This window comes from Jatropha curcas, chromosome 5 (assembly GCF_041381405.1).
Source record: "Jatropha curcas cultivar XTBG-Jc1 chromosome 5, XTBG_Jcur_1.0, whole genome shotgun sequence".
Classification (NCBI taxonomy): Eukaryota; Viridiplantae; Streptophyta; class Magnoliopsida; order Malpighiales; family Euphorbiaceae; genus Jatropha; species Jatropha curcas.
In genome coordinates, this window is record NC_143155.1 from 23,655,060 (window position 1) to 23,932,706 (window position 277,647).

At 33.3% G+C, this 277,647-nt stretch overlaps 40 protein-coding genes, 1 long non-coding RNA gene and 2 pseudogenes across 93 annotated transcripts in view; 26 read left to right on the forward strand and 17 right to left on the reverse strand.

Moving 5' to 3' along the window:
• LOC105630411 (Cyclophilin-like peptidyl-prolyl cis-trans isomerase family protein) overlaps positions 1–4,153 on the forward strand; it is a 4,223-nt gene extending 70 nt beyond the window's left edge. The window contains exons 1-9 of one of the 5 annotated variants that reach the window (XM_012212219.4): positions 1–89; positions 218–331; positions 411–559; positions 878–950; positions 1,040–1,129; positions 1,525–1,564; positions 3,251–3,333; positions 3,414–3,481; positions 3,766–4,153. The exon at positions 1–89 is cut by the window's left edge and continues 70 nt beyond it. In XM_012212219.4, coding sequence (XP_012067609.1) covers positions 1–89; positions 218–331; positions 411–559; positions 878–950; positions 1,040–1,129; positions 1,525–1,564; positions 3,251–3,333; positions 3,414–3,434 — 659 coding nt within the window. In that variant the 3' untranslated portion in view covers positions 3,435–3,481; positions 3,766–4,153. Of the gene's footprint in view, positions 90–217; positions 332–410; positions 560–877; positions 951–1,039; positions 1,130–1,524; positions 1,565–2,118; positions 2,449–3,250; positions 3,334–3,413; positions 3,664–3,765 lie in introns of those variants that run through there. The other 4 variants (XM_012212220.4, XM_012212218.4, XM_012212217.4 and 1 more) reach the window with 4 other exon arrangements.
• Positions 4,154–13,006: 8,853 nt separating this feature from the next.
• On the forward strand, positions 13,007–14,282 carry KDR (basic helix-loop-helix (bHLH) DNA-binding superfamily protein). The gene is made up of 2 exons (XM_012212216.4): positions 13,007–13,558; positions 13,832–14,282. The coding sequence occupies exons 1-2, from the start codon at positions 13,430–13,432 to the stop codon at positions 13,985–13,987; spliced, it is 285 nt and encodes a 94-aa protein (XP_012067606.1). The 5' UTR covers positions 13,007–13,429; the 3' UTR covers positions 13,988–14,282.
• Positions 14,283–19,664: 5,382 nt separating this feature from the next.
• On the forward strand, positions 19,665–21,528 carry LOC105630409 (RNA-binding (RRM/RBD/RNP motifs) family protein). The gene is made up of 5 exons (XM_012212214.4): positions 19,665–19,822; positions 20,055–20,181; positions 20,264–20,339; positions 20,760–20,873; positions 20,961–21,528. Exons 2-5 carry the CDS (start codon positions 20,066–20,068, stop codon positions 21,390–21,392), a joined length of 738 nt encoding a protein of 245 aa, XP_012067604.1. The 5' UTR covers positions 19,665–19,822; positions 20,055–20,065; the 3' UTR covers positions 21,393–21,528.
• A 446-nt stretch (positions 21,529–21,974) lies between these two features.
• Positions 21,975–29,121, forward strand: SUT2 (sucrose transporter 2). 5 transcript variants are annotated; one of them, NM_001319920.1, is made up of 14 exons: positions 22,314–22,607; positions 23,350–23,415; positions 24,341–24,439; positions 24,526–24,590; positions 24,681–24,765; positions 24,888–24,921; positions 25,069–25,168; positions 25,427–25,502; positions 26,490–26,861; positions 27,033–27,176; positions 27,723–27,956; positions 28,036–28,099; positions 28,195–28,238; positions 28,566–28,736. In NM_001319920.1, exons 1-14 carry the CDS (start codon positions 22,314–22,316, stop codon positions 28,734–28,736), a joined length of 1,848 nt encoding a protein of 615 aa, NP_001306849.1. The 5 variants fall into 5 exon arrangements, with proteins under 5 accessions (XP_012067601.1, XP_012067600.1, NP_001306849.1 ...); XM_012212212.3 differs by having other exon boundaries at positions 22,535–22,607; positions 24,551–24,590; positions 28,566–29,121; XM_012212211.4 differs by lacking the exon at positions 27,723–27,956 and having other exon boundaries at positions 21,975–22,607; positions 28,566–29,121.
• An 8,219-nt stretch (positions 29,122–37,340) lies between these two features.
• Positions 37,341–39,388, forward strand: LOC105630406 (homeobox-leucine zipper protein ATHB-13). Its single transcript, XM_012212208.4, has 3 exons — positions 37,341–37,652; positions 37,940–38,322; positions 38,964–39,388. Exons 1-3 carry the CDS (start codon positions 37,526–37,528, stop codon positions 39,327–39,329), a joined length of 876 nt encoding a protein of 291 aa, XP_012067598.1. The 5' UTR covers positions 37,341–37,525; the 3' UTR covers positions 39,330–39,388.
• Positions 39,389–42,816: 3,428 nt separating this feature from the next.
• Positions 42,817–44,983, forward strand: LOC105630405 (NAD(P)-linked oxidoreductase superfamily protein). The gene is made up of 2 exons (XM_012212207.4): positions 42,817–43,496; positions 44,492–44,983. Exon 1 carries the CDS (start codon positions 42,879–42,881, stop codon positions 43,467–43,469), a length of 591 nt encoding a protein of 196 aa, XP_012067597.1. The 5' UTR covers positions 42,817–42,878; the 3' UTR covers positions 43,470–43,496; positions 44,492–44,983.
• Positions 44,984–58,535: 13,552 nt separating this feature from the next.
• Positions 58,536–65,288, forward strand: FLP (Duplicated homeodomain-like superfamily protein). Of its 2 annotated transcripts, none has more exons than XM_012212206.4 (12): positions 58,536–59,410; positions 59,492–59,538; positions 59,663–59,719; positions 59,879–59,951; positions 60,363–60,418; positions 60,503–60,682; positions 60,766–60,830; positions 61,138–61,283; positions 61,685–61,824; positions 61,909–62,129; positions 62,246–62,394; positions 64,512–65,288. In XM_012212206.4, exons 1-12 carry the CDS (start codon positions 59,327–59,329, stop codon positions 64,620–64,622), a joined length of 1,329 nt encoding a protein of 442 aa, XP_012067596.1. In that variant the 5' UTR covers positions 58,536–59,326; the 3' UTR covers positions 64,623–65,288. The 2 variants fall into 2 exon arrangements, with proteins under 2 accessions (XP_012067596.1, XP_012067595.1); XM_012212205.4 differs by having other exon boundaries at positions 58,538–59,410; positions 60,766–60,938.
• Positions 64,872–66,040, reverse strand: LOC110009159 (uncharacterized). Its single transcript, XR_002284019.3, has 2 exons — positions 65,651–66,040; positions 64,872–65,553 (listed from the first exon to the last, which is right to left on the reverse strand). It is a non-coding gene; the product is annotated as an uncharacterized LOC110009159 (long non-coding RNA).
• Positions 66,041–67,112: 1,072 nt separating this feature from the next.
• Positions 67,113–70,431, reverse strand: LOC105630403 (UDP-galactose/UDP-glucose transporter 3). Its single transcript, XM_012212203.4, has 7 exons — positions 70,132–70,431; positions 69,589–69,686; positions 69,352–69,485; positions 68,956–68,986; positions 68,244–68,347; positions 68,022–68,143; positions 67,113–67,852 (listed from the first exon to the last, which is right to left on the reverse strand). Exons 1-7 carry the CDS (start codon positions 70,233–70,235, stop codon positions 67,444–67,446), a joined length of 1,002 nt encoding a protein of 333 aa, XP_012067593.1. The 5' UTR covers positions 70,236–70,431; the 3' UTR covers positions 67,113–67,443.
• A 5,155-nt stretch (positions 70,432–75,586) lies between these two features.
• LOC105649759 (putative serine/threonine-protein kinase PBL3) lies at positions 75,587–79,758 on the forward strand. 3 transcript variants are annotated; one of them, XM_037636233.2, is made up of 6 exons: positions 75,587–76,005; positions 77,018–77,358; positions 77,475–77,610; positions 78,477–78,613; positions 78,776–78,899; positions 79,063–79,758. In XM_037636233.2, exons 1-6 carry the CDS (start codon positions 75,957–75,959, stop codon positions 79,500–79,502), a joined length of 1,227 nt encoding a protein of 408 aa, XP_037492161.1. In that variant the 5' UTR covers positions 75,587–75,956; the 3' UTR covers positions 79,503–79,758. The 3 variants fall into 3 exon arrangements, with proteins under 3 accessions (XP_037492161.1, XP_037492159.1, XP_012091915.1); XM_037636231.2 differs by having other exon boundaries at positions 75,589–76,023; XM_012236525.4 differs by lacking the exon at positions 75,587–76,005 and adding an exon at positions 76,558–76,901.
• A 190-nt stretch (positions 79,759–79,948) lies between these two features.
• LOC149496428 (putative serine/threonine-protein kinase PBL18) lies at positions 79,949–82,065 on the reverse strand (annotated as a pseudogene).
• Positions 82,066–82,495: 430 nt separating this feature from the next.
• On the forward strand, positions 82,496–84,706 carry LOC105649760 (vacuolar protein sorting-associated protein 29). Of its 3 annotated transcripts, none has more exons than XM_012236526.4 (4): positions 82,496–82,654; positions 82,880–83,023; positions 83,902–84,039; positions 84,244–84,706. In XM_012236526.4, the coding sequence occupies exons 2-4, from the start codon at positions 82,892–82,894 to the stop codon at positions 84,544–84,546; spliced, it is 573 nt and encodes a 190-aa protein (XP_012091916.1). In that variant the 5' UTR covers positions 82,496–82,654; positions 82,880–82,891; the 3' UTR covers positions 84,547–84,706. The 3 variants fall into 3 exon arrangements, with proteins under 3 accessions (XP_012091916.1, XP_020541161.1, XP_012091917.1); XM_020685502.3 differs by having other exon boundaries at positions 84,286–84,706; XM_012236527.4 differs by having other exon boundaries at positions 82,890–83,023.
• Positions 84,707–85,244: 538 nt separating this feature from the next.
• Positions 85,245–86,271, forward strand: LOC105650185 (uncharacterized). Its single transcript, XM_012237061.4, has one exon. The coding sequence runs from the start codon at positions 85,438–85,440 to the stop codon at positions 86,125–86,127; it is 690 nt and encodes a 229-aa protein (XP_012092451.1). The 5' UTR covers positions 85,245–85,437; the 3' UTR covers positions 86,128–86,271.
• A 5,503-nt stretch (positions 86,272–91,774) lies between these two features.
• On the reverse strand, positions 91,775–95,549 carry LOC105649761 (pentatricopeptide repeat-containing protein At2g13600). 6 transcript variants are annotated; one of them, XM_020685710.3, is made up of 5 exons: positions 93,740–95,549; positions 93,405–93,637; positions 93,054–93,185; positions 92,526–92,646; positions 91,775–92,340 (listed from the first exon to the last, which is right to left on the reverse strand). In XM_020685710.3, the coding sequence occupies exon 1, from the start codon at positions 95,503–95,505 to the stop codon at positions 93,742–93,744; it is 1,764 nt and encodes a 587-aa protein (XP_020541369.1). In that variant the 5' UTR covers positions 95,506–95,549; the 3' UTR covers positions 91,775–92,340; positions 92,526–92,646; positions 93,054–93,185; positions 93,405–93,637; positions 93,740–93,741. The 6 variants fall into 6 exon arrangements, with proteins under 6 accessions (XP_020541369.1, XP_020541370.1, XP_012091918.1 ...); XM_020685711.3 differs by having other exon boundaries at positions 91,775–92,188; positions 92,268–92,340; positions 93,405–95,549; XM_012236528.4 differs by having other exon boundaries at positions 93,405–93,620; positions 93,740–95,548.
• A 3,515-nt stretch (positions 95,550–99,064) lies between these two features.
• IQD28 (IQ-domain 28) lies at positions 99,065–104,757 on the reverse strand. 4 transcript variants are annotated; one of them, XM_012236531.4, is made up of 7 exons: positions 104,624–104,757; positions 103,842–103,980; positions 102,963–103,253; positions 101,667–101,870; positions 101,456–101,536; positions 99,818–100,799; positions 99,065–99,487 (listed from the first exon to the last, which is right to left on the reverse strand). In XM_012236531.4, the coding sequence occupies exons 2-7, from the start codon at positions 103,929–103,931 to the stop codon at positions 99,450–99,452; spliced, it is 1,686 nt and encodes a 561-aa protein (XP_012091921.1). In that variant the 5' UTR covers positions 103,932–103,980; positions 104,624–104,757; the 3' UTR covers positions 99,065–99,449. The 4 variants fall into 4 exon arrangements, with proteins under 4 accessions (XP_012091921.1, XP_012091920.1, XP_020541116.1 ...); XM_012236530.3 differs by lacking the exon at positions 104,624–104,757 and adding an exon at positions 104,353–104,555; XM_020685457.3 differs by lacking the exon at positions 104,624–104,757 and adding an exon at positions 104,353–104,555 and having other exon boundaries at positions 103,842–103,985.
• A 3,320-nt stretch (positions 104,758–108,077) lies between these two features.
• On the forward strand, positions 108,078–111,590 carry LOC105649763 (Leucine-rich repeat protein kinase family protein). Of its 4 annotated transcripts, none has more exons than XM_020685455.3 (6): positions 108,078–109,739; positions 109,813–109,946; positions 110,058–110,304; positions 110,401–110,597; positions 110,767–110,910; positions 111,214–111,590. In XM_020685455.3, exons 1-6 carry the CDS (start codon positions 108,479–108,481, stop codon positions 111,445–111,447), a joined length of 2,217 nt encoding a protein of 738 aa, XP_020541114.1. In that variant the 5' UTR covers positions 108,078–108,478; the 3' UTR covers positions 111,448–111,590. The 4 variants fall into 4 exon arrangements, with proteins under 4 accessions (XP_020541114.1, XP_020541113.1, XP_020541115.1 ...); XM_020685454.3 differs by having other exon boundaries at positions 108,079–109,739; positions 109,813–109,961; XM_020685456.3 differs by having other exon boundaries at positions 108,081–109,739; positions 110,404–110,597.
• Positions 111,591–119,458: 7,868 nt separating this feature from the next.
• On the forward strand, positions 119,459–123,356 carry LOC105649764 (WRKY transcription factor 72A). Its single transcript, XM_012236536.4, has 5 exons — positions 119,459–119,564; positions 119,996–120,082; positions 120,863–121,426; positions 121,712–121,825; positions 122,353–123,356. The coding sequence occupies exons 1-5, from the start codon at positions 119,481–119,483 to the stop codon at positions 123,151–123,153; spliced, it is 1,650 nt and encodes a 549-aa protein (XP_012091926.1). The 5' UTR covers positions 119,459–119,480; the 3' UTR covers positions 123,154–123,356.
• Positions 123,357–123,948: 592 nt separating this feature from the next.
• LOC110011087 (Pentatricopeptide repeat (PPR) superfamily protein) lies at positions 123,949–129,312 on the reverse strand. Of its 4 annotated transcripts, none has more exons than XM_089721204.1 (5): positions 126,743–129,312; positions 125,358–126,608; positions 125,210–125,269; positions 125,067–125,135; positions 123,949–124,381 (listed from the first exon to the last, which is right to left on the reverse strand). In XM_089721204.1, the coding sequence occupies exon 1, from the start codon at positions 129,061–129,063 to the stop codon at positions 127,183–127,185; it is 1,881 nt and encodes a 626-aa protein (XP_089577330.1). In that variant the 5' UTR covers positions 129,064–129,312; the 3' UTR covers positions 123,949–124,381; positions 125,067–125,135; positions 125,210–125,269; positions 125,358–126,608; positions 126,743–127,182. The 4 variants fall into 4 exon arrangements, with proteins under 4 accessions (XP_089577330.1, XP_089577331.1, XP_089577329.1 ...); XM_089721205.1 differs by having other exon boundaries at positions 125,358–125,645; positions 125,922–129,312; XM_089721203.1 differs by having other exon boundaries at positions 125,358–125,645; positions 125,802–129,312.
• LOC105649766 (Cystathionine beta-synthase (CBS) protein) lies at positions 124,801–127,224 on the forward strand. The gene is given in 6 exon segments (XM_012236539.4): positions 124,801–125,147; positions 125,234–125,314; positions 125,317–125,675; positions 125,898–126,164; positions 126,232–126,404; positions 126,783–127,224. Coding segments are annotated over 6 exon segments (1,329 nt in total). The 5' UTR covers positions 124,801–124,978; the 3' UTR covers positions 127,063–127,224.
• Positions 129,313–129,877: 565 nt separating the features above from the next.
• LOC105649767 (ubiquitin-conjugating enzyme E2 2) lies at positions 129,878–133,416 on the forward strand. Of its 2 annotated transcripts, none has more exons than XM_012236541.4 (6): positions 129,878–130,226; positions 130,671–130,804; positions 130,936–130,961; positions 131,478–131,567; positions 132,278–132,366; positions 133,207–133,416. In XM_012236541.4, exons 2-6 carry the CDS (start codon positions 130,680–130,682, stop codon positions 133,264–133,266), a joined length of 390 nt encoding a protein of 129 aa, XP_012091931.1. In that variant the 5' UTR covers positions 129,878–130,226; positions 130,671–130,679; the 3' UTR covers positions 133,267–133,416. The 2 variants fall into 2 exon arrangements, with proteins under 2 accessions (XP_012091931.1, XP_012091930.1); XM_012236540.4 differs by having other exon boundaries at positions 129,887–130,226; positions 133,164–133,416.
• An 860-nt stretch (positions 133,417–134,276) lies between these two features.
• Positions 134,277–137,563, reverse strand: LOC105649768 (single-stranded DNA-binding protein WHY1, chloroplastic). The gene is made up of 7 exons (XM_012236542.3): positions 137,237–137,563; positions 137,033–137,133; positions 136,837–136,929; positions 136,539–136,633; positions 135,724–135,797; positions 135,119–135,207; positions 134,277–134,609 (listed from the first exon to the last, which is right to left on the reverse strand). Exons 1-7 carry the CDS (start codon positions 137,493–137,495, stop codon positions 134,490–134,492), a joined length of 831 nt encoding a protein of 276 aa, XP_012091932.1. The 5' UTR covers positions 137,496–137,563; the 3' UTR covers positions 134,277–134,489.
• Positions 137,564–138,472: 909 nt separating this feature from the next.
• Positions 138,473–143,954, forward strand: LOC105649769 (uncharacterized). 2 transcript variants are annotated; one of them, XM_012236543.4, is made up of 13 exons: positions 138,473–138,640; positions 138,763–138,824; positions 139,066–139,143; positions 139,245–139,326; positions 139,483–139,553; positions 139,705–139,806; positions 140,153–140,242; positions 141,135–141,209; positions 141,567–141,599; positions 142,201–142,278; positions 142,838–142,885; positions 143,096–143,235; positions 143,746–143,954. In XM_012236543.4, the coding sequence occupies exons 1-13, from the start codon at positions 138,586–138,588 to the stop codon at positions 143,765–143,767; spliced, it is 936 nt and encodes a 311-aa protein (XP_012091933.1). In that variant the 5' UTR covers positions 138,473–138,585; the 3' UTR covers positions 143,768–143,954. The 2 variants fall into 2 exon arrangements, with proteins under 2 accessions (XP_012091933.1, XP_012091934.1); XM_012236544.4 differs by having other exon boundaries at positions 143,099–143,235.
• Positions 143,955–144,849: 895 nt separating this feature from the next.
• LOC105650187 (uncharacterized) lies at positions 144,850–146,999 on the reverse strand. Its single transcript, XM_020685641.3, has 6 exons — positions 146,693–146,999; positions 146,561–146,569; positions 146,234–146,322; positions 146,061–146,134; positions 145,804–145,931; positions 144,850–145,513 (listed from the first exon to the last, which is right to left on the reverse strand). The coding sequence occupies exons 1-6, from the start codon at positions 146,997–146,999 to the stop codon at positions 144,891–144,893; spliced, it is 1,230 nt and encodes a 409-aa protein (XP_020541300.3). The 3' UTR covers positions 144,850–144,890.
• Positions 147,000–148,245: 1,246 nt separating this feature from the next.
• Positions 148,246–150,469, reverse strand: LOC105649771 (pectate lyase). The gene is made up of 4 exons (XM_012236546.4): positions 150,134–150,469; positions 149,351–150,014; positions 148,731–148,973; positions 148,246–148,628 (listed from the first exon to the last, which is right to left on the reverse strand). The coding sequence occupies exons 1-4, from the start codon at positions 150,322–150,324 to the stop codon at positions 148,404–148,406; spliced, it is 1,323 nt and encodes a 440-aa protein (XP_012091936.1). The 5' UTR covers positions 150,325–150,469; the 3' UTR covers positions 148,246–148,403.
• Positions 150,470–151,516: 1,047 nt separating this feature from the next.
• On the reverse strand, positions 151,517–161,155 carry AMY3 (alpha-amylase-like 3). Of its 2 annotated transcripts, XM_012236545.4 has the most exons (13): positions 160,791–161,145; positions 160,266–160,396; positions 160,022–160,076; positions 159,821–159,934; positions 159,583–159,703; positions 158,492–158,841; positions 156,894–157,552; positions 156,296–156,485; positions 154,880–154,986; positions 153,861–154,110; positions 153,046–153,168; positions 152,390–152,557; positions 151,517–152,026 (listed from the first exon to the last, which is right to left on the reverse strand). In XM_012236545.4, exons 1-13 carry the CDS (start codon positions 161,055–161,057, stop codon positions 151,868–151,870), a joined length of 2,694 nt encoding a protein of 897 aa, XP_012091935.1. In that variant the 5' UTR covers positions 161,058–161,145; the 3' UTR covers positions 151,517–151,867. The 2 variants fall into 2 exon arrangements, with proteins under 2 accessions (XP_012091935.1, XP_089577326.1); XM_089721200.1 differs by lacking the exons at positions 151,517–152,026; positions 152,390–152,557 and having other exon boundaries at positions 153,081–153,222; positions 160,791–161,155.
• A 2,357-nt stretch (positions 161,156–163,512) lies between these two features.
• Positions 163,513–167,036, forward strand: LOC105649772 (mitochondrial outer membrane protein porin of 36 kDa). The gene is made up of 6 exons (XM_012236547.4): positions 163,513–163,764; positions 163,865–163,932; positions 164,820–164,930; positions 165,633–165,719; positions 165,928–166,136; positions 166,430–167,036. The coding sequence occupies exons 1-6, from the start codon at positions 163,716–163,718 to the stop codon at positions 166,734–166,736; spliced, it is 831 nt and encodes a 276-aa protein (XP_012091937.1). The 5' UTR covers positions 163,513–163,715; the 3' UTR covers positions 166,737–167,036.
• Positions 167,037–167,748: 712 nt separating this feature from the next.
• LOC105649773 (SPFH/Band 7/PHB domain-containing membrane-associated protein family) lies at positions 167,749–172,174 on the reverse strand. 2 transcript variants are annotated; one of them, XM_012236548.4, is made up of 6 exons: positions 171,810–172,174; positions 170,086–170,277; positions 169,832–169,952; positions 169,057–169,148; positions 168,872–168,968; positions 167,749–168,379 (listed from the first exon to the last, which is right to left on the reverse strand). In XM_012236548.4, exons 2-6 carry the CDS (start codon positions 170,272–170,274, stop codon positions 168,021–168,023), a joined length of 858 nt encoding a protein of 285 aa, XP_012091938.1. In that variant the 5' UTR covers positions 170,275–170,277; positions 171,810–172,174; the 3' UTR covers positions 167,749–168,020. The 2 variants fall into 2 exon arrangements, with proteins under 2 accessions (XP_012091938.1, XP_012091939.1); XM_012236549.4 differs by lacking the exon at positions 171,810–172,174 and adding an exon at positions 171,123–171,358.
• Positions 172,175–173,742: 1,568 nt separating this feature from the next.
• On the forward strand, positions 173,743–177,425 carry LOC105649775 (plant/protein). The gene is made up of 7 exons (XM_012236550.4): positions 173,743–174,091; positions 174,175–174,324; positions 174,401–174,622; positions 175,259–175,380; positions 175,670–175,833; positions 176,754–176,908; positions 177,006–177,425. Exons 1-7 carry the CDS (start codon positions 173,858–173,860, stop codon positions 177,102–177,104), a joined length of 1,146 nt encoding a protein of 381 aa, XP_012091940.1. The 5' UTR covers positions 173,743–173,857; the 3' UTR covers positions 177,105–177,425.
• A 1,045-nt stretch (positions 177,426–178,470) lies between these two features.
• Positions 178,471–184,050, reverse strand: LOC105649776 (serine/threonine-protein kinase PBL34). Its single transcript, XM_012236551.4, has 6 exons — positions 183,202–184,050; positions 181,510–181,844; positions 181,224–181,359; positions 180,597–180,733; positions 180,391–180,514; positions 178,471–179,422 (listed from the first exon to the last, which is right to left on the reverse strand). Exons 1-6 carry the CDS (start codon positions 183,434–183,436, stop codon positions 178,905–178,907), a joined length of 1,485 nt encoding a protein of 494 aa, XP_012091941.1. The 5' UTR covers positions 183,437–184,050; the 3' UTR covers positions 178,471–178,904.
• Positions 184,051–186,603: 2,553 nt separating this feature from the next.
• LOC105649777 (heat-inducible transcription repressor) lies at positions 186,604–196,926 on the reverse strand. Of its 2 annotated transcripts, XM_012236553.4 has the most exons (12): positions 196,787–196,918; positions 196,353–196,407; positions 195,834–196,144; positions 192,913–192,990; positions 192,235–192,800; positions 190,154–190,774; positions 189,845–189,999; positions 188,982–189,166; positions 188,752–188,885; positions 188,318–188,667; positions 188,130–188,233; positions 186,604–187,039 (listed from the first exon to the last, which is right to left on the reverse strand). In XM_012236553.4, exons 3-12 carry the CDS (start codon positions 196,123–196,125, stop codon positions 186,969–186,971), a joined length of 2,556 nt encoding a protein of 851 aa, XP_012091943.1. In that variant the 5' UTR covers positions 196,126–196,144; positions 196,353–196,407; positions 196,787–196,918; the 3' UTR covers positions 186,604–186,968. The 2 variants fall into 2 exon arrangements, with proteins under 2 accessions (XP_012091943.1, XP_012091942.1); XM_012236552.4 differs by lacking the exon at positions 196,353–196,407 and having other exon boundaries at positions 196,787–196,926.
• A 1,820-nt stretch (positions 196,927–198,746) lies between these two features.
• Positions 198,747–202,463, forward strand: LOC105649778 (ribonucleoside-diphosphate reductase subunit beta). 2 transcript variants are annotated; one of them, XM_012236554.4, is made up of 5 exons: positions 198,747–199,097; positions 200,352–200,603; positions 201,271–201,349; positions 201,731–201,809; positions 201,896–202,463. In XM_012236554.4, the coding sequence occupies exons 1-5, from the start codon at positions 198,837–198,839 to the stop codon at positions 201,957–201,959; spliced, it is 735 nt and encodes a 244-aa protein (XP_012091944.1). In that variant the 5' UTR covers positions 198,747–198,836; the 3' UTR covers positions 201,960–202,463. The 2 variants fall into 2 exon arrangements, with proteins under 2 accessions (XP_012091944.1, XP_012091945.1); XM_012236555.4 differs by having other exon boundaries at positions 198,750–199,097; positions 200,355–200,603.
• A 2,552-nt stretch (positions 202,464–205,015) lies between these two features.
• PLPB (PAS/LOV protein B) lies at positions 205,016–209,791 on the forward strand. Of its 15 annotated transcripts, none has more exons than XM_037636011.2 (8): positions 205,016–205,151; positions 205,261–205,974; positions 206,054–206,261; positions 206,407–206,471; positions 206,627–206,706; positions 206,814–206,869; positions 206,956–207,019; positions 209,463–209,791. In XM_037636011.2, the coding sequence occupies exons 2-8, from the start codon at positions 205,446–205,448 to the stop codon at positions 209,613–209,615; spliced, it is 1,155 nt and encodes a 384-aa protein (XP_037491939.1). In that variant the 5' UTR covers positions 205,016–205,151; positions 205,261–205,445; the 3' UTR covers positions 209,616–209,791. The 15 variants fall into 15 exon arrangements, 11 of the variants coding, with proteins under 11 accessions (XP_037491939.1, XP_012091947.1, XP_020541174.1 ...); XR_005177119.2 differs by adding an exon at positions 208,278–208,544 and having other exon boundaries at positions 205,028–205,974; positions 209,463–209,600; XR_001047640.3 differs by adding an exon at positions 209,031–209,117 and having other exon boundaries at positions 205,028–205,974; positions 209,463–209,544.
• Positions 209,792–210,301: 510 nt separating this feature from the next.
• On the forward strand, positions 210,302–212,284 carry LOC105649780 (glyoxal oxidase-related protein). Of its 2 annotated transcripts, XM_020685437.3 has the most exons (2): positions 210,302–211,674; positions 211,765–212,284. In XM_020685437.3, the coding sequence occupies exons 1-2, from the start codon at positions 210,410–210,412 to the stop codon at positions 212,087–212,089; spliced, it is 1,590 nt and encodes a 529-aa protein (XP_020541096.1). In that variant the 5' UTR covers positions 210,302–210,409; the 3' UTR covers positions 212,090–212,284. The 2 variants fall into 2 exon arrangements, with proteins under 2 accessions (XP_020541096.1, XP_012091952.1); XM_012236562.4 differs by having other exon boundaries at positions 210,302–212,284.
• A 243-nt stretch (positions 212,285–212,527) lies between these two features.
• Positions 212,528–213,656, forward strand: LOC105650188 (zinc finger A20 and AN1 domain-containing stress-associated protein 1). Its single transcript, XM_089721955.1, has 2 exons — positions 212,528–212,870; positions 212,938–213,656. Exons 1-2 carry the CDS (start codon positions 212,742–212,744, stop codon positions 213,238–213,240), a joined length of 432 nt encoding a protein of 143 aa, XP_089578081.1. The 5' UTR covers positions 212,528–212,741; the 3' UTR covers positions 213,241–213,656.
• Positions 213,417–217,560, reverse strand: LOC105649781 (Major facilitator superfamily protein). Its single transcript, XM_012236563.4, has 5 exons — positions 217,431–217,560; positions 217,181–217,286; positions 216,851–217,068; positions 214,737–215,177; positions 213,417–214,633 (listed from the first exon to the last, which is right to left on the reverse strand). Exons 1-5 carry the CDS (start codon positions 217,431–217,433, stop codon positions 213,656–213,658), a joined length of 1,746 nt encoding a protein of 581 aa, XP_012091953.1. The 5' UTR covers positions 217,434–217,560; the 3' UTR covers positions 213,417–213,655.
• Positions 217,561–228,042: 10,482 nt separating this feature from the next.
• On the forward strand, positions 228,043–228,498 carry LOC149496429 (uncharacterized). Its single transcript, XM_089721339.1, has one exon. The coding sequence runs from the start codon at positions 228,043–228,045 to the stop codon at positions 228,496–228,498; it is 456 nt and encodes a 151-aa protein (XP_089577465.1).
• A 4,214-nt stretch (positions 228,499–232,712) lies between these two features.
• LOC149496430 (putative pentatricopeptide repeat-containing protein At5g40405 pseudogene) lies at positions 232,713–234,908 on the reverse strand (annotated as a pseudogene).
• Positions 234,909–239,726: 4,818 nt separating this feature from the next.
• Positions 239,727–241,787, forward strand: LOC105649782 (uncharacterized). Its single transcript, XM_012236564.4, has 3 exons — positions 239,727–240,290; positions 240,784–241,178; positions 241,288–241,787. The coding sequence occupies exons 1-3, from the start codon at positions 240,182–240,184 to the stop codon at positions 241,705–241,707; spliced, it is 924 nt and encodes a 307-aa protein (XP_012091954.1). The 5' UTR covers positions 239,727–240,181; the 3' UTR covers positions 241,708–241,787.
• A 15,759-nt stretch (positions 241,788–257,546) lies between these two features.
• On the reverse strand, positions 257,547–259,496 carry LOC105649783 (small multi-drug export protein). Its single transcript, XM_012236565.4, has 2 exons — positions 258,425–259,496; positions 257,547–258,235 (listed from the first exon to the last, which is right to left on the reverse strand). The coding sequence occupies exons 1-2, from the start codon at positions 258,970–258,972 to the stop codon at positions 257,821–257,823; spliced, it is 963 nt and encodes a 320-aa protein (XP_012091955.1). The 5' UTR covers positions 258,973–259,496; the 3' UTR covers positions 257,547–257,820.
• Positions 259,497–259,678: 182 nt separating this feature from the next.
• LOC149496431 (homeobox leucine zipper protein) lies at positions 259,679–260,900 on the forward strand. Its single transcript, XM_089721542.1, has 2 exons — positions 259,679–260,179; positions 260,404–260,900. Exons 1-2 carry the CDS (start codon positions 259,841–259,843, stop codon positions 260,644–260,646), a joined length of 582 nt encoding a protein of 193 aa, XP_089577668.1. The 5' UTR covers positions 259,679–259,840; the 3' UTR covers positions 260,647–260,900.
• A 633-nt stretch (positions 260,901–261,533) lies between these two features.
• On the forward strand, positions 261,534–264,403 carry LOC105649784 (Regulator of chromosome condensation (RCC1) family protein). Of its 3 annotated transcripts, none has more exons than XM_089721539.1 (8): positions 261,534–261,864; positions 261,948–262,100; positions 262,198–262,356; positions 262,815–262,997; positions 263,248–263,379; positions 263,487–263,573; positions 263,860–263,955; positions 264,053–264,403. In XM_089721539.1, the coding sequence occupies exons 1-8, from the start codon at positions 261,633–261,635 to the stop codon at positions 264,226–264,228; spliced, it is 1,218 nt and encodes a 405-aa protein (XP_089577665.1). In that variant the 5' UTR covers positions 261,534–261,632; the 3' UTR covers positions 264,229–264,403. The 3 variants fall into 3 exon arrangements, with proteins under 3 accessions (XP_089577665.1, XP_089577666.1, XP_089577667.1); XM_089721540.1 differs by having other exon boundaries at positions 262,830–262,997; XM_089721541.1 differs by having other exon boundaries at positions 262,839–262,997.
• A 433-nt stretch (positions 264,404–264,836) lies between these two features.
• On the forward strand, positions 264,837–266,002 carry LOC105649786 (outer envelope pore protein 24B, chloroplastic). The gene is made up of 3 exons (XM_012236570.4): positions 264,837–265,134; positions 265,243–265,605; positions 265,697–266,002. The coding sequence occupies exons 1-3, from the start codon at positions 264,937–264,939 to the stop codon at positions 265,775–265,777; spliced, it is 642 nt and encodes a 213-aa protein (XP_012091960.1). The 5' UTR covers positions 264,837–264,936; the 3' UTR covers positions 265,778–266,002.
• Positions 266,003–266,147: 145 nt separating this feature from the next.
• On the reverse strand, positions 266,148–272,282 carry LOC105649787 (5'-AMP-activated protein kinase-like protein). Of its 3 annotated transcripts, XR_016320934.1 has the most exons (9): positions 271,241–272,282; positions 270,409–270,574; positions 269,461–269,662; positions 269,146–269,381; positions 268,357–268,499; positions 268,132–268,279; positions 267,061–267,960; positions 266,666–266,734; positions 266,554–266,571 (listed from the first exon to the last, which is right to left on the reverse strand). XR_016320934.1 is itself a non-coding variant. In XM_012236572.4 (8 exons), exons 1-8 carry the CDS (start codon positions 271,843–271,845, stop codon positions 266,476–266,478), a joined length of 1,632 nt encoding a protein of 543 aa, XP_012091962.1. In that variant the 5' UTR covers positions 271,846–272,282; the 3' UTR covers positions 266,148–266,475. The 3 variants fall into 3 exon arrangements, 2 of the variants coding, with proteins under 2 accessions (XP_012091962.1, XP_012091961.1); XM_012236572.4 differs by lacking the exon at positions 267,061–267,960 and having other exon boundaries at positions 266,148–266,571; positions 269,146–269,348; XM_012236571.4 differs by lacking the exon at positions 267,061–267,960 and having other exon boundaries at positions 266,148–266,571; positions 271,241–272,281.
• Between the last annotated feature and the right edge of the window lie 5,365 nt (positions 272,283–277,647).

Genomic DNA, 277,647 nt, shown 5'->3' on the forward strand with positions numbered 1-277,647 from the left:
TCGCCGGTTGCGTTTGTTTGGCATTTGTTGTCGCTGTTAGTGCCTTGCCTCAGGAACCGAAGCTTGGTTCTGCTCGTGTCGTTTTCCAGGTTTTGCTTTCTCTGCTCTATCGTGATTTTTGTTGCTTACGCTTTATAAATTTCTCCTCCTCAAATTCCTTAATCCTAATTATATTTCATTTTTTGACATTACTTTTGCAAATAACTTCTGATTTTAGACTAATTATGGCGACATTGAGTTCGGATTCTTCCCTTCCGTGGCGCCCAAAACTGTAGAACACATTTTCAAGCTCGTTCGACTTGGATGCTATAATACGAACCATTTTTTTAGGGTATTTATTAATAGAACCTTCAAAAGAAATAGAGGGTATAGTATTTGGTGTGGTAGTAATGAGAAATTGTTTATTTCAGGTTGATAAGGGATTTGTAGCCCAGGTGGCGGATGTTGTAGGTGGACGATCTGCCCCAATGAATGAAGAGCAAAGAAAGGAAGCTGAAAAGACTGTCATTGGCGAATTTAGTGATGTTAAGCATGTGAGAGGCATTCTTTCAATGGGGAGGTGATTTCTTCATCATACATTTTTTTAGCATTTTAGTCTTGATCACTTTCTTTTCCATTGCTAAAATTCAAAGCATGTCCTTGTTTCACTGCTACTTTAACTTGAAAAATAGTAGAATCTTGGTTGTTGTGTTTTGTCTACTAAATGATAAAACTGTGTGCTGTATTTGTGTTTATCAAGTTAACTGTGATCAAAGCAAAGTGATGAGGGTTGAAAGCCAATTTTTGGTAAAATTCAATTAGATATTGCTAGGGGAAGAGCTCTTTTGGTAACATTGGTTTAATATACTAAAACAATTTTTTATTTTCTTTGATGGAGATATTCTGATCCAAATAGCGCATCATCTTCGTTCTCAGTACTTCTTGGAGATGCACCTCATCTTGATCACCAGGTATGCTAGTTTGACTTGCCAAATTTTGTTTCAAAAATTATTTCACTATGTCAATCTGATTATGAAACTGTTAAGTTTAATCTCTTCAGTATGCAATATTTGGCAAAGTTACTAAAGGGGATGACACACTGATAAAGCTTGAGCAGCTACCAACTCGTCGCGAGGGAATCTTTGTAATGGTACTCTTCTGTTATGCTTTTAGTCTAGTTATGTTCAGTTGAATTATATAGTAATGGAATATCTGTGAATCCTTCCAAAAAATGTAAACGTAATACGAGAACTTGTCTGCAATTTTGCAATAATTGAAAATTTTCCGCACTTGCACATTCATAAGGTCTCTGCAATTATGAAAAATTTTCAGATAGAATGTTAGGTAGCAGTAATGCATGTATCAAACCTGATGCTTTTTTTTTTTAACCATCTGATGTACTTATGCAAGTACAAATTCAAGTGCTTTTTCTGGGATGTTCTTTCTTCTTAGTAGATTATATTGACCTCGAATTATCAACCATGTGGCCACTGCTTCTTCAGCACTGAGCTAATTATTTTCTGTTTTCTCCCCTCTCTTTTTCAGCCAACTGAGCGCATCACAATTCTTTCATCGTACTACTATGGTAAGCATTAACCATGTTTAATTAAATTGTTGATAGTATTTTATTTTTAGCAATTTCTTTTTAACATTTATAGAATTTAAGATGGTATAGCAAATGATCCCTTGAGCTTGAGATGAGGACCCTTTTTCACCCTCCAAAAGATTCTATTTATTAGTGGTTATTGTGCAGGGTTAATCATGTTATCAATGTTTAAGTGCTCCAACTGGCCTTGTTTGTATAAGGGTTTTCGAAATCATGAACATCAGAGTAAGGATATGGTTTTCCATATAAAATTTTGAGTTAGGCGAGAACAATCTTTGGAAAATAACAAGCAATCCTGTGGGAAATTCCTTAATGAATTTGGTAAACCATATAGAGAGCTACTTGGACTATGGTTTTTTTTTTTTTTTTTGAGAAATTACTTGGGCCAACCATAGTAGTTGTTTGAATTCTATGAGACTCATATCTCTTGATGCATAAGTATTGGTTTCTTTGTGAATATACCTCTGGAACTTTTTGTTTGTGCTGTGTTTGTTATGAACTTATGTACTGATCTCATTCTTAATTTCTTACAGAAGTATTGGGACTTGTTCATATTATTAGCTAGGAGCAAGGCTAGATACAGGCAACCGCTTAGGTTCAAAAGAATTTCCCAAATAGCAAGTACTTCAGTATTGTGAACAGAAAAGCCCATGTGCATTAATAATGGCAACCGAGACAGGCCATGCGTAGGATAGTTTAAGAACTTATTCCAGTCGGTTAATTAAGGGTATCTAATTTGTAATAGTTCTCCCAAATCTTAACTCATATACTTTAAGAAGAAGGATTCTATTTTACATTGTTGGAACTCTGAAGTGTTCAATTTATGACAAGTTATGCGGGGGATAACTTGATTTACACCCAAATGGTTTGCTTGAATGACAATGCTTATATGATTAGCAATAAGACTACTTGATGACCATAGTATTTTGAAAAGAACCTTGAGCACCAAAAATCTCATTAAAATTAGGTAAATAGCAAACCGTTAGTTATAAAAGAAAAAAAAAAAAAAAGAAATACAAACATTGGAAATATGTTCTTATCTTTAGCATAATGGACTAACTTCTTCAGATTTTATTAATTGAATCAAGGCACAGAGTAACATGAAGAGAGATGGGATGTTCCTATAGGTGTGCATGTGCACTTATGTGCAAAAGAAGTTTATGTGCAGATTTGAAAAGGTCAAATACAACTAGAGGAGAGAACAGAAACATTACATGGGTAGTAAGGAGTTTTAAGGGAGAGTTTGACCAGTCTTGAACAAATAAGATAACTGATTTATCCTTGCACGTAAAATGTCTAAAATCATATGAAATTTAAGAAAGATGAGATTTATGTATCTCTTTTACAGGAAATCTTATCTTAGAATTCACTAATATAGCTGAGTCTAATGCCTAGGAATTGCTCAAGATATAATTAATACAGAGGGATACCTATTAAAATATCATGAATAAATCATGCTATGTTGTTATAATTAGCAGCCAGCTAAATGTAACCAGTAATCTTACTAATCAAAAGACATCAAGATGTTTTCAGCTCAAATATAAGAAGCATGTTTGAAGTGTATTATATCATCTTAAGGACATCTGCTCAAATTTCTTTATCGACAGAAATTAGCATGGCTAATTTGGTACAAAGGTTTTTTTACTGATTGTTGTTCTTCTTTAGATATTGAGATAGACACATGTGAAGATGAAAGATCGATTTTGAGAAGGAGACTTGCTGCATCTGCTGTTGAAATTGAGAGACAGGTAATTAAACATATTAGTGTACTTGGAGGAGAGGTGATGTTTTTTGAATGAACTATTCCTCATTTTGTGTCAATATGCAGAGGATGAAATGCTTCCCGTGATTTTGTTGGCATGGTCTGGGTCATCAAGGAGAAATGCTATGTTTAATGTAAGTTATGTAGAGTTTGTGTTGTTTGTACAGAGTAAAAAAAAGAACTGTGTGCTATTTTCCAAAGAAGCAACTTTACAACCCGTGAGTTTTTTCGACTGCCAATAAAAATAAATAAAAAAAAAAAAGTTATCTTATATACAAACTAGATTAAATGCAAATCTACGTGTTTAATTTGTTAATTTTGAGACTAAAATTTGAGAGCCTGAATGTTAAATGTTGGGTCTGGTGCATCTTGCATGCATGACTAACTTTTCAAAAATTTTATCTGTTTTTTACCTCAGTTACCAAGTTTTAGTTTTCCTGAAATTTTCCAAATTTTCAATGGTCATGGAGAAAGGTGAGGTTGAGCATTGGAATATTTGAAGTGCATGATGCACATGCCATTTAGGCCCATTAGAAAGCTGAATCGAACATCAGAAGGTCTGAGACATCAGAGAGGTGAGTTTACATGAGAAAATTGAGTTATTTTCTCATCCGAAATGAACATGGAGGAAGCCTGAGCTGAATATAAGAAACATTGAGTCACATGAAATACACGCAGTTTTCAAAACCTAGAGTAGCATGCAGCTAAATCCAGAATTGTTGGAAAGAACCCGAATTTTCCTTTGTAACATTTGTTTGGTATGATTCATTGACTTTAGGTACTTAGGGCCCTACAATAATATGGTATTAATAATCACATGGTTGATCAGGTGCAGGAAGCTATGATTTAGAGACAATGACTATGACTACCTTTCATTAACCGTTTCATTTGTCTGAATTATTGTTTGCACCACATAATATCACCACCAATCTGAACATGAGTTTTCAAATTCCAACTCACAAAACATGACATGTGCTGCCTGCCTCAGGTGTAACCAAACTAAGTTTTTGATTAGTTAGCAGAAAATGGATTTTCTGTTCTCTATTGATGCTTTGCATATGCTGAATCACTCTCCTTTTTTTGTTTGTTCGTTAGTTTTTGTTTTTAAGCATTTAATTATTGAATTCTTTACTCTTACAATTGAAACTTCATGATGAAAATTACTATTTGGCACTTGAGTTGCAAACAATTGGCTTTGGTAACATTTCAAGATACAGTGCTTAGTTGTTCAAAATAATAATTTAATATTGAAAATTAAAATATCTAGTTATTAAAGTACGGTCCTTTATTCTCTAGCTGCCAATAATTAACTGCTTGCCTCATATTGTATTGCTGTTAGAAATTAGAGTATTCTTGCCAAAGATGAGGCACTATTTTCATTTTTTCATATGCTAAGTTCTCGAGTTGGGGCTTGTCTTGCCATTATGAAATGATTTGATATAGATATATTCGTGGCTTTCGTGGAGATTTATACGCTTAACTGTCTTCGAATAGAGACAATAAGGGAGCAAAGGGCACATGATACTGGGAGTTTTACCCCTGACTGATGACATTCACTCGCAAAGTTACCTAGATCATGTGGCTCCTATTATCACCTTTTGACAAATGATTCCCATAATTTCATGTTTTTACTTCGCTGCTTTCTATGTCATTTTCAGTCTTAGGATGCATCTTTTCAGGACTTTCAGATAGGGATATTCAATTCCAGTTTCGGTTTGATTTTTTGAGAAGAATTGGAACCAAATGATTTGAATCTCACTTTATCTGAATACTTATTAGTAAATAGTAATGAAATTTTTATTTTAAATAACAAAAATATGATAGCAGTTCAAACTAAATAGTATATTTAAATAAATATTTACAAATCTGTTTTTGGTTCGTTTCCAACTTGGTTCAAGTCGGTTCTTGGGTTTAGTTCAGTTTACGAAGAACCGTCGACGCAGCTACTTGCAAATATCGTCAGTAAACCGTACAGGGAGCATACCACATGGCTCAAAAAGAACTTGATATTTCTTTTTTTTTTAACTTCAAACACTTGCGTAGATACATATTAGAGATATTACATCGTATAAGAATTGACTCTACTTTGTGTGATTGAGAAATAAAGCCTCTAGCAATTCCATTGAGCCACGAAACAAATTTTTATATTTGAACATGAGCTCATCCATATTAATCCTTGTTCATCCGAAGGTCTTATTGTTCTTCAAAGTGACTCGAGAAATAATGTTTTAGAGACGTTGAAAAATTTTAAAATCTGTTGAAAGATGGGTAAAATAAGGTTAAAAAAAGTTTGAATTTTAATGTTTATTACAAATGTAAAACATGTTTTTGGCCCGTCAGAAAATTTATCATGGATTTTAAGTTTTGGTAAATGAATCAATTATTTAATTTTTATAATTTTATCGTCACATAATTTTTTGTTAAATTTATTGTAGGATGTATATGAATTCACACATAGAAGGTAAGGTATGATTATGGTATTTTGCTAATCTTTATATTTCAATTTCTTCAAATAAAACAAAATAATATTACTAAACTTCAACCCTCCCAAATATAAAAAAAATATCATTATCTCATCTGACCATATAGTACTTTATCTTATTTTAATAAACCTTCCCTCACCTTATCTAAACAAACCTTAGTGTTTAGGTCTCTAATAACCTTATTACCGGCTTTGATGAATTTAACGATTGGTGGATATTTCTAACTGTTATAATTTAGTTCATTAACTGTCGGTCATCAACAATTAACCTTTGGACAGACGTGGAGTGTTTGGCTGAACAGCAATGAACTCAAATGGAACCAAGTGGATGAAGGACCTTATCATGTGGTTACTCGAGCTAGAAGTATGCTCGCATCTTGGAAGAAAGCTCAGCTGAAGCTGTTAGGTTCAGATATAGGCATCAATGCTTCTGCAGGTAGTCAATAGCTTCCACCACCTACTGGCACTTTGAAAATAAACTTTGATGCCGCTCTTCTCCCATCTGCCGGCCATGGAGCTGTCGGTGCTGTACTCTCAAACTGCCATGGCGGATTTGTATGAACAACAATATCTTCATTGCACGGTTGCTCTTCTCCAGCGGTAGCAGAAGCTCAGGCGTTAAGAAAGGTATTAACCTAGGTGCTGTCGGAACACCCTACTCTGACGATTCAGTTTGAGACTGATTGCCTTCAAGTCTGTTAAGCTACGAGGAGTTCTGTCCACGACTGGTCCGAGTTTGGTGTTGTCATTTCTGAATGTAAACTACTCTTAGTCCAATTGCCTAATGTTACATTGGCTTAGATTAGAAGACAAGCAAATGATATAGCACATGTGTTGGCTAAATCCGTCCCTAGTGGAGCTTGTTTTCAAACTTGGGATAGTGCTCCCGCTTGTATTGCTCGTTTCTTCTCTTATTAATATAATCCGTAATTCAAATGTCAGAAAAAAAAAAAAAAAAACCTTTGGACAGACGTTATAGTTGCGAACTAAAGGTTTACTTTATTTTTATATTTATAATTATTTGTTCATATCAGCAAATTCAAATTTATACACCAAACCATATTCTAATCGTAAATGGGTAAATGCACGTACCATTTGGCAATAGATTTAAATTTGAATTTTTTTCCCTAAATATTTTTTTAAAAAAAATCAAGTCTAATGTAAATATGGTACAGGTTTAGATTAGTGATAATAATAATTTTTTTTTTTAAAATCTATTTGCCAAAATTAGAAAAAAATAATAATTGGAGCTTTTTTTGTCATTATGCTTAAAATAAAATAAAACTACAATAATGACAAAATAATTTTTGGTGTAAACCACCGGTATCCGGATCCTACTATTAGAGATTTCCAATCCAGCTCGGGGTTTAGTTACAGTTAAAGCTCCTCACCCCTCCCTGTAGGTGCGTTTAATATGAATCGAATCTGTGAATTCTTTCTACATGTCTAACTTACCTTATCAATTGAGTCACAACCTGTAGGTATGGCAAAATAATTTTTGAGCACTTGTTCAACATGTAAAACTAATTTATCATTTATATGTTTCTTTTTCAAAACAAAAGCATGAAAATCAAATGAACGAAGAGGCCAACCGTGACGCACTAACTTCTTGTTTCTTTCTTTTTTCCCCCCTCAAGTAAATTCTCGTTCTGCTTTTTCCATATCCCTCATATAAAGTTCTTCCAGAGATTAATTAAGGATATAAATCATTACTTAAATTGTACTTATTTGATTCTAAAATAAGTTTGTATGCTTGGGAATGTGATTTTTATTATTGACATCATTTTTAACCCTCAATTTTTTTTCTTTTATATATGAAGATGGATAATGTAATCGATTGCTCAAAGACTCTTATTTGTCTTTTCATAACAAACTTGAATTGAAAAAAAAAAAAAAAATAAATAAATAAAGGGAAGGACTAAGGAGCAAAAAGAGTTGCTGTAAATAATTGAAATGGATAACCGAAGGGTGGGATGTAGGCTGCCTTTGGATTGTTGCAGAATTAGGATGCATCACTTGAGGCTCTCAATTGTCTGATTTTAGAAAAATGGGAACAAACCCACATGCTTATGTTATGTTTTGCATTTAAATTCTTAATGGTTCGTTCTAAATGTGGCTAAGCCTTAGTCTGGTCAATTTAGAGACTTTGACTTCTAGATGTACGAGATAGACAAACCAAACAGCATAACATTGACAAAAAAAAAAAAAAAAACCATAATGCCCTGCTAAAGTTTTGATTTCCAATTTCTATAAATTTATAAAGTATACTTTTGATTAGAAGAGTTGATAATTTTATTTTTGCAATAACTTCAACGTTTCATTGATTGATTAAGTTGATACACATGTATCCCATGTTCAAATTGTATTCTTTCTTCAACTTCTTATTCTAATTCGAATAATATGCTTGACTGAATTTAATAGAATGTTAAAATTAACGTGTGATTACCTTCTCATTTAAATAAATAAAGAAATAATATAATTATAACTTATATATTTATCCATAGTTCAAATACAACCTGTCAATCCAAATATTTATATATTTTGATTAATCCTAAATAGAATGAAATATTTAAATAGTTTAAATTTTAAAGAAATTAAAAGTGCTCTATTATTTTTTTTTCATCACAATATTATATTCATATAATATAAAATATATATTGTATTTTATGCTTAAATTTTAGATTATTCCTTCGCTTGATTGATGGATAATGCACAATGCAACTTATTATAAGTTCCGTGGATCAAATTTATTTGGCAAATTCAGAGAACCAAGGAGCAAATTTATGATGGGGTTGGAAGATTGCCAAGATCGTGGGATATAGAAGAAGAAGAAGAAGAAGAAGAAGAAGAAGAAGAAGAAGAAGAAGAAGAGCTTATTATAATTTAATTGGTCGGCAGAGAGTTGTGAAAGCCCATCCTTATGGTTTGTGCTAACATTTGACGACATTTTCCATCTTGATATTGTCATGTGAGTTGTTTTGTTTTTATTTGTGCAACTACAAATCAGATAGGTCTAGAGTATCCAAGGATCCCTTTTGGACTTATATGTATCACACCCATTTCATATTTATCATGTTCAATCGTTCATGCCCTTTTTAGTGATTTAACTCCTCATTCTTTATATTATTATTAAACTAAATAAATAAATATTCAACTATTAATTTGTTTAATTAGAAAAGCTTAGGAGCTTAATGAAAAAGGAAAATACTAGCTATTAATTAGTTTGATAGTATTGCAATTTAATTTGTTTATTCTTCTGCAATTTGCAATTTTCAAATTTCAATTGATTTATCTAAAAACCATGAATGCCCCTTGCCTACTATTTAGTTTTAATTGATTTATCTAATATATTAAATCTGATAAACTTAATCATGATTGCAAGTTAATTGTTGGATGAGCATTTAGTGCTTCAATTCTTGGCATTTCAACAGTATCGACAAACTTACTTTCGGTTCATATAAAAAAAATTATTTATTATATTAAAGACAATGCTTCACACAGATTCTGTTTTTGATTTTGCTTTTAATTAGTATTGCTGAAGAATAATAATATTAATATTTATAGAATAATATTATTTAAAAATAAATTATTATTCAGTACATAAATTTCTCATATTTAAACAGAATCCACTTACATATGTATCACATGGATAAACATGTAATCGGGATTTACATCTTGGAGTATATATCAAAGAAAATAAGAAATATGCATGTTAGAATATGCTTTCCACTGCAATACAATAGTCCAAGCAGGGAGCAAAGCAAGTACATGTACAGCTATCCTCTAACGTGCTTTTGCATGGCTGAGTCATGACATGAGCAGTCCATAATTCGATATTCATTCTTAGCCTAACTCTCTCTTCTTCAAAGACGTGATGTTTGTTTTCTTTTTTAAGCTTTTAACTATTTCGTGTCTGAAATTTATTGGCGTAATAATTCAGATTCACACCGAGCAGACTTACAAAGGGAATAAAAAATTCTCTACCGAGAATTTAAAATGATTTCAGAGTCAACACTTGAATTCAAAACTTCTAATTAGTTGAATTTGTAGTTAGTTGCAATTTGGTTCAATTTTCAGATGATATATAATTTTTTTATTAAGATCATTGATTATGATTAATCAAACAGAATATAATCAAATGGATTCCTTAATTCATACAACCGTACTAAAAGAATCAGCTAATAACTGAGTCTGAATCTAGGATTTTGATTATATCAATTAAGTTGGACAATTATTTATTTATTATCACTATTAAAATGATTCTTCATCTAACTTAGATACAACTATATGAGTGTTTATTTTAACGTAAATAATAAAATGATGCACTGAACCATTAATGCACAATTAAGAATTAATACAAGAAAACAAATTAATGAACATTCAAACTTTGGATTCCAATATTTGATTGCATGTTTTACAGTTCTTGCCATCTGACACTCACCAAGCACCATTCAGAACGAGTGAAAAGATACATATAATATAGATAAAATGATCATCCCAGCTCACATCGACAAGGTGCTGTCTTTTACACAGACTTTCTCTGATCTTTGCTTTATATATTTTTAATATTTAGTCCCATAATACCTACAAAAAATAACAGAACTCCGTACATTTCATGAGCTATTTGATAGATGCTTAATTAATTAATTAATTAATTAATTACTAATTAATTGACAGCTAATACTATATAATCCTAAACATTGCTACTGTCATTAATTTGTTTGTATCGATTATCCCATTGAAACAAATGAAGCAAAAACACGGAAAAGAAAATGAAAACGCAGTTTTAGTTGTTCTTTTTGACAAACAGCTTTGCTGCCAGCTAACTAATAACCCTATTTGGGCAGTAATAGAAAATATATGTATCTGGACATCATATTTTAGGTAGCTGAAGGGAGCAAGAAAAGGCAAGTAACATAGACATAACATGCATATGGATATATATTTGGTCATTCAAGCAAAAGAAGAGGAAAGGGTTTGAGAGAGTTTTTTGCGATGAGTTACAAAGAACCTGGCTATACGACTACGTTGGTATGTGATAGCTGTTGTTGACGAAATTCATGAGAACATGCACGTACACAGTCGACCTATACAAGTATGTTAAAATAAGGCCATGTAGCTTATTCCAGTTTTTTTAACACGTGAGTGCGTGTGTATGTATGTATATTTTTATTTCAATTAATTTGACTCTAAATCGAATTTAATCTCATAATCTTATAATTCTCGAACAACGTTATTATTATAATCATCAAATCTAACTAGTCTTTTATAATATGAATGTGTCTTCTTTTTTTTTGATTAATTTAGCTTAGACAAAAATTTAAATTCATAGTCTTATTGTTATCATTTTTTCAATGTAAAATATAGTTGGATAAAATTGAATGGTATTTATTTTTTCAAATTGCATATGTATTCTCGCATTTAAGCCGAAAATATTGTATGCAAAATGATATATTCTCAATAATGACTTTCGAACTTAACTTTGTAAATAAAATTCGCCTGAAAAATGAAATCAAGTTTTTAATGACTTATCAGTTTAGTTTATATTTTATTTGTTTCATTTGTTGTTTTCTTTGTATTAATTCGGTGAATGGATAAGTAGGGTTGTTTGTTTGTTTCAAATTGAGCCCTAATGTACAAAAAAAGTCAAATATAGTTTTAAGGAATCTTTTTGATTGTTTTAACATTAGAGTTTTTAATAATTAGAATAAATGATTTCTCTTAATTAAAGCAAGGATTAGAATATGAAAATAAACAACAACATGGGGATTTTTCTCAATTTAAAATATCACCTCTAATCTGCATGATTCATGTCACGCTCAAGCTCTATTTATCTTCTGTTATTTGAACTTAATCTTGTGTCTTAGGCGAGTATTTTTACAGTCACCTTTATTCATTTTTTATATTTTAAAATTACCCAAACTTAATCTTGTTGTGGCTTTTTAATCTCCAAAATACAAAAAAAAAAAATAAATAAATAAATAAATTAAATTAAGATCTAAGAGCAACTAAGTCAGCTAATATGCATATAATCCGCAAGAAATCAAAGACTTGGACGAAATAAGTTAAATGGGCATGCCTCACGAACTCATTCCACTGCTCACATGTCCACATTTTTAACAGCTGTGTATCATCTTTCTCAACGTTTTGCATGCTCCAACGGCTCCTGAGTCTTTCTTGACCTTCAGGAAGGACTTTTTTTTTTTTCCCTCATCATTAAACGATCTTGAATTTAAATTCCATTTGAAATCAAATTAATAAAAAAATATTTTATAAATAATATAGTGAAACAGAAGTACTAATAATCTTTTTAGTAATTAAAATTATTGGCATATAGTCCAGTCTACTGTTAAGTACAGCAACTGGTAAAGTTTATTGTTCTAAGGTCCAACTTCCAATTGCATAATACACCGACAAACTGACTTATAAAGCAGGAATCTCGCCGGAAAACAATGCAAAAAATATCAAATAATTCATTAAGTATAAATACGCTTTCACATTCACATGTAACCACATTTAATTTACATTATCACTACATTAGTTACAATATAATTAATAATTAATTTACAAGTACAACAAATTGACTATCTGAAGGATAATATTTAGCCATTCATAGTATTAATATTAAGATATTTGAGATTCTATGCCCCGAAAGGTGTGTTTTCTTGTTTAGTTAGGCACTGTTTAATGTTAGACTGCTCTTTGAATTATATTAACATAGTCAAAGAAGGACCATTTTCTGAATCAGTTCAATGTAATGCAGCTACTCCGAGACGACACGTGCTTTGCCATGTCGTTACCTGAAATCTCCATGTTGCGTATTTTTTATTACTTACTCCCATTACAAGATTTATACAGCTGGTCAACAATGTCAAGCAAAGCAGAAACCACAATCCTTCTTCTTCTTCTCTTCTTCCTGGCTTTGCTAAAGAGCAGTAGCTTTCTAATTTTAGCATTAGAATTTCTTCATAATAAAGTGTTTAAATCTTAATCAATAAATGAAAATAAATTACATGTACGTATTAATATAATAATGAAAAAATAAAAATAAATGACAAGAGAAAATAAGAGAACGTGGGCTTGCGTGGTAAGACTGACACAAAGACGCCCCCAGGGTTTGCTAATTAAGCAGCAATTTGCTCTAAACCCACTTGAACTCTAACCCCAGAATGGGGACACACAGAGAGGGACAGTATGGCGTATCTCTACTACTTGGATTTCTCTCTTTCTCTATCTTCAAAAACCCTATTTTCCACTTTTGAATTTTTTTTAATTAAACATAATAATAGCCCACTGCTTTCTCCCATGCACTTAAATTAATTTTGTCTTCTTCACCACCAACACACTACTTTCTCTCTATATATATCATATGCAACTTTGCTCTTCTTGGTCTATCTCTCTTTCGCTTGTTTCTTTTCGTTCTCCATATCTAAACTGCACTGCACCCATTTTTAATTTCCTCATAATTATAACAAACTTACCTTCTCTGACAAGTTATTATATACACTTCCCCATTTGTCTTTCCTCAACATAGTTATATACAGGTAGTTAGTTAGTTAGTTAACTGACACCATATATCATCTTCAATCACTTAATAATAATGTCTAGCAGAAGATCTCGCTCCAGTAGGCAGTCTGGCGGTTCGAGAATTAGCGATGATCAGATCATCGATCTTGTTTCAAAGTTGCAACAGCTTATCCCTGAGATTCAAAGTAGGCGCTCCGACAAGGTATGTTTATATAATTTTTTTTAAATAAATAAAATAAATAAATCTCTCTTTCTCTCTCTCTCTCTCTCTCTCTTTCTTAATTTCTGGATTCAGAATTTGTGTGGTCTAAATTGCTTTAAGTAGATAAGTCATGTCTACTTTCTTGTGGTGTCTCCACCTTCTACCTACAACAACTTGAGAGGTGTGGGACTCAGTTGTTCCTTCTTAATTGTTAAGTTAAATCATAATTAGTTTAAGTAATTAATTTTAATGTGAGAATGAAAATGTTTGCAGGTGTCAGCTTCCAAGGTTTTACAGGAGACTTGCAACTATATAAGAAGCTTACACAGAGAAGTAGATGATCTAAGTGACCGTTTATCTCAGCTTTTGGCTTCAACTGACTCTGACAGTGCTCAAGCAGCCATTATTAGGAGTTTGTTCATGGAGTAGAAGATACCCTTCAATTGTATTGGTCCCACATTTCTCCTTCTATCTATTATATATATATATATATGTGTGTGTGTGTGTGTGTGTAAATTTAGGGTTTTGGTCACTTACAGGCCAAGACAGAGGGTTTTGGTCACTATATGGGCTTTTGCTTGATACATAGCTAGGCTCCATTTTTACTGTGATAACCCTTTTTGAAGACTTGTAGTAATTATTGTTAACCAGTCCAGTATAATAAGAGGATTTGTACGCGTATTACTACGTATATTGTTGCCCTAATTAATGAGTTATTGTTACATTTCTCAGTGTTTATTATTATTATTATTACTGAACTTAAAGCCATTTGTATCTAAAAATAAAATATTATGTCTTTTCTTTTTTCCTTTTTTTTTTTTTTTCCAAATGAAGGAGGAGGAAAAACCCAAAGAAAGAAGTACACAATTTGCCTGGCCATATGGCTCTACCCTTATCTGCCTCTATCACGTCTCTAGCCAAACTAGAAGGATTGTTCAGAAGATGTAAATTCTAACTAACTTTGAAAACATAAATTCATCTATTATATATTTTCAATATTATGTTATTTAAGCTAAATGTATAAATTCACCTATATATGTTCCTGAAAAATTTTATTTCACTTTTGAACTTTTACTTAAACTTATTAGCCTGTAATTTGCATATCAAATTACCTGAAATTGTGGTAGTTCCTATTTAAATCATATCATGAGCTCAGCTACATTTTAGTTTAATTAATTAAATTAAGCTGCAAAAACAATAGTAATATATGATAAATTGAATAGTTTTATTAAATCTAGATCGAAGTTGCCATAAATCTTACTTATAGCAGAAACCCTCATGATCAGGAGTGGACCCAACAGTGGTCTATCTTTGAAGTTGACAGTTGATAACACGTGACTTTACCCCACACTTCATAGAACCCGTGATATATTGTATGTATATGTCAATTAATCCACCCAAATCTTTTTTTTTTGTTTGTTTTTTTTTAAATGTATTTACAAATTGCAAGAATTTTTTGCAATTTTTCTAACCATGCAAGTTCATAACGTGCCAAATGCCACTGCCAATTTGGAACTAAATTTAGACATTTCAACAGTTATTCTAAGAAGAAAAGAAAGGGATCTTCATTAAATTTTACATGCATGCATTTGTGAAACATGCAGGAGGAATGGCTGGATGATATGTTAACTTATATAAATCAAGTTTCAACTGAATAATTATGCTTCTTGTTGTTTTCTAAATCGTGTTCTTTAAATCACAATTTATTTATTTTTTTTAGTCGGCAGAAGTTATTTTGTCAATGCTTTATTCAATAAAAAGAACTTTTTAGATCTATTAATATGTATCTTTCCAAATATTATATATATATATATATATAATATGTAAATTATTCTTTTTATGACTTTTGCCCTTCTTTATGGGATTAAATGGTCCTTTATTTATTTGATACATTCAAGTTTTTATAAAGAGTTGTTTTTATTAATATCAAAGCAATCAAACTTATTTAAAGATATGAAAATGTATTTGTGGCTGATAATAATGGTCAAACATAATGGAATTTCTATCAAATTGTATAACTTAGTGGTAAGTGCATAAATGACCTGATAATAAATCCAGATTTGAAATCCCTTCTCCAACATTCAAAAAAAAAAAAAAAAAAAAAAAAGAATCCGATTTCCACCAAGTTGCCAATTCTTATGCTCTACCAACATATTTTGAGATTATTAGAAACCAATTTCTTGATAATTAAAAAATTGAAAACGAATATAATATGCATGCATTTTTGTCTTTCCCTTGAGACTTGCTGCTTGGCGTTTATTTTCCATTTCATGGCTATTTCGAGTATACTATTTTTCATGCTATATGTGATTAATGTATATCAATTATAACTACCAAAAAATAAAAGGAACTGTGATTAATGTGGGCTTGTTTTCTCTTACTGAATAGAGAACACATTTTATTAATTTACATAATTGGTGATGTGTCGCTATTTATACAATTATTTATTATTTATTTTATCTATTAGGTTGTATCCTAACAATAATTTTGGTACAACACTAATGCCAATGGTGCGTTTGGTAGATAAGAAATTAGGAAAAGAGAAGGAATAAATTAATCTGGTGTATAAAATAGGTTGGACGCATGCATTTAGGAAGGAAAATGTATCTCTATTGAACAAAAGGTCCCAAAACGTTTATTTCTTTCCTCTTTGCTTTAGTCTAGGGTTTCTTTCTTATTGTTAAGTTTCTTTTTGGTAATTTTAATTAATAAAATTATAAATTTCGCTAATAAAAAAATACAGCTATTTATAGATTATTTTCAGAATGTCAGATTCTATCGATCCATTAAAAGGGAGAGAAGATAAATCCAAACATGTGGTTGTTTGAATAGTTCTCCTCAGATGATGGGTCGATGTAACCTCAAATAAGCAATTGACTTATGCAGGGTTTATTAAAGACTTCGTCCCTATCGTTTTGGATTTCCGACTGCAGAGTGAAATTTGATGCAAAACCTACTTTCTGTTAGCCTCCTTGGTTGAAAATAAGAAAATATATATATATAAAATATAGTTTGGTCAATCCCACATCGGGGAGACTGAGATTTGAGGGTAGGTGGATTGGCTATAAAAAGAAGCCAATGTTTAGATTTCTAAACACATCAAAACACACCAAAAACATTTGAATGTGTTTTATATTAGGGATTTAAAGCAAGTCTTTTGGAGTCCCTTGGAGTATAAAATATTTGGGGTGTTTTTTGAGGGTGTCGGGTAGAAAAATATTTTGTAATTGTGGTTGTAACAATTTGCCACATAGTGAATATTTTTCTTGGTTGTCGGTTGGCAACGACCGTGGTTTTTCTCCACTTGGAGAGTTTTCCACGTTAAATTATCGTGTTCTCTTTAATTTCTCAGTCATTATTTTATTTTTTTATTTATTCCTGCTTGAAGCCGATCCGAAGGGCGGGAAAATAGCGATTTTCCCAACAAGTGGTATCAGAGCCTAATTGTTAGGCGGAACTTTTAGTGTTAAAATAATTTTTTGTAATTTAAATTATAAGTATGCACTGTGGTTGCGGCTTAGCCTGATCTTCCACATCAGAAATACTGTTATTAGAAATTATTTTATTTTAAAAGCAGGTGGAGTTTTGGAAGTCTTGAAGCGGGTGGAGCCTTGCTTTGGTGTGCATGAGTACCGGTGGTGAAGGTCCTGACGATAATTATTGAAGTTATTCTGGTACGAAAGTTCTGATAATATACCGTGCACGTAACTTCTATCTAGAAGGCCGGATTTTAAGTGGGACCACTTGTGACCCCTCCGTCCAACTGAGATTTTACGTGGAATGGTAATATTGTCTAGGAGGTCATTGTGATCTTTTCTGGGTATTACCGAATCGGTTTACTTCACTAATTATTGGGTTCACTGTTATAAGCACAAGTAAGCATGTCGGCTATGAGATGTGAGATTGAGAAATTTGATGGGAGAATGAATTTTGCATTGTGGCAAGTGCAAGTCAAAGACGTGTTGATTCAGTCTGGACTGCATAAGGTTTTGAAGGGTAAACCAGTCAACGGAAAGAATTCAGGAAAAGACAGTAGTAGTGGAGACTCAGAAAAATCCAAGATTAGCGATGAAGAATGGGAGGAGCTGGATATCAAAGTGGCAAGTCAAGTTCGCATGTGTCTAGCAAAAAATGTTCTTGTTAATGTGCTTGGATTGTCCACGACAAAGGAGTTGTGGGAGAAAATGGAAGAATTGTACCAGGGAAAAAATATATCCAACAGGTTATATTTAAAAGAGCAATTTCATACGTTGAAAATGGCGGAATGTACAAAGCTGTCAGATCACCTGAGTGTTCTTAACGACATCGTCTCTGAATTAGAAACTCTTGGAGTGCAAACCGAAGATGAAGATAAAGCTCTCCGACTCATCATGTCAGTTCCTTCGACATATGAGCGCATGAAACTTGTTCTGAAATATGGTAGTAAGGAAGTGGTGTATGCAGATGTAGTTAGTAAGCTCCTTACTGAGGAGAGAAGACTGAATGAAATGAAAAATAAATCATATGAGGATTCAGCTTTATATGTCAGTACCAGGAAAAAGAATAAAAGCTCCGGAAAGAAGAAAGTTGTCTGCTGGTTTTGTGGTCAAACTGGACACGTGAGGAAGGATTGCCCGAACAGTGGAGCCGATTCGGCTAGAAGCTCTAAGGTTGTTGTTGCCAATGTGATCTCCTGTGGCGAAGGAGATGATGTGTTCTCTCTGTAATTGAAAGATGTGTGTCCTCATGGCATGATTGCTACTCGTTGAGATGCCATGGAAGAGGACGGATTATTGGTAGCTGGTCCACGGAAATGCGCACGACATTGGTTGACAGTTGATGCAAAGTGTGTGGTGGAAAAAATATGTCGATGGCTAATGAACTCTCAGAAAAGTCAACAGGAGGGTTGCACCATAAACTATTAGCGGGATCCAACATGGCCGATGGAAAATTCTTGGAGTCGGTAAAGTGGTTCCAAGTGGCGATACTCTTTTATGGTGGAGTATGATAATTCTTGACAATAAAAATTATGATTGTCGGTAGCAAACAATGTTGTGTTTTTTTTTCAAGGTGGAGATTGTTAGCCTCCTTGGTTGAAAATAAGAAAAAATATATATATATATAAAATATAGTTTGCTCAATCCCACATCGAGGAGATTGAGATTTGTGGGTAGGTGGATTGGCTATAAAAAGAAGTCAATGTTTAGGTTTCTAAACACACCAAAAATATTTGAATGTGTTTTATATTAGAGATTTAAAGCAAGTCTTTTGGAGTCCCTTGGAGTATAAAATATTTGGGGTGTTTTTTGAGGGTGTCGGGTAGAAAAATATTTTGTAATTGTGGTTGTAACAATTTGCCACATAGTGAATATTTTTCTTGGTTGTCGTTTGGCAACGACCGTGGTTTTTCACCACTGGGGAGTTTTCCACGTTAAATTATCGTGTTCTCTTTAATTTCTCAGTCATTATTTTATTTTCTTATTTATTCCTGCTTGAAGCCAATCCGAAGGGCGGGAAAATAGCGATTTTCCCAACACTTTCGACTCAGAAAAAGAGTTGGATCTTTCTATTGGCGGATCATAATTAATAACTATATTTCAAAATGGAGATAGAAAAGTTGGTTTGTGGAGCAAGTCCAGGCAGACTTGCAGTTGTTGAGTACAAAACTGATGATGAAATTGATTTGCCTATACCAATTTTATGAGTCATTTATAGATCAAATTAATGAAAAATAATTTTTTATTCAAGTGTGACATTTTTATCATTTACCGAAAAATATTTAAAAAATTTCTATTTCCATTAGTTTGATTTTAATGTTCAAGTGTATTTCATATTCTACTGCACTACGGTCTTTCAATTGTAAGTACAAATTACTTGTGAGATACCGATCTAAGAGAAAAGTTTCCTTTGCTGTGTTAACAATTGAAAATTTTCTATATAGTATTATGTTTAGCTGAAATATTTTCTTTTTTTTTTTTTTTGAAGGTTTCTTATTTTAAATATTTAACTGATGGTCAAAACTATTAAGTATTAACCACACCACTAGGAAAGACACAAACGAGACAGTTTGCGAGTGGATCAGATCCGTAGGCTGTGGAGCGGGTATAAGGCCCAAGACCAGATTGCAAGCCTGGTGTAAGTTGTAACTGCCACAATACCTAACTAAATCTTACAGTGAAATTCTGGTCTGACGCGCGTTGTCTGCTTCATCTGGAGGTTTCTCATTCTCCTCTCTCGACCCAAAGCACTCCATCGTCAGTTTCTCTTTCCTCTGATCCAAAACAGGTAATTGATTCTACTGCTTTTCCAAAATTTTAACTTGTGAATCAAATTGTTTGTTGAATTTCCTATGAACTGAGTGATTAACACCTGAGTTTAGGGTTCGGTTTGGACGAATTTAGGCGCATTTAAGTTTCATTATCGAACTATTATTATTGATTTATCAATTATTTTAGATAAGCTCTGTAACTAGAGTAGAGCTGAGGTCATAATTTCTAGTTTTTATTTTATATTTCAGGTTTTAGTAACATGAATCAAGGTGGGTATACTGTAGAAGTTACTGGCCTCTCTCCCAAAGCTACTGAGAAGGATCTCTATGAGTTCTTCTCCTTCTCAGGTGTGATTGAACATGTTGAAATAGTCAGGTATGTAATGTTTTAACCCTCTAATCAAATTAGTAGTTTGCCATTTTCTGATATGGGAAAATTCTTTATGTGGATGTAAAAGGTCTGGAGAATATGCGTGTACTGCGTATGTGACTTTCAAAGATTCATATGGTCAAGAGACTGCTGTCTTACTCAGTGTGAGTATTTTTGCAATTGCTTGTTATTGGACTAATTTTATCTGCATTTTTTGCTGAGTATGGTTTAATTCAATGTTTCATGAATAACCCATAGGAATAGTTGTGTGTGTTTCTGCTGGCAATCTCACTGGTATATAAAACTTGCAAAAAGATGCCTTTGATAATGAATTATACTTTGAAATGTGTGTTGTCATCTAACATGGACTTAACTGTTATGGTGCTCTATGCAGTTTATTAATTCTTCCATTGAAATGTGCAGGTTCAATTCTTATTTTATCTTCATTTTTCCTATTTATCCTTGTGTAGTCTGTATGAAATAATTATCTAATTGCTTTAATTTTGTATTTCCTTCTGTGCTGACGATTTTCTGACTAAACATTTATTTGTCTGTGTATCCTCTTCCTATTCTAATGATTCTAGGGTGCTACAATTTTGGACCAACGTGTGTGCATAACACGCTGGGGGCACTATGTAGATGAATTTGATTTTTGGAACAGGGCTTCAACAGTGGTTGAAGATGGAACTGAATCAAATGTATGCCTTATATGTCTATTTTTGTGCTCACATTATGATCTACGAGTAGATTTGTCAATCTAGCATTCTTAATGTTTCACTCTGTAGGTGCTGCCACAAAGAAGTCAATATGTCCCTAGTGCTGGAGAAGCAATGACCATGGCTCAGGATGTTGTCAAAACTATGCTGGCAAAGGGATATATACTCGGAAAAGATGCATTACAGAAAGCAAAAACTTTTGATGAGTCTCATCAAGTTAGTGCAACTGCTGCAGCTAAGGTTGCCGAGCTAACAGAGCGAGTTGGCCTTGCTGACAAGATTTTTGCGGGCATGGAAGCTGTTAAAGCTGTGGATCAGAAGTACCATGTCTCTGATATTACCAAATCAGCTGTATCAGCAACAGGTAGAACAGCCGCTGCTGCGGCGAACTCTGTGGTAAATAGTAGTTACTTCTCTAAGGGAGCACTTTGGATGTCAGATGCTTTGCATCGGGCGGCCAAAGCTGCTGCTGATTTGGGCAGTCGGGGTGTTCAACAGTGAAGTGTACGTGTTTAACTTAGATTGGTGTTGAAATTTTATGTAGAGAGTGTAACATATTAGTTGATAGTTCTATACTTTGTATAGTACTTGCTGGTTAATCCAAGGAGGGAAATAAGAGATTTAAAAGGTTTCTCAATTTCTCATGGCAAAGATTTCTCAATTTCTTTCTTTGATTTAAAAGCTCGGTGAAAATTTAGTGGTGATTCGTAAATTGCGAAGGAAATAATGACTATGCTAGCAAATGAAGAAAAATTATGTTTCTTTATAAACTATCATATAGGCCCATTCAGCCGAATAATACAAAATTCCTGGCAGCCAAATTGGAATGTTGGAAGCCGGCAACCAATAGAAAGATTGATGCAACAAAGCATTTAATAATAGTTAGTCAATTCAAATATAAATTTATGTTGTCCTAAGATCACTTTAGACTCCAAAATCGAAATGCTAAGTGGCCTCACCTCGACTCACACTCCACTAAACAAATGCCGTGTCGGTGGGTGTGACATCACCAATCCTTTGTAGAAAAGTAATGGCGACTCTATCACCAGATCTAATTTTCATAGACGGTCCAGATTACACCAAATTTTAGCCACTTTAATTCGAGGTTACTCATCACCTTACATGATAATTACTCAAACAAACACAAAAAAATGGCTCATTAAGTTGACAGGACTCTCGACGCGATTGCAGCGCACCGAATGGTAATTCTATGCCGGACTCTCATCGTCAGAATTACAGGGTCGTAACCGTCCAAATTTTGACCCGGTTTGCTTACCTGAGAAGTCTCTGTACTTCATTCTGTCTCTTCTAAAGCGTATAATCAGATCTATAGAAGTATAAACTTAACATCTCCTTTACTTTTTAAATGCAAAGAAGGAAATTATCGAGATTGTAAACGAGTTCTAGGCATTTCTTTGGAGGATGGACACAGGATCGATTCGGGTTCCTTACAGGAACCTCAAGAAGGAAGTGGAGGTGGAAATGATTGGTGTAGAAGAGCAGCATAACCATCGTATTCATTTGGACTCTCCTTCCTCTTCTTCTTCTTTGAATTCTACTTCTCAGATGCCTAATGGCCACTCCAGTTTCTCGTCTCCGATCGAGGTCAGATCTAAACATTATAGCTTGATTACTCTCATTCTCAGCTGTACGGTAGCCGCTGGCGTTCAATTCGGTTGGGCCTTGCAGCTCTCTCTCCTAACTCCTTATATACAGGTAAGTGAAAGATCGTTGTTCAATCCTATGAACACGTTTGTTCATATTGCCTTTTCTAGTTATGAACATGTATGCGCAGTTCAGGTTAGGTAATATAGCATTTCGAGCTGTATTTTGCGAATCCAATACTTAAGAGATGAATGGCATTTGCTTTGGAACTGGCTGATCTTATGTGAGATTGGGAATGTTTGGTATGCAATTGAGGAATTATATTTCTGAGAACGTATAATCGCTTTATTTCTTATATCCGTAATTTAATTTTTGGTGACATGAAGCTTTAGCATTTGCTCAAGCTAAGGGAAGTAAGAATTATAAGTCACTGCTTTATTACTTAGGTGTATTTTTTTTTTTCCTGCAGTCTTCAAATATAGCTAATAGTTGCCTGTTGATCTGCTGCGTTTAGCATGCTTAGTTCAATTATAGACATGATTTTTGAGTTACCAGGCAAATACAACACTCAGTAAAATAAAAGATCAGCCGATTGTAAACTTTTCCAAGTTAAGGAAAATGTACATGATATTGAAAGTCTCAGGATTTATTTTTTCCTTTTCCAAGATATCATGGTGAAGTTTATTTATTTGATCAGTTTACGCAGATGCAACTAACATCTGTCATTGTTCATTTTACTTTAGTGCTATGCAATTTTATGATTATGTCTAATATTTCTGAGTTTTTTGTGAGATTATACATTTTTTTGGTGTGTGCTTTGGTTAAATGCTCTTCTTTTTCAAAATTGTTGCAGACACTGGGTATAGAACATGCCTTTTCCTCATTTATTTGGCTTTGTGGACCTATAACAGGGCTTGTGGTAGGTGACAGTGAACCATCCATTTTGCCCTCTACTTTTTTTACGAATTTCCTGTTTGAGCACTTAAGTTAATTTCTAGATGAAATTGAGATCTCCAATGATGTATTAGGCTACGTCTGGTAAAGCCATAGTAGAGTTTAATATATAATCAAATTCTGTAATGTTTACACTAGAAATGCATTTATTACATTCTAATGTAGCCTTAGTGCATGTTAAGTTATATTGTCGTGGAGTTCTATTGTGTACAAACATTATCTGATTTTTGGTCGCTTTAATTGGATAAAGTTTATTCTTATGTCTACACTGAATTTAAGTTAAGAAGTTTGGTCAGGAGCAGAGACGTTCTATATTCGATTTTGTTTTTACCATCATCCTCAAACAAGCAAAAAAAAAAAAAAAATAAATAAAGAAAAGAAAAAAAGGGAAAATATATGACCTAGTTGTGGTCTTTTAGAAGTAGGTGCTGGGGAAGGAACATCTGAGATGCCTTTCCCCTTTGACATTTTTCGTAAGGTGATCACTCTCACCTTGCGCCAGCAGCCTCCTTGGTTGCAAGCCAAGGTATTTACCATTTTACTATAGTAGATAATGTTCCTTGTCCTTCGTGTTATCCTAAGATAAAGTGCCAATATCATTAGGGGATTATACCTTCATTTCCAAATTAACCTATATTATTTTTGTTTTCATTTGCAATAGGAAGTCAAATGGTAACTATAATATATTTTGCAGCTTTGCTGCAAATGCGTGAAAGCATGCAATTTGGGATGCTTGGCATTTTAAGACGATTATGATCATACTGTTTGTGCTTTTTTTTCTTCTTCATAAGGAATGTTGCTTTGTGATGGATGTGAAACAATATAGTTCTAAATGATTTTAGCAATAAACAATTGATTCAAATTGTTTCTCCATCTACCATAATTTTTAGGTTCAACCCTGTGTTGGAATTTGGAGTGACAAATGCTCTTCAAAATTTGGAAGAAGACGGCCATTTATTCTTGCTGGATCTCTCATGATCTCAGTTGCTGTAAGTATTGATAAATCTCAATTTTGAGTCTAGCATCCGTTTTTGTACCGTGCTTTCTATCAGCTGAACTAAGTGTTGTAATTTAGGTGATAATAATCGGATTTTCTGCAGACATTGGATCTATATTGGGTGATACAAAGGAGCATTGCAGGTTGATGTTCCCTCTCTCAATTTGTTGTATTTCGTTCCACAAACATGGGCTTGAAAGTTTAGACTTACTATCTCGTCTATGTAACTGCAGAACATTTAAGGGAACTCGAACCAGGGCGGCTTTTGTTTTTATTCTTGGCTTCTGGTTGCTAGATCTTGCTAATAATACAGTGCAGGTCAGCATATTACAATAGCTAATTGTGCCTCTTTCTTACTTCTTTATGCTTCTTTATGAAAGGTTGTGTTATATGGCTTTGTTTGTATAAGCGTCAAATACTGAGTCTTTTAATATTTGTAGGGACCTGCTCGTGCCCTACTGGCTGATTTATCAGGTGCATTTCAGTTTTTCCAATTTTATTAATCTTATAATAGATTTAGCACTGTTTTGCTATCTAGCTGCTTATCTCTCAATCTTGGGTTTTCTGTACCACATGCATGACAGTGCTAAACATGATGGATGTGTTGTTATTGTATTGAAGGTCCTGATCAACGCAATTCAGCAAATGCTGTATTTTGCTCATGGATGGCTGTCGGAAACATTTTAGGATTTTCTGCTGGTGCTAGTGGGAGTTGGAACAGGTAAAACTTATGAAACAGTTTTATGGTATTAGATGGGTAAACAGACATGCTTGTGCTTAACTTTTTGTGGTGTTCACCTTCCTCTGAGTCTGAACTATTTGGCATCATCACCTATCTTAACCTTAAGAAAATATTGATTTTTTGATGAACTGGGTGCTGCTGTTTATAATTAGATCAGTATCATTATAATGTTGACAGTATTTAATTTCTGCACGATATTGGGTTAATTTGTTCATCTGATATTATCTTCCCAAGCAGGTGGTTTCCTTTCTTGATGAGTAAAGCCTGTTGTGAAGCTTGTGGAAATCTGAAAGCAGCATTTCTTGTTGCAGTAGTGAGTTCCATTGCGCTTTTGTTTGGTTAAAAGCTATTAAAATGTTATTTCTCTATTTTAGTTGCAGTAGTGTGGCTTAAGTCATGACTTTTCTTGGTTTAGACATATATAAGATTCTACAGAAGAAAGGGTTTTGCAAATTTTGGTATTCATTTTCTGTTTGGAACCAATGTATATGTAATCTCAGTGAGCAAGTCTCTGCAAAAAATCTTTGAGACAAATGAATTCACAAATTCAAAGGCTAACTTCTGTTGGATTTTTCCTGCGTTTTTGGATGCAGAATCAATTATGTTCAGAACCAGTTCTTTTGTTGAAGAAAATTATTGTAATGCAACTTCAACATGCTTGAGTTGCAAAGTTTTGGGTTTCCTGAAGACCTCCTGAGAGTGAAAAACTACATTAGCTATTTAAGGTTCCGATGTCTGAATAATCTCCTTGAAATTGACATCTTAACTTGTTGCGAAATTACTTATATAACCATAGGAAAATGATATAAATCTGCAAAAAATGTAGGTAAGAGTAAGAATGTCAAATGAAAGGATTGGTTGGAACTGGACTAAATTTTGGCTCAAATAAGAAAATGATGAAGTCAAAGATACTGTTTGAAGTAGGATACAGGGAACAGTTGAGCGTGCATACTTTAAAGAGGGAAATAGTTGGGAACCACTTAGAGAGAGAGAATACAAGAAATTAAAAATGACAGATTGGTAAAATAAAATTACTGTAAGAAGAAGATGCAAGGAGCACGTGTATGCTAAGTTGTTTACTAAAAAGAAGCATGATTGGGATTGTATTTTGCTAAACGATCTTGAATTACTGAATGTCTTACTGTGATGAGTGTTAAGTAAGTTTATTCTTATGGGTGTCCTGTGAAGGTAGCTTTAGAAACTTTCTTTTATTCATCTTTAAATCGTGTTTATTTTGTTGATAGGTGAGACTGCATTAGCATTTTACATCAGTCCCATAATTTATTTGGCATATGTGCAGGTCTTCTTGACTTTGTGCACTCTTGTGACTCTATATTTTGCCGAGGAGGTTCCACTTATTAAAAATCAGGGGCATCATTTATCAGATTCAGCTCCATTGTTAGATGATAACAGTCTTGAACTTCCAAAATCTAAGTTGGACATGCCAGTTTCCAGTAATTCTAACTGGGAAAACATAAAAAACGATAGGGAAAACATCAGCAACGGCCTTGAACCAAATATGAATTCAAAGCATACCATTGCCAACTCTAATGAGGATCAAAATGAAAGTTTTGGTGATGGGCCTGGAGCAGTATTAGTTAACTTGTTGACTAGTTTACGGCATTTACCCCCTGGAATGCATTCTGTGCTTGTCGTAATGGCTCTTACTTGGGTAAGCATGTCATTGACTGTTAACTAATTTTTCACAATTCTATGGTTCCTGATTTGCCTAGGGTCATCACCTGTTTATTGATAGTGCATGCTATTAATATTCTATTATGATTAAAGCTGAGTTTTTGTTTTTACAATTTTTTTATCCTTCTCTTGATTTTCACTGCTGTAGTTGTCCTGGTTTCCTTTCTTTCTGTTTGATACGGATTGGATGGGTAGAGAAGTTTATCATGGGGATCCAAAAGGGGATTCTGATAAAGTGAAGTTGTATGATCAAGGTGTCAGAGATGGTGCATTTGGTTTGCTATTGAATTCAGTAAGGACTCTAAATTGAGCATCAGTTATTCTATTTTTCTCTGATATTTTTGACACTTAGTTATTTTATTATATAAGCCATGCCTGATTAGTTTCAACTTTAGGGATAGTCCCAGTTACAATATGATTAAAGCAATACCATGGAAGTATGAATAGGCTTGCAAAAGATATTTTTTTTAAAAGAGAGGTCTGAAATTTAGTAATTTTAAAATTGGAAAATTTAACATGTTGAGAAAGATGAGTACAATTGAGAATTTGAGATACATGTCTCTTTTTGAGAAAGAGAACAGGGACTTTAGATTCAAGAGAAAGTAGGGGAATTAACACACTATGTAAAGATTTAAAAAGTAATAAAAAGAGGCAAATTAGAGGGGAAAGAACAGAAAATATAGCTAAGAGAAGGGTGAAAGAAAAAGGGATAACGAAATGTGAGGAGATGAAAAAAATAAAGCATGTTAACATGTGAGCATCTGCTCCAGGGGCTTGTTCAAGTTAAAACAAGCTCATTACTTATATTTTTATTTACTCTTTGTTTCTTTTGTTTTAGGTTGTTCTTGGCATTAGTTCCTTCTTAATTGAACCAATGTGTCAGAGGATAGGGCCAAGACTTGTATGGGCAATGAGCAATTTTATTGTATTTGCCTCCATGGCAGTAACTGCTATCATTAGTTTGATATCGGTTGGTCAATATTCTGGAGGGATTGAGCATGTAATTGGGGGCAGTGCATCAATCAGGATAGCTGCGTTGATTGTATTTGCTCTTCTTGGCTTTCCTCTTGCTGTACGTATCGATTATGTTGCAGAACTTTACGATTTCTTCCCTCAAAAGCATGTGTTAATTATTTGTTTCTTTCTTGCAGGTTACATATAGTGTTCCATTTTCTGTCACCGCAGAGTTGACTGCTAATTCAGGCGGAGGCCAAGGTTTGTATGGCAGTTAGTTTATCTAGGATCTCTCTCCATTTATGTAGTTACCAAGTGAAGCAGACTGAATCCTGATAAATTTTACTACTGTACAGGATTGGCTATAGGAGTTCTGAATCTTGCTATAGTTATTCCGCAGGTAGATGATTGCACTGTATTCTTTTTACCTGTTTTCTGGATTGAATTGGTATATGGAATGAAGGCATTTCTTTAATAATATTTGATCCGGTGATCATTTTGTTTAGAAAGATCAAAGTGATTTGTTGGGAACTTTCATGATTCTTCTCTTTGATTTTAGGTTGTAGTATTCTTGTCTTTTGGGAAAGAAATCAACAATGTTGGTTTCCTTCTATCTTAACTTGCTGGTGGCAGTCAGTCAACTTATTTTCTCCTCACTATATTTAATTTTTCCATTTGTTCCAGTTAATTAGTGAAGTTAATTCATATGGATTCTTGGTCTTTTCAGATGATTATATCTCTCGGTGCGGGTCCATGGGATGCTCTGTTTGGTGGTGGCAATATACCTGCCTTTGTCCTTGCTTCTGTGTGCGCCCTTGCTGCTGGTGTCATTGCTACTCTCAAGCTGCCAAATCTTTCAAATAGTTCATTCAAGTCATCTGGTTTTCATATTGGCTAACAACTGAAACACTAATTAATTGACATTTGAACCTACATAAGATCCTCAAGGACAAGAATTTGCTTGATCATCTAATTCCGGTGAGGCGGTTCTTCCAATCATACGTACGTATAATTTTCACATTAGGAATTTGAAATACTTATTCCAATTCATTCATTTTTTCCCTACATTGTAGGTGTGTATTTTATTAGTGTAAATTGTCATTTGAGTTGAAAATCCTATAGACGCATACAAATAAATATAATGCTTTATCGTGCCATCTTAATTTAGAAGTCCGATCATCATAGGTTCACTTTCTCAGATTGCACCTTTTTCTTTTTTAAATAAATTAGAGATGTAAGGGTTCAATGCTCATGTAGTCATCAAAATAAAATTCGATTTAATACTTGAACCTGGCTCTTGTTGCTGTCTTCTGGTATCTTAAAATTTATGACTACAATCCTTATGCCTGTTCTGTACACACCCACACCCACACCCACCTACTAAGTCTAACGCAACCCTATATTTCATAAAATAATAATATAATTGTTCTGTTACCTGGTGTTATAAGCCATTTGTTGCAGTAGATATAGGGTTATCACTTCAGATGTGATGCACGAGTTTGTGTTGGGGCCTGGCTGAATGGAATGCGTGGGTCAAACAGTGTAAAGTTTTCCAACTTGCGATGGTGACATCTTCTCCATGATTGCTAATAAGGTAAGCTAGATCCTTCATTAGTTTGACGCACACTGATGTTATCATCTGGCCCAAATCTTGTCAATCTTGACAACCTCCTCTTGATAATAATATAGCTCGAGCGTGGACTTCTAGATACTCCTATCCTATTTTTCAATTATGCTTATCTTTTTTAGCCTGAACTTTTTATTTTTTTATTTTCCCTTTTAATAGAAAGTTACAATTGCAAAGTTGAGATAGACATTCCAGAATGAATTGTGATTCATTTTTGAGTTCATTTTGGAAATAGGTGATTCACATTCTATTTAAATTTTGATTTTGAATTAACGCTTGTAAATTGGGTAGTTAGGGCATTTTCATAATGTCGGTCTTGGTATGCTAATTGGGCCACCTTAGCCAGCTATTGGTTATGACACACTGATACGGATAGAGGAACACAAGCATATGCTACTACATCGACTCTGGACAAGACATGACAAAGACATAAGAATAAGATTAGCATCTACATTTATGTGATTACTTACTAATACTATATTCCCCAAAATCATACATTTCCTTAGAAGAAATGAACCTGCCCTTGTGTATATGGTTTTGGGGTTTATCTTCCTCCAGGTCTCTATTGGTTTCTCTTAGCGGATTTTTGCGACGTACTTCTTTATGGCTTATATGGAGTAAATAATTTTATTTAAATAATTAAACTAAAACAAGTTTAATCAGTAAGTATAGTTAACCTTAAGCTATTACTGTAAAAATGTTTAAATCTCAACTCAAAGGTGGTTGAAAAGCGAGTCCTACACGTGTAATTGTCTTCCCAAGTAAAATAAAACGAGAAGTGTCCTTCACATATCTGAAATTGTTGTAAGAAATCCATTGCGCTGCTCGGTAGCAGGGTGAAAACCTGAAAGGCCGAAGAAATGCATACATACTGTCTGCTATTCCACACTGTACTAAAAGTGGCTAATCATATTGACTTCTTGGTGGTGTAGCTATGCACATTGAATATGCATTTCCATGTTTAAAATTTTAAAATAATTTAATAATTACTTTTAAATAGATAAGATCGCATTACGTGCATATTTACTTTTGGCTTTTCATAGCTTTTTCTCATGCAATGTGTTTGCTTAAAAAGGGGTAAAAAATTATTTCTTACCTCAGTTCAAATCATGCATGACATGATGAAAAGCCATTGAAATAATGTATTAAAATCCAAGTGTTCGTGAGGATTCAACATTTTGTAAAAAGAAAATAGATTCTGTTCTTGAATATAAGAAATTATGCTGTTTGTTACTGAACAAAGGCAGGGAAAAAAATGGATTAGATAAGAAAAACAAAACGAAAACAAAAATAGATATAATATCTCTATCAATAGGTGTTAGTTGGGTTGTGCTAGTCAATATTACTCGTTCTGGAGAGACTCACCTGTAAAAGTGGCACGCTTCCTTGTAAAGGCATTTTGAAAGGTGATGGTGGTGGTGGTGGTGGTGGTGGTGCCATCACCTTTACTTCTTTGCTTCTCTTTATTTTCTACTTTTAGTCTCTTTGGTCAAATATAACTGACCTCTAATTTTTCAAATGCCCCTCATCTTGTGCTTGTGTGTGTGTGCGCTTTTTTTTACTAAGGAAATTTTTGTTTTCAACGTATATGAATGTCTTCAATTTACACCATGTTGTATTTATGGATTAAATAGTAATAATTAATAATGCTCAGAATTCTAAGTATATTGTTTTATTTTGAAATGATGAAAGTGTTCTGCTTATATATATAAAAGGATAGTAATGTGTTATGTAGCATATTTATAGACAATAAATTAATTGATTTTAGAATATTAATAAACTCAAAATAATATGTTAACCAACCATATTTGGAAACAAAAAAAGAAGTCTTCTTGAGTGGCTGCTATTATAAACTCCCTCTATTTCAAGATAGAAGTCTTTTTTGATTTGTTATTTTGTCTCACAATACAAATTGTTTTGTGTATTTCAAAAAATAATAAATGAGGTTTTTCAATGTTGCCCTTATTTACATTAAATACAATAAATATTTTACAAGCAACTATTGATTTTCAATGAAGGATAATTTAGTCGAAGTTTGTTATAATCTAAGAGGTTTAATTACTCTATTAATCCTTGTGCAAAAATATTAAACGATTTATATTTTGAGAAAGATAGAGTATGTATTTTTCGGGATATAAGAAAAATTACAATTGAAACCTCTTTTATTTCTATCGTTATCCGACAAACATTTAATCATTGTTATATCATCTTTCATCTATTAGCTTTACGACTTATTGAGTTATAATTTTATTTCTTAAAGAAATTGTTATTGACAAATAAGTTTTGACTTGTTTTTAAGAGAAAATGTCACATTTCTAGTTAAACTCAAATTAAAAAAAAAAAAAAAAAAAAAAAAAAAAAAAAAAAAAGAAAAGTTGTAACCTTGTCAAACTCTGCAAATCAAAACTGTTTGCTGCTATTGTATCAACTTGGCTCGAAGAATCTAGTCTATATTGAAATATCCTGATTTAACCCAAACTTGAAATTGATGGGAAAATGAAAAAAATATTGAAAACATCATAGTCTGCAATATGCATAACTGCACTGACTATCGAATTTGATGGTCTCATATAGGTCCAAATAACAATTAGTGCAATTGTATGGATATATATATGTACAATTGGTATCCAAACGTAACACCAAACTTAAATGAAATGTATGGTATGCCCTTATTTTTATTTATATTAAAATTAATAACATTTTTCAATAATAAAATAACAAAATTTCCAGTTGTAGCCAATCCATGAAATGTCATGCTGAACGAACGGTTCTGATTAATGGGCCATCTTTCTTTGAGAAAAGTTAAACATGACCACGAGCAAAATTTTAAATAATAAAAACATAACAGATCCAGTAGTTGACAAATCACTATCAATGCATTTCCTTGGCCCCAATATATATATAAATTTAAAAAAAAAAAAAAAATTGAACTAAGATAGAAAGGGAGTGACGTCATCCAGAGAGGGCACATGGGATCAGTGAAAGTCTGATCACCCTCTAAGCATAAGGGCATGTGGAGGAGAAGATTCATTTCAGGGTCTTTCTCTTTTTTTTTTTTTTTTTTTTCTTTTTTCTATATACTTCTTTTTTTTTATAATTTTCATTTCAAATACAAGTTTTATACGAATATAAAGAAATAATAAAAAAAAACCAAAATTAAAAAAAAAAAAGTAAATAAAAATAAAAACTGGCCAAGAACATGGATCCACCCATTCCAACAGGGTACCCTACAGCTTCCAACTAATAAAGTCATGTGATGGAGCGAGAGTGGCTTGTCTTGTTCCCAATTTTAAAGTAGTATTTTGTGGGTCCCCAACCCAGCCCAATACTCAGATCAGTGGGTCCTACCCATTCCTTTTGGATACATCCCCGCTGTAGATTAGAATAACCTTGTTAGCTAATGATTTTTCCAATCAAGAAATATGCACTTTTCTTGATGACTCCTTTTCTTTTCTTTTACAAATATATTAAAATCTTCTGCTTCCTTTCCCAATTCCCATGCACGCCCTCCTCTCCTCTCCTTAAACCCACCAAAATCCACTGCTTAATCTGTTAAATTATCTTAATATAGCTTCGAAAGAAAGTGATCCACCCAAAAATGTGTACATGCACAGAAGAAATGTGACGTAGCCATTGGCTAGCTATCCTCTAATTAGATGCTCTGTATGGGACATTGCTGGACACATTCATGAATGAGCAACTGTCCACCAAAGAGAGGAAAAAAATAAAACAAATCTATTCATTTATAGCGTCTCGTAATATACTACTTATATTAGTGTTCAGAGTTTAAAAGAATGAATTATAAAAACGTTTAATGAAACAATAGTAAAATAATTAATTTTGCGAGATAGAACTAAAAGTGAAATTTATAATAACTAAAATGCAAATCTTAATATATGAATATGAGTGGGAGCACTCCGAATATTTTCTAAAGAATCCTAGAAATTGAATGATGGTTTTGGTTTCCCAATATTAAAATCCCAACCTTCATTTCTAACATTCAATCACATGAAAGACTAATCGGAGAAACTCTAAAAAAGAAAAAAAGGCCAACCTCTCTAATTACATCATCTAAAAATTTGTGGCTACATTAACTATATTTGGGACCGTATGTTGGATACTAAATTCTTTTCATGGGTCCAAAGTGTCTCCTTTCTTTCCATTGCTATGACATATGATAAAGGGAAAACGAAAAAGGGGGAAGTAGTAGTATGAAAAAGGAATAGTGAACCCAACCCAAGTGGGTTTGATTAGATATATCTATGAGGTTTCTGAAGATCTTACACCAACTGTGATTCCTACTATCAATTCTATATAGCAATTTTGTACAACTTCATTCTTTGATTGATGAATATCTTTACCTCTTTCAATTTTTATTACATTTGCAATTTCCAAGTAAAAAATTTTTATGTTTCCTTCTATTTATTTAGACCCTCATATAGTAGAAGTAATAATTTTAGCCTCAAAAGAGTCTATTTCTGTCTGATGGATGAAACAATTAACTTCAAGTATTATCACTCCATATTTATTTCTTCTAAATGTCTCTTTCTCACAAGCACAAGCAAGGACAAGGGGTAAAAAATTATTCTCAACTGCGATTTACTGTAACAGTACTGTAAATTTCATATGTTTCTTGGTTTTTTTTTTTTTTTTTTTTTTTTTTTTAATGTTTTTTGTGAATACAAGGAATGGGAGTCGTGAATTATTTTTTCCACACGCATTTTCATGAGAATGGGTAAATATAGACACTAGCTATATCTGAATTACAGATTGGGAGAATAGGGCCCTGTTTCCTGTTAAAGCTGCTTCAGTAAATTTTTGAACTTTTTTTCAATGACAGATTGGAATTTTCTTGACAGAAAAAATAAAATAAAGTTGTTAAATTTTGATTCTTGATTCCAGAACTATAAAAAGGATGATAGTATTTGATCATTGTGGTGCGAGGTTAATAGTTTCATTCACTGTTACTCAGAGTTACTCTTTTTGTGTGTGACTCCAAGGATTATTTCAGTTTACAATTTCAGGTTGCTTCTTGTCTTGTTAATCAGGACTCCAGAGTTTAATTTTATTTGAAAAAAGAAATACGTGGGAAGTCCAATCAAACTACATATGATTGACAATTTACTAATTTAACTTAGACAAATAAATTTATTTAATTATTATCTAAATTAATAAGTTAAAGGTGGAACAAAATTTCAGTAAAATAGAAAAGATGACCCCTTAATCTCTCAAAATATAAAAATTAGTTTCAAAATATTTGTGATAGAAAAAATTAAAAAATAAATATCGAGCCTAGAAAAGAACAATTTGGTAAGAAGATTAGTATTATTCCTAAGGCGAAAAAGGTGAAAATTAATACACATTTTATATTTACATCAATTTAGTACCATTAACTGTTTAGGTCGTATATGATTTTTTTTCCCCATGAATGGTAAACTTTCGAATGCAAAAAAAAGGATTCAGTAATTAATTTATCGCATTATATTTGACTACTAATTATTAAATAATTAAAAATTATTTAATTTAATTATTTTTTTAATTTATATTAGCTAGGAATATAATCTACTGACACATTTAACCTTGCACCAACGTGTAATAAAATATTAATTAATGTAGATCGTTGCCATATTTACCATATTGTTTAATTTTATTTCAAGTTAATTGATCGATCTCAGTGGTATCGCAAATGCAATACATTTGTGAATAAAAAAGAGGACATATGAAAGTAATGGAATTGAAAGAAACTGAGGGACAAATGGAAGCATGGTTTTGAAAGATAGATATTAAAAAAAAATTAAAGAAAAAAAGAAAAGAAAAGAAAAGAAGAAGAAGAAGAAGAAGAGTCTTATATACTATATATATATATATATAGTACAGAAGAAGCATGTCTACCACAGCATAATATAATAATAAAATAAAATAATATGAGCTATAGGTAATTTAAAATGTAAATCCAAAGAAAGATGAATTTGAGGAAGTTGAATGAGTATAGAAGATTCTCATGTATGCATAATTGCCACTCATTAGTCCATTCATCAATAGTACAATTGATTTTGTTCTCTTTTGATATCAAAATACTTAAACAGTGTAATTCTTATTTTTTATATTCTATATGAACAGATATTAGACTATATATTTACAGTAATAATACAAATAATTTAATTTCTAGAATTATAAAAAAAAAATGGGAAAGAAGAGAGTGAAAGGTGGGGATGAATGTGGAAGACTGTGGCAGTGGGATAGAGAATGGAGGGCCAGAAAGACAAAAAAGACCAGCTCTTGTAGGGTTATAACTACAGGGATATAGGTTGGGGGTTTTCAAGAATCTGTTGTATCTTTCACTCTCAGAAATCTCAAATACACATAATATTATATATAAATAAAGTCATTGCACACACTCACATACAATGGAAAAAGAAAATATTAGAAAAGAAAAGAGCTCAAAAAAAAAAAAAACAGTGATGAAAGGATAATATGGATGGGATCATGGGAAAGAGCTTCGTCCTAATCCACGATAGCTGTTGGTGGGTTAGGTAGCAAACCCTGCCCCTCTTCTTGGACCCATCCCTAGATTCCTGCTTCTCTCCATTTCCTTCAAATCCTTCTTTAGCCTATTAAGATACAGCCAACTCATTTCTCTTTTCCCTCAAGTAACCTCTCTCTCTCTCTCTCTCTCTCTCTCTCTCTCTCTTTCCTCGCTGAACCAACAAAACAACATAAAAGATCACTCATATATATGTAACTACAAAAGAAAGAAGAAGAAAAAAAAAAAAAGCTCCTTTCCTTCAAGAAACTCTCACTATTCCTATAAAAACACCCACCCCCATTTGAAGGGTCTAGTTTAAAGGGATCATGCATGGAGAGGAGAGAGACCCCTCTCTTTTTCCATTTCATTTAATTCACTTTTTATGGGTTTAATAGATAATTAATTAAATTAAGAAATTCTGATCAAAGCCCTCCTTTTATATATATATATATATATATATATATATATATATATATATATATATATATATATATATCTTTAGAGTTAGCAATATATGCAAGGGAATATTGAAGCTAACTAGTTGAGAAGTAATGGTGAGTGTGGTTCTTCTTAATTATATGTATGTATTGTATTACTATTTTTAAATTTATACTTGAAGACAACTGTCTTTGTTAAGAATAAAAACATTGGTTTTCCCCTTTAAGTATGGAAGTAAAGAAAGATTAATATTATACAAAGGAAAATGACTGAGATTATAATATTAATTGATAGGTAATTTAGAAGCATTCCCATGAAAATTTAATTTAATTTTTCTTAGAATTACAAATAATTAACATGGATCAGCAAGTTGCCTTTTCATTTCACATATCATAGTCATCACTTTCTTTACCTTTTTATGGGGAAGATATCACTGTCACATTTAATTTTTAAAAAATGGAATATTTTTTGAAAAATAAAAACAAAGGGTTTGTTTTTTTTTTTTTTTCAAAACAACTTCCAAGGAGAATCACCCCATTTACAGTTTTCTTGCCAAAGAGAGTGGAATATTTCTTTTCTTTTCTTTAACAGTAAATAACACATAAAAAAATAATAATTTCCCTTCTTCATATAAAGAGAAGTGGCACTATAGAATTATCATCATACACCTCTCTCTCTCTCTCTCTCTCTCTCTCTCTCACTCTCTCTCCCATCCTCTTCTCTTCCTCTGAAAATATTAACTATAAAGGAGAAATAACCATCATAGGAACTGATAAGGTATATAAGCTATATTCATCAAACCAAATTTTTGCATATTCTCCCATTTAGAAATTTTCTTTTCTTTTTTTCCTTTTATTTTGGCAAAGGCTTAATCTTTTTGGAATTCTCTGATATCAACAGATCAAGTCTTCCTTCTTTTCTTTTCCTTTTTCTTTTTTCCTCCTCCTCCTGTACTAAGCTCTGCCTATCTGAGCATCTGCACTGCATCTTTTCTTTCTGTCTGTCTTCCAATATGACAGCCAGATTAACAGCATCATCATAATCATCGCCATAGTTTTTAAGATTGGTATCACAAGCATAGCTTAACTATTAGGTCATGACTTGCAATGGGATGGCTTTCTTCCCAGCAAATTTTATGCTTCAAACTCCTCATGAAGAAGATCATCAAAATTCCACTTCTCTCAATCCAATTCTTCCGTCATGCACACCTCAAGACTTCCATGGTATTACTCTCTCCCTCTCTCTAAACAGCTTTTTTAAGTTTTTTTTTTGTTTTGTTTTATTTTTATTTTTTGGGTTAAATATGCTCCACTGGGTTGGAACCAGCAGTCTCTCAATTATAAAGAGACAACTTCAGTATTACTGTATTGTGCCAAGCCCATCTGAGTTCAAACTAGAAGCTTTGCAGAGACAATTGAATCCAACTGAGGCAAAGCGCGTTCGGTTCTAAAATGTTACACAGTTCCTTTAATTTTCTACTATTTTAATTGATTATGTTTTTTGGGTGTAGGGGTGGCATCATTTTTAGGGAAGAGGTCAATGTCATTTTCAGGAATAGATGCATCATGTCATGAAGAAGCTAATGTAGAAGATGAGTTGTCTGATGATGGATCACAGGCAGGAGAGAAGAAAAGAAGGCTTAATATGGAACAAGTAAAGACACTTGAGAAAAACTTTGAATTGGGTAATAAACTTGAACCTGAAAGAAAAATGCAGCTGGCTAGAGCTCTTGGTCTGCAACCAAGACAAATTGCTATATGGTTTCAAAACAGAAGAGCTAGATGGAAGACCAAGCAACTAGAAAAAGACTATGATCTTCTTAAAAGACAATTTGAAGCTATTAAAGCTGATAATGATGCACTTCAAGCCCAGAACCAGAAGCTTCATGCAGAGGTTAGTTTTAAGTAGTCTTAATATAAATATATTTAATTGTTTTTTCTATCCTTGATCAGCCAAGCAGGATAAAATACATATTTAAAATTATAATTATATTTAATTTGCTTAATTAAAATTTTTGCCTTCCGATTTTTTCTTTTTCTCTCTACATTAGATATCCCTTTTATTGATAGATTTTGCATGGAACCACAAAGATATATAATTGGAGATGATAATCATCTTTATGATATTTTCCTTTTTGACTTTTTCTTCTGTAATGATTTTTTGTAACCTTTATTTCTGTTAACTTCTCGAACCAATCATGGCTTTTTAGCAAAGTTTCTTTTCTTATCATTAGTGCAACTTTTGGAGAGGTTGCTTCAAACCAAACCAATAAATTGATCAAAAAAAAAAAAAAAAAAAAAAAAAAAAAAAAAGAAAGAAAGAAAAAGAAAACCTTTTTAATTGATTGATTGATCCTTCATAGTCTGAAAGTAAGGGTCATGATGATTCTGAATAATAGATTTCCATTTCCTCTTTCTTGCTTTCTTTCTTTTTTTCAGAAAAAGGACAATATAACAAACGTTTAATTATAAATTATTCTTGTACGCGCACATAAAAATAAGAGTAAATCCTGATGGGTTAATTGATGGGTGCAGATATTGGCGCTGAAAAGCAGGGAACCAACTGAGTCAATTAACCTGAATAAAGAAACTGAAGGTTCTTGCAGTAACAGAAGTGAAAATAGCTCTGATATCAAGTTAGATATTTCAAGAACACCAGCAATTGACAGTCCATTATCAAATCATCCAACAAGTAGACCTCGTTTTCCACCTACATCGATGAGGCCAACAGGTGTGGCACAACTTTTCCATACCAACAGCTCTTCAAGGCCTGATCATCATGTCCAATGCCATAACAAGATTGACCACATGGTTAAAGAAGAAAGCCTTAGCAATATGTTCTGTGCCATCGATGATCAAACTGGGTTTTGGCCATGGCTCGAGCAACAACATTTTAATTAAGATGTCGACTGTCCAGACCATATTGGAATTATTATACACCACTATCCAAAGTTTGGCTTCGTTGTTCTTTATCATTTTTATAATTAATTAAGTCCATGTCCTGGTACTTAATTAGGGTTGGTGTATAAATTAGGATTATATCAAGTTGAAATTTCAGCTATGGGTGGAGGATGAAGTTAGGGAAAGGGCTTATTAAGATCTTTTTATGATGAGGAATAAAGGGTTTATCTGTGTCTTTTGAGTTATATACAAAGCTTTTTGCTTAGATTGGTTTTTTCATTAGAGAGATGAATCAATGGATGTTTGTTTACTAGGTTGGATTTTTCTGGAATCCAAGCGAAATTTTATTTTGCTAGTGTATGGTTGGAGCTGCCTAGCACTAATATGGGCCGTGAAATTAAAAAAAAAAAAATGGTGGGGATTCTCTCTTTCTTACCCATATTTATTTTTAGTTTTCTTGCTTTGGAATCATGTCTTTGTTTGTATTACTAAAGAAAAAAAAAAAAAAAAATTGCTACTTGCAAGTGCTTTCTTCAAAGTCTTGGCAATGATTTCTTTACGCTTCTCATCATTTTGTACTATATGGTAAGGAATTACCAAATGGTTGTGACCAAATATTAATATTTACTTCAAATTCCAATTTTAATAAAATTAATAAAGAAATTTTTAATGTATTAATCAATATTACGAAAGAGACATATGTGGTGAAAAAAGGAAAGGAGAAAGAAAGAGAGTATCAAGCACACATTCCAAGAAAGAAAGAGGACAAACAAATGGGAGAGAAGAAGAAAACAAGAAGAGTTGGAAATGGTCATTCTCGTGAAGGGGACGTTGGCTATGTTATGCTGACAAAGAAGGGAATGGCATCAAAAAGCTAATGTAATATTATGTGTAACCCCAACTTTTGGCACTGACCATTTATATAAATACTTTCTTTCTTCCTTTTTCTCTCTATATGTACATGAACAACAACAAACACCCTCTTCTGGATTCTTTGATTGAAGCATTCATCATCATGCATGTGACCCACTGTCACCCACTCCCTAGCATCCAACACAGTCCTTTCTCTCTTTCTTATATATATATATATATCCCCACTAACTTCCTTTTCACAATCTCTGCTTTCTTTGAATGTGATCTTCCCTTGCTTTTCCACAACTTGTACTATCTGCTGCTCCTTAGTCCTTCTTCATCACACTCTCTCCCTTTGTGTTAGAGACAAAAACGAAGTTAATTATTTATATTACCTCCTCTGAGATTTTACTTAATACCCTTTTAACTGTTTGTAAAATTTGTAATTTACCCTTTGTTTTGAAAGATACATACATATGTAAAATTATTCAGAGCTGGTATATGCATGTTATTAGTCAGGTATGTGTAGGTCCCCATTAGTATACATGAATGCTTATCCAATGTACTAGTCACTCACTACTGTACCTTTCCAATTTGTATATATATAATCATGAATATGCATGAAAGGGTTACTTTCATTTGTCATTTGTATTACATACATCACCATCAACATGAGATCACTTTGTCTCTTAAGCTTTTCAACTATCTTTATCTTGATTAGTTTTTTCTCTATTTTTAAGTCAAAAAGGAAATAAAATTACACAAAATAATTCTTTTTATCATCCTAAAATAAAATAATATATATATATATATATATATATATCCTTTTGAGAATAATAGATTTTAAAAAAATGTATATATCAGGAATTGAATTTCTAACCTCCTACAGTACTGTACAAAAAGAAAAATCCATTGAATATTACTAGCTGAAAGAACATAATTTTAAATGACTAATTATATAGAATAATTACAAAATGAAAATATCTTTGGTAGATTTTAGGCTAGTTGGCGCCAAACCGTCATAACAGAATTAACTAGATTCCATTACCCAAATTACCCAATTGGATAAAAACAAAAGCAAGCATGTCATAAAATCTGCAAATCCCTTATAATTTAAAAATGAGACCCCAGACCCAGATAATTAGACGAAGATCAAGCACAAATACTGATAGTATCTTTATAGGATCATGTGATGTTCAGAATTCAGATATTAATCTTTGGAAATAAGGCTGGAAATTTTGGCATTTGATGACAGGTTTAGATGCCAAAATACAGTTTACAATTATATATATATATATAAAAAAAATCATAGTGGCCAAATTTAAAATTATCTAATTAAGGAGGAGCAAGTTAAGTGTCCATGTGAATAGTGGAGATTAATTAATTTCTTAGTTAAGCTGCAGTTGTAATTAATAGAGCACTCATTAGTGGATTATGATAATTAATTAATTAATTAATCCTCCAAAAATCAGAGAAATCCCAGCATGTTTGCTATTATTAGAACCGAAAAAATATTAAGACGACATCTAACATGTGATGAGCAATACCAAAAAATAATTAATTATGTTAGTATTATTGGAATTTGATATATTTAATATATATTTTTGAGATCATGTTGACGTATAATTTTAATTAATATGGGCAGATTCCGTCAACGGTTAATATATTATTTAAATTAAATTAAAAATTTTACTAGATTTTGGAAAGGTATCTTGCAGCTGCAGTTGCAGATAAACTTTTTATTTAATCTATGATATGGATAAATGCTTGTTTAGGTGATTCTTTGAGCTCACTTTCAGAATGCCAAATTTGTTCCTCATGTATTTAGGGCCACGCTGGTGTGTAGCTTTGATGAGTTGGAAAAAACCTCAAGCATCCAATGAAGCTAAGGGTCATGGATGTAATTGACTAAATAAAATTAATTTTCGCTTTTTATTTTCAAAAATCTCATTCAATTAAAGCAATTATGAAATATCTTTGAAAATAACAAGTAATAATTATATTAAAATGTACCAAAAAAATGATAATATGTTTAATACAAGTTCTACTCATATGCATGACACTAAAAATTTAGCCTCCCAAGAGTCTTCAATCCACAATTATTATATATATAATCATCAAAACCAAGTTATATCCTATTTTGTGTGTACACAAATTGAATAAAGCTAGATGTTAACCTCAAAAATTCAAAAAATTAGTGAAATAGACATACTAAAAGTTAGAATTAGGAGGACACCGGTGGTTTAAAAAAAAAAAAAATGTTAGAACTAGGAAACCAAAGACCAAAACAAAATGAGTCTCTCAACTTTAGATCCAGATCATCATGACCTTCTTGATCAATAAAATATTCATATTTAAATATATTTTTATTATTTTGATTTTAGCCTCGGTGAAAATTATACGCTAAAACATGAACCAAACCATGGCCCATCTATTCTTTTGGGTTTGTTCATAAACAGAAATTGACCCAGATCTTCTGCTTTCGGCTTAGCCCAGTCCATAGCCCAAACAAAATAGTGATCCACGGTAATGCCACGTGGATACTAATAAGCCATTGATTACAACCTTTGTGGCTCCCACATATTTCTCGTCAGCCAATAGAAACGCCGAATTCTCCATAGTCACAAAAGCTTACTTTTCAGCTTCGCTGACCATCACCCATTTCCCTCCCTGTTCTCAAAACGGATAATAATCAGCATGGCCTCTCGTCTCCTGTCACCTACCGCCGCCACCACAGCCACCGGAACGCCATCCATTACACACCAATCTCTATTTATCTCCTCTAAAGTCCCTTTCCCCACTTTCCGTTCCAAAGTTCACAGACCAATCACCAAACTTCACGTCTCCTCTCCAGCAAATAAACCCATCACCGGCACAACAACTCCGTCAAAAAAACCCAGCGAAGAAACCATCTTTTTCGACGGGGGAGCTCACTACGGCGACCTATTAGCGAATCTGCTTCTGGGTTTTACACTTCTTTGGTTACCGTTAACTTTAGCGGCAGTTTCAAGGGCGTTTTATCTAAGATACAGGTTTACGAACCTGCGGGTGACGGTGATTTCGGGACTGACGGGGCAAGATAGGAGCGATTTCTCTTACAAGGTGATAAAGGATGTGCAAGTAGTGCCAAGATTTATAGGTGAATGGGGTGATGTTGTAATTACATTGAAAGATGGGACTAAAGTGGATTTAAGGAGTGTGCCTAAGTTTAGAGAGATTGCCAAATATTGCCTTGCTATGGCTGAAAAGCCTGTCGTTTTGAAGGAGAGTGGACCTAAAGGGTTTTAAGAATTATGTTTCTCTTTCTTTTGGAAGGTATGTAAATCTTTTTTTTTTTTCTTTTTTTGCTAATTTCGTTGAACTAATGTTGCAATTATAGATATTTTTTTATAAAATATATATAGTACTCTTTTTTTGAAGATAATCGAAAAATAGCTTGGTTAGATTGTTTTGAGTTTAGTTGAATGTTGCAATTACAAGTTTATTTCACCCATTTTGAAGATAATTGAAGGTTATTTTGGTATTATTTTCTGAAATTGTTTGGTTGCTTGTTTGCACTGTGGAAATCATGAACTTTAACCCCTTTTTGTTATTTTTTAGAATTTTATCAATTTAATTCGTATATTGCAATAAATAATATTCTACAACTTATAGGTTTAAGGAGCTTTTCTTTTCTTTTTTGTTTTCTTTTTGGAAGATAGTCATGCGTTGATAAATTATATTACTAGCATCAAAATAAATTACATCAATCAAGAAAGACGTTGCACATACCCAATCTATTCTATCAAATATAAAAACAGTTTTCTTAATTAGTGATTGATTCTCTGATTTAAAAACAAAAATAATAGAAACACCAATGAGCTCGTACAGAAGAGCTTTACAATCTAAGATCAAAAGAGTAAAATAAGAATTGTCGGTGAACAAATCCCAATAATAGGTAAGTAATATGTATTAATTACATTATTATTATTATTTATATATATATATGCATTACGTTTGCTATTTTCTGCCCTACCAATACAAATTTTTAGATCCATTAGAAATATATTCCAACATATGTAACACGTTACGAATTGGTGATTAGTATAGAACTAGATACCCTTATTCTATGTTATGGAACTTTTGGTTCGTCTATTTATTTTATATATAAGGAAGTCATCTTTTTTCAGTTACAAAATTGCAGCTTGAGCTCACCTTTGCCTGATAATTAACATGAGAGATTTGGAGCTATTTGTCAACCAATCGCTAGATATGATTTGCCCACATTTGTAACAACTTGTATGTAATTTATGGGCTATAATATTGTGCAGGCCCGCCAGACAAGCTTGTGAAGAGAAGACTTTATTTAAAGGGCTTTAGGCCCGGAGAAATGGCCCAAAATAGGTCGTTCGTTGATGTCACTGGATAACTAGTGAAATTACAAGTCTTGAATCTTGATGTCTGTTTTGTGCATGAGAAAGTTTTAAAGGGCAAAATCCTTAAATGGTCTGGTCTTTCTTCCACACGGATGTGGAATGTCTTAGGCGTTGAGCATGTGTACCGTAAAATGCTCATTTTTCAACAGGATCCGACCCGACCCGAATCTAACAGATAGCTTTCAGTCCATTTATAAATGGGGGCGAGTATTGATATCTACTGATCTACGAGCTAATCCGAATCCAATCTAATTAATTTTCTATTTTTTATATAATAAGTAGGATTTTTTTAGTGATATTTTATGTATATTAACTAGACCCCAACCGATCTGAATTTGAACCGGATAAACTGATCTAATTTGAGGTGGAGGCCAATGGATTTTTTTTTTTTTTGCCGGATTGGATATGGATATTGTAAAGTTTAATCCAAATCTGAACTATGATCATTCTCTTAATCATGATTTAATGGAGAAAGGTGTTGGGTACCCAATTCATTTAATTAGATATTTTATTAATAAATAAACATATAAAACGGAGTAGGAGTAATATTGCTATTGCAATTCGCAAAATTTAATAATCATTAAAAATCTTATTCAATTTTGAAATTTAGCTTTAATTAATTGTTATGTGCATAAAACTCAAGTTGGAGTTTAAAAAATTAAACTCGAACTCGGTTCGGCTTGTAAATGTTATTGAATAAACGCGAATCAACATCTTTTTTTGAGAAGAATCTTCATTGGACATATTAAAAATTATTAGCACTTATATTTACCAAATTTGAAGTGTTTGTGTACCATATGAAACATATTTAGGAGTTTTTTTTTTTTAATTTGTTTATCCAAAAAAACTCAAAGCGGAAAAGGTGTTTTTGTTGTTTAGTTGTGATTCATGAGACTGAATTATTATAACTCGAAAAGGAAGATGTTTGGCCTAAATAATTTATGGAAATGTGTTAGGTATGCAGCCCTCTCTTGCTTGTCTGTGTGTTGAAGAACCATTCTTCTTTAAATAATGTTCAGTTGTTGACGTTGCGTTATGTCCAAAACAAAAGCACCAGCTTAGCTAAGTCTTAACTGGTAGGACTGGATGTTAGCTAGCTAGTTGGGCATACCGATTAAATCTGGTTGCAAATCTGATCTACGAGAAAGGAACAACCATGTCCCATAATGTTGACTCACAAATTACCTTATGTCAGAAGATACACTCTTTGAATTATTGAGTCTAACAAATATCCATTCGTTTCAAACGACATGCAGTTGCCATGAACTTGAGGTCGTACACCGTTCCTCGTGAACCATTGACAGCACCTTTCCTCCTTTAAAATTTCAAAAATAATATTAATCTTCCATTATTCGCATTCGAATAAATAATCCATTGGTCAAAGGAAGGTAAAGATACAAGAAGTCATTTCCTTTCTACGAGTGGAACTGATTTTCATTATTTGTTTATTTACATTGCTAATTCTTCTATTTATTCCTTTTATAATAATTCAACTAAAGGGTTGTTTTCTGTTCTCGATTATTTGAATTTTGCACTTTATGAGTAGTGTCCAATGTCCATACTTTGCACAGTTCTTTTGGTTAAAATTTCAAATGGTGGGTGAAGGCGACGAACGACATCGTTTCTTTGACAATGGGAAGATTTGAGTGGTCATTCAGCGACCGCGTGTTCTCTAAAAATGAAAACAACAAAACGAGCAGTGTTTAGTAGAAACGACATTATTTTTATGTTCCCTGAAGAAAAGACCAAACATTTAACAAAACTAACAGTGGGCTGTACGAACGTCAAACGACACTATTCATTGCGGCTGGAACCCACACGCATATGCTGTGTTCCCCGGAGGAGCAAACGAAGAAGTAATATAAGGATACTTTCGCATCAACACCAATACCTTCTGCGAGCAACAGGCAGGGCTGGGCTAGGCCATGCAAGATTTCAATATTTTGTAGGGTCAATGACTAATTGTCAATCTTTATCAAAGATAATCAATTAGGATATTATTAATAGATTAAATATCCTCACTCGGCATGCGGTGTATCATGTCTTCTTTGACTTTTTGGGCCTCTGCTGTGGTCCATAAACAACCTTCAACTTGTATTATATGTTGTTTGTCAAGGAAAGTCTAAGCTTTCATTGTTTGTATTAGCCTGTTAGGCATATGTAAATCTACCTTTTCAACCAACTCTGATCATGAGCTTATAGATATTTCGTTTTCGATTGACTCGATTGGCAACAGAGTTTTCTTTATCAGGTTATTGATTGAGATTCAATTTTTAAAGCCAATATTTCAGAGTATTTAGGAATAAGATTTTAACCTTAATTGTCATGCATGCATGGTTAATCAGTCTGAAAATATCTTTAATCATTGAGGAAAAAAAAAGAAAGATTTTTCAACTTCTAATCTCGTCAAGTCTCGACCACTAAAATAGATTTCTTTATCAGGTTATTGATTGATATTCAATTTTTAAAGCCAATATTTTCAAAGTATTTAGAAATAAGATTTTAACCTTAATTGACATGCATGCATGATTAATCGGTCTGAAAAAACCTTTAATCATTGAGAAAAAAAAAAAGATTTTTCAACTTCTAATCTGGTCAAGTCTCAACCACAAAAATATATTATTTACAACGGATTATAATAACATTATGATTTATACAAAATGGATAGTCTTTTCTTAAAACATCGAACTAATAAAAACTTTTATAGTCAAAAGAAAAGATTCGGAAGTGATAACTTTCATTTCTGACGTTCCAAGTTAGGTAGAAGTGCAATAATCTTTAATTGGGTGTAAATATATATTGGGCAGGCCTAGATACAAGTAGACTGGTCGATGACCTTGAACTTTGTAATCGACCGTGAATGGGACGGGTTAGATGCAAAAGCAGAAGTGTTTTTAATTAATAGCTTAATATATCTTTTAAGCATTAAGCACAATTAGAGTAATTAGATTATACTTGCAGGTTGCATCTAGCTAGCGATCTCTGACCTCTCTCTGGGGAGAAGTAATCGATTAAGTTCTTGGGTCCACTGTTTTTCTTTAAAAATAAAAATAAAAAATCTCTCCAACTATGGAGAAGAAAGAACTCCATGATCAAGAGGGTTCGAGACAGTATGATTACAAATATGACGCATGGGGTTACAGAACACTTGGCTCCATCGCAGTTATAACCTAGGAGCCAAATCAGAAATTTTTATATTAAAAAGTTTCAATTAAGTACTTGTATTTTGCAGAAAGAAACAGTGCTAAACCAACATAAACTCTCAGTCCCAGCCTTAGTTGTGCCATTGAGTGCTATATAGGGTCTCAGTAATCTTTGAAAGGGAATCATTCATTTAACAGAGCCATAAACTTCAGTTAAAAAAGAAAGAAATAATAAAAAAAAAAGGAACCAATTAAGAGCAATCAGAGTACCTAGCTGCTTCAATGATATATAAGGTTATGGAACTTAAGGATTGGAATGAAGCTGACAAGAAAAATGTGAAAAAAGGTTAAAAACCAAAAAAGGAGGTAATGATACTAAAAACAGCTATAAGTTTCTCTTGTTGGAGAAGTTTCATCGATTTCTTTGTTTGTAGCGTGCATCTGCACTGCAACTGCAACGATTGTAATGCAATTCAAATTTTCTAGTATTGGGATGGAAAGTACTGTGATGTGTATGGATTTTGCAATAGTGGGGTCAGAAATATTTGATAAGGAGACCTTCATAGAAGTTTCTTTATAGTTAATACCTTTTGTTTTTTTAATTATTTTTTTATATTTTTCTGCCCAATGAGCTGGGACATGATAATAACATGGGAACATGATACTGTGGTGCAAAAATTGGTAGAGAACGATAGATCGAGTTGATTCGTGTAGCTGACAACTGATTTGTATCTACAGCTATGTTGTAGGTGTCGCTGCGGATTCAATCAATTGTTTTGGAGTTTTTTTTGAATCAATTGGTAGCTGATTCGCATTCATATTATTTTACATTCATTAATCTCATAAAAATAATTGATAATAAAATTATTTGTTTCAAATTAATATTTTTATTTATATAATACATTAAATTATATCTTTAGTAGTCATTCTATATTTTAGCGGCAACCATTACTAAAATTTTATCAAATATCAATAATAATCGGTTAATCACAATCGGTCATCAATTGTTACCTATCAGTTAGTAAAATCGATGGAACCAAACTTAGAGCAACGGAGGTAGATTATATTAAAATTACCGATATTATTTAATAACAAAATAATCTTTCTTTATGTGAGCATAAAACGTAAAATCAACTATGGCGGATGCGACAAAAGTAGGAATGTATATTAGAGGCAAAAGAGCTACAAGAAGGAAAAATTACAAATAAAAAATAATGTCACATACAGAGTATAAGTACTGACTACAGGTACGTACAGATACAGAATACTGACACATTCTCTATGTCCCAGAATACTTTGCTAATCAAATGTCATAATATCCAAAACTTGGGCAGTGTAAAAATATAAAGAAAGAAAAGGAGAAAAAATGGACCAACCTAAACAACTCATATAAAGAAACTGAAACTGGGGTTACCAACTCTCATCTTTTGACCCATGTTCATCAATTCTTTTCTTTTTCAGTTTCTTATTATTATTTTTTTAATATAATTAATTAGAAAAAGCAGAGAGGAGGAGGTGGCAGTGGTGGTGGAAATGGTGGTGTCAAGTCAAGGTTAATATTTTCTTTTTTCCCCTGGCAGAGCAGAGAGAAGGACTGGGACTGAGTTGTTCTGCTAAGTTAGGTGAGAATGTGAGGTATTCTATAAACACATCTTTATTGAAAGATGAGTAAAGAGATAGACAAATTTTAGTTGCCAGAATGTAAAATTATCCTCAATCTCACTTTTGCCAGTCAGATGTTATGATACTTTAACTCTAGATTCTCTGCTGTAAAAGGCCTCTATATATTACTCTACCCTCCGCAAAAAATTTTCTTTTTTAGTACACCTTAATAGTTTCCATTTGCCAATACTTGAATGTAACAGTATCACCCATCACCCTTTATGTTGTGGTACAGAACCCCCATCTAGGGATGTAAACGAGACAAGACGTTAGGGAGTTATTCGTGGTGAAACTCGATAAAAGCTCGCTCGAACTCATTTAATAAACTTATCGAGCCGAGCTATTAAGCTCGAACTTGGGTCATTAGTTTGTAAACCAACTTTATCAACTGAGCTCTCGAGCTAGCTCAATAAAACAAAATCAATTAAAACCTATATTAAAGCGACGCTGTTTTGATTAATAAATTGATTAATAAATTTCAAACTTGAGCTCAAGCTCGGCTCGTTTATGGTTATCGAGTCGAGCCCGAGCTTAGTTATTTTTATCATATTTCTGAGCTCGAGTTCGAGTATATCCTTATCGAGCTGAGCTCACTAAAGCTCGACTCGGCTTGGTTCATTTATAATCCTACCAGAAACGAAGCCAAAATCTAAATAAAAGGGAGCAAACTATATAACACACAAGTGAAAGGGGGGCAAAGTGATGGGAATGCTTTAAAAATGGTGGAAAAATCATGGTTTAAACTATGTATAGCAATTTTTATTTTTTTTAAAACAGGAGGGGAAATTGACCCTCTCCTAATGAGTAGCTTTGTCACTGAGCCTTAACCCCAACCCATTATTTTGCATTGAGTAAATATGAAAATAGAAAGATAAAAATGATACTTCAAACATGAGTTTGCACATGATAATGGTATTTATATAAAGAAACAAACATATAGAAATGTTTCCAGAATTCGAAAACGCTCATGGCTAAGAGTTCCCTTGTATTATCGAGTCACCTTTAAAAGAAAAACAAATCCTTATAAATAAGTCAATATTGCTTTCCATTTAAGTCCAAAATCCTAATTGCACCATATATCTCTCCATAGTGGGCCTATAAGCATGCTTTTGTTTAAATTGATATTATCTAGATCATACTATATTGCTACAATGGCGGGAAAGAAGAGAGGTGGAGGAAGGTGCATGTCTAATAGGACATAGGCTTTGGATTATCTTGTCATGACAAAGAAATGGGGATCCCCTGCCTTAATGACTATATCTTCATGGGACCTTCAATTCAAATTAAATTAATTCATTCATATGCTATATTTTATGTAATGCTGCCTTTTGAACAAATACAAACAGCAATTAAGTTTATTTATATTTTTAAATAAATTTATTAAAGCAAACACTATTTATTATTTGAGGTAGTTGAACATTTCAAATGAACATAGAATACAAATAAGTATTTTTCTGATAATTGAGTCAAATGGGCATGTTTGACCACCCTTAATTTAGGCAAAATGCTGCTTGTATTGTTTTTGCATTATCATATTGTTTTGCTATATAAAAACTTCTACACCTTTTAATTAAATCAACTAAATCTAAAAGCATCATTTTTAACACTAACCTCTGTGAGATATAACAGAACGTAATATAATAATCATCAAAGATATTTTCGGCGCAATATGCATTAGAAATGTTTAATTACATTACATTACATTACTTTTCATTAAGTTTTACCGAGTATAGTTTGATATCTAAATCAGATATGAAATTCGAGTTTAAAATTAAAAAGAACAAACTACTAAATACAAATATTAAAGGAGAATCCACTTTTAACTATGCTAATTAGCTCCAAATCAAGACTAATTTTGAAAGTATAACAAGGGGAACTAGTGATTACAAAAGGGAAATAGGAATATAAGTATGAAGAGGGGCATAGGATTCCCAAAAGCTTTTCTCTTTAGCAAGAGCGTGCTTTGTAGAAAAGATAAGGAGAGAAAGTGAGTGAAGTGAAGATCCAAAACCCCAACCTTGAAAAGGTGGCTCTCATATCAAAAGATGGTGCCCACATACAAGTATAGGAATCCCAAGCACTGAAGCCCAACATTCACTTAAAGTTAAATAAAAATTAAAAAGAAAAATAAATAAAGTTTAGAATATATATGTGCTACAAATTTTGGTTCCACACGTGGGGCCTTTACACCTCTATTTCTTTCTCTTTTTTCTTACATGGGATCAAGGAATATGTTTTTTTTGCATCTCGTGAATTTATAGTAGAGCAAGAACAAGCTTTGTCATTCTATGTTTAAAAAAAAAAAAAAGGAGAAAAAACAAATTAGTTGTATAGGAAAAATTAATATCTCGATGGAATAAATCTTTATGTGGTTAATTATAATCTAGGTCTTTTATAGTGAATTATACCTCAATTAGAATTTGATAGCAACTTGTAGTGTTTTTTTTTTTTTTTTTTTTTAATTTCCAACTAATGCAAGAACTTGTTAATCAAAGCCAATGATTTTAGTTTCTTATTTTTCTTATTTTTTTTAAATAAAAGTTTTCAATATTGTTAATTGAGATTTAATTGTACTAGGAAGCATTCCAAATTTATTAGAAAAATATTACTAAAGTCATCATAACGAGTGCACTTTTGAAGGTTGTGTTCGGCAATAATTTTTTAAGTAGTTTTTAGCATTTTGATCAACTAGTTTTTATAATGTTTGATAACATAACGTTTTATAAAAAGTTGAATGTAACATTTAATTTGTAATATTTTATAAAAAAGCGATTGAAACAACTAACAATTAAACACTACTAGAACAATTAACAGCAACCAAAATATCTAATTTTGCCGAACAAGTTGAGAATAGCTCCTACATTCTAACAGTAATTACTTAAAAAATAAAAGGTGTGGCACTGCAATTGATCAACATGAAAAACGAAAAGTTTGGAAAGCTCAAGACAAAATGTATAAAGTAGTTTGTAGTCTTGATTTAGATTTTTGGTTTGATTAATTATAGAACAAATGAAGCTTTATTTTGCAGAGTAAAAACACTTTCTCTTTTTCAGCCTTCTTTTTCGACTTTCTTATCATTCTTCTTTTGATCATTAGTGAAAAAGAAAATAATTAGGAAGAGCCTAAACAAATCAGGAATTGGGTCCCTTAGAAAGAAAAGTAGCAATTGGCAAAGTTGTTAAACAAGTTATTAATTGGAATATCATGGGACAATGCACTAACAACAAGACAAATTAACACGTACTTAGGCCATTAAATTTTTTTACACAGAAGGAGGTTTTGATTAATTACATTGTATTCTATTGAAAAGGCAGTTCATCGGATAAAGTTGTCCCAGACAAATTGTTTTTAACTTTCCCAAAAATAGTGAAAACTGCGTTTGAATATATACCTTTGCCTATGGTGGACTCCAACTAAAAAAAAAAAAAAAAAAAAAAGATAATTTTTTATATAACTTTCTTATTACCAAACAAGGAATTAATGATGAAATGTGTTCAATATAAAGATTAAGAGAATTTAATTTCTATAGCTATCTAGACAATCTTTTTCTTTCTTTTTTTTTTTTTTTTTTTTTTGACATTTTTTTGGGTTTCCTTTTTCTACACTCTTTTTCTTTTTTTCTTTTCTTTATATTCTCTCCTTTGGCTCTTTGAAAGTTAGAGATTAAAGGGTTCCTATCATGGGCCCTTTACATTAACAAGGCAATTGAAATTCCTATCAAAAACACAACTTTTTCACCCAAAAAAGGGCCAAAAGAAGACTTAGATTACTTACTCAAATTGAATTCTTAATTAATTAGGTGCTATATATTTATATATATATTTACCAATTCAATCTTTAGTTTTTTTTATTTTTGGAAACATAAAAAAATTACTACTTTTTTATATTTTATACTTTTTTAATGCTTGAAAATAAAATTATATATACATACATATATACACACACGTGTCTCCACGCTCGAGTTAGAAATAATATTCAGATAAAATTATTTTAAGAGTCAGACTCTAGGTTTCAATCCCTCAATTTCACAAATAAAGTTCATTTAGAAAGATAATATATGTAAATACATTTAAATTCAAATATTCCATGGTTAGATTAGGATGTGCATAAATCTGTAATTTTATATTTAATTTGTTGATAAACTCATTAATATTAGAAAAGCTATTAAAAGTAGAGTTGATAGTGGTACTTCATTAATTATTTTGGTCACACTCATAGGAGTTTAATATGAATTGTACAATATCATAATAAAACACCATCATTTAAAGATGATTTAAAAACAAAGAGTAATAATTTTCAAGATTACTAATTAAACGGAGCCAAATTACAGGTTAAAGAAAAATTTTTTTTATTAAATCACCGGTATCTCGCATAGTCTATTGACTCAAACTTAGATTTTTGAGAGACATAAAATAGGAGTGACTCTTCCAATTTAATTTTATTAATTCACAATGTTAGAATTCAAAATGTTTGAATTCAAAATCTGAATATTGCTTAGGTGATCCAGCGCTTCATCCCTGATCAACAGACGGTTTGTTAAAAAAAAAAAAAAAAAACTTATTAATAAGCTATATAAGAGAAAGAGAGCATAGAATGGCCTAGAGCCCCGTTTATGCAGTCCAATCTTAGACCAAAGTTATGATAAGCTCATTGAAAATTTAGTACCTCATCATTCCCTTTTCCTTTTAGTTGAGAATGGGAGCCTAAAAAGGCCCACGTGTTAATTTTATTTAATTTATTATTTTTTAAAAGAAAATAAAGGTCGAGAGAGAAGAGACACTTGGCATGATGTGATTGGTGAGTTGGCCGCTCTTTGCTTGGTATGATGATGCATTAAGCCCCACCCCATCTAATCAAATATCAATCTCTTTGGGAACTTGGGCCTCTCTATGCCAAAGCTCCACTAACAAAATCATACCTTTGTATTTTTTTTTTAAAGATTTTTCATTCATTATTGCTAATGGTCATCCATCTAATAATATTGCATGGTTTTGGTGGCCACAATACTACTGTTCTTGCTAGCTTTTTGCACCAATTGACAATAGAATATTATCTTAATTATGCCAAATAGTTGATTAGTAGAAATTAATTAATCTTAGGTGAATAATCAAATTAATTATATATGTCTCATAATGAAAAAATTATGCATCAAATTAATTTTAATTAATATAGACTAATGATATAATGATCGAATATGAGTCTCCTAATGTAAAAGGTTAACGTTTTTACCTTTTTTAAAATATTTTTTCAACATATAAAAAAATTATTAATTAGTTTCCAGCTCCCTCTCAAAACTATCACAATCAAACATAAACTAAATGATTAGAATGGCTTAATTAATTAATAATAGGTTTCTGAAGTTAGATTAATCAAAGTGAAAAAGAAAAGAAAGGCTATTCTCTTTTTTCATTTTTCATAATTTCACTGATACAGATGGATTGAATTAATTAATTACGGATAGATATGTAAGATTAAACTATCAAAATACATTTATTAAGCACACGAGGCAGTCTCTTCTTTGTTAGCTGAGGACCCCTTATGTTGTGGGTTTGGATAGGCAAAATCTTGAAACCTCTCATAATAATAAAAGTTTCCTCCTATCTGAGTTATTTTATTTCTCTGTTATCATTTTAGTCAAATCAATGTGCCTCACTCATGTGATCAAAACGCTCTCAAGAGTTCTTCCATCTCCAACTTTTTGAGTCACAGTAGAAACATCAGTACTACTAGGCATAACCATAACCATAGCCATCACTTCTCTTTTTCTCCCTCTCCAAAAACCCATATATACATTGTCTCCAACATAACGATAATGCATATAATCTCCATTCTCATTTAAATTTGTCGCAGCACCCAAAAAATAAACATGGAATGGGACCCTAGCCAAACGCGTTTCTAATGATTTTCACGTCCCATTTGTCAAAGATTAGAAAATCTTATATATATATATATAACTAAGAAAACGTAAACAGAAAAAAGTGGTTGCTAGTAGTGGCTATATACATATAGGATCAAGCCAAGACAAAAGAAAATGACCTAATATCAACGTACGTTCACCATAATTCAAAGCCGAAATATGACAAAATTAAGGCATAATAGGAGGAGGAGCAGCAGCAGGAGGAGGAAGAGGAAGATGAGAGGCTATTTTCCTTTTTCTTTTTCTTTTTCTTTTTTGAAAATTAGGGTTTTATTTGAAAGTTTTTTAAAAGATAGCTGTAGAGAGAGATATAGATATTTATAATGAAATGAAGCTTTTACATAGGGTTCCACTGGGTCGGTCTTTTTTAGGTTTTTCTGGTCCTTTGATGACTGCGTGTGGGACAAATAGCCACCGACCCCATTCGCTGCCCTTTCTTAGCCATTTCTCCACTTTTACATGAACAGCATTTTTCTTACTATAAGATTCCCTCTCCAAAAAAGCCACTGTCTTTGTAATTGTGTACCTGTCTATTTTAGTACTATTCTCTATCCCTTTTTTTTTTTTTTTTTTGTTATTTCAATATGAGATAATGAAATTTAAAAGGTTTCATATTCCATTCTTATCTATATTTCAATTTCAGTACAAAGTAAATGAGATTTAAAAGGTATTAGATTCCATTTTTCTTCCATCATGGCAATTCGAATTTCATTTATAATATTTAATATAATTATTATTATTTGTAATAAAAAAATTTACACATTCTATTTTGATTTTTATAAATCAAATAATACTAACACTGCTTTTTTTTTTTTGGCGGGAGATTTCATTGTCAAGAAAAAGACTTGGTAATTTATAATATATATATATATATATATATATATATATATCAGTCTTGGTAGGATCCACCATTGCCAGATTTTAAAAGACACTACACATACAACACAGCATTACCCATTTGGCTATTTCTCTTTTCTATATCCACCCACGTGTCAAAAACCTGTCTCGTCCACGTGGAATAGCATTTTGGTAGGTAAAACCGTTTGGTTATGTTCATTGGGCACAACAACACATTATGTACATTGTTTACTATAAATACCTTCTACTACTTCATAGGTTTCAAAGACTATGAAGTCCTTAGTTTAGGTATGACAATGAGAATGCGTTAATATATATATATATGAATAATTGAACTATTGGACTTTGTATTTCTTTTTTTCCTTAATTAATTTAATTTCTTGATTGCTTTCAATTTTAAAACAATAGAGGCCCACGTGGAGTTATAAATTCATTCAATATTCAACTAAAGTTCAAATTGTTCATGTATAATATATTGTAGTTAGGTTTAAGTCATTTCATTATCTATAAGAATTTTCTAATTTATTTAATTTTTCTTTTTTTTTTTTTCAACTGTAATAATGGTCTATTTGACAAGAAACGCTTATAATGATGTGTGCAGCTGCAACAAAGCCATTTTCGTAAGGATATGTAATTGCAATTTATCAGTTGGATTTGGAGAATGAGTTTATTTTATATATATGTATTTCTTCTTTGGTTTCGTTTCAATTTAAAGGCTGTAATTTTCTGTCTCCGAATTTTGTTAGTCAGGAAAATTGACTGATTCTAGAAACTAGAAATTGAAGTATTGATTTTGAATTTTCAGTGATAGACATGCAACCTTTTTGAAATTCAACACGTTTTGGAAAGAAAAATTTTGTTCAACACCTTTAGTATCATTTCTCTAGTTAGTTAAATTAGGTAATACTGTGAAAAATATTTCCTTCCTACAGTCTATTTTGCATCACCTTAATTTTTTATTTTGATAGCACAATATAACTCCACACCCCTGACACTAATACAATTATAAGAATCTCGAGATTTAATTATCCAAAAAAAAAAGAGAAATAATAGTCAAATGTTTAGTGGCGTTGCGTTTGTTCTATCATTTATAATTTAAAAAAATAAATTATTAAATAATATTATCTTTAATAGTAGTAAATCAATTGAAAGTTATTAAAATAATTAATTTTTGACTGATCTAAATCTAAAAATATTTTTCTTTTGTCACCAAATGGATTTAATTGTGTGTACATAACAATAACTGAAAATAAAAATCTAATTTGAAAAAAAAAAAAAATAGCATAGTGGTTTCCCAGTCGATAAGAACGTGTCCTGCTTACATACACTTACCACCAAATAGGTAACACCATACAGTCCAATACAAAAAATAATTTTCAATTTTCAATTTTCAAAATCCCAATCTCTCCCTCTCAGTCTCACCGTCACTGCGAACACTTCCCGGCACCCGTACCCCAACTAACATGAATTAGTTGGAAATGTCAGAAAACTCTTATTATCTCTTCCATGCACCTCGAGCGTGTAAATCACTGTCCAATGATATCGAAGAAGTGGCCAGCTTTCCATCCAGTAGAGTCTGGGCGTTTAATACTCTGACTGAAAACGCGCGTGAAGAAACTACCCATTAACAGAGTGGAAAAGGGGAAAAATGGGAGTCGCTCAATTTGCATGATTGGGAGAAAAGGAGTTGCAGAGGAAAAATAAAATGAAAAATCCAAACAAAGCATTGAATTGAAATGAAGAGAAGGTATTGTGAAGGAGTTGAACTGGTAGGTCACGAAGAAGGTCATGTCCCCCTTTAAAAAATTAAATCACAAAAAAAAAAAAAAAATTTCAAATCAAATGATTAAGTAACATATCCAAAAAATTATTTAATTTAAAATATTTATTAATATTCATATGTCATTCTCACCCTATATAATTGTTAATTTAATCTATTTAATTATATAATATATATTTAAATTTTTTAACCTTTGCAGGTCTACCTGTTAGGTTCTTGAAATTTCGTTCATTTACGTTGGACTTTTTGTTTTTGAGCGTACATATGTGAGATTACCATCCTATCCGATGCCAAATTAATTATTATGTTACATATGTATATTGGATTTGTGATGTAGCGTAGTGTACTTTTAATGTAGCAAAGAGGAGGTATTGTTGAAGCTCACTCAATGACATCCAAAATCTCGTGGATTTCAGCGTTTGCGTTTTTATTATTTTTATTTTTATTTCTGCTTATTTTCAAACTTGCGTTCATGCCCGCGCACTAAAGCAAGAATCCGTTGATCTAAATTAATAGTATTTCTGATTTTTTTTTAAAAAAATACATTATACACTAGCTAAATATAAAACAAAAAAACCTTTCTTTCTCTTTCTTGTAAAGAAAGACTATACATTTCAAAAAGAGAGAGAAACGTAAGAAAATCATTATTCACACTCACTATCTCCACAAGTTCCAACTCTGCAATCAATCCCTCTCATTGCTTCTCTTTTCTTTTCCATTTTCTTTCTTCTCTAACTTAGTTTTGATCTCATTTGAATATATTTTAGATCTATATGCCCTTTGCTTTTTTGTTCATCTAGATATATACATACATACATACACACACAATATAATCGAAATCCCAAACCTCGATTTTCGAGCTACCCTGTATACAAAGTGTCGCCGTTTCTATCTGTCAACCATCCATTTCCAGCCCCCGATTCATTTTATGGTGGAACAATAGACACATTTGTTATTGGCTATTGGAGTCGTGATTTTTGGCGTTTTTGCCTTTTCTTCTTTTTTTTTTTTTTTTATCTTTTTTTTTTTGGCGATTGATAACGAGAACAGAAAGTTAGAATCCGAGGCAAAATTTGTGGATACTCTATAGTCTGTAGATCAGTATAAACCGAAAGACAGAGGGGGAAGGAGATGGGGATTGAGAGCTCTGTTTGAACCAAACAGTACCTGTGTAACGATTGAAAAGAGAGAGCTAAGCGTTGGGTCCTCTTTAGGGAAATCGCATTTTTTTTTTAACTTTTTTTATTTCTTTATTTTGGGTTTGATAAAGGGTCGGCTTTATAGCATGCCAGTGGTTTTCATAAAGGAGGGAGCGTCGAAGGGAAACAGAGAGAGAGAGGGATAATAGTCAGTAAGTGAGTAAATAAAAAATGCAAGAAACGAAGAAGAAGAATAATGGAGGCAATGAAGATTCTAGGAGGAAGGAAAGACATATAGTTACATGGACCCAACAGGTTTCCTGCTTCTTCTTCTCTGTTTTTGTTCTGTTTCTTGTTGTATTGGAAGAGATATTGACTGGAATAGTGTGAGTGCAGGAAGATGATATTCTTCGGCAACAAATTAGCTTACATGGAACTGAAAAGTGAGAACTTTTACCTTATTTTTGCTTTCTTTTCTTTTTTTGGCTATCTGGGTTTTTCAACTTGCATTAAGTTTTTGACACAATCAAACTTAGAGGGTTTCTTTTTGTTATTCTTTTATCACAGTTGGGCGATTATTGCATCTAAATTCAAGGACAAAACAACAAGACAGTGCAGAAGAAGGTGTGTTGATGATAATGGTGATAACAAAATAAAAAATCATCCATTAATCATCTGTTTAGACTGTAGTTATTTGTTTATTTAGTGAAAGCAGAGACTTTTATTAATCTTATTTTAATTATTAGCATCATCTGTTTTGTAATATTGGTATTATTATTGTAGATGGTACACATATTTGAATTCTGATTTCAAAAAGGGGGGATGGTCACCAGAGGAAGACATGCTCTTGTGTGAGGTAATTGGTTTTCTGTTTGTGCTTTTTGCAGCCTTAATAAACCTGTACAGCTTGTTTTATTCTCTAATGGTCAAATAATGATTGATCGTAAAAGGCCCATTCTATAGTGAAGTATTCTATAACTTGTATAAGCTGCCTATGCCTTGACAGTGCTTCTACAAGCAAATACTATCTTTTCCCCCTTTTCTTATTGTGGTGTGGTGTGTTCTGTTCCTTTATCTCTTGGGGGTATTAGATCTCAAGTTTTTGAAATGGCAAAGAATATTTCAACTAAGGCTGGACTGAGAAATACTTGTTCTTCTTCCAGTACAAAAATGCTGAGCAGAAACAGCTATTACACTTCAGTTTAGGTTGGGTTATCCTACCGTTGGATGTGGTTGCAATATCTGATAAGTTTGAGATGATCTGCAGGCTCAGAAAATATTTGGTAACAGATGGACAGAAATAGCAAAAGTTGTATCTGGCAGGTATGAACCATCTTCGCCACAGTATAATCAGAAGTTCTGTTTTCTGATTATATACTTATCTTTCTTTAAATTTGTATCATACAGAACGGATAATGCTGTGAAGAATCGGTTCTCGACTCTGTGCAAGAAAAGAGCAAAATATGAGGCCTTAGCAAAAGAGAATAAAAATTCATATATCAACTCAAACAACAAAAGAATTCTTTTTCATGATGGGTTCAATGCAGATGGAACTCCAGAAAATGCATTGCCTGCCAAGAAGACGAGGTACAACAGGTTTAGGTGTCTTGATATAGTAGGCAATTCCAAAAGGACTTCATATAGTAATATCCATGTTTCTTGTTATCCAGGAGGTCCCATATCCCTGATCATACAGAACACTGCAAAATTGCAGACAGATCGCACCCGCAATGTGGTAATCAGCAGCCTAGGCCTCCATTTGCAGTCTTGGCTCAAAATTTCCATAATGTTAATGTTGTTGCCCAGCATCCTGCTGTCAATGCCAAAGAGGGCTCTGTTGATGGTAAATCAACGTAAAAAATGATTTTTTATTTTTTAAATTAGGATGTAACTAGATTTCTTTACATAACTTGGAAACATAGTCGGTGGTTCACAATATACAACATATTTTCAGCAAATATACATCGTGATCAGTTACATTTGTGTTCATCAAACATCTTATGAATCTTAACGTGTCCTCTTTCTTACTGTTCATTTTGCAGCTCAAAACAGTAAAACTGAGGGAACATTTCTCAGAAAGGATGATCCAAAGATAATTGCTTTGATGCAACAGGCGGAGCTGCTCAGTTCGCTTGCACTGAAAGTTAATACAGAGAACACAGACCAGAGTCTAGAAAATGCTTGGAAGGTGAGCTCATCTAATTGGCTAGGGAGAATCTTTTACTGACATTCAGTAGCGGATATAGAATCTCTATTCTGGGAGATAGATTATCAAGGGGAAGGGGGCATGAGTATTGGAGAATTGAGGTGAAGTGAAAATTACAGGGACCAGACATGAGCATCGCATGAAAGCATCATGGATGGTACAAGTGGGGATTCAAGTTGATTGAATATGTTAAATGCATATTCATTCTTATAAAGAATAGATGTAACCTTCTGCAAAAATAGCTATACCTTTTTGTCAGGCAAAGTACATGCTCAGGCATAAAAATGCCTAAATTTATTATGTTACACTGGCCTCATTGATGGAATAGATATGGCACAGAGATTTAGCATGTCCTCATACTTTTCATTCAATGTGACGTTCAGGTTCTTCAAGATTTCCTGAATCAGAAAGAAAATGATATCTTCAGATGTAGAATTGCTGACATTGATTTTCAACTTGAAGACTTTAAAGACTTGATTGAGGATTTAAGAAGTTGTAACGATGGAAGTCAGCCATCATGGAGGTACTTACTGGATGGTTACTATTTAGGTTTAAACGAGTTTTGCACATCATAAAGTGTCTAATTTATTGTTCGAAAATGTTGTAGGCAACCTGATCTCTACGAGGACTCTCCAGCCAGTTCTGAGTACAGCACAGGATCAACTCTCATGCCTAATACAGTCCTTGATAAAACAGAACAATCTCAGGCTGAGATTAGTGCACTGCATAAGGATATTGAAAATGAGTTGCAGTCGGTTCATATTAAAGAACAAAATGATGTGGATGAATGTGACAAAGAAATCATTTCGTGTACAAGAATTTCTCAAGGTAATAAATATTGATCTGATGAAACACCCTAAGATGTGCAGTTTTTGCTATAAACTTATCATGCGGAAGGCGATCCCATAAAATTGTGTTAATTGACGTATCTAAACTTATTGCAGCGGAGATATTTCCACCTTTTGATGAACAAGCAAACAATGATATAGTTGTTTCTGCCTCATCAAGTACAGAGTTCGGTTCACCTCTTCAAGTTACCCCACTTTTCAGCTCTTTAGCAGCAGGCATTCCCAGCCCAAAATTTTCAGAAAGTGTAAGTTTAACTCAAACCATTTACCCTATGGGATGTAAAACACATTGGCTGTGGTTGATAATGCTTATGAGCTTTCACCCTATTATTATCAGCAGCATTAGTTGCACTAGTAAAGCCATTAATGGTAGTAGTGGGATTTTCTGGATTTTCCCATCATCAAGGAAGCAGAATTAGAATTAGTAGTTGTGGTAAGCTTACCGTGGCGGCAGAGTAGTAGCAGTGAAGTCATTAATTCTACTAGGAGGATTTCTGGATTTTCAGAGGCAGCATTAGAATTAACAGTAGTAGTTACCTTACTGAATATGAGCACAACAGAAGTGGAAAGTCATATGAATACTGAAACTTGCTCCTTCCTGGACCTTAATGTAGTAATAATGGTACCAGGAAGTGGAGAATCATTGATTATTAAGTCATCAGTAACAGCAGTACCAGGCATGTCATCAGATTCAGCCTATTTTTAGATTAATTATTGACTAACTAGGAAGTTTTCGGGAATGCTAACTACTAACAATGTTGTTAGACTTCTGAAGTTGGTATGTTAGTGAGTGGTCTAGATGATGGCAGTAAAGGTGATGAGGAAATAGCACTTAGGCCTGCTATCTATCAATCGATTAGATGAACTTTTTATATTGATAGTCAAGCCATCATGTCTATAAGATGACTAGTCATAGTTGTATTCGTAGGAGAGGGTGCTCTGTCTTGGCCAATCAAGAATTGGTTAGTAAGTCTAGGACCACATGTTTACTGGTAACGTTTGATTTTTAGATGTAACCAAACACAGTGGTAGCTGCATTATTTAGAACCATTTCAGTCAAATAATTAATCCTATATTTGGATAAATTATTTAAAAACGAGGGATTTGGTTTTGATTTTAGTTAAATTGTTCGATTAAAAAGTGAGCCTATTTTTTAATTAGACTATATTGCTGAAAACTCAACTGACCTGGTTTTGAAGTTATGCCATTTTATAGGATATTTTAAATTCTACGGTCAAATAAGTTCTTTCTTTCCCCCTCACATATTTGAATGTAATTTTAGGTTCATGAATCTAAACAACTACAAAAAAGCTGTGTTGTCAAATTTGGATTGCATAATTTCAGAACTCTTCAAACAAAGACAGGGTAAACTCAAGTTGCTTTGAAATCCTAAAGAGCATTAACCTGCAATACTTATATAGTGAATGGTTCCACTCTCAAAATCACCTAAGTTAACCTGAAGTCAAAATCTAAGAAACATAGGGAATTGAGTTCTGTGTCTACTTCTATCATCCTCTACAAACTTACTTAGGTTATTGTAAATCAAATGACCAAAATTGTTATTTGAGTCAAGGGACAAAGAAGCAGAGAATGATGCTTCATAGAATTATGTGCAAATAGTCAACTTAGGAATACAAATATGTTTGACCATAGGAGGTAAACCACAAGTGTGCTGCATGCCAAGCAGAACTGTTACATAACGTTTGCTCCATCTTTTGCCATTAACCCATTTTTTGGATCTTATTTTCAATTTTACCTTAGACACAATTATTCAATTCTAATTTTATCTAACCAGAAGATTAAACCACCATTCATCCTCATAGCCTGAGTCTGTAAAATTGCTAATGAGATGTATATCGTTCAGACAAAAAGTTACTGTGTATCAGAACAACTACCAAAACAGCTAAAGAATTATTTCTTACGTGTTGTAACTGCTATCTAAGCAATCATTTGATAGCTCTATGTAAACCATCTGACAAGCTCAAGCAAATCAAGTATGGTTCTACGATTGCATATAACTGCCATGACAATATTGTTGATGATGGGCTACTAAAGTTTACTGGATGGTACACTTTTAGTTACTCCGCATAGCAAATCTAGATCAAATGGTAATTTGATAATAGATAGAAACAATGTCTTGTCTGAAAGCATAGTGAGATATTTGGAAATATGACTTTTGAGGCATTGTCTCTCAATTTTTAATGTTGATAAATTTTTTCCAAGTGAAGAGCCAATTCCATATTCATAGGTTGCTAGCATTGCTGTTTATTCATTACAATCATATATGAGCACATGAAAGTGCATTCTTGAAACATCTAACAACTTGTTCTTTTTTTTTTTTTTTTTTTTTTTTTTTTTGCAGGAAAGGAACTTCCTATTAAAAACACTTGGAGTGGAGTCTCCTTGTTCCAATCCAAGCTTGAATCCATCTCAACCACCACCTTGCAAAAGAGCCCTCCTTCAAAGTCTATAACAAACCTCTCTGAGCCTTGTCACAAACAGAAAATTGTCCAGCCCTATACCTCATCTTTAAATTCCAGGGACATCACTCATTCAATGAGTTCTTTTCCTCTAGTTAAAAGTTCAGTTCCCTAGGATTGCAGCCGTTATGGCCCGAAGTTTTATTAGGAGGCATATTAGATCTGCATTCCAAAACTTCATGTCTAGAATGCAATGGTGCATTCTAGCATCTCAGACACATCTAACCCGTGATCTGAGTTCATTTTTCTTTCTTTTTTTTTTTTTTTTACTAGAAGAGTACAACCCTAATACTCACATTTGATAGTAGTGTGTTTGTTAATGCGTGTCATTCTTTTGTTTGTCCTGATTTGGTTTCGGATGTTCCGATCCAGTTTTTGGCCTTTTGATTCATCATTGTACAGAACCTACTATATAAGTATGTAGTCAGAGTGTAATTATACAATGGCAACTCGCCATATATGATTAAAGAAGCAGAAGAAAGAACAAAAAAGAAAGTTAAAGGAGGATTAACCAGCTGATTGGATTCCGTTTTGTTGTTTTTGAGTGTGCACATAGGTATAGAATAAGCTTTTCTCTTCCTTTTTTTCCCTTTTCTGATTTCTAATGTAATAGAACTTCATGTGATGGGAATGAAAATATGTTTTGGTTTTGGTGTGCATTTTACTCTTTTGAACCATAACCCTTTTTGCATTTACCTCGTTATACTTACTAACATGCAAAGTATGAGAATTCTGCAGCAGAAAGTGCACCATTGAACATGCACACATAGAAAAGCTTGAAAAATGAAAACTTGACTCTTGCTCTATAGTTCTAGGAAATGAGGGAAAATGGAAAGAAAATGCCCAATGCCCGGTGTGACCATATTGCTGCATTTTCTTTCCCTCTCTCTGTTTGTTTCCAAGAACTAGAATCTAACTCTTTTGCTGTCATAAATGTAAGAAACTGAATTAAAAGAGAGGGACAAAAGAAAATGAAGACAGAAAGGAAGAAAGAAGAGATATGGAAATTGGTTTTACTTACAGAATAGAAAGACTATTACTACTTGTGTTGATGTGGCATCAAAGAAACAATCCAACTCTTCTTGCTCTGTCTCTCTGAGTTTTTGGTTTCCTTCCGTGGAAAGGACAGTGTTGTGGGGAAGAAGGGTCCTTAGAAGCTCTGTTAATTAGAATGGTGGACTCATATTTGGTAGTGATTGCAAGTGGGAGACATATATAATAATGACCCAAGCAAAAGTTAAAAGCAAAAGAAGGAGAGGGAACCTCATACAAAATAAAGTGTACTCATTGAACGACTTATCTCGAGAGAAGTTATAGACATATAGTTGACTATTTAAATTCAAATGAAAACAAAAATTGATCTTAAGAATACTCTGCAAATTGAAGCTTCTGATTTTTCTACTAAACCCCACCTAATCATCTTAAGTGTGACAAATGTATATTATTTCCCTAATTTTTTTTATTTTTTTAATATTGTGGAAATGTATTTGAATTTAAATCTATTATTTATTTGAAAGAAGCGCTACCATAAAAAATATATTTGCTATTTCAAATATGTTGAGGTATGTCTGTTATTGCTATTTTCCCTACTAGATTTGCCATGCACCTAAATAAGAGGAAGCATAGTGATAATTAGACCTAACCACCATTTCTGAAATTGAACCAGGATGGTTGAGAACCGATCCAGACCTGAACTGTGGTTCAGTCATTTTTTAGTGCCCTAAACCAATTAGAACTGCCAGGTTCCAAATCAAAATTTAAAAAATAATAACAAATGTCAAAAACTGAAATTGGCTAGAACCGGCAAAAAGTCGACCAAACCGGAACCGGACCGTGGCCCCCTCGTCATGATCCTCCTTTTATGGCAGATTCTCATATCATCATTTCATCAGCAGAAGATATAGGCAAAGGCAGCAATTGATTTGATATACTAACTGCAGTGGGGTCAGCTAAGTAAACAGCAGAGCAGAGCAGAGGAATTGAGCATCTAATTTAGCTTCTTAAATACTTAAATGCAAGAGAATTTGCCTGGTTTAAGCGCCAATTGCTTTCAAGTTTCCATTCTCTAGCCCTTGGAAACTCAATTTTTAAGTATTCAGTTCAATTATGTCAAAATTCATGCTTGGAAATAATATTTAACGAAATTTAATATTTTTTTTAAGTTCAAATGTGAGATTTTTTAGAAAAACATGATTTTGTAATAACTCAATTCTTTTTAATATAAATCTACATTTTTTGGTGATTAAATAGGATGAAAATATTATTCATCATTGTAATTGATTTCAAAGAGATCTAATATGAAATAATAATTGTGTTATTCTACAATTAAATAAACTTTCTGAACATTTGGTCCGAACTTTATACTTCGGGCAATGACAAGTGATGTCAACAATCAACATATAATGGTGACCGAGATTCCATTCACAACCAAAACCAAACCGTATTGAAGCCAAAAATAAGCCAAAAAAAAAAAACAGGAAAAAGAAATTTAACCTTGTATGTACACCGATTAATATCACTGGCTGAAGTCCAGAATCCCCGAGCTACAATTCGGATTGAACTGGCGGCCGGCCCAATTTTAGACCATTCGCCAGAATAGCAAAGTCGTGAGTTTAACATTAACTTGTCATTTCAGTATAGGATCTATTTTGATTACATTTATCAAATTCCTAGCTGCTGCCTATATTTGAAACCATTCAAACCTTTCTGGCTACAATAGCCATATACAATATGAAATAAGGCGGAGATAAAAATTAGAGGAAACGAAAAAGAAAAGAAATACTAAAAGTACAAAAATGTTACTGTCCCTCTTCTTCATGTAGCCTTTTTCTTCTTTTGCAGTTTCTTCAACTTTTTCCACTTGAGATAGATCTGGTATGACAATCCTGAGAAGACCATGGCTACACATCCCCATTGTTTTGCTGACAGGGGATTGCCACTCAACACTGAAGAGACCACGATGCTCACGAACTTACGGGTTGTGGTGATGGTGGTGTTAGCAAGGGAGCCAAATCGGCTTATGGTTAAAAAGATGAAGTTCTGCCCCACTGCACCACAGAGGCAATAGAGAAAAATGTCCCAAGCTGCCTCAGGATACTGCTTACAGAATTGAACTGCCTCAAATCCTATCCCCTGTGGCCATCCAAACATGTAGAGCATATTATATATGGTACCCCATAAGTTCATTCCCAGCATTATATCCCAGGCAGTGGTCTTTGGATACCTGAAAAAGAAAAGCTGATACAGAATGAGAAATGAAGATGCAGATGGGAACAAAATGGAGCATATAAAAAAACCTTTTTCTTTTTTTTTGTTTAATTTACGTTCAATTTTCATGGTAGAACCAATAAACGAGATATATTAAATAAAATGAAATTCTCAATAGAGCATACCTTGCAGTCAGCGAATCCTGAGTAGCATTTGTAAACCCATCAAATGCAAGGTTCAAAAAACAAAGACCATATCCAAGGGGTGCATTTGGATGTGCCAGCTTGCTAATTGTCTTTGAGCTAGTCTGAAATTAGTCACAATATTCAAAGAGAGGAGTAAGTGTTAGTAATGAAACTTCAGCAGTTGAAAATAATTTTTCTAAATTCTCTAAATGCATTGCTTACCTTCAATAATGCAAATGTAGACACCCCTCCAGCAACAAGAAAAGTACATAAATACTCCGGAATGGTGTATCTTATACCATAAACTAAAGTGCCCATCAACATGACTGCAGAAGGTAAAAAGTCAATTAGGTATTAACATAGTTTTATAAACAATCGCAATGCCTAATTTCTTGCAAATGACTGAACACATCTTAATGCAGCAAATTGACCATTATCCCATAGAGTCAGATCCCAATTACTTGGTTACCCACACAGTTATGAACACTAAGCACCTGTCATTCTTAATTGTGAAACAATTAAGACTGAAGACATTCCTACTAATAACATCCCTCCATTAACTAATAACCATGACCAAAATTGCATTTGCAGTAAAAAGGCACAAAACCCACTGCGCTAAAACAACATAACCTAACTGTACGCTTCAGGCAATGGATTGAACTGAACGCTTAAGACATTTCAAGGGCTACAAAGATCTTACACATGATAAACTAAATCTTGAAAAAAGAAATTACCTTAATACAGGATATCATTCTCCAATTATTTTCTCATGATGAAAAACAGCATGCAAAAATAATAGCCAAAAAATAATTTCATTTCATAGTACCATCACTAGAATATTAATCAGAAAAGACTTGTTGCATCAGAAAGCAAAAAACAATAGCTAAAGACATTCAAACAAAAACAATCAAGAACTTCTTTCTCAGCCTCTTACCTGGAATCATTTTCGAGGATTTTGCCAGGACCTGCAAGCACCGGGAACATTATTACTATCAGAATAAAATAACTGCAATGCAAGACTTAGTTGAAAAATAACAATGGCAAATTCAGTAAGGGACTTTCAGCCCCATCATGACCATCTAGAACTACTTAGAACTGATATAAATATGACATACAAATAGATGTCACCATAAATGAGTTGCACAACCCATAAAAGGAAATGGACAAAGAACGTGGGATTGAGGGACCATGTTTTTATAGTTATAAACATTCAACACTATACACTCACCAATTCAATACAACACCAGTAACACAGCATTGTTAAGATAACATCATTATTAACTTACATGTGGCATAACTGGTAATGACAACAGAGAAAAGTTCAACATGCCTGGGCAGGGTAACTGATATACTTTAAAGCCTCGATCCCCATGGCTGGACCAATAGTGTTAGTAATGCCTGCGCTCCAATATGTCCACCAAGGAGCACCCCCAGCAGTGGTTCTTCTGGACCAAATCTTTATCACTGTAGAATAAGAAGTAATTTTAGCCCCAACATCTAAATTACACATTTTCATCTTTCTCCGAATAAACATATATATTACAAAAGAAGGTACAAAGAAACTCACTTATATACGACCAAACCAAGCAGACAACATTTTGTGCCAGATTTAGAAATGCCAAATGCTCAAACCTCTTCCCATCCGGACCAAATCGCTTTGTTGATCTACAGGAAAAGCAAGAAGTGTTGTTCATTCAATCATTCTCCAACCTTTCAAGGTACTGTAAGCTTATAGAGAGAAACTACTTTATGACATTCAACTGAATCAATACATAATAGGCCAAATGCATCTTATGTTCGTATTTCTTCATTTAAATTGCAAACCTCATCCCTCCAACTACTTAGTTAAAATTGAAAACCAACGTTCACTTCGCAATTAAAAATGCATAATTGGAATCTTAAAATTACAGGGCCAATTAACTATCAGTTCCAATCCAGAACCCCAACTCCTTAATTTTTCACCAAATCCAAATTCTGGACTAAAATTAGATTTAATCCTCCACAAATGCCCAATTAATATCTCTTTGCACAAAAATGTAGCTTGTTCCAAATGAGAGATCTAAAATGAAACGAATAAACAAAATGATACAAGAGAGAGAAATAAACATACAGAGTTTCTTGGAGAACACCTTGGTAAATGTACGCCGACCAGATCCCGGCAACACAGAAGGCCAACACAAGCACTCGTCGGAGACCGAAGCCGTGCGCTTCCATTTCGCCGCCGGCAATCCCGATCACAAAATTTTGGCGGGATTTTCCCCTTTTTTTAATAATAATTTATACTTTTCACCTTAAATGGGAACAGTGAAAACCAAAAAGGGATCGATTGAGGGGGCAGAGAGCAGAGAGCAAAATACACAGAAAAGGAAAGCAAGTACCGTTTCTAAATTAACGGCCTAGCTAAATTTCCCTTTCTTTCGAATTATAAGGGAGAAGAAACGAGACGAGCGCGAAGCAACGTGGCTGTTCCACGTGGATGTTTCTTATTGGATCAGTGACTTCATCTGTCGTTTCTCATTGGCTGTTGAAACGCGCAAACTTGTTCAAGGCTTCGCTTCGTAACGTGGCCCCTCACGTGGACTCTCCATTTTCTGTGTGTCTTTTGCCTTTTTCTCTTGGCACATTAAATTTAAGGCCCAAGCCCATTCAATCCAATTCATTTTGGGCCTAGATTAGAAGTTGGGATTTGGGACCCAGGAATGTAGGCTTAGTACTTTGGCACAATTTTTCTATCAAACAAAATTTTTTTTTGGGGGGTAATTTTGTTATTAAAGTATTTTCTAGAAAATAAAAGATAAAAAGAAATATTCAATAACCCACTTTCCAAAAGTTTTAATATATTATAAATTTCCTTTCAAAGTCCCGATAAATTTTTAAAACATTTAAACCTTTTAACAAATATGCTTCATAAATATAACAATTTTTATTATTCATTTATATATCTATTTGTAGCTTAGATTACTCTGAGTGTATTTTTATTAAAAATTTAATAATTTTTCATATTGATATTTTTTCGCTATAAAAATCCGACTTATGATGATTGTACTCTTTTTATTAATAATAAGAATCCAAACAACAATAAGTTTTATTAGATAATTTAATTCATACTCCTTTTAATTGAGGAGTAATTATGATTTTATTTTATTTTAGGAATAGGAAGAAAAGAAAATTTGTCAACAAAGTAATAATATGAGAATGTTATGAAAATTAAAATAAAAAAATAAAAAACCCTTTGGGTTCAAATCTCAAGAGAATGTGTTTAGTGGAATTTGGTGGCAATCCAACTTCTTTGTCCACGTGGTATTGACCTAAAGTATTTTCTGTTTTATTTCCTCTTTTTCCCCGTATGAAACGGTTAGAAACATGTGATGGGCCACCTGTGAAAATGTCAACAGTAAATAGATATTTGTGTCTATTTTTCTCATAGGCATTTGATTTTCAAAATTTTTTAAAATGTTAATAATTTCTATTAATACTTTTTTAGAAAAATTAATCTCTATTTTTTACAATATAAAAATACTTTTCCATCTCAAAACGGTGACAGCATTAATTTTTTTTATAGAAAATAAGGCATTTTAAATTTTACAATAACATTTATTATCACAAATAGCAGATTTTAAATTGAAAAAATAGAAGAAGAAATTGTAAATGAGTAAAATAATATGTTTCTGCAATATTCAAACAAATTCGAATATAATACTTAATAATATGTATTATATCAACTCTTAAACCTTTACCGATTAGATAAGAAATATATATAACTGATATAAAACCGTAAAATCATTTATCGTTTAGCGGAAATTTTATCAATGAATAGACTAATTAAATAATAGAAAATCTTAATTTTGACGCTTTTACAATTTCGGCTCTTTTAATTTTATTGATCGATCATTTGTATTTTTTATTTTATAATAACTGTAACTTCGTATGAGTCCTTCAAAGCGACAACAGATGTTGATTGAGAAATTGACATCAATAGGTTATATGGGGCTGAACTTTATAGTTTGACTCCAAAATTATTAGTAAGTTTTTAAGTCCGCATTGAGCGTGTCATGTGTAGTAGGGGTTCATACTGTGGATTTTAATAGTTATATACAGTCATGCGAAAGTCAATTATTTTGAAACGTATAAATTAATAAAAGTAAAAGAATTTACTTAAATTACACAAACTTAAAAAGCTTCGAAATTGAATTTTTTTTTTTTTTTTTTAGTTATTTGTTGTAGCATAAATGTCAATATGCAAATGTCATTGATGAGATCTCATTTGGTTTTAATTCGCAGCTCGAGCAAAGGCACGAATACGGAAGCAATAGTTTGGAGTTGGGACGTGTATAAAAATCCAAAAATGAGTTGATTGAAGAAGTTTGGAGTGGAAGCAAAGTAGTGTTGTTTGTTGCCGTGATAAAGGGCGTCAAATAAGCCAGACGGGTCATCTCGGAAAGAGACCAAAGAACCACCCCAAGTGGCCAACGCCAAGCCACCAATATCATAACGCCGTGTGAACATAACTGTCAGCCACAGATTGAAAGTGTCAAGCCATGACATAGTAAAAAAATAACTTGTTAAAAATTAGTTGCACAAGCCTTGAGCTTTTGCTTCAAAAAAACAAAAGTTGGTTGGACAATACAGCTAGTCCGATGAATTTCACGTATTTGGCACGGTGATAATTTTTGACTTTTAAGCTGTTATCTATTATAATAACTTTTAATAGTGAGTTATCAATTTTTAACTGATAGTTATTTATAAAGTAGTTTAAATTAGAATTGTTTAGTAAAAATAATTATTTTATTAGTTATTTAACTTAAAATGATAAAAAATCATTAATTATTTATTTAGTTGAATTACAGAGAAAAAAATAATGAGTATAATTATAAAAAAAAATAATTTCTGTAAAATGCTAAATGTTAAAATATTTAACATTTCATAAAAAACTCGCTTATATTTTAAAAATTATTATAAAAATTATGTTATTGAATAATACAATTAAATATAAATATAACGTTGAAAACTAATTCAAAAGTCATCAGAGAACACCAACATTAAAAAAAAAAAAAAAAAAAAGCTTTCTAATCTTTTACATTGTGAAATTGGTGGTCAACCATTGAATTATGAGCAAGTCAGATTATAATGCTAATGGAGTTTGAATATGTAAAAGATTGTTGCTACCCATTATGCAGTGCTGCCAATCCACCTTACTTGCCTTTTGAAATTGTAACAAGATAACAAATATAAAAATAATGAAAACTCCCATAATTTTATAAACTAAGATACTCTATTATCACTTGTTTAAGTGCTCTCAGACTCACCAGTGTCATTTCAAAGTCCCAACTCCCTTCCTTTCAGCATTTGTTGACTGAATTTATTCACTACTTATAATAAGCTTATGTACATAAAACACTAATTGCCCATTTAATTATTCTTCTTAATCACAAATTAATTTAAGTTAAAAGAATAAAAAAAAAGTTATTTTTTCAATTTAGAATCACCTTTTTCTTTTCTGGAACATGTTCTATTGGTAGGCTGTGGTGTGAAAGGAGAGTCCACATGAAAAGAATTTTGGTCTAAGGCATAATCAAAATATTCTAATGGTTAGTTGATTTATTTTTACTTTTATTTCGTAAATGAAAAATTAAATAATAAAACCATTCCCTTTTCTAGTTTGAAGTAGTGGTGACAAATGACGAGGGGAGAAGACTTATCAGAAACAAATGGAAAAAATAAATAATGGGAGTGGCGTGACTTGTGAAGGGTAGGGTACCATATGCCATGGACCTAATTGACGTCAATTGCTTACTATATGTGACGTTTTCTTTCTAATACCCATAATACCCTCGCATTTTTTCTCTTTTTATTATTTCCACGAAATACAGTAAAAGTAATGCTTAGCAAATTATAAGAGAAAATCGTATATTAATATGAAATATAAAATAATATATTTCTATATTTTTATAAAAAATATAACAATAAATCATTTATCAAAAAAAATAAAAATGCATAATTTTTATTTAAAGTATTCAATTGAGGTGAAGAGTACAGTATACGTCATATACTCAATTTTTTAAAACATTCTAATAACAACTATAAATTATATCACAAATAATAAAAGAGTCTATTTCACCCGTACTAATTTCGAAAAGTTTCATAATTATTAGGGGTGTATAAAATTATCGATTGAACTGAATCAATCAATTTTAGTTCGATTAGTCAACTACTTTAGAGAGGTTTCATTCTTCGATTTATTCAGTTTTAATTTAATTTATTTGGTTCGAGTTGATTTCATAGAAATTCATCAATTAATTTAAAATTGAATCGATATAATAAAAATCGATTAAAATCAACTGATTCGATTCAGTCTATCGCAAAAATTTTAGTTTGCATTTTTCGACCATAGTTTGGTTCGATTTGAAATAAACCTACACTATGCTCACTCATAATGATTACTACCTTATTTAGTTAAATAAATATTAAGAATAATTATAATGAGTAAAATGATAATGACTAAAAATGTGGAATTGAATGTATGAATTAAGATTGGATCAAAGTGACTAAGATAGTAATGATTATTGTTATAACATATGATCCATGTGAGTTTGTATTAAGTCAACTAATTGATTACTCAGTTATTTAAATATTTTCAAGCTAGCAAATGATTCTGAGCTTTGGTGTGAATTTGAAGCAAAGTAAGCAAAATATGAGTTCAATGGAAAATGGAGCACGAGCCAAATATGTATTTTGCTTCTATATTCCGTTATGTCAAGTTACGTCACATGTTTCCACAATTTTGACAGGGATAGTCTTTTTTTTTTTTTTTCCGCTAGATTTTCACACTTACAGGTTATTGGTCAAAAAAAAAAGAAAAAAAAAATTTTAAAAATCATTTAGAAGGCAAGGCCTTACGTGACATTATAGAATCCATTTATTAAAATATTATTTCACGTAATTCACTTCAAATAATTTATATTTGCATTCGTGTTAGAAATTAATTTAATTATGATAAAAGTTAATACTTAAGTATGATTGTGTAATTTTTCTTTGAATAAATTTATTTCTCAAAAATTGAATGTTGGTTATTATTTTTATTGAAATCGAAATTGTTTATTATCTCTCATCCAGTATATTATTAATTATTATAGTTTTTTTTTATTAACATACAAGGGGCTTTTTTTTTGCAAATCTTATTATTAGAAAAATGTGTATTTTATATAATTATTAAAAAGTGATTTAGATAAAATTTTTTATTTAAATTTTTGAATTTATGCGCTGCGAAAGCAAATGTTGCAAAGAAAATATTGATCTTATCCAAATAATTTTTCATAATTTAAAAATTCAAATAAAGGTAGAAAGTTAAGAAAGATAAAAAAAAGGATAATAAGGTAATTATTCATTTATGATATTTTAAGCAGAAATATACAGGAAAGGGGCATTAATGTGAACTCAACAGTAGAGCAAACAAAACCAAACTAAAACGGTAGAGTTGGAGAGAGAGAGAGAGAGAGAGAGAGAGAGAGAGAGAGGTGCACACGTCATTTTTACGAGCCAAGTACCCACGCGTTGGTCGTGTCTACACTGTTTCACAACAATACAAAATTCCAAAAGGGGCTACTCTTTCTCTCCTGCGTTTTCTCCTTTTCCATTCTCACTTTCTTTCCTCTTTCTTTCTCACACGACATCTCATAAACGGCAACTGGGTACCTTCCCTCTTCTTTATTTTTCCTGCTTATCGAACCTAACTCTCTTCTTCAACAAAACCCACCAGTTTTTGTACCTGTTGTTTAACTTTCTCCCTTTTAGATTGGATTGGAGTTGCCAGTTTAATGGTATGGCTGCTATTTGTTGTTAGAGAAGCATTAGAAGAAGCATTAGAAGAAGAAAGATAAAACATTGCGTGTTTGTGAGTTAAGAAAGTAAGTATCTTTGGTGCGTAAGCGTAACCAAATGGGAAACTGCTTAGATTCTTCTGCAGCTAAAGTAGATACGACGCAAGGTTATAATACTCCTTCTGGTAATTTTGCTTCAATTTTGACGTTTAAGTTGTTTCTCCTTCTGAACTCTGAGCATTTTTTTTTCCCTGTTGGGTTTTTTTTTTTTTTTGGGGGGGGGGGGGGGGGATTGAGCTTAGATACTTGCATTAATTATTGCTCTTGAAAATGCTTTACCCTTGTGCAAAAGTCCAACTTCTTTCGCGAGGCCAATTCTTGTGAAGATTGGTTGTCACGTTTTGCTTCCTCTAATACTTTGGTTGTTCAAATCCTTGAAGATCCACCTTCTGGTCTTTTACCACGGTTAAATCATGATTTATATGGAATTGCTTATATCCATAACTGTGATAGTCCAACTTCTTTACAGGATAAAAATTTTCTTTAATTGTTGGGTTTTAGTTTTTACTAAAAATAGATTCTTTTTTGCTAATCTATACTCGGAAGTCAGGGAATAGCTGGTTAGTCTTCTATCAAGGCCGTTGAAGCTGTTTCCAGATTAATAAATTCTTAAAGTTTGAGTTTGGGATAAGTTATGGTAGGTGGATCTATACAGCCTGTAATTATGAGATTGATTAGGGTTTTGATAGTTGTATTTATTGCAAGGGCTTAAAAAGGCTTGTTACCCCTATATTCCAATTTCATTTCTTTTTTCTTTTGCATGATTGCATTCATGCACAAGAATGTTACATGTGCTCATCTATATGATTTATGAATTGACTTTGAGAAGGAAAGAGCATCAGAGATTTCAATTAGAAGCTTAAATTTTAAGAACTTGTTTGTTTAGCCTGCAAGCATTTGGACTTTGGAGGATGCAATGCAAATATTGACATTTGTATCTTTTTATTTCGTGCCTGATGCTGAGCTGTGGTACTGGTGGTAAAGGGAAAGTCTATGGATTTAGGTCACTGCTTGTTTCATTACTGAAATTCGATTTTCATTTTTCTCTTACTTGCATCAGGAGCGACTGCTTGTTTCATTACTGAAATTGGGTTTTCATTTTTCTCTTTCTTGCATCAGGAGCGTCAAGAATTTCCAGCAAAACCAGCCGCTCTTCAGTTCCTTCTAGTTTGACCATCCCATCTTCTGGTGAAAGGAGCACTTCTGATTGTCTTCCTACTCCAAGAACAGAAGGTGAAATATTGTCATCGCCAAATCTAAAGCCATTCTCATTCAATGAACTAAGGAATGCCACCAGAAACTTCCGTCCAGATAGTCTTCTGGGTGAAGGTGGTTTTGGTTATGTTTTCAAAGGATGGATTGATGAGAACACAATGACTGCTGCAAAGCCTGGATCAGGAATGGTTGTAGCAGTCAAGAAGCTTAAACCTGAGGGTTTCCAGGGTCACAAGGAGTGGTTGGTATGTCTCTTCTTCTGAGTTATTATTATTATATATATATATATATATATATATATATATATATATATATGTTTCAATTGCTCTTTGCTTATTTACTAATAGCTAGCTGGTTTCAGACGGAAGTTAATTATCTTGGCCAACTTCATCATCCAAATCTTGTTAAACTGATTGGTTACTGCTTGGAGGGTGAGAACCGGCTTTTGGTCTATGAGTTCATGCCAAAAGGGAGCTTAGAGAATCATCTGTTCAGAAGTAAGTAATGCATTCTAGTTTATTGATTTGACAATCATTTTTGTTAGTATAGTTTGTCAGTATAGCATCCCATTCTACATTTGTCATTTTAAGAAATCCAATCCTTATGTCATTGCCAAGCTAATAGAAATCATGGATTTAAGAAATTCCTATTCTTCCTTTTGGGGTCCTCTAACATAAAGAAACTCAACTGCTCATGGCTTCCCTTTCCACCAGATATAATGTTGCTGTCTTCTTTTTTTCTTTGCCATCTTAGGCAGGTCTTTTTGGTGATGATCTGCCATGCCGGGAATGACACAGGTTTTCTAGATATAGATCTGCTTATTCATCATTAGAAAAGTCAATATTTCTCTTGCTCTGCTCACAATATTTCTTTCTTTATCCACTCTTGTCATGCTTCTTTTCAATGGTGCAGTTTGTTCTTAGTTATAAAAGGTAGTCAACTATGCGTAAGAGTAAGTTTACCATGTTAGCAACGAGGATCAATTAAACCCCTTAGTTTCCAGTTTTGCCAGGAAAGCATCCTTACTTGCACAGCAGTCATCAGTCAGTATTTCCCAAAATTTGTCTATGAGGATGTCTAACTATGATGTGCATACTAATCTCAGCTCGTGAATGAAACATAGACTTGGATGAACGGGTTTACCTTAGTATTTTAAACAATAGATGCTGGAGTACCACTTGCAGAGTTCAAGTGGCTCTCCATACTACTAGAACATATAATTTAGGTCTTGACTGTGTAGGGATATGTCTTGTTACTAGCAGACTTTAAAATAAATTACTTTGATATGTTGCAACTCCTTGAGCATATATTCAAGAACACTTGGGTGAGCTTTGATTGATTTTCCTTTTTCTTTTCTTTTCAGGAGGGCCACAGCCATTATCATGGGCAGTGCGAATAAAAGTGGCCATTGGTGCTGCCAGAGGACTCTCTTTCCTTCATGATGCAAAATCCCAAGTCATATACCGTGATTTCAAGGCTTCTAATATTCTACTAGATGCTGTATGTTGAATAAAAAAGGGGGCATGAAATCTAATGATTTATTGTGTTTCTTTTTTGGGATGAATTATGAGATTTATTTGTCTACAGGTTGCAAAAATAATATTATCCCATTAGATTTAATTAAGTTTCTGATGTTAAATAGTATGTTGGGTATGCATACAGGAATTCAATGCAAAACTTTCTGACTTTGGTTTGGCTAAGGCAGGCCCCACTGGTGATAGAACTCATGTGTCCACTCAAGTCATGGGTACACACGGCTATGCAGCGCCTGAATATGTTGCTACAGGTCTGTGAAGTTCTTGTCCATAATACTACCACCATTTTCCTTGTGTTATTTGTGAAACTATTTTTGTCAATCTCTTACATTCTGATGCTGGATACGTATTCCAAAGCCATTCAAGAATCTGAACCTAGAGTATGCATGTAACAAAGCTTCCAATGCTGAACAGGTAGGCTGACAGCCAAGAGTGATGTATACAGCTTTGGAGTTGTGTTGCTTGAACTTCTGTCCGGGAGACGTGCTGTTGATAAAACTAAGGTTGGTGTGGAGCAGAACCTGGTTGACTGGGCAAAACCCTACCTTGGTGACAAAAGAAAATTATTCCGGATAATGGACACGAAGTTGGGGGGGCAGTATCCTCAGAAAGGAGCATATATGGCTGCTAGCCTTGCCTTACAGTGTCTAAGTTCTGAAGCCAAAGTTAGGCCTAGAATGTCTGAGGTGTTAGTGACATTGGAGCAAATTGAGTCCCCAAAAACTGCAGCAAAATTCTCCCAATCAGAGATACCTGTCCGGAAGTCCCCAATGAGACGGCACCATTCTCCTCTTAATCTAACGCCTAGTGCTTCCCCATTGCTGTCCCACCGGCAATCTCCACGAGTTCGCTGAGTAGAAACATGTCTGTAATTTTTCATCTGCTTTCATGTTTTCTGTGTAAAATGTAATTTGAGCATGTATCTTGCTGCAATTTTGATTTCAACAGATTATCACCACCTGCTTGAAGATGTGTAGTTTTTTTTGTTTCTTTTTGTTTTTGTTTTTATTTATTTTTTTTTCCAGGGTAATCTGTATTTCAATTATCTTGTAATTATATCTCAGGTGGCAATAGTGTTTTTGCATAATGCATGCATTTTTAATTCTTTCATCCAGTTCAATTGATGTAAGATTGTATAGTCTATCTCATTAAAATGATTGCATGAACATGCCCCTAATTTCACCACTTTATGGGGCGACTCTTTCTATATGTCTGAACTGAGTTGTGATTCTATCAAACATGTCTGTCAAGAGAACAGAATCTGATATTTGCTCATTCAAGGTATTGAAAGATTTAGATCTCATTTTCTTCTTCCTAAATAATGCAACTGAGCTGTATTGCAGCTATCCATGCTTTCTTGCAGTTTCTCTAGATCAGCTACTACTTCGGCCATCGATGGCCGTGTCTTTGGGTTTGCTCTGAGGCATTGGAGAATTACTTGACAAAATCATGAGCTTCTTTAATCGGTGTGCTTCTAAGTTTCTTGTCAATAACATGGTATAGTCTCCACTTGTTACTAAGATGCGGTTTAGCCCTTTCTGCAAGATTTCCAGCCGCATCATCTGAATATTTCTTGACTGCTCCACAGCCTGATAAGATCTCTAGGAGTACTATTACAAAGCTGAAGACATCAGTTTTTAGGGTCAAATGACCTGCAATTGTAAATCACATAAATGTTAGCCTAACATCCCTGAGGAGCGAAGTTATTCAATACGGGTCAAATGAGCTGTAAATGCCATGTTGAGACGGGAAATTATTCAATATGCCAACGATTTCCTGACAGTAGTATAAATTTAGCACCTGTTGCGACACATTCAGGAGCGAAGTAACCTCTAGTGCCAAGTATTCTAGTGGTAACATGGGTCTTCCCACCTCCGGATCCAGACTTTGCCAACCCGAAGTCTGAAAGCTTGGCTTCAAAAATCCTGCAATGTTTACCATTTTATGGTTTTCCAGTTAAAAAAATGTGAACTTTATAGTTCTCAAACTTGAAAATTGAACAAATAGCGGACCAGAATGGCATGAACTCACAGAGCCAAGAAGGATATTGGAGGCTTTGGGATCGCGATGTATGATTGGCAGCCCGCGAGTGTGAAGATATTCTAAACCTTTGGCTGCCCCCACAGCTATCTTGATTCTTTTCCTCCAGTCAAGCTCTGTGTCATGCTCTGTTTAAACGAATTTATTATATTCATATATACAGCAACTAGCAAGTGAATGTATAATCTTTCTCTGTTACTTCTTAAAAGATGAGCCTCGAGCTTCCTTTACTCAAATATTCATATACTAATATTCTATGCTCGCACTCGCAGCAGTAACTTACTCGCTTTACTATATTTGGATGTTGCAGTTTGCTTAAAAACTTCATTTCATTCTGCACAACAAACATAATTCTCAAAGTTGAGCAAGAGAAAAAGAAAAAATGCGGATGGGGAATTATTCAGTCGATCCGGTGCATTAACATACAAAACCCATTTGATATTAAGGTTGAAATTGTTTTCTGAAACGAGCAATTTTTATGTGCTGTTGAAATAGTGAAAGATGAACCCAAATGAATGTGAATGGACCAGGTATTCTCCAGATAGACAGAGATTAATATAAGAAAGAAATCTAGAGCAGCCATTCTTCATGGCCTTGTGGTCTATCACTTCTGAGTCTCTTGACAGCAATTGCAAAACCATCACTATCACTTGGTTTAGCTGCATCCATACTGCAAAAGGTTGATACTTCCCTTATAAACATCACCAAAACCTCCCTCGCCGATTAAATTCCTCTCTCTAAATTTTTGGGTTGCAGACTTTAAGACACTATAGGTAAAAGCAGTTCAACCTGTAAGCATTTAAAGTTTTTTCTTCCTTATCCACTTTTGAAACTGACCAATCCTTTGTATTGGCTGGGAACTGCCATTCTTTCTATCCTTACCACGCCTTTCTGCATCAAGAAATGCATAGACCAATATAACAAATTTGATTGAATGTCTGTTTTGTAATACAAAAGATTAAAAGTTATAACCTTTCTGCGATTTCGATGATGTCTTTCTCTCTTGGAGTGGGAAATCATTGGGTTCCTCATTTCTGCCTCGATTTTCTGTGTAATAATAACATAATTGTGTATTATAAAACCAACATTACTAAGTCAAGAATGGAACAAAAAAAAGAAGAAATTAGCATGGAAAAAAAAAAAAAAAGCACAGTAGATATATACCTTTTAGAGCATTTGAAGAAATTTTCTTTTTATGTGATTTAGACTTGATCTTCTTGCCATAAGAAATCCCATCAACTGCTTTTAACGGTAAACTAAACTAACTTTAACACATGAAAAATTTTGTTTACTTACAATTCATGTAATAAGAAGACTAAGTAGCAAACCTACTGGTTGGTTGGGGTCAGGAGCATGTTTCCTTAGACAATTTCCCATTTGCCAACCGAATTATGAAAGCTAATTATCAATTAAAAGGCGTAGGAACAAAGTGGATATTTATTAATATGCTATTTAGATTTGAGTTTAGGTAATATTATAGTTTGGTAGAATAAGTACTTCCAATCATGTGGTCAAATAAATTAGTATTTAAAAAAAAAATTTCTAGGATTAGTTGATAGTTTTGGAATATTATCAGATAAAAGAGACATTTTATGAAAAAAAAAAAATATTAATAGAAAATTCAAAATTAGCTATATAAATTGTTAGTTAAATATTTTAAATAATTAAAGTGATGTAGGTTATAATATGCAACAAATGAAGAAATTATTGGACTAGAAAAAGCTCAAAACTTTATTCTTGGTACCAATCTGAACTTTTCGCCAGTTTCTTGTACCCATATTATATTATATTTTATTTATAGGTTCCCAAGGAGAACCAGGAGCCCAATAAATCCAAAACAGACTCCGGATTTTTATTCACAGTTGAATTTGGTGTCCCAGACCCAAACGACAAGTCCCGCCTCTTGACATGGTTTGTTGCTGCTGTTGATCGGCTTAATTTCAATTCAACTGTTGACGACCAATAGGTAATTAAAAACTCGAATTCCCAAAATATTCACTATAATGCCTTTTGTTTCTTTTGTTTGGTGGCACCTCTTTAGTTATGCCAAATATTGAATTGAGTAAACTTGGAACTAGTTTTCATGTGGGCGACTCTGAATTTTGATCAAATTGAAGAATTTGATTTGGGTTTGGTTTATTTTTTAAATATATGCAGATTGTGATGATGATTTTTACGATTTTTTAACCAGTTTTGAATAGATATGGTGCTGGTTTTAGCAATAGGAGACCTTCACATACCTCATAGAGCAGCTGATCTGCCTCCAAAGTTCAAGTCCATGCTTGTTCCTGGCAAGATTCAACACATTATTTGCACTGGCAATCTCTGCATTAAAGTAATTACCTCTTATTCTACTAGTTATATTTGTTCACGAAGTCTGCACATATTTGCCCTTCAGTTTTTTCTTGCAGTTTACTTAATAATTTCTTCAGATTACTAGCTATCAACATGATTTAATTCCTCCCTCTTGCTTAAAGTTAATGCTTTTCATGGTAATTGTCTAATTATATATATATTTTTTTTGTGATAGTCAAAGTGCTTAAAATTCCTTTTGATTCTCAATTTAGCTTTGAAAAACCAAAGTCTGGTCCTTGTTTCTATTAGGGATTGCACTTTTTCCAATATATTTGTTCATATTGATAATGTTTAATTCAGTATAGGCTATTTGATAAACTGTATTTCATCCAGAATAATTTATTGCATGATTTGGAGAACCAAATATTATAGAAGCCTTCTGTTTTAGCCTTTCCCCAGTAGAAACATAGTTGTTCAAGTGTACGACTGATTTACTTCAAACAACACGGTTAGTTTCACCAAGGATACTCTTTGTACTATCAGAATCTTATATGAGCCTAAGGATCTTTGACAGATAATTTTTTACTTTGGATCTTCTAATTGTGGGTTCATGATTGTGTAATCATCATAATTTAGATTTGAATTGACCCGTGATTAAATGGTGGACTACTAGATTCTATTCACCTCCCTGTACTTCTTCTGATGAAATCTATCGCTTCTTATTGAGACCTTGAAGAGATTATGGGTTGATATTTATTAACCTGATTTTGTTCTGATACTGCTACATATATTTTAGTTCTAGATATTTTCTGGTCCAACAAATGTTTTAACGGATAATGGTGGATGATTTTGAAATTCTAAACATCTTTCGTGGAAACACTACCTTCTTTCTAAAACTATATATCTTTCCATTAACAGGAAGTACATGATTATTTGAAGAGTCTTTGTCCTGATTTGCATATTACTCGTGGTGAATATGATGAAGGTTCACGGTATCCAGAGACTAAAACACTCACCATTGGCCAATTTAAGCTTGGAATATGCCATGGTCATCAGGTTTGTTTTTTCATTTGTCTATGCCTTGCGTTTGCTTGACCTTGCCACTTGAATGTATGGATTTTATTTCCAGTTCTTCAGTGATAAGATCAAATGTTCTAGGGACTAGTTGTCTCCATAATAATTAGAATGGTGAAAAATTCTCTAACTTACTTTCAGCTCGTGGGTTTCATTTGCTTATACTTTGTGATTTATCTTCGAAAGGTAATTCCATGGGGTGATTTGGATTCACTGGCAATGTTACAGAGACAACTGGATGTTGACATCCTAGTAACTGGTCACACCCATCAGTTCAAAGCCTACAAGCATGAGGGAGGTGTTGTTATAAATCCAGGCTCTGCCACTGGTGCCTACAGTAGCGTCACTTACGACACAAATCCAAGCTTTGTTCTCATGGACATCGATGGCCTGCGTGTAGTGGTTTACGTTTATGAACTAATCGATGGTGAAGTAAAGGTTGATAAAATTGATTTCAAGAAGACAGCCAATACTCGCTCATCACATTGACCATATGTTCTATATCGTTACTATAGTTCCTTAAAAATTTGTTTGGTTTAGGGGCCTTGTATGACTAAAGACAGAGGTAGAAGCGTTGTTATTATATTGCTAGTTCTTAACAGGATATAGATATCTAACTGAATGAATAAAATATGTTTCTGCTATAAAACTTGTGATATGTTTTTATGCGATTGGGTTGAACTTGGCAGTCCAATTCTAGTTTTGGGCCATGGCTTAAAAGGCTTAGGGTCAAGTTTGCATAACCTTTTTTATAACCAAGATCACTGGATTATCGATAATCCCTAATTAAAACTAAGATCATAAATTAGATTAATTAGTCCAAAGTAAACTTGTATGTTGAAATACAACTGTATTAGGGTTTTTCACTAATCTTCATGTTGATGTTCAAATCCGCCTTCCAATACTAAGAAGGGAAGAAAAAAAAGAAAATCTCGGGTAATTGCTCCAAAATTTTGTGATTACTTTATTTTGATAGATCTCAGCAAAATTTTTCTTGAATTAAGGTTTTTAAATAATTTTCTTAACCTTTCAGCAATTTCAAATTGTTTCAATGAGATGGAGTGAGTAGCATTTAAATTTTCAATTAGCATTAGTATTAATTGTTCGTATCAATTTAACCTAGATTGTCCACGTGGTGGTATAGTTAGTTTGGTCCAAAAAACTAGTATTAAAACGTAATAAGTGCTGGAAATCCTGAGTAGCCTAGGATAAGGATTTCCTTATTAATGCAGGATCCAAGGTATTACTTATATTACTACTACTTTCTACTCAAGTAAGCTACATTTATATATATCCAAAGAAGAACAACTCTACTTTCATAATACAAAACCTCCCTCAAAACCCACACAAGCTAAGAAATCAAAGCACCACAAGGAAAGAATGGAGCGTCTGCGTTTCTCTGTTAGATTCGGAGAAATCCCTGCCCAGCAACTCTACTACCCTGGCAGGAGACGATCATCTCTACAGATTTTCTTCAATCTCTCCTACCAAGTCCACCACCGGAGGATTTTTATATCGCCTGATGGTACAGTTACCATTCTTGGAGGGGTTACCGCCGAACCAGTCACAGTTGCTTTTTGGTCTGATATTGAATATTTCAAGAACAAACACGAACGCCTGGTGTGCGAACGTCTTTCTTCTAAATTGACTCGTTTAAGGATCGATTCACAACACCATCGTAGATTAGCTTCGGCGATAATCGACTTGGTCCGAACAATGACTCCTTGGATATCGAAAAAGCGAAAGGCCTTGCCTTTATTGATTCAAGTAGAGAAAATTCACGACGTTATTGACAGGACAGAGGAGATGAATAGAGCGTTGGCAGAGTCAAGATTGGATTTTGAAGCAAGAAACTACGGCATGGTGCCAACTGCACGCAAGTCAAGGCTGCTTAAGTGTGTTAAACTGCGAGAAAGCGAAGATTGCAGTATCTGTTTTGAAGAAATTTCAGAATTTGGTGCAAGCATGCCTTGTAGTCATCATTTTCACGGTACTTGTATTCTTAGATGGCTGGAGAATAGCCATTATTGTCCTATTTGCCGTTTTGAGATGCCTACTGATCAGACATAATGTACTAATCAAGTTTCTGGTATGGGTTAATTGGATTTTTGGGTTTTGCTCAATTTGTAAACATGAGAACATATTTCAAAGTATAATTGTAATTGATGATCTTTTTGAATTGTAATCATATATCGATATATTTTTCTTTGTTAATCTTTTTGCTTGTTCTGTAATTTAGTTTAATATCGTATTCTTATAGTGATATTAATAAATGTATGTTATGAACTTATGATAGGTTAATTATCTATTGTAGCTTAAAAAAGGAAAATGCACACACACTAGATTATCTGTAATTGCTAATAATTAAAACCAAGATTGTAATTAGATTAATAAGCCCAAAAGCAGACTTGTATATATATGCTGAAGTATATCTTGTCCTAGGGTTTCTTGATGTTGAGATATACAAGACAAATCTATATATTGTCACACTTAATCCCCCTCCGAAAACTCAGAAAAATGATAAAGGAAGCATAAATAAATTAAAGCTTCTGTTAGCTGCTCTAAATTTTTTTCAGTAATTCCTTTCAGCTTTATTGTGACAAATCTCAGCTCCACCCAAATATATATATACACTGCATCAACTAAGCAAAATAAGATTATTATAGTAGAGTTAATTAATTGTAGTTGATATGCATGCAGTCACTTCCTCAAATTTCAATAATTTTTTTTTTTCACTAAGAACATAGCTCTTTTTTTTCCAGAAATCTTTTTTTGGGGAGGCTCTGGGCCTGGATATAAGGTTTCAATGTTTCTGTAGCACAAATTAGTTGAAAACTTGCACCTTAATAGATATTTGGTATCTGTACATTTTCATATTCACACTAAAACGACTTCTAATAAGTGTGAATTTAGGGTCATGCAGTGAGTGCAACTAAAGTAGAATTGATGAACATGAAATCAACAGTGCACAGAGACCAAATTGTGAAGAATAAATGACATACATAACCAAGATGTATTAGTAAATACTCACAATAATGGAGTGTCTGTCTTCTAGAAATTAAGGATTGAATTAACGACTACTCTTTTCTTTTCTTTTTGAGAATTTCCAAAGAAAAAAGCTAAAAATATATGAACCCTTTGCCTTGTTTGACTGGTTTGTATCAAATGACACCAGGAGTTCCCCCAAACACTTCAGTTGGAAGATTGTTAAACTTTTAATTATGTATAAACAATAGTAATAAGGCCTCCCTAATGAAGTGTTCGAGGGAACTCTTGGGGACAATGATAATTGATTTTTCACTACTGCTGCTATATGGTTAAATCTTGGAAATGGTTGTGGTATTTATAGCTAGGGTTCTTACTATCAGGTGGAAGAAAATATTGAGGATGATAAAGGAATGAGCATTGAAACTAGACGCGAATGCGGGTAAGTGGAGGAATAATACTGAAGTGAGTGGCTGGATGCCATTCTATATGTACCTTTCTCGTCTCCACCTGTATTTAGCCTTTCATTTTCAGATTCCACGTGAAAGATACCAATCAAACGCTAACATAGATAAGAATCAGGAAAAATTATATATATAAATAAAAAAAACAGAAAATTGAAAATTTGCAATGGAAAAGATAAATGGATAAAGTTCGGCAACAAGTTTTAAGGTACTGTAGGCTACACAAGAGATGATAGCCATTCCCTTGGCTCACCAAATTGGTGAAAACAACTGCAGTTGAAAAAATCAAACTTGAAACCTCTCATTCCTCACGTAAGTGAGAAAATCAATCAGACCACCACCGGGTTGACAGGTAGCTTTTAGCATTTTAACTATGTAAAAAATACTATTTGTATTAATTATAATATTCGCTAACATAATCTATATAATAATTTTAGATATAATGTTTAGCATTTCACAATAATTAATGGATAATGTTTTGATCACCTTATCTATAATATAAAACTTTTATTTTTTTGTCGTTTTAAATTTAGTAGCCACTCAAACTTTTTGAACACTTTTGATTAGCTATTAGGTTCGGTATGAACTGATGAACCAAACAGTAACTTGTGGAATGAATTTTCTTTTTTTTCTTTTTAAGGGAATGTGGCTTAGCCATTTGTTAATCTGATCTCGAGTTTGAGTTTGTGACAATGTTATATTACGTTAAAAATACATTGTAATTCTTAAAAAATATCAATAAATTGCCTAAATAAGTAAATTTGGCTAGGATGTGGGGATCGTTGGCAGACCTCTATACTCTAACCAGTAACTGATTAGAAAAGGCATGGCTTCTTTTGAGATCGCCCAGAAGTACAATGGAATCATTAGTTTTCTGGTCATCCTTATTCTATTATGTCTATTGTCAATGGTTGATGACGCTCTTGCATCTGTAAGTAGTGATAATAATAAAAAATTACCAAAAAAATTAACCTAATTTCAATGCCTTATTCTTGCATTTCATGTGTTTTCAGTGGCTAAACCATGGAGCTGGTATAAAAAACACAAGGAACGCAATTGGAGAAGAAAAAATCAAAAGTTCAACCGTAAAAAATCTGCGTTTAAAATGGGAATTCATTGCTGGTAAAGACATATCTGCTACTCCAGCAATAGCAGATGGAGTAGTCTATTTTCCATCATGGAATGGGTATTTGTATGCTGTAGATGCTTTTAATGGTGGTTTAATATGGAAGCAGAATCTTAGTCAATTAACAAGATTAAATGGCACTGGAATTACAGTTAATGTAACGGTGTCAAGAGCAACTCCTACAATTGCTAATAACCAGTTGATTGTTGGAATTTATGGACCTGCTGTTGTTATTGCTGTGGATCGATTAAATGGAAGACTTGTTTGGTTTACTGAGTTAGATTCACGTCCTCGAGCAATCATCACACAATCTGGAACATTTTACCGGGGGTTAGTCCAAACTTCCTGCTCTTGTTATTAAATTTTAATGCTTGTTTTATGGTCCATTTTTGTTTCTAATCAGGGCATTCTATGTTGGAGTATCATCACTAAAGGAAGGATTACCAGCAAACCAATGCTGCACTTTTAGAGGCAGCTTGGCAGAGCTAGACGTTCTAACAGGTAAAATCAAATGGCGAACGTATATGGTTCCTGATAATGGAAGCAAATTAGGAGGCTATTCAGGAGCTGCAATTTGGGGAAGCAGCCCATCAATTGACACAGATAGAAGACTTGTTTATGTGGCAACTGGAAACCTCTATAGGGTTCCTTCTGCGGTCACAAAATGTCAAGAGGCACAAAATAATCAGACAACAAAACCAACCCAACCTGACAAATGCGTTGGTTCAGACGTCCATTTTGACTCAATTTTGGCTCTCAAAATTGACACAGGAGAGATTGCATGGGCTAGACAACTTGGTGGATATGATGTGTTTTATTTTGCTTGTTTGCTACCTAATAACCCAGATTGTCCACCTGGTCCTAACCTGGATGCTGATTTTGGAGAGGCACCTATTATACTTAGCATAGTTGCTAACAGTACTAAACGTGACATTGTGGTTGCTGTGCAAAAGAGTGGATTTGCTTGGTCTCTGGATCGCGATACTGGTGATGTAGTTTGGTCCAAAGTAAGTATTAAAAGTATATATACACTTTAAAAAGAAAGATTGAATAACAGAATGCTTTTTGAGTTTTGCAGCGAGCAGGACCAGGCGGGTATGAAGGAAGACGGCAATAGGGTGCAGCGACAGATGGTAAGACGGTGTACACAGATATTGCCAACAGCAACAAAGAAAATTTCACTCTTGCACCCTCGAACGTCACGACAACAGGCGGAGAATGGGTGGCTTTCGATGCAAACTCAGGCCAAATAATATGGTCAACAGCAAACCCTAGCAACGAAACTGCCCATGGCCCTGTCACTATAATCAGTGGCTCCTAATGGTCCTGTATATGCAATGGATACAAGAAATGGGAAGATCCAGTGGTCGTATAATTCTGGGGCTACTGTGTATGGAGGCGTATCAGCTAACTGTGGGTGCATTTACTTTGGTAATGGTTACACAGTTGGTGTGGCAAGGATGTTCCACCCTATTTGAACTGCAGGCACTTCACTCTTTGCTTCCTGGGTTATGTGAAATACCTTTTAATTAATTAAGAATAAAATACGAGGAGATATATCGGAATCTCAAATCGCTTGTTTAGTGTCAAGTGTTTGTGAGATATATGGGTTCCTTTGTATTATCAAAATTGTCATAATTTTAATAAAAAACATCACTGACTTTATATCTTATGTGTTCTAAAAAAAAGGAAATATTGGGTAAAAGGGGTTTTCGATTTTTGGCAACCCTAATGTCCTTTTCTAAAGAATATATACAAGAGAAATACAAGTACAGAGCTTCGTTTGGGTAGTGAACCTGGACGGATCTGTGGATGATATCAAGGTAGAGAGAATAACATAACCATGTGATTTATGCGGCAGCAAGCTAACCTTTTCCCTCCTATCTCTAATCCAGCCTTTCCTTATCACCTTGGCAAATTGATAGGTACTAATACCATGTAATTAGTAATTCAATTCTGAGGGAGGAAAAAAATAAACTAATTAGTAAGATTAATCAGAAAATTTTAGGTAAACTCAATTTATCATGTTAAAATACATTGAAGAGAGAATAAAGGGATCGAGCAGAGAATGGTTTCGTGTCCACTTGGCTAAATTCTATAATTTGGAGCACTATTTATTCAATACGAAAAGCAGACCAGGTTCACTACTATAGCAACTCAATTCAAGAATGTGTCTTTACATCTTACGGTCCCATACCAACAATTAATCTTCAGTTCCCTATATATATACGCAGAAGCTAGGGTATTTTATGTAACAAAGAACTCAAAACAAGAGAAAGAAAGAGTCAGGTGTCCCCTTGAGTTCCCTCGACCACTTCATTGGGGGAATGTCCGTTTGCTTATAATATAATTAGTAACCCTACTGAAGTGTTTGGGGGAACTCTGGGTGCCATTTGACAAGGCTAGATGAAGGCAGTATTGTGTAGGAAGTAGGAACCAGTTTCCATAATCAGAGAAGTTATAGGGCACCTCTCGCTTGGCATGATGCCTGCAATGGCAACAGCAACAGGAGAATTTAACCTATTTCACAGCTGCCTTTTTACTTCATTGACTTAAAATCATCTATCCTTTTATCCCAGCAAATAACTTTTTCTTTTTGTTTCAGACGACGAAATTTTTTTTTCCTAAAATTGTATGAAGAGGAAAATTTTTTTCTAATTTAATTAAAATGAAAGGAAAATAACAGCAAATTAATTACATTTGAATGGAAAAATATTGAGAAGAAAAGGGCTTGCTAGACTAGGATGAGGGAACGCAGGAATACCTATACTCTAACCAAGTTTGGCATCCAAACCCCTAAACAAGTAGCTATCTAGGTTGCACCACCATATCCAATAGAAGTCAAAAATCATTCATGGACTAGATATATTAGAAGGAATGTATATGAAATGGCTTCCTTTTTATTTTATTTTATTTTATTTTATTTTGCATTCCTCAAATATTCATAAAAATGGACAATATTAAGGCCATGAGTATCATGACATATGGTTGGCTTTTTTGTGATGGCTTTATGCTAATTTTCAGCTTTGGCAATAGCTTTTTATTATTCTTTTTTTTATATTGTATATAAAAAAATTCTTACAGGGAAACCGTCCATGTCGACGCAATAGCCATTTGATTCACCTGTCAACACAAATTAAACTCATTTCAAAGGTAACGTTCTAACATTTCCTGTGTTTTCAGTGGCTAAATCACAGAGCAGATATCAGCAAAACAAGAAGTGCCTATGAGGAGGTGGTAATCAACCGATTGACAGTCAAAAAACCCATTTAAAATGGACTTCCTTTGCCGGTAAAGACATAGCTAACTCCATCAGTAGCCAATAGCATAGTCTATTTCCCATCATGGAATGAATAATTGTATGCTGTTAATGGTTTTACAGGTGCTCCAATATGGAAGCAGAACCTCAGTCAATTAACAGTGACAAGAACCCCAACAATTGCCACTAGCCCCTTCATTGTTCCAATTTATGGGCCTGCTGCTGTCGCTCAGTCAGCTGGGTGGCTTGTTTGGCGTACTCGGCTAGATCCATGTCCTCAAGCATTGATCACCTAATCTGGGACATTTTACATATGGGGCTAGTCAAGCTCCTAGATCTTGCATTCTTCTCAAGTTCTTTCATATAATAAATTTACCGTAACATCCTGTGTATCTAATCCATCCACATCCAGAATATGAGAGGCTCCAGTTGAACACCCTTGATCAGACCTGCCAACAATTCAATAAGGTAGTTAGTGAGAGTGAAGAAATGACATGAGGTATTCACGAGAACGTCCCAGCATTTACAGCTTGGGATCTCATCATGTCACATTCCTTTGCCTTATTCTGTTTTTATTCATTTATGTGCATTAGGGGGTTTTATGTTGGAGTATCATCACTTGAAGAAGCATTACCAACTATTCAATGCTGTACTTTCTGAGGCAGTGCCGCAAAGCTAGATGTTCAAAGCGGAGCAATCGAATGGCAGACCAACATGCTTCCTCATGATGGAGGCATGTTGGAAGGCGAGCAGCCCTGCAATTGATGTATATATAAACTGAATGATGATTTATGTAAATAAGTATGTTACTGATGTCTTGCCAAAACATTTTTTAATAATTTTTAAGTGGTCACAATAGCATCCCTGCCTCTATTCTGTCAGTAATGGAAGTCAGAGCCTTGATGTCCATTCCAGACAATAATGCAGAAAAAAGTCAACTTCTTAAAGAAGGGGGAAAAGTGTAAAACTTCTTGACATGTTGATACCTTAAAATATCAGAAAGTCAAGTTCAATAAAAAAAAAAAAAAGAGAGAAAAAGAAAAAAGAATTACAAAGAAGAAGAGATGTGATCATGCAAAACATTCCACCAAAATAAAGATTCTAAGAATGATGTTCATGCACATAACATAGAAAGAAATGAGCGGTTAATCAGATTCCTCACCACCATTTTACTTCTGGATTAGAGATGAAAACTCTAGAGAAGTCTCTGGCACTGACTGCCAATGTAGATTTAGTTCACTATCTACCTCTGTAAAGACTCCCGTGATTACCTTCAGCATTGTTTTACTTTCTTCTGATAAAAAAACCAAAAAAAAGGAGTACTTCCCTGAGAAAGGATCAGAGATACTTGAACAATAGAAATAAAAGCTGTCATGAATTTAAGTATTAGCACGCTGAGACTAGAGATAAAGAAGTAGAAGAAGCAGAAACTTTAGCTCGGTTTAGATTCAATAAGTGTTGTAAGAAAAGCCAGTGTTAGTTTGAAGCTCCATCAAGTGAAAGCAAAACTTACATGAAGTGTTAACCAATATCAGCTGCACATATACTTGGCAGGCAGGCATCATTTGATCAACTCCACTGGTTTCAGGATCAAAGAACCATCATTAGTAGCACACCAACCACCTGGCTTCTATTTCCCAGTACTTCAGGGGCAAATAAGGATCCATATTTTTATCTACAACTTGAGGAGGTATCTTGTTCATTCATTGACACATCTCATGTTAATGATCTGTAGACATACATAGACTGGGCCCTTTTCATACCAAAGCTCGTGATAGATTCAATTTTGATGCACATAAAAGTTTAGGAAGAGTTGCAACTGAAAATAAAAAGTAATCTAGTTACTACCTTCAATGATTTGAAGAAACTTCATTCACTGCCCAATTCAAAGTTTCGAGTATGTCTTTTATTTCCTCAATCCTTGGATGTGAAAAATCTGCCATTTTAAACTTCTCAAAAATTCCCATTACATCAATCAGACTATGGCCGGGTTCTTTCTTCAATCCACTACCTTTCAACATCTTCCATGCCTCAGCAACACCACCCCATGTTTCATTTGCAGCATACAAGTTTGACAATAAAACATAAGGTGAGGTAGTAACAGGCTGAAGTTTTAGAAGCTGTCTAGCTAAGTGCTCTCCAATAACAACATCTCCATGCAGCCGACTTGCAGAAAGCATACTCCCTAAAACAATAGGATCATGTCCAAAAGGAAGTTTTTTCATGTACTCTTCTGCCTCTTTTAATCTCCCTGACCTTCCCAACAAATCAATAATACAACAAAAGTGCTCTAGATCAGGGGAAATCCCATAGGTCTCTTCCATAGAATTAAAGTAAAGTTGGCCCTCTTCCACCAGCCCTGCATGATTGCAAGCTGCTAATAATCCAACAAATGTAACAGAATCTGGCTTTACACCCAGAGTCTTCATCATCTCAAAATGTTCAATGGCATTTACACCAAGCCCATGATTTCCAAATCCAGCAATGATGGTATTCCATGAAACAAGATTGCGATGGAGCATCCTGCTGAATGTGTCGTATGCATTTCTAATGGAACCACATTTGGCATACATGTTGACAAGGGCATTACCAACTCCAACGTCTTGGTACTGTCTTGTCCTGATCATATTAGCATGAATCTGCTGCCCATGCCGTATTGATGCGAGTCCAGCACAGGCAGCAAGGACACCGGCAAATGTAAAGTCATCAGGCTGCACGCAATTTTCATTTGACATCTCTTTGAAAACACTTAAAGCCTTTTTATAATCTTTACAACGAGAACAAGCAGTGATCAAGGTATTCCATGAAATCAAATCTTTCTCTTCAATTACTCTACAGGACTTCTCTGCTTCTTCTATCAAATTAAACTTTGAGTACATGGTTACTATCACATTTCCAATAAAAGCAGAAGAGTCAATTTTAAGTTTGATCGCTTGGCAGTGCAATTGTGTTCCTTTCCAAAAATCATCAGAACTGTTGCAGATTCCCAACATCCCAGCAAAAGTATATTTATCAGGAACAAAACCCTTATGGTGCATCAGTTTAAAAACTTCAATTCCCTTCTCAGGTTGCTGGTTTTCCACAAATCCAGCAATCAAAGCATTATAAGAGACAGCATTAAGCTCAGATGCCTCATCATGGACACATAAAGCATCATTACACTGACCACATTTCATGTACATTGATATGAGTGCATTGGAAACAAAAGAAATAGTTGCACTGCCAAACTTCAAAGATTGAGCATGAATTTGTTGGCCTTGAACCAATGCCATAAGGCTAGCACATGCACTAATAACACTGGCAAGTACATATTCATTGGGCACAAGCCGCATTTGAGAAAACAAGTCAAATGCCAATAAAGGCTGTCCAACTTGGTCGTAACCAGAAATCATAGCTGACCAAGAAACAAGGTTTCTTTCAGACATCTCATCAAACAGCTGGCGAGCATAAGTGATCTTGCCGCATTTTGCATACATATTTAGAACATGGTTGGACACAACAACGTCAGATAGCATACCAGTTTTTAAAGCAGCGGCATGAAGGTAAAGGCCATGCCTCAATGCTTTGATTTTGGAGCAGTAGTGTAACAAGGAGCCAATAGCTTCTGGTATCATTTAAGAGAGCTTGATATCTTTCGGCTCCCAAATTGTGATGCACGTTAACACCCTTTTGAATTCACGTAAAGAAGGGGCCTTAGCCCGGCCCAGCAACACCCAAAGCCGAGAGTTAAGGCACAAGGGGAAATCACTGCGGGATTTCTGGGCCGGTCTAATTGGGTTTCGAAAATCAGCTAATGGGATTTTTTATTTTTTCGTGATCTTTTTTAGCACCAAAGAAAAACAATCCTTGGTGCTCGTGTGAAATGATGAAATGCAAAATAGAATGTGAAATTCATAGAATTGCACATTTAATTATTTTGTTGAAAACAAGATCAATATATTTTAAAAATATTTTTTAAATACAATTGAGCATTTAAATTTCATCCATAATAAAAGCATAAAGAAATGAGAAATTTCTCTTTATAGATTTCTATATATCATATTTTTCTTCCCTAAATAAAAGAATCTAATAAATCCATAAAATAGTTAATATTCTATCATTCAATTCACCAATTGAAATGTTTTTTTTTTAGTATCTTTTTATTATGAAAGAATAGTAAATTTAATAATGTGTGCTTAGAATTTAAATCCTTAATTTTGCAGGTAACGTTCAACTAAGAATACAATCTATTTCTACTAATCCAACTATTTACTAGAATAACTAAATTTATAAAGACAATGGGACAAATACTAGTTGTTAAATCATATCAACTTGGTCCCACGAACTTATTTTGCAATATAACATTAACCTTCCAAACTGTGTAAGAATTTTGCCAAAACAACCTTAAATTTTAATAAATTTTCTTTTACATTGACAGTTCAATTCAAAAGAAAGGGATGCAACTGATTTAAACAATGTGAAAACAAATATCAGTGATTAGATTACTGTGCTATTTTCCTATACTTTAAAGGTGACTCTAACATCATTAAGTCAAAGTTCATCTTAACCTTAATTGTATTCAAATGCAAATGCAAGTCTAACTTCAGTGAAATATGAGACAAATTTACGGAAATAAAGTGGAGGAAGTGAACCTAGACAGAAATGTGGAGTAAATTGAAGATGGGGAATAATACGTGCAAAGGTGTGAGTGGTTATATTCTACTCTATCAATCTTTTTCCAGCCTTTTGTTTTCAACGCCATTCCAAGAACAGTGACCCAACTGCAGTTTCTAATAGCTCGTAATCACGAATGATTTGCTATACCTAAAATACCGAGCTTTGGGGCCACTTGACTACTTGAGCATGTTCTTGCGAATCTTGCCCCTGTATATGTAAAATCCTGGAATCTGACACAGTTTGAGTAAATATATTAACCGTAGCATGACACAATTTTAATACTACCAGACATGGTATGGAGAGCTGTTGTGACCACTTAGTTGAGTGCATGTTATTCTCTCCGCTTCACAGAAGTACACTGTCTGAAATTCAGACCAGGTTCATAAATTCTAGCAGTTTCGTGAGTATATCGGGTCTCTTTTATGGTCCCCTATCAAATCCAACACGAGAAAGAAAGGGAGAGAGATAGCCATAGCCTTCAACGACGCGGCTATAAATAGATGGAAAATGCATTGCCTAACCAAGAAGACATTAAAACAAAGAGAATTAAAGAAAAAGAAGTCGTCAGTTGTCCCCTGGAGTTCCCCTGACCGCTTCATTGGGGTTATTCTATACCCTTAAGTAAAGGGTTTAATCATTTCTTATGCTAACCCTACTGAAGTGTTTGGGGGAACTCCGGGTGTTACCTGACATATATTCCCTGGAGGAGCTATATGGATTTGAATTCTTCGAACCTTATACATTATATGTAAACTGTGAGTACTGCATATTTAAAGTTTATATATCATGAATCTTATCCTTTTACATGTGTAGCCATGGCGATTTTAGGGTTTACCAAGTTTTGTTATTGCCAATTGTTATGAGCAAGAACCAAGAAATAAGGAGTATTACATTTGCTATGGCCACGGATCAGCAAAGGGTCATTTTTAGAAAGTTATTAAAAAATGATAATAACAATAATAACGATAATAATATATTAAGCATGATTTGATACTCATTACTCAATCAGCTGGTTAAAAATGTTCGTCTTGCAGGAAGAGGGTAGCTATTGTTAAGAGTACTGTAGATAACTATTATCTCTAGATTTTTCTTTTTTAGTTATTATTTTAGGAAATTAATGTTTGAGATCTAATTTATTTTAATTGTTATCTTCAAAATATTCGTTTGGTGTATAGGAATTAAGAGGTTAGAGGTTGATTCTGATGACACCTTCATTTGCGGCTAATTTAGTTTCTGAAATTTATTTTCCAAGAGGTGGCCTTCATCAGGTAATTACAAGCTCTGTATGGTTTCTCATGTCTATCGTGAAGCAAACTTCTCCCGTCGGAGCTTTTTCTTGTTACCATTGTGATTTGAGAGTACAAAACCTAAACGCTGATTTTTCGAGGGCCTACCCAAAAATGCATTTAGTTATACTAAAATACAACCTTCCTTTGAACAACGCTAATCAGTCGTGCTATGAGCTAACCTGTCGTCTGGAAAATACAGGTTATTTTTCTTTCTTGATTAACTGGTCTTTATTTACTTCCAGTCGTTTAACCTAGAAGAGTAAACAGCTGGAAAGTCGTTTTCTAGGCGATATTCGTTTAATAAACGCGGCAGAACACATGAAAACCGGAAAACGGGGCTTCATCCAATACATGGGCCTTATCATTGGGCTCCATCGGGATCCAATTTTGTTAGAGTGTTTTGTTTTTTTTAAGTATATGAAAACAGGTTAGTTCGCTTTTCTTCTTATTATTTTTTATAATAGGTTATTTTTTCTTCTTTCCAAATTTCAATTTCAATTTTCCAGTTCACTCATGTACTTGGATTTTCCCAAAAATTTGCACTAAACCAAATTTAGTGCTAGGAAATAAAAAATATACATGCATTGCAAAATTCATGATTCGACGATTTTCGTTTAACAAATTAATGGGACAATTGTACTGAAACTTATATTAAGATTAGGGATGAAATGAGCTTGTAATTATTGGGAAAATGAAAAGATGTTCATGACAGACGATACAAAATTATCAGCTTTATCAAACCATAATGCTAACCTGTTCTAGAGTAAACCGAGTCTTTTACTACAAAAAACAAGAAGGAATGTCAAGCGGTGTTTATTTTCCTCTAAAGTTGTTTTGTTTTAGGAGATCTAAGGGTTACTGTCTAATGAACCCTGTGGACAAGGAAAATACTAATAAATTCAGATTTTGTATCTATACAGAACCTCATTTCTGTGTTTATCAAAGCCCAACCTGATCACAAACATGGGACCGGAACAGGGATTTGGTCCAGCTGGGAGGCATAGTAAGAAAATTTATTTATATAAAAAAAATAAAAAATAAAAAAAAAGGACCTAGAGCGCTGGTCTCCGTCCATTGCTATGAGACAACCACAACCATCTGTCCTCTCTATTAACCAAAAAAAAAAAAAAAAGAAAACATTGCATTTTTCCTGTACTAGAATGTTCCATTTGATTGAATATCATCAATGTTAACACAGGCAAAAGACCAAATGAGTAGCAGCACAATATTGAAATATAAATGTCAAACCCTTCATTCTGACTCGAAAACATCAAAACGGAAATAAGACTAACCAATTAGACTAGGGTAGCTCTCCACTTTTCAAGAACCAAAGCAAAAAATTACAGGTTTTGTGGGAGAATCAGTACATGGAAAAAGAAAAAAGAGTTACACAGCATGAGGGAATTAAGAGCAACCCATAAACAATGACCTTTAAATATGCAACACCATAATGCCCCAGCTCAAAATTACTATGAAAATTACATAAACAGGATTAACAAACCTAAGAGAATTATCATCTAGCTTGCAGAATGTACGGTAAAAAAATCACATTTTCTTTGTTCTTTTACCTGAACTGCAGTATAACATCCCTATGGAGCATTTCTCATGCAAAATCACCTCCTCCAGTCTGCTTTAACCGCCTTATCTGAAACTGGCAAAATATAATAATTGATGAGTAGTAATAGAACAGAAATTGCATTTTTTTAACCTAACAATTCTAAACAGATTTTATAGTTTTTAAAAAACATCGCAAGGTTAATAAGGAAAGTCCCTTAAATTGAATATTATGAATAATGCAACGCAAGGGATAAAACAACAAATTGAAACTCATGTATAAATCTATATATATCAGCACAAATTTTCCATTAAAGCAAATAATTTGCATATTATGAGACAAAACAATCAACAGATACCAGATACATGACCAGACCATAAATGCAAATAGGTAAAAGAAAAAACATATTGATTCAAAGGTTCATACCAGAACCATCTCTGGAACCAGATAGAGATCTGTCACTTCTCATCCCTCCTTTGCCAGCAGAATTGACCAGTTTTTGTGCTCGTGGAGACATTGAAGCCAACTTGCCATTGGTAGAAGATGGCAGAGAATGCCTTCTGGTAATACCAATATTCTCAATTGCATCTTGAGAAAATCTAGGGGATCCTTGTCCTCTCAGCTTAGCTCTTGCAGATTCAGTGGGTGCCATATAGCTAGGCACTTTTGGTGTACTACGAACTCCATTCTCCTGATTCTCAATATTTAGAGGAAATGAAGCTCTTCTATCACTGATTTTCTGATTCTCATTGCCTGTATCATATTCCTCATGGTTTAATTGCTTAACTACCTCTTGAATATCCTCAAGTTTACTATTGTTTCCCATAGGCTGTGAGTCCAAATCATGGTGCTCCTGTAATGCGCCCACATGACCAGCTACAGCAGGAAGTTTTGTAATTGCATCAACATTAGATGCTTTTGCAACCACCATATCATTAGTGCTCTCTCGAACTTCAGGGGAAGTGACAGTAGATGACTTCCTAACACTGCGCTTTGGTTTCCCATTATCAACATCTAATCTTTCACGTGCCTCCTTTGTAGAATCAGAAACTTTTCTTGTACTGCGATTTACTTTCTCAATTCCATTTTGAGATTGTTCCTGAACTGAATCTGTTGGGTGGCTTGAAAGTTTTCTTGGATTGCGTTTTGGTTTTTCAGAATCTTTATTTGAATGACCAGAACTGTTCTCAGCATTAGCATGGGATAGTTTCCGTACACTTCGTTTTCGCCTGCCTTGCCCAGTTTCTACTTTTTGAACCATATCATTCTCAGCATTCTTCTTTTGCTGTGCATACGATTCCCAGAACCGTAATTTTGTCCAGCGCTCAAGCCATTCCCTAGATGAGTTATGTTCCTCGGGACTATATTGGAGACTTAGAGGTCTTGAACCATATGATGAAGCCAAAAGCTAACAAAAAATTTATCAGTCATTAACAATTTTACATATTTGATGATAAAGAACCTTGCCAGTTCCTTCTATATGAGTTTTTTCATCTTATTTTCAGTACTGTAAATAGCTAAGTTAGATTTCAGGACAGCACATAATCAAATGGATATTGATTTGAAAAAACAAATAGAGACAAGAGGCTAAACTATTTCAAATTAATATGATTATGCAGTCAAACCAACCCACCCAACCACACCGCTCCACCCCCATCTTCAATAAAAAATTACAATCTTAATAACAACTTGTTCACTTATTAACCATGCTTAGTTGTTGCCACACATGTTTGATTTGGCAGATATAACATGTCTAGGCAATGCAACCTGGCATTTAAACTTTTTTTCTGTATGAAGCCCAAATATTCACAGAAGATGTTATCAATCCTATATGAAGCCAATTCAAAGAGATTGAATGGAAGTATTCAGAAGCTCGTGAAATTGAAACAACAAGCATGATGTCTGCAAACAGACTTAAGACAAAACAGATGAACTTAAAAATTAATATGACAATTTTGGATGCCCTTAGTTTATAAACAAAGAGATGAGCTAATAAGCAATCTCAAGAGGAAGCTAATCAACACAGACCCACTTTCATATGAGACAATGCTTAGTGGATCTCACCTTCACAGTGAACGCATTCTTTATCAGCTTCTCTGACAGAGTAGAGGTACATATTCCAGAAGAATCTGAACATACAGTGCCCTGATATCACAAAACATTAATTAAAAAAATTTAGCAACTTCCAGAATTAATTGCATTAAATAAAATCAGCTATCTAATCCTACATGAATACTCAAATTTGACCACATCGAATCAAAGTTCAATAAATCACCTGAATTTTTCCCAGGTTGCATGCGTTCTGTACTTCAATCCCAACAGAAGAACGTCTAATCTTTTTACCACGAGCCAGTGCCTGAAGTTTAACAATTGCCCACACACAGCATAAGGTAGCAATAGCTTGTCTTCTAACCAAGTGACCACGGATAAGTGCTTGTAGCCTTATAATGCCTTTAAGTGATCGAAATGCACGCCGAGCCTTCACAAACATATCACTAAATTAAAGCATAGAGCCATAGACCACAAAGCATAAATTTATAACTCATGTCAATAACAGGAATTTCACAGAAGGTAAAACTTGCAGAGATGTCAAAACAACAAAAGTACAGTATATATTAGAAATTAAATAACCGAGGCATGGCATACATTTGACCAGCAAAACCATCTGCAAAATGGTACTGAATTTTACTTCCTGTATAGCTCATAGACAGAAACTTATCAGTGTGATGAGATCAACTGATGACCATATTACTTTATACATGCAGGTATGCAACTGAAGACGCTCAGACCCCACCAGGCCATGTGGTACTCAATAGTCAGTAGCAAGCTGACCAGTGTGACTTTAAATTTCAACTATTCAGAGGCTCACTTCTTTATTCTCAGTGTAAGAGGCTATATGTTCAAAGCAAATTGCTGATTAATACAAGAGAATATGGATGCAAATCTATATTTTCACTGCCTCTCTCTCAATTAAAGCGAGCAGAAGGTTTCAAGCACATAAATTCTTAAAGAGAACCCACAATTATAAAAGGATATGAATAAAAGAGGTATAGAACTTTTAACAATTTACTTGTTAGTTATAAATATACACATGCACTAGAGACAAACATTTTGTATAGCTTGTGCGCTACCAGATCCAAATAAAATCTAGTAGCATGTTCATGTCCTAGAGTTTTGAAGAAAATTGGAGCCCACAACTCCCATTACTAAGAAATAAAAAAGATCAACCTAGTCTATAATGACAAAGGCTCATTTCATGGTCCCAATCCCCAATAAGAAAAAGAGAGGAAGAATATAGCATGATGCTGTGAGTTGTTAAAGATTCAATCCAACAGCTTCTATTGCATATTCCCACAGATTGTCATTCTTGATAATATATGATACAAGTGGATGAAAGGATTTGAAATCACAAGCAAGCACGGTGGAGGGTTGATTCACAGGCAATTATAGCATAGCGCTAATATATCATTACTAAGAATTAGCAAAACATCAATGTGAATTAAAATTTCAAAATACAAAATAATAAGAGAACACAAAAATTTTAATAGCAAGCATGATGAGAGAAGATTACCTGATAACCTCTAAAAGCTGCCTGTGCCTTTGTGGCAGCTGTTTCATGCCTGATTCTCTCATGATCTTCTTGTGAATCCAAATTTGTGCCTTCTTCTGCATTCTTATCTTCTTGTGCACCAAGAGAAGCAAACCCTTCATTTGGCAACTTAGCAGCTACTACATTCTCAGAATCCACTCCAATTGCGACACCAACCAAAGGAGCCAGTTGTGGAACTGTTGAATGATCCGCAGTTATATCAGATTGAGGTGCTTTAGAAGAAACCAATATCCCTCCGTTATTGGCAGATTTCTGAACATAACAATTAGGAAGCCATCAGGACATTATTTTTCTTTACTCTTGTTTAACTTATTCCACATCTCTGCAGATTAATGTTTTTTCTATAAGAGAAATTGTAGGTTGTGTGGATTTTGACCACATAATCAGGATTAGAGAGATTGTAAGCTGTGTGGATTTTGACCACATAATCAGGATTAGAGAATTTGGAATTATCGGACACCTTAAAATATTGCATGAAGCATGATAATAAGCCTTCTTACTTTCAGTCTGTTCTTTGGTTGATGATTATGATAGCATGATAATAATATATCTAGTTTAGTTGGTACTCACAGGTAAGTTCATATAACTATGCATTGAGCTAACCTAAGAGCCTCATGACTCATGAGAAGACAGAGCATAAATACTTTAACTCAAGGGGTAACAGATGAATCTCAAGTTCATGTATTTTGCAGATCATTGCCTATTTCATAGTCAAAATAGCTAAGCATTTGTCTATATTATTAACAAAAATGTGTTACTAAATCAGCGGAGTTAGGATATATCAAATATGAAAGAAAGAAGGAAAATAATCACAGTACAGTACTAAAGTAAATAACTTACCAAAATATCATTTTGTTTCGACAGCTTAGACTTTGATGATTTCCTCCCTAGAAGAATAGACTTGATCCATTTCCCCGGAGACTTTCCCATTCCAACAGGATAAATGTTCTAAAACCCCCCAAAAGGAAAATATATAAATCTGCACTATTATAAATGAGAGAATGTCAATAACATCCAAACATCACAATGTAGCTTACATCTAGTCAACATCAAGCACTTGCATTTAAGTACATAGCTAAAAGACATAAATTTCAAATTAAATAACCAACCTTACCGACACTTACCAAACAAAAAATAGACTTGAAAAATCAAATCCCTCCAGTGAAATCCCAAACTTAGTATAAACTAAAAATGTTCACAATGGAACCGAAAAAATAACGCAAACCTGAATCCATAGTCACTAGAAATAAAAACACACACAGACGCAAACGAAGAAACCAAAACTTGCTTGAATCAAGAGAAAGGAAGCACATTGAAGAAACCGAGCAAGTAGCTTCGATCTAAGCATTACCTGAAAACGCAGTATTCTAATATTCGGAAACCTAACAAAGAAGTTGGCAGCTACCGAGCAAGCAGAGTAAACAACAAAAGAAGTTACAAGTAACTGAGCAAACAAGCCGATAACCAAAACATACGGGGAAATAGAAAAAGTAGCTAAGTATCCAAAGACCTAAAAACAAAACGAAAAGAAACAAGAAAAACAAACAGTGGAGAACAAAAAAATAAGCACACACACACATATATATATATATATATAGAAAAAAATAATAATAAAAATGTACCTAGCACTAGCAGATTCCTTTTATGTCAGTTCTCACTCTCTTTCTTTCTAGTCTTGAGTCTTGACACAGTAACAAACGTTGTCCACTTGCTGGAGAGGGAGACTAGACAGAAAAGTAGAAAACCTTGAAGATCCCTTAAACGGCGTAGTATGGTAGCTGAGAATCAGGGCCCAGGAAAATAAAGGGCACGGAGACCACAGAAATAAGTAAAGAGACATTAGGGCCCAACAGTGGTCAAGAATAGTTATATTTTTGGTGGTTAGTGGTGACAAGAAAATGAAAACGATGCGGTGGTTGCCGGTAGTTAACACCTGGCCATTTACGACTTAGCAAAATAGTTAATCATAGCTTTCAAAATAATTAAGTGTCATTAACTGAACAGCTGTCGGCTTCTAAATGCTTAACTTGTTTTTCTTATCTGCAAACTATTGTGTGGATAAGAAATTTTTATATGCTACTTTTCTTTTTTTTTTTTTTTTAATAGTGCCAGAATTGGTACCTATTATTTGTAGGTTCTTTAAGATAATTTTGTTGCACCAACTAATTTTATCTGCGTAAGAAATACCGATCCCTATTTTGCGTTGTTGGGTCTTTCTCCAATGAAATTGATCGTCACAAATATGAAACATGTGGTTGTTCAAGTAGGCCCCATGGTTAAAGAGGGACGAAAATCCATCGAGGAATTGTTACTCTGTGCTAAAATATAATTGTTTAAAATTTTTATACGAAATTAATTCTCTAAATTATAATAAAATTAAGAATGATTTAATTAAATTATGTTTATCTCAAAATCAAAAATAATTTTAAAAATAGTTATTTTATCTCATGTAAATAAGAGTAAAATTTAAAAAATATCTTTTTTTACTCTTTAAAATATTTAAAACGATCTATATTTGTAAAAAGAATAATCACTCAAAAATGAATTTTTTTTTTCTTTTTTTAAGATGGTGGGAGTAATATTTAGTACCTAGCCACTCATAGTCATAAGAGATTCCCGCCAAATCCTACCTCCAGCCCATAAAACGACAGTAAAACAAAAAAGAAGTTTTGTGAATTTCACTTTCTATCGATCCAAACAACCCTTAGTAGAAATTTAAATGTATACTTTAGTGAGTATAGAGTTACCCTAAGCCGACTTCTTGCTAGAAATCGAGACAAGAGCTACAAGTGGGCCCGGCCCGAAAAATCCAATTTTAAAATTCATGGGTTGGGAAAGTTTCCTGCCCCATATGTTTCAACAACCAGGCCCATGGTTCAATTACAAACTAAATCCTAAGGCCCAACGTTGACCCAGATGCGAGTATCGCTCCTGGAGGATAGTAAGCTTGTCACTGTTAAACTTAAAGCATCATCTTAAATCTTTTTTAGCGATACGCTAATAAAATAATCAGTAATAAGAACATCATACTTTAAATAATATTAAAAATATTATAATTATTTTTTTTTTTTAACGTTGATATCTTCATTAACTCATTTTTAAACTATTAACTTAGTTGATGTTGAGCGATAGCTTGTAATAATGCGTTTTGTACTTGGACTTGTGGAAACTGTTACACGTGTGATTGCCACATGGACACAAGGTGAAATTAATTTTGAGAATGACAGAAGTTAGGGTATATGACTTTAGTTGGTGCATGCACATTTATAGCTACTTGTTATATCAACACTAATGAATGCTCACCATGCTTCGTGTTTTGCCTAAAACATTTACACATGAATTCATTTTTTTAATTTTATTATTTTGATTTTATTACATCCTCAAAATAAAAAAAAATCTTTTTTTTTTCAAAATTACGTATTTTGTTTATAATATATATCTTTCTACATTGATAACAATAATTTTTAAAATTTTTTATTATATATATAAAATATTGATTTGACATGAAATTAGCATAAGTTCTAGAAAAATAATTTTTACAATTTTCAACCAACTTATAGATATTTAATCGATATAATTTTATAAATTAAAATATTAAATAAAATTATTTTGTGTGTAAGTTAAAGTTTTTTTAATAGGTATAATATAAGTTGAACCATCTGATGCATCAAAATAAAAATCAAGAGTGCAATATTAAAATAATAAAATTCAAAAGTAATTTTTTTTAATTTATTGTGAGATTATAATTAACGTGTCCATACATGTGCATTAATATTTTAATATTTTAATTATGAAAGGCATCTTATTAATTATAAGAAATCCTTGTTTGTCATATAATTAAAAAATTCCTTTCTATACATGTGCATTTCAATGCCATAAATGGTCCATTCCCTTGTCGCTATACCAAAGTACAATAACAAAGAAGATATCTCAGTTTATTTTGTCCCTTGTCTCTTCCTGCCATTATAAAATAAATTTAAAAAAATTTTTTATATGTAAAATATTAAGTTAATATGTAATTAGTGTATCCGTTAGAATTAGATAGGAATAATTAGATTGATGGTTAGATTTTATTGCGGGGAAATTTAGACATGCTAAAATTCCAAAACTAACCTTCGGCCTTATATATATATGCCTTTTTTCTAACTTGTTTGATCTATGTGGACCGGCGCTAGCACTGTGCAAAAGTAGCAGCACATGCAAGATCATGCCAACACACCATAATTACCTGCTCGCTATCGCGTTAGAATTTAACCTTTGTCCCCTTCGTCCTTTACAAGATGCTAAAAATTTTGTTTTGTGCATCAAAATGTTCTAGAAATAATGTCCAAATCACGGTAAGTTGCGAAAGATAGGGCTGGAAAACTGCATAACGCAGAAAATGACAGTAGGTGAAGAGATCTTGTATATATATATATATATGGTAGAACTCACATATCATTAAGTTTAGAGTAATTCACTCTGCTTCCAAGTTAATCTCCAGTTACATGACAGCTCTCTCACCGACACTAGATCCGCCGAACCTCTCACTTTCACACACTACCATATATTTAGCTTTAATATAAAAGGGAAAACATAAATTCGCCATATATAAGAATTTTTATTTTCAAAAAAGTAATTATAAGATTCATAATTTATGATTCCATTAATATTTTAATTATTTTATTCAAAACAGAGGAATCAAAGTGTCAATGAAATTAAAAATTATGTAAGTTTATAAATAATTTAACTATAATTTCAAAATTAATTTCTGGTCTATAATATGGTAACAATTTAACTTAATTGTTTCCATTTTGCTTGTTTTTTCAAACCCAACAAATTGGTGACATTTGTGTCATAAAAGGAATTTTAAATGTCTCGTGATCGCACTAACATGAAAGGGGATAGTTAGCACTTACTCGTTATAGATTACTCTTCACGAAAGTCACGTGCCAACGGCGAGTGACTTCGAGATACACAATACTCGCAGGTCTACCATAATAATCGTGGTCAAAACCGAGGCTCTCGCTAATTGTACAATTATTGTAGTTTGAATTCAGAGCCAAGTTGACTTTAGCCTCACTTAAGTCCGAAAGTCAGAACGATGTGCGGTTTTGAAGCTGGTATGTAATTTAATATGGGTGGCTGTTCATCGTACGATCAAGATTGCCTTCCTTGCTTTGTTTGTAATCTGTATACAATTCTTCCACTTTCCATCAACTTTTCACTTTCCATCGATCTCTAATTAATACTCTCCCCAAATTCTTCTTTTTGTTGAAACAAATCTTCTCATTTTCTCTCTATTCTCAGCTTTCTGTCATTTTCCCTAGAAAATATATTGATTTATTTGTCTTGTAAAAGGAACTCTTGCTTTCTCCATTCAAGACTTTATAGTTAGGAATTTCTTGTCCTTGTAGCAAATGAATTTTCATGGAATTGGCTAAAGTTTATAGCTTGTAATTTCTTGAAATTATTTATTTTTGTTCATTATTATTAAAATGGGTAATAAAGATTTCAAGAATTGTTTCTGCTTCTTGCTTCCTCTACTTATCCTATTCATTCTTTCTCCTGTTTCAGATGGACAATTAGCTCCAAGTGAAACAAGAATTCTTTTCCAAGTTCAGAAACTCCTTGAATATCCTTCAGTTCTTCAAGGATGGACAAACTGGACCAACTTCTGTTATCTCCCTCCCTCACCTTTTCTCAAGATTGTTTGCTCAAACACTCATGTAACTGAATTAACTATCATTGGAAACAAAACTTCCCCATCTCAAACTCCAAAACCAATTACTTCACTCAGTTTTGAAGTTTCTCAACATACTTTGTCCGAGAACTTCTCTATTGATGCTTTCTTCACTGTTCTAACAAAACTTTCATATTTGAAAGTGTTATCACTTGTTTCTTTAGGCTTGTGGGGTCCATTGCCCGCAAAGATCAAGAGGCTTTGGTCTCTTCAAGTACTTAATGTCAGTTCCAATTTCATTTATGGAGAAATTCCTCAAAATATTGTGTCATTAAAGATGCTTTCCAGTCTTGTTTTAGCTGATAATTTGTTGAATGGCAGTATTCCAGATCTCAAAACCTTGGTGTCACTCCAAGAGCTGAATTTCGGTAATAACCATTTTGCTTCCAACTTTCCTTCATTAAGTAACAGTCTTGTTACTATAATATTGAGTAACAATTCTTTAAGATCTGTCATTCCTCCAGGAATCAAGAACTTCTATAAACTTGAGCGATTAGACATTTCTTCTAATAAACTAATTGGTCCAATCCCTTCTTCTCTGTTTTCTCTGTTTTCAATTGAATATCTCGATTTAGCCCAGAATCAATTTAATGGTGCCCTGCCATCAAATATTTCCTGTAATCCTAAGCTGAAATTTGTAGACATTTCTAATAATCTTTTGATAGGGAAATTACCTTCATGTATTGCATCAAGTTCTCCAAATAGGACAGTTATTGGTTCGAGGAATTGCTTTTCTGGTAGAAATTATAGTTATCAGCATCCATTTGCATTCTGCCATAAAGAAGCATTAGCTGTTAAGCCTCCAGTTGAGAGTGGAAAGGAGAAGTCCAGTGCCCAATTAGGCCTAATTCTTGGTATTATAGGAGGGGTTGTTGGGGTAACAGGTCTACTTGGATTGTTGATTTTGGTCATTGTTAAAAGGTCAAAAACAACAAGAGCCAATGGAGGCAAATTTGATGGATTTTTTGCTGATAAAATGTCTGTCACTAGCTCTTCTGTGCAAACCATGGATTCAAGTAAGTTTTTCTATTTGATTTTTACATGTTAAGAAAAAATTAACGAAGACAATGATGATATGAATCTATGCAGGACGTGTGCCTCAAACAATGAGGTCAGCTGCAGTAGGTCTTCCACCATATCATGTGTTCACATTGGAAGAAATTGAAGATGCAACTAATAACTTCGATCCAATGAATTTCATGGGAGAAGGATCTCAAGGACAGGCACAATTCCATAATGTTTGTCAGAATAAGAACACTTCATCAAATCCCTTGAATCTGAATCTCCTAATTTTAATTTTTTTTTTTTTAAATTCCTTGCTATGATATATACAGCTTTATAAAGGTTGGGTTAGAGATGGCTCAGTGGTCCTAATTAAATGTATGAAATTAAAGCAGAAGCACTCGCCTCAAAACTTGTTGCAGCACATGGAAGTTCTATCAAAGCTGAGACATTTGCATTTGGTCAGTGTTCTTGGACACTGTATTGTCACTTCTCAAGACCGTCCAAGTACAGCTACTACTACTGTCTTTGTTGTTCTTGAACACATCTCCTATGGATCTCTCAAAGATTATCTTACCGGTAAATTTCAAGAAATAGATTTTGAAATTTTGAAGACCAATTTCAAGAAATTTTTATAAGTGATTACTTTTTGTGAATTTCTTGTTTTTGATTTAGCAGAATGGAGAAAGAAAGATGTCCTAAAGTGGCCACAAAGAATGGCAATTACTATTGGAGTTGCAAGAGGAATTCAATTCTTGCACACAGGAGTTGCACCTGGAATATTTGGGAATAATTTAAACATTGAAAATATATTGTTGGATGAAAGTCTCACTGCAAAGCTTAGTAACAATAACATTCCAATGCCATCTAAGGTGCCAGCGAAAACCACATATTAAAATTTATCCCAACCAGAAAAAAAAAAAAAGTTTTATTATTTTATTATATTTCATTACATTATACTAAATATTGCCTAAAGCTTTTCCTTTTTTCTTGTTTAATGTATATGAAGTTATTTCAAGTTTTGCTCTTTGAATTTTGCAGGTGGGTTCAGAGAGTCCTTTAAGCGGACAAGATGGTATAAAAGCAGAAAAGGAAGATGTTTATCAACTAGGTGTTATTCTAGTTCAAATCATTACTGGTAAAATTGTCACATCTACAAGTGAATTGGAAGAACTAAAGATTCAGGTAAACAACCATGCCTTCTTCTTTCTTTTAATTTTTTTTTTCCCCTTTTAGTGGTGTGAGATGATGGTGATTTTAGTGTAACGATAAAACTACTTCACTTGTAACTCAAAAGTCACGGGTTCAAGTGACGGAAGTAGATTTCCTCCGAAAACACAGAGAGAAAGCTGCATATATCAACCCTGCGTCTATTGGGTCGCCATTTTAGGAAATTACAAGTCAGCTTTTGTTTGCTTTATGATGTGGTTATTACTAAAATTGCTTCCTTTTTTTTTTTTTTTTTGGCGTGTGTTCTATAATAAACAGCTAGAGAAGGGCTTAGCAGAAGGTCCGTCAAAGTTACGACCTATGGTAGATCCATCTACAAGAGGCACTTTCGCATATGAATCCCTAAGAACTACAGTCAAAATCACCATAAGTTGCATCTCCAAAGAACCAAGTAACAGGCCTTCAATAGAAGATGTGCTATGGAATTTGCAGTACTCAAATCAAGTACAGGAAGGATGGGCAAGCAGTGGAAATCTTGGTACACAAATGTAGTATTAGTATGACTCATTTTTTGGAATTTCACTCCTTGTACTATAGTTATGTGACTAGGTCAAATAATTTATTAAACTACCTTGTACTATAGTTATCCAATTACGTTTTCCCTTCCAATTCTATTAAAAATGGCTTCAAAGAAATTGGTGTTCATGATAAGAAGGGCAAATTACGATTTTCCGATGAAATTTGACCTAATGAATTAGGTCGTTTATGGGTTTTGACCAAATTATTGATTTAAAATTTTTTTTTAAAAATTATTTTATGATAGTATTATGTTTTAAGTTCCATAAACATAGACGAGACAACCATGTCATAGTTAGATTGAGTTCATGAATTTATTCCGAAAGGTATTGTTGGACCATAGAAACCACTTAGGAATAAGGGTGTCAGTTGGGCCCAACTCCAACGAGTCCATTTGCTGAGACTATTATTAAGCAAGGAGATACATATGTTGTGAAGGAGGTTGTTCTTCTGCCCAAAATCAGGGTAAGAAAAAGAAAAAAGTTCACAAGCTCAAGCTCAAAATAGTTATTGTAGCTAATTGTGCAAATGGTGCTGTGCAAAAGCCCAAAAGCAACTGTTTTCACCGCAAGCAACCTAGTCACCCAAAACTTTAGCATCAGTAGATAAACATGTTATACCAATTAGGCTCTTTGATAAAAAATTTACACCTCCAAGTCTAAATTTAAAATTTCTAACTGTATAAAATCAAATAACAACATATCTTTATTTAATAATAATCCTCATAAAAAAACGAGTCAGATCCATTATAGAAATAATAAAGAAATAATAAAACAAATGGTAATAAAAAATAAGAGAAAAAACAAATCCATTATAGAAATAATATATTTTCAAACGGAAGGTGGAAGCTACTGTTGACCAACAGAAATAGTTCGAAACTGAATTTAGAGGATTAGAGAGAAAAAAAAAAAAAAAAAAGAAACAGAGAGTTACAACATGATTATTTTTATTTTTTCATTTTCAGTATTAACGTCTGTGTTAGCCGCTAATTACTGACTTGTCTGTTCTGTTTCACACAGCGTATAGTAAATGGCTTCAAATTGGACTCCGAAATTTAAGCAAAATTGTTGACAAAAAGAAATTTTGATTTCTCGAAATTCAATTTAATTTCATTCATTATCCCTTGATTTTAATCCTTCAGACATTGACTAATTAAGGTTTTGAATTAATATTAGAATCAATTCCTAACTGTTAACACCATGAGATTATATATCAGCAAATATATAAGCTTTTTTATTTTATTGATCGAAAATTTAATGGACCGAAATAATCTTCCATTATATAATAAAAATAACTCTCTCTTAACTTGTAAAATTAGTAAAAAATTAAAAAATTGATTTTTTATTTCTTTAGTCACCAAAAGAGGAGATTTGAATCTCTATTAGAATATATATATATATATAGATATATATTTACCACTAAATTATTTCTAGATTAAGTATAGTGTGATAAAAAAAGTCGTTGATACATTTTGGTGCAAGGATATAGAAATAACGAGGAAAAAAATTAATGAATTAATATGGAATATAAATCTGTCTTTTTGTCAAATTACTAGAAATTTGACTTTATTACAAAAATGCGCTCATAATATCACGTCAAAAATAAAAAAAGATGAATATAATTTTTTATATTCCAAGCATTTCTATGATAATATTTATTGACCCAAATCAATAGACCTGTCTACTGTTCACATGCATTCTGTTAATTGGATAAATTTTATTTGGAATTGGTTTCAAAGCATTGACTTATAAAAAAATAAATAGACCGACCCTTTAATTAAAAAGTTTCCATAATATTATATAACTAAAAATGTGTAATGAAAGTAACAAGTACCCGATCATCTTATTTTTCTTATATATATATATATATATATATATATATATATATATATATATATATATATATATATATATATATATATATATATATATATGCATTAGAGAGAGAGAGAGAGAGAGAGAGGTCAATCTAGGATTGAGCAAAGCAAAACATGCACAGGTAGTCTTGTTTAGTTTTAATTATACTTAATTAGCATCCATTGACCTCATGTTATATGAAAGTTTCCACTTGTTCTTATTTTTATTTTTTTTTTATGGGTTTTCCTAGTATATGGGTGAACATGGACCTTCATCGTCTAAGATTCAGGGCTCTAGACGGCACCGTACAATTAGTATTTTATGACCAATTGATCTAACTCTTAGATTTTGGTGAGAGAAGTTAATTAAGTTTCCTTTATTTGAATAATTTTTAGATTTCTTAATATATATGCTACTCACAAAAATATATTCAGATAAACTCCTTGCAATAATGATGGTTATAGATTTAAATTTTATGCTTTAATAAATAAAATTCGCTGGAAGACAGTACGGTGGAGTCATAGACTAGCTGTTAAATGAGAATGAATCGTTGGAAGACCTAATTATAGTTGGGAGGCTAAACCTAAACTAAAGGCTGCGATGATATTTTTATCTTTCAAGCAGATAAGAAAATAGTATTATTTCGTAACTTTACAGTGCAAGAGTAATATAAACATATTACGATTAAAATTATTTGTGGATCTATTTGGCACGCATGTGAATTAATCGAGTCAATAGATTTTAGATATCGAATGATTTAAAAAAAAATTATTCAAGATAAATATATAAAATAAAATATGATTATTGAAAGAGCCTATAAAATAAGACATGATTGGCAAAAATACCCATCTCAAAACCATAAATGTATCATATGATATATTTATGTATCATATTTATCATAATAAATACATTTATCATAAACATATATATATATATTTACTATGATAATATATATTTATCATAAATATATCATATTTATCGTAAACCACTCACATGTACCAGTGCTTGATCTGTTGTCAGGGGTGTTTGTGCATGTACCATTTGGCAAATTGGTATCTTGCCCCTAGGTGATGGTCGTTTCTACATTTATTTTCCTTTGCCATTATATTTAATTAAGCAAAGTCAAATTTTGAAATAATAATAATAATATAAATCTTAGCTGGTTGATGACTTGCTATTACATCATTAAAATCCAAAATGCTAGACGAATTTTGTCAAATTTCTGAAATGATGCTATTTAGATAATAAGGTAAAGTAACAAGTGCTCGTAATTCAAGTCTACTAACTCAATTAGTTCGGATTGATATAAGGCTCGCAAAAGAGGATAAAATGCTCTCTTCTGAGTAATTAAAGAGATTCTGTGTCAGCTAGGTATGATTGTTTGATCTTCCTACAGATGTAGAGAGTGAGAAATCTCGAGTTTTAATTTTTTTATTTTTGACACAAAAATTATTACCAATATGATGAATTTTATTCAAAGACGAGGGCTTTTCCTGCTATGTAGCCAACAATATTATTCCGGTCCTACTATGTATCCAAAAAAAAAGACAGAGTTTCTATGCCTAGGGCTCCAACTAATTTGAGAATAAAACTAAAGACTGAACTTATAATAATAATAATTAACAAAATTAAATTATTTTTCATTGATTTTTAATAGTGAGGATTACAGTATGAATAATCATCAATTGACTATAAATTAAAAATATAATTTATAAAGCTATAGTACAAAAGGAGTACATAGTCAACAACAAAATGCTTGCTTCTTGCATTACATTATAATGTTCTCTCTTTAAACCTGGAAATTATAATATTTCTTTTTGTCTTTTTAACATTAAAAAACGGAAAAGAAAACTTCTTTCCTTTGAAGATATTATTTTTCCATTATAATAATATTCTATATATTTTTAAACAAATAATTCAATATTCAAATCTCAAACATTTCTTTTAATAACTTATTTATCCAAAGTTGAAATTCTCTTTTTGTATTAATTTGCCTGTTTGGTTGGGCAAAAGGATAAGAATCCCAATGGATGGTTTGATTAATAAAAAAAAAAAAAAAGGGGTGGAGAAGGAATTATTGAATTTATAATTTCCTCCTCCCCCAGGAAATGAGATTCACAGTACCATGGATTTACATTTCCATCCCCCTTTCTCGCGTAAAAGCGATCAGAATTCGAACACGCCGCGTTTTACTGGGAAGGATCGAACCATGGGAACGAATCTACAGGGCTATCACCTTCTTTGGCCAGATCTTCCAACCTTTATAGGAATCCGTTTGACAAACAATACAAATGTGAATATGATATACTTTTTTTAACAAATAGTATTTAAAATAACATATATTCTTTTTGCATAATTTTAAATTTCTTTTATCATATTTTATTTACAATTAAGGAAGTATGATTTTTTTTTTTCTAACCTTACCCTTGTCTCCTGATATCTCTACTAGATAAATTAATAAAATGATAATTTAATCATTCATAACTTTTTGTGAAAAAAAAAGAAGTTGTATAATGACTTTCTTAATATATATACAAATTGAAAATATGGCAATTAAAATTGGACAAAGATAGTCATATAATTAAAATATTAAAGATCAAATAATTATTAAATAAAATTTTAGAATTAAAATAATGAATTTGTTTATTATAATTTATTAATATAATTATTTTTACATTTTTAATATTTTATTAATATATTTTTAATACATAATATTAAAAGATATTAGATTTTTTTTTTTTGTTAACAGGAGCACATCACATGAAATAAAAAGCTTAAAAATTTAAATTTTTTATGTTATATTAATAAAAATTAAAAACTTAAAATAAATATTACATAAATTTTGTAATGATTCGAATTTCAGTATTTATAATAATGAAACAACTTTTGAAAAACCATATTCTAACTGTTTAGTAAACCAAACATTTATGTAAAAAAAAAAAAAAAAAAAATCATTCCATGCATTATTAATTTCGTCTGATTTGATTTAATTTTAGATTCTGATTCCAAATCTAAACCAACCAAAGACCTTATTTTCTTCAAAGCTTTATCCTCCACATTGGCAGTAGACTTTTTGATGGTTTGCAAGAATTAATAAATTTATTTATATAATTTACAAGAACAAAACGTCAGTAATTAAATTATAAGTTGCATATTAGACCTGTCATTGATTAAAAAAATGACTTACCATACCATGATTAAACAATTATGGCCTATCATCACAGAATTTGTCATCTATAATTAAACAATTCAATTTGGTTATTAGACTCATCGTTTAATTAAATTGATGTAAATTTGACTTGTTAAAATTATTAATTAGCTAGTGAATAATTTTTAATCATAAAATTAAATAACTTGTTAGATTACCAAACGACCTCATCATTCATTATCAAGTGTGCTTTGTTGTGTAATGGATTAGGAATTTAAAAAGATTGATTGCTAATTGGAATTTCTTTTAAATTGAAGAATGTAGAAGAGGTGTTAGAATATGAATTTTCTTTTTATTGTTATTAAATCGTAATCCTTTTATTTGCTAGAGATTTACTTGTTTACATTCTGTCGATGCCCTTCATGGACCAAATCAATTAAAATAATTTATTATAAAAACGAAGATATTTTAAAAAATATATATTTTTTGATTGGTTTGATTTGTAGATAAGTCTAATTCAACGTGCGTGTATATATATATTTGAAAATTATCTTTAATAAAGGTATATTAGTGTGTAAGAGAACTATGAATTCAGGTTTTAATAACTCATTTAAAAATTTATATAGGTAGCCAATCAAATGTGGTTTGATTGAGTGTGGGAGTAGTAAGAGGTTTAGAGTTTCATCTATTGACATTTTGTGAAGATTTCGATGGCTAGAAGATTAGATTTATCTAAATCCAATTTCTCGCCCAACTCATAAGCTAAATCAATGAAAATATGAATTTTTTTATAAATTATTTATATTTTATCATTTTTTTTTTATTTTAATGATAATCACAAATACTCTCGTTTGGAAAGAAATATTCTCAAATGCGTAGATTTTACTCCCACAACTATAGTATAAATTTTTTGATCTGCCGGTCCTATCGTCTTGGATATATATAGTTAACAAAAGGGAGGATGCAATTTTCAAATTCGAATGGAAAAAGGATTAAGTCCTAAAACGCAAATATATAATTTTCTATACAAAAATATGGCTTTTGACAGGTTGGATGGGTTACCAAAACGGAATTTGTGGCACAAAATTAATACAAGGAAAATGCAATGTACAGAACCGGCAAGCATGTTGTTGCCAGATATTCTTAATATAAGTGTAATGCAGCTAATTATGTTCCTGGAAAATGCAAATAATTAACTATAATATGCTACATTAATTAATTAAAAATGCATATTAAATTTCAACTTGGGAAATTAAAATTATATCACTATCGTTGGACTCTATCCAACCATGTTTTCGACTTGGTTTCTTATTTTCTGCCATGACATTTTCTTTTCTTTTGACATTTCTACCCTGAGATTTTTATTTTTTTGAAACGGTACCAATGCTAAATATGGAAACTCACCTGGAAGTAATTCTTCTATCAAAAATTGACAGGGAAAAGTAGAATTCATTAAAAAAGATGGCTAATTTCTTCAATTTTTCCAACTTGTCTGAGTCTTGAATCCCTCAACAACTTTGAAATTTACTAAAAACTGGAATTTCTTTCCCCTCTTTTTTTTTTTTTTTATTGCAATAATGACTTTGAAGATACCTATAATATTATTATTATTCTGGAAGCTATAGTCTATGGAGACCAGGTAAGAAAAGACAAAGATACCTACGACTAATGTGTTTTAACGTATTAGTTTTGCCTTGTAAAGATTTTCTCAGTAGGAGAGAAAGAAAGAATATATACATATACAATCAGCTGTGACAATGGATTAAAGGGGGGAAAAGGAAAGAAAAAACAAAAATAGAAGTAAACACACGTTCATCAAATTTTCCAATGTTTGAAAGGTAAATAGGTTTATTAATAATATAAACTGAGCTGAGCTTTCTGGTTTTAATGGCAGACTTCTACGCTTTCTTGACTATATGGATGGATAATATGAATATATATATATAACTGCGGCTTTGAACAAAAATTAATATACTAATGAAATGTTTGACTGCGAGCCAAAACTATGTATTTTCTTTTCCAAATCCGATAACCATTGTTGCGTTACGGAAAGAAAGAAGAGATATGTTTGGTCTCATAAGAAAAATTAATTAAGAGATTTCGATCAGTTATAATTATTTTGCAAATACGTACATTGACAAATTAATACACTAATTAATGTTTATTATTATTTCTAAATATCATTATATTATTTATATATATAGGTATGTTATACGTATAAGTTATAGCCATTGTGTAACGTTACGTACGTTATTGTATTTTTTTTTATCATACTTTTTTAAAAATTTATAAAAAACAAGTATAATTAATTCAAGAATCATGAAATGGGCGCATGATTAGGGGCTAAATTAGTAGTATTATTTTTATTACTCTCCTAGTAAGAAAAAAAAATATTTTGCAGTCAAATATATAAATATTGTGACCATAAATTTATGGCAGCAAAAATAAATTGTTATACTAGTATATATAGTTAAAGTAATAAAAGCGGTCGGTTCATTGAATAAATTTCTGGGGATCACTGGCCACCGGCTAGGGTCCCAGGGAGACCATTAAATGGTCAAAAGTATGACGTGTCAAACTCTGGTTGGATAATAGTTGCAACATAGGTGAGGACGTAGATTATCTATCAGGAAACAGTCGCATAAATTTTGCAATAGAGTCCATAAGACGGCGGCTAACTTTGACCAAGCATCTGTGGTTTACACGTACCAAATCTTGAACGTGCTCTTTTTCTTCCTTTCTTTCTTTATTTACATATATTAAATTATATACACAAAAAGTTGAAATTGAATATTTTTTAAATAAAAAATGACATTTGCGTTGGCTTATTGGAGTATATTTGACATTTCTCAAATGAGTAACATGCAAATTAAGATAAGCACTCGTGTTTGAATTTTTAACTAAAAGTCAAATTTTGGAGGCTCTTTAGCCCTCTTTCTTATATATACTACCTATTGCTATGTATTTATGCCCATTTCTATTAATGATAAAAAAGCTCTATAACAATGGAGAATTACTTGGAAAAGTCAGATTTAGCTACAGAAGAGAAGACGGTCAAATCAAATTATGGTGATGAAGAGAGTAGTAAGGTGAATATTGATCTTTGATATGCATGCGTGAGGGATTGTTATTTCTTGGATATTTTTCTCTTTTTATTAGTTATTAAGTTCTATTATATATGCTTAGCGATGATTTCTGTATATGAAAGTTCAGTTTTTGGTTCTGGAAATTTCAAGTGAATTTATATTTTTTAGATTTTTTTTTTTTTTTGTTTCTATTTGAATTCATGATATTGGATTTGAAAATTGCAAATTTTTAGATTTCATTGCACTGCAAATTTATAAATATTCAGCAAATTCTATGAATCCAAATCTATGAATTGAAATAGCTATTTCAGTTTCTTGGATCCTAAACTCCACAGTTTGATGATTACAAACTTGATGAGGTTTATATATATATATGGTCTTTTGCTTAGTTATAATAAAATTGAAGCATGCATTTTCTGTTTGGTGTGTCTCAGGAAGGAAAAACAATTCATGTTAAACAAGAAGAGAATGGCCCAAAGCAGCCTTCTTCCATGGTAAACAATTTAGCTTCATTCAAACATGTAAGAATTCAAACACTGATCGGTATTTCTGTTTTTTTTTTTTTTTTTTTTTTTAACTTTAGGATGATTGGAGAAGACTGAATACGGAATTGCTATTTTTTTATTTAATTCATACAAAAAGAATTTCTTAATAGTTTGTATTGGCGGAATCTTAATAGTTTTATCATTCTTTGCAAGTTGGCCATATATCAAAATATAGAAGAGACGTTGATTTACAAAATAATAATAATAATAATTTAAAGATTACAAATCTATTGGTTAATTAAATAAATGTTTTATACATTGCATCATACATACACTTTTTTTTATGTAAACTACCGATATTCGGACCCTATTACCAGAACCGCTTTGTCCAATATCATACAGACATATTGTTCAACCAAAATGGTGGTAGACCAATTCATATATAAATAATAAATTCGCATCTCAGCTTTCAAAGTAATTAAGGATCAATTATACATGTATGTTAACGAAGGAATAATTTATCATGTAAAATACACATACACTAGGTCAACATAGATTGCTCGCAACTGCCGCCATGTGGATCTGAAATCTTCTTTTAACTAATCCATATGCAGAAATAGAGATCTAGGTTTATAATTTTTTTTTTTCTTTCGTATGTTCATATATAACTGGAAAACCATAATGTTAACTAATAACTTTCTTTGGTTTGAAGTTATCTTCTGCATGGTTAATAATAAAACACTAGCTAGTTATAGTGAAGGTAAAGGTAAAATGGTGTTAAGCTGTTTTTATAATTTTTTCTTTTTTGGGATATAGGAGGATCAGCTGAGATCAACAAAAGCCCAAATAGGTGAGGTTAGGGAAGAAAATGAAAAGTTAAAGCAATTACTATCCAAGATTGTGAAGGATTATCAGTCATTACAGAAGCATTTCTCTAAAGTTATGCAAGAAGAAACAACAAAGAAATCAACAAAAAGAATACGTTCCCATGAAGAAAATGATCGAGAACCTGAACTTGTCTCTCTTAGCCTTGGAAGAAGTAGTTCTAGTGAACTCAAAAAGGAGGATGAGAAAAAAAGCAGCAATGTAAGTGATGGAAATGAGGAATTGAATAATGTTAAAGGACTTTCACTTGGGCTGGACTGTAAATTTGAGCCAGATTCTTTTGCAACTATGAAGAAGAATAACAACAATAATAATAATCCAAGCTCTGAAAGTAACAGCTTTGATGAAGAAGAAACTAAGGAAGAGGAACCAACTGAGACATGGCCGCCAAGCAAAGTTTCAAAGATGATAAAAAGTACAGAAGATGAAATGTTGCAACAAACCCAGATGAAGAAAACTAGGGTTTCAGTCAGAACCAGATGTGAAGCTCCCACGGTGTGTGTCTAACTTAATTAATTTGCTTATTATATTACCAACTTTGTGCTTTTTTGATGGAGTATATCTGTCTTTATGGACTGAATTAATGGTTATCAACTTTTATTTTTCATATAACGTAATCGAATGTCTTTTATATAGTATACAAGCGAGCTTTAGTAATGTCGATGGTTCTGAAAATTTTTTAAATATAAGTAAAGAAATCATCATTACATATTGAAATAAATAAATTCTTTCTATCAAGCTCAGGTTCAATAATATAATTAATTCCAATTGAATGTGCAGATGAATGATGGATGTCAATGGAGAAAATATGGGCAGAAAATAGCGAAAGGAAATCCATGTCCTCGGGCATACTATCGTTGCACAGTCTCACCAACTTGCCCTGTGAGAAAACAGGTATATACTAATTTTTTCTTATGATATTTCAGTAAGTAGGACGTTCATTATTTCACTTTTTTAATGAAAAAGAAGCTATTATTTTGAAATTTAAGTTAATTCAAATTATGATAAAGTAAAAAATATTGACAAAGAGGATTCATTGGCTTACTCTTTTAATCTGGCAACAAATGCTGAAAAAGTTACACTGTGCTGAAATTAAAATAATGCATTTGGTTGCTCTAAATAGAAATTGTCTTTCAGGTTTATTTTGACATTAATTATAAACTTAAAACAAAATAATTTAAAGATAGTTATAGTGTTATTGAACTTTTTTTTTTTTTTTTATGAGAAATTGTTATATTAAAACTTATTAGAAATGATATGAATTATTTTGAAACGAGATTAGTTTTGTATAAAAAAAAAAAAAAAGACATGGGAATATACACGGAGAAAAGAACTCATTGATTTCATTTTCTCTTCTTAAAAATTAGTTCTAAAAATGACTTGTGAATTATAGTAACAATTCCTGATGCAATTTGTTTCAGGTGCAAAGATGTATAGAGGACATGTCAATTTTAATAACAACCTACGAAGGAACACATAACCATCCTCTTCCACTTTCTGCCACAGCAATGGCTTCAACCACATCAGCAGCTGCATCAATGCTACAATCACAGTCATTTTCAACCTCAAACACATCATCAATTTCTGCACCATCTTCTTTCTCCACTTCCAATGCCTTAAACTTCACTTTCTCCCACAATATTACAAAACCACAGCAATTCTTTTTCCAAAATTCTTCAATCTCAACCAACAACTCACACCCTACAATTACTCTTGACCTTACTTCCCCAACCAATACTGCCCTATTTTCTTCTTCTTCTTCTTCTTCTTCTTCTTCTTCATTATCAGCTCCAAAATACTCTCCAACGTGTCTCAACTTTTCTTCTTCTTCCTTTGATTCTAGTACTCTTCAAACTCCATGGCCCAACATTAATGGACACCACCAGCCCTACCCTATTAATTATCGAAACGTTAATGTACCCCACCAGCTCTACAATAACCAGACTACTACTTCTTCTTCTTATCAGTCTTTGACAGAGAGCATTGCAGCTGCAACCAAGGTGATTGCTTTAGACCCTGGTTTCCGGACAGCCTTGGCGGCAGCGATTACATCCTTTGTCGGTAATGGAGGCAACAATGCCGGCAGTGGTGGTCAGTATCACACTAATTTGAGATCTCAGGAAAAAGGAAGCTTGGTTTTGTTTCCGTCTTCATTGCCATTTTCTGCTTCCAAGAGTTCTTCTGGTTCTCTTGATGAGAGTCGGGACCGTAACAAGGGCTGAGGTTAAAAAAGAGAAAGTAATTAATGTAAATTTTTAAATTTATCACTTTTGTTAGGTAGATTGTAGATTATTTTTTAAATATAATAGAAATGTTTTGGTATGTAATTGAGCTGAAAATTGTACATTTGATTTGATTTTTTTTTTAAATTTATTTAAGGATGTTGTTATATTTGCCTATACAACGAGTAACAGTAAATATCTGGTTAATACTTAAGAAATGAGTAAGGTCTTTTTTTTTTCTTTTTCTTTTTTTCATTTGGTTCAGAAACAATAAATCAAATTGGATTAATTAGTTATTATGACCAAATATTTTTTTTTTTGGTACATTAAAATAAATTATGACTTATTTTCCATGCAATTTTTAATTTCACCTAATTATATTACAGACCCTAGAGATCGTGGTACTCATCTTTTATCCACGTAGACAGATAGAGACATTACATATTGTAAACCAGCTTAAAAAAATTGATAATTAATAATTACTTATATAACTTTTTTTAGGAAAAAAAAAAAGCTCTACTAAATTATAATATAACTAAGGCTCATGCATTGCTCAAATTGTTATATGATTAAAAAATTAATCCAATTCATATTCTTCTTGATCTTTATAAAGCTAATGTCTGAATCTTATAATTTGAACATTAAATTATTATTATTTTTAAAAAAATTTTGAATAATAACAATTAATACTTATATTTATTCATAAATTGTTATTTTTTAAAAAATATTTACTCCATATTTCATATTCTAATATATTTAAAAAAAAAAAAAAACATCCTAATTTAAGATTCCATATTATGAAATTTACATTTATTTGGAATTTCAATTTTGAATTGAAGTATTCGAATCAAATTACAATATTTCTCTAAAGACCCAAAAGATGAACAAAGCTGAAAAAAATATTTTTCTACTTATTAGGTTTAAGCCTAATCAAAAGATCAACTATATAAGCATACACATACACACATTAATCCTTAAAAGGAATCAGAACTACCAAAGTTTGAAAACCTGACATCCTTACTTTATAAAAAAAAATACTTAATAATCTATATAAATCTGTTTCTAATTAAATAAAAACAATTCGAATAATGAATACCCTGTTCAGATAGGAGTGAAATAGGCTTGTCAATTCAAAGCATAAAGGCACAAAGTGCTATATAACCAATGAAATACTTGCCCAAGACAGAAATTGCACGTGGCAGCCCACAGTTCTTCCTTGTTGCAATACCTACAAATGGCAGTCTCAGAGACCCATGCATATGAAACCACAAAAACTGAACCAAACCAACAGACTGAGCAATACAGAGCTTTCCCAAAATTGAATCCATATCCAATCTAATCTAATTTGTGAAGACAATTTTGTAAACAGGTATGTCTTTCTGCTAAATATGGAATTCTTTTTACCTGAATTGCTTCTACATAAATTAAGTTAAATATATTCTTTGCCTTCTGCATATGCATCTGCAGAATTTTAGCTTCTTCTAACCATTTTCTTTTAAAATTTTAATCCATTCATATGAATTATAATGAATTTATTATACATGGTTAACTAAATAGACCAAATGTCTAGAGGAAATTTAAATGTAGGATGATCAGATCACTGCCCTTTAGCAAGATCAGGGTTTTGATTGTTGTGCTGTTTCATGATGGAAAGCTATTAACTGATATGCCTAAACCAATGAATTCAACATATGGAAATATATCTTTATGGCCTAAAAACGGCGAGTCGTAAAAACTGAAGTCATAACAAATCCAAATAAGACATTATATATATACATCGCATTAATGAACTAAAGGGAATGATAATAATTGGGTGAGTATAGGTATGGCACAAGCACAAAAGATGTGGGGAAGTTCAAAACTTGCAAATTGTGATGCTTATTTTGAGATGATACAGTCCAGGAAGAAATTACCACAGCCATTGCAGGAGACTTTAACTTCTGCATTTGCAAGGATTCCAGTCTCATCATTCCCACTAGTGCCTGGAGGCAAAGGTGATTATTGCAGTTTTACAATAATTGTTTATTACACTTTTTTAACCGAATGAACTGCTTACCACAGATCTTTTTTTGGCTTCCAGTCATTGAGATTCCAGCAGAAACATCCGTTGCTGATGCTGTCAAGATTTTATCCAAATGCAACATAATGTCTGCTCCAGTAAAAAAACAGATGCAGGAACCAGTTCTGACTGGAGAGATACATACCTAGGAATTCTAGATTACTCGGCAATTGTTCTTTGGGTGTTAGAGAGTGCAGAACTTGCAGCTGTTGCTTTATCCGCCAGTACTACGACAGTTGCTGGTGTGGTTGCTGGAGCTTTAGGCACTACTGGAGCAGTAGCATTGGGCATCACAGGTCCAGATGCAATTGCTGGGCTAACTGCTGCTGCAGTTGGTGCCGCTGTAGCTGGTGGCGTGGGTGCAGATAAGGGGCTAGGAAAAGATGCTCCTGCAGCTGCTAACAACTTGGGGGAGGATTTCTACAACGTTATCCTTCAAGAAGAACATTTCAAGTCAACCACTGTAAGTTTACTTTTAAATTCATCATTTATGCATCCCAAATCTCATATGTGCATTTTGTATGGCTCAATTAACCGACATCTCATTTAGAAACAGGTTTCTTTTCTCTCTGAACAAAGATGCATATACCTCATTGAAGAACACTCTGACTGGTTGAATCAATGAGTGAGAGAGGTCCTACAATCTTTGCTTGCTCTCATTTTTTTTTTTTTCTTAATGTCACAGGTGAGATCAGTACTAAAATCATACCACAGTGCGCCTTTCCTTCCAGTAGCAACAGACAGTTCAATGTTGAGCGTCTTACTTCTGCTCTCAAAGTATAGGCAGCGAAATGTACCTGTGATTGAACCAGGAAAACCTGAAATTCAGAACTTCATTACTCAATCTGCATTTGTCCTTGGTCTAGAGGGATGCAAGGGAAGGGATTGGTTTGATTGTATTGCTTCACGAAGTATTTCAGATTTTGGACTTCCTTTCATGTCTGCTGATGAGGTGAGTATTTTTCAGATTACTCTCCTAGGTTCCCACTTAATTTGGATCTGCTATGTCTTCCGGCCAGGTTGTTAGCATCCAGAGCAGTGAATTGATTTTAGAAGCTTTCAAGCAAATGAGAGAGAACCAAATTGGTGGTCTTCCAGTTGTAGAGGGTCCAAAGAAGAAAATTGTCGGGAGTCTAAGCATAAGGGATATAAGGCATTTGTTGCTCGAACCAGAACTTTTCACCAATTTCAGGTAGCATGAAAAGAAATAGCTTTGAACCAGCAGATACAATTATGTGATAAAGCTAATGCTATACCTTCAGTTTTAGAATTCTTTCCACGTAAAGTGCTCAGTAGAAAATAGGTAATAATAGATTGTGGAAGAGAAGAAAGGAGGGAGAAAAGGTAAAGGTGAAAAAACAGGGCAGAGACAGAGAGAGGAAGATTGTTGTTCAACCTGCATCAAACTGCTCATCTAAGTCCATTTATTAAAGAATTATAACATGGTGCAAATATTAATTAGTCATGACATGAGCCCTCTGTTTGAGCTCTGGAAATTGAGCAAAAATGCATAGCAATTGGAGTATTTACCTTCTTCAACTAAGTTTTTATCTTATCATTTTACTTTCAGGCAGCTCACTGTATCAGATTTCACACAAATCATCAGCTCAACCCAAGAAACAGGCAGAGTCATCCCGCCAATAACATGCAAGGTGGATGTAACTCTTGGTAGTGTGATCCATATTCTTGCTTCAAAGTCAGTTCACCGAATTTATGCAGTTGCTGGGAATGAAAATGAAATAGCTGGTGTGATTACACTCAGAGATGTGATCGCTTGTTTCGTATATGAGCCCCCCAACCATTCTGATAACTATTTGGGCTTTTCAGTAAAAGATGTTTTGAATGATTGATAATGCTTATATAAACATCTATAATAACTTCAGGAGATGCAGAAAAACAAGATCTTGTTAGAGACTAGCAAGAGTGGAGTTGAAACTGTTATATCCATCATAGCGTAATGTAGTTCCTTCTTATGTAACTCCAATCAAACTATATCCTGGCAGTTTTCTTAATCCTCTATCTTTTATTGTTTGTCTGATTCTATCTACATCTTCCCACCTTCCCAGTGCAGCATAAATCTCTGACAGAATCACAAGAGGATTTGGATCTCCTGGTTCGAGCTCTGAGAGCTTCATAGCCATTTCTTCTCCCAGCTCAGAATGCAAGTGATGCCTACAAGCACCAAGCAAAGAAGCAAAAACAGAAGATGGAGGCTCTAGCATTTCTTCTATTATTTTCCTAGCTTCATCCAGCTTGCCAAATCGACCCAACATGTCAACCATGCAACCAAAATGCTCTGGCTTTGGTTTCAAGCCATAGTCTATAGACATCATCCTGAAAACTTGCGCCCCTTTTTCAACCTCACCCATGTGACTACACGCAGATAGAACTGCAATAAAAGTTGCTGAATTTGGTTTCACCTTCTCCTCCAGCATCTGGTCAAAAACCTCAAATACAGAGTAGTTCTCTCCATTTCTTCCATACCCAGATATCAATGCATTCCAAAGTGCTGGATCCTTAGGCTTTATCTCAAATTGATCAAAAACTCTTCGCCCCCAAGAGGAATACCCGCATTTCATATACATGTCAATGAGAGTAGTAGCCAAAAACTCGTCAGTATCAATATTAGTTCTAGTAGCATGCCCGTGAATCACTTTTCCATATTGCAGAGCAGACAAAGCTGCACAAGCAGATAGTAGACTTGTAACCGACTTCAAACTTGGGATTACCCCACAAAACTGCATCCTCTTGAAGAAGTTAAAAGCTTCTATCCCGTTTTCTAATTGTGCAAATCCGCTTATCATCGAATTCCATGTTATTGAATCAGGTTCCAGTCCTTCCGATGCTAAACGTTCAAACAACTCAACAGCATTGTCACTCTGACCATTCAACATCATCCCAGCAATCATTGAATTCCATGTTATCAAGTTCTTATTGTCATTTAGTTCATTGAATACTTCGTATGCCCATTGCCAATAACCACACTTGGAATACATGTCTACAAGTGCAGTACCTACCATAGCGTCACAACTCGCAAGAGTCTTTTTTATGAACCCATGAATCTGCCTTCCATATTGAAGATACAAAAGACAAGCACAGGCAGAAATAACGGAAACTAGTGTAACTGAATTGGGTTTGACAATTGAACACTCTCTCATGTCCTTAAACGCATGCAATACTATACTTGGCACCCCATTCTGCAAAAGCCCTGAAACAAACGCATTATGACTCACCACATTCCTATTAGGCATCTCTCTGAATATTCTTGTAGCAAAAATTACCTCTCCACAGTTAGAATACATAGTAACCAATGAAGTTGCCACGTAAATATCCATTTCCACACCCAACTTTATAGCCCAGCAATGCATTTGCATGCAATGATCAGCACTATCGCACGCAGGCAATACACTGGCTACGGTCAATGAATTAGGCCTAAACCCACACAAACCCACCTCTCTGAATGCTAAAAAAGCCTCCTCGCAATACCTATTTTGTGAAAACCCAGAAATAGCTGCATTAAGAGAGGCCAGGTTTCGGTTAGTCATTTCATCGAACACTCTCAAAGCATGATTTAAAAGATTAAGCTTCATGTACATGTGAGTGAGGGCAGTAGCTGTATATACGTCTGAATGGAAGCCAGTTTTGATGAGATGGGCATGGATAATTTGGCCATGGAGAGTGGACTTTAGCTTAGCACATGCTTTAAGAAGAGGAGGGAAGGTGAAATGGTGAGGAGGCAAAGAGGAAGAGTGCAGTTGAGAATAAAGGGAAATGGCTTCTTTGTAGAACCCATCAGCAACGAGTTTTATTATGTGCTGCCTCATGTCATGGTTAACACTTGCCAACATCATAGAAGCTAGCAATTCAGCTTTTGTGAATCAACCATGTGAGATGTCAGGAGTTCTGCAATAATCAAATGGAAATGCATGTGAATTCAGAAAACAAGTTTTTCGGAGTAACAGCTTTTCCAGACGACCTGTCGTTCGTATACAATTTGAAAGGCAATGAACCAATGGACTTATAGGATTAGGAAGGACCGACAGTTCGTATGTAGTTAAACGCAGTAGTAATGACAGTGGCAGTACTAGCGTTTTATTAAACGACCATTCTTTGAAAGAAAAATCAAACATTATGCATGTTTTAAATAATAAAATAAAAATGACGAATGAATTAAGAAAATTGCATTGTTTATTATAGAATTAATTTCATTACTTTCCTTCTTCCGTTATTTACTTTCAATCACTGTTTTCTTTTTTCTCTTCTTCAAACAAAGCCAAAAAATAAATAAATAAATTGTCTGCAAGACTTAGTGATTTATTTTAGTTATAATTATACAAATATAAACTTTCATTATACTTGAATAATAATTTTAAAGTGTATAAGATCAAGCTGAAATGAAAGTGCAAGTTCATTGGTATAACTAGCTCTTCCATTTCTTGCGATCTCAAAGGGTATAAGAACACCTTCCAAACAACGCTTAATTAATAAAAAATATTTAATTCTTTATTTTGATTTATAAATTATAAAATGTAAAATATTTTATCACTAAGAGTATAAATATGAAATTAAAATTATTCTACAGTAATAGAGATTAAAACTAGCCCATCTACTGCTATATGTACATGTGCACACAAAGCTACATTTTGTAATTACCAAGAGAATTATAAAACAGTCTTTAGAAATGTCTGTAGCGAGCGACTTGGCCATTACAGAAAGAAGAGGAAAACCCATAGGGACCGCTTACGCGAGCCACCTAATTGCTATTCTCTCTCTTTTTCTTTTTTCTTTTTTTTCTTTTTTTTTTTGCTAATTATCAATTAATTTAATCACTCGATATTCCAATAAAAATCTTCTTCCGAGGATTTTTCTCTATTTAATCAATTGCTCCATCTGTCTTTCATGGAAGCTTTTCTCTAATCTTAGATAATTTTTTCTGTTTGTTTACTGAGAATTAGATTATTAAAAAAAGTCTTTTTCGGTAGAATTTAGCACTACTTGCTGCGTTTCTGGACGAGTGAGTTTCTTTTGTGTTTACCATTGTTTTGATTTTGTTTTAATTTGCGGTTCTATATTATGATAAATTGGTTAGTTGTATGGTTGTTGGATGAGAATGAAAACCTGTTCTTCATTCTGAATTCGGTGTTTGATTGATGCATTTGTAGATGAGAAGGTGGGATTTGTGGATCTAGGGTTTTGTGATTATGGTGGAAATAAGGAAATTGAGGAATTAGTTTTTGGATTCAATCTCTACAGTTTTAGCTTGGTTCAGATATTTGTCATTAAGTCTTCCAAACTTGGTCTATTGATAATTATTTCTATCATTACAAATATTTGCTGGTCTCCATTGACCTGCTACATTACTGCACCTTAAATTTGGTTGGTTGGTTGGTTTGATAAATAAGCAAGCAATAGTTGATGAGTAAATTGTTTGGCTTTGTTGATTTTATGGAATTTACAGGCGGTGAGGATGACTACCCCATCAAGGAAGAGACTGATGAGGGATTTTAAGAGGCTGCAACAGGATCCTCCTGCTGGGATTAGTGGTGCTCCTCAAGAGAATAATATTATGCTATGGAATGCTGTTATATTTGGGTATGCCTAGGAAATGGTGTTCAATTTGCTTCTTTTTATTTCTTTTCTCCTTAGCATTTGCTGATCATAATGGTGTTAGATGGTTATGTATCTGATTCTTTTGCTTATGCTCATTATCTGTCCAATTGCAGGCCTGATGACACACCATGGGATGGAGGTAGAGTTAACACTTCTACATTATCTGACATGAAGAGTTTTAAGTATTTGCAATCTAGTTTGCATTATTAATTGCACAGATGTTTAGTGATATTGGTGCATTATGATGAATTTATGATACCATTATCTTGTCCATGTTCAACATCCAACATTTATTGTCTTGTTCATAGAAACTCAAAATACAAACTATTCTAATGCTAATTACTAATTCTCATTCAGCACGTTCTTTAAAACTCTGGATAATGATGCTGATGTTTGTTTAGTATGCGAATGTCTTAGTGATATATGTGAGACTTTGAAAATCCCTTCCTTGATGTGACTCACTAATTTGAGAGCAACCTTACATGCCTGACAAGTGACATGGTGGTTAACTATAAAACGTGAACAAAATGGCATTTGTGTAAAGCTGATTATTTTATTCAAGTTTGGAATTAAGTTCTGTTTTGATTATCAAGAATTTCAAATTTCACACGAGGTTGTACCAAACTCATATCTGTGCTTCTTTTGAGTTTTTCAGGTACGTTCAAATTGACACTTCAGTTTACAGAAGATTATCCTAATAAGCCCCCAACAGTGTGTTTTGTTTCTAGAATGTTCCATCCAAATAGTAAGTTCATCTTCTTTTAACATCCTAATTAAATGATTATTTATCCAATAATTTTATGTCTGCATGCAAATCTCTGAAAAATGTTGATATTTAGTTGATCTCCAAGTTATTTTTCTTGGGTTTATTTCACCTATCTGATTTATTGCCATGAGCATGTGTTGCTGGAGGGTCCTATGGATGTATATGTAATATGTTATGTTATGTTTGTGCATCCTGTCTTTTATTTTATAAATTGGGGTAAAAGAAAAAAAATATTGGAGCCCCTGAGCTTATTTTGTTTAATCCATTGAGCCATTGAACTTTATTGCTCCATATTAAGCCCTCAAACTTTTTTTGTTCTTATTATTGTTTTCACAATGAGGACCCATTTTAATGACAAAAGTAAAACTCATGAGATAATTGTTAATGGGGATTTGAAATACTAAAAAAATAATCATTATTTTTTCACTACAGGAATTACTAAAGTTATTGAGAACGAGAACTCCTGGTGACCTTATACTTTTCAAGTTTTACCTCATTAAGCAATGGATTTTTTTTTTTTTTTTTTTTTTTTTGAAAAAGAATGCGACACTTCAGTAATTTTTTAACTGTCCTTGGTGAGTTTCTCATGGAATTTTAACTTTTCATAAAGAAGTCCTCAATGTGAAACAAGTAAAATCAGTGGGTCTAATACTCCAACTGCATACCAATTTTTTTTGTATTTTCTTCAGTTTATGCAGATGGAAGCATTTGTTTGGACATCCTACAGAATCAGTGGAGTCCTATTTATGATGTGGCAGCCATACTAACATCAATCCAGGTAAGAAATTTTCTCTTGATAATCGTTGTTTTATGGTCATTAACAATCCACTCTGTAAATAATATATGCATGTTATCTCCCAATCTCAAATCACAATTTTTGAGGTATCCTTTGTATCCATGTTGCCTTTCCTGTTAAATGGCTAGAAACAAAACCTTCTGGCTTATTCTATATCAGGACTGCATATTATGAGCACTGTGGATAATTCCTTCCTAATAGTGACATAGTTTTCTTTTGTTCTCAATTGTACTGATCCCATTGAGTCGATTTTCCCTGGTTTTACGTGTGTGCACATTTTTTTTAGCTCTATGACCAGGAAAATATCATTTAATTTTCTTTGCTAATCAACATTCAGGTTTCCAACAGCCCTTTTTTGGTACTGTATATGTTCTTTAGTTACAGGCAGAGATATACAAATTTGAATCTTATGGAAAGATTTGCTCCTTTCATCCTTCCAACATTCTACACAAATTGTAAAAAATTTAGCATGTTTCATTTTCCATCTTCACATCTGCAAAGGTCCTGAGAAACCCACATATCCTACAATCTAAACTTGAGTTAATTTACCCATTTATATGTGGAAATACTAGGGTACTCTTTATATACAGTGTTCATGCTTGCATGTGCATATGCACTCTCTTGCATGCTTCCACATGCTGTGCTGCCATTCTTGTCAATGTCTTTTAACATTATGCCATTTATAAAAGTGCATTGACACGCTCATAATATTTGCTACTTGAGTGTGATGCTTATTGAGTCCTTTTTTTTATTATTATTATTATTGTTATTATTTGTAGTCATTGCTCTGTGATCCAAATCCAAATTCTCCTGCAAATTCAGAAGCTGCACGGATGTTTAGTGAGAACAAGAGGGAATACAATAGGAGAGTACGGGAAATAGTTGAGCAGAGTTGGACGGCTGATTAATTTCCTAGTTTGGCAGCAGAACTTGAAAAGTCCTTCTCTACCCTGTTTAAATAACAATGAACTCGGAATTGTGATTGCATGTGCTTGCTATATAGTATGGATATGTTTGGCCTCTTTATTGCAATGTTTCCTCTACCTACTTATGTTGAACTTTGTTTGCAATTTACTTTTTGGAAAGGTAAGAAAGGAGAACTTGTTCACCTTATTTGCTTGGACTAAAGAGGGCGGTAAATTGCTTGCTATCTTTAGTTTAGCCTGGGTTTTTAGTCCACAACAGCCTTTTGTTCTTAACCTCAAGTTACAGAGACAATCGGTTGCTTGTACTTTTAGTTAAGGATGTACAAGACAGGAAAACTGCAGAAAATGCTTGGGGGTAAAAATGGATTTTAAGATATCCAACTGTTGAGAGTGACTTATTTTTCTGCATTTTTATGTATAATCTAGGGTCTAGCTGTTGTAATAGTTGTAAGTTGTTTAATAGTTAAAATTCTTATACAAACTAAACATCAGAGTTCTGCTTTTTCAAACCCCTACATGGAAATGCATCTGAAATTTCACTTTCATTTCAAAACTAGGTTAAAAACTAAAATGGATATAGCTAAATGCGCAAGAAGTCCCTATTTGACCGCTGAAATAAGATTCATTAGCACTAGATCCATGTCGAATTAATCAATTTTGTGATCAAAAGAGTCGAAACCTCACACATTAAATCATGCACTTCATTTATGAACATTTTTAAAACCACTGCATTTGTCCTTTAGTTTATTCTTTCTTCTACTTTCTATATGTTTAGGATCCTGATGAGCCCTTTTCATTTTAAGAGTGAACTGAGATACTCCAACCCCCTGAACCGATGTAATACGCTTATGATTCACGTTTTTCAAAGGCGCACATAAATCTCTACCTTGTTAAGGACCCCTGTTCAAAGTATTTGTTGCTTCATTCACCATGCATAACAAGCAAACACTGCCAATGAAAATCCAGTTTAACGGCCAATGATCTAGGAGTTCTGATTCAAAATTTCCGAGCACATTTGACAAATTTTCATCATAAGATAACGTACACAACAATTTCATCAATGTCATCAAAATTTCTCAGAACATTCTCCTATCAACAAACCTGATACAGAAAAGGAGGGAGTGGAGAAGAAGATACTGAACAAACTTTGCATTGTTCTAGCAATTTCTGCTATATTCACTACCTGTTCCATTCATAGTCTCCCCCATACCTTGGATTTGCATCATTCCCACGGCTATTTTCATCTGGTCTAATAGAATTAGCGAAAGTGTTCCAACCTAGCAAGTATGGCAAGATATACTGCAGAAAACACAAAACAAACACGTTAGAAAAAGCAACAAATCTACAAATGCAGATGGCTCCATTAATCGAGGGATTATAGGTTCATCACCCAAGACCTGGCCCCTAATGATAATATTTCTCTTGATAATCTCTTCATTCACAGACATAATGATTATAGGTTCATCACCCAAAGCCCTCTTGATAATCTCTTCATTCACTCCCAAGGGCAGGAAGTCAAACTTTATTTGTTAAAGACCACAGGACAACAGACATAATATTTTTTGTACTCGGCCATGCACTCTATTTTCTTTTGGATGATATTATGTTTGTTCATTGACTACTACAGACATCAATGGACACTGATAAAATGATGATGCTACTTAATTACAACAGCTAATTCTCTCATCATGATGATTGTATTAGATTTTAATAAAAGCAAGAAGTCTTACAAGATCTCTCTTTGCAATTACAAGGTGTGTGCAAGTGTATGCATGAACAAGAAAGAGAAATAGAGAATTGTAACATACATTAAAAGCAGTGATGAGAACAGTGTATTCTGCCTTTGTAACGGGAATGTAAATGCTTTCATCCATATTCAAAGCTTTGTTTTGAACACCTTCATGAGTGCCATCATAAAAATCAAAAATAGAACACAGTTAGACAAACAAAATAGCTTTACCTTCAAACTTAAATGGCCAGCATGTATCATAGTAGGTCCAGATTTCCTCAAATTACAATTTGCACAAATGTGTGTGACTGTCAATTGATGGCATTTTACAGAAATCTAATAGGGAATTTTTTTTTAACCAATGGGAATCTCCAATCCTTTTGTACTAATAATTTTTCCCTTTTTTTCTAAATCCAACAATTTGTACAACCTAGTTTCAAGTAATATGCCCGTACCCATTGAATGTTAAAATATTGGAAAACTATGAAGTTTTATCATGAAAATAAACAGGCAAAATCATATCTAAATAAAGAGGTAACTTCACTCTAAGATTGAAGTCGACAATTTAACAATCCAATATTTCAAAGTCCGAAGCACAGAATTTTGTGCATTATATTCACATACGACATCCAAATAAAAATATATTTCCGCATTCAGTTCCAGGAAAGGAAGAAAGAAGATTACTGAGGTTAAAGAAGTGGCCAGAACCATCTGGAAGTGGCTCTACTTTCAACACCTTCCTGATCTTGCCTTCATCACTGCAAACTTCCAACAAATATGTTAGAATTCATATGCACATTCAAACACAATTATCTATGTTGCTCCGAAACAGATACACGAAAGTGCGGAAATGCGGAGACAGACATGGGAAAATAGAAACGTGGGAAAAACTCGTAAATATAAAAAATAAGGGTCATATTTATAAATTCAAAAATAAAAAATTACAAACCATTAAATATATTCAACAATAAGTTCAGTCCAATCAACATTTACTCATATTCAAAAGTCAAAAAAAAGGCTCGTCTATAAGTTTCATACTCATAAAAGTACATGTTTTGTGGATTTATATTTATTCATGTATTTATTTTAATTAGAAAAATAAGTTCCCGAGAGTTTTCAATATATGAAAACGCGTTTCCGAGAGCAGAAACATGTTTCCAAATTACCCAATTTGCGGAAACATGTTTTCAAATTACTCAACTTAGGGAAATGGAAGCCAAAGAGAGTTTCTGTGCAACATAGAGGATTATAATAAATGACAACCAAATCTAAGGATTCACATACTCAATAAAACACAATTGTGTAGATGACATCAGCATCTGTTTCCTTTATGGGTAAGTATGACTACAAGTAATAATTGAACCTCTGCTGAAAAGCATAGTTGTCAATTCGAGAATCGAATCGAGAATTGAAAAGAACGGAAGAAGAATCCATAAGCAATTTCAAAGGGTTGTCCCAAGTCAAATGTGAAATTTAGTAAAAGAAGAGTTGGACAGTACCTTTTCCCCTTGTTAGGATCATGGAAAAATTCACATGAATCTTTAGCACCGAGGCTAATTAGAGTTCCAATTTCCGTCACTGATAATGAGAACACCTAGAGACATACAAAATCAAACAGTAATTCAAAACCAAAATTCAAGGACAATTGTCTCCAACCAAAGTCGAGAAAACTATATCGTCGTATTTCTATGCTGAAACTTTTTAACTCACAGTTTTAACTGGAAACTACTTATAAAAGAAAGTTTTTTTCTACTAGGAATTTCAAAACATATGGAGACACCGTCACGCATATGTTACCTGCTTTCTACTCCAGTCATATTGACGTGCAGCTGCTGCAGGCGCAAATTGTAACAGCATAAAACCTTCCCTTGCTACCTTAAATGCCCCAGACTGCACAACACACGAAGCACTCACAACACAAAGCTCCGTCTTACAAGAAACAACTCGAGTACCACAAAGCTGTTACTTTAAGGAAGAAAACTATGCAACTTACATCTAATGCCGCAAACTCAGGTGCTCGGGGTTGCACGGTAAGAGCAGCCTTACCTTTGTATATCGAATGGCTCACGAAAACCTTAGGCGGGGATTCTCCAACTACATAATAAAAACAACCAAAATAAGGGGAGAAACTATTATCAAACAAATGAAAACCAAAGAAACTAAAAAGATAAGAAAATACAAAAGTGAGATAAAGTACCTCCAGGAGCAAAAGAATAGTCAGTGGAAGAAGACCGTGAGGAGTTGAACCTCTGCTTCTCATATAACTCCGATTGACGACATTTCACGGCCAGCCTGGTCTTGGCGGAAGTTTTGGTTGGAGAGAGTGTGTAAATTTTAGGGTTAAACTCACTGGCTTTAAGCAATTTAAGCGATTTTTTAGAGGAGACTGAATCGAGAGCGAACACTTTAGGGTTTCGAGTGCTTAATTGAGGAGATAGCAAGTTCAGTTGCAGCATTTTCCCTCTCACTCTTCCCGGCTACCTTTGTTCGGCGGATTACGTTTTTGTTATAAGAACTCAAAATGCTGTGTTTACCATCGTCTTATAAAGCCCGCCTAAGCCTCGGCGTCATTGTAAATAAAATTAAAATTCAGGAAAATAATAAATTTAACCCTTAAAATTTTACAAAATAACTCGCACTCGTATTTTTATATATTAAATACTTAACTATAAGATTTAATTCCGTCTTAGTAAATTATCTTTTTATTCCAAATAAACTCTTTTTCTATTAAATCAAGATTATTTAAACACTTAGTTTCATTTAATCATGAAAATATTTTTTATTAATTTATTTTTCTGAACACTATAAACAACATAAAATCATCGAAAATGATTTTTTACAAGTTATGTTAAGAAAAAAAATGGAGCATCAGTTTATTTGGAACATTTGCTTTTAAAAAATTGGTCCTGCTATCTAAATTTATGTGATTATTTATTCAAGTTTTATATGCATATCCATATTTGAGATGATGTGCAAGAATCATTATTATTTTTATTTTTGTGAGTTAAATATTTTATTTGTTAATTAATTATAACAATAATTTTGATGTTGTTATACAAGGATAAGTTTAATTGACTCTTAAAATTATTTAATCTAAAACTACTGTTTTTTTCTATTTCTTGTAGTAATTGTATTTCCTTCTGTGAAGTTTTACGAAGTCTTGAAATTAGTTTGAAAATACAAGTATTACTATTAATTTTTCATGCTTTGCAATTAACCACTATAATTTTTAATTCTATATATTTAATATGAATTTATGAAACTTTTAATATATTTATGAAACTTTTAATATATTTATAAAGAATCAAGGGTTGTATTATAAAAAAACTTATACTGTTACGGTGATATTTATAAAAAATTAAAGTACGAGTACCTAAAACAGAGTATAACTGAAAAATAAAATCAGAGCCTATAAAAGGCTAAAAATATTCAGCTATCAGCTAGTATTAACAGCTAAACTCAACAGGTCGTTATTACAGTGTTCGACTTTGTCTTCCTCTGAAATCGTAGGTCTTTCTTAGGGTTCCTTGATTCATTTGCTTAGCCATGGCTATGCAAACTGGAATGAGTCTTTCCAAGATTATTGTCCTGGCCGGTGCAGGTACGATCGCCTAATCGATTATCTATATACGTGATTGTGTCTCTCCTCTCTCTCTGTATACATGTATTTGAATATATACATGGAAGCTAATTTGAACTTTGTCTTTATTCTGTTATCTACAGGTTACACCGGTACTGTTCTTTTTCAAAACGGCAAATTATCTGATCTGATCGGTGAACTTCAGGTACTGTTATTATTGTTTTAGTTAGTTAAGTTGTTTATTAAGTTATTCGGTATTTATAGCTAGCTTTATCAATTCGTTCTGGTATTTGGTTGCTGAGAAAACGGGAAATAGAAGTGTTTTCCTAAATTTTTTTTGTTTTGAATTTTTTTCTTACGTTTTCTCGTAAACCAAACGGAGATTTTGACCGGATTGACTATTTCCGTTGCAAACAATTTTGAATTGTTTGTGTTTGTGTTCACAGTTGATGGTGAAGGGTTGGGAAAAATCTAAGGAACATTTAGATGGTGATTCTGATTATAGTGATGCCATCGCCCAACAGGTAATCACTATTTTAATTGAAGAGTAATTTATTTAGTTTAATCCGTTTTATTTCGAACTATATGTGGTTAGATACATTTGGGTGTTTGAAATTGCTTTCAGGTGAAGCGGTTGTCTATGGAGGTTCGACAACTGGCCTCAGCACGGCAAATAACTGTACTGAATGGGAATTCTGGTCAAATGGGTATGTGCTACCATATTTCTATTAAATGGTTATTTTCTTTATTTTTTATTTTTTTATTTTTTTTTTTTGGCATACAAGATGTGCATATTCCTATCTCAAAAAGTGCCAATTACGCATTTCACGTAGTGTTCTAATTTCTCCGTTTGCTTGTTGCAGGTAATGTAACTGGTCTCATAGTTCCAGCTGCTGCAGTGGGGGCACTGGGTTATGGTTACATGTGGTGGAAGGTATACAATGAATGCCAAAATATTTGTAACATAGTTTATATGCGTTAAAATTGACTTTTACATTTTAAACAATGATGTGGCTTTCTAATTCTTTATTTTACGTGTTTTGGAAGTTGTCATGAGACTAATTTTATTTTCTTTGAATAAACAGGGGCTAAAATTCTCAGATCTTATGTATGTAACAAAGCGCAATATGGCAAATGCTGTTTCCAACCTCACAAAACATTTGGAGCAAGTAACCGAGGCTCTATCTGTAAGTCTTAATTAATTGATGAACTTATACTTACATATTTTTAAATTGACTAGTTTTTAGGTGAAATTTTCTTATTAGAAGGATGTCTTAAGATAATTTATACATATTAAAAAAGAAAAGTATTACATTTTATTGAATTTTTTTCATTTGCAAAAAGGACTGGCTGGTCTAAGCTTCTTATACACTATGTAAGACTATAGCTGTATACCTTTTTTTTTTTTTTTAATCAGTGTACTTTTTTTTTTCGTCCCTTTTTCTTTCCTTTTTTCTTTTTTATGGCTCTCTTTATGCATTGTTTTTCATTGTATTCTTTCTCTCTTTTTTTTCTCCTTCCTTTCCTGGCCAGGCTGCAAAGAAGCATTTGACTCAGCGAATACAACATTTAGATGATAAAATGGAGAATCAAAAGGAGCTCTCAAGGGATATTCAAATTAAGGTAAGAGGAAAACTTTCTCTGCGCGTGCATGTGTGAGAGAGGGAGAGAGGTTGGCATTGTTAGATGCCCAAATAGCAGCATTTATAATACCTTAAGACTTGAACCAAGCTCTTAGACAGTAGGCTTATTTTTGCTTCATGTCACTACACATGTCTAATTGTTATTACTGAGAAATAGTACGGAAACCCACATATCCAGAACAGAAAAATTACGAGGAAGGAGTGGAAAATCTGATTCTAGTGTAGCCTTTGTAATTGATGGACATGTATACAAAAGGATGTCACTCAACCAAGGTTGTTTTTCAATCAAGAGACCCTTATGACTTGTCACTTTATGTGTCTATAGTTCAATATTTTAGCTCTTTATTACTTATGATTGTAATTTGGAGGCATATATTAGCTTATTGGTTACATAAATTGTTAATATTTTATGTTATTCTGTGCAAAACCTCCGAGTTGTGGTCTGGTTTTGGGATCTAATTGCAGGGTGATCTAATGAGGAACTAAAATTGAAGATTTATCAATTGGTTATGTTTTTCAGCTTTTCTTCCTTTATGACCTATTTTGCATTGTTTGTAACAAGAGCTTGTTAGAGAGAGCACTTCAACCTATAAGTTTAAGGGACTGAAACTGTTGAAACAAACTGCTTGATAAAACTTTATTTCCCTCTTTAATACAACTGGAAACCAAAGCAACCGCTAGATAACCACTATGATAAAAAATAAATTAATTTCATAGTTTAAGCAACACATTGAACGTGTAGAAAAAATAACACTCGAGGAAAAACAGAACATAGACTAAAATACAACTGCTGGATCTCAAGCTACCGCAACTTGTGCCCATGTGAGAACCACTTATATCCTGTCCTGTTAACATTTATTTTTTTTACTCAGGTTGATGAGGCTTCTACCAATATAGCAAACATTGGCTCAGACCTGTGGCAGTTACAGTGTCTAGTTTCTGGTTTGGTAAGTCAATTATGCATTATTTGCGTGTGTTGGGAAACTTCTTGCCTTTTGTAGTTTTGGTGGTTACTGCTAACTTGTCTTTTATTGTTCTTTAACCCTCCCAATATCTTGTCCAGACAACAGATTCATTTTACTTACGACTTTTTTTTTTATAATGATTGTACTGAAAACTTTTAAGACTAGTATCTAATGGTTTACTTATAAGTTCATTTTCATTTTTATAAGCACATAGAAACAAGGGGTTAAAGAATGGTCCATTCTTGAAATTGGACTACATTCCGTCTTCTCCATTTCTTTGTTTGCTCCTTTGTCCTTTTGCTGAAATTATTGTAAATTGTTACTTTACTTCTGTTGCAGGATGACAAGATAGGCTCCCTGGAGGAGAAGCAGGTAACAACTTTGATTCTTATTTCACCTAATATAAAGAATTATACTTCTGTACATGGCGTATGTAATTTTTTTTTTTTTTTTTTTTTTTACATTTTAATTATAAACCAAGTATAGTATCAGAGATGTTTGAATGTTGATCAATGTGATTATTTTTAACTTCAAGTGTCATCCTCGAGACCATCCTTAGTTTAGTATTAACAAGTAGCTCTATTGGAACTTTTGCTGCAAAAGACTGTTATTCATTTCTATTTTATCTTTAATAACTGAAAATGCTTGCACCATATGCTGCATAATACTTGATATATTTTCACGAGTATGTCTTTGTTTTTCTGCATTTGCATTCCTAACTTTAAATTTAATTAGAATTAGATTTTGAATAATTTCTGCTGATACTCAAGCTTTCTTTTGAAAGGTATTCAGGACTAAAAAAACAAAAAAACCACGTGTATCGTTTTGTTTAACTCTTTGTTGGTACGGTTTCCTGTGAACTGTGGGGAGAATAAATTCCCATCTCATGCCTTGCAATTGCATGAACAGTTGTTATAGTTTGATCTTCTGTTTATGCACTTGGGGATTTACTGATACAATGATTTGGTTGCAGGATGTTGCAAATGCGGGTGTTATATACCTGTGCAATTATGTTAGCGGCCAAAAAACAAAAATGCCTAAAGCTCTTGAGGTAGTAAAAGCATTTCATGCACTTTCAATGTATGCACGTAAAAGAAATTGTCGATAGTTGAATTAGAATCCTTTAATAAGGGAATGGAAGATGATAACTATTAAAGTTAGATTTTTTGCTTAGAAACGGAGGCTTTTGTTCTTTCTTGGTCAATGCCAATGGAACAAAGTCTTTCAAAAAGTAGAGCGGGGGTGGTAAAAAAAGAGAGGATAAAACATTAAACCGTGTAGATATGGATTTTTGCTCCACATAAAGCTGAAAAATGTCTTCTTCCCATATGACCCAAATAACAAAGGTTACCCATTTTTCTTCCTTCTCTCTATATATTTCATTTGACCACCTTCTTATTGCATGCCAATCATTCTGATATTTTGTGGCAGGATTCCAAGGAAATAAATGGTTGTTTCCTTGATGTTTCCCCTATCATCATCTTCTCTTATTGCAGGATTTTTAAGTTTTTCTTCTCACTGTCTTTTACCTTTTCCTTTATCATCCAAGATTTGTTCCATATTGATAACTTCCCAACTCATCAACTTAACAAGTATTAACCATTTTGCAGGATCAGCTTAAACATTCTGGAAAAACTCATTTGCTCCCACATACATTGGTATATAGCCTCTAAGCTCTCTCTCTCTCTCTTTCTCACACACACAGACACACGCAGTTGACTGCCATGGTTCAGTGAAACCCAACTTGTGGCCTCGATATCAAGCTAATGCATACTCAAAACAACTGGATTAGAGATGTTTAGGCAGCACTTGAATGCAGAGTATTTGTACTTAATTGGACTCAAACTTGATTTCTCTTTCTTTGTTAGCAGGGCTTTAAGGCACTTGCGGATGATCTTTCTCGAACATTCAGTGAACCAGCAAGTAATGTCATGCTGCTGGATGGAATTGATAAATTGGAAGATCCGCTACAAACCCCACATATTGACCAACCAAGACCCATGCATAGGTTGGAAATCAAAGCTTTTTTTTTTATTGGTTGATATATGATTTTTTGGCAAATGTTCCGTTAGTTGGTTTGTAAACAATTTCTAATATTCCTTCTATCTGACTGGCCTTATCTTATTCTTCCCACATTTAGTACCCAATATAATTGTTCTAATTTTATGACTGCATGTTCATTTTTCATGCATCATAGGTTTGATTTTCCATCACTTGGGTTAAAGAAAAGCAATAAACAACAGGAATAGTACAGGATTTTGAAATGATAATCCTGTACAGACTGTTCTGATGAGTTTTGAAGGCAATTACTAAGTTAATACAGTATTATCTAGAGCACATTGACTTTTTCATTCCTTTTGGGAAGGCGATTGTCCCACCTTTGTTATTTTTCCATTGTTGTTTCTTTTAAAATGCTTATAATGAGACCATTGCAATACGAATGGACTATTTGCTGCTCATAAATTATCATGCAAGTATTTTGATTTCTGCTTTATTTTACATGGCATTGAATTTGCAGGTTTAACTCAGCCAAGTGTTGATGCAGCACTTTGAGTGAGATGGTACCCTACCCTTGTCTGTACAACATGCTCGTTGGGTAATTTCTTGTATTTACATACACAATAAAAGTCTGAAGCACATGGATGGGTTTATTCATGGAAAATAATTGTAATTGTAAGGCAGTTTTTGTATATTTATTTTCTAATTATATCAGTTTTTCAAGTTTAATACTTGTACGAGTTGTAGATATGAAGATATAGTCCTGTTTTCTTCCTTGCAAATAGTAGGGTCCGAATCTCTATGATCGAAGTGTCAAATAATAATTTCTGGTTTTTTAAGAAATTGCAAGCTTTCTGGTTTGCATCATTATTAAGTTAAAAAAAATTGCACAACATCCCTCTTTATTATGATCTTTGGATGAAACGTATTTGTGATTTTGTACGGTGTTGATTGGTTTTTATAGATGAGAAAAATGGCGGAACATTAATTACTAGTCTATGATAGTGTTTGATAAATTGAAAGTTTGAAAGTTGAATTTTAGATGGATAATATCGTATTAAAATTTGCATATAAATAAATTTTAACTTCATCTTTTAAATTTTACAGTTCACGTGAATTTTTTAACTTCTCTTTTTAGGTGCTTAAGACTATATCAAGTGGATCTTGTAGTATTCGAGCTGGAAGTAGTTGGAATCTAACCGGCTAATTTGATTTAGAGATAGGTAATTATAGACTGAACAAAAAGTACTTGCAATCTTGGAATTTGATTCGTCATAATAGTTGAGCATTATCGATCTTTCAAGCAATTCCCTAGAGGATAAGGTTTGGGGCTTGGCACTTGTGACCCCTCTCTCCTCTCTTTCAAGCGGTTTCCCGATTAGAAAAATGGATGAAGAAAAGTTTCCATCATAAATACAACATAGAAATCAAGGTTTTGGGAACGAGGAAAAGTTTCCTTGTAATTTTTTAAGGACATGAATGGTGCTACACTAGTCACTTTATTTCAGACAAAACTGCAATTTATGGTAAAAACAAAAGATTAATGTACATGCACCGTCTCTATGTCAATTTTCATTTTAAACAGAAAATAAAAAAGATTCAATATCCTTAGTTATTCAAAAAAAAAAAAAAAAAAAAAAAAAGCATGCTTGAGTGGTGGCCATTCTAGATCATTGACTGCCCTGTTCTATTATACAAAGGCAATGTATTCTCTTCTTGGGACTCTAAACCAGGCAATGCATCCCCGTTTGAAGGGTACATATATGGAATCTGACTCGTTCCATTATAGATTATTTCTCTATTTTCTGAAAATACTTTTTCCTCATTATCATCAAAATCCGCTGCCGAATTCAAGTTTTTCTCCACAAGCTCTTTAAACATGGAAGATTTAAGCAGGAGACTAAGTGCAGTTGGAGAAGAAGAAGAAGAAGAAGGTGCTGATGATACAGTACAAGGACTAATTGTAATGGGTGTATTTGTTTTAAAAATATCTGATTCTTTAAAAGTTCCGTTTAATTCTTCCATAGAATAAGGACTGTTATTAGACTGAAAAAGTGGTAGCTGTTGTTGGATTATTTTGTCAGTTGGATTGATATGGTTAGAGAAGGTTGGAATTGTTAAAGAGTCTATAGTAGACTTGGGTTCTTGGACTATTGCATTTGCAGAAGAGTGAGCTCCTGGTCTTAGCCATCTAATGTATGTGCTCAAATCAAAGTTGGTCACTGCATTTATGCCTCTATATTCAATGGCTGCAATGTCATAGGCATGTGCAGCTTCCTCTTGAGTACCTACAATGGAAGGAAACCCATTAGCCTAATTGATCTTACAAAATTTTATATATATATGTGTGTGTTGCGTTCAATAATAGCATTTTAAGTAATTTTTTTGTTATTTTTTATAATGTTTAATAACATTGCGTATAACATTTTATAAAAGAGTTAACTCATGTAACATTTAACTTTTTAGCGTTTTATGAAAACTATTCAAACAGTTAAACGCTACTAAAAAAGCTAACAACTATTAGAACAACTAATTTTACTGAACAGACTCATAATTAGGTGTGAATCGTGGAACTCACTGTAAGTGCCTAGGTAGAGATACTTGTTTCCAAACACTCTTCCTATTCTTGCTTCCCATCTTCCATTGTGATGGTGCCTTGCAACTCCTCTGTACTTGGATACACCTCTTGAGAAACCACTGCTTCTTCTACAAATTAATTATAGCAAGTTAAGAAATATATATGCTCTTAATCTTCTGATTATGTCATAAACTTTGTCATTAACGATAACAATTATTAATTAGCGACCCAGAGAATATATAATTAATTAATATTACCTTCTTAAACTTGCCAAGTACTCCTCTTTCGTTACATTTTTCATAATTTCAATTTCTTTCTCATAGTCAGATACCTATTAAAAACCAAAAAAAAAAAAAAATCAGTATTAATTAGACCTTCAAATATGAAATAAAATTCTAAAATTGATATGAGAAAGGGATTCAATTAATACCGGAAAATTTGTAAAAGTTGATCTTCCCCAGTACTTGAGAGCTGCTAAATCATATGCTCTAGCAGCAGATTCTTCTTCATCATAAGCTCCTGTTTGGATCATCAAAGAAGAAAAAAAAATCACCAATAGAGCTACCCTTTTATTAATTTTTTTTTGGTAAATCAGTAATTTTTGAAGGTGAAAAGTAAGTTGTTAAGGATTCAACTCTGATTTCTATTACTGAATTATTATCCTAACATCAGATTATTCCCTTTAATTTACATTAATTAACAGTTCACTACATAAAAGAAATGTTATTTTCAAATCCAGAAAAGTAATGTTACATACCAAGATATACTGTTCCATGCCAAAAATTCAAGTCCGGATTGCCGCCAGATGATGATAAAAACACAGAAAAGCATAATTAGAAATATTAATCATATAGTAAGAAATTAAACAAAGAAAATCCAAGAAAAGCACCTTGTTTTCCCTTCTTTCTCTGTGTTGCATTCCAAGAACCTTTATCCCATAAATGAGCTTCATATCGTCCAGTCCATCTGTGTCTACTAACTCCACGAAATCTTGAACTTCTCTTCACAGTCGTAGCAGTTGCAGTACTAGAAGTTTGAATATTTTGGTTACCTTTTTCTTGATCATTCGAGCTCAAAGCAGCTACTGAAACATCTCTTCTCCGTCTCTTAACACACTTTGTTTCTATTCCTTCACTTTCTACCAAACACAGTGCATTGCGTTTTCCTGCCTCTGAATTTCCACTTGCCATTTCCATATATCTGTTTTTCTTGGATCGCTTTCTTTTAAGTTAAAGAAATGAAAATTGGTTAAGTATTTATAAACTTGTTCTGTAATTTGTATTTTCACTTAATTTGTTTTTTTGTTGTGAAATATGCTTCATCTGTTCGGTGTTTACTATATTATTTCAGACAATTTTAATTTTAGCATCCATACATATACAGTTTAATTTTATTATCAGGGATATTACAAAATTATCCATATAACCTAATTTATTAATTAAGATCATTATTAGGTCTTGACTCTGTTATTTATCTCTTTGGTATCATCAATCATTTTGAATTTTAATACAAATTTGTACTACCTATGTAGAATCAGATTATGTTTGATATGCTTTGGTTTAACTTAATTATTATTTTTTTTTTTTTTTTATAATCAGGAGGTGTATTTCTGCTCAGACCGTAAGCGTAAAAAATTTTTTATCTTCGTAGCAAAATATTTTCTGCAATCGAACTTATCTTTTCATTTTTTCTGAAGATTGAGATCGCTTACCACCCAACTAACACATTTTTTTTTGCTTAAATTAATTAATCATAATGATTAGAGAATATTGTGTTTACTGAATTTTTGATATATATATGTATGCAAGTAAAAAAAGTTTGGACGATCAAAGTGGACAAATAAAACTTGAGACAAAAAAAGAAATTGGCTTATACCAATTTACCAAATATGGTTCCAAAATGGTACATAGGAGTTTTGTTTTATGGGCCAAAGATGTAAAAGAAAAACCTCTAAGTGAGCAATTACATGACAAAAAGAGTTTAAATGGTAGTGCTTATGCATGGAATTCTTCGTCATGTGAATATTCATTTTTTAAAATGTTTGTGCGGAGAAATGCAAACTAACTATATAAATTTTGTTTGCATGTAAGAGTTCTTAATCTATTGACGGTATATTTTATGATATGGTATTTTCGTTCAACTTACTATAATTTCATAAATAATGTTTAGTTTATGAGAAGGGACGGCCATGAACCTGAAATGAGAATGTGAAAATACTCGACTAATCTTGTGAGAAACCCAAAAAAGGAAAAAATTATGCTTGAGAATTTCCAAATGTATACTTATAATAATTTATAATAATTTATCATTATTGATGAACCATACAGATAAACCTTATAATATATATATTAAAGCAACACAAAACTATCCTAATATTAGAAAAAAAACAACAGATAGAACCAGTAACTGTTAATCATTTCTTCTTGCATCTTCATCTATGTGTACATATACCGGACCTTTTTTTTTGTTTTTTTTTTTTTTTTTTTTTTTTTGCTTTTTTATTCTTTGGACAAACACTATATATTATAACCTGAGTTCTAATTAAGACAAGTATATAATAAATAGATAATATCTGTGAAATTGAAGATATGATGAAAAATCTAACAAGGCTTTCCCGGTTTACAATTAAGTGTACCAGCAAAGCGAGTAAGCCTTTTCACAAATGTTCCTGGCTTGGATTTTATCATTTGCAACTTTGAGAATTGGTTGTGAGTCAAAGTTTTCCCAGATTGAACAAAATATGCTCCGTTCATCATCAAATCGCCTTCTGATCTCCAATTCCAATTCTTCCACTCGATTTCCATTGCGTACTCCCTCTTCGTCACCTTCATATTTTATAATTCATAAACAATAATTAGTAAATTCTCCCTCTTCAACCCCAATTAACTAAAGCTAGTTGGTAAAAGAAAAATTGCATAATTAATTACCTGTTTACAAAATATTTTATCAGGAGCAATGAACCGGTTGCCCTGGCTAATGATTGTAGGATTCCGGCTACCTCCAATGGCATACATAAGCCAATGAGTGTAATCATTGTTAACAACGTGAACGAAACCCCATCTGCATCTTGGCATCCTTTGCACCAATCCTCTACCGAAATGGTTGAACGCCACCGTTACTTGCATCAGTGTGTCGCCGCTGTAGCCATCGCTTCCACCGAATAGCATCACCTATATAAATTCATCCAACAGATATTTATCATGCAAAGCCTGCAATTCTCTCACGTTCATTTGAGGTCCACTTATTATAATTTTATGAATTTCCCCTGGATGTAACATGAACTTTAGACATAAAAGATAATGGGTCCCACTAAATTTTATATTATGATTCACTATTTATTATAAATTTGAGTTATGGAAAAAAATAATTAATGAGTATACGATGTATTTTTTCACATTCATATGTGATCAATCTTTACGTGTAAATTCATAGGTGAATTCTACGTGAATGCAAGTAGAATATGTTATTTTTATGTGTAAATTGTTATTTAATAGAACTGGCAGTGATGCATGTATAAGATGAAGAAATAACAGTACAGCTAAATTACCTCATTGTGGTCGGTGAAATGGGAGTTGGAGACTGTAATAGCACTAGAGCCCATTATAATATCTATGATCCCATCTTGGCAATTAGACATAGAAACATGATCAATCCAAATATTAGTAGAACCAAAGATGGAAATTCCATCGCCATCACTTCGAGTCCTGAATCCGTAATGATCAGTAGAATCCCTAATGAGCCCACCGGAGCCACAAACAATGTCATGAACGTGGATGTTATGAATGATCACATTCCTGATGAACTGAAGAGTAATACCAGCACCGCCTACTATACGAACATTGGCTCCTCTACCATCAATCGTTTTGTTACTAGTCATTATTAGTTCTTGGTTGAGTCTAATAATCATACTATGTTTAAAAATGATCCAAAGGGGTTTCAGTTGGATCACTGCGTGGCGTAGAGTTCCAGGTTTAGGGTTAACCATGTCATTGTCTGATGGGTCAGTGACCACATAATACTTGCCTTGTTTTCCACCAGTGGTCTTATGGCCGAACCCAAGCGCGCATTGGGCTAACCTCTTGCGGTTTTTCGCCCAGTGAGGGTCACAACGCCAGCATCTGTCGATAGGGTTAGTAGCCATGCATGGGCCTCGATATCTTTTACGTTTATCAGCCAAGTGCCTTCTTGTGCTGTTGGAATTTACTGTCGCCCTGCTTATTGGTTTTCATACAGAAATTAAATTTCCTTACATTTATCAAGAACGCATGCAAAAACTTAACCACTAGATGAAGACTACCTTAATTAATGGCTCGGAAAAGTGAAAACTAACCTGCCAACTTGACTGTTCATCTCGTTGGTGACATTAAAAGGATCAGGACGATAAGCCTCAAGGGTGTTCTTTTTGGCTTTTTCTGCCCGTTGCTTCCAATACGAATCGAATTGAGGAAGATTAGCATGAACAAGTACTGCGAAGGATAGGAAAAGAAGGGGCAGAAAGAAACTCAAATTGCGAGTTGCCATTTTGTTTTTTGGATTTTCCTTTTTTTTTCTTTTTTTTATTAAATTTTTTTTCTTGGTTTCAAGCTAACTTGAAGCCAAGGTAAAGAGGCTTAGCCTCCGTTGGAAAATACGAGACAGAATCAAGAGTGAGACTGTAAAGATTATTCCCTTGGCCTTCTCTGCAGGCTAATATTTATGGAAGAGTTTGTGGTTGATATGTTTGAACAATTATTTGATTTCTGAGTGTAAAAATGAATGGTGAATTTAGGAAGATGTGGAGAGGGAATTCTGGATAGCCACTTCTGGTATAACAGTTATATGTCTAAATTTGGAGAACGTATTTCTTTGCTCATGAAACGGTTAACGATTCTGATTATCGCAACTCCATGTAATGAACTTCTTTTTCTTCTCCCATTAAGGATTTTACAGTCCGAAGGCTATTGCCTATTTGGGAATAGCAGGATTGTCAGTCTCGTAGACATTGATAAATATATATATATTTTTTTTTGACATTGAAGACATTGATAAATATTTGTTGTATTATTATTATTATTATTATTTATTTTTGATTTTTCACAAGTATTGTTTTCACCTATTATGATACTAATCTTGTTTTTAGATTAGGATTTTTTATTTTTTATTATTATTATTATTTTTTTTTTTTTGTTATGAGTTGGAATGGAAAGGTCACTAACAACAATAAAAAGAAAAAAAAAATTATATATTAACATATTGGAGATACTATTCTTTTACAAATTTTTAATTCCAACATTACAATTTCTTACCAACCCAAAACTTTGAGGAATGAAATTAATTACCCTACATTACCATTGGTTTTACTAACTATATTTAGATAGAAAAGAAATGTTTACTTGGGGTTGAAACAGAATAGAAATTACGTAATTCCATCTAATTGGTATGTAATCCCATCTTGATCCATCTCAGTATTTAAAACGTGCAGGATAGAAGAGATTGGATGAAGTTTTAAATAATTTTTTAGCAAAACAAAATGCTATGGCTATAAAAAAATATAATCAAGCAAAACTCATATTATTTGGACCTGTAAATGAAATAATAGACCCAATGAATCGGACTGAACTAGGCCAAAGCCCAGACTCCTGATTTGAACAAATCCAGATAAAGTAAACAACCATCCAAATGCCATGATTTTTTTTTTTTTAAAATTTTAACACGCAATATCCATATTAATATATTTAGGAAAAAAAAAAAGTATTACTTTCATTATTTATTTAAACACGTCAATCCAACAAGCATCTTTTCTATGACTGATTTATCATAAAATTTTGCAGGATGAATATGAAGGTACAATTTGTACTGTCCCTGCCATCTTTACTTTTGCCAATGTTACAGCAAATGAATATATATACCTCATAATAATGGTGCTGCCCTATCCTCCGTTGACAATAAAATATCAACTTCAATAGGAGGGGGGTCAAGGCCACACCATTTCCAACAAATAGACTATCCTGTTCCAACGTCCTTTAACTTCCTCAACAGCATAAACTTTTAACTTTACATACTTCTACAACGTAATGTATCGATATTAAGAAGATTCCCAGACCTTGTAATCCCTTCCCTCAATTGCCAAAGACCAGTTTTGAGGCCCACTTGGCGGCTCATAATGACCTGGTCCAATCTTTACCGCCACTTTCTCATCAATCGTTGCTGCATAAACATCCGTTGCCGCCTTTGTAATTTTAACCTGAACAACCAAAGCCAGTACATGCAGTCAATATTTTAATACCTCTCTGTTTATCTTTTTCCTTTCTCCCCCTTGGGGATTTGTTCGCTACAAAATGATCAAAATTAGCATATGTTTCCGACTAAAGGGAATCGTAACTATGTATATGCACACAATTCACTGGACCAACCATTTAATTGAAGCCTCTATTTATATCAGTTTGACTTCAATTTCAAATTTAACTGGCTCGTTCCTCAGTTAGCTGGTTGGTGCAGCATCATTTTTTTTAGAGTTATGTATAAATTACAAAAATAAACCTAATATTTGTCTGCAGAATTTCGGTATCTTGGTGCAAAAAATAGACAGCTCAGTTTTGATACTTACTGTACTACGGCAGTGGATTTTTTTCCGATTTCTGAGGGAGATAAGAGACGCAATTTCAGATCGATAATGAGAGAAGATGTGATCATAGAATACAGCTGGTGTTCCGGGATGAGTCAAGATGTAAGCATATCCTTGCATTTCCTTCCCACTAGGAAATCTCCAGTGACCCTTTAGGAGGAAAGAATACAAATTGATCAGATGATAGTTTCATAATACTATAATGTGACAGCAGCAAAAAGCAAGACTTGACATTTGTTTCCCTCTCCTAATAATCCTTGGCCTCTGTAGGTGATGAAATCTAAGGTTCCTGACATAGTCCCCTCATTGTTAACCGAATATACTTTCCTTTTTATTGCATTTGGCCGATCATTAGAACAACAGTATTGTATAAATTTTAAATAATCCATTTCGAGCCAACACTAAAAATGAACTAAAGATTCAGAGTTATGCTTCCATTATATAAGGAGAAATGGAAGGACTGAAACTAGTTACCATGATAACAGAAACCATCTAATATACTAGGACCAAGAAAGAAGAAATCAATTCGTAATTTCATGCATTATTAAATGATAAGATAATTATACTTACGCAGTCTCATTATTTCTTTCATACCATATTCTAGAAAGTGGAAGAATCACAAGTTAAGAATTTTAAACCTGAGTAGAACCGGTATCATGATTCTCTATGAAGGTAACAGCACGAGATGGCCACCATCCCATAACTCCGGGAGGTTTTCCCTTCTGATCTGATAGCCGCCAATACTCACACCGCTCCAATGCCTATATTGGAATAATAATTTGTTGTAATTAATAATATCCTTCACTTTAAAAGCTCTGCAAATTAATAACACGACAAAAGTAAAAAGAAAAGGGTCAAACTACTGTATCGTCCACTTCATGGTTGAACAGTTGACATAGTCCTAAGACTTCAGAAGATGATTAATGGCATGAGGTAGTTGACACAATGATCATGATAGCGACTAGAAACCCAGTTTTTGGCATTAGTCCTTAATGAAGCGTACAAACTACATGAATTCTTTTGACCTTTTCCTTTAAAGTGCTCCATCTTGGCCTACAATTTTGTCATTCTGTACTGTATATAAAACCAATGCCAACGAAATTCAAATAAATTTGTTCAATCAATTTGGTCAAGGGTTAAACTCTCCATTAAATGATGCAAATATCATACTATTTCCAAAACCACTACTTTTCTGCAGATGTGAACTCATAGATCCATGTTACATATTATGAAAAATCCTAGTCAACTTCCACCTTCCTATGGATACAATTCTTATCCAACCAGGTCGTCATCAAAGGTGTTGAAGTCAATCTTTCTCTTTAATTTTTAAAAGTCTTTTTATATCAATAAATAAGTGACCAAAAGCAAGCCCGCAAGCAATTAAGGCAATGGTTCGTGGTAGTTTTAAAATGTGCACAAATTTTACAAAACTACGGTTTAAGAAAGAGCTTACTGAATGAAGAATCCCTTTTGTGGTGACATCAAATGCACCAGCAGTTCCATTGGTAGCATTGATCCAGTCAACAATTCTCTGCCGATGTGCATCTTGATTGTGATCCATTTCATTATATGTGTAGCTGAGAGAATCCCAGTACTCACCAACAGCAAAATAAGGCTCAGTCGCATCCATGTAGTCCTTGACATAACCACCCCAAAATCCTCTAACAAAATCAAGCCTCCATCCATCATATCCAATTTCGTCTCTGTATATCAAATGTAACCAGCAAAATTAGCATTCATACATCGATAATGATACACTACAAATTCAATAGAAGTTAATGCATGGGCAGGGGTGAAGCCACGATTGAAGGCTAGAAGGCGAAAAAAAATATATATTTTTTTAAATAATGGGGGCAAAATTAACAAAAAAAAAAAGAACACACTATTTTAGGGATAAAATTGAAAAAGTTTAGGGGTTAATTTTGAAAAATTCTTTTGGCTAAGGGCAGGGGCCACCCCTGGCCCCCCTCCCTCTGCCATTGTGCATGGGATTTTAACTTAAATATCTGCAGCAAATCCAGTTTACATACAAATAGACATCCAGGGTCAACAATGCTCGACTAATCAGTCAGGTAGATTTTTACCAGAACCCTAAGAAAAGCATAAAAATTTAATCACATAAATGGAAAAGTAAAGCAAAAAATCATTGGAAACAAAACTATATATTGAGTTTGCTTCAATACAAAGGCCAGGAACATCGGAGAGATTTGCGGTCACGAAGAAGTCATATAAGTACCCAATGGATTTGTACCAAACAAATTATCATGTTTTCACACAGGATACATGTCCAGCATCCCAGCATTTACTTCCTAAACAATATGGTACTCAGAATCTAAAGCCCGCAAGACCAGAGAAAAGAATATTCAAGATGACCCAAGGAATGCTTTGTCTGAACATAAACTCCATTTACTTTCCTATTAAATGCAAAAAGGTTCTACATTTACAGATGATAAGAAGGAAAAATAATATAACCTTAGCCAGCATAACCATTCTTTGAGATCCTTTCTCACAAAATCTTGTGAATGATCAATGTTAGGGGCAGCATGAAAATTATCTCCACTACTCTTGTTGCCCCTACCCTGCATGATAGAAACAGCTGAAGATAAACATCCAAAATATAGAGTATAGGCATAGCTCTATTATGCATAACCATTTCATATACAGATTTGACAATTGAATCAAATACTAAGATTCTGTACAAATTCTTAAAATCAATTAAAACAAAATATGAAAATTTCACCAAATTTAGATCCGATCTCTTAGACTTGGAAGTCATTTCCCAAAATAAAACAACCAGACCTTCTAACCTAATAGAAGTAAAATTATACAGAGTTTAGAACATCCTACGTCGGCACTAATCTAAACTAAATATAAACATATTTTATTAAGATTTAAGAACGTACAAATATTTAAAGAACCAAAAAAATACAAAACATTATTATAAATTAAAGAACAAAAAACATGGTGCTTCCTAACTCAAAAACAATACAATATAAATTATAAATCTAGAATCCCAGTTAGTTCTCTGAATATGCTTGACAAAGTCCATTATAAGCTATGGGAATAGGAGTACAAGATGCAGAGCATACACAAGAGTAAGAGCTGTTTGTTTTTATTTACTAAATTGCCATGGGTTACTATAACTATCCAAGAAGACACTCAAAACTGGAAGGATGAAAACCCACCCGATGGACTGCCAAGCCAAGGTCATTCTACTACAACTGGAACTGGCTTACTTTCCCTTTCTAATTGGTTCGCAAGAGGGCTGGACTCCCGAAAAAGGAAATTACAACTTCGAACTGGCAGAAAGAATTGATGATGCCCTTAGGACTATAAAGGGAGAGGTTTAACAGTGGATTCTAACTGCCCTCCAAATATTGGTATTAATGCTATGCCCATTAGCCACTTATCCTAGTAAGACAAGGCAAGGTATTCTTACAACTTAGGTCTGTGATTAAAGACAACCATTTATCTCAGTCAAATTATTTGACTGAGCGTTAGGAGTTCTTTCACAATAAGATAAAAGTTATATTTTTGAGTTTTAAACCTACTGGGTCCTATGAACTCAAAAGGTGAAGAATCTGGCAATTTGATCCACTCAATTCAGCATATGATTAGAATTCTATGGAGACTCAAAACTTTCAATTCCAATAATACTGCAAGTTGGCATCTTTTCTATTTTATGGAAAATAATAATACATTGATAGGTAGACATACAAGGCACCGAGGAGCAGCATTCACACAAACACACAGCAATAGCAATTTTTTCATCCCAACATCATGGCAATACTGTGCATCGTACAAAAATTGCATTACCCTTTAATCTACTGTGTCTGAGTCCAGCAAAACAAAGACATGTCAAAGTTTGGGAATCAAATAATCAGGTACCTGGAAATGTGGATCATCTGCAACAATGGCTTGATCATCCCAATTTAAACGACCCCCAAAAATATTCCACACGCCCTTTTTGTTTTGATAGTGCGCACAGCGATGATTCAAGACAGCATCTCCAAGAACTTTAAGACCCACTTCATGGAGACTCTTCACAAGATGCTTAAGCTCGTCAATAGTTCCATATCTGGTATACATGCCGCAGAGGTCAAATGTTATTTATCAGTTGATGACAGTGCCCCTGACCATTTATGTGGAAAGGAAAAGAAACCACATAGGGGACATCTTTACAGAAGGCCTACATCATTCCCTATGAATGATAAACAGTAAAATATGATGGAGAGAAGGTAAAATGTGCACTGTCCAGTATAAAAGAACATAAATCAAGCAATTAAATGCCCATACACCAAATAATCTTTTCTTAAAAGCTAATCATTATGCTAAGATGGAGGGATGTAAAGGAAGCCTCTAGACTGAATACAAATGGATCATTTGAACAGCTTGGCTTAGATCAGTTGCTATGACTTAACAAAACTAAAAAATGAAAAATAAATGAGTATCATAAAAAGCACTATGGATTTCATAAATTTATTACCTAGAATTTAAATTGTACAAATCCTTTGGCATGTATCCTTCAGGTGACACAGATTCTGTTGGTGGGGGCAACCAAATTACAGTGAATCCGAGTGAAGCTATTTCTGCAGCTTTTTCTTTGAGTTCCAAGTACCATCTTCCAGATTTATGAGATTCCCAGTTAAAGCCTTGGAGCAAGATTTCATACCCTGTGCCCGTTCCAGAGCAAATTTTAGCAGGGGCCATCGGTGCCTTAGATTCTGAAACAGCTTCCTCAGTGAAAGTAGGAACAGAGCTTCTGAAAATACTGTAAGCTTCAGCAGCCAATTTCTCAATTTCTTGAAGAATGCTTTCCTGTGCTTCTTTTGTTTTTGTCTTCCGACTCTTCTCTGAGGAAATGCCATTTACTAAGTTCCTTATTTCATTAATTATCCCCTCAGTATACACAGTACGAGGAGCTTCTTCATTTGCTTCAATAGATTTTCCGGGTGCTAGTGAACCTTCAGATTGTCCCTGTCCAGGTTGAGCAGGCAAGCTGCTTGAACTTGAAAAGGGGATGTAGAAGTCATCTCCTTTAAATTTCAACCAAGTATCGTCATTTAGCTTGAGAACAAAAAGAAAGCCAATAAATGCTTCGTCTAAAGTAAATAATCCTGAAGATCCATTTCCACCATCTTTTGGCTGCAGAGAAGAAGGATGCCTTGTAAATGGAAAAATAAAAACAAGACAAGACCATTCTGAACCAGATTTATTAAAACCTTGCCTAAAATAATACTTTTAAGGCACCATAATTTAAAGTTTACAACATAGCATATAAGTGAAAGGAAAAATGCAAACTGAATAAGCAAAAGTGCTCTCAACCAGAACCTGCAGAAGGTCACATAGGTAAGTGTATCTTTATGCATACATGTTCAAAATTTATATATACGAGGAGCAAATTAATTTTTTATAACCCGCTCTCCTCTCCCCTTAGTAAACGCATACTTCCAAGAGCACATCCAGGCAGTACTTGAGGTAATAAACCAAATAGATAAGAATTTAAAACAATAAAGAAAAAAGGTGTATTGCTAATATTAGTAACAAACAAGCCCAAGTTTCATCATTTCCAAACAGAAACCAGGAAGGAGAACAACCACCAATAAATTCCATTGACAAAGGCAGCACAGAATTTTGTTCTCAACAAGCAATTTTCCTTTTCCTCATATACATGCAGTTACTGAGAAAGAATATATTCTTCACAACACCCCATCCCCTACAGGTTCAAACCATAATTTAAGTTTCATGGAAAAGGAGAAGGGTCATTGAGCCAATAGGTCCTTACTGAATGCCTAAGTTTTCATATTTTGGCAACCTATAGAAACTGTTGTAGCAACATTTGAGTAGATTTTACAGTTGTATGCATAATGGGCAAGATAGTAAAGATTTTTCCTCTGGAAGCAAAAGAATTAGAACTGAAAACAGTTGTGTAATATCTTTAACTAGCTTAGAAGATAATGGTATTGAAAAAAGTATACATACATTTGATGAATATCTAACTTAACATCAGTCAAAATCCGGAAATGATTTCAAATCATATATTTTAAGTTTTCCAGAGAGAACCTATGTTTCAACGCCACATACCTGTAACAGAGTCCGCAAAGCCTTGTTCTTGAACACAGTTGTTTCTGGTGGAAGCGGCCCAGCTGGAATTTCCCAATTTTTATCATCAGTTCTGCAAACTCCCCAGTGAACAAGAACTTCTCCAGGTAGATCAGTTTCCAAATAAAGAAGATTCTTATCTGTCTTGGGGCACTTCCTAACTGAAACAGTGACCGAGTTTTGAATAGAAATTTTTTTAGAAATAGGCTGCTCTTCATAGAACTCTTCTAGCTGGTTACTTTCTCGTTTAGCATCTTTTGATTCACTAATGCTATCTTGATCTTTAGAAGGCGATGCTTCTGCTTTGAGAAGCATGTTAGAAAGGAAATCCCCTAGGATCGAGGAGAATCATAAGATTGTCAGTTTATGCTTACATAAAAAATGAACATGTCAGAGAAGACTATAGTGAGAAACAGTCAGAAGAAAAAACCACCAAGCTGCGACCCCAGTTTTTCATTTTTCAACAGCCCAAATAGCAATTGCCAGTCGGATGTACAACTTACCCACAATTAGGCCAACTGATTCAGTTTTCCACATTTATTTACAATTACACTAAACTCCACTAGAATGACATTTTGAGGAACAAGTTACATGTAATATTTTTTACCACGAACCGTTAACCATAAGAAGTATGCAAGATAGCAAAATACTATCAGAAGAAAGGAAAAAATAACTTTAAGTTTTAAAACAGACCACAAATATCTATTTCAATTTTCTGTTGACTCTCTTCACCATTTGGTTAACATTGTAAATTCATAAATGCCTCTCTTTACCAGATCATCATGCCAATATATGGGAACATATCAAAGCAATATGTTTTTTATATTAGGGCTATCCTCTCTGAATTGTGTGACAAGAAACATGCTTAGGGGGCATAATTTCAAACCAAACTTCAATTATCAGAAACAGGCTCATAGAAACAAAGTTATAGAAGTATCAGACAAGCCATGAAATACATCAAATAATGACTTGTACAACCTCACATATAATGAAGCCTAAAACAGGGTTATAAAAACAAAGTTATAGAAGTATCAGACAAGCCATGAAATACATCAAATAATGATTTCTACAACCTGGCCATAGACTGAAGCCTCTCTTTGGTCCAACTACATTGCCATCATTGAGAAGATAGTTGACAAGAGGCACCTTAAAATCTCTCCCTCTGTGCTGATGCCAAGCTCCAGTTTCTTCATCCTGTGACACCACAAACAGGAAAGAAGAGAGAAAAAATACAAAGGGTAATGCACTGTCAAGATTCATAACAGAAACCAGAACTAGCAAAGTCAAGTTCTAAATGTTGAAAATCAAAACCTTCAATACAAAATTGATGCATGCGATTGAACTTTTAGGATCTAAATTAATCTTCACTTCATGAAATGTGTCTCCCTCCGCTGATTTCTTTAATGGTGTCTCTATTGCATAGTCCTGGAAAATTCATTTATGCTTAATGCTTCTGCTTGAAAGGTTAAAGCGGGTAAAATACTCACAAATAAAGAGGCCAACAAAATTAACCTTTACAGAAATGGAACCTGGAGGTCTCATATTCTTAGGAGGTTGATCCCATTCACTGCAAGATTTAAAAGATTGCGCTTACCAAATAAACGTGCATAAAAAATTCCAATATCATAAAAAGGAAAAAAAAAAAAAAAAAAAAAAAAAAAAAAAAAAAGAGCAAAACTAATTTGCATGTCATGTGAAGATTAAATACAAACGTAAGAGCATAATCAAGAGATTAAAAATATCAAACAAAATTAACCTGCCAACATCGTCCACAAAAGAAACTCCCCAATGAAGAATCCATTTTCCTGGAAGGGTACACCCTACGCTAAGCTGCCAACATTGCCGATCATTCTCCTTTTCTAATCTTACGAATATATTTCCCTCGACCTACCATTCCAATCCAAATAAATGAAGATCAAAATCATTTTTCAAGGCTGACAACTTTTTTCAGTTCTACGATTTGATGCTTTAGTCTAAATTAAATAGAACTGATCCGATCAGTCTCGCGATCAATTCCTTCCTAAGATTGCAGAGAAAAGAACTGTAGAAAATAAAAAGTAAAAAATGCATATTCAATCCTGATACTCTAATTGCAAAAAGGCTTTCCTTTATTAACTGAATTGAACTCCAATTTTAAATAATTTTTTCTGAGAAATATCAAAAGCTACATCAGCAAAAATACGCATACATATATATAGCATGTATACGCATATATGTAGAAGTAGATGTGTATATATATATATATATATATATACGAATAGGAAACTATGGAAGTGGCAACCATTTCAGTTCGCTTGAGAGGAAAAGTCTCTTTGAAGAAGACATCGGAGGATTTAAAAGTCTCAACAAGAGCCGTGTCGATGGAGGTAGCTCGGATTGTGAGGGAGCGAGAAGGCTTGAAGTTGCAGTTGCAGTGACCATTAGAGAGAAACCGAAGCTTTGAATAGAAATTCAAGGAGGAATGTTTGAGGATCTTCGTTCTGCAACTGGCTAAACGACGTTCTCTTCTGGAATACTGGAGAAGAGGCTTAATGGCAACAGCTGACATGGCTGTGCTGTGTGTTTGATCTGTAACAGTAAGAAGAACGAAAGGGAGAGATAGAGGTCCAAAAGGGGATTTTTAAGGATATTTATAAGAATTGGGGTGGGTGGTGGATAGTTTACGTTTAATTTTGTTTTAATTAATTTGCATTTTTTGTCTGTTAAATGAAATGCAAGCACGTTCTTTTCTTCTCTTCTTACAAAAGCATGCTGATTTTTTTCAGTCATCAACTGATTATCCAAAGGCTTATCTAATAATGTTCGATTTGGTTCAAAATTAAAAAGAAACGTTTAAAATAAGTAATGTATTTTTTTCTCATGATTAGTTAATTATTTTAAACTTATTTTTTAATCGAGAAAAATATTATTATCATGAATTTTTTCGATAAATATTCATAAATATTTTTATTTATTTTCATTAATTTAATTCATAGATGGGACTATAAATGAACGTAAATAAGTTATTATCTTCTCAAAACGATTATTAATAATTAACTAAATATATAAGTAATGAATATACACTCAGTGAATTCATATAATGCATTTTCACCTTGATAAATATAAAATACATTAAAAAATATTATATTTATATTTTTTTCATTTTCTTTTAGATGTAAACTCTTAATCCACCCTCACAAAAAATGTAATTTGAAGTTTCCTTACTTTTCTACCTCCTTTGTTTTCGCGATAATCAAACAAGAACTTAAAAAGTATTATTTACAAATGTTGGATATGTAATTCCAATATTAATTTTCATTCCAATTTTAATATATCGGACGTATGATGATATGCTTCCACCACTTTCTCGGCGAGAAATTTGCCTTTTCCACATGAACGGTTGAAGTTTCTGTTTCTCTTTTATTAGAGTGCAAAAAGGACAAAAAGCAGTAAATACATCAGCTATGAGGAGCGGAGAAACTGATCGTCTTTGCGTTAATAATAAGGGTCAACAACATTTTATCAAACCCCAAAAAGATTTAATAAAATAAAGATTTTATACGAGATTCCAAGTATATATTTTTATTCATTTACGCTAAACTATTTAGGCTACATTTATTTTAATTTTAAATGTAATCAATAGTATACAATAAAGATTATATAAAATTTTAATTGCAATATTTAGCTAAACTAATTTTTTCTACGCTCAACTATGATTGGAAGTTGACCGGAGCCGGTACACGTTGGGATGGGGAATCCGACACGGAACAATCAGCTGGCTGCCTGTCGGGAAGCTGACTGGGATACATTGCCACTCGCCACTTGTCTGTCGCCATTGTCAGGCCAGTAAAGTATACTTGCTTCAACTTGATAACTGATCATATCCACTCATCTGCCAACTTGACTTTTGCTTCTTCAAACTAAACAATCATTACATTACTCATACATTGAATTGAAATATTCACCAAAGGATGATAATATTTTCAAATGAGAATAACACTCTATAGTTAAAGAACAAAAAGGTCTCATTAAAATGAAAAAAAGGAAGAAAAACAAATTGGAGACGCTAAACCAAATTCATCTTATAAATTATAATATATGATGTATATGCTTCAAATTGACCTAATTAACTGTAAGTTTAATAAATTAATTTATTTTGCAAAATTATTTGGATTGATTTTTTTTTTTTTTACAATTATATTTGATCACAATTTCATATTACAATGAAAATATATTTGATAATATGATATTACAGTTCGTCGAATAAATAATATAATTCAAGAGGTTTGTAAATTAATTCAGCTTGTGTTATTTGTGGATTTATAGATAATATAATTCATGCTCCTTTTTGTTACCTCCTGGCTAAGAGGATATATATATATATATATATTTTTTTTTTTAATGCAGAAATCAAAAACATGTATATTATAGGATGTTTAATTTTTGTATTTGAAAAATTAATTCGAATCCAATTTTTACATAATTAAATTGTTTGGGCCGGACCAAGCACGGGTCCTAAAATCCAATCCAGATTGGGCCTAAAGTTTTTGAGTCTGATTTTATTTAAAAACATCCAGCCATGTCCAACCTACTAATAAAGAATGAGAGTCCAATTATTTTATTTAATATTTTAATATACAGCAAATAAAAAGTAATATGCCGTACGATTTTAAATTACTTTTGATAGATAAAAATTTCGTTTAAAACTTTAAATCAAATTTTCAATTTTTTTTTATTGTTTATACATATTCCAACTCGGATAGAAATATACTATTCAGATATATTTTTAAATAATTTTTTATACATATTCCACTCTCGGATCGAAATATTATTCAAATATTTTTTAATTACCTTCAAAAAAAATTTTTTAAGTCATAACAGTCCAGCTGAAAACGCAACCGAAATTGCAAAGGCGAATATGCTCAAGTACTCTCTGTCCCGATTCTCAAGGTCACAACAACAACCACCTAAGCCCTCCTTCTCAAGTCAAAATCTACGGCCACGAAAGTGAATATCTCAGCTCCAAAAGATCCAACGGTTCAAATCAACTCGCAATAAAGACCAACAACAACAAAACAATATTAGGGTTCTTTTCTTTCTTCGAATTTACCCATTTTCTCCTCGTACCTCGGTTTGAGCAGAAAAAACTTGTACTCTGGACTCTCTGCACGCATAAACCCTTCATTTTCTTCTCCTCTAGTTTTCCTTTCCATTTTCTCGGGAAATCATGGGGAAAGGCCCTGGTCTATACTCCGATATTGGCAAGAAAGCCAGAGGTAGACTACTGTCCCTCTGTTATTTGCTCGCTTCGGTGCTTTTTGGATCGTTTACTGTTTATTCTGTTTTCCTGTGTTGTCTATTGTTCAAAATTTGCAGATCTTCTCTACAAGGATTACCAGGGCGACCACAAGTTCACCTTCACCACCTACACCGCCGCTGGAGTCGTGAGTTTTTTTTTTTTTTTTTAAAGATTTTTGAAATTTAATTTTTTGAAGATTAATTATTATGATTTTTTTTGGGGATTTATTCTCTGGTGGTTGTTGAGAAATTGATTATTTGTTCGAATTCAAAACTGAACAAGTCTTTTTTCTTTGAGATTTTATTCGATTTTTTCACGGTTGAATTTTTGGCACTATATGACTCTTTAAGTAGTAAGAATTAATGTGTTTTCCAAACCTAGCTAATTGATATTTTGTTTATTCATTAGTTTATCAGCATTTGTGCGAGTAGTTCACACTTGTTTATTTATCTAACTTGATGCATAATGATTCATTCATTCTTTTGGTGATTCCTTCTATTGTTGCATGTTCTTACATTTTAGGCAATAAAAATTCAGAGTTATACCCTATATATTAGGTGCCTCTTGTTGTGCATTTGATATTGTTTGATAATTTTAATAATGCCCAGATGAAAAGAGGTGGGGGACTGGGGTTTGAAACTACTAAAAATGCATACCCACTAAATCTATCTGGTCACTTTATTTTGGAAGGGATTGTTAAATGTTAGGTTTAAAATCAGTATATCATTGTCACTCTACTGTCATATTAGAGACTTTTTAATACGTCACTGGTAACTTTTGCCTAAATAAGGAACCTAACGAGGGTTTCTGGTGGTCATGGGTCTGGATATTTGTATGTGGCCTTATCTGTTATTTTTTTGTGTTTGGTTATTTCAGTCTGTGCTTATGCTTTTGTACATGCAAAAATAGTTGCAGTATAACTTGAACTTATTTTATTTCGAAGAACTAATTCTTCTATTGTTGGTTTTTACTCTGCTCACATGCTGTAGGCTACCTTTTGTTGTTTTCTGATGCTTAGTCTTTCCCTTTCAGGCAATCACTTCAACTGGAATTAAGAAAGGTGAATTGTTTTTGGCAGATGTAAGCAGTCAGTTGAAGAACAAGAATATCACAACTGATGTAAAAGTGGACACAAACTCCAATGTAAGTTGCAAAATCTTCAGTGGATACTTGTACTCTAATTCTTTGTCTTTGATTTCTCATATTTAATTTTTATGTTGTTAATTTGTTGTGTATCAAAACTTGTATCCTCTTCTGGTTCCTATTCTAAGGCATAGGAAACTATGTGATACTTCAGTTCTCAAGATGCTGCTTGAAATTATTTTAATCTCCAAAACTTTTTCATATGTGATTCTTGCTTACATTTTTAGTAGCACGTAAACTTCCATTTCAAAATTTGAAGAGTTACAAAATAGAAAGTTGAAATGCCTGTTATAAAGTTAGTGGCATGTACAGGAGGTTTGACTGACCACCATTCTGCTTTGGGGTGACTCGTTAATATACCTTGGTGCTAAGGAATGCAACTTCATCAAGATAGCACCCTTTAGTCTTGGTTTTTCATATTTTTGCTGCAGGATTGCAGATGTGAATTTATATGGTAGCAGGTTATAGGATAATTAAGAAATACATTTTTATTTCGGAGAAAGATCTGAAAGATAACCACGATGTCAAAGTAAATAACGTCATTGAATTATCTGGATGTAATTTAGCTCTTCTAGAAGTTCTTCAAAATAAGGAGTTCCTTTTGGCGCTTATCCTATACCAAATTGGAATTATATTTTATCATGCATGGTATCCATTTGAATTTTCTTTTTAATCACTCAGCTAATGTATTATGTGCTGTAGCTTTTCACGACCATCACTATTGATGATCTTGCTCCTGGACTCAAGACAATCTTTAGCTTCAAGATTCCTGATCAGAGATCTGGCAAGGTAAGCAGCCTATGGCCAACTTTTTTTTAAAACATTAATTTCATCATGCTATAATCTTTTTTAACATGCTGGTTGGCTGGAGTATTGTATGAGTCTGATCAATTATGATTAGCTAGTTGCTCGCTGCAATTCTGGTCCCATCATAACTTGTAGGATGTCGAGTGTTGCTACTCTATCTATAGTGTCTGACTTATGATTATGGAAACAGGTGGACCTCCAATACCAGCATGAGTATTCTGGGATAAGTACAGGCATTGGATTGACTGCAAATCCCATTGTTAACTTCTCAGGTGTGGTTGGGAACAGTACTATTGCTCTTGGGACTGATCTCTCATTTGACACTGCCTCTGGGAACTTCACCAAATTGAATGCGGGGTTGAGTTATACCAATGCTGACCTCATTGCATCAGTGACATTGTGAGTAGTTCCTTATGCTGAAATGGGGATACCTGTTCACTTGGATAGTTGGACTGGTGTGTTCTATTAAATGCTTTTGAAGTTTTAGACATTTGAAGATGATAAATTGTGGAGCATTTCTTTCTTTTGCTTAGGATGAAATGTTTGAGTATAAAATTAAAATCTTATTGAATTATTAAAGTCATTGACTGCGCCGTTTGTGTATCTATCTTTGGGTCATGCGTTTATTTTTGTTTTTATTTTTATTATCCATGTTGTCTATTCTCTCACTCTCTTTGAAATGATGACCACAGGAATGATAAAGGAGATACCCTTAATGCTTCCTATTACCACACAGTGAGCCCATTGACCGATACAGCTGTTGGTGCCGAGCTGACCCATAGCTTTTCAAGCAATGAGAACACGCTAACTATTGGCACAAAGCATGCACTTGACCCCTTGACCACTGTGAAGGCTCGTGCGAACAACTATGGCATAGCAAGTGCTCTCATTCAGCATGAGTGGCGCCTCAAGTCGCTTTTCACGATCTCTGGAGAGGTCGATACAAGGGCAATTGAAAAGAGTGCTAAGATTGGATTGGCCTTGGCTCTCAAGCCCTAGATTGAGCAATATCTACTTTTGGGGTAACTGGAGGCTGGGCTTGCTTTTTTCTAGCAGGGTACAGCAATAATGTGAAAAAAAAAAGTGACAATTGGCTTCTTGTTCAAATGAACATTCGATCTGTCTCTGTTGTCTTATTGGGTCGAACATATTTTGGTGGTTATGGGTTGTAGAAAATAATTCTAGTTCTGTCAGGAACCATCTTCAATTTGTTCTTCTGGATGGTGCTTCCGCCCTTAACAGAGGGTATACATGGTCTTGAGCAAAAATATTTCAAATGAAAATTTTCTTTCAATGTAATTGTTTTTAATATTGTTTTTTTTTTTTCCTTTTTTTTTTTTTTTTGTGTGTGTGTGTGCTATTTACATAGTTATGCCTATTTGTCAGAGCATAGAGGGGGTAAAAGCTTGGATGAGAATGTTGTTGAAGAATGCCAGTTCAATGTCCAAGTAGGTTGAAATTTTTTTTTGGTAGTTTGCATGAACTGAATTCCTGCTGCTGGTTTGGTTCTGAGAAATTGCAAGCTGAGGTGACATGCTTTCAAGATTTCCTCCATCCCAAGTGATTCAGAGTACGGATTGGTCCTTATCCAGCTGATTCATGCTAGATAGGTGGTAGCCGTTTCTCATTCTGCCCAGCTTCCCTTATTTTTTTGATGAATCTGCTTCGGCCATTACCAATCACAGACAATATAATAAAAAGCTGATGTGAGCCCACATCGTACGCTGTAACAAGTTTGTTTTCGATGTCCTCCCGAGACCCAAATTGCAAAAATTGTTTGGTGGTCTCAAATGTTGTAGCAATTTGTTTTTCTAATTTAAGCAATTAGATAATAAAAAAATATATCCTTTTGATGATATATTATTCGATGACAGTCGGAAAACAAAAACCAAAAATTACAAACAACAATACCAAACAGCTGGACGAGAGTACGGATTGCACTAAAGGCTAGGTATGTCGGAATTCACATGATGTGAAGGATTCTGCTATGCCAAACACAAGACCAGATCCATCATAGAAGAATATTATTTGCTTAAAAAAGACTACGAGAAATATACATATTTTCATGTCAACTGCAAATCATGTACAGACACCAAGTTCAATATAAATTCCACGTAGGATCATTCGCTTAAGTTCAGTACTAACTCTATGAAACATAGAATGAAATGAGTCATCATTAATAGATCAAAGTGTCTATTACGATACAATACTACTAAACTTCACATATCAGAGCTCTTTACAATACCACTAAAACTTCTTCACATACTGTGGAAACTTGCAACACTACTGAGTTGGGTTGGCCTGAAGAAGACCATCCCTGATCTGTGCGGCTATATCTCTCACAGCACCAGGTCCATGAGGGATGAAAACAGAGTTAGACTTTGAAGATGCACCAATTTCCTTCATGGTGTCAAAGTATTGAGTTACCAGAACCATGTCCATGACATCTTTTGCAGTTGTCCCCGGAACATTCACAGAGAAAGCTAGAACACTATCCCTCAGCCCATCTACAATGGCTTGGCGCTGCCTCGCTATACCAAGACCTGCCAGATATTTTGACTCTGCATCTCCCTCAGCTCGCTTAATCTGCAGTATCTTCTCTGCCTCAGCCTTTTCATTGGCAGCCACCCTCAATCTAGCCGCTGTTGTTATAATTAGAGACAGTTGTATCGATCAGTTTACAGGAATTGAGGTTGAACAAGACTAATTGTAGACTTCATGTCCTTGTATCAAAAAATTAATTGAAGACATAAAATTATCAAGTCTTTAAGACTATATCATAATGGCCAATTAGGCCATGTTTCCCATAAATGGCCCAGGCATATTACATAGGGGAGCTCTCCTCTGTTGCTATTCATTACTATATCACCGTAGCAGGATTAAAGAATAAAGCTTAAGAAATGACATCACTGTAAACCGCTGCACTTGACTAAACAACAGAGTAGAAACAGCCAATGGTGGCCAAAATTCCCACTCAATTGAATCCACCATAACAAAACGGCCTAGGATGGTAAACTGGATTCATGTTGACAAATCATCTAATGAATGAATTATTGGATTTAAAGCAAACAACTCTTAGAAAAGAATATTTAAAGAAAAGAAAGAGAGGAGCAAAGCAAAGTAGAATGCTATACCTGCATTGATCTCATTCATAGCCCTCTTCACATGTTCATCTGGCTCAATATCGACAATAAGAGTCTGGACTATCTCAAATCCATAATGTGACATTGCCTAAATATTCACAAATGAAGGAAAAAGTATATACAGGGAGAACCGTGATTTGATTAATTCTAAACCAAATAAAGGCTACTGAAAGCACCTTCTCAAGTTCCTCCTCCACAGCTTTTGCTATGTCATTCTTCTGTTCAAACGTTGAATCCAAGTCCAATTTTGGAACACTTGCCCTAATAACTAAAAAGGCAAGGTGTAACATAAGTAACTGTAATGAAATTTAGAAAAGCATATACTAGTAGGAATAAATCAAAGAACTCAATCTTATGAACATTCTATAGCTCAATCTAGAAAAAATTTCTTTACCCATGTTAAGCCCTTGTGTTCAGACAAACCTTTAATTACCAAGAGAATAAAATGCAACAACAGTCCACAAAACCAGACAAACCATAAAAGAGAAAAAAAAAAAAAAAAGCTGCAATTTAAGCCTTGTGAATCTTTCCATTCCTCTAAGTTAATGAAAATAAAGCATGTAAATTACCATGGTCGAAGAATTGATGTCCTCATAATATCAGTCTAATTCTAATTCAGAGAAAGCACATCCTGATCACAGAACTTAAATTTTATTTTCAATTTCCTTATTTTGATAGAAGATACACCATTTCAATTGCAGGATACATTATCTCAAATGATTATCTTAATGACCTCCACGGTGGTGGGAAATCATATTGCCATAATTGTTAACAATGGCGTGAAGAAGATTGCAGCAATCTAACTATGGTGCTACTTCAGGAATCAGGACACAAACTAAATTAGATAGAACTGGAAATCCAAGAGAAAAAGGAGGATGGGAAAGGGAGCTAAAGCAACTAATAGAATTTTTGAAATTTTAAATCTTATATAAGCTAAATAAATATTCATACCATCAAATACATAGGCTTGGATCTGCGCTCTGGTATTGCTGAGCTTATAAAAAGCATCTGAAGCCTTTTCTGCCAGTGCTCGATATTGAACAGAAGCAACCACAGTAACAAACACATTATCCTGAGGATAAAAATATATATAAGAAGTTAACAGCCACTGATACTTGCATCCAATTTCCACAATATGCTATCATATGAATCCCACAAAATATTTTCCTGCTAATTTCCTAGTGGTGATTTTGTGGTCAGCAGACCTTGGTTTTGGTTTCACATCGAACATCCAGCTGCTGCACACGTAAAGAGAGATGACCAGCTAACTGGCTGCCAAAGCACCAGGGCAAGCAGTGACAACCAGGCTCAAGGACATCGTCAAACTTCCCAAAGGCTTCTTTGATAGCTACAGTTGACTGATCCACTTGAATGCAACCCAGAGCTTGTCCCATTTTCTGATAAAAACAAGTAAAACAAGATCAGTAATAATCTACTGAAAGTTCTGAATATAGCAACAGATGCTTGCTTATCCCTAATGGCACGTCTCTCACCATTCCTAGTAAACACATCAACAAAGCAACACTATCCAAGTGCCCTAATTATATTCAAAGTGTTGCACAAGCATACAAAGAAATTTTCATGTCTTTAGAGAAATCAAAAGGTACAGAAGAATGGTGATTACATTAGTTCACAAGATAATCAACAATACATTGATCTGTGAGAGTTGGAAACAATCATATATGAAGTTTAATTTCACATAATCCCCAAAACGTTTTATCTATGATCCAGTTCACTAGAACAACAAAATAGACAGGAAACTCTAGAACAAGAACAAATTCTTCACAAGCAATTCTCTCGCCCTCATGTTCTTACCTGAACTAAGATTACTTGACTAATTAAGAATCTACAAATATAATAAAACCATGTTTGAATGCCAAAACCAAGAAAGGTATCAGTAAGAATAATAAGAGAAAACAACAGAAATTTAGATGACGATCAGTGAGATCAACAATTGATTTACGGTGAGATCACTTCCCAAACATCAACCTTTCCCACAAAATTGATATATAACAGTGAAAACAAACAAAATGTATCAACAATCACTAAAGCAATAAAGGCTTGCAGCTCAGAATTGTTGTTCCACATCAACTACCAGCATCACAAATTTATAACCTATAAAGGATACTAAAACACACCTGGTAAACAGTTTAAGCTGCCGTAAACACATAAAAAAATTATTCTAAAACTGTTGACTGCAATTTTTAATAGCAAAACCAAAATTACAAGACACTAGTATTACCAGCCATCCACCAACTGTTCAAGAAGCACCTCCATAACCCTCTTTATATCAATAATATATGTAATAACACTTTCTAAATAATATCAGAAAAATATTTTCAAAAAAAAAAAAAAAAAAAGGAGATGTGGTTAGCCTTCCAAATAACACCTAAAAAGAAATAGATTCATCTTTTATAAAGAAACCAAATCAGCAAGATACTAAAAGCAGGCAATATTGACAAAGAACAACAAGGTCCTTAAATATATATGTATGTATACATTGAAGGATTAAAATTTTAAAATGTGAAAGCAATAAACTTTGTGGGATCCCTATACAGATACTGGACATTGCAGAAAGCTACAAGATAATAAGGCTGACATCCACAAGAAATTTTAAAAATTAAAAACTAAAAAATTAATAATAATAAAGAGCGAATTTTCAACGCTGATTAGTCAACAATAAATATCTATATCTGAGTCCCTTTCTCTAAATAATAATTATCTAACCATAATTAAAGACACACACACTGGATAAGAACAAAAGAAATAATTTTAAATTTAAATACAAGAATTTACACGAAAAAACCGCAATAATCAGGAAAAAAAGAATGAAAAACTATGATTAAAAAATCCAAGCCCTAATTATTTGTTCTTGCTTTAGCAAATAGAAACTATGACATTGAAAATTCTCTTTTTGCTTACGGCTTACCTATCGAGCTTTCGAAGTAGAAATTACTAAACCGTGCACAGATTCAATGAACGCGTGCGAAAGCCGCTGGATTATGGAGAAAGGAAAATTTAAGAGTCAGAGAGAGAGAGATATATCGTAACAGGTAAGATTCGAAGGGAAATTCTAAGCGAAGGGATTGTAGTTTCTGAGAAGACGACAAGCAGGAAACCGTAGAATAGTGCCACAGAAGAATCCAAATGGTTTTCCTTTCATGGTATTTTGGCTATCTGCTTGCTTTAGCCTTCAGCTTAGTGACAGAGAGCGCGTCCTTTTAGTTTTTACGATCTGGTTTTCAGTTCTCCAACTTTTGGAATTTGCCTTTTTAAGATCTAACAACTGATCATACCAACTGGAATTTGATTAAAGTGCTTTATTATTATTATTATTATTATTTTCTTAGTGAAATGCTTTATTATTATTATTATTATTATTATTCTTCTCTAAAAACTCCAAAAGACCGAAATAATATTATAAGCATTATTAATAATGTTTTAATATTTATATAATTATTAAAGATATTTTAACTAGTCACTAATGTGTCATTTTGTTCAAAATGGTCTATTTTTTTGAGAAGTATATTTTTCATGAAATTTCAGTTCCAAGAAAATTATATTTTCAGGAAGCATTATTTAAACGTGTTCAGTATATAAAGCAACTTTGTAGAAGTAAATATTCTCAAATTATAAAAGATGATAATGTCCATAATACAAATTTAAGCATATTTAAATAATATAACAAATCGCTAAATTCATTATATTTAACTAGATAATTGCAATTTGTTTAGGCATACTTAAAAAGTTATTTCTTTTATATAAAAGAAGTTGGAAAACGACGAAGTAGAATTAAAATCAAACACAAATACTTTATGTATTTCTTAATAAATTACACTTCTCTAGTCTATTTACCATCAACCAATCATCAACCAAGGAGTGGTATTTTTTTTCCTGTTTATGCCAAATATCAAACATGTGATGTGAATATTCGAATAGTTATAAATGATGCAAAACCATAGCTTCTTCTTCTCTTGTTTTCCTGCACTTATAGCTTTCTTTATATGTGAGATTGAGACTGACAGGCACCAAAATTTATGAGAAGTGGTCCTGTTAGAAAAAGTAAAAAGAAAAGAAAATCATTATCCTCACTCACTCGTGGAAATTTATATTCCTTAGACATTAGTATACGTAAATAAAAATGTCCAGTGCAAAAAAAAAAAAAAAAAAAAAAAAGAGTCCACGTATGCATAAAGACAGAATAGTAGACTATGACATAGCGGTCCATACACATTAAGATGCAATATGCATCAAGGAAATGAATGAGTTCTCACTAATTTCACCACTAATATCAGTGGAGTTGAATTTAATAGTATCATTCATTATTATATTTTTCACTTTTTATTTTTTATATAGTTATATAAATAGATGATTGGTGACATTAAATTTTAGTTTTGGATATATATTCTAAAATAATTTTAAATACACAGGTGGGGCATGGGGCTATTGATGTTGTTGAATCAGGAGTGGACATTACTGTGTCCAAGTCTCAAATTTCTCAGCTCACGCTTGAAAGTTGGCCAATAAATTTTTGGATAAGTATTAGTGTGTCTGAGTAGATTTTCCAACAGCCTGGACATTGAAAATTATTTATTAATACTGCTTTTTTTTTTTCCTTCTGATAAATCTAAAGCTACGCGTGTATCTGAAGTTTGAACAAATATGGACTAGGTCCGTCTTTCCTTAACGAAAGACCCAACACAAAGTCTTTTAGACTTTCGTCAAAGACGGCCCAATTTTCAGGGCCGGAAGGCCCACAATGCCCATTTAGGATAATATAGTGAATTGCATTTTTTCGTGAACATTGGAAATAGTTAATTGGTTTAAGTATTTTGAATGGACAAGTTACGCAACGCTGAGAATTGAATGTAAGACGGAACAGACGTGGCATGAATATCAAAATTAATAAAAGGAACGACAGAAATAGATAAGATTAACAGAAAGAAAAGCTTTCAAGAAGAATTCGAAAACCGATTCATGAAACTTCCAACGAAAATGTTCTCCGTCTACTCATCTACAATCAAACTCAATTCCCCCTCTCTGTCTATCCCACCCCCTCCCTCCTTGCAATTCAATTCCCGATGTTTCATTTCCTTGAAGAATGCGTCATTTTCGTGTAGTTTCGTTTCCACTGGAAAAGAACAACAACGCCGTCTCTGCGCTGTCTCTGCTTCTAAATCGGAAAATGAATGCACCGAATCATCTTCTCAAGTAATCTGATTGCTCTTTGTTTTTCGCCAGTGGATCATTCAGCGTTCATTTTAATTTGTTAGTTATTTCTCTGGAAATCGCAGGGAGATGAATCGTTTTTAAGGAGTGTATTGTCGGGCATGGAAACCGTTTATTTGAACAGGAATCCGACGGCGAAAGCTGTATTGGAGCTGGTTCAGTCGGTTGACGGGGAGAGAATCTGCTATGATCATGTTGCGTTCAGGACATTTGGGGTAATCACAGCAATCGTAATAGTGACAATCTTTTGTTGTTTAGAAGTAATTTTGTATCCACTTTTTCTCTTAATAGGTGAATGGTCACGGAATTGATTCAATGGCAAGTATTTTCCTGGATTATGGATATACACAGCAAGAGGAGCTTAGATTTCCTGCGAAAAAATTGAAAGCGCTGTGGTTTGCGCCGCCTAGTAGTGCAGTTTCTAAGTCTGGCTCCGGCAGTGGTATTAATGGACCTCTGCCGAGAGTTTTCATATCGGAGCTTCTTGTAGATCAGATGAGTCCACGAGCTCAGGTGAGCTTCGTTGTACTTGTGTTGGTTCTGATAGTTAGGTTGAAGGTATTTGCTTTCTAATTTTCTTAAAGCTTGCCATCTTTGAAATGAACCTTTATTTCATTTGCCACTCTTATGCGTTTTTTAGAACTCGGATTTTTGCGTACTCTTGTTGATGGATGGATCGAGAGTAAATGCTGAGTGGTATTTGAGATGAGATGTTGATAAGTTTATTGTTTAGAGTAGGAAATAGTGAAAGTTTCGTTAGTTGAAAACCATTTCATTTCTGATTCTTGTGTCACTAGTGGTTTTCACGATTTACCAAATGGATTCATTTGTCAAATTTTTGTTATATGAAAGAAATTAGCTAGTGCTTGCCAAAGCTCAATTTCAGTTCGAAGATTTGAATACAGAACATATCGTCCAAGGCTTATACTGTAAGACATAAGGAAAATATGGTTTTTGCTTGGTTAATATGGTTACCAAGATCCATGTTTCATGGAATAATTTAGGTCATAACTGTATTCAGTACTTTGAGTTCATTACCTGTCCCTCACAAAAAATGCAATTTCTTTTATATAACTTCATCTTTTGATCTCTTTGACAGTTATGAATGTAGCCTATAACTTACAACGTGCTTGAAACTGCTTCTTTCAGGAAATAATTAAAAAATATATTGAAATATCTGGTAGCGGATGTAAATATGCTGCTCTGGCAAGTGCTTTAGGTTCATTGACATGGAAGAAGCCCTTGTATTCTGAGTTTCAGCAATTGGCAAGGTAATTAGTCTTTTTTGTGCATCAGATTTGGTGTAAAATACCACTCTTTGTATCCATACGAGTATCTGTAAATATATGAAAATTTACACATTGTCACAAGCTGATAGGATGCAATTATTATGAATTGACTATTATGCTTAGGGCCTCATGCAGTTTACTTCTGTACTGCTTCATAGTGATTTAGCAGTTTACTTGTATATTGCTTTGTAGTGATTTATTTTCTGGAATAATAAACTTGCACTGTATTTTGAAAAACTCTTTTTGAAGTCTTGTGTTTGGTTTCCCTAAGGGAGAGTGAATATGCTGCCTGGACACTTGTCAATGGTTATGCTCTGAACCATGTTACCATTTCCACTCATTGGCTGAAATCTCAATTGAGAAGTATCAAAGACTTCAATAAGTTCATTGAAGAGAATGGATTCAAATTAAATTCTGAGGGGGGCATTCTGAAAGGTCTGTTAGTAGCTTGTTCACTGTTTCTCCTTTCCCTTTTTAATCTTAATTTTGCTTTCCAGAGAGAGAGTTATAAGGATCTAATGGTTCATTATATGAAGGAAATTTATGCATACACTTCCGTTCTTATTTTGTGCTCATACAAACAAATGACTAGAATTATCATGGGAATATGCTTACGGATGAATAATTGGCATCTTTGTGAATTATATATGAGCTGAACTTGGTCTCCTCATTTGGTTAATATGCAAAGTCCAACAGGTCACTGGGCAGAAATTGTAGACGATAATGAAGTTCCCACAAAACAGAATGCTTTTCAGTGCTATAGTCTGATGTTTTGGGAAAATAAATGAGCCCCATGCAGGCATTTAATTAATTAACTAACATCTCAATGGATTTTCCAAGGTTTAAATTGCTAACTGGAATTTCACCCCTCAAATCTCATGCCTAGCAGCATAATATCCCAGTAGAACTGGATTAAATGTTGCTTTATATGATACATGCGATCTGGCCTGAACAAGTTGATAGTATACTTCAAATTTCTGTACCAGTTCTTCATTCAATGCAGATATAAATTTGAAATGAGAATTCGCTTAGATGGAGCTGGGCCCCGCTTAGTTTTTGCTTGACAAAGGCCTTACTGCATCTTTTGACAATATATAGAAATTTCAAGAATACTAGCTTAGCATTAAGCTCATAACATAATTTTTTTTTTTATTTGGATAATTTATCTTGCTTGACAGAAATTATTGAGTGACTGCATATTTACTTGTGTTGCTTGTAGACTAAGCATTTTGTTAGTGACTTGTACTGTATATTAATAAATTTGTTTGACATCTACATCATATATTAGTTATAGATATTGAATCCTTTTGCCGAGAGATTTGATGCTTAGAACATTTCACTTTCTCCACTACCAGTGAGCCCCGATGGCCTTCTGCTACAAAGTTCAACTGTGGCGGATACAATAGGTTTCAAATTTTCCGACGGTGTCACTGAATCAGTTCCTTGTTCATACATTGAGTTTGCTGAACGCCTTGTGTTGCCACAATATAAAAATTTACCAGAGGAAGAGGTATTATAATTAAAAGACTGTCTAGAAATGTGTCAATTACTGCAAGTAAACTGCATAAATCTTGTTTGGTTAACTTAATTATTAATAACTTGAACAGGTTAAGGAATTCCACAGGCGAGATGGGTTTGAAGTTGGAAATGCTGATAAGATCTTCGAGAGCACATCCAAAGATCAACTGACACGGAGGGCTACATGAGATGCATTACACGTATGCCAATCACTTAGTGCCTTAAGCCTTGAGGCTCCACCGTGGGCGGTCTTCAAAGCCAGGATGCTACACGTGTATATGTGTAAGCAACATATAAATAAATTGATAAAAAAGAAATGCACTTGTAAGCTGCATGTATACATAATGCTCAGAGCAACGTACTTCTTTCTTTCTGTCACCAAATTTGTGAATAATAGTTCTACGCGGAGAAGACTGGAATTTGATACATTTCATTCTTTATATAAATGGTCTTTTACTTTCTATAAAAGTGATCTTTTATTTCTCACACAAGTGAGAAGACAAATCAAACTATATTTTATTGACTTGTTTCAATTCTTTTTTATCCATTTATGATCATATATTTATTATTATTTACTATATTGACTTGTTCCAGTTCCTTTTTATCCATTTATGATCATCTGTTTATTATTATTTACTATATTTTACTATATAAAAGCCAAGTATTTTGAAGTATTAAGTGCTTGTTTAGTGCATATTCATGCATAGTTTATTAGTTTAGTGATAAATACACATGACATTTGATCTAAATTTTAAATATTTCTCAATTAATATTAACAAAAAAGTATTTGTTTGATAACTGAAAAACTAATATTGAAAAAAAGTATTTATTTGATAAATGAAAAAAAAAGTACTTATAAGGTCAAGTGCTAAATATAAGCTCCGTTAGTTTTTTTACTACTCAAATTTGGGTATCTATTATTTGTTACTCATTTAATCAATAGTTAAACATTAAAAATACTTATTTTTTAACAAAATTGTAAATATATGTTTCCAGTTATAATTAGTATTATAATTATAATCAATATACAATTTTTTTTATGAAGTGAAAATAGAACTTTGTATTTTTATAATAAAAAATAAAAAAAATATTTTTAATGTTAAATGGATATTTAAACCGATATTTTTATGTTAGACAGGTAATCAGATTTTGGAACGATTTTAGATAGATACTATAGTAAATTTTTAAACGGTTCAAATGTACCCAACCCTTTCCTAACCCTAATTTGTGTCCCGGACCGATCCAACTTAGGAACAACCAACGTAGTTAGTTAGTTTCCATCGAGGAGGCCTTCAAAAGGAGAGCATATACTGACCGAACGGAAAAAGCTTTAAGATTTTTCTTTCTTTGGATACTGATTTAGTTCCTTGTAGCAGTAATCAAATGTCGTAAGGTCATCATTACGATAGATTTGGCAATCAGTCCCTTACCCTCTTGTTTCTTGTACAATATGATTTCATTGCAAACTAGCATCAATACCCAGTTACATAATCTATTTCAGCAATTACCAATTTCAGTGCGAGGGAAGACCTTATGGGATATTATAGCCCAGCGTTTTGCAACAATTCTCATCCTGCATTAATCAAAAATAAGAAATGCCAGCCACGGCCTCACTGCCATTGCATAAATGTTCCAGTAACAGAATTAGGACTGATTTTAGGTTTATATTGACAGGATAAAGGCAGTGAAGTGAAGCGGGAGGGGGAAAAATTTTACAAGGAGCTAATAAATCTTTTTAGCATTTCAAGACATTTTGTAGCAACATATGGCTCACAGACATTTTGCTCCACAAGCTTCACCTGCCTAACATTCTCCCCTGCCGGGAGGTCACCATTCTAAACATAATATAGAGCGCATATGTTTCTCTGTTGCCTTTTCCGGTGTCTAAGAACAAATGCTTTCACAGATAATACATCTCGGGAAAAGGAGGGAAAAAGGAATGAATGATGAAAATGGGTGGTGAAAAGTAGATAATTGCTGACTCTGTGCTATGCTTTACTGGTGGGTTTAGGCGATTGATGGGGATATTGATGATGGTAAGGAGATGCATGGGAACCATTTGGTATTGAAAGGCTCCGGTGTTGTTGTCCATTCCTCAATAATCCTCCTTGAGTTCGGCTGCTACTTTTGGCATTTGGGCTGGAAAGAGTTCGGTCAGCTTGCATGGTTTGGAAATAATATGATGAGCTTGCCATGTCTTTAAGGTTGGGCAGAGGCTTCAGCACCTCCACAACTGCGCTCATTAGGGGCCTGGCTTTTGGATCCCTGCTAAGGCAGTGAGCAGCCAGTTGTGCTGCTTTTTGTGCACCTTTTATGGAAAAGTGGCCTTCAAGCCTAGGGTCTATCAATCGGTAGAATCTTCTTCTCTCTCCAAGATGAGGCCGAGCCCATTCCACAAGGTTATGTTCTCCAATAGGTCGGTTCTTGTCCATGGATCTTCTGCCAGTTATCATTTCAAGTAAAACCACACCAAAACTGTAGACGTCACTCCTTGATGTAAGATGTCCTGAGACATTAAAGTTTTAATCTGTTCAGACTTACCAAAGAAAATAAAATAGACATGTTGAATTCCTAAGCAATGGATATCCACAACAGTAACACAAGACTCTATGGCATTAATGTCTGTTTTGTCTTTGACAGAATAATTATTGAAGGATGCAAAACTTCAGTTTACAGTAACAATGCACAAGCTATGGCCAAAGGAAATGGCCCAGTAACCCCAACCTTTGCAAGCAATTCAGAATAGAAGACCATGAAGCATCAACCAAATTTCCTATGCTACCATTGCATTCACTCAGAAAATGAAGAACATAGTTCGCGTATTTAAAGACAAGAATATGTTGAATTCCTATGCAAGTGAGAGCTAAAGACACCCATCCTTGAGAGAAAACAAGAGGAGATGGTCGAACAAAATGGTCTGGCCATTTTCATCACGGACCTATAGACACATTGGTGCATTGACACAGAAAAGCAAGAGTATCTGATGGTGGATTTAAGTAGAGAACAATGACGTAGCAATGTAAAGTTGCAAGTTCTAATAGAATGATTCACCCCAGGCAGAACTAGATGGAAGAATCAGATCCATGCACCTAATCCCTAATAATTTGATAGTCGGTTTTAGTTAATCATCATAATGAGGAAAATTAGAGCTTGGTGTCATCAGCTTATTAATTGAAAACTAATACAACTGTAGGACGCAAAATTAAACACATACCACAAACCAATGAATGGTCATCCTACTAATACATAATACAAAAACTTTTAAGCCTTTCCTCAAGTGAACTGGAGTGATGCCCACAAGATGGATGACTAGTGCTGTGGAAATACAAGGAGAGAAGGAAAGGAGAAAAAATATCTACAAAGTAGTCATATCTGAATTTTTCCAAAAGAAGAGAAAGAACTTATCTTTGACCTTCAGTGAATGAAGGTGTGGAGAGATGGTAAGTTTGCCTATTTATATTAAATTATGCTTACCAGTCATCACATATTCCGGAGCTGCATAACCATATGTTCCCATCACACGAGTTGATACATGGGTCTTATCCCCCTCGGGACCATCTTTGGCAAGTCCAAAATCCGAAAGTTTAGCATTATAATCCTGGAATGCCAAAATTAAAACTCAGAAAAAGCACACCACATATAGAAAAATTTTATAACTTTACCAAGGTTTCATTACGTACTGCATCTAATAGGATATTAGAAGTTTTGAAATCACGATATATGACCGGCCTTTCTGCTTCTTCATGAAGAAAGGCCAGACCTTTTGCAGCACCTAGTGCAATTTTCATCCTTATGGACCATGGAAGAGGCAGAGATCCTGCAAATAATATCCCAATTGGGACATGAATGTATTATAATAATGACTTCATAGTAAAAGCAAAAACAACGAAGAAATGTTTTTGTCCAGTGCAATAAACAGGTCACTGAGTTATACAAAGAAATGTTTTTGTGCAGTGCCTTGTCCAACGAAGCAAGGCATATCCATAGTCTCAAGTGCGAATTGACGTGTACATGCATAAATACTAACACAAAGCACTGAGCATTCACTCATCCAATTTGTATAAATATTATAACAGTACGATTAGTCATTTTATTCTGCATAAAACCAACTTATTTGCAAATGGCATGAAACAGTTATGAACTACAAGGAAAAATGAGTACTGGGGAATATTATTCAAATCCACAAGCAGGTGTAACTTTATTCCATGTAAGAAGCCTAGAAATTTTAGCAACAGGAGATCAAAAGAGCCAACCAGAAAAAGAGAGACAGGGACAGAGGAAGAAGAAGAAAAAGGGGAATTACTTACTTCTAAACAGGTGATTCTCCAAGCTTCCTCGAGGCATAAACTCATACACTAGCAGCCTTTGATCATCTTCAATGCAGTAACCAATCAGTTTGACCAAGTTAGGATGCACAAGATCACCGAGAAAATTCACTTCAGCCTGCCACGTAGATGAGTTATGAAATAAAGAGAAATCTTAATCAAAATATTACATCAAACAAATCAAAAGAAAAACCAAAAGTAAGGAAAAAATGGCAGCAATCAACATCTAATATATGATGTACTAGAGCAGATTAGGAAAGTTCCTTACCAGCCACTCTTTATGACCCTGAAGCCCATCATGATTAAGGGTTTTAACTGCAACAGTAAGCCCTGTACCAGGTTTCACTGGAGCAGTTCCATTTTCTTCAATCCACCCCTTAAAAACACAACCAAAACCCCCTTCGCCAAGAAGACTCTCAGGTCTGAAATTTCTTGTTGCCAACTTTAGATCATTAAATGTGAACTTTCGCAGTCGGGAAGCAATTTTAAGCTCCTCTTCGAGTTTGGAAGTGGATGAATTACTTTCTGCATTACTTGTGGTCGTAGATGAGATTGCAGGGGCGGCTGGTTGGTCTCTGCTTGTATCATTTGTTGATTTACTTTCTGTTGATATACAAATAAACTTACCATGTAAGAAAACACATCCCACCAAGAAAGGCAATATGAAGGGTTTCAATTATAGCATTGGCATAGATCTGTTATGCTAAATCAGTCCTCCATATATGGGTACATAAACTGCAATGCAACACATGGACATTTATTTAAAATATGAGAACAACTTAACTAGCAACTGGACAGCTAACCAATACCCAAATTCGAAACCAAAATATGTTTTTTGGATGAACAAACATCAAATAACATACAACTACCTTCTGTAATTTTAACCCAACTTGACAGTCACTCTTCCAGCCTCACAAAGTCTTTCTTAACAATACTTCAAAACCATAAAATCTATCTTATGCTTCTAAGGCTTATCATGCTTTCAGATCTCTCATGCAACCCATTCTTTACCATAATAAAATGTTTGCATACAACTTGCCATCTCATCATCAATGCTACTGCTAACCATGTACCTGCCTTAACTACTAATTCACCACCATCATTTTGATATAACAAACACGGGCACAATCATTGAAGGAACCAGTTTAAAGTTAACAGTCGACTAGACTAAGTTTGTCCAACCTTTCACAATGCAATTTCTCATACATACTTTTCAGAAGAAGAAATGATCGATCCAAACAACAAACTTGACCAGATGTAGTATTGAGTACTGTTTTTAGACTAGATGTAGCCAAACCAACTTATGAAAGAAAATATAGAAATTTGAACAAACAATTTGAAAATAAACCAAAGTAGAATATTGGGTTAATAACAAAGGAAAGGTGACATGAAAAGGCCCAAGTCTAACCATAACCTCAACTGAATCAAGTGAACAAAACTAGGACCTGAGAACAATGCATACTGACTCCATTCCTTATCAGTCTACAGATGAATTAGAAATCCAAGTTTCGCCAACCTTGATGATCTATCACAAATAGAAATGGTTAAGAAGGACACTTCAGATGTAATTCCATGTATTCCTGATGCACCCAAAGCAATCAAGGATAAGACCATAACTTTTTGACCCACAGTTATGCAAAGTTCTGAGATATCCATGTTTTCTTGAAACCCTTGACCATGCCAATTCAACTGTCTCAGGGCTGAATTCTCACACTTGTTAGTGCAGAACCAAAGTTCCTAGTCACCCTTGGATTTATTATCGACAAAATATCAAACTAAAAATCAATTGTAAACACCGACTCTTTTCATAGTAAAAATTAGTATCTGAATAAACATTACATAGAGAGTATATCCTGACGCATTAAACCAGGAAAATCAGGCATCCAAGTAAACATCAATATTGGTCAACCAAACAATTGAAGCAATATCAAGCAAAATTCTCAATAGAAGTATGCATTACCGCAATGGGTACTCGTCCCACTAACAGAGCTATCAACTTTGGATCTTGAAGAAATGCAGCCCCCTATAAACCTCAACTTGAACCAACACCCTGTATCCGCCTCGTCCACAACATCATCACCGCCACCAACACCACCACCACTGCCATCACCGTCATCTTTTTTCTTCTTCCTTCCCTTTGATTTGCACACGTCCCTAGAAGCCTTCACCTTTCCATCTTCACTTCCCAATCCCATACTCTGCTCCTCTCAAAAAACCCTAAAAACCCAGACCCACTTTTCATCCAAAGACCCCCCAAATCCCAACCCCCCACCAAAAACTATCTTCCAAAACCCAAAAAGGGGAAGAAGGGAAAAAAAAAAAAGGAAAAAACAACCAAAAAGCAACGAAATTTAACAATTTCTCTTGAATACCCACAAACCCAGTAGAGCAAAATAGCGAGATCACAAGAAGAAGGTCAAAAATGGCAACCCCTTTTGAGTTTTTAGACTAAAAATTAATAATCAAGTTGGAAACTATTTAACCAGAAACAAAAGTAGTTTGGTCTTTCTTTTTTCCTTAAAACAAGAAAAAAATAGGATTTAACAAATGGAACCAACAAACCTCAGTACAGAGCAGGAAATGTCTGCTCTAAAGATAACAGAAATCTCAAAAAAAACAAACTATCCCCAATACACACAATTGCAGAGATTCAGACACAAAGCGACCAGTTTAAAATAAAAGCAAATAAATCAAAAAAATATTTAAGAAATAAATAAAAAAGTTAAATATATTAGCCCAAAAAAAAAAATCAGATAAATTTCTCTCTCTCCCCTTTTCCTATTATCGATTCTCTGTTACTTTTTTATTCATTTGTTTCTTTTCTTTGAAAATTTTTAAATCGAATCGAAGACTAGAAAAAAGCATGGTGGAGTTGCCCGGAGAATGCGGGCAACGGGTAGGCTGGTCTCGGACTGCCCAGTACTGAACCTTTCTACTGAGAGAGACAAAAAGGGCAGGGGCGGGCAATTCGGGCAAACAGAGAAGTGGAAAACGTGGGGCAGTTTGGGCAGGATAGATAAATTAAAATTTATAAAACGGGACCCACCTGGATTGTGACGTGTCCCCTTTGGGTGGGCGGACGCCAACGCGCGCGTGTCAAATTTCATCTCTCCCGCTGATGTGCATCCATCTCCCCTCTATTTATTTTCTTTTTTTTTTTTTAATTAAAAAATTTCCGCACTAAATTTAATATTTATCTCATTACTCATATATATTTGATTAACGATTGAGTTTTATATAAAAAATTTATTATTATTATTACTGTTATATTTTTTTGAAGGAAAGAACACTCTTGCTCTCCTTTATTCCACTTATCATTAATAAAAAAATAAATAAGTCACTAAATTTTTAATTTGTCTACACTTTTCTTTTAAAAAAAAAAATTATGGTACATGAAACCTTCCTCCTGAAAAATAAATAAATACAAAAATCTTTGGACCTTCCCTATGTTTTGCAAAAATAATGATAGTCCATACCATCAGAAAACTTGACATTTAAATAATAATTCAACTCACATAAAATAATCAACATTGTTACAAAGCAAAATCAAATTTCAACTATGTAAAATAACTTAATATAAGTAAAAGAATTTTATTATTTCACTTTTTTATACATTGATTAATACATTAATTATATCTCCAATAATTTATATTATGAAATATGTCATTAACCATTAAATTATTATATTCAGAAAAATGAAAATTTACAAATTATAAATTTGATTTTAATCATATTTTACCTTTACGTTCAAATATAGAAAAATATCTATATTTTTCCTTATTTGAGAAACAATCAATTTATAATCTTTATGTTAAAAATATCTTTGTATGTTTGTGATATGGAAATATATTATTGTATAGTATATATGAATAGTGAAATGTTCACCAATTTTATGTATTTTTCTCTCAATTTGGAGAGATCAACATTGGAGAAATTTAAAGAATATTTTCTTTACTTTACTTTTCCCCCTTTAATATAATCATTCCTCCAATATTTTAGAGTCCAGAGGTTTTAGAAGGGATCAATTTATGGCATGACATAAGTATTAAAATAATAATAATAATAATAATAATAATAACAACAAATATGTAAGTAAAGATATTTGTGAAAATAATTTAGAAGTAGTAGTTCTTCTTCCTTTTTTTTTTTTTTTTTTTTTCCTTTTCTTGAGACTGATACAAGTAAAAGTGTTGACATGTGTTAGCCCCAGTGATTAAGAAATAGCCAGCGCCATCCTAATCACATAATTTGATAGTGACATTAGCATAACATGTGTTAGAGTTTTGTTTGCTTGATCATTAACTTCTTAATACGAGAAAAAAAGGAGGAACTTGTCCTTTTATTTTATTTTCCTCCATTAAAGAAGAAAAATATGTGGTTGATTGTATAAATTATGATGTACATACTTAGTAAATTCCACAAAATTATGGGAGAGGAAAAGGTATATATATATATATATATATTAATTTTTATCACTAAAAGGGATTGTTTGCTAGTATGAGGAATCATAGTTGACATTGAGTGGGAATGTGCAAAATCATGCTACCTAATCGCATTTAATTCCTTAAACCTTTATAATTTAATGTGTAATTTTATGATGTTTGGTGTGTAGGTATTAATTGGGTTTGGCCTGAGTCTATAATTCCTGTGCAAAAGAAGAAATCTCAAATTGCTCCGTGAATTTGAGATTAATATTCAGTTTATCTAAAAATCAAATTTCTTGTACGATTTACCTCCTCAATTTGCAAAAAAAAGAAAAAGCTCTATTTTTCTTTCTTAATTTTGAACTTTATATATAATTTTGTTAGTTAAAAATATTAAAAATATTTTTTTTATGAAAAAATGGGTGTTTCGTTCTTTTAATTCAAGTTGGGTCAAATGTATAAAGTTGATTTTTAGGCAAACTGAATATTGCACTCAAGTTCAGGGGGAGGGGGGTAAATTGAGCTCTATTCCCTGTACAAATTCACAATTATAAACACTCAGACTGAAAAGTGAAAACCCGACGAATTACATTATGTAAGCGTGAAAATGACCATCTTAACGAGTTGAGAAATCTCGTCGGACCAACTTAGTAATCAAAGTAGCTTATAAATTATATTGAACAAAGCACAACCAAGCGGACATAACACGAACCACAAACCAAATAATGTTCTATTTTCTGTTTTACTAGTTTCCGAGAACAACAAAAAAAAAAAAACGTTTGATTTACAAGAATCCTAGAACAACCTTGCAAAGCGGAAGTCTGAAGCTTAAACCTTCTGAAACCAGCCTCCCTCCTTTTTTAAGAATTTCCAATTTACATTTCTTCCATCAAAACCATACAATTATGGACTCCTTGCAATTGCACATATAAACATAATAGACCAGAAGCAAAAGAGGGGAGCTCATAGAGTAGTGGATAACTGGATACAATAAAACCAAAAAGAAAAAAAAAAAAAAAGGATTTTATGGCGTTGTGGAGAGTGTCACACAACTACAATTCACAGTTCGAATCATCTATAAGGGGTATATTTCTTTCCCAACACCAGGGGGCTATATAACAAATATTGTTTCTCCTGATCGTGATTTAGGATACATGAGGTGATGCTATATTTAAAAAAAAAAAAATTAACATAACCATTCCCACATCAAGGAAGGCAAATAACTAGGTGCTACATTTCAGACAGCCTTTTGAGTTCCTCTTCATAAAATGTGGTAAGAAACAGAAGTTACATGAAATCCATTCTAAACAATCCTGGTGGAAATGCTCGAAGTTGCATTTATCTTTAGCGAGTGCTCAGGAACATATGTGCGACCTGTACAACCAGAAAATAGATATCCATAATAACTCGAGCTGTTGATTAGCCATTTCAGTTATCGGAAAGCATGCGTTAATGATGTAAAGAGAGGAACTAGAAAAGATTCACCTAGTATGGCACTCCTCAAGATAAACATGTTAAAATTCAATAAATCCAATAAAACAAGATAAACAATAGATGATTCCCCAAGTACTGGTATACAACAACAAAGATCCACATTTGCAAGCCAAGGGCACAAAAATAACATGTGCCCAGACACTTCAGCCGTCAGGCTTAAGAGTAAGGCAAAAATACTTGTCTAGACCATGGTTCACCCATGAACCATCAAATAAGGATGAGATCTAATAAAGGTGGGACCCATTTCCTGAAGAGTTAGGACTGCTGAATATCGAATGTTAGTGCATTGCTGTGTGCAAGATCCATCCACAGAGAAATATATTAATATTCAAAATGTTTGCACTGATCTAAGCTAGATAGTGTGTGCAATAGCAATTATGCTAATTTAATCATGCAACCAAGAAAACAAAACTCGCACATGCACTAGAGCTAGAGAAGGATGCATTGATTGTCCATGCTTATTTTGGCACTTAAAACTGAAAAATTTACAGATTTCACAACAGGGGAAGGAAACTCACAATTCTGGTTCAATCCAACAAAGTAACAACAAGTATAGATATTGGGTTATGTTCCATGATGATGCATCCTAGCTTACAACCCAAACGTCCATTTACATATCAAACATAGCACAAGAAAAAATAATATGGTGAATTAATGGGCCGAATATGATGACATTAGAATTTAACCAGCATCTGGTGCATGTAGTCTGAACAATAAAATTGATTCTCAGAGGGAAATATCAGAAAACAGTGTTTTTCTTTTGTCTTTCTGAGTGAGATATTCTACTGTGTTTATGATTATGGAAAAGGGCATTAACAGAACATGAGTAAGTGAGAATTCACCAGAATTCAATAATTCATGAGAAAGCTAGGCTTTCGGTCCTATGAGAAGAACAAAACCTAGCTTGTCAACAAAATATAGCTTTTTCATATAAAGAAAAAATAAAGAAATGGATAGTTGAAGATAATACCTTTCTCCTTAACATCAATCTGTAATGTGTCCAGTGTAATTATGCCATCAGTCAAGGGAAGTAGCTCCAGCTTGATGGTAGCTGTTGATTGAGCAGGGATGCAGCTGATGCAATCACAGATTGTTGTAATTTGCAGTCCAAACACAATCTGTAAAAGAAAAGGACAGAAGAAGGAAGCGTTGCATTACCCTAATGGAATTCGACTCTGGAGCCATAGATGCGTGCAACCCAAATCACTACTTGGAATGACATCAGTTATCGGAGATGACTGTCCATTAAAAGAAACAGAGTGAACTCCACCAATACCACTCTGTTTTGGATTCTCTGGTGGAGGCACAGAGCTCGCCCTCTGTACTGCTGCGCCACTTCTCTCTCCACTTATTCTACCTGAGTACTCGGAAGAATCAACAAGTGCACTCATTGATGTTGTTGGTGAACCCAAGGACCCGACTGAAGGAGGAGAAGTAAATGAAGCAGGAGCAAGAACTGTCATAGTTAGATCTTCAGATGTCAAATTTGATGCCTGAAGTGTTAGGACCTGGCAATTTCACCAAAGCAAAGGTTAATGACCTTAAAAAAATAAATAAAAACATAAATAAGAAAAACTCAGCATAAGTGAAACCTGAACCGGAAGCTGAGAGGCTCTTTCATTAGCTCCAGAACATTGTCCTGACATCTCAGATGCAACAGAGATCATAAGGTCCCTTGAGATACGTGGTCGCCATGTAGTTGGCTGCTTGAAAAACAACCTTGACTCTTCATTCAAATACAAACCATGAAACAAGAAAAATGAGAATAGAAAGAGTTAAATTTAGTATAGACGATGAACTCAACTGAGAACAGGATGCTTACCAGTGTCATTGCATCGGCAAGATACCATAATTGCATATTGATCGATATTTGAAACACTCTTTCCTTCAGCGTTACTTGATGCAAGTCGTGAACTTGGTGATGGGGAAAGTCTTTCACTGTGAACTTTAAGATTCTTTAGCAGGGGGCATGCTGGTTTAAGAATAAAAGAGTGCTCTTCACCTCTCCTGCCATGGGGAAACAAACAGTAAGCTCATGGTAATACTTCTCCATTCAGTAATCAATAACTGAATAGAGATTTCCTTCTGTTCACAACGAACTGATATGTAGCATTGATTATAGTATTTTTCCTTTTATTTTATTTTATTTTATTTATTTATTTATTTTGATTGAGAATAGAGATTCTTTTGACAATGACCAATTTATGCAACAATGAAAATTTTTAGTTGCATAGAGAAAAATTTTTGTTGTGCATCTACACAACTCGTAGGATTCCACAAATGACAAACAGGTCAATTTCACGAACCACGAAGGCCAACAAAGAAACTCCATTACATCATTCCACTATTTCTTCATGTAAGAAGAGAGTGGAACAAGTATAATTTGTAAGTTTCTACATGCACCAAAAACTATCATTAAATCACTTAAACACAATGAGAAAGAAGAAAATGGAAAGCATTATGGAGGTTTCCTAGATGAATGAACTGTTTCATCATCTTAACCTTACTTCCACTAGGTGTGTTGGGATCACCTAAAGAGGTATTGTATTATACACTTGTGCTCATAATAGGAAAAAGGGATGAATAACCAACAAACATAGGACAACTGGATTAACCATGGTACACAAAATGCAGCTGACAACCAATAAATGAGAGTATATTAAGATACCTAGAGTGAACAACAACCTGAGGGCTAGATTTGGTAAACAGTGGTCATTTCCAGCTTCAATGCATGCAATTGGTAATGATGAAGGTGACCCACCCTTTGAAGCCTCTTCGAAAACAATTGTTATAGCATCTATGTATACCACAATATCCGGATTATTTGTTGGACAAACATTCTGCAAAAGAACTTGATAAATTATGGAATTTGCAAAAAATTAAAAGCATTGCAAATTCCAATGAGCACCTGAATTGGATATATTATATGATATGCAGAGGGGAAGAGCATACATATGTCTCCTAACTCAACTAAAAAAAAATCTTAATCCACACCTTTATCTGAACACAGAGAAGGTCCTCTGTATTGCAGTCAGCTGCAAAAGAATGGATCTCTACAGGTTGAATTATTTCAAGTTTCCTCCTCCACCTCCTTCCTGGAATATAGATGCCTTCCAACCCGCAACGAACAGAAAATCTTTCTCGCTCTAATGATACACCTCGGAAAGACAAAAGACCTTCACCTCCCATTTTTTGGCCTTTCAATAATTTCTGAGATGAGTACTGATTCCAGTCTCCAATGTCAAAGTTGGGCTTATAACTTTTGGCTTTAACAGGCTGAGGAGGTGGTGTAGTATTTTGAGGCAATGATGACATGGAGTAACTTCTCAAATGAGAGAAGAGCTGAGAACCAGAAGCTGTAGGCTTTTGAGAAGTACCACTAATTCCAGAAGCAGAACTTAAACGAGGAGGAGAAAAAGAACGAGCTGGAGGAGGAAGAGTGTTATCCAAAGGAAGCAACCATTTTAACAATTCACCACATGGGTCATAATCTGCACCATTTAAGTTGCCCTGTTTCTTGGGGAAAAAATTTGTCTCTTGATATTTCTCAAATTGAAGAATCTCAATAACAGGGTCTCTCAAAAAATTGACACCAATATTAACTTGTAAAAGAACCTGCATCCTTCCAAACAAATAAACAAGTGAGAATCAGTAGCCTGACCAACTGCTTAAAAATTTACATAATAAGCATCATATTGGTGTAATGATATATATTGCAGCAAGGATCTAAACTGAACACCCCTGCCATACATGTTGTCAAACAATAACTACTCGCATACATTATCAAATGGCATGACTTTATATTATATATCGCACATATTCATGGTTTCTTAACTAAAAAAGGGGTAACTACATGATTCCATAACATGCAGTTGCCCATCAAGAAACTCCTAAAACCATTACATGTTTGAGAGTCAACATGGATATAAATACATAGTCCAGGAAAGTGTGCAATTGCATGTAACTTACAAATTTTGCTGTGATCCCTAGGTCATAAAACATGTCTTTTAGTTAAAAATCTTTATTGATACTTCATAAGATAGGAACTTTTCTCGAATTTTTTGTCTCAAAAATGCAAGCCATAGCCCTAAACGCAATACACAAAATGTTGATTGACTTTTTTTGATGTTGCAATTACAGCATGGACTATAGAAAATAACAAATTATAGCCCAATTTGTTATTGTGGAAATTATGGCCAAGGCACCTGAATCTATTTAATGACATATAAAATCAGTCACTAATCTGGGATTTGAAGAGGGATACATCAAAATAAGACAGTAACTGATATTAGGCTGCTAAACATATCAGTCTGTCCATTTAATTCCTTGATTTAAAAGTTACTTTACATGTAACTAAATAGAATTAGAACACAAGGCCAAAGCAAAGAATGAGCATAGTTTATAACTGACCATTTTCAAAGTTTAGGGCTAAGATTGAAATGGGAAAAGATTCAGACCTTTTATGTGATTAACCTCTAATAGAACCTAAGAAAACAGAGACAGGGAGGGATTACAATTGAAAGAATAAGGCACCCTCCTGTGTAGTAAACAAGACCCATATACAAGACAGCCTTCCAATCATATATCAAAGTGACAACAAAAAGACACAAGTTTTATTAGAATTGTGAAATGCAGGAGTTTTACAAAAAATAATATGTCACCGCCAACTATAGGTGTAACAAGAATTCTGCTAGGATTCACATAAAACAGAAAGCAAAGCTGGGAATCTGCATATCTTACGCACAAATTGACAACTTCAAAGGGCAGAAACAAGGATTACATGTTCTGTAGCTCAACCTATAGACCATCCAGTTTGAAAACCATGAAGAACTATTTTTAATGGTTGGTCACCACATCCACCATACCATGGAGAAATATCAAACACAACATGCATATCAAACACTAAAACTGCATGTCATATATGCGCAACAAAAAACAATAACTTACAAAATGCAGATAGTAGTTATTATGACAAGAATGTTACAAAAGTACAAAGTAGAAGATGCACTATTTTCATGAAGATCCATCAAACAAAAAGCTCATTATGACAAATGTAGAGGTTCTCAGACACATACCACTATGTCTCCATTAGGGAGAGAGCAACATGAAACACTATTTCTTGCAGCTCCACCAGAGAGATTAGCATCAAAGTTGCCTCTATCAATAAGAGCACCAAGTCGGGATTTGTTATTTGCAGATGTTTTGGCTTCATTTACAGTGTAGTTCTGACCTTCTATCTCAGAAGATTTTGGACCAGAAGCACCTTTCTTTGACCAAAGTGACTCCCCTGCTTCTGCAATCCTAACAAAAAAGTGAGAGTTCCGAAATTTTTGCAACAATGTTTCAGTTTGTCTTTTCTGATCTTCCATTCTGAGAAACGATTCACTGGCAGAAATGTACTTTTGTGGATCAATGTCTTGTTTTGATGGTTCCTTCCCATTTTGGTCTACAGCTTGGCCATCAGAACTGACTTCCCCTTCTCCAGGACTCACTCTTGTTCCTTCTTTCACACTCCCATTTTGTTTTTCAGGGCTTTGTCCAATACCATTCTTGGACATCACTGCAGCTACTTTAAATGGAGTAATAATTTCTGTATCCTGCTTATATGCTGACAAGCATGCCAGGACATGAACTTGCTCACCTGGAATAAAATAGAGTCCAGGTATCATATAATGAACACAATGTCTCTGGCACATATAATAACTGAGACATGTCAAAACTGGAAGAACCAAGAGACAATGAAAGATAGGCACCAGGAAAAACAAATGACCGATCCAGGGAGCGCAATGAATGTATATCTGTTGCATTATTCCAATCATCAGGAAGTTCCCCTACAAAAACGTAGGAATCATGAAACACCCATCAATCCCATGGAAACCACATAAACAGGGAAAAACTTGGGGAAACTAATTTCGGAAAGTACATAGCAAAATTTCAAAATAGAAATAAATAAAATGAACAGTAATATCACACTTTATGAAGAAGTTTAAGAACACAACTTTCATGAATGAGTCAGGAGAGTAAACGGAGGCACATTGTACAATATATTTGACAGGTAACTGTTGACAATAAATAAAACCCTTAAAATAACTATGAACAACCAAAACAGCAGGCCACCAGATACCAGCCAAGCCCAAAAAATTTTCACATGCCTTCCCTATATGATTAAAAATCACATGTGATCAGGAAGGAACCTTCACAATTTTGTTGGCTTGATTATTTGAATATATGGAAGAGTCCATTATGAAGCAAAGAAAGATTTCAATTGTGAATTCATAGGGAAAATGCATACAGTGTAAACAAAAATTTAGCATGGGAGCCAATAATTGAGAAAACGCCTTAACCTATAGAGCACTCTTTTAAGGTCACATAAAAACAGAATTGCGGCTAAACACATCATTTGTTTCAAGAGTAATAACCTAGAAGCAAGCAAAACAACCAAGCATCTAGGTCTCCAATAAGATGTGAAAAGGATATCCATAATTCATATTTCTAATGTACTAAGATTTCAATAATCACAGAAATTGGAGGAACCATGTACCAAGAAAATAGAAAATGTTAGCAAATGATGTTATTTGCTTAAGGAATATGTGCATCTGATTCATTTTCATGCACTTCTATTCTTGAATTATTTATTAAACCTTCCTGTAGCTCTGACAATCACTTCCAATAAGGGAAAATTTGGCAAGATTGCATTGTCTAATCCAAATAACACACCAATCATCCTCAGTGTTTCCAGTGAGAAAATCAATCCAATCCATTCCCCTCTGACCTACCTCCTACAAAACTAAATACGATAAGAAAGCAGAAGCCGAGGCAAAAGGAAATCACAGAATTTCTGGTATTCCATCCTTCAGCAGCATTCTCAAAGAAATTATTTTAAAGGAAAGGAATCAAGGATGCTTGATAAATATACTAAGACCGAAGTTAAACAAAACAAAAATCTGTACTCATCAAGTATGTAGTTGAATTTAGATAATCAGAACCCCAATCAAAGGTCAGTGAGTTAAGGCCTAGTAGAAGTAAAGCTGCTAATAAGACGCCGTTCATGACCTACTTTGAGCTCAACTTGACAGAAACTCATTCAAGCTCACTTTTTGAAGCTTTTTTAATACATGAGCTAAACCTCAGTTTAACAAAGCTCAAAATATTTAAACTCATGAGATACTTGTTTGTAGGCTCATGAGCTCACTCGTATATAATTTAATTTTATATATACATGTACATTTTTATTTATAATTTTATGAAAAGATATACTTATTTAAAATTATGCATTGAGCAATAATAAAAAAAAAAATTAAATTCTATAGTGCATACTTAGAATAGTTAAAGTTCACACCTTTAAAAGAAATGATGATCCAGTTCACAGTGATGTACATAACCTCCCCCATGCTTTTTGTAAAAAGATTGTTTCCACGACTCAAATTCATGACCTTTAGGTCACAAGTGGAGTACCAAATATACTAAAACCAGCCTCTTAAAGTTCATGCCTTTATCATAAAAATTATTAAAAGTAAAAATATCATGGAACTATAGTTAAATTTTGTGGATAAACATAAAAATTATTTTTTATAACTCAAATTTATTAAGAAAACTTAAGCTCAGTTTGGCTTGTTTAGACTCGCAAGCTCTATAAGTTGCGTGATACTTAGCTTACTTATAAATGAGCCAGGCTTGATTGTTTAGCCAAATATCGGTTCGACTTGGCTCAGTTATGGCCAAATGTAGAAGATTTACACCAACTAAATCCACATCATACACAGACACTGATGCTTACCGTTCACATACATCTTCTAAAGAAAATTTTTCATATTGATATTAGAGCAGGAATCATTTTGAAGTTCCTAAGAAAAACAAATTCCTTTATTGCTCAAAGGAGAGAGATAAAGAGAGAGAACTTATACTAAATTTAAGCAAAATAACATTTTTCAAGATAAACAACCATAAAATAACAACAAAAATAAGGTTTCAGTTTGGAACAATATTATCAAATATGTACCTCAACAATGATAACCAAGGAGAATAGAGAAAAGGCTTCACAACCTAACTCATTTCAGATCAGCATCCCCATTTAACGATAACAGTGGGGATCACCAAGGACATGTGTAAGCATCAAATCCAGCTCGGAGAACATTCAAAATTTAAGCATCCTAGCAGTACCAAATTACTATACTCCATTTTTGAAGTAACAGTGGAGAAATCTGCCATCAATATCACATCTCTATCCACAATAGCCGCAAGGTGCGAGCTTTTTATTTTATTTTTTTTTCTTGAGGAAAAACAAGATGCATACTTAGCATCAGCCTCACTGACCTCTTATTGAGTTATCCATGCTTGATGATGCACACTCAATTAGGAAATTACCACAGGTTTTTACCTAATACAGACACTTGGATTTAGAACAATAACTATGCTCCAACTAAAGACATCTTCCTAGTATAAAGAAGTGTAGATGCTCAACAGTATGGTCAAATTATGTATAATATAAACACCAAAAGAAGTTCAAATTATGATAGTTCTACCTTAACCAGAGTATAAAAGTGGGTTAGCAATCTTCCAATGCTCAAAACACTTATAGATCAAAGCAAAGGAAGGTGACCAAAGTGTGCATATCGCTGTACTAATTATTCAATGAATCAATACAGCTAAGCTAACTAAAACGGTCAAACAATACCTTGAGGAATAGTAATCCATCCTTCTTCCTCAGAAACATCTTGGTGGTTTGCCACCACATGAGAGTCATTCTTAGCACTCGCACCACCAACAGTGCCATTTTCATCTCCACTTCCCTGAGCCTCTCCATCACGAGCCTGTGCTGTAGGAGATTGGGGAAATGGGTCTTCAGCTATAAGACCCTCCAAAGTTCCTGATGGTTTTGATGTCTGACGTGTGTCTGCTGGAGGTTCTTGTACAGGAACCTGTTCTGTCACTACATTCTGGGTAGTATACCGCTGCAGGAAATTCATTGTCCCCAGGAAAATTTATCTGCGTATTAGAAGTATGCCATTGTAAGTGTAATTGAACTATCACGTCACTGAATAAAGTTGATGCGTATGCCGTGTTGGATGAAAGGGAAGGGGAGGAAAAATCAATGCCCACAACTCGCTTGTTACTAAACAACTATGCAAAATCAATATAGTAAAAAGTGATAAAAAAAACCATCTAAATCACAATTTAAAACAGGATCCTTAACTTCCTCCTCCTCATGCAACTCCAAACCAAAACAAGATATAACTGGCACCCTGCTCCTGATGGGAAAACAAAAAATAGTAGGAAATTTTACTTTAACGAGTTCAAAAAACAAGAATCAAAAAGCACAAAACCATTGAACTACAATTTGAGAGCCCAGAATCCTTTTAACTTCCAAAACAATATGGAATTGAATTGAAAAGAGGACAGACGCACAAGCAAACCAAAAGCACAGATAAAAGTATAATGTGGCAAAATCGGTTAACTCGTGAACTATCAAACCGCTCATTGAAGCCAATTTAGCAAGTCCAAGGAAAATAAGAAAGCAAATCAGTATCAGGCACACTTGGAGATCCATGATTAGTGATTAGACATGTTTTGGTTCCGATAGGAGGTGATGATTGTAGATTTTAGCTGAAATGGTAGTGTTAGCGTTACCTGATCGGAGATCAAACCGGAAAGTGGCCTTGGAAATGAGATAGATCCCCTTCCCAGGGCAGAGAGAGGCGAGTTGGTGCAGAGACGCCTTTCGGGCTTATAAATTAAAACTCTCACTAATAAAAATTTCCAATTCCAAGCCCAATAGAGAGAGGTTACATGATTATATGTATAAAAACTTTTTATTTTCTTTTAATTTAAAATATTATTATACATAAAATTGATATCATTAATAATATGTTAAGTGCCAAATACTAATTCATTAAATATTTTTAAAAATTGAGGCTGAAATAATTAATATTTAAATTCTTTTTCTTTTACTACCTCCATCCAGTTAAAATTCCTACAATCCATAGGACGGAGGAAGTAATTGTGATTATTAAGTTATTTTTTTATCAATTCTTTAAATAATTAATGCTTGCTTATTGAATTTAATATTTTTAATATAATGGAGATAATGGCCATCAATGAAATTAGTAATATCAAAGTAATCAAAATATCAAATTCTTGAATATATAAGATCCATCCCGATTTTCCTATGCATCTACATAGTGGAAAATTGAATTCCTATAAAAAAATATAAAATTTTAGAAAGAAAACAAAATTGATATCCTTAATTATATAATACTCAATTCATATTAAATTAAGTCATGAGATTGTATATAGGATTTCATAGTAAGTAATCTTTAAGCAGTGTTTATATCTCTTTTTTTTTTTTTTTTAAGGATATATCTCATTTTAATGAGTCATAACATATATTATGTGTGTTTTTAAAATAAAGTTATATAGAGAAACACATGGCGTGTGTTATTTTCATGTAGTTGAATGAAATCCTGTTATTTTACTTCTCTGGTATTTTTCTTTTTTTTGAGTTCTTTTTGTATAGTTACTGAAAAATGACAAGGATGAGAGTTGTTCGAACCCAGTTCAACCATTATGCTCAAAATAAGTGATATATTAATAATATGAAAAATACAAAAATATATATACCGAAGATAATCATCGAATGCAATCGAAAGTAAATAATTGACTTTACATTAAAAATAGAGAAATATTATAATTATGTTCAATAAATTTAGACATTTTAATAACAAGCTTATAACTTTAATCCCATGCCATTAATTGTTTAATACTACACATTGTTGGGAAAAAATTACGCAAAATCCCCAATAAGTCAGATTTATGAGGGAGCAAAATAATAATACACACAATTTGATAACGGGGTTCGGCTAATATTGCCTACGTCTCCGGACCGCCACAAATCTTTTATAGAAAAATAAATAAATTGTTTACATACACTCACAGCTTTCTATTCAAGAATACCCGAAAAATTAAGTTTAATTTTTCTTCTTAAATAATCTCTCTACTTTTCTCTCTCACAATTGCTCTCACTCACTCTATTCTTCTTGTTGGTGTGTAACTTGAGGTTTTGCTGCCTCTATTTATAGAAGAGGTGAATGCATAGGAATGCCGTGTACAACTTCATTGCCTTCCATTTTTGACTACGCATAGAAATACCGTGTACAACTCCATTTGCATAAATTTCATATGTTTATTTATTTTTCTTCCTTCATTTGTTGACTTACTTTCTTTATTTCATTTATTTTCAAGAATGTGTAGGTCTCATGGCCAACATACTTTGACACACATCATTAAATAAATAATGATAAATATACATACAATCTAATAATAGATTAAGTTCAAATCCTCTTTCAAATACTAAAAAATTTGTTTAATGGTATAGATTAGAGACCCAAATCATAGGAGATTTTTATTGTGACTCGATAAGAATAATTCATAATTTTCAAAAGAAAAAAAGGAAAGAACAGTTCATTATTTTAGTCAGTTATATTTTGTCCCACCTGTGTAAAGTTCCGAACTTACCCCTTTATAGTGCAAAAATAGAAATTAAAAAAAAAAAAAAGAAATAACGGCAACGTTTCTCTACCAAACCGCAGCGCGAACAACATCTGGCCTCGGGGAAAAAAAAAAAAAAGATAAACAAAAGTACAATACAATCTTCGCGGCACACAAAAGGAAAGTAATTAAAATGTCGAATTCAAATGTACAAACCCTAGCTGAAAACCCCAGACCTAGCGATCAGAACCCTAACCAATCGCAAGAATGGGAAACAATGGCTCGAGCTTGGCTCAGCGCATTCCCCGAAGCTAAAGCCGTTACCATCACCGAGGTCGAGGCTTGGATAGACTCCAATCGCGGCTCCTTACCGGCTGACCTCCAGTCCATGCCTCGAACCGATCTCATTGATCGCCTCCTAGCAATTCAAAATTACATGAGGTTGCCCAATCAGGTACTTTACTGCTATTTGTAACTATGGTTTCATCAGTTTTTTTTTTGAGGTATTAAAAAAATTGATCCATTGGAGATATTACTTGTTTTGGGAGCTCAAGTCACTGTAATTGTCGCCTTTTATGTGCAAGTATTTTGGAAAACGATCAAAAGCTGTATTTCTGTTGAGTGTTGGCATACAATTGAGGAACGACTTAGATTGTTTGTGTAGGTGTAGTTTTAGAATAAATAAACAATTTTGACTTTGATACGTTGCTTTTAATAGCACAATAAGAGTGCTTTTAATTTTACATATTAGAGACAATTCACTGCAAAAATTTGTTTGGAGCAAGTAAATCACTTTGCAGTGATATTACCTGCACTTGTCGCGTATGCAGCTACCCTTATTTAGAAGCATTGAATTCTTTAAGAACTTACTTTGATGATGGGCAATTGGCATTGATTTTGGTCGCACCTATGGGATAAATGTTATGCGGTATAGATAATTTGCTATAACAATTGAATTAGGACGAGCTTCTCTAGTGCTAGAGAATGGGAATGATGAGGGCTAGGGTTTGTTACATGCCAAATGATGACTTTATGCTGTAAAGTATTAAGTTATCAAAGTAAAACATTGTCTCAGCAAAGTTACTGCTAGAGATATGCGAGGAGAATATTATGATGCTGCAGTCGGGGTTTTAGGCAATTGTTCTGGTTCAAAGCTGGAAGTGCTGTGTGTGAAAATGAGAAGGGTAGGAAAGTATAAAGATCAAGGTGGAAAACATTGCCTTTGCTCAGTACTTCTGGGTTTAGAAAGTTATTGAATTTGAACATATGGTATTCTGAGGTCAACATTGATCTTCATTATGTATTTGCTGTAGATAGTTGCATTATATTGTTAACACTTGTTCTATATGCTTAAGCTTAGAGCATACTATTTTTTGTTTATCTGCAATTTTCCCATGTCAATGAAGCTAGATTTCCTTCTTTTGGATGCTAGAGGACCATAACAGTAGCCTTGCATTGTGTTTTACATGTTTTTACAACATTCTCTTGAATGGCATCTTTATTCCGTATGAAATTGAAAATTTTAGATATCCTAAGCGTGTCATATGAAATATCAGTCAAATTATTTAACAACCTCTTGTCTTCATTTCTTCTTCTATTTCCACCTCTCCTCCTCCTCAAAGCTGTGCTGCCTTTCTTCTCTTTCTGCATATATCCCCTTGCTTCCTGTATTGTATTAAGAACTGAGTAGTTGCCATCTTTCCTTTAGCAGGCAACAGAAATGAATCAGGTTGATCTTCCACAAGCTCGCTTTCAACGAACAGATCAATGGCTACCAGTTTATTCCTGGTTGGAATCTTTAGATAAAGATGAAGTTGTCAAATCTAAAGATATTTCTGATTGGCTAACTGAGAACCCAGAGGTCAGAGACCAATTATGCTCCAGACATTCTCGATACCATTTGATGCACTACATTAAAAAGTGTCATTTGAAGATTCTAAAGAGGAGGGAAAGGAAGAAGGTACGGATATTTCTCATCTTTGCTTTCTCTGTTTTAAGAACCCATCAGAATCATAGCCATTGCCTGATAGATGGAAACACATATTGTCAGAAACTTGCGGATGCTTCCTCCATCTCAAAGCTATAAGTAAAATGCTTGTATTAATCTGTTTATCATTTTATTAGTTAAATGAGGTCCTGAATTTCTAACTCATCCAATCAAACCCAAGTTTGGTAATGATGGTAAAACTGTCCAAAGCATGATAATTTATTGTTTAAAGTTTAGTAGTTTCACTTGAAGAGGGGAAAAAGGTAGCTCAACAAAAAGCAGTTCACCTTGTGTTGGTTGAGTAGATGCAATTTTGAGGGTTTTTTTTTTTTTTTTTGGAAAAAAAAAGAAAAAAAAGTTAAGGAAGAAAATAAAGAAATGCCTTTATGTATTGTGATTTGTGACTTTGTGAGGGGCTCAAGTTATTTAGTTTGTATCATCAAATATTGTTTTCAATTATTTAAAGTAAGGGAGTCTAAGATGTTTTTTTTTTATTTTTTATTTTTCTTAATCTCTTATCTCTATGCTAAATTACTCGCATCAAATTGTCGCTCGATTATGTTACTTCTGTTCACGTCGACCATATGAGGTAAACAGAGATTACATCAGACTAACCATATGAGGTTTATGTCTTGAACAGGGATTACATCAGACTAACAAACCAACTTCTCCAAAAGTTCACAAGATTGTGGAAACCAAAGAAGTAGTACCACTTCCAAGTATGATCCTTAATATTTCTGCAGATTGTCTTTATATTTATGAAATGGAAGATCTTGCATTTTCCTCTCTTTCTCTGAGGGCACAATTCCATCTCATGAAAAGGGCGCTTACAGAAAATTGGCCCATCTTATAATAGCAGCTGAAAACCATTTAAGCGAAGTTCTTTGAAGTCGTCATAAACTCTTGATATTGACAAGGAGGATGACTCGTGTTTGTCATTGTTAGCTTTGGGGTTGAGCTGACTCGAGTAGAGCACAAAGACATGAACACTTGAATTGCAAAGATGATGTATCTTACAATTAGATACAGCATAATGATGATTTTTTTTTTTTTTTTTTTTTTTTTTTTTTTTTTTTTTTTTTTTTAAATTTGCGTCGCAGGTAATCCTTTGAACAATATACCCAAGGATAGCGACTTGTACTTGGTCAAACGAAACGAGGCTCTTCGTAGATATCAGATGTAAGTCAACAAGTATTTTTTCTTTGTTATTAATTTCGTCTCTCATATTTAGATTTTTTTTCACTAGCTATTTATATGAATTTCAGCTTACTGGAGTTAGAGAAGAAGCTTTTCCCTCACTTTTCAAAGCGTCAGGCTGTGCAAAAATGAAGCAATGATGAATGACAATTTTGAATTTTCTATCTAGATAAATGCGAATCAGCTAAAATTGTGCAAATCCTTCCTCTCAAGGCGGATGATGAATGGTTTTTGTAAATGGAAAATGACTATTTTATCCTCATCGCCATTGAAATACATGCTTTGGCTTTTATTTGAAAAATACATTATTTTGTCATTTTTTAAAATTCATTCATATCTCATATTTCACATGACACTCACAGGTCACAAGCCACGTAGCATTAAAGATGCTCTAAGCACAAAATAGTTGAAATAGCTATGAGCAAGGAAATATTGCCGCGTGGCGTTGATTATAAAACTGGACAACACACAACATGCTGACGCGGATGGATAAGAAGCAGCGTCGATTTTTCTGTTTGTTTCCCGCTGGTTGCTTTCAGATGATTCTGATTTCTGCCTCCTAAGTTTACTGCTAAAGAAAATTAATTTATGTTTCAGTATATTTTATCAATTTTAAAATTGAGGCGTTTTATCCAATTTTACTTAGAAATTATAATTTTACCGTCAAAATTTATCTTATTGTACCACCATGTATATGTTTACTTTCTCTGTAGAAAAAATAGCTATAAAATTTATTTATTTAAATAATTTTTTTCTGCAATTAAAATTTTATTTAAATTTCGCAATAAACAAATTTCTAAATTCGCTATAAAATTATTTTAAAATTTCTTTTTTAGTATTCATAGCCAATCTTTATTTTGCTATTTAAATGACAACTTTTGATATTTTAAACTAATTTTTAATACTTGAATCAAATAATAAAAAATAAATTGTGAAAAATATTTATTAAAAATAAATTAGATTTACTATTATTTTACAATTTGTAATGTAATGTCACTACTTGATAGATAACTTGGTATATAAATATATAACATATTTTAATTCGTAAATTTACAAAATAATTAACTAATAAAAGAATTAACATATTGAAAATTTCAAATGGCTATTATTAAAAGAATTTTATTTAAAATTCACTTCTAATCTTACCTGGATATGGTAGTGTAAACCGAAAAAATAAAAAAGGCCCAATCAACATTCTGAGTTTAGTCCATCTTGACTTAAATAGAATAGGACCAAATTTAAATTAGTTAACCCTAATTCACCCATTACCCATGGTACTTTGCGATTTTCCATATCTTGATTTCCTAATTAGCTATTATGCAGCTGCATTGTACGTAATAATGTACCTCCTCCACCAGATCTCATATAACAGGTGAAGGGTTACGATGACCACTTTTGTTACAACTCGTACTAGACATTAAAAAAAAAAAAGGAAAATTATAATTAAAAAAATAAAAAAACAACCCTGACCATACAACTGTGTGCAGTATAATTGGATTCTACTATTTGTTTGGATTTGCATAATTGCGTTAGGACCCACACTTCAAAGCCCAAAATAGGAAAGGACGTTGTCATTGTTAAAATTCATCTTTTTTTTTTTTTTTTTTTAATTTTTTTATTGCCGCTCGCCTCATGAGACGGAGTAAGATAGTTTTCATTAAAATTATAGAAAGCTAAAACCAAAAACCAGAAAAATTGTTTCCCCTAAAAAAGAAAAAAGCAGAAAAATTACAACTCTTGCCTGAAAAAAAGAAGCAAGGTAGTAGTTCTTTTTTCTTTTATTTAAATTAAGAGATGAATGTAGGAGTTTTTCTCACATGTTTTTCCATGTTCTTATAAAATTTAGATAACTTATTATCCTAATAACAGCAAGACATCGCATTTAATAAAATATGCTTATCCATTTATTTTTACACAAAGCATGTATAGTCCAAGTGGATGTCATCATACATTGTGAGTTTTTAAAATAATGTTATTCCCTCTCTTCCACTTTAATAATTATAAATTTAAATGCTCAAAAAGACATATACGAGAGGAATGAAATGTATCTAAAATATTTATCCTCGTTTGAAAAAAAGTGAGTTAAGGAAGGACGATGGTAAATAAGGGTAAGACTTAACCTCCTTTACCTCTCAAATCTTAAATTTAACTACACTCTAATTTAGGGTGTAAGCAAGAATAGGGGGAGGTTATTAAGGTTTTTTTTTTTGTACTATTTTAATTATTTATCCCTCTCTTTTCTTCTTTCTAAATACAAAGAACATGCATTATCCCCTTTATTTTTTCACTAATTCATCCATTTTCAAACATCACATTATTTTATTATAACTCTCCCTACCCTCTCCCCTCCTTACCTCCCTTAACCTTCCATTAATTACCCTTCTCTCACCCCATCAATACAGATAGTTAGGATTTTGAGAGCACATTAATTATTTTTTTTCAAATTTATCCATATTTATTATGTGCTTTATAGCAAATTGAGGAGCTTTTTTTGACATGAAAAGAGGAAATATTATTGAAGAGGAGCTTTTAATTTTAAGAAAGACAATTTAGACTTTTTACTACTACCTCTGTTCTATAATACTTATTACATTTCAAAAAATAGTTTGTTTCAATAGGCAATTTTTTTTTTCATGTTTACCATTTATATTTGACCAATAATTATTATTTTAATTTAATAATTTTTTAGATAATTAGTATTAAATTAAGGTAATACAGTCAATTTACTTAATAATTTATAATTACTTAAACTAATTTAATAATTTTTTTAAGGACGTAGAATTTTAAACGTGACAAGTATTATGAAACAGACGTAATATTATACTTTCATAGAAAATTAATGTATTCCAATTATTTTTTTAATCTCTAAGAAAACATCAAATGTTGCCATTAAAGTGAAACGAGAAGAATACTATTTTTATTTTTTTTACTTTTCTTCTCAATATATGTTAAAAATATTTAAATTAAAATACTATTTATAATTGATACGAGGGTACTGTAATGTTATTACAGCATTAAATAACAATTTTAAAATTTTAATTAATTATATATATATATATATATATATTTTTTTTTTAAAAATTTTTTTTTTCGTGCACAACACAGGTTGTAGATTACGTGTCATATATAAAAACAAGGGATAAATGCATAAAAATCAGGATTTATTTAATCTTAAAATTGTGTTCTCAACGTGTGACTCTGCATAATTGTGTACTTGCTTCTTGCTCCTCCTCAGCTTCTCTTAATTGTCATCTACTGAAAAGAAAGAGAGAGATTTCTTTTCTACAATTTGCATGCACAAATAACAACAACAACGAGTGATGTGTATCTCCCACTCATCTATGTTCATTCAATTCTGTATTGCTTTACAAAGATATTTTCTTCATTTCTTTTTCTCTATGCCTCACTCTCTTTCTCTCTCCCATTTATGTAGCTTGAAAACGATTCTTTGAAGAATTTCCATGGGCAAAAACTCTCTAATTCTTTGATTGGCTTCCTTGTTCACTTCAATTTCTACTCTTTTCAAGCTTCGCATATTAATTTGGCTTAGCTGTGACACATGGGATTGGGTCTGATTTGCAAAGCGAGGATACAAAATTTCAAAGGGGACCAATCTAAATGGAATCACACTTGGCTCTAATTGAACAATCCTTCAATACCCGTTATTCTCTTTGGGCCGGAGAAGCTCTGAATGGATTGCCGGACTGTTTTACTATCACTGATCCTTGTATCTCCGGCCACCCGATTGTGTTTGCCAGCAGTGGGTTTTTGAAGATGACGGGTTATTCAAAAGACGAAGTTATTGGCCGAAATGGAAGGATATTTCAAGGGCCTAAGACGAACCGGAGATCCGTGATGGAAATTCGCGAGGCGATTAGGGAGGAAAGGGCTTTGCAAATCATTTTGTTGAATTATCGGAAAGATGGCACTCCGTTTTGGATGCTGTTTCACATGAGTCCTGTTTTTGGTAAGGACGATGGGAGAGTGATCCACTTCGTAGCGGTTCAAGTGCCGATTATGCGGAGACAGGGGTTGAACGGAACGACTTTGGGCGAGGAGATTCTGTTTGGCTCGTGTAGAAGAGAGGTCTGTTCGGATTCTTTGGTGGATTTGGGTCCGGTTTTGGCATTGGATTCGGATATTAGAGGTATGATTATTGGCCTTCATTGAACCGGAAGTTGGAATTGGTGCATTTCATTTATTAATGGGTTTGTTTCTTATTACAGCATTAAATATTGATGAGCCATGTGAGGCGAGTGAGGTAGAGAAGCTCAAAGCAGCGAGTGCCATTGACAGTATATTGTCTGTGCTAACTCACTATAGCGAGTCAACTGGCAAATTGGTGTGTGGAAAAAGATGCAGCATACCTGGAGCGGACCTTATCAGCTCATCTTTATGTATATCTCTTGGTAGAATCAAACAAAGCTTTGTATTGTGAGTTGTTTCAGATTCCAATAATTGTTTCTTTTCAGCATAAAAGATTTTCTCTTTATAAGATTGCTAATGCCTCTGCTTTGTGTTTTTGGCACAAATTCGTTTTGTTTATTTATTTATTTATTTTTTTTTTATGCATTTGCAGGACGGATCCACACTTGCCAGATATGCCTATAGTTTATGCCAGTGATGCCTTCTTGAAATTAACAGGTGCTCATAGCTTTTTATGCTATGCAATTGTGCATATTTATCTAACTTTTATGGGTTGCTGAATTGCCATAGATTGATCCATGGCATATGGTGTATGAATATCTGAACAATGTGAAAATTGCTTAGCTACTTGTGTCATTTTGTCATTTACCTAGGTTATGCTAGGCATGAAGTTTTGGGGCACAATTGTAGATTTTTAAATGGAGTTGAAACAGATTGCTTAACTCTCAAGCAGGTACTTATTTCCTATTTTTCCTTTTGTTTATTTACTTTGACATTTGTTGTAACTCGAATGGAGGTTCGGCTGACTGGAAATTCATGTTGCTGCTGTATATTTTTCAGATAAAAGAAAGCATTCAAGCTGAAAAAGCATGCACAGTACGTATCTTAAATTACAGGTTGATACTTTCACTGTTCTTCCAATGTTTTTGAGAGAAATATTCTGTTTTTTTGTTCTAAATAATGGCTTTTACACTTGTATTAGGAAGAACAAGAGTACATTTTGGAATCTTCTTCACATATCACCTGTTCGTAATGCTACTGGCAAGGTGCTTTGCATGCTTAAACTTCTCTTACTATCTATCTTTCATATGTTCCATTGTTGACATTAGCATAGATTTAAAACCTTTTTGCAGTTAAACAAGTATTTAGCTTGATCAGAGCAATTAAAAATAGTTGTTCTACTCATATATTTTACTCAAATAAACTTTCTTGTGCATCTTATTTTGACTTTGATATGATTTTCGACTAGAAGTAAATCTCTTCTGCTGTAGCCCTTCATATTCAGAGAGAACTGCTTACATATTGCCAGGTTTTCAGGCAGTGCAAATACCATTAAACCAAATGAATTCTTAAGGAACCTAAAAAGATTTGTTTAATCAAATAGTTTGAGTAGAGGATTGGCAATGCCATACATGATTAATCTGCGTTTCATGCTTGACGTTTCTTTCCACCTACTTGTTACTGGAATTTAATTATGATCCTTTTTCTTTGTTCTCCATGCACAATCTATTCCTATTGTTGGTTGTATGCAATGAATAGAAGATCAATTTGCACTAAGGCTTCTTTTTAACAGGCAGAAATGGTAATTGGGTGATACCAGTGTTCATTTTCTATGCAGTTGGGGCTCTTTCCACAACCTCATTATTGAATTGAACCAAAGTGCTTTTTTTTTTTTTGTGGGGGTCTCCCTCCTCTCTAAATTCTGTTGCTCCTCCTCATTCTCTTCTCTCTCTCTCTCTCTCTCTCTCTCTCTCTCTCTCTCTCTTATATGGCACTTAAAAATCACCATCTCAATCAAATATTACTTTTAACGTCTTCCTATCTCTATCTTTCAGTTTCTCTATTGAAGCCAGTTCTTTTTTTTCCCCTGGTACCAACAAAGGTATCCTATCATATTTTCTTTCTTCAATTGGGCAGGCGACTGTGTCAATCGCCTCCCGGTCGCGTGATAAACATGACTTCTCATGATAGTAAATCAGGTTTTATTATAAACCACTCTTTTGACCCTGCATCAACCGATTATTCTTTAACTCTTGATTCACCATCTGATCATCCAATGATTTGCTGTTTAGTCATCATTGAAAGAAAAGCACAAATGTGGCTGATTAGGGTTGGATTCACAGTACTGGAATGACGGAACAGGCTTGAAATTTGTCACGTGTAGTTGTAGTGCCACAATTCTTGAATCTCTTTTTCATTTGATATTCCTGCGGGCTTTTATATTTTCCATTGAAATATAGCTCTGTTAATATGTGCATGGTACTGGCTCTTAATTATCATAGTCTCTATAACTGTTCAACCTAGGACATCAAATGGAGGTTCAGACTCACTTTTTTGCCCTAAAGCTGATCTTCCTTCATGTGATAAATACATTTTGGCCCAATCTTAAACTTTATGAAGAGATGAAAGATGCCTTCAACAATGGTATATGGAAGTAGATAAGACCAGCTTTATCTGTTTCATGGGCTGCAATGAATGGAAAGGCTAATGCTAATGATAATAATGTTTCATCCATCAGTTGTCAGTGTCAGCAATTACAGTATTTCTCAGGCTGGCGAGCAAGTGCGGCAGGTAGCCCATTGTTCATAAACTTATGGATACTCCATCAAAATTTGGCTGTTATATGTAGCAGTGTTCCATGGTCCCCCATTTTTTATGCTTGTTTAAGTAGTATTTAATATTTTATGAGCTGTGTCAGAATCAGCAATGCCATCATGCTGATGTACTATACACTTCATTGAAAAAATTTATCATTTAGGATGGTTGACAGTTCTTGTATTTTGAAGTTTAGAAGAAAAAGAAAAGATAGGATTACCCATCTTCTGAAATCCTTCTTTATTAGCACAGAGTAACAGTTTCACAATTGTGTTCATTTCTGGAATTCCAAGGTGTCAGAAATGACCTCTATATTTGTGGGTGTCACTGTGGTCTTATTGTGATGAGCTATCACTTATGTTTATTGCGTAATTTTCAAGTTTTTATGTGCCCTTTTGTTCTTGTGAGAATTTCTTTTCTTCTGCGTTTTTGTTGAACTTAGATTGTTGTTTACCAATCCAGATGCCTGTGTAATCCTGCAGATGCCAACAGGAGTGGGAATCTTTAGTACTAAGCTTGTTGGTATTCTATTCCAGGCATAATATTAATGTAAGCCTACCTGTTGGAAATTTTAATGCTTGCTTATTTTAGAAGAAAATATAGAATTATTTGGTTAGGTTCCTTTGTTTTTTCACTAGATTTATGGTTTCTTCTTAGCATTTTTATGAACTCACTGACATTGTAGGCATTATTATTGTCTTTTGTTAATGATTATGAACCGGCAATAGTCACTTTGTGTAGGTCAATATTGACTCTTCTTTGCCAAATTATTTATTTTGGTTCAGCATCTTACAGTTATTGGATCCTAAATTTCTAATCTTTGGAAGGCAAACAAAGAACAATCAACGGCTTATGCAATTCTTATTTTTCTTACAAGTGTCTCTGGCTGTTCAGATAGCATACTTTCTGGGTGTTCAGATGGAAGAAGGGTGTAAGAGCCAGGACAGGCATGTATTAAGCCCTGAAATGAGGCAGCTTAGTTGCGTAGGTGCAGTGAGAGTAGCTGTAAGGTGTTCATCAATTGGTGCTGGCTCCTCTAAATCATAGCATACATCGTCGATAATATTCTTTGATGCTGATTACCGGTTTTGCAAATTAATCTGGTCTTGTAAAGGTTGAAATTTGAGAAAATAGTCTGTTCCGGTGATGAATTATTGTGATATTGACATTGTTCATACATAAAAATAGGCTGAAAAATCATTTGTTTTTCAGTTGTTTGTATAGATAGAGTTGTTCAATATGCCAATTGGGACTTTGGGTATTCTGTTTGATTTTTGCTCATACAAATTCAGGTAAATTAATATGCTATCAGGTGAAAACTTAAAAGTCCAAGGCAACCCAACTCCGGCTAATGAACACTAATTTTATAAGTAGGCAATTTATTTAGACTTAACAACTTGCTTAAACAAATTTCTACTCTGAATGTGAGGCGATAGATGGTTTAACATTTTTTGTTTCGGAACTGAACGTTTGAGTTTCAATGTGGTTAAAAAAAAACCTAAAACAGAAATCTAAACCCTTTGATCAATTGATGGCAATTGATACGTACTTAGTAGAATTAATTTAGTTTTTAAATTCATTATATATTATAATTTATTCATGCGGTTTCTGGAAATGAAATGCAATCTACCCAACAACCTTACGTATATGATATTGACTTATTTTCTGCTTACATGCCCTCAGAATGACTTTCTAGCTTCTAAGGATACGTAAATTCGTTGCTAATACTGCGAGGAAATAATCCCATGTAAAACTTGCTGTTTTTTCGAACACCAGTTATCTTCTCCAATAAATAAACCCTAAATCTTGTTTCTCCATTAACAACTATCAAGAAACCATCAATGGGGATCAAGAACCAAACTTTTCTTATCTTTCTTCTTTTCACTTTCTTTACACTATGCTCGCAAAATCTTGCCCACCAAGCACAGTACTTTTCCACCATAACCGGCGGTTCTTGGGTTCTTCTTCAAGAAAGCATAGGCGTCTCGGCCATGCACATTCAAGTCCTCAAAAACAACAAGATAATCATATTCGACAGAACCGATTTTGGCATCTCTAACATCTCTCTACCAAATGGCAAGTGCCGTTACAACGACAAATACGTAAAACCTAAAGATTGCAGTGCACATTCTGTCTTATACGACATTGCTACAAACAGTGTTCGTCCTTTAATGATTTTAACAAATACCTGGTGCTCTTCTGGCTCCGTCGACGCACAAGGCACTCTTATCCAAACCGGCGGCAGCAGTGGCGGTGAGAAAGTGATTCGTTCATTTACTCCTTGTGATGATGATTCTTGCGACTGGGTCGAGCTTTCTATTCCTCTTTTAAGCCGAAGATGGTATGCGAGTAATCAGATACTTCCTGATGGAAGAATTATCATTGTTGGAGGTAGAAGGGTTTTTACGTACGAGTTTTATCCAAAGGAGTCTGAAATAAGTGACAATGTACTTTTCCCTTTCTTGGTCCAAACCAGAGACCCAAAAGAAGAAAACAATCTTTATCCCTTCTTGCATCTTTTACCAGACGGGAATCTTTTCATCTTTGCTAATAATCGATCCATTTTGTTTGATTATACAAGAAACGAGGTTCTTAAAGAATATCCAGTTTTGCCTGGTGGTTCTAGAAACTTCCCCTGTACTGGCTCTTCCGTGTTGCTTCCACTCCGGTTAACCGGAGGAATTGATGTTAATAAAATACCGGAAACAGAGATTATGATATGCGGCGGGTCCCGGCCCGGTGCTTACACTAAGGCTTATACGGAGCATGTTTACGTGGAAGCAACGAGGACTTGTGGTAGATTAAAAGTTTCGGATCCGAAACCCGAATGGATCATGGAGCTTATGCCAATGCCTCGGGTCATGAACGATATGTTACTATTACCTACTGGTGATGTTATTATCATCAACGGTGCCGCTAATGGGACCGCAGGTTGGGATGTTGCAGTGAATCCGGTTCTCTTTCCGGTTCTATACCTTCCAAAAGAAGTTCCGACCCGGAGATTCGTGGTGATGAACCCGACAAATATTCCAAGAATGTACCACTCAACAGCAGCGCTTTTGCCAGATGGCAGGATATTAGTGGGTGGAAGCAATCCACACGCAAGGTACAACTTCACAGCATATCCGTACAAGACTGAACTTAGTTTGGAAGCGTTTTACCCGCCTTATCTTGACCCAATGTACACCGTTTTCAGACCTTCGATTTTGACAGTGGAGTCAGTGGAGGGAACGGTGTCGTACAACGAGATGTTCTCGGTAACGTTCGTGTTGAAAGTTTATCGTTCAGATTTGGGGATTTCTGTAGTGCTGATTGCGCCGTCGTTTACTACGCATTCGTTTGCTATGAATCAGAGGATGGTGGTGTTGAAAACGATCAGTGTGGAACAGCTATCAGCATTTGGATATAAGGTCAACGTGATTGGGCCCACAAATGTTAACGTGGTCCCACCTGGGTATTATATGTTGTTCTTGGTCAACGCCGGCGTTCCTAGCCATGCTGTTTGGGCTAAGCTGAAGTGAATAGTGAATTTACTATTTAGTGGAAATTATGATAATTGCTGGTTTTTCCTTTTCCAAGAAAATTGTGAAAATGTAATTTTTGTTTGAGAATAGAAAGAAAGTGTAATATGAATCTCATGTAAACCGTAAGCTATAGCATTAGCCATCAATTTGAATGTCAATTTTAAGGAATGAGATTTAAAATTAAAATTTAAATCGTAAATCTCAAAATTAAAGAGATTAATAATGTCAAAACTTTTGGTTTCACAGTATCATGTGAACTGATTTGGCTTTACCAATTAGCAGTTAGTTTGAAATCCTTATTTGTTTTTTTGTGAATTTAATATTTATTCACTTGAGATTCTTGATCCTAATTCTTCTCCTCATAAACAAAATCAATTTTATTTAAAAAAAACTTTTCCTATTGAAATAGGAAAACCAAAACAGCCTCCAGAGAAGGTTCAGCAACGTACTAATTTCTGTGATTCTTTTCCTTATCAGAAATTGTTTTCCTCTGCCGACCCAATTCGGAGATAAAAGTCAGTCTCTCTATATATATCACAATAACCTCTTCAATGTTTACTTATCAATTGATCATAAGCAATCAACACAAGACGTAGGAAGAAGCAGAGAAGAGTTTGCAGGTCTCTCTTATTTTCAAGAATATAAGAAGATGGATTCTCAAAACAACTCGAGTAGTTCTCCTTGCAAGAGGGGCTGTGGCTTCTTTGGATCACCACAGAATCATGGCCTGTGCTCCAAGTGCTACAAGGATTATTTGAAAGAGAAATTACTTTCTGAAGCTAAATATGGCAAAACGACAGATGGATCGATAGATACGCAGCTACCTTTACCTACCAAGACTAGAGACAATAGCTTCTACTAAAACGACAGCTCTTACGATAGACAAGCAGCTATCTTTACCTACCAATACTGGAGAAACGACATTGACAATTACTTCTGCCGGTTCTACTGTGAAGAATCGATGTGAAAGTTGCAACAAGAAGGTTGGTTTGACAGGATTCGCATGCCGTTGCGGAAAGGTCTTGTGTGGTTCTCACCGGTACCCCAAAGAACATTCGTGCACGTTTGACTTCAAGAAAGCAGATCGAGATTGTTTGATCAAGCAAAATCCACTTATCAAAAGTGATAAACTGTATTTCAGGGTCTGAAGAAATTTTGGTTCTTGATTTGATTAGTAAGTTTAGGTAGCCATGCTGTTCGGGTTAAGCTGAAGTGTATAGTGAATTTATTATTTAGTGGAAATTATGATAATTGCAGTTTTCTACTTTTCCAAGAAAATTGTGAAAATTGTAAATTTTGAAATTAGTTGTTAGTGAAACAAGAATTAGTTAATCAATTTTCCTTGGATAAAATGAACAAACTACTTTCTAGCTATTACAACGTAGAAAATATTGGATTACAAGATGGAAATAACTCTGATCTCCTTGCTCTGCCCCTGGCACTTGATTTTATCTCCTATGTCTAATGGGAAAATTTAAGATCCATCAACTGGACTTATAAACATCACCCAAGGGTTTGCTTTTCAGCTATATCTATACATACAAATTGATAATTTTTGCCTAATTAAGAAACTCTTATTGATCTGTACTTATACCAGTTAGCCCAATAAAGGTAATGCAAGAAATTGACAGCACTAAGCGCACACATGAGCCAGTAGAATCTTTCGAGATGATATTCATTTATGTTGCTGCCTGATAGCCATGGTCTATGCGTGGAGTTACCTGTAATATTGTTTACTACCGATACAATTACTGAGCTGAGGTAATATCCCATGGCCAGTGAAGCCCAAGAAAGCGAAGTAGCTAACGATCTCATGCTTGTAGGTGCTTCTGTGAAGAAAAATTCTAAAAGTCCTGCCAAAGTGAAAAGATCTGCTGATCCCAAGAACAAGTACTGAAATGCTATCCAAAAGAATGTTATTGGCAAAGGAGTTGTTGAGTCATGTGATAGTCCTGAATCTGTAGCAACTCTTTTTCGCTTGATTTCGACTGGAGCTGCTATTGCCATTGCTATTGAAGACAGAACTAAACCTATCCCAATTCTTTGCAAATGGGTAATACCCATTTCAGATTTGGTTATTTTTCTTGCAAATGGAATAATAAAATGGTCGTAAATCGGTGCTAGGATAATGATAAAGATTACAGGGAAGATCGGAAGGGAAGCAGGAGGGACTTTTAATGAACCGAGTTTGGTGTTCATGGTTGCTGCTTGCTGTACAGAAAATGTGGAGAGTTGAGCTAGGCAGCAATTCAGCATTATAGTGCAAGCAAATATTGGGAGGATTTTAATAACAATTTTGACTTCTTCTACTTCTTGTATTGTGCATTCTAGTTTAGAATGGACTGGTCTTTTCATTACTGCTCTGTTAAGACAGCTTAAGCTTTCTGTTGAAGTTTCAATCGGTATTATTTCACTCGAAGTCCCTTTGGATTCCAGGCTTTGAATGTCTGCAGTTTGATTGAAAGGGCTTGTATTCAGGTTAGCTACAACATTGCTTGGACTTCTGCTCTTGCAGGTGTTAATTGAAGCAGCGACCAAAACCTGTTCGTAAAAGGGCAAAAAACCCCATCATTTTGGTATTTAAAAAATTCACCAGTTTCATCAATTTGGAACATTTACTTTTTTTGAACGAGTAATAACGTACCTTGAAAATGGTAGTAAGAGGACTTCCAGAAGGAATCTTGTTTCTGTAAGTGGGTGAGCCAGCAAGGAAGATAGGGATAGACAAAAGTATAGCAATTGTAGAGACTCCAAATCCCCATTCCCAGCCTTTGTTGTCTTCAATCCAAACAACAAATGTGACTGCAATTAAGGCTCCACAAGATAAACAGAAGACGAAGTAATTGAAGAAACTTGATCTCTGCTTTCTTCCCTGTGGTGTGCTCTCATCGAATTGCTCTGCTCCGTGTGCAGGCAATGACCCTTTTATCCCTCCAACACCAAGAGCCACCAGATACAGTCCGATAAACAACATTGCAGCTTTCGCGCCATTTACTTCTTCGCACGGTGCGGTGGCATTTTCTGGGTCACACGCCGACGGCTTCAACGACGATGATCGTGCTTGCACCGTCAGTATCACTAGTCCCTGTTGCAATACAAACAATTTATTCCCACTAAAACTGAAAGCTCGTAACTAATTTTGACAGTTAGCTGAAATAAGTCAATGTGGGTCCCTTCGCCACGTGTTGATCCAAACCTCAGCTATTGGACTTATATAGCAAAAGAAAGTGACGGGAAATGTACACATGACATAGGAAGTCGCCGCCAGAATTTCATGTAATGCACAAAAATTATTTTGGCAGTCCAAAAATTAAGAATCCGGTTACGTGGGATTCTTTAAAACTTGTTACTCTGTACAAGGGGAAGACTTACAATTTTTATGTGGTTTTTAATTGTTAGCTACATTTATATATTCAATTATAAACTAATGTAAATTATTACAAAAATTTTCTTTAATTTAATAACAAATTTTGACTTTTTATGAGAATTTAGTAAATGATTAAAGTTTAATTTGAGTTTTAAATAAATAAAAAAATCAAATTATATTTCTCAAATTTACATTAATTTTCAATCGTGGAATTCACTAATTTGTGAGAGGACATATGAGTGAATGAGGTATCCACGTGACAGCTTTACAAAAGGTTCATTGAACCTGCAAAATGTTTTTTGTTGTTATTTCTTTTACGGTATATGGCTATGAAAATTTGTCAGAAAAAATAAAATAAATTAAAAAAAAATAAAAAAGAAGCTACAAAAGAGGATTGTTTATCCACTAATTGCATACCGAACGGCAGACCATGGTGACCGTATCTAAGACAGAGACCACACTTGGGGCCACTATCAGATGGCGAGGTACACGTGGCAAGCAAAAACTATATGGCACAGGGACAGGTCGTCTGTCACACAGCATTCGGTGACCTTAGAGGTCTCGTCGGGTACTAGAGACAAAATATTGTGAATCAAAAAGGACAAATGCATATAAATATTGATAAAAAATAAAAAAGAGAAGCTTCTATTCGTCCTCAAAGGACTCACTATAATTGGATTCACAGCAATGTATTATGAGTGGGACCTATGCCTATTTTAAGGTAAATAAATGATTAACTGGGTACTTATTAGAAAAGCCAGATTACAAATACTAATCATCATTAACTTTGGTCAAATTTCGTTTGACCAATTGATTAGTTTTTTTTTTTTTTTTTTTCTTCTTCTTTTCTTTTTTATCCCTTTGAATATGTATACTACTCCTACTATTTAATTATTAATAATTGAAAATGGAAATTTTTTATTCATGAAGAGCATGTTTAACTTTAGAAAAGGTTCCCCTTGATTGGGGCTCAGATTTGGTAAGAAGCAAGTTGCTATAAAAGGGTAAGCAGATTGCATTATGGGTCACCCAATCACAGCGGTGCCTTGTTAATTGTGCCTTCAAGTGCAAGTTTTAGGATAAGCTTGCTATTTGTTTCCTCTTAAAATATGCAAAATTTAAAATATTTTGCACATAACTAACCAAATGTCACTTTTCTTGGCAATATTATATCATTATAATGGGAAGCAAATTCCAGATTTTCAGACAATCTTAAACTTTATACACTTTGCTCAACTCAAATATGGTCCCTATAGGTGGGTGTACTTCAAATCCCTCATTTTGAGAATCAAAATTTCCATTTTGGGAAAAATATCAAATTCCAAGAATTGAAAAGGTAAAATGTAAATAATTGAGCTGTAAGTTAAAAGAGAGAGGGAAGGTTTAATTACCAGAAATTCAATGGCAGCACTTATCAGGTAGATGCGATAAGTAGTGAAAAGAGCATCAGAAAGAAACCCACCGAGAAGGGCTAAAAGAAAAGCAGTTCCCATGAAATTCGTGACATTATTAGCAGATCTAGAAGGAGATAAGTGCATGTATTCTGATAAATACAAAACCAAGTTGCTTGCATTTGCCAGATATGCCAGGTTCTCTAATACTTCCACCACTGCAATCAAATTTACCATTTCATTTTCATCTTCATCTTCCAAGAAAAAAAAAAAAAGAAAAGAAAAACCCATTTTCATGCACGAACAAAGAAATTATATCTCTGTACTTACCCAATACGAAAGAGGCAGCAAGCATTCCTCCATGGCTGCCTCTCAGTGCTGGCCTGTTTCTCCAGTCTACATACCCTTCCCATCTGACAAGTTCTTGTTCTTGGTCCTAATTGTATAAATTAAAGCCAATAATAATAAGATATAAACAATATTTAATCAAGAATAAGACAGGTTAATGAAGAAAGAAAGAAAGAAACAAAGAAAGAAAGAAATAAAGAAAGAAAGAAAGCAAGAAAGAAGAGGAACCCACCATCTCTCTCTGCTCTCTCTTTCTTGGACTCGTAGAGAGAGTGAAGATTATAAAGAAAGAGTGATGACTGACGGAGGGATTTAAAGGGGAAGGTGCAAACTTAAGACAAAGAATGGTATGGACCCATTAGAAAAATGACTTTTATTATAGGCTTTTAATTTATCACTAGGATTTTATCATTTAATTTCTGATCTCATTGGATTTTATTATATTTATGAAAAATTGTAATTTTCTTGGGCACTCCAATCTCTCAATATGAAAATATTAATGTTATTAGAAGAAAAAAAGAAAGGTTCTTTCAGAGAGGTCTGTTAGTTAAGAAAGATGGGTTTTACCCAAAAGAAGGCAAAAGATGAAGATTGAAGCATCAAAATTCCTGCCAAATTAAAATATATTATAAAGGTAATAAAGCATATAAGCCTTTCTTATTTCCTTGTTTGTGCATAAACTAATAAATCTTAGATACAGTTGTTAATGCCTCAATTTTCTATTTATGGTATGCTACAACTGCTTTCTTTCACATAATAGCAATCTTAAAAAAGGATTACTTTCTTAAAATACTACATTGCACTGGTAGTGAGTGCATACATGACATGATAATGGATTCAGATTCAAATTTCCTCTTCTCGATACTAGAAAAAAAAAACCTTAAGAAAATCATTAAATTTAACTAAATTACAATAAATTATTGAGTAAATCGACTATATTACCCTTATTTTAATACTCCTATATATAAACACTAAATAATTATAGGCCATATATAAGGGTAAACATGAAAAATAGATTTATTACTCATTAAAGCTGCAAATGTAATAAATATTTTGAAACAAACTATTTTTTTAAACAAATATTATGGAATGCAGATACTAGCACTACTTCAACTTCCACACAAATCAAAAATTATATTAATGAATTTGACTTTTCTTAATTTTTTCTTAATATTTTAACATAGGTAACATGATTAAGTTTTAATTTTCATTTAGTTTTATCCTAATATAAACTATACTAATATTAGATAATCCAACTCTTATTAAATTATTTTTAAAGCTAATCGAGATATAAATTTTCTAATGAAAGAATCATAATTATAATCAAAGTTATTGAAATTTACAGGTGACAACTATTTAATTATTTCAATATTTGATTAGTTGTAATAATACACATTAAATAAGTAAAAATAGTAAATTATAAATATTTAAAAATAAAAAATAGCGTTATATTTTGGACAAATATAATAAGAAAATGAATCTATTTTTTATAGGACAAGGGAGGACTATAGTGCTATATGTATTTAGTTGCAACAAATAAAATTTTATTTTATTTAATCCCTTAGCACACGTGTAACGACATAGTTCTTTAAGTGATCTTATTTATCGATTAGGGTATTAATTTAATTAATGCACTATGAGTCTATGGTTATGTAGGGTAACAACTGTTTTTTTGACCTTCCAATTCTGATCTTTTGAACTAAATATTATAATATTGGATCCAACCAAAATATTAATTTAGATTTTTAAGTTGTTTAATTTTTTTAAAGCTATTTCAATATGTGAAAAAACTTCAATCAAATGCAGTTTTGTTGGTTTTATCATTTATATAGAGATTCAAGATATCTCGACTATAAATTTTTATTAGTTTAGTGATTAAAAAGAATAATTACTCTAAAACTCGAATGAAGGTAGCTCAATAATAAAGAGCATTTGTAACTCCTCCTGGCCATTCCCTTTGTCTCTATGGACGAGCAGGGACGGATTTAAACAACTCGTGTAAGTATAAAAAAAAAGAAAAATTACTTTTATTATATAGTTCATAATATTATTTCGGCTCATTTAATTAACCGTTCACTCAATTGAAAAAAAAATATATATATGTGAAGAAGGATCATGAACAAAAATCTAAAAGGAGTCAAACTATAACTTTTTGACACACCCACTAGTAGTTTACCATCACGGTCCATGTTCATGCGAATACCTAATTATGCACATGAAATTCAAAGATGTTTGCACTTCTTAAGTAGATACAACTTATTAATTTGATACTTTGTTATAAAAAATAATATTATACAACGCTTATACAATTTAGAAATTAGGCAAGCAATTGTTCAACCATTGGGGATCTTAATTAATTTTATAATATATAGTACTTTACATGAAAGGGAATACTGAACCTACCAAAAATATCTTGTCATTTATGTTGATAGGAAAAGAATCAACCAATTTACATTTTATACACATTATATTTTAATTAAACACAATCTTCCATTTCTTTTTGTTGTTCGGTGGACAATTTAAGTACTATTTCACATGTGAACTAAACCTTAATTATTTATGTGGACCAATGTGTCTTTATAACATGTTTTATCATATATATATATATATATATATATATATATATGAGGGAAAATAAATTGTACTATTACTAAAATTAATTAGATGGTTAGAAGGTCGGTAAATTTGTGTCTCTCTATGTATATATTAATTTGCAAACGCGACGTAATTCTTAGAATAAAGTTTTTTAATATTGATGATTTTAAATTTTAAACTCTCGACTTTTCAGTTAATGTATATATTAGTATGGTTTAATATAGTTGATTATTTCCATAACCATAAAGAACAGAGAGCATATTATTAATTATATTTTAATTTTAGTTGCAATCAATCTAGATTTGCTGTATTCTTGTATCTTGATCGTAATTTGTGATGTGTAATTTATAAAATGATTGATATAAAAAGAATGTAAGGTTAACATGATATTTTGTGCAAGGAACTAATATTATATATATTAGCAAAGTTTGCTTCTCCTACGTAATTTTTCATACTTATTTTATAATTTAGAGTGAATGAAAGGGAAATAGTCCAATATGTACAATATAAATATATATTTATATTATTTCGATTTAATTGTTATTTTTATTTTGGAAAAAAGGAAGAAAAATATATATATATATATATTAATTTAGACATAGACTGAGATAGGAACCTATAAATATCATGAAAGAAAACTACTTATTCTTTATTAGGGAGAGTCTTCAAATACATGATGATCTAATGATAGAGTTCCATTATGGTGAGCCACTCATGTACCCACAAATGTACGAGTGCAAAGAAAATATTTCCTTGAACACAAATATTAAATATGATAGGAATTGGCATTTCGTGCATGTACACATATAATATGGATGCAAAAGGAAATATTTCCTTAAAAACAAATATTTAATGTCCATATGCATAAATTCGCTTTTGTATTTATCTTAAAAAAATTTATCACACCCTCAACTTGGATTTTGATTTATTGAACATTTCAACCTACAAAATGTTTTGTTGATCAATTAAATATTTATTAGATACTTAAAAATGTAAAATTATTATTTTACAAGTTATTTTAGTAAATTAATTTTTTACACATCAAAGTCAAAACGTTTAAAACTAATTGTTGTTAATATGGAGAGGTGAAAGGTGTGCAATGTTGGGTTTGTTCGCAAAATTAGATATTAAGCGTTTAGCGTTTTAACTGAAAAATACTTAAAAAGCTGTTGCCGAACACAACTGTTATTAAAATTAAAAATTTTAATGTGAAATAAATCTCTCACAAAATTTAAAGTACCACAAAATTTTTAAAGCAATTAAAGACGACTCTATGTATTTCATCGATATTTAATTCAATTAATTAAGTTTGATAATGAACTAGTTAAATATTCAATATTAACAGTTGGCGTTTCGTACATCCATACATAAAATATGGATGGAAAGGCAATGTTTTCCTAATATAAAAATGTTTCATATAACTAAAATATTTTTGTTTACGTAATTCATTAGAAGTTTCATAACTAGATTAACATCGTAGACTATGAGTAATCCGCTTTAAATAACACTCGCAACAATCAATGAACAACCCTTTTTTTTTTTGAGCATTTGCTTCATCAAAAATTAGACTATTCTCAAAAAATTCAAACACAAGTTCATGTTTCAAATAGAGATTATCTCATGTTATTACTAACCTAAAACACAAATTAATTATATATGCATGCATATATAGTTGTTAAAAAAAAAAAAATTCTTTGCTTTCTTTTTCACGAGTCAACTTCCTATTGTGAATGCATTAGGGATAAGGGAAGAAAAAATTTCAGAATTCAAGAATGCATTAGGGATAAGGGAAGAAAAATTTTCAGAATTCAAGATGTTTGACTTCAAATTTGGCAGCAGAAAATGCATATCACATGTCTTTATATACATACATATGCTCAGAACTCTTCGAATAAATGTCTTTTCAAATAAAAGCCAAACAAATTAAATTTTACCTGCTAAGATGATAATAACGTTGGAGTAAGGCAAAGAAATTAAAAATTTTGCAGGGAAGTAAGACAATGAGAGGCCATGGCCGGACGAGTTACCAGAAATGCATTCACAAATGTACAAAGTTTGTTAATGGAATTTAAAATTATGAAAATGGACAAAATTTGCGTAATAATATTAATTACCTAATAATTACTAATAAAAAAATGCATAATTATTACGAAAATACAAAAGTTGGTACTATCAAGGAGTTTAGAATACATAATTATATTATTTGGGAATTCTCTTGTACGTGTAATTTGATCTGTATAGACCATATTTGACAAAATTTGTTGTTTAAGTAACTCTATTTAGTAGCGTTTACCTGTTTTAATAGCTTTTATTCACAAAACGCTAAAAACTGAACGTTAAGTTCTAAAAGTTAGTTTAAATGTTGCATTATATCAAACATTATAAAAAATAGAAATTAGCGGTTTAACCAATCAAAACGCTAAAAGCTACTTAAAAGTCAGTTGTCAAACACAACCATATGAATGTATTTAAAAAAAAAAAAAAAAAAAAAAAAAGCAAAATTTAGTTAGTTAGTTAATTAATTTTCTTTTTGATTTAGAGAGAGAACGAACTCATTAATTAATTTGCTAACATTGGAATATTCTCTTGCAAGTTGCAATGATGACAGGAGCATCTTGAAACATCAAATGAAGCAATTTTCTTGATTCTCGAAAAGAATAGGTCAAGAAACAAATTGCATAAACAAAATCTCCCAAACAAAGATTGAAAAGAGAAAAATTCAGTATCTTCGTAATATAGAAATGATAGAGATGCCAAAGGAGAAGCTAGCTAGGACATAGATATCCTTGTTACAGGTAGATATATCAACAGCACCAAAGAAAGGAATATGAAGAAGAGAATTAACTTTGTCTGCTAAAGATAGGAAGGAGTCATTCAAATATTCCTTTTTTTATGTGTAATTTTGGTGGCTTCTACAAAATACAGTGTACTTAGTTTAAATTTAACGCTACGAGTGAAAATACACCTAAGGTGCAAAATCAATAATAGCAGCTGGGGAAAATTCTTATTCTTCAAGAAAAAGAATTGGCATCTTTCTTATGGGAATTTTAGGGTTTCTTTAACTAGTACCCCTTTAGGGTTTTCCCCCTCTATTAAGTTATTAACTAGTAGGTACAGTTTTTTACTTTTTTACCAAATTAATTAATCAGTAAAATTTTTATTATATTAATATACGGAAAGATTCAAATTCGAAATTTCTATTTTTTTTTACTATTTCAATAATTTAAAAAGTGAAAAATCAATCAGACAATTAATACTGAGCCAAATCAAAATTTATAGAATTTTGAACGGTGGATAGAGAGCGAACATATATAATAATTCTTATGCTTTGTTTGTGGTAATTAATTAGCAATTGACATCAGTCATCACCATCACATTTTAAGTTGCTGTTGAAATTTATCAAAAGTTACAACGTGTGGTGTTAAGCATTAACTTTAAGAGGGAACCTTTATTTTCTAAAAAGAAAAAAGAAAAAAGAAAAAAGAAAAAAGATATTTTCCTTGTGAAGTAATTTTTTGACCAAACAAAGGAGTTACTGTTAACACACGAAAGATAATAGAATTTGTTTTTTTGTGATATCACTTCCATTGAAATAAATACTTCATATACAAAATAATTTTCTGAATTTATTTTTATATCCGATCAATCATAAATAAAAAAAATTCCTTAATTTTATTAAAAATTTTGGTTATTGATTTTAGAATTAATAAAAAAATTCCTTAATTTTAATAATTTAGGGAATAATTGAAATGTAATTAATTTAAAATTTAAAATTTAAAAGATTAAGGTGAATACCATTTCTGATTTTGGGAGGATGGTCATTAATGGGTCCACCATGCATTTCTAATTATTATTTACATTTGTAGTGAATTTGTTGTATTGAGAAATATAAATTCTCTGTTTTAAGAATGAAGAAGTAGCTACACGTCACGTGTTATCTCTGGCAAACACCAATATATTTTTTATTTTTAATTTATATATATATTTTTTCCGATGATTGGACTTTTCATTAACGGAGATGTAAAGGAAGACGTGCAAGCTTCTAGTTTTACTTGAATCTAATTGGAGAAGAAATTAAATATAAAATTAAATATATAATAATAATAATAATAATAATTGGATCATTGACTTTTTAGTTTTTGAATAGTTATTGGATGATGCAATCTCAAACGGTTGTCGATCGTAATCTCCTTTCTCAAATGGAGACCATCGCCATCTTATTTTTGGATCATCGATTTGATGCTATTTCTTTTTCTTTTTCTTTTTCTTTTTCCTTTTCCTTGTCAGGTACTAGAATGTAGACGAATACTCTATTTGTTTGTGAAAAATAACGTTAACTTTTAAAAAAATATTTCATTTAAAATATTTTCAAATTACTTCTTTTACATTGTTTGATTGCAATATTAAAAAGATTAATGATAAAAATTTCCTATTTTAATAATTTATTGTTAATTAAGAGAAAAGTGCATAAAAATTGATAAAATATGATATCACCGTAACTTATGACTAATAGTGAACCAGTATGATAAGTGATTGAAAGTGGTGATTACGGGTGATTAATAAATTAAAATGTATATTTATTAATATTATAATAAGTTTATCATATTCTGAAATTGTTTCCTTAAAAAATAGGAAATCATTTTTTAAAAAAATTAAATTTCATTTATTGATTTTCTTAGCACTCCAAATATATAAAATTTGAAAAATGTTTTTCAGACAAATTATTTTTCAGAAACAAACAGAGCCTAAAATTATTCTTAATGAGAATTAATTATTTTCATTTTCCCATTATTTATATATATTCTAAATTATAATCTAAATCACAGCTCATTCAAATCCAAAGTAAATAAAATATCCTTTTATATTAATTATGTATGAAGATTATTTTAAATTATCTCTTTAAAAAATATTAATTATGTAGTAAAAGAATTAAAAATAGGTCAACCAAGTAGGTACTTTCAAGAATAGCATTGCAGGAGAAACACGACTTAGCTTTATACCATTCATTCATCATTCACGAGTTCAAAACGCGTTTCGAAACTTGGTATGTCCATACAAATATGTAATGGAAAAAAATAAAATCTTGCCTACCAAGTGTTTGTTAAAACTCCTGAATGGATTCAAATGCCTCTATTTTTGATCGCTTGCATTTTGGACGGCATAAATAGAGAAACTAAGAATTGAAAAAGGCTCTAGTCAAAGTCAAAGATATTCCTAATATTTTTTTATACACAAAAGCACCCGCGTGTGAATGTCGGTTGTGAACTTCTCCAATAAGTCAATAAATATGACAGTCCACATCCAAAAACAATTCAGGTTCCACACCACTTACAGGCAAAATTATGTTTTTGGCCTTTAAAATTTATTCCATTTGTAAATATATTTTATTACACAAATTATTTATAAATAAAAATTCCTTATTTGAATTAACCATAAAATTTATTTTAAATCTATAGCTTTACTTTTTTATATTTATATATAAAATACATTACTTTTAATAATTTGTGAGAATGTGAGGAGTGTGGCTACATGACATTATCGGGAGTGAATTTTCTTGACTATTAAGAATTTTTATTATTTAGTGAGTAAAGAAAAAGCTATTTTTATTGTATAATCTATGATGTTATTTCAGTTCATCTGATTTTCGATAAATAAAAAAAATAAATCTTTATAAAATTATTAAATTCTATCAATTTCAATAAATTTTAGTTAAATATAGTCAATTGATTTCATAGAATTAAAAAAAAAAAAAATCAAACAAACGAGGTTGGGACGAGTAGTTCAGCACTCTTCTCTCTTAAGTGAAGTTGAAAATTTGATCTAATGGATTAGACACACCTATAGTTAACATTAAAAAAAAAAAAATTTAATATAACCTTAAAGTTAAGGGAGAGGTTCAAACCAGTAGATTCAGAAATTCCCTGTTTATGAATGAATTTAATAAAATTTATGACTAAACAATACTTTTTTACACGTGAATTTCATTTGAATTTGCTGATTTGATTGGTAGTGCACTGTATATATCATTGGTTGGTATTATATTATAATTATGAAAATGGTTTGAGATTTGATGTTCAATCATGAACAAATAAATAATAGAATCATACTATTTTATCTAAGTTAGGCAGAATAGCATTTTGCAAGGGACCCAGGAAATGCAATGCAACTCCAAATTAAATAATAATATTCGAAATTTCATGTGAATTAGCTGAAGATTACATTTTTACAATCCTATGGATGTGGGGGCTAATTAATTTATTTATTTTAAAAAGTGAAAAGAAAAAAAAAGATTCGGTTTAACTTGGGTTTGGGTTCAACTTTGAACCAAATTAGACTTTACATTGATTGGTAAGCAGAGGTTCCTTCTCATAAGGTCTTTGGAAGTTCTTATCCAAAGATACTTTTGACTTTCAATTACCAATTTTACTTGTCAGAAAATCTTTGTTTGGCAAATTACTAGATTTTCTTCAAAAAAAAATATATATATTTTCTTATAATTGTGTATGATTTCTCATATTTCTTTGATAGAATTTCTCAAATCACAAGCAATCAGTTAGTAATTTCAAATTTTTCAATCCTCTTCGTCCTTCCCTTACAAAAACATAAACAGAAATATGTAAATCAAACAAATCGTCACAAAAGGGCTCGATTTGATTTATTAAGGCAACCTGAAGCTAACCATCTTAAACTTCATGTGTACTGCTAATGTAATTGTCATGTGACTTGAAATGAAATATTAAATTTAAAAATAGTGAGGGGAAAAACAACACTATGCATTCACATGGAAACAGTTTGATTTTAATAGCCTGTACTGCAAGAAAATATACATCCTCTGGAAAACAATGAATCGACAAACGGCATCCTACCAATAAATTCCTCTGCCCTTTTCTTTTTCTTTCACATGAATAAGTTGAAAAGGATATAGGTTTGATTAAGAAACTGAAAACAACCTAGAACTAGTACTATAAGCAATGGTGGATACCTGGGAGAGAGTGAAGTGCTGTAAAAGATCCAATCTTGCTCGTAAATTTTTGATATTCTGTCCTGAAAAAAAAAAAAAAAAAACTGATTTGAATTCATTTAATAATATTAACGAGCCAAATTTGAATCTAATTACCGAACTCATTTAATAAATAAGTTAAGTTCGACACAACATTTATATATATAAAAGAAAAAGCTCGGCTTGTTCGCTTCTCGACATATTTGAAAATGTTTTATTTCGAAAAAAAAAAAAATCTTTATTTTCACCATCTTCAAAAGATTTTTAAATTTGTTTTCACTCCGAAATTAAAAGGTTAGATCCCCACAACTACACGTTGTATGCTGAAAACAACATGATGTGATTTTGGTCTTAAATCACAGGATGCTGTGGAATGCATGGAAGGAAAACGTGGTCTCATTTAGATTGCCATTACATATTTTATACGTGGAATAGACATTCGGAAAGTTCATAAGCAATGCATATGGACTATAAAATAACCCATCAAAGTTAACATCCTGATCCTAGTCACTTCTCTCCTGGCCCACGCCCCGTTTTTCTGATTTTCCTGGACTTATGTTGTGGCTACATAAAGTGGATAGTCTATCTCCCCAATCTCACGTGTCCTATATACTAAATTTCACCATAGTTGATGGATGAGAGGCTTGAAATTGATCAAAGAGATTGATCAGCCTACGATTACCGCCTGATTATCTTTCAATAATTTGTAGTTGGAGCAATTTTGCATGAAATATGTTTTGAAAAATGTCTAATGACAAGTCTACGTTTCTATTAATTGCCTATTTTCAATCTATGGCCTAACATACCTCAAGGTAAGCAATTTTAGTAAAGCAATTCCGCATAAATTGGGGCATCAGCAGAACCGTAAATGAGCTAAGCTGCTCATCTCAAGGTTCCCTAAAAAAATATTCTTTGAACTCTGTCCAATATGCTTAGATGCCAAACTTTGAGCCTACTTATTAAACTTGTTTAATATGAAAATCGATTTGAAGCTTGAATTCAAGCCTCTATAGAAGAATTTCTGTTTTCAACTATAAATCATAAACGAGATGAGCTCGAGCTTGATTTTTCAAGCTTGAATTGAATTTTTAGCTTGGGTATACTTTATTCAAGCAAAGTTCAAATTCAACAAAGTTTAACTCAGGTTGCTTATAGTAATAAAGAATATTGTTTTGGTAAATGAAGTATATAAATCGGCCCATGTATAAGGAATGGGCAAGTGTTTTCTTAATTAATTGTGTTTTGCGCAATGTATCGTTCCAATTTTATCGGATGTCCCCGAAGGACTACTGGTTATGTGGGTATTGGCACAATAGTTAGGAATTCAGCCTCTGAGTTTATTGCTAGCAAAGCGTGGAGATTCCCGGGGTTTTTCAATGCTACGGTGGTGGAGGCCATCGCCGTGCGAGAAGCTTTGAGCTGGATCAAGGATCGCGGATGGAATTATATTTTGTTGGAAATTGACTCTCAGTCAGTTGCCAATGCCATCAACAATGTTTCTACAAATGATTCGTCTGCTTTTGGTTTGATAATTCAGGACTGCAGATCTCTTTTGTCTGAGATACCAGTCGCTAAATATAATTTTATTTATAGGTTTGCAAATGTGGCTGCACATATGTTAGCAGTTGGAATACATTCCGAAGCTGGCTTGGGGGTTTGGGATTCTATACCACCTCCTGTTCTACTTGATTTCTTGATTTCATAATAAAATATTTCCCATTTTAACTTCAAAAAAAAAAAATGTTTTGCGCAATGTGTATAGCTATTCGCTCTATACCAAATGTATGTGGGTCCAAAAAAAAATAATGTTGTGGGTCCCTCCGACATGTGGGACCCACATACATTTGAAAAGAAAAAAAACACACATTTTTTGGCGGTCAAGAAGGCCGCGGAAGAAGAAAAAGGAAAGTAAAAATTGGCATGCAATTTTTTGACAAAAATGGAGAGCCGTGAATAAGTTATACACGGCTCTCTCGTAACCTCTTCTATTATTAGAGGTAGTGAAGCCTCAAGTAAAACACACAACAGCAAAAAAAAAATATAGAGAGAGTTATCTAGTTTTAGGAAGGGTTTCCTAAAATGAGGGGAGAGAAAAATAATGAGAAAATTATTATGGGTGTTTTTGGGAAACACTTTGAGTGCCATTATTTTTGTATTATTCTCTGGGTACCTACTATTTTTAATAGTGGAAGAATTATTCAGAGTTTGTCCCGTGGACATAGCCCTAAACAGTTGAGGGTGAACCACGGAAATTTCTGTGTCCCATTTCTATTTTTCCGTTGCGTTAATTTTCTCTTAATTGGTCGAAAGGGCCCAACAAATGGTATCAGAGCCGAAGGTTTTGGTAGGTCCAGCCGGTCAGATAGTGGTACCGAATCCGTGGATATATTTTGAAAATAAATATACCACGACGAACAGAAAATTACGACAAGTCTATTGGTGCTATCCGCTCGGGAAGACGTTGTAGAATCGACTTAGTGATAAATAGTAAAATAGTAACTCAAAGTTGATGGTGAAACAGTATTATTGGCGTTACTGTTGCTGAGTCCGTTTCAAGTAAGCCCAGCACTATTCACGCATAGTACTATTCACGTGTACAGTTACTATTCATGCATACAGTTACTATTCGAGTATACTATTACTATTTATGGTCACTATTCACGTATACGGTTTATGTTGGTGATGATATTCTGCACAAGTCAAAATGGACAAGCAAAATGATCAGTCTAAATGGCGCGTGTTACCATATATGGAGAAATAAAATGTGAAATCTCCTCATGGTAATCAAAATGCATTTGCCTGTGTTTAGGTGAACTAAATCGGAAGAGAAGACTGATGCGTAAAGGGCTTTCGAGCATGCGTCCAAATCTCAGTTGGCAGATTTGATGATGAAGGTTTCTGTAGCACCTTCAGAAATGGTCAGTGGAAGCTCACAAAAGGTTCAATTGTGGTAGCTAAAACTGAAAGCTGTACATAATGCATGCGAAACTCTCCTAAGACACTTTGAGTGTACGGAAAATGACAGTACAGTTGAATTGTGGCATAAACGACTATGCCACATGAGTAAGAAAACTCTGGCAAGAAAGAACGTACTACCTGGATTGGATAAAGTTCACCTAGTCAAGTGTCCTGATTGTATGGCGGGAAAGCTAAACAGAGTAGCTTTCAAGATTACCCCTCCTTCTAGAATGACAATATATTAAATCTGATTCATTCAGATTTGTGTGGACCATTGACAATGTTATATGGTGGAAATCGATATTTTGTGATATTTATCGATGACCATTCTAGGAAGACCTGGGTATACACATTGAAGTCTTCTAAACCTGGTTGAGAGACAAACAGGCAAGAAGCTGAAGTGTATCAGGACAGATAATGGTGGAGAATACACTGGGCCATTTGATGTTTTCTACAAAGAGCATGGCATTCGACATCAAACGACACCTCCCAAGATGCCACAACTGAACAGTTTGGCTGAGAGGATGAACAGAACTTTGATGGAGAGAGTCAGATGTTTACTCTCACATGCAAAGTTGTCTAAAAGATTTGGGGTGAAACATTACTCACAGCAGTTCGTCGTTCACTCTGTTTCCCTCTACAGTATGATACTCTAGAGAGAATATGGTTAGGAAAGGATGTTTCCTATGATCATTTGCGAGTGTTTGGTTGAAAAACCTTCGTGCATATCCCGAAGGATGAACGGTCTAAGCTTGTTAGACAGTGTGTATTCATTGGCTATGGCCAAGACCAATTTGGCTATAAGTTTTATGACCCAATCCAAAAGATGATTATAAGAAATCGTGATGCTGTATTTGTTGAAGATCAGACTATTGAAGATATTGAAGCAGAGTGCCAATAGATATGATGAAGACTCAACAGACATACAGAGAGTCCCTCTAATAGAACGCAGACGAATTGGAGATGAAGAAAATGTTCCACAAGAACAAGTGCCAGAGTTAGAAAATCCAGAAGTCCCTAATGAAAATGAGCCAGATGAAGATTATAGTGTTCATGTTAAACCACCAGTACCCGAAGGTTCTCAAACATTAAGAAGATCTAGTAGAGTCTGATAATCATCTACTAGATATCCAGTTAATGAGTATGTACTGACGACTGACGGGGGAGAACCTGAAAGCTTTGAAGTAGCTATGGAAATGAACACAAGAGGAACTGGATTGAAGCTATGCAAGATGAAATGAAGTCCTTGCATGAGGATGAAACATTTGAGCTGGTGAAGTTGTCTAAAGGCAAGAAAGCTTTGAAGAACAAGTGGGTGTTCAGGATCAAGCAAGAAGAACACAGCTCCCAACCACAATTCAAAGCTAGACTGGTTCTGAAAGGATTCAATCAATGAAAGGGTATTGATTTTGATCTTTTCACCAATTGTGAAAATGACATCCATTCGAACAATGCTCGGAATGGCTGCCAGTTTCGATCTGGAAATCGAGCAAATGGATGGAAAGACTACCTTCCTACATGGAGATTTGGAAGAAGAAATATACATGGAGCAGTCAGAGGTTTCGTAGGAAAAGAGGATTGTGTTTGCAAACTGAAGAAGAGCTTATACGGCTTGAAGCAGGCACCGAGAAAGTGGTACAAGAAGTTTGAGTCTATTATGGGAGAGCATGGCTACAAAAAGATTACTTCAGATCACTGTGTTTCTATGAAGAAATTCTCTGATGATGACTACATTGTTGTTGCTCTATGTTGTTGATATGTTGATTGTTGGTCAGAATACTAGCTTGAAGAAACAGCTATGTAAGTCTTTTGCTATGAAAAGACTTGGGACTAACAAAGCAGATTCTTGACATGAAGATTACAAGGGATCGAAGAGTCAAGAAATTATGGTTGTCACAAGAGAAGTACATTGAGAAAATACTTCAAAGGTTTAGAATGGAAAACGCTAAAGCGGTTAGTTGTCCTCTTACTAATCACTTTAAATTGAGTTTTAAACAGTGCCCTTCTACAGATGGAGAGAAGGAAGAAATGAAAAAGATTCCATATGCTTCAGCAGTTGGAAGCTTGATGTATGCCATGATTTGTACACGACCAGATATTGCTCACTCAATTGGAGTAGTGAGTCGGTTTCTTTCAAATCCTGGAAAGGAACATTGGATTGCAGTGAAATAGATTTTCAGGATATCCAATCACATTTGCAGGGGGAGCCGTGTCGCGGCAGTCAAGATTACAGAAATGTGTTGCTCTGTCAATAACTGAGGCAGAAGGAGAAGTTCGAGTTGTGTGTCAAAGCGGCAGGAATGAAGAATCCCACCATGTCGTCGGGAGGGAGAGAATTGTTGTGGGGTCCTTCCAACATGTGGGACCCACATACATTTGAAAAGAAAAAAAAAATACACATTTTTTTGGCAGTCAAAGAAGGCTACGGAAGAAGAAAAAGGAAAGTAAAAATTGGCATGTAATTTTTTGACAAAAATGGAAAGCCGTGAATGAGTTATACACGGCTCTCTCGTAACCTCTCCTATAAATAGAGGTGGTGAAGCCTCAAGCAAAACACACAACAGCAGAAGAAAAAAAATATAGAGAGAGTTATCTAGTTTTAGGAAGGGTTTCCTAAAACTAGGGGACTCTGGGTACCTACTATTTTTAATAGTGGAAGAATTATTCAGAGTTTATCCCGTAGACGTAACCCTAAACAGTTGAGGGTGAACCACGTAAATTTATGTGCGTCCCATTTCTATTTTTCCGCTGCGTTAATTTTCCCTTAATTGGTTGAAAGGACCCAACAAATGGTATCAGAGCTGATACCCAAAAACTGGTATCAGAGCTGATGTCTAACGGTTTATACTCATTAATTATGTGGTACCGTATTTGGATTGCATTTTGCAGTGTTTCGAACTTAGTTCTTCCCAATCAAGGTTTATCGACATATGCCAATCCTTTTAAAAACAACTTAAAAAATTAAAAGACATGGTATTGAGAAGAAGCTTCAAACTCAATCACAAACAGAGCTAAACAACTATAAGATTGTAATGTAAGCGATTTCTCAGATTCTTCGATATCAAAAGTAATAGGATTAGAGTAAGTCACATTACCTGACAATTTCAACCTTCTAGAATCTAGATATCTCTACCAACATGGCTTCAACATCTCCAAGAAAGAACTCATGAACCGCACCATCCGCTATAATCTCTGTAACACTACAAACAGGTCCTTTCCTCACGCCATTAATCTTCACAGATTGCCAAACATTATCAACCATTTTCCATTTAGTTGAATCGGCATATATATTTTGATAGAAGCGCACAGGCACTATGGTTCCTGCCCTCTAATTCAATAATCTTTCTTGATGCAAGTTTTCCATATTCTTCTGCAATCTACAAGAATCAGCACCCCAGGCAGCAATATGAGGCTTCATTTGCATTTTATTGATGATATTTTAAAGCTTCATCTAAGCGTCCAGCTTGGCCATACAAATCAACGATGCATCCATAATGCTCAAGCTGAGGTTCAGTTCCATAGCATTTGTCATTGAATCAAAATGCTTCTAGCCGTCCTCTGATCCTCAACCAATCTCGCCAGATAGCAAGCCCTGGAAGAAAAGTGACTGCATTGGCAAAAGCCTGTCTTTCTTCATTAGGGAAAATAGTTGAAGGCATTTATCACTAGGCCCATTCCTCGCTAGTCTACTCATGGTACTATTCCATGCATAAACATTCTTTTCCTTCATTCACCAAAATACTTCCATTGCCACATTTTGCACACGAAAGTTCAGATTATAAAGGTTCTTGTCCAAATTACCTCATTTTGCACACAGATCAATAAATGCAGTTCCTAATGTAATAGTAATAAGAATATTACGTTTCTTAATGTAGCCATGGGTCCATCTCCCATGGTAGGCAAATAAAACTGAAACCAATAGTCCATAACACATCACTAACCTTAACACGCCCTAAATGCACTCAATGAAACAAATCCAATGCTTCCTTCACTTGCCCCACATTGTGTACACCCCAGCAAAAATTGCACTCCATGCAATGTGATTTCTTTAACGCATTGAATCAAACAGTTTTCTTGCAAAACCAACTTAACCACATTTGACGAATTTAACAACATTTGGCAAGAACGCTTACCATAGCACAAAAAATCTGGGCTAGGAATTGATGCAAACACCAGGTCACAAAAACCCAAAAGATCCAATTCCGCATACATAAAGATCAATCCACTTTGAACATGTGGGTCGAATTCAAACCCATATTATATAAGGCCGCCATGACCTGCTGGGCCAGTCTCCCTTGCCGAAAGCTGTGCACAGGCACGAACTAAAAAATTAGAAGTGTAATTATCAGGCGAAATACATTTACTGGAACGAAGGATTTCGTTGAAGAATTGAATTTGAAGGACAACTAATGTAGCAGTAGTTCAGTCTCACCGGTGAAATTTTGCCGCGTTTTGGTGGTTGTTGCATGCTATGCTCTGAAAATACGAAATTGCCCATAGCCGGTCACTGGGCAATAATTTTGAACTTGTAGAATTTTAAGACAACAAAAGGAATTCTTAATGAAACTATATTTTTTGTTAGAAATGCATGATAATGATAGCAAGATTTTCCATTTTCAAATATCAATTTGTTTTAAGCAAAGTGGGAATGGAATATAATTTTTTATATATAATATTTTATTTTCTGTAAAGAAGAATGACTAAGATATCTAGAGATTTTTCGCGGAATGAAAATGAAATAATGTATAATCTAATTTCATTGTAATTCCTAAATTTTAATTCAAATTTTATATAGAGAAAAATTATTGAAATATACTCCAATTTAAAATATAAAATCAGCAACTTAAAGTAAGAACCAAATTGTGAATAGGTTGTTGTTTTGATGATAAACTTGATAACACTGAATTGATAGATATTGGAGATAGAACCCACAGCAACAAAGAAGACCCATCTGAGAATATTACAGTTGGATATGTTCCAACTTTAATGGATGCAGTTGAAAAGTGCAGACTTATATTTCCTGATTAAAGAAGATAATCAATCAACAAGACAAAACAGCAAACCATGCATGTGGGAGACAGAAGGGGAAAAGTCATTGATAAATTCCCCGAGCACATAATCAGTAAGAAATTGTTCTAGTGACAGAAAGTAGGCCATCTATGCTTTGTATTTTTGGTCTATACCATAATCAAATGGAATATGACTATATATATATATATATATATCTGCTATTTCTTTTGGGTAAAATGCGCAACAGAGATCCACCTAAACTCTTTTGACTCAAGTCTATTCTATGGGCTTTGTTAAACATAAATAGTCAGACAAAAGCCGGTGACTGTTGACATTTGTAAATTTCAAATTCCATCGACCCACTATGAATTTATATCTCCATCACCAAAGACATTCAGGACCGGCTTTTGTTTTTTAAAATGATATGTGTAAATTAACTTTTAAATATTAAGATAGCATTTTGTAAAGTCGGTCTCGATAATATTTAATTTTTATTATTTCATAAAAAATTACTCAAGTATCCAAATGCTAATAAAACATCTATCAGCCAATTTTATTGAAATGTGTTAGTTAATTTTGTCCATGTTCGCTTTTTCTTATTGGTCCATTGAAACCAAGTTAGAAATTTTAAAGTTTCCAAGAATTACATGCTATCTTGAGTTTCTAAGAGAACTGCTTCTTCTGATAATTCCGTCACCAGCTAGCTTTGGATTCTTCGGACTATCCATCATTAGTAAAATTGAACATTTTTATTCCAGTTTTGGCCTATCTTGCGAGTCTCTGACCTTCTACAGAAAAGGGGTGTGGGAAAGAGAGAACAAAGCTCTGTCCCATCTAAGTTTGCTTTCTTTGTTTTCCATATAACATTAATTGAATTAAGTCATCATTTCTAATTAATTGCATCTTTGAAGTTTGAACTATTAATAGTGAAATTAATTAAGCTAAATCTTGCCAAAGTCATTTCTTATTAACATATTTGAATAGAACTGTACTCTTTTATCTAAAATTGAAAAGCCACTTTCGATTTTTTTTTATATAAAAAATAAAATTAATGGGGAATTTTTATACCCTTTTAGAAAGCAAAGAGCATTAGCTAAAGAATATTCTATATAGTAAATTGAGGTTCCAATTCATAAAAATAAAAAAACAGTAGTCTTCCTTGACTTTTTTAACGTTATTACTTATTAGATCAGTTTCTCCTTTCTTCTACGTTAAAACAATGGGCACGTAATTAACAACTTCCCAAGCATTTCTGTACTCATTTTTCTAAATGATTAGAATCCCACATACCTAAAAGTAGGAGACGTTCAATGCATCTTTCTGACTTCTAACTCAATTTCTAAATCTTCTCTTCGGGATTAACAATTTCACGTAATTGGAGAGGCTTAGTAGAATTTTAAGTGTGGTTGCAACACATGAATTGCACGTTTGGTTTACCTTCAAAAATTTAGCTAGAGTACTGCAATCAAATTGAATTTTACGTATAAGATCATCATTGTTGGAATTTTGAAGGATTTCATTTAAATATTATCTCTGGATAGAACATAAAAATATATATAAATCAAAATTTACAAGTTAAATTAGAAGTTATAACTTGTAAATTTTATCGAATTATTCTTTTTAAAATACAAATTGTATCAAATTACAATATAATTAAATAACAAATCATCCTCACAATAAACATGTTGCAACGTACCCTTGACCACCCAAAAATAAAAGTTTGGAGTTAAAGTCGTTTTTACTATTATTACACCCAAATGCATGTTTCATTCACAGTCATTAAACAAGTGTTGTAAGTGAGAGAATTAAGGGAAGAAGAATGTGATGGGGAAAGCAGACAAAGTTTGGAGAGTGACCTGCTCATCATCTTTTCTTATCAGGATATATACATACATGAGTTGGAAATGGTAAAATAAAGTAATTTCACCATAAAATCAAACGTTTGAATCTTATTGCAGATCCTGGAAATAGCAACGCTAGAATTAGATTCAACCATGCACAGTATCAAGAACAGAGAGGCCAAACTTAAGAACCTTGTGTGCTGTGGGTAGTCAAGATTTTGGCTTCATGTGAACCCGCTATATACCAATATACGCAAGAAGATAATTAGCATAGAAATATTTAATATTATTTTAAAAATTTTGACTGTTTATTCAACTTAAATGTTATAATATAATAATATATTTTTATTTTTATTTATTTACTAAAACTATTTATCTTTTAGCGATAATTTTTTATTTAATTTTAATAATTTTAATCTATTTTGATCTTAAAACTAATATGTACGCATTAAGAAAATAAAGAAAAATCGTTTGATGTGGGCTCGCGATCTAAATAAATAAATACATTTCACCTTCTGCTTTGAAGAGAGATTAGAATTTAAAAGTTAAAATAAAATAAAAAAAGGTAATACGTGGCCGATAACAGGCCGAGAGGATTGAACATTGTAGTGGGTCCATTCGCCGGACGATGACGAGGCGATGGGTCCCAGTAAGAATCTGACGTCTACAACGGGAATCATGAGTTTGTGACCGACGTGTTAGGCAAAGCCGAGATAATTTATTTAACCGTAATAACGGTCAACTGATCATGTTTTAATATCTTAGTAACTTATTATGGCTCCTTATAATTATAATGATCGACTCCTAAAGCATACAGGGGAAAAAAAATAAAATAAAAAGGTTACTCATCATTCAGCATCTTGCTTTTACACTTTGTTTTAATACATTCACGAAATTTTATTACTGCAATCAATTGAGAGAATACATACAATAAACAAGAATTTATTTAATAAATATAACTCAAGTATTAATAGTTTGAATCCGTCATTTTTCAACTTTTAAATAGTATTTACTATTTACTATTTACTGTTTAAATATAAGCTATTTTTAATGGTAAAATTAATTGTAAAAAAAATAATTAAAAAAATAAAAATTATTTTTACTAGCTAAAATTAAAATGTTAATTTTATTAGAAATCCATATAATAAGATAAAATAAAATAAAAGTGCGGGCGGACAAGGTCGAACCGGCGGACAGAGGAGGTGAGGGCCACTGCATCAGAATAGAAATATTTGTAATAAAAAAGAAAAAAAAAAAAAAAAAAAAAGAAAGAAAGAAAGAAAGAAAAAAGAGAGAGGTAGGAACCTAACAGTAATAGTAATAGAGTAATGAGTCATCACCTCTATAAATACAATTGACAAAGATTGATTGGACAGGTTGCTTTTGTTTTCTTCTCTATCTCTCCCACGTTGTCATCTACATCACTCCTCTCTTTCCTGTTTTTACTTCTTTACCCTCTCATCCAACTTTTTTCTTTCATGTTTCATTTCTATTACCTTTTCATTTTATAATCTCATTTTAGAATTTCTTGTTATCTTTTATATAATTCTTTTTTATGGATTAAATTCCTAAATTTTTAAAAGTGTATACTAGTTTAAACGTGTCTTTATCATTTAATTCACTATTTATAAGCAACCAATAATTCATCTTATCTTTCAAACTGTATATGAAATAAAAAAAAATCACATATAAATTCCTCAGTAACGAGAAACAACTTAACATGAAAGGAAAGAAATTAATAACTCCACTAAGAGAGTACCAAAAACACTCAAGATCTATAAATTTGAGAGATTAAATTTAAATTTTATTCCGAACGATCATAAATTTGAAAATTATTAGAAATAAAACTAAATAAAATAAAGAAAAATGATACAGTGGGATGAAAAGAAACCACGCCGATCAAAGAAGACGGTCGGTGGTGATTTAGAAATAAAATCTAGAAGAATACAAATAAGAGAGAGACAGACAGATGGCCAGGGTTTAGAGAAGTTGTGTTTTTTATTGGTTACCATAAATATTGATGGATATTATGAATATTGTAACTTTCTTTGTGATTTCTCAAATAACAATGTCACATAAAACATAAATATCTTTAAAAAATAATATAAACGAATCATTTAATTTTTTTGAATTTCTACAAGTAAAAACATTGGTTTTTTACTTGTGCACTCAATGAAATTGCTGCCATAATGGAAACTTGTTACTTCAAAATTAGTGTGTAATAATGTCATCATCAATAGAAATGAAAGCATTACTGAAATTGGGCAAGCACTTTGTCATTGAAGACAATTTTATTAATCTTAAGTAATTAGTAGTTTAAATGCAATTTTGTTTAATTATAGGGATCATACATAAAATTAGATATATATATATATATATATATATATATATATATATATAGCAATTTTGCCTTTCCATTTTCTCCAATTCATTTGTCTATACATGAAGTGACATTCAAAATTTAGAAGCCAATTTGATGAAAACGATACAAATTGGAATCATCCAATTCAACCCCACCACATAATGTTGATTTTTATTTTATTTTTCCTCTTTAAGATTCAAACCCTAGTTCAATGAACTTCAAATACCTAGCTTTTCTCCTAATTTCTGTGTCCTGTATTATTAAGATATTAAGAGATAATCAACATGATAAAAAGAAGTTCAAAAAGGAGTGCTCCTTTTTTGTCATTCCTTAAGGAAATATCTAGATCCCCATATATTGTTTCTTTATGGCAAAAGTTAGACCTAACAAGAAATACATTGTATATATATTGAAGATAATGATCAATGATTTTAGGTTTTTAACTCAATTATATGCTTCTGTAATTAAATTTAAGGTTGTAAAAATTAAATTAAATAAAAAAGGAAAATGAAAAATCATGAATCTACATCAAACTTCTTTTTTAATTCTTTGATTTCAGGTCTTAAAAGATAAATTATGAGTTTGGAGTTTTCCTTTACACATTTGTTTTGGTTTATCTCATAATATTCTTATGGCTTTCATTTTGTTGATACAGCAGTAAGGATATTGTAGTAATTCTACACTCAGCTTGTCAGAGCCAATAAGAAAACCAAACTCCCAAATGTCCTTTCAAGTTTCACCTAGCTTTTTATAAACCCCATCAACGCCTCTTAAAAGAGAAGGATTCTCACACTCTCTCTTTCAAAGTTTCAACTTTCAAGTTTCAATCTATCTACCGTCGGAACTTCTCCTTTTTCTTTCTTTTTTTTTTTTTTGTTTTTTTTTCCCCTTTGTATCTCTTTGTCGCACAGGCAGAGCCTTTTCAGTTTTGTGTGCTGAAAGTCCATACTTTGAAAAGGCGAAGTCTTTATCTTCTTCATTTATATACTGTGTGATGGGTGTTAGCTTTCTTCCCTCACAGACTTTCCACATTGCAGTGATCCTCGTTACTACCTTCTTTCGTCACAAGCCATAGATTATTATACTGATTTAAATCCATGATCCTTTTCTTTTAAGTCTCTGGGAATTCAAAGGACAAAAGCCAACACAAACAGGAGTCAGAAGGAAAAAAAAAAAAAAAAAAAAAAAAAAAAAAAAAAAACAGAACATAGAAAGATATGGCAGGTGATAAAGTCTCTGATGGTTCAAACATCACCGTTTTGCTTCAAAACGACACTCTCCCTTGTGATTCTCTTTGGATTCCTTCTTCTTCTGCCTCTCTTCATGGTAATTTTATCCTGCTTTTTTTTTTTTTTGGCTTGTTTTTCTTCTTTGAAGTAGTAGCTCTCTGTTTTCTTTTTGGGTATGTTGATTTTCTAAAAATTTCCTGTGTTTGTTGTGTTTTCTTTATTGGTACTTTTTTATGACTATAATTTATGTTTGGTAAGATATTTTTGAGGAGATATAGAAAACTAATAATTTACCATGGAGTATTTGTTCTCTTACCGTCTTTCATGAACAGAGCAACCAACCAACCCTTTAAATATGAAACATAAAGCTTGAAGCTTTTGATTAAATTCTCACTTTCTTTTCTTTTTTAGTTTAGTCCAGTGTCTTTATATGTAATTTGCTATGTCATGTGTTTTCTCTGCTTTGATTCACTTTTTGGAACAGAACCTTTTTAGCAGGAAGGGGTCTCTGTTACAACCATACGTGTATTTTCATTTGGCAAATGGCATTCTAAATGATCCGTTTGCGTATTTGGTGATTTTTGGTTCAGGTGCAAAATCAATAGTTAATTTTCAGAATGTTAGTGGAGGAGAAGAAATGGATGCGGAATTTTTTCAACCTCTTATTAAAGAAGAAAATGGAGATGAAGATTTTGATGTGTGCTTTAATCCACCGGGGAAGAAAAGGCGGCTATCTGCTGGTCAAGTTGAGTTCCTTGAAAGGAACTTTGAGGTAGAAAATAAGCTTGAACCAGAAAGAAAGATACAACTTGCTAAAGAACTTGGCTTGCAGCCTCGCCAAGTTGCCATATGGTTTCAAAACCGGAGGGCTCGGTTCAAGAACAAGCAACTGGAAAAGGATTACGACTCTCTAAAAGCTAGCTATGACAAGCTTAAATCTGATTACGCCATTCTCCTAAAAGAGAAAGACAATTTGAAAAATCAGGTGAATTCTTGTTTCTAGAAAAATTTAACAATTATCTAGGACTCGCAGTTTTGGTTTTGTGACAATTATTTGACTAATGCACTTTCTTCCTTTCTATGTAATTTGACAGATAGTTTCACTCAAAGAGAAAATGCTTGCAAGAGAGAAAGGGAGAGAAAATTTAGGACCAACACTTGATGCCATTAATTCATCAAAAGCAGAAGTTGATCAAAACCCAGTTGCTAATACTGTATCTGAAGTGGTTTCCAGTGAACAAACGGTGATGATATTCATCAAACAAGAAGATGCAAGTTCGGTGAAAAGTGATGTGTTTGATTCAGATAGCCCACATTCATTCTTGGAGCCTGCGGATTCTTCTCATGTTCTTGAACCTGAACAATCTGATTTCTCACAGGATGAAGAAGATGATCTTAGCAGGAGTTTATTGCCTCCACCATACTTCCCTAAACTCTACCATGACCCACCTGCAAATTCTTGTAGTTTTGAATTCCCAGTTGAAGATCAACCCTTTTGGTCCTGGACTTACTGAGTTACGTCATGTATGTAATATTGTCAGCTTCTAAATTGCTTACTAAAGCAAATTAATCAAATATCTCAGTTGTAATTATAGTTTTACTGAGCCATATTTATATATATCTATGTCTCTCACTATATATATTCATAAAAATTTGTTGCCTTCCACTTCATGGTTCGAATTAGGACACATTGATTTGCAATATTAATCTTGTATACGGCAGAAAAATGTTCTGCTGCATTGACTACACATCTATCCATATTTGAGATGTTTGGCTAGAAAATGGGTCTTCCAAATCAAACAGCATCTTGTATATTGCATAATTCAAACTTTATGGATAAAGCTTTAAGCAACTGTATTTTGCAGTTCTTAAAGCTTTAAGCTTTAAGGCTTTATATGTAGTTATTGTTTCTCATCCTTTTTTTCACACAAACATTTAAAATCTAATTATATGGACCCTGTTCTTGTTTGTTTGTATCCTAATTAGAATATTTGAACTCTAAAACCAAACGTTTAAAATCTAATATAGACCGAATTTTCCAAATTGGTTTACTTATTTTTATATTTCTTTATTAGGAAGTAATAAAAACTCGATGAATGTATCACCAACAAACATTCATTTTGAAATGGCAATTAAACCATGTGATTAACAGTATGGTCTAGCAATGCATTGACAAAGACACTCCTAATCTGTGTGCTTGTGAATGCAAATAACAAGTAGCAGGAAAAAAAAAATACTATTATGAAAAGCAAAAGTAATTAACAAACAAAATAAAAGGTCGCTGAGAAAGTAGATTTCAATAATTGAGTAATTATCTGGATATGTTTAGGAAAATTAGCTATTTCGACAGCTGTAAACTGTTTTAGTAGCATTTATCTTTAACTGTTTAATTGGCTTTTTATGAAGTACTAAAAGTTAAATGTCCCTAACCTCTAAAATGAGTACAAACCCTATATTATAAAACAAATTTTTAAATAGCATTTATCAAAAAACTAAAATGTTGTTGCCGAGCAACCTTAGCCCAATGAGAAAGTTTGAAAAGAATGGGAAGAGTGGATGCTCTTATCAATCTTATAATGTAACAAGTGAAAATTATTCTGGTATAGTTCATTTTCTACGGTTCTTTTTTCATCATCATCGTCTGCTTTTTCTTCTTCTTCCTCTTTTTTTTAATGCATTTTTCTCTTGGCAATGACTTTCTTGATACAGACATACAGCAATGGCTTATTGAAGATGTTGACAGGTTTTGGTCTTTGGAAGATTAAATAATCCCAAGAAAATTTTATTTTATATTTTTCCCAACTAATTTTGATTCCCGTTCAAGATTTGCATCTGTTAAAGAATATATTGCTGATGCAATATTAGGGTTTGTTCATGTGACACATATGTGGTTGATGATGAATCTGACTCTCCTTAAATATAGTTTCTTCATACAATTTCCTCAATTGCATTACAATATACATTAATCTACCATAAAAGACCTTGTGATAGATATATCACACTAGTTTTATTTATTGAATAAATATTTCTTTCGAAATACGCAATTGAATAAGCATAAATGACTTTCATTTAAATCTGAAATCTATAACTATTACTATTTTTATATAATGTTTGTTCACCACTTATTGATAAGTATATTTTATTAACTGATTTATTTATTATATCCTTAAAATAAAAAAATATTCAATAATAATAAGTACATAAAATTAATTTGAAAATGCTCTTTACTGTTTAAAATTGCAATGGAAATTTATATACATGTGAAGGCATTTCAATTTAATCAATTACAAAATTATTTTTATATTCTAAAATGACAATCATAAATAAATTGAATTGCTTAATGAACCAATATTCTCTCAAACGAATTTATTTTCAACATTTTCTTTATCTACCCTCATTTTTTTGCACACCATGGCTAGGTATTGGTGTTAGAACAAATCATTTCATGTTATTGAAAGAGACAGCAATTAGCAAAACCATAATTATATTCCTATATTAAATACTTTTACTATCCTTGGCCTTCTCTAATCTATAGTCATAATGATGATTGGAAACATTTTTTTCATGTGGTTGAATATTATAAATATATATATATATATTTCAGAATGAATTGACTGGACTAAAATTAAAATAATAGGACCAACCAACCACATATTGACATTTACTTCCCAAGTGAAGAAGATCATTCTATTTAATTGAAATTTATGTATTTATTTATTATTTAAGTGGTTTATTATTCAAACTCCCAACACATATGGCTGTAGATAGTGCTTTGGCATCTAATTTTTGTGGAAGTTTAGCAGTGAAGTTCGCAGTGTCATGGTTCTATGCTTGCAAGAAAACAATGGAGTAACTTCAACTACTTCAACATATGTCACGACCCGATTCCACGGGCCGGACCGGCACTAGGGCCCAGGTAAGCTTAAGGCCCCCGAGGCCCGTAGTAAGCCTGAAACCCTAAAATTTGCTATCTTAATATAAATGTCAAATATTTAGCCCATATTACAAAAAAAATGAGCCTCAAGATTTTATTTCATCTCATTTCTAATATAGGCTCACAGAATCATTTCGTCTACGATAATACACGACTAAATGTAAGTAAATTCTACAACTGCGGAGTCACTAACTGTTTGATATACATAGCCTTTTATACATACAGTTACATACTGAAATAATTATGGAATTAAGGAAAATTTCTTTGAAGCCTTGCGTCGAAGAAACATAACCTAAATCGAACTAAAGAGGAACTTACTTCCTGAAAAATTAAACAAGACATGTGAGTTTTTCCTAAAATGATAATTATTGCACAACACATACAGTCACACAGATGTGTAAACATATCAATCTAGTCATCCGACTAGTTATATGCTCACGCAGCCAGTCACACAGATGGCATCTCACCAGCACTCACAAACAATATCACCTTCAAATAATCACATCACGTGGAAATTAGTCAGTGGCGTCACCTAAACCCCCGACGAGCCGTCCTCTCAAACAGCCCATCCTCTCAAACATGTGCACCCGGGGAGCCAATCCCCCATATCTGGCCGACCGGTCTAATCCTCACTTGACCAGTCCTCTCAATATTTTATTTTACATTCTCTCTTTTCTTTTCCATCTCATCAACATCATTTCATCAATTCATCAGGTGCACACGGGGGCGCCGATCTCCCATTTACCCGGCCGACGGTCCAATTTCACAATTCATCATAATCAGGATCCATGCTTTATCGACCGTCCTCACAAACCCATGGTGACCCACTTCATCCCAATTCCACACAAGCAAAGCACAGCAATATCACAACACAATTAATCAAACATTGCAAACAAATGCAGACATATTATTCAATTGGACATCGTAATGCAATGCACAATTAAACATCCAAAATCAATGCAAATAAATAAATAAATAAATAATAGAATTGACAATAAACAACGATAATAAAATAAATAACAATAATAACAATAATAATGCAAATAAATAAATAAATATATAAATAATGAAATGAATAATAAAGATAATAAATAATTAGAGCACCGGATTTATTATGTACCAAAATATAGAACTAATCTAAATAAACTTATTTATTATGTTGTTAATTAAAATTTAGTTTAATTTCTGTCAAAATTTCGGCAGCACCTCCCCTAAAAATTGGACTATCTACCTGCTCACATATCACAATATCATTATATCTTTATCAATCAAAGCACACAGCCCATCCGTCGGGCAAGCAATCAATTTATTCTCCCTTCCTCCAACTAAGTAACAAAATAATTATTATTTAACCATCTATACAAAACCTTAGCTTTACTTAATACATGATTTCAACATTGATACAAATTAGTTTACTACTAATACAAAAATATTCATAGCTTTACTAAGATTAAACAAATAAGTAAATAAATACGCAATTAAATGAAAATGGTTATTTGTTTAATCTCCACATTCTACTTCTTTAAACTATCCAATCATATATACCTTCAATAATCATACAAGTTATGATTCATATTTCTTTGACCAACATTAACTAGAATCTTATGTAACAACTTAATAATCCGTGAATCACTATCCTCACCAAGCAAGATTATAGGAAACGTCCTATTTAAATTATCTATTAAGCATAACTAAATAGGTATACTCTAGCTAATCAAGTCTTAGCACGAATTGAATTTGTAACTCAATACACTATAGCCTTTGCTACTCATTAAGCAAAATTTAACCAAAATAACTAAACTAGCTGCTGCCTCAACAGTAATTAAAAATTCATCTATATGAACTTAATTAAACCGAAAACTACAATTTCTCTAATCACAAGTTGTTGCCATCTATCCAATTCTTAGCCTATAAATAAAAATTACCTCAATAACACCAAATCACCCACTAAATCACAAAATTCATGAAATATACTAGAAAAGGTTGAGAATTTATTTACGAAAGACTATAAATGTTCATATATTTTCAAGTTAATCCAATAAGTTAATCTCTTGTTATTCAATTTAATTCTTTATATATAAAAATTGAGAACTGAGTTTTAGAACGTACCCATTGGGAATCGGGCGACGATTCCATGATCAGCGCGAAGGGAAGAGGATTCTGTCTCTCGGGGCCTCGCCGGAGTGCCGTCGGCCGGTCACCGGACCGCCGCCGGCCGGCCGCCGTGCACGGTGGCCGGAAAAGCTAAACCGCCCAGAAAATTGCAAGGTCACCACCACCTGACTCCAATTTTCGCGAGGAGTCCAAATCTACCATCGGTTTGATGAGGCAGTGGCTCGTTTGGCCGGATCGACCTCCACAGCCACCTTCAAGCCGCCATCCATGGTGGTTCATCAAAACTCAAGCAAAATCACGTACCAATGGAGGGGAATTGTTCACGTGGAGGAGAGGAGTCAATCGAGACCTTCAGTTCACCTTGAGCCCGTCGGAAATGGCGAGAAGTCGCCGGAGATCGAAGAGTATGACTGTCGGAGGAGATGGTCTCGATTCGCGCCGCTGGAGGTCCAATCGGAGCGAGGGGAAGTTGGAAACGTGACCAGCATCGCCAGAAGAACCGATCGCCGCCTTCATCTTGTTGAGCGGTGGCCGGAAACGCGAAGGAGAGGGAGAGGAGAGACTGTCGCGCGCGCGAGGAAGAAGAAGGGCAAAAGAAGGAGAGAAAAGAAAGGAAAAAGAAAAGGAAGGAAGGAAAGTGGGCTGGGCCATTCCGGTTCGATTCGAACCGGTTCGGTCCGATTAGTGATCTGATCTCATTTGTTCGGTTTTCGAGTTTTTCCTATTATTCGTGTGGTTTTCGATAAATCGATTAAATTTCCAGGTCCGGTTTGATTTATTTTAATTATTTTTATTATGTTTTGCAACCTTTCCTCCACTTACTTAATAATACAAGTATTAATAGTAATGATTTTTTTTAATTTAGAATAATTATATATAATAGATTAATCCTGGTGTTTCACGTTATTCTCGAAAATTTTTAACTGTCCTCAAATCGAAAATTCCCGAATGAACTGTTTTGGGCTTAGGCCCAATTCGAAAATTTGGGCTCGAATTGGGACTATGTTACAATTGCAACCCACGCGGCCAAAATTTGCGATTTTTGATTTAATAAAAAAATGCAAAGGTTTCGAAAATAAAAATTCAGGGTGTTTCAATCTCCCCCCCTTAAGACAATTCGTCCTCGAATTGAAATCTGGTAGGAGAGATTAAGAATGAACACACAGAGAATTTCAAAGCCATAAGAATTTACTTCCAACACCAAGGGCACGGCTCGAGAGTAGATAATATGAACCTAGGAAAGAAAAGGGTCAAGTATTCTAGTTGTAATTCTCTCGCCAACCATCTTATTTAGTGCCACCTAGCTAACACTCACAAGAGTTTGAGTTTATTACCTAAATCTCCAATCATTATCTTTAGACAGCTACTGAAATCTTTAGAAAATCTTTCTTTGAATAAAATTTGACAATAAAACCAGGTTTAACAGGAAAATACATATCATATATCATAGATTTTTTTTTTTTTTCTCAAAACTATGTAACTTCATTTGAAAATTTAAATTTTATTAGACATTCGTCTGTGAAGGCCAAACATAATTTACAAACGCAAACAATTGAAATTATGATTTGCTTACAATCATAAGAATTAACTCGTTCAATTTACATGTGTTATTTAATAAAACCCTTATTAATCAAAACTTTTGAAAACTGGTTGCTTTACTTCAAAACTTTAGGCAAAATCGTCTGTAATTTTCGCTATCTATTATATCACAGGCCGCTTCGAAATAACTGTTTTTATTTCTCATTTATGCAAATTCGATTGTCTCTATAATATCTTTACTATAGATTAGTTCATCTGTTATACAGCTCCTAAATCACTGCATCCCTTAGCTATCTGAATCCTGTGAGAATTTTCACTCCTTCCACTTAATCACCAACTTCTCTTTCCAACGCTTATTCCTTATGTCGCCTTAATATTCATCACGAAAATTTAACTTTCATAATAATATCTCTTAGTAATTCGCACTTCCGTTCTCAACCTAAATCTCATCTGATAACCTTTCATTTTACTAATGTTGCCTAATCACCAATAATTTAACTTAGTATTTATTACCTATCTTAAATATTCACCTTTATCTGATACCTATCAACACTGATTTTTTTTCAACTGAATTTTGTTAATTCTCAACCTAATACTACCTTACCATCCAAATATTACATTAAGTTGATCTCCATAACTCCTCATTGTCCAGTTTATATTTACTACTAACCTCTCACTTCCTGTTCATGGCCTAGATTAGAATTTACAACCCACGGTTCTAACATTTTAATTAGAACCTTAATTAAACAAAGGTTCAATTCTCTACGTGGAATTATTAACTCAAGATTCGCATCTACTTATCACTACCTTACGTCAATTTCACATTCAACTTACCTATTTTACCTATCTTTAGTCAATCAATCTTTCCCTTATTCAAGTCTAGTAAGGTATTTATAAGTTCTTCAAATTTATCTATCACTTACTCCTAATATATATATTACAATTTGTTACCTATTATGTCTTACCCTTAAACTATCCAAGTTCATTTCTATTGTTATCTTCCTCACTTATACATTAAACAATCACATACTCCAAATCTAATTGCCACTTAACTTCTATACCAAAATCGACTACCCAACATTTCCAGCGTTCATGTTCTGAACTTGAATCTAACTGTCTACTTACTTATTATTATCTCCACCAGTCTTATTCTTCTTTTTCCAAACTTCTTTCAAAATTTTACTATCCTAGTAACCATTTCATTTTATGATCTAATCCCATTGGCCCGTAATATAAATAGACAGCTTCCAAAAATAATTTTCTAAATAAATAATCAATTTCAATTTATTTATCATAACACAATTTGAATTCAAAATTAAAATGGCGGTTTAAATTTAAAATTTTAGGTAGATAAAATGAAAACAAAAACAAAAATAAAAAGTTTATATTTTTGAACAAACTCTAAAGAAATTCAGTAGCTGTGTTGAAAACTAGACACAAATTTCTAATTGCCCCAAAGTTATTATTTCTGTTCATGAATCTACCATACCAATGAAAATCCTATTTATTCTCTACACTATTCTACTCACTGATAGGAATAGAGTTCACATGAAAAATAGTGTACTGGGTGATCAGGCCAATCCACTACCTTCAGGTATTACTCTATTCCCTATAGTCTATTGATCTACACAATAGGTGTGGATTTTCCCACCTCATAGGGTCTAGTGCGTCCACCATCCCTAGAGAGGAAAATCACAAGTTTCCTTCCTTATGTTGGTTACGGCCGATCCCAACATAAAGAAATTCCTATACTCCGCAGTTGTGTCCTAGAACCCTAACCTAAGCTCTGATACCAACTTTGTCACGACCCGATTCCACGGGCCGGACCGGCACTAGGGCCCAGGTAAGCTTAAGGCCCCCGAGGCCCGTAGTAAGCCTGAAACCCTAAAATTTGCTATCTTAATATAAATGTCAAATATTTAGCCCATATTACAAAAAAAATGAGCCTCAAGATTTTATTTCATCTCATTTCTAATATAGGCTCACAGAATCATTTCGTCTACGATAATACACGACTAAATGTAAGTAAATTCTACAACTGCGGAGTCACTAACTGTTTGATATACATAGCCTTTTATACATACAGTTACATACTGAAATAATTATGGAATTAAGGAAAATTTCTTTGAAGCCTTGCGTCGAAGAAACATAACCTAAATCGAACTAAAGAGGAACTTACTTCCTGAAAAATTAAACAAGACATGTGAGTTTTTCCTAAAATGATAATTATTGCACAACACATACAGTCACACAGATGTGTAAACATATCAATCTAGTCATCCGACTAGTTATATGCTCACGCAGCCAGTCACACAGATGGCATCTCACCAGCACTCACAAACAATATCACCTTCAAATAATCACATCACGTGGAAATTAGTCAGTGGCGTCACCTAAACCCCCGACGAGCCGTCCTCTCAAACAGCCCATCCTCTCAAACATGTGCACCCGGGGAGCCAATCCCCCATATCTGGCCGACCGGTCTAATCCTCACTTGACCAGTCCTCTCAATATTTTATTTTACATTCTCTCTTTTCTTTTCCATCTCATCAACATCATTTCATCAATTCATCAGGTGCACACGGGGGCGCCGATCTCCCATTTACCCGGCCGACGGTCCAATTTCACAATTCATCATAATCAGGATCCATGCTTTATCGACCGTCCTCACAAACCCATGGTGACCCACTTCATCCCAATTCCACACAAGCAAAGCACAGCAATATCACAACACAATTAATCAAACATTGCAAACAAATGCAGACATATTATTCAATTGGACATCGTAATGCAATGCACAATTAAACATCCAAAATCAATGCAAATAAATAAATAAATAAATAATAGAATTGACAATAAACAACGATAATAAAATAAATAACAATAATAACAATAATAATGCAAATAAATAAATAAATATATAAATAATGAAATGAATAATAAAGATAATAAATAATTAGAGCACCGGATTTATTATGTACCAAAATATAGAACTAATCTAAATAAACTTATTTATTATGTTGTTAATTAAAATTTAGTTTAATTTCTGTCAAAATTTCGGCAGCACCTCCCCTAAAAATTGGACTATCTACCTGCTCACATATCACAATATCATTATATCTTTATCAATCAAAGCACACAGCCCATCCGTCGGGCAAGCAATCAATTTATTCTCCCTTCCTCCAACTAAGTAACAAAATAATTATTATTTAACCATCTATACAAAACCTTAGCTTTACTTAATACATGATTTCAACATTGATACAAATTAGTTTACTACTAATACAAAAATATTCATAGCTTTACTAAGATTAAACAAATAAGTAAATAAATACGCAATTAAATGAAAATGGTTATTTGTTTAATCTCCACATTCTACTTCTTTAAACTATCCAATCATATATACCTTCAATAATCATACAAGTTATGATTCATATTTCTTTGACCAACATTAACTAGAATCTTATGTAACAACTTAATAATCCGTGAATCACTATCCTCACCAAGCAAGATTATAGGAAACGTCCTATTTAAATTATCTATTAAGCATAACTAAATAGGTATACTCTAGCTAATCAAGTCTTAGCACGAATTGAATTTGTAACTCAATACACTATAGCCTTTGCTACTCATTAAGCAAAATTTAACCAAAATAACTAAACTAGCTGCTGCCTCAACAGTAATTAAAAATTCATCTATATGAACTTAATTAAACCGAAAACTACAATTTCTCTAATCACAAGTTGTTGCCATCTATCCAATTCTTAGCCTATAAATAAAAATTACCTCAATAACACCAAATCACCCACTAAATCACAAAATTCATGAAATATACTAGAAAAGGTTGAGAATTTATTTACGAAAGACTATAAATGTTCATATATTTTCAAGTTAATCCAATAAGTTAATCTCTTGTTATTCAATTTAATTCTTTATATATAAAAATTGAGAACTGAGTTTTAGAACGTACCCATTGGGAATCGGGCGACGATTCCATGATCAGCGCGAAGGGAAGAGGATTCTGTCTCTCGGGGCCTCGCCGGAGTGCCGTCGGCCGGTCACCGGACCGCCGCCGGCCGGCCGCCGTGCACGGTGGCCGGAAAAGCTAAACCGCCCAGAAAATTGCAAGGTCACCACCACCTGACTCCAATTTTCGCGAGGAGTCCAAATCTACCATCGGTTTGATGAGGCAGTGGCTCGTTTGGCCGGATCGACCTCCACAGCCACCTTCAAGCCGCCATCCATGGTGGTTCATCAAAACTCAAGCAAAATCACGTACCAATGGAGGGGAATTGTTCACGTGGAGGAGAGGAGTCAATCGAGACCTTCAGTTCACCTTGAGCCCGTCGGAAATGGCGAGAAGTCGCCGGAGATCGAAGAGTATGACTGTCGGAGGAGATGGTCTCGATTCGCGCCGCTGGAGGTCCAATCGGAGCGAGGGGAAGTTGGAAACGTGACCAGCATCGCCAGAAGAACCGATCGCCGCCTTCATCTTGTTGAGCGGTGGCCGGAAACGCGAAGGAGAGGGAGAGGAGAGACTGTCGCGCGCGCGAGGAAGAAGAAGGGCAAAAGAAGGAGAGAAAAGAAAGGAAAAAGAAAAGGAAGGAAGGAAAGTGGGCTGGGCCATTCCGGTTCGATTCGAACCGGTTCGGTCCGATTAGTGATCTGATCTCATTTGTTCGGTTTTCGAGTTTTTCCTATTATTCGTGTGGTTTTCGATAAATCGATTAAATTTCCAGGTCCGGTTTGATTTATTTTAATTATTTTTATTATGTTTTGCAACCTTTCCTCCACTTACTTAATAATACAAGTATTAATAGTAATGATTTTTTTTAATTTAGAATAATTATATATAATAGATTAATCCTGGTGTTTCACGTTATTCTCGAAAATTTTTAACTGTCCTCAAATCGAAAATTCCCGAATGAACTGTTTTGGGCTTAGGCCCAATTCGAAAATTTGGGCTCGAATTGGGACTATGTTACAATTGCAACCCACGCGGCCAAAATTTGCGATTTTTGATTTAATAAAAAAATGCAAAGGTTTCGAAAATAAAAATTCAGGGTGTTTCAACATATATATATATATATATATATATATATATATATATATATATATATATATATATATATATATATATATATATATATGTATATAAAGAAATTATCAAATGAATTATAAGGTCATGTAAGAATTCTCTTAAGGTAATATATATATTTATTTAACAACTTAATTAGATTTCTTTTATTGGTTTGAGTACGTTCTTTAATATATAATACAAAAGTCAGTTTCACACTTCCAATTTCATGTTTTCCCACATTGGATTCAACTCTTTGTATTATTATTATATATTGAATTTAGTGTTCCATGCTTGATGTTGCTAAAAACACATTTTCTTTCCTATGTTTATTCAAAATACTTTTGCATATAATTTTCTTCTTAAAAATAACTTATTACATCCTTTTCAATCAATGAAAATATAATCAAACTTGCTATTTTGAAAAACTTATTCTACCATGCTCAGATAATTCAGAGGGCCAAAAAATAATTTTACTAATTATATAGAGTAAAGATCAAAATTTTGTTTTAGAAAATTTTCAAACTAAAAGCTTTAAAAGTTTTTAATTTGGGGAGGCCACGGTCCCTGCTTCTCGATAATTTTATATGTTTTCATAGTTTTTAGTTGATATAATAGTTATTATTTGTTTTTTAGCGATTTGCTAAACATTAGAAGGAGTAAAATTTAATGAAGCACTCCCTCAACAACGAAACTCTAGTATAACAAAAATAATATTTTAACTATAGTCAAAATGCCAAATGATATATAACAAAAATAATATTCTAACTCTAATCAAAATGACAAAATGATATATTAAAAATTGTGATAGTTCGTATAACAAATTAAATAAAAATTGACTACAATAACTAAAAATTTGAATATTAATACTTTTTAAGTGTGTTAAAGGCTTTAACAAACTTTTCCTTTCATTGTTCTAGAAGAACACTCAACTTACATGAGATGATATTTTTTAAATTATCTTAAGATGGAATTATTAAAATTAGAAAATAAAAGTCTTTTAAACTTAGAATCAAAATTAAATTATATAGACCAACCATCAACGTATTAGGAATACTTTTTTTTTTTTTTGGAATATCTTAAGATGACAATTACTATTAAAATTAGATAAAAATTTTTAAAATTATTTTTTATCGATACATGAAGACTAATTAATTTCTTTTTTCAAATATTAAACACTACTTATATACCTCGTGTTCGAATTGTTGTGTTGTCTCCGTGCCCCTGCATCACCGGACAAGCGGAAACGGCCTTTGGCGCATTTGGTAATAAGCCAAAGACTGGCAATCTCAATCTCATCGCTGATCCAGATTACAGAAAATACAATCAGCCACGTGTGCGGTCCAGATCACAGAAACTCCGTTTTACAATCCGACGTGTCAATCTCCAAGATGAAACGCATCCCCAGACCAAGCGCACACCACATGGAAATTCGTTGGAGATGTCAATTGCAACGTGGCAGCGAATCGGTGGTGGTCAATAAAGATCGGGGCCTCGGAGTCTGGAATGTGGGGTCCATTACAACAAGTCTCACTTTCATTTATTCTGTTCCAGGAGGTACAGATAAGAATTCGATGGGAGGTGATGTACACAAGCGGGACCCAAGACTACTTCGAGATGGCTGTGAGCGACAGCGCAACACTGTCCATCTCCATTCCGACTGATGTCACACGTGCACTTTCATTTTCTTCGGTCCTACTAGCCACGTGCGCACCATGTCAGCCTGTCTCATGCAACTATTTCTTTTTGAAATGAAGTTCAAATTACCCTTGTTCAAGGGGGGGAGAAGAAGAGTACAAAATCAACCTTTTTAGTTTTACACTTGAATCCATAACTAAATTACAGGTAATTACAAGTTTATGGTTAATTTAAATCAAAATATCGAATTTGTGCCTTTTTTTAATAATAATTTCATGAACTTTATTTCATTTATTTTTTATGGAAAAATTTCGGAAAACTAGTATACTATGTACTATTTAATATTTATATAGTAGCTAACGCCAACTTATAATTAAGTTTCCATTAAAATAATATAATATTTACAAATGTCGTTTTGTTATTTAGTTGTAATATTTAAAAGTTAATTTAAAAAATAAATAAAAATAAAAAATGGGAAAAATGAAAGTATTGTAACCTTGTGGATGTGTGATTGAATGGACTAAAACTAAGCCATTTGAATATCTTTTGTTTAACCAGCAGTTGAATAAATGAAAATCAACTGTATTTTTAAATGAATTTATATATTTGGTTACAGGTTTAAAAACAATTGAATATGTGAAAATGAAATATATTTCTAAATGAATTTATATATTTGATTACAGGTTTAACAATAAAACGTTGGGTTGAGCATGAAAAATAAGAAAAAAGATAAAAAAAGTTGATATGAATGGGAAGTTGTGGGGTTATATATTTACATGTAAGAACAAAGAATAGGTCAAAGAAAGTGAAGGAACAAAGGCTCGACTTTAAGCTTGTGAATGAATAGACTAAATTAAATATGTATAATAAGAAGAAAAGACTAAAGAATAAGAAACCTGATAAAAACTTTTTGGTTCGACAAGCTAAAAACGACAAGTCACTTTGTATTGGGTCCCTTCATGCTGATGGTTTGTTTGGGTATTGGATTGGATGGTGTTTGATTCAAAAAAGAAAGAGAGGTTTCATTTTCTTAGAAGTGACTAGTAACCATTTTCAGCATATTTCTCCATCGCTGTTTCTCTCATTCGAGACATCATACATTAATACATAGCGAATGCAATTCCTATCTTTAATGTTCCAACTGAATTCAATAACTTCGAAGAGTTTTCCCTTTCTTCTGTCTCTTTCTTTTTCCTCTTCCACTAATTAGTCTGGAAAATGAAATTCAATTCCGTTTATGTGTATCATTCTCTCCGTCTATAAATAAATACAAATGTGACACTTATTTATAGATATGCTACTTTCGCAAATATAACATTTATTTGTGGATTAATTAGAATCATCAAAGTGAAAAAATTATAGTTTCACATAACTATCCACCACAGTACTCGGTAATTTCTATTGTTTTTGTTTAGGATAATAATATTAATTTAACTTTCAAAATTTTCTTTCCTCTTTTTCAAATATGATTTTCAAATAAAAGAAAAAAAAAAAAAACTTGTTTTCTCCTATTAATTTTCCACGCTTTCCAAACAAAGTAGGAGAAATTATAACGGAGCCAAAATTTTTGCTTAGGGACTAAAATAAAATATTTGATTTCTTGTTTAATAGGGGTTGGGTTAGCGAACAAGTTGTATTGAAGGTATCCTATATTAATTTTTATTTTTGAGGCGGGGCATGGTCACTCCAGCCCCCTCCCTCCGTCCGTGGAGAAAGGTACTTTCACTTCCCTCCATTTCCTCCCCCCCTCTTTTTCACTCCCCTCCCAACTTTGTTCCAAAACATTGTATAAAAGTTAGTACTGGACACAAAAATTGTTCTTAGGAGATCAAGGAATAAATCTCAAAAGAGAGACAATTCTAGTACAAGGTGGGCACCTGCGGCCGTGGATGCAGAGCCCAGAAGAATTGATTCTTTAAGGCTGGAGAATTATTATTGGGACAGTGCCCTTCACTCTTTTCTGGTAAGCCCAATGTCTAAATCACTTGGTCACCAATGGATGGTTTTATGCCCATGTATTTGCAGAGTAAGTTCCTAATAAAAGAACCTTTCTGGTATATCATAAATTCTTGAAACATGACCCGTCAGGATTTGAAACTTGTAACCACAAAGAAACAATAGAACCTTGCAAGGGTCTGAAAATCTGAACCCTAAACTAAATATAAACTGAAGATTCCAAAAACCATCTTTTATTTCCCCCCGAATTTGTACTAACCTCTTAGAAAGAACTTCATTCTGTTTGAAAATTTTGCAGGGGTAGTAGTTTCATTTCTAATGCAAGCTGGAAAATAAATGACAAATATACATACTCACTGCCATTGCCATCTTCTACAATTATGTCATTGACATAACTAAAATGAGTCTGGAGACAGTTCCAGAGTCACTATAAGCAATGACTTCCATTACTAGAATCTTTATAAATAAATATCTGCAAGACAAATCCTTTCCATGAAGATAATAAACGAGAGATGCTTTCAGTAGTATCAGGATCATGAGTTTAGCTATGTACATATTCATGAAAAAAGTTATGAAGATATGCTACTGTTAAAATAATAAGTCCAGGTAAGAGGAAATCAGCAGTAAAAAATAACAAAGAAATAATTATTTAAGGTAGTTCAGCTACATAGAAATTTGATCCAAACCAACTATGACATTCTTGTAAACAATGACATTAACTATTCCCTTGTTCAGTGCACAAACCATTAATGCTGATCCAAATATTTTCAATAAGACTCCAGTTATCTTATTAGGGCATGAATAAAAAAAAAATCATAAACCTAAGGCATTAGCATGCATTACTATTTAACAAACTAGTAACCCTTGAAATAACATGCCAGGATAGTATTATTACCGCCCACAATGTATTTAGGACAATGCAGGAGCAGAATTCACAGTTAAGAACCTCTATACTTAAATTGCTTAAATGTCTGTATTCTTAGTGCCCATATACGGCGAGGAAAAATTATGTGAACCTCATTTATTCATTTTATCTAAATAAAGAAATGGATTCATTCATAATCTCACAAAAACATCAATCTCCCCACCTGAGATTTGATTAATTTCATATCTTTTACTCATTTTCAATAATCAAATGAGAAGTTCGAAAAAACAAAATAATCTCTGCGAATAACATCTTGATTTTGTGCAGGCCAACTTCCTGCATAAAATCAAGCATCACAGGCTACAGAACTAAACTACTACTAACTCCCTAGTGACAGAAATACCATTGTCTTTTTTGGGATGGCAGAATATTCCAATTGGAGAACATAAATTATCATTTACTGCTCTTGAGAGAAATAAGTTATTGAATCTGCCAACTAAACATCAATTTGAGGAACTGAAAGAGTTCCTAACACTTCGAAGGATACTCCACATAAAAGTGGATATCAAGAACAGGATAATACCAGTAACAATGGCATACTTGAGACCAAGGTTCACTAGTAAGTTTACCAGAAGTCCAGCCAACACAACACCACAAAAATTAGCTGATACAGCAGGCCAGAATGGCATATCAAGAATTGAAGCTACGATGGCCCCAGTCCATGCTCCAGTACCAGGGAAAGGAACAGCCACAAAAAGCATAAGGCCAAGCCACTGAAACTCTTCCACAGGGGCCGCCTTCTTTTTGGCATTCTCAAACAGAATGTCAAGGAATCTAGAAGCTGACTGGTTCCTTCCAGCAAGGAAAGAAGCAAATCTCTTCAAGTAAAGTACAATCAAAGGCACAGGAACCATGTTTCTGGAATTGAAAGTTAAAACGCTAAAATTTGTGAATCTCAAGCTGATTGCTTATTTCTCGAACAAATATACTATTGCATACGACTATTTATGAAACAGAGAATAAGCATTTCTTCAAACGGGTTATCTGCAATTCTATAAAAGCAATCATATCATGAGAATTGAATGTAATAAGCAAAAAGAGACTAACCCAATAACGGATAAGACAGTAAGCGTTATAGGCTTAAGTTGCATCCAATAACCAACGGGAATAGCCCCACGAAGCTCAAGCACTGGAAGCGTAGCAAGTGCAAACACCACAGATTCATCAGGCCAACCCAAGCTTCTAAGAGCGCTCGCAATCTTTAGTCCAAAGCTGGAGGCTTTAATAGAATCAACAGCCGCATTAGCATCCCCTGAAGCTGCAAACCAAGCAAGAGAAAAAGAAGCCCATACCAGGACCCAAAATAGAAACTTTGCTGGCCTTTCCTCAAATAATGGCAATATCTCTTTATCTTCAGTCAGGTCAATAAACCCATCAGAAGAAGCTCTAGTTGCAGTTAGAGGAACAGTGGAGAAACGACGAGAGGCAAGAAGATCGACAGCTTGAAATGGCAAAATTTGGTTTGACTTGACCAGAGATCGTTTCTTATGGGCAATTAAAGGGCAAAGATTAACATTTGCACGGTTGGGCAAGAATTTGAAATGGGTCTTTCTAAAAGAGAAAGACAGCGACAATATCGACACGGAGGAAGCCATTGAAAAGGGAGATAAAGAAATGAGTTTTAATTGCAAGCTTTGAAATTCAAAGACTTGTATGCTCCATCAACTTTGGGGGTTAGGCGATACAGTGAATTTCACATTTTCGTAATTTTTTAGCTCAGAATATATAAATCTCAGTTCAGGTCAATGCTATTCCAAATCAGGAGTTTTAAAAGGAATATATGTTGATTCATTGCCCTTAAAATAATTATGTAAATCCAAAAATTAAGTATATAATATGAGGGAAGACTTTGCCTTGACTTTACCAAATAATGTGGTGCGTGGCGAGAAATGAAACAGAAATTCTAGACAATGGAAGATTTTGCGATCTGGGTTAAGCTTTAGCAAAGCTATGGGATAGTTTAAGGTGGAAATCAACGATGATGGAGATAAACACAAACCGGCATTAAACAACCAACAAATGGGGAGGATTTAACAAAGCTTTTCTTATTTTATTTGAGAATGTAAACAAAACAAAACAAAGAATACAAATCAAGAAATCCTAAGGTGGGTTTAATTTATTAATCTGAGCAAGAAATCCTTATCCTTATCCCTATATTCACATCGAACCGGACACCTTTTGGGCCCAATGTAGACTAATGTAATGCCTTAAAAAATTGTGACAATCAAACGGCAACGTTTTAGGCAGAGGGGCAGCGGACCAAATTTAACAGTCACACCACGCGTGGTCAACCTCCGCCTTTTACCCATTTCCCAGCTCAGAACCTCCGAAATCAGAAACTCCTTTCGTATTTTCTCCTCTGAAGGGCGTTGCGTTTGCGTCACTGCGCCACTGAACTCTGACCAGTTAACAGTACCAGTTTTACACGTTTTGTACGAAGAAGATTGCGAAAATATAATAAACATGAGTCGCAAGAGAGACAAACCCTACTTCTCGCGCCAAGACCGTGCTCCCATCACGAAACGGCGTCGTCCTTTGCCTCCTCAGCTACCAGTAGAAGATGTGGACGACAAGCCAACGGAGAAGAAACCTCCGCCGCCAGCTGTGGTGGTTATGGGTCTGTCGACGGACTGCTCGGTTCTTGACCTGAAGTCGAGGTTCGAGATCTACGGTTCAATCTCTCGTATCCGCATCAATCGTGATGGCGTCGGTTACATAACGTACCGGTCCAAGGAGTCGGCGGAAGCTGCCATTGCTGCTGCTCTTGATGCCTCCTTTGGAATAAGCATTAATTCCAAAAAGGTATGCACGTTACCTTTTCGCTCAATTCTAGTAATATGCCTCTGTTTGCTAGCTGAGAAAATTGGGAAACTTAAAACCCTTCTTTTTCAATTATTTGTGTAATTCAGTGAAATTGATTTCAGCCTGGTGCGAAATTTTACTTGTATCACAGTTTAGCTCTTGAAAGCATCAAACTTTACCTGTTAACAAAAATATTTGATGTCATTTGATTTCTGAAATTGCAGGTACAGGTGCTTTGGGCAACGGATCCGCTTGCGCAATGGAGGGAAGGAGTTGGCGGTGGAAGTAACAAGGAAATTGGGTCATCCTCCAAGCTTCTGCAAGCTGAGATACCCTTACGCAGACATGGCAGAGGTAATAAGCTGGCTTCAGCTATAGTGAAACCCAAAAGCAGTAGTGAGAGTGCTGCTGTGTTGGATGTGCCTTTGAAAGGCAGGGAGATAGTTGCTTATGATGATATTCTTTAGCATTATTGGTGTGGTTATGGCTATTGGATAGGAGAAATGAAGTGTGTCTTGCATGGAAGAGAAGCAGAGCGTAGTGAAGGCCTTTGGATCTTTAAGATACATAAATATATTCTTTCTATATAGTGATAATGAAATGTAGGATTGTTATATTTGGTTTCTTGTAATTGTTAGTTGCATTCTTAGAAGTCTTTTTTAGCAAAAATGTATCGTGTTCCCTTTCAAGAGTTTAATAATTTTGGATTGGACTTTCATCATTAAGTTGTAATTTTGGTTGAATGTTTCCGTAGAAGGATAGCTTTTAGTTTGTTTCCAAGGTTGTGGCAGAGATAAATGCCATTGGATCAACTTACAGGTTTTTCTTTGCGTCTTGTACGGGAACGAGTATGAACATGGATAAATTTTAACGGGATCAAATGCCCGTAACTTGCGAAACGAGCATTTACCTATTTAACAACACAAAGGATGGACCTTCACTCCATTCTTGCAGCAATGTTTACTTGCAACCATGACTGCTCCCATCTTTACGTTTTGTTTGTTGATTTAATAGAGTAGTCTATAATCCGCTGCCAGTGCTGACGTTATATCTTAAATCGTGCTAATGATTGGAAATAAGAAAGCATTAAAATTCTTGCAAGTTTTCGATGAACTTTAAAATTAGGGTACAATGTTTTTGATCAAACAGTTTATGATCACAACCTAGAGCATAAGAATTCTGAAAGTTCAAGGCTTATTCTTCTTAATTTGGTAAGTATAGACAAAGTTAGGTCAGGATTCAGGAAGACAGGAACCAAAAGAGTTTACTTTTATACGATTTCTGTTATAAGAACTACAATACTGTAAAAACCTAATAAGCGTGTTAACGACAGCGTTTTAATTTTATTTGACAGGAAACGACGCCGTGACCCGGGTGTCAAAAGGCTAAAAACTATAGGCGTCGTGGGAGAATCGGAAATGCAAGGAGATCAGTAGCTTCTTCTGAGTCGATAATGGTGGAAAACGAAGAAGGCAAAGCAGGAGGAAAACAAGAAAAAGAAGAAGAAAACAAAGAATTGCATCAACGAGTATGGAGTTGGGGAGCAGGAACTGACGGGCAATTGGGCACAGGCAAGCTCGAGGACGAGCTTCTCCCCCAACTCCTTCACTTTCCTTCTCTTTCCTCCGCTGGACCTATCTCCAAGCTTGCCTGCGGCGGCGCTCACGTTATTGCCTTGAACGCTGGTACTTACCCGCAGTTCCGCCTTATATTTGTGTTTGAATTACAATAGTCTTTATGTTCGATGTTTGATCTCATCAGTTTGCAGGGGGGAAAGTACTGTCATGGGGCAGAGGAACATCTGGTCAGCTGGGGCATGGAGATATTCTCAGTAGCTTATATCCAAAGCCTGTGAATTTTTTAGATGGTTATGTTATCACTCACGTTTCTGCTGGTTGGAGCCATTCTGGATTTGTTTCAGGTCCATTTTGCTTCCATGTCCAGTCAATTAGTTTTTTTTTTTTTTTTCCCTAAACTATTAGTATGCTACTTGATCTTTGCTTGTTTCCCCTTTGCAGACACAGGATGCCTTTTTACTTGTGGGGATGGCTCATTTGGTCAGCTTGGCCATGGGGACTATAACTCACATACTGCTCCTGTTAAAGTTTCATACTTTGCTAATAGACATGTTGAGCAGATAGCATGTGGCATGCGCCATTCACTTGTACTGTTGAAAGGTAAATGTGTAAATTGCAATACATATTGTTTTCCACTAGTAATTGTAATTTCATAATGTGGAGATGCTTTTTCACAAAGATTTATATATCAATCTAAGGTTCTGTAGGAATGAATTTTGTTATTTTAAGACAACTCGATTTCACTTATGTACTGAAACCTAACCAAGAACTAGATGAATAGCTTGATGCTTTTTTTTTTTTTTTCTTTCTTGTAAGATTTCTGTTCTTCTATGTGACTAGAGAAATATGATTAATTTCTGAAATTAGAACATAATTCTAAAGTTGGTTCGTCATAGCAAATTTTAGTAAGAGAGTTGCTTTTCAGTGAAATTGATTTTCAATGGAAAAATATAGCAAGAATTTTATAACAAACAATGAAAAAAAGATAAAAATTCCTCTGGTTTAAGATATGTGTAAAATTTTAGCCTGATTATATTCAGTTCCTGTTGATAAGTAAGGTCACAGTGATGCAGATTGTGTAGGAAACCAAGTTTATGGTTTTGGCTCTGGAAAGCGTGGTCAATTGGGTATCTCTAAAGATAAGATTAAATCGGTCAATCTTCCCCAACTTACCTGTGGATTTGAACACATTGAAATCATTAGCATAAATGCAAATGGAGACCACAGCGCTGCTTTTACTGGTAAGTGTGTCCACATTATCTCCTTTTGCAACCGCAATAAAAGGGCAGAACACAGAGTTCCAAGCATGAATATGTTTTCCTCCAGGTTCACATTCTAGTTTAGGGGAATTTCTTGAAATAAAGTTAACATGAAGTCTAGAAAGGGTTACAGAAACAAACACAAGCTTGCATCCGTCTTATGTAATTTATGCTATTTATCATGAAGTAATGTTTTTTTCTTATTGAGGTTTTATTTTATTTCTCACATCAGCTGATGGTCATCTTTTTGTTTGGGGAAGAGGATTTCCTGGAAATTCTGATATTAGTACTCCACAATGTTTGGTTTCATCTTTGCGATTGATCAAAGTTGCTCTTGGATGGAATCATGCTTTAACATTGACTGGTACATGGATGCATTTTGTTATTGGTTAAACCCAGTAAGTCAATACTCCTATCTTCCTAAAGATATGATGGGTGTTGTCTGACTTTTAACATGGATATTATTAACAGCTGATGGTGAAGTCTTTATCCTTGGAGGTGATCGACATGGGGCGCTTAGCAATCTTGAGAAAATGAGCACGGCAAAGTTGTTAACTGGTAATGTATAACTTCGAAGTTTGATCATAAAAGAGTAGTACAAAAAATATAATTTCTTTGACACTCTCTGGTATAAAACTGGGTCATGGTTTCTGCATTTCATTTTATTGCTTATCATGGTAGGCAAGAAACTGGCTGTTCGATGATATACATTACAATCCCTTGTTATTCAAACTTGACTTGCCTACCCTATCCATGTCCATGTCTAATCATCCTGCATATTCATTATAGCATTTGCCTACTACAATTCTAAAATCTGTATTATTCCTCTTTCACATTTCAACAGATTCAACATGCAATGTTTTCGATAGAGTCTCAAGTCTTGACGGGGTGAAAGTTGTGGAGATTGCAGCTGGCGCCGAGCATTCTGCATTTTTGACAGGCAAGATTTTGTTTATGAAGAATTTGCATCTTCTCATATCTTTTTTCCCCTCTTAAAGGATCATTACCTTCATGTTTTGATGTTATTTTAATCACAGTGGATGGAGTAATAAAGACATGGGGATGGGGTGAGCATGGTCAACTTGGCTTGGGGAACACAAATGATCACACCAACCCTCAAACAGTCAATCTAGGCCTTGAAGGTCAGAACCAAGAAGTCCTCTTCAAAGTTTATTGTGGCAGCGGTTTTACATTTGTTACAAGTGTAACTTAACTGTGATTGGATGTAGTGAAAATATGTCTCAAAACTATGATTGGAAGTAGTAAAAAAATGGCTCAAGTGAGTCTAGTATGTAACATTTTTTTTTTTTTTTCTGAATGGATATATAACATTAATTAATAACTTTATAGAGGATTATTGGCAAGTTTTAATGCCATTTCTTTGGTAATTTTTAAATATTATGATTTTTAATTGTTAAATAATTCTCAATTTCATTATTATATTCAAAAGAATTTCAAGAAGGTAAAAAAAAAAAAACATTTTCATTATTAAATTGAAATTGGAAAGAGGAAATATTATTTGGCCAAAACAATACTCTCTTGGTTACAAATAGTCAATTTTTATATAGATTAAGAAAGCGGTAATTATGATGATTAAAGGATAATTTTATTCGTATAACATTTATATTATGTCCATCTTAAATAATACATAAATAATTGATCTATTAAAATAATATAAATTTAATAGAGTAATAATGATTATTAAAAATAAAATAAAATTTAATAAGAGTATAAAAGACAATTTAAGAAAAAAAAAAAAAAAAAAAAAGGGGAGTGTTGACCGTATTTTGAGACTGACGGAGTATAAAGAGAAAATAGCGCCTCCTGCTGTAGACAACGGCACACCCACAAATATTTCCGACAGTTCGGAAGTTCAAATTCTGTAAACCTCTCAGAAAGCCCTTTCGGTGTATGCCCAGAAATGATAAGAAGCGCAGTCTCGGTCAGAGGTAATAAGGGCGTCACGGCAACTGTCACCGCCAACGCCGGGGATTTGAGACTTCGAGCAGTACTTGGCAACGCCGTCTTGGGCAATGGTTCCACCGTCGACGTCGACGATTTCTCTCTCTCTGTGGAGAAGCCCGGCTCCTTCATAGTCGAGTACGACGTTCCCAATCAGGTTCTTACTTTCTCACAGCTTATGCTCTCTGTTTGGTTCTTCCAATTTTGAAGGAAGTTCTTGTTTATTGTTATTTTTATTTACTGGAATGGGTTTGGCTATTCGCAGGACGTAAGGTTTCAATTCATGAACACAGTTAATTTATTGGAGAAACAATTGAATTGGACATACACTCACTCGAGAAGCGGAAATCGAATGGTTTTGGATGGAACTCTTATATTTGACCCAGCTAACAAGCTCTCTGCTAACTATGAATTGGGTTCAAGGAACTGCAAGTTAAAGTATAGCTATTTGCACAGAGGAGTTACCGCAGTAGAGCCTGGCTATGACTTTGCAAGGAATTCTTGGGACTTGGCGGTTTCGCACAGGTTTGACAGTGATTTGATCAGGGTTTCATATGAGACAATTAGCAAGAACTTGGGAATTGAGTGGCTATGGAGATCGTTGCTAAATAAAGATGGAGGGATTAAGGTATATTTGTTATTGCTTCTTTATAAATGGGTGAATTCTAATTGACTTTCTTGAATTGACATATTGATGTTGGTGACTTTCTTTCTAGCAGATTTCAGCATCTCTCAATTTGGGAGAGGGCCTGCACGTGCCAAAAATAACTGCTGAGAGTTCATGGAATTTTGAGATGTGAATCGCCCTTTGTATGACTGGCTTGAGACTTGAATTTTTCCTTAGAAAAACAAATTAGTAACAGTTGTTTTTCTTGTATCTCATCATATATGAGGTTTATTTTGCTTCCTTAATTGCTGTTCTTGCTAATGCAGCAGAAATGTAGAATTGATGGAAAAACATTATCACAGGCCACAGCTGATTTGGCTTTGTTAAGCAAGTAAACAATCCCACTACCCAATTCTTATATGGTAAGCAAAGTTCTAACTATCTTAATGAAACCATTCAATTGTCTAATGAATGAATTGACCATAACACCCGTAATTTATTTAAGTTATAATAAATTAATGTATAATAAGCAATCACTATCAATCATATATAAAGGATAAAAATAAAAAATAAAAATTTATTATTTGTGAAATTCAAAATGTGATAAATATTTGGGGATGGAGGGAGGGAGTACCACGTTACAGGTGAAAATTTCTCTAAACAAATTGATTGAATGGGACTACATTGTTATACACATTGATGTTTTACGTCAGCAGCGATAAAAACGAAGGCATATGATAATGTTTCCTACATATCCTAATCCTCTAAGGTGAAATAATTATCTGTCCCTTACTCTATCTGTTTACAAGGGGAATGGGTCAAAATGGAAGGGAGAAATCTTGCTGCTTGCATTTCATTCTTGATACCCTTCTTCATTGCACGCCCTCTATTTTATGAGACAATGAGTAGATTATTCTCGAAACCATCATCACGAACAATAGGGCGAAGGGGATCGATCCTCCACTCACCATCAACAATGAACTTGATCTGTGTTACAAAGTAAAAATCTTGAAATGCTCCCATATGAAATAATCTGACAACAGTACAGAGTATGGAGCAACTGTATTTACAACCATTTTACCTGGTATTTGCCCGTATACAATTTCAGGCACAATGAGAAGACACCCGTGCTTGACTTCTGCATCTTTCTCTACAATATAGAAATGTAAATCACTAATCATGGTCAAGATATATATACATGTAAACTAACTCCCAAGCTACTTGCTCCTAATTTAAACCTAAAAAATGTTAATTCATTGATACGGGTCTTTGTTATTCTTCCTTCAGTAAATCTAAGTTCAGGAGATAATTGGGTCCATCACAATCAAATCTCAGAATTAGGAACTGCAACAGGGAGGATCAAGGCTGATTACCCCTTCACCACATGCTCTACCACAATAATATCCTACCCCTGCCCTCCACCAACAACCTGGGTGGGCAAGAAAGTAAACATTCATCACGATCACGATCACCCACCTGCACAGGTACAATTCCAACTGCTGCTCTGATCCGCCCCATTGTTGGAGCAAAAGTGGTGACCCGAGTGAGACTTGCAACAAACAAAGAATAATAAGATCTGCAGATCTAAAGGTACAGGTGCAATAGAGGCCAAGATCTGTATGTTGCCTTCTTCGAGTTTTTAATTGAGAAGGACTTTGAGTTTGCAAGTTCAGTTCATGTGTGAAACTTGGAAAGAGATGATACATTAATGAGATTTTTGACTGATCGATGTTCAACAAGATTAATAAAACAAAGAGAAAGATTACTGAACTTGCAGTCTCAGGCAATGAGAGATTGAGGAAGGGAAAAAAGAGACGAGTACGTATAAACTGGCACAGTTACCTGCCTAGTTGCCATTTGTATTTTACAGAATCACAAAAGCTTATTGCGGAGGAGCTGGAAGCCTCAATATGAAAGAAATTGTTGGAGGCTAAAGAAAAGGGCCAACACAACAAAACAAATACCACTGAGAACACCAGCCTGCTGATATCATGAGTGATTTCAATTATGACATTCTTGAGCAGCCTGGTTTTGTTGTTACTGTAAGCATATATTTTTGCAGATCTCCTCATTGAACCACACACAGAAAATAAAAGGCATGCAATATCATTAAACCAAATATCACATCTCCCTAGTCCCTTCCCTTTCTCTTGCAAAAAGCAAGCAGTTAGAACTCCTGCTGTCCTGCGGTACGGTCCCCACTCTATGAGCAAGTAAATTTTTAAAGGAAAAAAAACGCATGCTCTTATGCTGTCTATGCCCAATTTTCATGTAGATGGAGGTCATCATATTCCTCTCTCTACTTAGAATCTCTTAAGCCGTATTGTACTTTTATTCTTCCTGTAAAATTCTCAGAGCTGACATTCAACTGGTCTTCTGCAATTATTTCTTCCAGTATGAGTAACTAAAAAGGATACATCAAACCAGGTAAGCAAAAGGAAAAAAATAGACGATTGTTGCTTTTGCCTCCAATACTTGCAACTTATCCTATGTTGAAAACTCGTTGTCATTTAATTTCCAAATAATTAATTTGAAATGGAACTGTACCTTGGTGGTCCATCCATCAAATGATCCAGCTAGGAGCACTTCTGAGGCTGAATTAGGCCAAACTATGCATGCAGTACGAAGAAGTCCTAAAGCTCTCCGAGCATCATCAATCCTTCTCTGTTTCTCTTCTGCTATCTTTTGTGCATTGCTGTTGAATTACAAGCATTAAAAATAGTAAAGTAAACTAAAAATTATATGCCATTAGATTAATACAATTGTGCTTACATTAGTGCATGTGCCGTTTTCCCTTCTAATATTGCTAACTTTGCTCGTATTGCCCGCAGTTTAGCCTGAGCAGTCATGATCTCATTTTCTTGGAACTCCCAAGCATCAGAAAGCTTCAAGAAATCGTCATCAGAACTTTCAACCTAAAGAAGATTTAGAATCGGATTAGACATCATTCAAAATTATGCACAGTGGAATCAATCAAGAAATGAAAATGACATCAAGAGCATGCAATTCTACTCCTCCCTTGAAAGAAACAGAACTCTATTCACAAATAGATTCTAGAAATTAAGTAACAAACTCATAAAGAGTGACAAAGTCATGAGGAAAGTTGTCATGATATTATTTGATAATTTTAAATTTGACAAATAAATTATGCAGTCCACTGTATAGATATTTTCAATGGAGAATAGAGGAGAGAGACACTAATTCAGGCAATTAAAAGAAGAAGAAGAACAACAAAGAGATGATGGTTATACAATCATAATGCTTTCTTTGTCAATTTTTCCCAATAAAAGCTCAGTAAAGCATTATTTGCAGATGAAGTAAGCCTAGATGAAAATTGTTGACCAAATGACCAGTAAATCAGCTTATATTGAGTAATCACTATGTAAAAAACTATGCCAAGAATTTGAGGCATAGAATGTTTCTATCAAATATTTTCCAATGTCATGCGAACCTAAGGCCACAGCAAAATCTTCAGTTTATTATTTCCATAATTTAGAAAATGTTACAGCCCATAGCATTGAAAATAATCAGGCAGATCAATGGCAAAGATCAGATACCCACTTTCTCTAATGCATTTTCATCAGCATTTGATTTTAATGCGTTGAGCACAGAAGAAAGCTCTGACTCCAAGTGCTGGAGGCGACTTCGTATTTGATTGTACTTAATCCTTTCATGAGAAGAGTTCACTTTCCTTCCATTTAAAGATGCAATTGTGCTTTCCCTTGTTTCAAGTATTTCATCTCTTAAACAATCCACCTCACCTCCTGCTCTAGTTCCACATGAAACGAATTCATCAGCTGCATATTGCATATAATGTACAGGTTAGTATATCCATAATTTTAAAATGAAGCAAAATGTGACCAGCAAAAACAATACCTTCAAATTCCATTCCTGAAAACCCTGTCCTCCTAATGCTCCATGTCCTCCAGGCATCTGGCTTCAGTGACTTTCCGAAACCATCGATATTTGATAGAGATGTTCTGTGATTCATATTCCCCTCTAAACCATTGACTATGCCATTGGTAGGGTTTGACGATGCAGTTCCCTTGTTTCTTTCTAGGGCAGCAACACCAACTGTCTTTACAATGTAACAAATAATTTAGTTTTTGAGAAATATGCAACTTCTGTTAAACCATTTCCATGCCAAAATGCTTTCCCTTTTTTTTTTTTTAGGGAAAAATATCCCTATCACATCTTAAATGGTTATTGCACTCGACGCAATGGTTCCACCACCGCACAAAACAAGCCCTATAACATTTTGTATGGCAAAGAAATTAAATTATATGTTCCATATATCTTAACCAGAAGACCCATGTAAAAGTAAGAATTTAAATAGCAAGGATTGAATCAATGAACAAAGTAAAAGAATTTCTAACTCAACTCTTTGTCCCCATGAAAGTGGCTTAAGATGTTACCCCTTTCTCTTTTTGGGATAAAATCATCCCTGGATTCTTTTTACATTTCTGATTTCAAATTCTGATTGCCAATAGCTCACCAAGATACCTGGAATATGTATTTTTCTATTTTTATTCATATACTTAAGAACAGCAGGTACTTAACAACTATGATTTTGTTAACTATACCAACACAAATATCATAGTTCAGCCAACAGGAAGCAAGAAGGCACATAATATGGCTGATTCAAACACTCAAGTGATAAGAAGAAAGTAACCTCTCCTTATTCATTGTTTTTAAATCTTTAAGTTAATTTCTCACAAGCAATGCACATCTTGTAACCTGCAAGATCGCAAATGTACAAACTAACAAAGATGGAGTTAAAGAATGATGCATGTCAGTATTTTAACATTAAATAATTCAACTTACTGCATTCTTTGTGCTTTTAGCTGGCGAGTTGTGGCTAACATCATTACTTTGGACACCTGTATCTCCTGTTCTCTCTTGCAAACCAAACCCAAAACTGATATTTCTTTCTTTTTCCAGTCGACTCAATATACCCTCAATCCCAGAATCATTTTCAGCTGCTGTCTCTCTGAATGCCAAAAAAAAAAAAAAAGGTCATAAAATACCCCAGATATTTATCAATCCATGACAAAATGAAAATTCATTTCATAGGACAGGAGTTTGGCATGGAAAAGGGGGTGAAATCGTCAATTTCTATCTTTCTACTACTATTTCGGCTAATGGCTTATATATATTAAACCTCCATATGAGGCGGGAGAAAAGTACAAGGCTGAAATAATGAAAAGATACAAATTTTCAAAACATTAATATTGTGCAACGGCTTATTCCAAACATGAAAAGAAGACAAGATTGTTGCTTTTCAACTTTCTTGTCACATCCGTGCTTAGCATAATTATCCCGGACCTGTGCCCATAATGGATAATACACTTCTATCCTAAGATATGATACCTTCCTTTCCTTCTTACCCCATAAGTAACACAGGGAAAGTCATTTATCCATGGAGTGGACAAAACAACAGTAAACAGACGGAAAAGGAAGCTTCGAGTGTTTTAGCCATCAGAATTACCCTACGGTAACTAGCAGAAAACTATCTTTTTCTACTTTCCCTTCAGGTTCATGGCTCTTAATAATCCCTTAACTTAGGCCATAAAACATTGAACTCCTTATCACTAAAATCTTAGGAGTAACAAAAATCAAAAGGATTAACAAGTAAACTAAAAATTAGAAGCCTCACAGTGATCTACCAGACGAGGAAGGTGAAGGATATGAACCATTGCCAACGTCAAAGGAAGAAGCTTCAGAATTCCATTCTTCATGGCCCTCCTGAACCCTCTCCGCATTGCATTCATTATCTGTCACCAAACCCCAATTTGTATCAACATTATAAATAACCTCCTCTTCCCCGTTTAGATTAACATCCGAATCCCAACCCGAAGCGACCCAGCCTCCTTGCGTCAAAATAGCCTCCACAAGGTCCACCCTCCCAGCATCAATTAGTTGCTTCTTGCTTGGAAACGCCTCTGGTTTCTCCGAATTCTTCATGTACTCCAAAATCTCCGCTTCCAAAGCGAAATCTTCCTCACTTTTCCAACCCGTTTTACACCTTCTAGCAAACCCACCACAGCTCCAAAAACAATCCCTATAATTCCTATTTTTTGCGTCCAAAAACCCCAACAAAGAACAGCTCTCCCTCCCCGCAACAAAGTGCAAATCCATTAACCGTTCTCTGTTTCTCGACCTTCCTTCAAATAGATTTAAGCGAAAGTAATTGCGGCTTAAATCAGCAAAAGAATTCGGCGATACAAAGATATGGGTTGGCACAGTAGTAAAGGAGAGCATGGTTCATGCATTTCGTCGAACACTTGGAATTCAAGACCTAGAAAAAAATATCTACAGCGTATAAAATAGGAAAGGAAGGCGCGCAAGCTAAAAAAGGGAAAAGTTAAGTTAAGAGAGAGGTATCATCAAGCAACGAACAATGGCAGCGAAAGCGTGATACCCATTGGCCATTGGCCATTAATGGTGTACTGTGGTACTTGTATGCGCGGGGCAAACTCAACTTAAAGCGGAAGATGGAAAGCGACTTAATTTATTATCATTATCATGTCTATTGTCTATTTCTTGATTGGATTGACCCATCGATTGAAAAGCCGCAAGGCATAAGCCAATTGCCACTTTTAGCTTGTGACTTACTGACTTGCGAGTTGCAATGCGACGCTCGCATTCGTGGGATAAGCCAAAGATTCAGAAAGTGCTTTGCTTGTTGTCGTAGAAGAACGAGACACCTTCAATGCAGTAATATCTTGGCTAAATCAACAAAAAAAAAAAAAAGAAAAAAAAAACCTGTAATTTGACATTTTTAGTAAATTTAGCCAACATTTTTAATTTTTTCAATTACTATCTTCAATTTATTTTTTTTATCAATTACGGTCTCTATCAAAAGTCTTTCATTTTGTGGCTTAATTGGCCGTTAATTCTTGAAACACGCCAACTCACGTATATGTGGCCATTTTTTTGTTATTCATCCTTATTTTTAGAATTTTTAAATTAAAAAATTGCGTTGTTGAGACAATATCTTTTCCATGTCACATTAAATTTGAAAGAATTTGATACGATTTCAAGGTACGCCAACAATCCCAAGCTCCGCTGAGTAGTTTTTTTCACTCATGGAGCTATCTCACTTGACCACACCATTGAATACTAAATGCTGGTCAGAATTGAAAATAAAAAATAAGTACAATATATTGATTGCAAAATTAAAAGCAGTGACTAAATTTGAAATAATTCAGAAATTCATGTTTTTTTGGGATTAAGCCTAATATTTTTATCTTATTTCATGAAGTTTGTTTAATTTAATTAGAAAGTGCAATTAATAGTTAATTAATTTAGGCTCGATTGATTATAAACTCTGATAAGAGCATCTCCAATGCAGTCATTGGTTGTTTTAATTTATTTGCAACGTCTAAAAAATTGAAAGTTAAAAACAAAAACTTTCTGTAATGTTATTGTCTGTTTAGTTTGTGAGTGTGATGTGTAAACAAAAAGACATTGTCCATCACGCTATCTACTTTCAGAGAGTCTATTAGACAGCGTGACTCAACTTTTTATTCTTTTTTTTATTATTTTTTTAATGTCCTTTATGCATTCTCATTTATTCGCGATCAAACTTCTTATTGCGCCAAAACTAATTTTTTCTTCGTGCATTGGAGAGCCATTTTTAAAATCTAACATCTATAAATACACATTCAGCCATATCATCATCCACAATTTCTATTTATTAAGACAAATCAGTTACAATCTATGGTTGCATTCAACATATTTTGCTAGAAAAGACATTGAAATATATATATAATGCATACATCTTTCCCTTGAGCCAAATGAAATTGCTATGTATTGTCATATAGGATTAGAAAAGTTAAGTTATGTCAGTAGGATTCTAAAATGCTTTAATTTGTAAATAAATGCAAAGCATAAATGCTAAGACATAATAATCAATAATATAATTAGCAAAAAAATAGTCATTTCAAAATCATAAAATTTTATTTGACTATATAAATAAATAAAATTAAATAGAATATTTTATTTTGTAACATTATTATTATTATTTTTTTTTTCAAAAATGGTTTATTATCATAATTACAATTTATAAATTTTTTAACTATATTTATTAAATTAAATTAAAACATTGCAAATTCTAAAGTTATTTATCTACAAATCAATTTAAAAATTTGAGATATAAAAATATAAATTAAATATTAAAAATCAATATTTATTAAATTATATATGCATAGCACAAATATATAACCATAAAACCAAGTAGGATTGCATCATTTAATTTTCTATTAGTTTTAATTAATTTACATAAACAATTATCACAACCAGTGTGTAATAAATGATTATTTATTATCAATATATTTATCATCATTTAAAATTATGAATAATAAAAACTTGATTAAATAAAATACTAAATATTTTGATTTCAATTCAAGTCATTTAAAATTAATTTAAATAAATATTTTGCACAATAAACTGCTTAATGAATATGAGGGATGATATGATACATAGAACAACGTTTTAAATATAGTTTTTAAATAACTATAGCTATAATATGTTTTTCACAATGAGAGTTTTATAATACATTTTGTTTTATTTTAAATGTTTAAATTGGAATTCACTAAATAGTTTCAAAGTTGAAACATTTATAATATAGTTTAGATTAGTTGAATTTATTTGCATTTTCACAAAAGATTAGTTGAATTTAATTGTGATTTGAATAATATATAAAAAATTTCCAAATATAGCTTTGAAACAAATATAGTTGGAAAAAACTTACCACAATTAGTGTTTTATACTAAAAATACATCTAATATTTATTTTAAATATACTTTAACGAGAAAGAAAAAAAAAAGGGAAAAAAATACATATTGTAGACAAATAGAACAACAAATTCAAATAAAATAACACGATATATTACAATAATAAAAAATGATTAATAATATTATAATTTAAAAATAAAGTGTGATTACCTATGTTGTTTATTCAAGTGTGGTTTTCATGCCACGTTCGCATCAATAGTTAATGCATTGCCTTTTTCGATGTATTTTGCCATTTCCATAAATTTTCTATGATTTATTATTATTTAATTTTTATATTTTGATAAAATTAATGTATTAGAACCTATATTTAAATATTAATTAAATGGTTCATCTATTTTATTTTATTACCGTTCAATTTAATAACTCTGTTACTAAAATTTTTTATATTTTTAAATTAGTCAATTAAAGAAATCAATATGCAATGAATAAAAAAAAAAAAGAAATCAAATGCAATTATGATTTTTTATTTATATAAATCAAGATTGCTAACGTTTCGGATAAAAGAAAAGGTTTGTACTATGAATTAATGATGGTAAGTAAAAGAAAATTTGAAGTTTAGATGTTAACATTGACCAGTCTTGACAATTTAATTAAAAATTAATAAATTAATAAATGAGTCAATCAGTTGAACAACAAACACAATTTAATTGATTTTTTTAAAATAAAAATCTTAATTTATAAATTTGTACTGAGAGGTCCCACATAGAACAATTCAAGGGCCAAAAGCCCAAAACCTGTCTTCGTTTTAAACAGCAAACCAGTTTTCCCTCAAATTGGGCCTATAATGTGGGCTATTTCTATGATTTTGTCAGGATTATAAATTGGGCTTAGTGGTCTTATTCATTTTTGACTGACAATTATCTTTACTTGCTCACTAAATAAGTAAATGTTAGTATTGTATTGGTGGTGGTGGGTTTTTCATGGTGGGATTTATTGCGGTCCATATCAAAAGGAACTTCAGTGGCAAAACTCCCTCCCGTAAAGCACATGAGAGAGATGCAGGTGCGGAGTACAGAATCAAGTGACGTGTTTTAAAACTGCGAGAAAGAGGGAAGATTACGGGTAAATAAGTGAAAACACTTTAAATCTAAGTAGATCTTAACCCCACATGTTGTCTTGATGCGTCTTTTCAATTGCAGCACAATGAGAGGTACGTTGTGGTAATTTTCTAATCTTTCTTGCAACTTTTATGGCCATCTGTACGGTAGTTTGTTGATCATCATCTTTCAAGGCACCGTACGACGTACGTGGCATAAAATGAAAACACAAATTGTATGGGCCTTTTGGCCTCTTCATACCCATTAGCCTGTGTAACGTGGCATGCAAGGTGAAAACAGAAGTCACAGTTAATAGGCTACGAAAAAAAAAAAAAACCATGCGTAGCTGCACCCGGTAGCGTGTTGAGCCATTATTAAATTTTTGAAAATGAAAATTCACTGGTTGTTAATAATAATCAAAGCATACCTTAGAAGAAATATCATAGAGTATTTTTTTTTTAATTACCTTTTTAAATATTTATTTTATAAATACGATCACAATCAATTAAAATTTTTAACTCTTATCTATATATATAAAAAGCTATAAATATATTTGAGAGTGAAAATTAATGTAAAGATGAGAATATAAATTTATTTTTCTGAAAATTCATTTTACTGACAGAATAAAAAAAAATTTACTGATACGTGTGAGGATGGAATTTAATAAATTGAAATATCTCTTTCCAGTGACTAGGATTTTGGCCATTATATATCATATGATTGTGACAACTATCTTCTCACTTTCTAATAGTCAAACGTGGCCCCCAAAAAATTTGAATTTGTAAATTAGCCTCTCATACCAGTCATGATATTACAACTAAGCTACTTGTGTTTTATTTATTAATATTGTCTCATGCAAATTAATAGTTTTTGTTTTATTGTCTTGATTTATATTGTCCTTGGCACATTGCACATACACATTTGCATTCTTGTTGGAACTTAGTGCAAAGACTAAATCAAATTTTAATTACTCTTTGATTGTGCATAATGTCATAATCGTCCAATTAAAATGAAATCATTTTGAAGATTAATAAACCATCAACCCTTGACTTTGTTTTTCCTAACATGCTCTGAAGTTTCTGGGTTCACCATATGACATGCAGAAAAGTCATGCATGATGGCTATTAATATGTGTAGGACAAATACTTTAATATTTAGAAGACAATAGCTGTCTCTTGTCTCTACATTTCATTAGTGGTGCCTTGCTGCCTATAATTTCCACCACTTCTTAATAAAAAAGATGGAATAGTGACAATAATTGATGTGCTGCGAATGGTTACTTTCTCCGTGAGAACACTTTGTTTTTGTCACTTATCAAGAAGTTGTGATTTGTTTTTAGAGATAGCTGGGTTCTGGAATAAAAAGACTAGCTAGCTATTTTGCTCTATATCTAGTAGTTGAATCAAATCAGTACCCATGACGTAATAATTATATATAACAAATTTTAAATAATTTAAAACCCGTGAAAGGTAGATAAGTGTTTGTTAACGTTTGGTATATAGAGTAGGAGTGTTTTAGAGGCAAATTCGAAAGACTAAATTTAATTTACTTATGGATATCAACAAGACATTGGTTCATTTTGAGGGAATTGAAATATTAGATAGGAGAAGGAATTGCCAAAATTGGAAAAATCATAAGAGAAAGGAATTAATAAATATTATTATAGTCAATGCTGTTTTGTTTTGTTTTGTTCTTTTTAAGAGATTAATTGTTTCGAAGTTTAATTCTCAAGGGTAATTACTTTGCAAAATTAGAATGTAGGTAACAACATTATATATAATAATAAGGAGAATCGTAAATTTTTTGTTAGATGTTGACATGACACTTTCTTTGAAGAGAGAGAGTTTCTAATATTTAGTATTTGTATTTAACTCATTAGAAGAAAAAATTGTAAATTTTTGAAGAAAAAAAAAATGTTTTTCATTAAAAATTCTCTTTCTAATTTATGAGAAAATTTTAAATACAATGACTTCTAATATCCTTTATTATTAATTATTTATGAGTTTGTTAAGCAATGTTTCTTTCAAATATTTCATGATATATGTTTTGAATATGACAGAATAATCTTTCAATAACATATATAAATTAATTGAGAAAGTATTAAACATTGTTGGGCAGTTCACTGGAGTCTCCAAATTAGAAATCTAAGTATTTCAAATATAACAAATTAATTTTTTATAATTTTTTTAGCTATTTCATTGATGTCCACTTCTCAAACATTGATCAAT

Coding starts and splice junctions, on each gene's coding strand:
- LOC105649781 (XM_012236563.4), bottom strand. Junction 215,178..216,850: donor GTGCTGCCATTGAATTTCTG/GTAATTAAACCT, acceptor GTATTGCAACAG/GGACTAGTGATACTGACGGT. Junction 214,634..214,736: donor CTCTTACTACCATTTTCAAG/GTACGTTATTAC, acceptor TTTTACGAACAG/GTTTTGGTCGCTGCTTCAAT.
- LOC105649777 (XM_012236552.4), bottom strand. CDS start 196,125: ATGAATTTCCTGCAGCGGTATACTACCCAGAATGTAGTGACAGAACAG. Junction 189,167..189,844: donor TTACCAAATCTAGCCCTCAG/GTTGTTGTTCAC, acceptor TCCCCATGGCAG/GAGAGGTGAAGAGCACTCTT. Junction 188,234..188,317: donor CAGAGTCGAATTCCATTAGG/GTAATGCAACGC, acceptor TGATTGCATCAG/CTGCATCCCTGCTCAATCAA.
- LOC110011087 (XM_089721204.1), bottom strand. CDS start 129,063: ATGATGTTGGCAAGTGTTAACCATGACATGAGGCAGCACATAATAAAA.
- LOC105630403 (XM_012212203.4), bottom strand. CDS start 70,235: ATGGAAGCGCACGGCTTCGGTCTCCGACGAGTGCTTGTGTTGGCCTTC. Junction 69,486..69,588: donor CTTGGTTTGGTCGTATATAA/GTGAGTTTCTTT, acceptor CTTATTCTACAG/TGATAAAGATTTGGTCCAGA. Junction 67,853..68,021: donor CAGGATTCGCTGACTGCAAG/GTATGCTCTATT, acceptor TTTCTTTTTCAG/GTATCCAAAGACCACTGCCT.
- LOC105650185 (XM_012237061.4), top strand. CDS start 85,438: ATGGAGCGTCTGCGTTTCTCTGTTAGATTCGGAGAAATCCCTGCCCAG.
- LOC105649784 (XM_089721539.1), top strand. CDS start 261,633: ATGGTGGAAAACGAAGAAGGCAAAGCAGGAGGAAAACAAGAAAAAGAA. Junction 263,380..263,486: donor TCATGCTTTAACATTGACTG/GTACATGGATGC, acceptor TATTATTAACAG/CTGATGGTGAAGTCTTTATC. Junction 263,574..263,859: donor CACGGCAAAGTTGTTAACTG/GTAATGTATAAC, acceptor ACATTTCAACAG/ATTCAACATGCAATGTTTTC.
- LOC105649760 (XM_012236526.4), top strand. CDS start 82,892: ATGGTGCTGGTTTTAGCAATAGGAGACCTTCACATACCTCATAGAGCA. Junction 83,024..83,901: donor CTGGCAATCTCTGCATTAAA/GTAATTACCTCT, acceptor TTCCATTAACAG/GAAGTACATGATTATTTGAA. Junction 84,040..84,243: donor GAATATGCCATGGTCATCAG/GTTTGTTTTTTC, acceptor TATCTTCGAAAG/GTAATTCCATGGGGTGATTT.
- LOC105649780 (XM_012236562.4), top strand. CDS start 210,410: ATGGGGATCAAGAACCAAACTTTTCTTATCTTTCTTCTTTTCACTTTC.
- AMY3 (XM_012236545.4), bottom strand. CDS start 161,057: ATGTCAGCTGTTGCCATTAAGCCTCTTCTCCAGTATTCCAGAAGAGAA. Junction 160,077..160,265: donor TTTGTGGACGATGTTGGCAG/GTTAATTTTGTT, acceptor TAAATCTTGCAG/TGAATGGGATCAACCTCCTA. Junction 154,111..154,879: donor GAATGGTTATGCTGGCTAAG/GTTATATTATTT, acceptor TTTGATATACAG/AGACGAAATTGGATATGATG.
- LOC105650188 (XM_089721955.1), top strand. CDS start 212,742: ATGGATTCTCAAAACAACTCGAGTAGTTCTCCTTGCAAGAGGGGCTGT. Junction 212,871..212,937: donor AAGAGAAATTACTTTCTGAA/GCTAAATATGGC, acceptor CCAAGACTAGAG/ACAATAGCTTCTACTAAAAC.
- LOC105630409 (XM_012212214.4), top strand. CDS start 20,066: ATGAATCAAGGTGGGTATACTGTAGAAGTTACTGGCCTCTCTCCCAAA. Junction 20,182..20,263: donor GAACATGTTGAAATAGTCAG/GTATGTAATGTT, acceptor TGGATGTAAAAG/GTCTGGAGAATATGCGTGTA. Junction 20,340..20,759: donor AGACTGCTGTCTTACTCAGT/GTGAGTATTTTT, acceptor TAATGATTCTAG/GGTGCTACAATTTTGGACCA.
- LOC105630405 (XM_012212207.4), top strand. CDS start 42,879: ATGGCCTCTCGTCTCCTGTCACCTACCGCCGCCACCACAGCCACCGGA.
- LOC105649761 (XM_020685710.3), bottom strand. CDS start 95,505: ATGATACCAGAAGCTATTGGCTCCTTGTTACACTACTGCTCCAAAATC.
- PLPB (XM_037636011.2), top strand. CDS start 205,446: ATGGAATCACACTTGGCTCTAATTGAACAATCCTTCAATACCCGTTAT. Junction 205,975..206,053: donor ATTGGATTCGGATATTAGAG/GTATGATTATTG, acceptor TTCTTATTACAG/CATTAAATATTGATGAGCCA. Junction 206,472..206,626: donor TGCCTTCTTGAAATTAACAG/GTGCTCATAGCT, acceptor TCATTTACCTAG/GTTATGCTAGGCATGAAGTT.
- LOC105649783 (XM_012236565.4), bottom strand. CDS start 258,972: ATGGCTTCCTCCGTGTCGATATTGTCGCTGTCTTTCTCTTTTAGAAAG. Junction 258,236..258,424: donor ACTGTCTTATCCGTTATTGG/GTTAGTCTCTTT, acceptor TTTCAATTCCAG/AAACATGGTTCCTGTGCCTT.
- KDR (XM_012212216.4), top strand. CDS start 13,430: ATGTCTAGCAGAAGATCTCGCTCCAGTAGGCAGTCTGGCGGTTCGAGA. Junction 13,559..13,831: donor AAAGTAGGCGCTCCGACAAG/GTATGTTTATAT, acceptor AAATGTTTGCAG/GTGTCAGCTTCCAAGGTTTT.
- LOC105649768 (XM_012236542.3), bottom strand. CDS start 137,495: ATGCTGCAACTGAACTTGCTATCTCCTCAATTAAGCACTCGAAACCCT. Junction 136,634..136,836: donor ATGACTGGAGTAGAAAGCAG/GTAACATATGCG, acceptor GTATGTCTCTAG/GTGTTCTCATTATCAGTGAC. Junction 135,208..135,723: donor TGGCCACTTCTTTAACCTCA/GTAATCTTCTTT, acceptor GCACTCATGAAG/GTGTTCAAAACAAAGCTTTG.
- FLP (XM_012212205.4), top strand. CDS start 59,327: ATGCAAGAAACGAAGAAGAAGAATAATGGAGGCAATGAAGATTCTAGG. Junction 59,720..59,878: donor ACAAGACAGTGCAGAAGAAG/GTGTGTTGATGA, acceptor TTATTATTGTAG/ATGGTACACATATTTGAATT. Junction 61,825..61,908: donor GGAAGTCAGCCATCATGGAG/GTACTTACTGGA, acceptor AAAATGTTGTAG/GCAACCTGATCTCTACGAGG.
- LOC105649775 (XM_012236550.4), top strand. CDS start 173,858: ATGAAACTTCCAACGAAAATGTTCTCCGTCTACTCATCTACAATCAAA. Junction 175,834..176,753: donor TGAGGGGGGCATTCTGAAAG/GTCTGTTAGTAG, acceptor CTCCACTACCAG/TGAGCCCCGATGGCCTTCTG. Junction 176,909..177,005: donor AAAATTTACCAGAGGAAGAG/GTATTATAATTA, acceptor TAACTTGAACAG/GTTAAGGAATTCCACAGGCG.
- LOC105649772 (XM_012236547.4), top strand. CDS start 163,716: ATGGGGAAAGGCCCTGGTCTATACTCCGATATTGGCAAGAAAGCCAGA. Junction 163,765..163,864: donor TATTGGCAAGAAAGCCAGAG/GTAGACTACTGT, acceptor CAAAATTTGCAG/ATCTTCTCTACAAGGATTAC. Junction 165,720..165,927: donor CTGATCAGAGATCTGGCAAG/GTAAGCAGCCTA, acceptor TTATGGAAACAG/GTGGACCTCCAATACCAGCA.
- LOC105649776 (XM_012236551.4), bottom strand. CDS start 183,436: ATGGGATTGGGAAGTGAAGATGGAAAGGTGAAGGCTTCTAGGGACGTG. Junction 181,360..181,509: donor AGGGTCATAAAGAGTGGCTG/GTAAGGAACTTT, acceptor TCTACGTGGCAG/GCTGAAGTGAATTTTCTCGG. Junction 180,515..180,596: donor CTAATATCCTATTAGATGCA/GTACGTAATGAA, acceptor TTGGCATTCCAG/GATTATAATGCTAAACTTTC.
- LOC105649763 (XM_020685454.3), top strand. CDS start 108,479: ATGGGTAATAAAGATTTCAAGAATTGTTTCTGCTTCTTGCTTCCTCTA. Junction 109,740..109,812: donor TGTGCAAACCATGGATTCAA/GTAAGTTTTTCT, acceptor GAATCTATGCAG/GACGTGTGCCTCAAACAATG. Junction 110,305..110,400: donor TCTCAAAGATTATCTTACCG/GTAAATTTCAAG, acceptor TTTTTGATTTAG/CAGAATGGAGAAAGAAAGAT.
- IQD28 (XM_012236531.4), bottom strand. CDS start 103,931: ATGGGAAAGTCTCCGGGGAAATGGATCAAGTCTATTCTTCTAGGGAGG. Junction 101,871..102,962: donor CAGCTTTTAGAGGTTATCAG/GTAATCTTCTCT, acceptor ATGTTTGTGAAG/GCTCGGCGTGCATTTCGATC. Junction 101,537..101,666: donor GCAACCTGGGAAAAATTCAG/GTGATTTATTGA, acceptor TTGTGATATCAG/GGCACTGTATGTTCAGATTC.
- LOC105649771 (XM_012236546.4), bottom strand. CDS start 150,324: ATGGCAACTCGCAATTTGAGTTTCTTTCTGCCCCTTCTTTTCCTATCC. Junction 150,015..150,133: donor ATGAACAGTCAAGTTGGCAG/GTTAGTTTTCAC, acceptor ACCAATAAGCAG/GGCGACAGTAAATTCCAACA. Junction 148,629..148,730: donor ATAAAATATTTTGTAAACAG/GTAATTAATTAT, acceptor TAAAATATGAAG/GTGACGAAGAGGGAGTACGC.
- LOC105649759 (XM_037636231.2), top strand. CDS start 75,957: ATGGGAAACTGCTTAGATTCTTCTGCAGCTAAAGTAGATACGACGCAA. Junction 78,614..78,775: donor CTAATATTCTACTAGATGCT/GTATGTTGAATA, acceptor GTATGCATACAG/GAATTCAATGCAAAACTTTC. Junction 78,900..79,062: donor GCCTGAATATGTTGCTACAG/GTCTGTGAAGTT, acceptor AATGCTGAACAG/GTAGGCTGACAGCCAAGAGT.
- LOC105630406 (XM_012212208.4), top strand. CDS start 37,526: ATGACTTGCAATGGGATGGCTTTCTTCCCAGCAAATTTTATGCTTCAA. Junction 37,653..37,939: donor CACACCTCAAGACTTCCATG/GTATTACTCTCT, acceptor TTTTGGGTGTAG/GGGTGGCATCATTTTTAGGG. Junction 38,323..38,963: donor ACCAGAAGCTTCATGCAGAG/GTTAGTTTTAAG, acceptor TGATGGGTGCAG/ATATTGGCGCTGAAAAGCAG.
- LOC149496431 (XM_089721542.1), top strand. CDS start 259,841: ATGAGTCGCAAGAGAGACAAACCCTACTTCTCGCGCCAAGACCGTGCT. Junction 260,180..260,403: donor TAAGCATTAATTCCAAAAAG/GTATGCACGTTA, acceptor CTGAAATTGCAG/GTACAGGTGCTTTGGGCAAC.
- LOC105649773 (XM_012236548.4), bottom strand. CDS start 170,274: ATGGGACAAGCTCTGGGTTGCATTCAAGTGGATCAGTCAACTGTAGCT. Junction 169,149..169,831: donor CCAAGCCTATGTATTTGATG/GTATGAATATTT, acceptor TTGCCTTTTTAG/TTATTAGGGCAAGTGTTCCA. Junction 168,380..168,871: donor TATGAATGAGATCAATGCAG/GTATAGCATTCT, acceptor TTATAACAACAG/CGGCTAGATTGAGGGTGGCT.
- LOC105649764 (XM_012236536.4), top strand. CDS start 119,481: ATGGAGAATTACTTGGAAAAGTCAGATTTAGCTACAGAAGAGAAGACG. Junction 121,427..121,711: donor CCAGATGTGAAGCTCCCACG/GTGTGTGTCTAA, acceptor TTGAATGTGCAG/ATGAATGATGGATGTCAATG. Junction 121,826..122,352: donor CTTGCCCTGTGAGAAAACAG/GTATATACTAAT, acceptor AATTTGTTTCAG/GTGCAAAGATGTATAGAGGA.
- SUT2 (NM_001319920.1), top strand. CDS start 22,314: ATGGACACAGGATCGATTCGGGTTCCTTACAGGAACCTCAAGAAGGAA. Junction 24,922..25,068: donor CCTACTGGCTGATTTATCAG/GTGCATTTCAGT, acceptor ATTGTATTGAAG/GTCCTGATCAACGCAATTCA. Junction 28,100..28,194: donor TAATTCAGGCGGAGGCCAAG/GTTTGTATGGCA, acceptor ACTACTGTACAG/GATTGGCTATAGGAGTTCTG.
- LOC149496429 (XM_089721339.1), top strand. CDS start 228,043: ATGTATCGTTCCAATTTTATCGGATGTCCCCGAAGGACTACTGGTTAT.
- LOC105649787 (XM_012236571.4), bottom strand. CDS start 271,845: ATGCTCTCCTTTACTACTGTGCCAACCCATATCTTTGTATCGCCGAAT. Junction 269,382..269,460: donor TTCAGGAATGGAATTTGAAG/GTATTGTTTTTG, acceptor TGCAATATGCAG/CTGATGAATTCGTTTCATGT. Junction 268,280..268,356: donor AAAACGGCACATGCACTAAT/GTAAGCACAATT, acceptor GTAATTCAACAG/CAATGCACAAAAGATAGCAG.
- LOC105649778 (XM_012236554.4), top strand. CDS start 198,837: ATGTCGAATTCAAATGTACAAACCCTAGCTGAAAACCCCAGACCTAGC. Junction 199,098..200,351: donor ACATGAGGTTGCCCAATCAG/GTACTTTACTGC, acceptor TCTTTCCTTTAG/CAGGCAACAGAAATGAATCA. Junction 200,604..201,270: donor AGAGGAGGGAAAGGAAGAAG/GTACGGATATTT, acceptor TGTCTTGAACAG/GGATTACATCAGACTAACAA.
- LOC105649769 (XM_012236543.4), top strand. CDS start 138,586: ATGGCTATGCAAACTGGAATGAGTCTTTCCAAGATTATTGTCCTGGCC. Junction 138,641..138,762: donor TATTGTCCTGGCCGGTGCAG/GTACGATCGCCT, acceptor TGTTATCTACAG/GTTACACCGGTACTGTTCTT. Junction 141,210..141,566: donor AGTGTCTAGTTTCTGGTTTG/GTAAGTCAATTA, acceptor CTTCTGTTGCAG/GATGACAAGATAGGCTCCCT.
- LOC105649786 (XM_012236570.4), top strand. CDS start 264,937: ATGATAAGAAGCGCAGTCTCGGTCAGAGGTAATAAGGGCGTCACGGCA. Junction 265,135..265,242: donor AGTACGACGTTCCCAATCAG/GTTCTTACTTTC, acceptor GGCTATTCGCAG/GACGTAAGGTTTCAATTCAT. Junction 265,606..265,696: donor ATAAAGATGGAGGGATTAAG/GTATATTTGTTA, acceptor TCTTTCTAGCAG/ATTTCAGCATCTCTCAATTT.
- LOC105649782 (XM_012236564.4), top strand. CDS start 240,182: ATGGCAGGTGATAAAGTCTCTGATGGTTCAAACATCACCGTTTTGCTT. Junction 240,291..240,783: donor TTCTTCTGCCTCTCTTCATG/GTAATTTTATCC, acceptor TTTTTGGTTCAG/GTGCAAAATCAATAGTTAAT. Junction 241,179..241,287: donor AAGACAATTTGAAAAATCAG/GTGAATTCTTGT, acceptor GTAATTTGACAG/ATAGTTTCACTCAAAGAGAA.
- LOC105649767 (XM_012236540.4), top strand. CDS start 130,680: ATGACTACCCCATCAAGGAAGAGACTGATGAGGGATTTTAAGAGGCTG. Junction 130,805..130,935: donor TGGAATGCTGTTATATTTGG/GTATGCCTAGGA, acceptor GTCCAATTGCAG/GCCTGATGACACACCATGGG. Junction 130,962..131,477: donor TGACACACCATGGGATGGAG/GTAGAGTTAACA, acceptor TGAGTTTTTCAG/GTACGTTCAAATTGACACTT.
- LOC105650187 (XM_020685641.3), bottom strand. CDS start 146,999: ATGGAAATGGCAAGTGGAAATTCAGAGGCAGGAAAACGCAATGCACTG. Junction 146,135..146,233: donor CAACTTTTACAAATTTTCCG/GTATTAATTGAA, acceptor GGTTTTTAATAG/GTATCTGACTATGAGAAAGA. Junction 145,932..146,060: donor TACTTGGCAAGTTTAAGAAG/GTAATATTAATT, acceptor ATTAATTTGTAG/AAGAAGCAGTGGTTTCTCAA.